General features: G+C 41.6%; 2 protein-coding genes and 4 long non-coding RNA genes across 12 annotated transcripts; 5 read left to right on the top strand and 1 right to left on the bottom strand.

The window, feature by feature from the left end:
* Positions 1-2,512: 2,512 nt before the first annotated feature.
* On the top strand, positions 2,513-78,403 carry PCYT1B (phosphate cytidylyltransferase 1B, choline). Its single transcript, XM_087966895.1, has 8 exons — positions 2,513-2,830; positions 36,178-36,277; positions 47,688-47,804; positions 48,800-48,951; positions 51,415-51,493; positions 67,051-67,193; positions 75,227-75,415; positions 76,932-78,403. Exons 1-8 carry the CDS (start codon positions 2,714-2,716, stop codon positions 77,142-77,144), a joined length of 1,110 nt encoding a protein of 369 aa, XP_087823021.1. The 5' UTR covers positions 2,513-2,713; the 3' UTR covers positions 77,145-78,403.
* Positions 78,404-94,646: 16,243 nt separating this feature from the next.
* On the bottom strand, positions 94,647-182,930 carry PDK3 (pyruvate dehydrogenase kinase 3). Of its 6 annotated transcripts, XM_087966898.1 has the most exons (13): positions 182,499-182,930; positions 150,057-150,198; positions 147,807-147,878; positions 142,484-142,668; positions 125,410-125,424; positions 124,354-124,443; positions 117,989-118,066; positions 117,404-117,480; positions 115,353-115,454; positions 114,742-114,852; positions 103,369-103,482; positions 102,598-102,722; positions 97,497-98,075 (listed from the first exon to the last, which is right to left on the bottom strand). In XM_087966898.1, exons 1-13 carry the CDS (start codon positions 182,602-182,604, stop codon positions 98,072-98,074), a joined length of 1,221 nt encoding a protein of 406 aa, XP_087823024.1. In that variant the 5' UTR covers positions 182,605-182,930; the 3' UTR covers positions 97,497-98,071. The 6 variants fall into 6 exon arrangements, with proteins under 6 accessions (XP_087823025.1, XP_087823024.1, XP_087823027.1 ...); XM_087966899.1 differs by lacking the exon at positions 125,410-125,424 and having other exon boundaries at positions 94,647-98,075; XM_087966896.1 differs by lacking the exon at positions 97,497-98,075 and having other exon boundaries at positions 101,042-102,722.
* A 135-nt stretch (positions 182,931-183,065) lies between these two features.
* Positions 183,066-211,238, top strand: LOC148130519 (uncharacterized). Of its 2 annotated transcripts, none has more exons than XR_015749847.1 (3): positions 183,066-183,156; positions 188,983-189,108; positions 209,865-210,796. It is a non-coding gene; the product is annotated as an uncharacterized LOC148130519 (long non-coding RNA). The 2 variants fall into 2 exon arrangements; XR_015749846.1 differs by having other exon boundaries at positions 183,130-183,280; positions 209,865-211,238.
* Positions 211,239-224,602: 13,364 nt separating this feature from the next.
* Positions 224,603-225,290, top strand: LOC148130520 (uncharacterized). Its single transcript, XR_015749843.1, has 2 exons — positions 224,603-225,004; positions 225,230-225,290. It is a non-coding gene; the product is annotated as an uncharacterized LOC148130520 (long non-coding RNA).
* A 954-nt stretch (positions 225,291-226,244) lies between these two features.
* LOC148130521 (uncharacterized) lies at positions 226,245-235,151 on the top strand. Its single transcript, XR_015749842.1, has 3 exons — positions 226,245-226,653; positions 233,701-234,787; positions 234,900-235,151. It is a non-coding gene; the product is annotated as an uncharacterized LOC148130521 (long non-coding RNA).
* Positions 235,152-237,119: 1,968 nt separating this feature from the next.
* On the top strand, positions 237,120-237,976 carry LOC148130522 (uncharacterized). Its single transcript, XR_015749844.1, has 2 exons — positions 237,120-237,753; positions 237,914-237,976. It is a non-coding gene; the product is annotated as an uncharacterized LOC148130522 (long non-coding RNA).
* Positions 237,977-288,358: the final 50,382 nt, after the last annotated feature.

Genomic DNA, 288,358 nt, shown 5'->3' on the forward strand with positions numbered 1-288,358 from the left:
GTAATTGCAAATGAAGTTGGATGTTCCCAAAGTGCTGTAACAAAGCACATTAATAGAAAGTTATGTGGAAGGGAAAAGTGTGGAAGAAAAAGGTGCACAATCAGCAGGGATGACCAGCAGCCTGGAGAGGATTGTCAGAAAAAGGCCATTCAAAAGTGTTGGGGACTTTCACAAGGAGTGGACTGAGGCTGGAGTCAGTGCATCAAGAGCCACCACACACAGACAGATCCTGGACATGGGCTTCAAATGTCATATTCCTCTTGTCAAGCCACTCCTGAACAACAAACAACGTCAGAAGCATCTTACCTCGGCTAAAGAAAAACAGAGCTGGTCTGTTGCTCAGTGGTCCAAAGTCCTCTTTTCTGATGAGAGCAACTTTTGCATCTCATTTGGAAACCAAGGACCCAGAGTCTGGAGGAAGAATGGAGAGGCACACACTGCAAGATGCTTGAAGTCCAGTGTGAAGTTTCCACAGTCTGTGTTGATTTGGGGAGCCATGTTATCTGCTGGTGTTGGTCCACTGTGCTTCATTAAGTCCAGGGTCAATGCAGCCGTCTACCAGGAGATTTTGGAGCACTTCATGCTTCCTTCTGCAGACGAGCTTTATGGGGATGCTGACTTCATTTTCCAGCAGGACTTGGCACCTGCCCACACTGCCAAAAGCACCAAAACCTGGTTCAATGACCGTGGGATTACTGTGCTTGATTGGCCAGCAAACTCGCCTGACCTGAACCCCATACAGAATCTATGGGGCATTGCCAAGAGAAAGATGAGAGACATGAGACCGAACAATGCAGAAGAGCTGAAGGCATCCTGGTCTTCCATAATACCTCAGCAGTGCCACAGGCTGATAGCTTCCATGCCATGCCGCATTGAGGCAGTAATTGCTGCAAAAGGGGCCCAAACCAAGTACTGAGTACATATGCCTGCTTATACTTTTCAGAGGTCCGATATTGTTCTATGTACAATCGTTGTTTTATTGTTTGCATGTAATATTCTAATTTTCTAAGATTGTGGATTTGGGGTTTTCATAATCATCACAATTATGACAAATCACAGCTTGAACTATCTTGCTTTGCATGTAATGAGTCTATCTCATATATTAGGTTCACCTTTTAAGTTGCATTACTGAAATAAATGAACTTTTGCACGATATTCTAATTTTTTGAGTTTCACCTGTATACTGTTTCAGAGGATTTTAAAGATTAATAAACAATTAAGATTAAATGTTTTTCTTTTGGGATTGATGAACAAACAGTTGGAACAAGTCATAAAACTTTGTGATATGATAACTGCAAGTTGCACAAAAATAGAAAGATTTTGCATTACCCACAATTAGTGAAGATGATGGAACTGGCTGAGATAGCTAACCTTTGATCAGAGAAAAGACAATATGTTTATTGCTAATTGGAAACATAATATAGACTTTTTGTATGAAACAGAAAAAATGAACTTATGATATATGGTTTCGGTTATTAGACAAGATAGATCAGTATTTCTCAACCTTGACAGCTTTAAAATGTGTTAGATGACAATTCCCAGAATTCTCCAGCCAGCATGCTGGATGGGAAATTCAGAGTGTTGAAGCCCGCATATCTTAAAGTTGTCAAGGTTGACAAACACTGGGATAAATTATAAAAACAAGAGCTCTGTATGACTCATAAAGTAGGATATACATTTATATTGGTATTTATAACTTTATATTGGTATTTATAGCTTTAAAGAAGATAGGAAACTACTTCTTTGTATGTTTTTCTTTCTATTTTTTTATTTTTACTTTTTCCACCTTTGTTCCACTTTTAGCTTTCGCTTTAATTTTTTCTTTCTTTTTATTTTCTTTTTTAAACTTCATATTAATTTGAATTAGTTTTATATTCCCTTTCAAAAAAATATTCACTTAAAATTATACCAATTATGTTTCTCTCTACTTAAGTTAGCATTATTTGATCATTGACCTACATAGGCAGTTATTACTAAGAGGAGCTGTCCCTTCAGCACCAGAATACAGTTGTGTAAGAACTGGAATGCAAGGTTGAAATAATAGTGTGGAAAGTATATATTATTTTGACAAGTTTGAGATGAATTTATGAGTTCTCAACTCACTCAGCATTGTTAAATCCAGGGCTAAATTAGCTCAATATTTTTCTCTATATTTCTTCTCAGTTTATGACTTCACACTCTTTTCCTAAATTATACATTTATTTTTAAATACAGAAATAGAATTTAAAACTTAGAGCAATTCAGTCATCAAAAATCCCAGTATGTGTCTTTTTATTTAAAAGAATAGGAAGAAAAATGCAAAATTAAATAAGTGTATAATAAATGTGAAGAATATTATCAAATGTGTAAAGTCACTTAAGTAGGAAAGCACTAAATAAAGGGAAGAAGGCATTCATATCAACCTGCCTCCCAGCATATATCAGCTACCGGTACTTCAGTCAAAGTGGTACTATGATGACAGTAACCAACCAGAATGTGTCATGCAAATTAGAATACTGTATCATGTACCAACTGCTGCTAGCTGGTTGTTATAGAGATAAACTGAGGCCTTGCCTCTTGGCTTCTTCTTGAAAGAAAAACCTTTAATTTCTCAAAGGAATGAAAAGAAGAGAAGGGGAGAAGGGGAGGGAGAGAAAGAATTACATGAGAAAACATTATCTGGCTGAGAAGAGAATAGCAGAAAGTACATCATCACAAGAAGCATTCACTGGCCATGCCAGTGCTTGCAACTAATGCTGAGTCAGAAACAGGTATCCCAAAATCCTTTTCTAATGAGCTTCTTTCAGAAATCATGGAGGAGATAGAGCACACATGTCCTCGGCCTCATCTGGTAAGTAAAAGACAAAGGATATTTCTTTTTTCTTTTATGCCATTCTTGAGCTCATTGCATTATGAGATTATAGACTAATCCTGCTTTGTAGTCTGAATAGAAATATAAAAAGGAGCCGATATGTGTTAACTCTATGTTTGCTTTCTTTATTACAAGAATGTGGATTACAAAGCAATTATTGTGCCTGCTGCATTCAGAGAGAGAATCTGGGATTGTACTGTGTTTCTGCAACCTGGCTTTTTTTAACAAAAAGTCCATCTAGCTCTACAGTAGGCTTTTCCTCTAGCCTTTGTTAGATTTGCCACAAAACTTAAACCTTGTCTATTAATTTGCATTTTTACTTATTAAAACAAATTTGCTTAGACACAGATTTTCACATTAATTTTTAAAAAGCCTACTCAGAGAACATTGGGAAAGAATATCACTGTTCACTCTCTTTTTTCCAGAGATGCAGCTAAACTGTATATATAAATCATCTGAAACTATATATGTCACTTTCAAGTAGTTCAGCACATTTGAGCTGGGAGAGTTATCTTAGGAGAAAATCTGCATTTCCTCAGTAATTTACGCATTGAAGCAGTACATATAAAAAGCCAGTTGTGTATAGAATATAGCATCCTTTCCTCACTGCCTGACATGTCTTAAAAGTAGATTTCATTCATTTTTATTGGCATAATTTTGCATACACATTTTCTATTAAAGGAAACAGCATTTTCTAAAAAGTAGAAAGGATAAGAGTTTGTTCTGTTCTTTGTTCTATTAGCTTTGTGTGAGCTTCCATAAAAATTTATTAAGGATTTGCATGGAAGGAAGTGATTGTTTTAGGAGATAATGAGATTTGGAAGATGAACATACTGGTAGTTTTTCCTGATTTATATGTCTGGGATGAGTAGATCATCTCTAAAAGTAAGGAAACAGTGCTAAGCTTACTTTTTGAAAGTAAATGTAATTAAGATTAGGCCAGAAAACCTAATCTTGTCTATCCACAATGGCCCAGTAACTGTGCTCTCTAATAACAGAAATTACAAAAAACAAAACAACAAAAACAAATATAAGGGGGTACTAATGCCACTTTATAAAGCCTTAGTAAGACCACATCTAGAATATTGCATCCAGTTTTGGTCACCACACTGTAAAAAAGATGTTGAGATTCTAAAAAGGATGCAGAGAAGAGCAACCAAGATGATTAGGGGATTGGAAGCTAAAACTTACAATGAATGGTTGCAGAAACTAGACATGACTAATCAAGTGAAGAGGAGGGCCAGGGAGACATGGTAGCAGTGTTCCAATACTTGTGGGACTGCCACAGAGAGGAGGGAGTCAAGCTATTTTTCAAAGCACCTGAAGGCCAGGCAAGGAATAATGGATGGAAACTGAACAAGGAGAGATTCAACCTGGAAATAAGGATAAATTTTCTGACAGTGAGAGCAATCAAACAATGGAACCATTTGCCTTCAGAAGTTGTGGGAGCTTCATCACTGGAAGCTTTCAAGAAGAGACTGGACTGCCATCTGTCAGAAATGGTGTAGGTCTCCTGCTTGGGCAGAGTGTTTGACTGGATGACCTACAAGGTCCCTTCCAACTCTGTTAATCTGAAAGATATCATTTTCTCCATTGTGGAAAAACTTTTCCTATTCTAGATAGCAGCTAACTGAGAAAGCAAAACTCAGAACAGCTTTCTATAAATAGGAAATAGTTAATGTTTTCTCACTCAAAAATAAACAACGAACTTAGCAAGTAACTTGCTTTGGGGCATTTTTAAATATTAAAATCAATTTTAATACATTTTAAAAACCATTAGGGGCTCATAGCATATTATAGATAATACATGAAAACTTATTACCATCTAAGTATCTTGTTATTTTGTTAATAACATGGGGAAAGCTATTTGAACTGTTTCCTATGTTAATTATTATAAATATATTCCTATTGAAATTTGTGGCAAAGGTAAGGGTTTTAAAACAATTCCTCTACTTAAAAAATAACATGGAAGCATATTTTTATGAATTCTATAATTTCATGAACAGTGTAAGAAATTCAAACTTCTAAACTTATTAAAGAATTCTAAACTTACTAAATCAAAGATATAAACATTGTTTTGGACAGTTTATAAAACTCTTATGCTTCCAAAATGCATTTCTAGGAAAGTAGTTATATTAGTCTGTTACAGGAAAAACAGCAATTTCAAGATTAGCAAATCTATTATTAATAGATGTTGTGAGACTTAGTACATTCTATGAATTTAGTGAACAATGTAGTCCATGAAAACATAACCTATAAAACATTTCTGTAATAACTTTATGGCAGGATTATATGCATTACTGCATATCATCAATCTACAGAAATATAGAAAGTAAAAGACATTCCCATTTAATTCAACTCCTACATATTTTTTTTCAGGAACACCATGGAAGTGGTTTGCTATTGCTTTCTGCATTATTTTTTCAACTTCACAATCTAACGGCAACTCTTGAATTCACTGATAGTACTTGTTTAAAGTATAAGTCAAGCTTATCTTTCTGAGCTTCCAAGCTCAACCAAGGTCATAAAATTACTGTCACCTATTGAGATATGTAAGATAAGACTATTTCTATTGCAGGGACAGATCTGGAAAAATATAATGGCAACATTTTGAGATGGAGAAAACTGTTCTAGCTAAAAAGAATAGCCAGAGTAAAAATGAATATGTAGCAAAGCATAACATCCTATTACAAATGATTCCATTAAGAATTACAAGCAAAGTATTAAATGGATGGCAGAAACAAATAACTAACTTTAGTCAAAAGACACAATTAAGTCTAAAACCTGGAATGTCGGGGCGGATTGGCAGTATCAATGTCAAATTGTATAATCAAGTTAGTTCTGTAACAAGGATTACTAGCTAGATAAAATCATTTTATATCTACATTGCTTCTATCAAAGGAACAATATTTTGCAGTTTTTGCATACTGAATCCCTCTACCAAGGATATTGTATATTTTTATAAGAGATTGTTATAAGCAACATATTAAAAGCATGCAGAAGAGGAATTAGCCCAGACTTATCATTTCTTTCTTCAATATTAAATAATTATTTTCATAAAGGTGAATGTACAAAAAGTGACCAGTATCGTTTATCCTCAATTTATAACCCCAATAGGAACAGGAATTGCCATTGCTAAGCAAGGTATTAAGTTAGTCACACCCAATTTTACAATCTTTTTTGCCACCGTTGTTAAGTGAATTGTGGTTATTAAGTGAATCTGGCTTCTCTCATTGACTTTGCTTGTTGGAAGCTGATGGGAAGGTCACAAATGGTGATCATATGACCTCAGGACACTGCAACTATTGTAAATACATGTTGATTGCCAAGTACCCAAATTTTGATCAGGACTGGTTGCAAATCATTTTTTTCAGTGCCATTGTAACTTCAAACAATCACTAAAGTAATGTTTGTAAGTTGAAGAGTACTTTTAGAGAGATAATTTGTACAAACTGTAAGACTTAATTTTTGACAAAATAAAGTTGAAATATTTTGAAATTCTTTCTTCAAAATGGTCAGAAATGCCTTTACAATACTATCTCCAGATAAGAGGCATCATTCAAAAGAATTTCAAAAAGCAAGGTAGACCTGATGAAATTTTAAAAACTTCCAATACAAAACAATAGCTGAGACTTATTTATAACTTGCTAGTAAACTATGACTTAGAAACTGAATGATATGCAATTGTTTAAATTATTTAGATTTAAATAGAATAATTGATATGCAAAAATGTGAACATCAATGAAAGACCATTATTACATTTACCATAAAAATCATAATAGAACAAGGTTTTTTACATTTGATATATTGTTCCTGTATTGATTGTGAATAACTCACTTTCTAAAAATGATTTGAAATGTAATAGCAGATCAGATCATTTCTTTACTGTATATTTGTGGCAATGTTGTTAAACTCAACAATTCTGGAACATGATTTATTTATAATGGAACGTATTTTAAAGGTTAGATTCTTTCTTCACTGAATCATATATTCTTTTAAAGATCTTTATGCAGAATTCTGCTATCTTAATTATAATGTGGAGGCTGTTTTATTTATTTAAAGTTCCTATGGCTCACCCATCCTAAGAAACACAATTCAGTTTACAATTGAGCAGTATAAAAGCAAACTGTTGTGGCCCACAAGCGGCCAGCAGAGCTGGTGGCAGACTTGGACAGTTGGGGAGGAACATGGGCCAGTCCTAGAGTCTGGGGAAGGCTCTGACGAGTGCTCTGCATCAGAGGGAGAGATGGAGCCAGGGCTGTCTGACAGTTATCAGTTGCCTTCAGAGTTGGAGATCAGTGAGGCAGAAGAACAGCCGGAGCCTGTTCCCAGTGTGCACATGCACAGAACTGTCAGAAGAAGGGAACAGTTAAGGAACAAGGGTTGACTTGGGAGTAAAGGCTCAGATGGACAGTGAATGGTCCCTTCCATAGAGAATAAAGAGGAGCAAAAGGGGAGTGGTGTTTGCAGAAGACAATTAGTTCAATTCATTAGGGTGAAGATCTGTGAAGACTTCTTGCCAAGTAATTGCTGCTACAGCGTGGTGTTTGGAAGATATCGGCCTGGCAACTCTCCAAGCCTGATAAAGGTTTGTAGTTGTGAAACTCATGAAAGACTGTTTGCTGGAACTTTGCTGGAGAGGAATTCCCTTCAACCTAAATAAAAGGGGTTTTATCAGGACGAGGAGTCTGCTTCATGATCTTGGGAAGCCTAGGTCAGAACACAAACATATAAAAACAATGAAAATAAAAACCTGATGCCACAGCCAATCTCTTGATGCAACCATCACCATTATAGTCAAACTCCAACCTCATCCTATCCCAGCATTCAGGAGTATAAATGTTTATAAATAATCATAATATTTAAAACAAAGCATAAAATTCACTATCAGTTTCCATGGGCTAACAATCTCATTTCCAAATGAACTTTAAAAAGTAATCAGTTAATTGTTATCTATATGAACAAGAGAAAATGGCAGATAATTATTCATTCTCCAGCACGATGATTGGAGAATCCATGGATGGGTTGACACATGCCTTTCTGCCTGGAGACTGAGTCCAACTGTTTTTGCTACGCCCTTCATCAACTGTCACTCTCCCCAGTCTTGCGCTAGAAGGTTGTGGCAAAAGATTGGCTCATAGTTCTCTGGATAGAAAGAGTTTGTAGTTAAAGCTGACTTCTTGTAGTTCAGGTTAGCTTTGTAGCATTTTAAAGTGCTACGGAGGCAAAAAAAAATCTTTTTCCTTTTTCTTCTCTGCTTCCTGGCCTTCGTTGTTATTTGCCTACAGCCACTGCTTGCTGCCAGCCTCGCATAATGCCAAAGGGAATAGTTTTCCCATGAGAGGGCAGCAGCTGCGTGCCTGGGGCGCCCTGAGCCCAGCCGTCTTTTTTTCCTTTTAAGTTAAGCCGCTTCTCAACTGTTTTTATGGACTTTTACTTTTGCGGTAACAGTGCGGTTTAGCGGTTCCTGGCAAGCCACTTGTTTAGCTTGCTGGCTTGATTGACAAGCCTCCTTGGGGTCTCTAGTCTGTTTTGCCTTTTGTGATTCCGTTGTTTTTTGACTGAGCCCTGAGAGAAGCGTGGCTATAGGGGTTTGTGTGCTGGCTTGCCACCACTTTGTCTACTGCATCTTAGCCCTAGTTTTTGAAGGGAGGCAACACTGCCATTTTTTTCTGCAGCCCTTTTAACTGGCTGCAGGCAGAACAGCTACTACTTTCTGGGCTAAGGGAGCTGTCAAGATGGCTGATCAGTTTCTGACAACTTAACAGCATGGCTGGGCAGAAAGATTCTTCAGCTGCTCCCAGAAAGACCAGATCCAGGAAAGGCAGATCAGCCAGTCAAGATGCAGCTGACAAGATTAGAGCCAAGGCAATCTACTCTAGGAAGCCAACTAGAGCTGAGGAAAAACATGCAGACAGGAGAATGAAGGATCTGGAAAAACAAATCTCCAGAATTCAAAAGAAGACTCAATAGGAAAGTATTCCAGCTTCTGTCTTAACTGAAACTGGCTCCTCCCCCCCAGCCAGCCTCCCAACCTACTGTTGCAGTTCCTTTGAACTGGTCCCCAGAGGGCAATAGAGATTTTTTTTCTGGTTTTCCAACTGAAAGTTTGCAACCTACAGAGCAGTTCCTTTTAACTGCCTAGCAACAGGGGTTGAGCCTCAGGTTAGGGGGAGGATTTTTACCCCTGAGACGGCCTTTACACCCACTGTTTCTGGGCTCCGCCCTGTAGAGAGGCAGGAGCAAGGTGTAGCCAATACTTTTCACCTTGGAAGCCGTGCTGCTTCTGTTACATCTGAGCTCCCTGCTCAGATGTCACATCACTACATGTATCCCAGGGAAGCTGAGCAGATTCATAGGGCCATCTCTCCCACCCATTCCCTCAGAAGCAGATAGAGGAACTTGACCAAGTGAAATAGAGGAACTTGACCAAGTGGAACAGGGCTTCTCTGATGATGACTTGGACTTAGTACCTGATCTCCCCCTTTACTGGGCTGTTTCGCCCAGCATTGTTTAAGTCCCTCCTCCATAAGGCCAGAGCCACGGCCCAAATTGGGACTAGTCTGCCCACAATGTCAGGTCCTTCAGTGCCTCTGGTATCTGATAAGACTGTATTTTCTGAACCTGTGGTTATGCAGGAGGACATCCCCTGCCCCAGGCTTTTTACTGAGGTAGTTCATAAGCAGTGGTGCCAACTGGGCATCTTCCCCAAGATGGGAGGAAATGACAGGAGGCATTTTAATATGGCTCCCTCTTTGTCTAATTCCTTAGAGTTGCCTTCGGTGGATGATCCATTAGTCTTCCTAGTTTCTCCTTCAGCTGTCTCTGGGAACATTGCTGAGGCCATGAAGGCTGAGGACAGGAAGGCGGAATTAAATTTCCACTGCACTCACCTTGCCAACACCTGGGCAATTAAGGCAGCCACTGCCACCTCTTTTTTTGTTAGGACCTCCTTGCTTTGGCTTAAGGAGTTGCAGCTGAGGATTCCCCCAGAGAAGACACGCATATACCAGGATATTAACAAGCTGGTGGTAGCAGCCGAGTTTTCAGTGGATTCCTCCCTTCATGCTGCTCTAGGGCCCTCACCTCTAACATTGTTTCTAGCCGCCTTTTATGGCTCCGCCAATGGCAGGCAGGCACAAAGACAAAATGGAGATTGGCTTCTGTGCCTTACAAGGGGTCCCAACTCTTTGGAGAGGCCTTGAACCCATTTATTACTGAAAACAAAGACAAGCGTAAGGTCTTGTCTGCTATCATGAGAAGGGCAGATAAGAGAACTTCTCCCTATTGTCGTCGGTTTCCCTTTTGTCCACAAGACATGGGCACCGACCACTCCCAATTTCATTGTAACTTCCCTCTCAGATCCGACCGTCAGAATAGGTCTTCCTTCAGGGAGAGATTCAGGCAACAACAACAACCTCAGGCCAAGCGGACCTTTCATGGGGGTTGGGGGGCGCCCCTTTCATCACTTCAAGTGACTGCCAGAGCTCTCCCCCTATTGGCGGGCATCTAACCTTGTTTGCCCAGCAGTGGGAGAAGATTACTTCAGACTTGTGGGTTCTGAACACTCTAAGTTTTGGCCTAACTCTGGAATTTTTCTCCATTCCTCTGAAGCACTTTGTCTGTTGCCCCACCTCCAGGAACACTACCAAGAGAGATCTCATGGACAAGGTGATCCAACACCTCCTGGAAATTCAGGCCATCGAGTCAGTCCCGGAAGATCAATGGGGGCATGGATTCTACTCGATTGTCTTCCTCATTCCAAAGGTCTTGGGGACCTCAAAAGGTTAATTGTCCATCTGACATACAAGAGGTTCAAAATGCATTCTCTGCAGTCAATCTTGGACAGCATCAGAGAGGGTGACCTCCTGTCATCGATCGATTTGACAGAGGCTTATCTTCACATTCCCATCCATCCCCGGCACCGACAGTACCTCAGGTTTTCCCTTGTAAGGCTGCGACAGGTCAGGATGGGTGGTAATCTTCCTTATTCTGTTTAGGACTGAGTCTGTGCAAAAGGCTTGTTAGCCTAGCTCTGCTCACTCTGGGAAATTCCTCCCCAGTTTATGCTTAGTCCTTAACAGAATAGGACGTGTGTGATTGCTTCTCCTGCCTTTGGAACTTTCCTTCCAAAGGCAGCCTTTCTTGATTTTTCTTACTACAAAAAGCCTCCTTTTTGCCTTCCCGGTTTGAATTTGGCGCTCCGCTGCACAGCTGACTAGTGGGAGTGCCAAACAGCTGAGGACTGCTCCGGGGATCCAGAGCAGCCTATAGGGGCCGCAGCGGCCGTTTCCAGCCCTTTGGGGCAAAGATCAGATCGGAAATCGGCTGGGTGGCCAGAAAGCGAGACTGGAGGCTTCCGCCATTGCTGAGAAGCTGAGGGGCCATTTTTCGGTGCTCCACAGTGAAGAGGAGGTGATTTTCTCACCAGGAGGCATTTTTTTTGAGGAGCCTGTGTGGCAACCACGCTCTCTTCACTGTGAGGATTGTTCTACCCCGCGGTGTGGCAGCAGCTGCTTGGATCCTGCAGCTGCCTTGTGAATTTGAGTTTCTTACCTTTCTCTGCCTGGCAGAGCATCGGAATCCAGGGAGGATCCATTCCTCTCCCTGGGGAAGAAGAAGGTGGCCATTTTGAAGACTCCTTGTGGCCGGTGGCCATTTTGAAGACACAGTCAGCCATTTTGAAGACTCAGACATCCATTTCTTGGAGACGTCTTCTTCCCACCACTTCTGCGCCTTTGGTCACCACCAGTTGCCTCTGGAGCTGTGGACAACATCGAAGGTTAGGTGCTATAAATTTCAATTTTCCCGGTGGGAGATTGGTTTCCCTGTCCCAAAGTAGACCAGGACCCTTGGTTTCCCAGCAGGGCCTGTTCTCTCTATATTGCCCTTACAAGCCCAGGAGGGTTTGAGTCCCGGTAGAAAGAGAAATCTTTCTACTGACATGCTTTTGGGCTGAAGAAAATGTTGGTGGTGTGGGGATAGAGATTTCCCCTGAAGATGGTTTCGTAAATCCCTTTGAGTACTCTCCTCCTGACACAGGACTCCCAGTCTACATTTGGCCTTGCTGCTCCATGTGGCTGAAGCCCCAAGGGAAACCAGAGCTTCAAAAGTGGCCAAGCCTCAAAAGGTGGCTCCTGCTGCTTCTACCAAAGGGGAGCAGCCCATGAAAAAGGCCTCAAGAGCAGAGGAGAGGGATGCTTCCAGGCTCCATCAGGCCATCGAGAAGCAAATAGCCAAGGTGCATCAGGCCTCTTTTTACTCTATGTCTGCACGCCCCCCCGTCCCCAGCATTACTCATCAGTGAAGTGGATTTGGAAGAGCCTGGGCCTTCTTCCAAACCTGGGATCCGAACTTGGCCTCCTGATGTTTCCAGAAGAGACGCTTCTCCCATTCCTTCAGAAGGCTACAGTCAAGCTGAGGATCTTCATGGGGAAGCGGCACCTTGGCAGGAGTGTGGGCATGGTAAACAGGGGTGGAACCTCCTTTACTTCTACTGACCCTCCAGCCAGACCTACTGATCCTTCTGATCTGAATGTCCCTATTATTTTGCAGGCAATCAGGAAGGGCATCTCAGAAGGCTTGCAGAGAGCTACCCATCATTCATCTGCAACTTCTGATTCATCAGAAAGGAGATCCAGGGTTAATGAAGCTCTCTTGTCAGAATGAGGCTCCTTTGTCCGGGATCCAGTTTCTAGGTTGGTTGAAGACCTTGCTCCTGCGGCCTCAGTGTTGGTGGGTGAACCTGATCAGCCTCAATCCAATAGGTCATCGGATTAAAGCCCTTCTCAGGAAATTCAGTTTATGGGTTGTTCTCCATTGAGCTGCTCTGAGCATCCAGAGAGTGGGAGGTGCTTAGTCTCTGCTCGGATAGGCCGGGCTTAACTGTTAAGATGCTGTTGCTCCTCCCTGGCTCCTCCCTAGCGTCCCCCAGTTTTAGCTCAGCCTTTGGTGCGATAGGAAGCTTATCCTTGGCCGGAGAAGGATTTAAAGGTTTGAATTAGTTTGATCAGAACAGATTTCCAAATTTAGGTTTCTATTTATTAAGTTCCGACTGCAATTGGCAAGAAAGCAGTTGGAACAACAGAAAGCAGATCGCCTTGGTGATCTGGCCACTTTAGAAGCCTCATGGGTTTTGGGATTTCCCTGGTCATGGCAGTTGCTTCTCTGGAGAGAACGCTGTTTTACATTTCTTTGCCAAACGCCTTTGCCTTGCCATTGTGATTCGACCTGCAAGCCGCTTTTAAGGAAGCCTGCTTATTTGTCTCTAATTCATTTTGCCGGTGGTGATTTCCTCCCCTCGGAGAATGCAGGGGGATGGGGGTGTTGTAGCCTCTCTTATCCCCTCCTCACTGCTCAATCACACAGTAACTTTTTTATCAGACGGGCTGAGTGGCAGAGGCTGCTGCTGTGTTCAGCGCCATTTTCCTTAGGGGCCTGCACACCATTTTGGTGCACTTTTTAACGGACACTGCCACTTTTCCACATTGCATCGTGGGGTCATTCACTGGTTCGCCAGTACCCTGTGAGAGGCTTTAATCACCTCTAAGCACACTGTGCAGTTACAGAGAGAAATAAGGATATTTAACTCCCTTTACTCTGGTTTTGGGGAGATAAAAAGCTTTGTTGTTGTTGGCTGCCCTCACAGGAGAAATATATATATACATACATACACACACACACACACACACACACACACACACACATACACACACACACACATATATATACGTATACGTATACATATACTTATATATATATATATAAAACACCCCCAGCCAATCAGAACACAGCCAAATCCCCAACCAATCAGAACACAGCCAAACCCCAACCAATCAGAACACAGCCAAACCCCCAACCAATGAGAACACCCCCCCACCCAATCAGAACACAGCCAAGCCCCCACCCAATCAAGTCACACCCCCACTAGCAGTTAAAAGGAAGAAGCAGCTGCAAGCTCACATTACTTCGAGAAGCACAAAGCCTGAAGATGATGAATGAAACTTCATCGAAACGTCACCTAGATACTTCCAATTTTACGTGGGAGAAAACCCGAATAACCAAAGATCCTCATACAAATACCTGCGAAAACCTCAGAAAACATATATGTATGTATGTATGTATGTATGTATGTATGTATATATGTATGTGTGTGTGTGTGTACATATGTGTATATACTACTTTTTGTAGTCCCTAAGAGTTCGGCGGGATGGAGGGCAATCCTAGATTTAAAATGACTTAACTGCACTCTAGTCTTTTGCAAATTTAAAATGAGTATGTTACAATCTGTTAAGTTTGGGAAATAATGGAGACCAGACATCTGACCAGTGACTTCAACTCTTTAATAATTGTAAATAGAATAGAACAGAGCAAGGCTATGGGCAACAGCAACCCTTTTATAGGGTTATCTGCTACCCTGTTAACCAATGACATGTGCAATAAGTTCAAACTTATAACCAATGAGAAGTGTCCAAATAGTGGCCAATCAGGGACTACTTATGAACCAATCCCTAGTTGTTGTACAAGGGCCAATCAGGTATGCAGGTTCCCAAACCCTGATTTGCATTTATGCTAGTAACTTTTATTGATTCACAACACCCCTCCCCCTTGGGTTCCGTTTGAGGGGGGCTGTAACAAAATCCTCAAGATAGACAGGCCGTTTGGTCTGTCTGGCTGATTTCCGTGGTTCCACCTGGTTTGGTCTAAGGTCCGGTTCCGGTGGAACGTTTGGATGATCTTTATTAACTACAGTTTCGCTGCACGGTGATTCCGTGCTGCTTCCACTGTGGTTGTCTCTGCTACTCCGTGTTTCTTCGGGGTTTTGCAGTTCGGTTTCCCCCGTATTAAAGTTCCCTGAAAAATTCAACTCCCTCCCGCTTCAAGTTCCGGTGTTTCGCTGGGCCGTAGGGTTTCCGTTGGCCTGCTATTTGTCATATCAAAGTCAATTTCCTCGATATTTCCTCCCCCTTGAGTTGGTGAACCCGGGGATTCATGGGTGCTGGGTGGTAATCTCGAGCGGAGTTGGTCTATGTGGTGTTTCCACACCCTCCCATCGTCCGTTAGCAGGCGGTAAGATCTTGGCCCAGTAAGGTGGGTAACGGTTGCGGGTATCCATAACGGGTCGCCGGAAAAGTTTTTGGCAAATATTAAATCGCCTACCTTAAATTCCCGGCATTTGCTGCTGGAGCCGAAAGGCTTTTCCGGTGCGAATGCGGGGTGGAGCTGGTCAAGGTGCGATCGTAGTTTCCGCCCCATAAGAAGTTCAGCGGGCGTTTTGTTGGTCATACTGTGGGGCGTGATGTGCTGCAACAAGAGAATTCGATTGATTTTCTCGTCGATGTTGCCAAATTCCATTTTGTGGAGGGTCTTTTTTACAAATTGTACCATGCGTTCTGCACGTCCATTTGCCGCAGGTGCACGGGCGAGGTTAGCGCATGGCGGATGCCCCGATCAGCAAGATATTGTTCAAAGGGTAATGCAGTAAACTGTGGGCCGTTGTCCGAGACCAACACGTCCGGAAATCCGTGTGTGGCAAATAGTCTGTTTAATTTATTGATGACTGAGTCCGTTGTAGTTGTATTCATTCGATGAATCTCGAGCCAGTTTGAATAGGCGTCGACAGTAATAAGGAAAGTGTGTCCTTTGGTAGGCCCCGCAAAGTCAATATGAATACGGGACCAAGGTCCCCTCGGAGTTTCCCATTCGGTTGGGCTTGCTTTTAGGTGGGGCGTTGCTGACGTCCTGGCAACGTTGACAAGTAGCGACCCAGGCCTCGATTCTTTTGTCGATTCCCGGCCACCAAGCGTATCTGCGTGCGAGTGCTTTCATCCGCACGATACCCGGATGTCCCTCATGCAATACCGCCAAAACAGTTTGTTGCAATTTGCCAGGGATTACAACTCGATCGCCCCACAAGATACAGCCTTTTTGGGAAAACAGTTCGGTTTGGCGGGCTTTGAAAGGCACCCACTCCGGTGCTATTTGGTCCGTCGGCCACCCCCATTCAACCCAGCGCAGGATGTGTTGCAGAACTGGGTCACGTTTCGTTTCAAAAGCAATGTCTCTAGCCGTCAAGGGTGGTGCATGTAGAGCTTCGATCTGTAGTGTTGAGATGGTTGGGGCTGGATCTACAACAGAGTCTGGAAGCGGTGTTCTGCTCCATGCATCAGCGTGGAGAATTGATTTCCCCGGGCGATGTTGCAAGGTGTAGTTGTAGGCCGCCAAGAATTCAGACCAACGGGTCATTCTGGGGGACAATATATACGGGGTTGGTTTATTACCCGCAATGATCCCCAGTAGCGGTTTATGATCGGTAATTATCGTAAACGCATGGCCATAAACATATTCATGAAATCTTTTAACTGCAGCCACAATAGCTAAAGCTTCCTTGTCCAGCTGACTATAATTTCTTTCAGCTTTAGCTAGGGTTCGTGAAAAAAACGCGATGGGGGCTTCCGCTCCATTTGGTAATACGTGGGCCAGAATTGCCCCAACCCTAAAAGGTGATGCATCACACGTGATCGTGAGCGGAAGAGTCTCGTTGTACTGCATAAGTACAGAATCAGAAGTTAGCAATTTCTTTACTTGTTGGAAAGCACATTGTTCCCGTTGTCCCCAAACCCACGTTGCTTTTTTGTCTAATAGTCTATGCAATGGTTCTGCTACCGTTGCTTTGTGTGGTAAAAAGACATTATAGAAATTGATAAGTCCAAGGAACGCCTGTAAGTCTGCCTTGTTCCTTGGAGTGGGGGCCTTTTAATCACCCTTAATTTGTCTTCGGTGGGATGGATTCCTTGGCTGTCCAGGAGGTATCCCAAAAATTCTACTTTTTCGGTACATAACTGGCATTTATCTTTTTTAACTCTGAGGCCTGCGTTTTGGAATCTTCGTAAAACCTCTCTGAGTCGTTTTTCTAGGATGTCTTTGTTAGGGGCGGCGATGAGTACATCGTCAAAATATGGTACGACCCCTCTGATCCCTTGTAACAACCTTTCCATTAAACTCTGAAAGATTCCGGGGCAACGTTTACCCCGAACTGGAGCCGGTTGCATTTAAATGCGCCCCTATGCGTTACGATAGTTTGCGCTTCTGCTGTGGTAGGGTCTACAGGCAATTGCTGATACGCCTGGGCTAGATCTAGTTTAGCGAAAACTTTCCCGCCACCCAGGGAATGGAGCAAATGTTGCACTACCGGCACTGGATATGCACTTTGCTGTAGTGCGTGGTTTAATGTGGCCCGATAGTCTCCGCAAATTCTCAGTGACCCATCAGGCTTGATAGGTGTCACTATAGGGGTTTCCCAGTGGGCGTGGTCGGTGGGTTCCAGCACGCCCTGCGCTATTAGCTTATCGAGTTGTTCGTCGATTTTAGGCTTCAAGGCGAATGGCACCCGACGTGGCTTAAGGCGGATGGGTGCTATCTCAGGGTTCAAGTTAAACGAGATCGGGTCCCCTTGTACTTGCCTAGTCCGTTCGCAAAACGTCTTGGAATTCTTGTACGAGTGCCTCCTCCCATTCGTTGCTCTCGGCTCGGTGGACTCCGGCTACAGTAATTCCGAGCAGCCTGAACCATTGAAGGCCTAAAGACTAGGCCTGTCGCGGTCCACGACAGTCAGTGGTAGAGCGACGGCACGGTCCTTGAAAGAGATCTGGAATCTGCGGGACCCGACGATGGGAATTCGGTTGCCCTGATAGTCTTTGAGTATAACCCTTTGAGGGTTAAGGTCTTGGCGGCGAATCGTTGGAATGAGCTGTTGGAGCGTTTTCCACGACACCATCGAGAGGGAAGATCCCGAGTCTACCTCCATCACGCAAGGTTTGTTTTCGATGGCGACCTTTACTCGGATTTTCCCAGCATCAAGGGATGTAGCGTGGCCAATGGTGATTGTTTGGTGGGTCTCTTCCCGTCTGGGTTCTTCACGCCTGGTGGAAGTGGTGGACGGCTTGTTTCTGTAGGAGTGGTTTCCCCATTGGTGGTTCAGTTTTTCTCGGTGTGTGCTGAAGAATCCTGAAGATTGGCATTCGGCCTGTCGGGGTTTGGAGTTTTGTTTGCTTCTGCAAACCTTTGCGATGTGACCTCGTATCCCGCAATTTCGGCAGAGTGCGTCGAGGAATTTGCAGCTGGATCGTGGGTGATTCGCCCCACAACCTGCACACGGTCGGAATGAGGGTTGTGTGAACTGGTCTCGTTCCGTTCGGAGTCGGTTGACCTCTTCCTCATCGCTTTCTGATGGGGATTCTAGGTCTTCGTGGTGAGTCGATACCGGGTGTCTCTCTGAGCGAGGCGAGGTATCATTGGCGAGTTTACGTAGTGGTGCGTTGGTGCGGCGCATTCGGGCTGCCGACTTCTTGGTCGCTTCCGCAGCCGAGGCTTCTTTAAGGGCATCGTTGAGGCTGATGTCCCCCTTAGCCATAATTTTGCTTTGAATCGTGCTGTCTTCTAGGCCTAGAACCAGGTGGTCCCGGAGGGCTTCTTCTAAGTCGGCGAATCCGCAGAGGCCTCCAAGGTTGCGGAGGTCCGCGATGTAATTGGCAAGGCTTTCGCCCTTCCGTTGGTCCCTCTGGTAATATTCATGTCTTCTGACTAAGGTTGGCACGGTGGGCGCATAGTGAGCCCGTAGTAAGGGCTCGAGGACGTCCCAGTCCATTTCTTTTACCTCTGCTGGCTTGGCAAGTGATTTTGCCATTTTAAATACGGTAGGCCCGCAGTGAGTTAGAAAGATAGCTCTTTTTTTGCCGGTTGTTGCATCTTTTAAATTGTTGGTCTCCAGAAACATCTGGAATCGGTCCATGTATGCCTCCCAGTCTTCGGTCTCTGGGTTGAATGGAGCGGGTGGTACGGCACCGCTGGCCATGTTGCCGTTGATGGTGCGTGTTCGACCACGTGCTCTGTTGGTTGCTCTGTAACTCAGTCAGCTCTTCGGTCTCCGTATCCCATCCTCGTCGCCAGTGTTAAGTTTGGGAAATAATGGAGACCAGACATCTGACCAGTGACTTCAACTCTTTAATAATTGTAAATAGAATAGAACAGAGCAAGGCTATGGGCAACAGCAACCCTTTTATAGGGTTATCTGCTACCCTGTTAACCAATGACATGTGCAATAAGTTCAAACTTATAACCAATGAGAAGTGTCCAAATAGTGGCCAATCAGGGACTACTTATGGACCAATCCCTAGTTGTTGTACAAGGGCCAATCAGGTATGCAGGTTCCCAAACCCTGATTTGCATTTATGCTAGTAACTTTTATTGATTCACAACACAATCCATTCTGCTTAGCATTAGAAAGGGTGACTTTTTAACTTCCATCGATTTAACAGAGGCCTACTTACACATACCAATCAGACCTTCACACACCAAATTTCTCAGGTTCTGCTACAACAACCAGCATTTTGAATACATCGCTCTGCCCTTTGGGTCGTCATCTGCCCCCAGGACTTTTACAAAGGCTCTGGCTGCTCACCTTAGGATTGCTCCTGTGAGACTCCAGTGCTACCTGGTGACATCTTGATATTATCTTCCTCATCCAAGCAGGCAGAATTGGATACTCAAATTACATTGTGAACCCTGCAACATTACGGTTTCTCCATTAATTGGGCAAAGAGTCAATTGTCTTCCTCCACACACCTAGCTCACCTGGGTTTGATAATAGACACAATTGAAGGAAGGGTGTTTCCATCCCCCGAGAGACAGGAGAGCATTAAGAACTTAGCTCGGCTTATCAGATCCCTCAAACGAGTTCCTCTAGCTGACCTGACTAAATTACTGGGGGAAATGATTTCCTGTATTTCCATTATTCCCTGGGCCCAGTTCCACGCTAGGTTGCTCCAATGGTACCTGCTTCCATTTCAAAGAGTGAGACGAAGCAACTCCAAGACCTGAGTATTGATTCCAACGAAAGTCCTGCTCTCACTGCTCTGGTGGACCGTTCCAGCCATCAACGGGTTGTCCACTGCAAGAGCTCCACAGACTCACCATCACTACAGATGTCAGTCTGTTCAGATGGGGAACAGATTTCCAGGCCCTCTCGACTCAAGGGCATTGGTCAGCAGCAGGGCAGTCAAACAGCATAAATTGGTTAGAGCTCAGGGCAGTCCACCTGGCCCTTTGCAGTTTCCTTCCACACATTCGAAGGAAACACATCCTCATTCTTACAGACAACATTACTAGAAAAGCACACATCAACAGACAAGGGGGGACCCACTCGAAACAACTCATGTGGGAAGCAGAGAGACTGTGCCTTTGGGCGGAAAGAAACTTGGGTTCCATCAGAGCGGAACATATCTCAGGTCTGACAAACACACAGGCAGACTGCTTAAGCAGGGCCACAGTCAACCAATCAGAGTGGCGCCTACACCTGGAACTGTTTCAAGCGGTAGTGCAGAGATTTGGACTACCAGTTATAGATCCATTCGCTTCTCCCCTGAACGCGCAGCTCCCAAGATTCATTTCGAGATACCCTTCCCACGGAGCGGAGAATGTCAATGCTCTCCGTTGCCGGTGGCCTCAGGGAATCCTATATGCCTTCACCCCTCTCCCATTGATACCCAAAGTGGTCCAAAAGATTCTGGAAGAGAAAGCAGAACTGATCTTGGTGGCATCATTCTGGCCCAGGAGACCGGGGTTCGTGGATCTGAGGGGTCTGTCCACAGAAGACTCATGGAAAATTCCACCGCACAGAATTCTACTCACCCAGGGACCGATCCAACACCCGGACCCTCCATGTCTACACCTAGCTGTTTGGAGGTTGAGCGGCAACATCTAAGGAAGGAGAACCTCTCAATTAGGGTGATCAACACCATTCAAGCAGCTCGGCGCCCCTCAACGATCCGCATCTATAATGCCACATGGAACATTTTCTATAAATGGTGTTCAAAATCCAAAGTAGACCCTTTTGCTCCATCAGTGGCACAAGTTTTAGAGTTTCTTCAAGACAGACTCAACAGAGGTCTCTTACCAAACACCTTAAGAGGACAGGTTGTGGCTATTGCATAGGTGGTGACCTGGCAGGGTCTAACGTCCGTCTCCCACCACCCTCGGTTAAAGAGCTTTCTCTGGGGAGCCACAAATCTATGTCTGCCAGTGGTACATCGTTACCTGACCTAGGACCCTAACAAGGTACTCGCAGCACTTTCAAAGGGACCATTTGAACCACTGAAAACTACCAGTCTCCGTTTTCTCGCATACAAAGTAGTCTTCCTTATTGCTATAACATCAGCACAATGTATCTCAGAACTAGCAGCACTAGCGGCCAGAAAGGACCTCTGTATTTTTCATACAGACAGGGTTGTTCTACGACCAGATCCCACTTTCATACCAAAGGTCAACTCAGCCTTCCACAGGGCACAAGAACTGGTTCTCCCAAACTTTTGCCCCAGGCCTTCACAAGAACTAGAGTATCAATGGCACCAGCTGGATGTCCACAGATCTCTTCATTCGTACTTACTTACATCAAACGGCTCCCTTCAGGAAGACTGAAGCCTTTTTCTATCTTTTCAGCCAACCACTCAGGAGCATAAGGTCTCACCTTCAACTATAGGCAGATGGTTGAAAGCCACAATAGCCAAAGCGTACAAGACTCAATTATTACTTGTGCCTAGAGGCATCACAGTGCATTCGACAAGAAGCACAGCAACTTCAGCAGCCTGGGCTACTCAAGCCCCTATAGCAGAAACATGTAGAGCAGCAACATGGGTTTCTCCATTGCCCTTTATTAGACATTACAAAATTGATGTCTTTGCATCCGCTGAAGCCTCCTTTGGCAGGAGAGTGTTACAATGAGTCCACTCGGACAGTGGGGGAGCTCCAGCCCAGACAGAGACCCTCCTGTAGGACAAGCCAAGCTTTGGTATGTCCCACTCTCTGGATGCTCAGAGCAGCTCAATGGAGAAAGGGCGTTGGTACTTACCTGATACGCCTGTTCTCTGTGAGCTGTGACGAGCATCCAGCCCCACCCAGTATCTATCTAGTGGGATCTTGTTCCAGCCAACAACTAATCTGACAGAATACAGAAACCAATAATGACTAAATCACAGAAGAGGGCGGGGATCGCATCACCTCGTCTTCGCCAAAACTGGGGGATGCTAGGGAGGAGCCAGGGAGGAGCAACAGCATCCTAACAGTTAAGCCCAGCCTATCTGAGCAGAGACTAAGCACCTCCCACTCTCTGGATGCTCGTCGCACCTCACAGAGAACGGGCATATCAGGTAAGAACCAACATTCTTTTTAATCATTCTTTGTTTAGGCCCTTGTTGTTCAAGGCCAGAAACACCACAAGGTTGATAAACACAGATGAGGAAACAGCATCCACATTCCCTCCAGAGAAGTTAGGTCCTGTTCAGCCTGCAGTCAAAAAGGAAGTGGTCCCATCACCAAAGCTGTTCCTGAAGGTAATCAAGAAACAGCTTGAAGCTCCTGCCACAGGGCTGAATCCTTTGGCTTCTGATCGCAGGTTCTTCTACGTGGGGCCTGCACTTACCAAGACTTCAATTCCCCACAGTTTATCTGGTTGCTGCTTGACCTCCTCCTCATCTACACTTCAGACCCAGAGGAAGTCCTCAAGGCAGAAGAAAAGCGAGTGGAACAGTTGCTACAGCAATCCCATTTGCCCGCTGCCTGGGCTGTTAAGGCTTCTACAGCGGTGCTTCTTTCACGAATACCTCGCTCAAGTTACTGAAGCAGCTGTGGGAAGGGATTCCCTCATCGGATGTCTGTACCCACCAGGACATCAACAAGATCATGGTGGATACTGAAATTTACAGCAGGTGCCTCCTTGCCTAGCACCAGATTTGCCACAATGGCCATTGCCTCCTCACTGGCAACTGGGGTAGGCGCGGGCTATGCAACTGGCAAGCTGGTGGCAGAGGTAGAGGGTAGTTGCCGTGTGCCCCGGTCCTAGGGGATAAGATCTTTGTTCAGGTCCTTGTGACCCTTCTGATGGAGACCTAGGACAAGAGGGAAATTCTTCCTTCACTTCTACAGAGACTAGAACATCGCTCTGCTCCTTATTTCAAATGCCCGCAGTTCAGAGAGTCAACTTCCAGTTTTCCACCAGCCATTGAAACCTGCTTATCAACTATCAGAACCTCGTCCTGACCACTCAGACAAGAGCAGGCAACAGTTTCTTCTAAATGGCCCTTTCAAAGAGGAGGAAGTTGTCCACTCCGTCGCCAGCACTAGTGCACAGTCTATCCCCATTGGTGTTCGTTTAGTGTGGTTGGCTGACCAATGGGAATGTATTATTTCAGACGCCTAGGGTCTGTCCACCATTAGGTTGGGTCTTTCACTAGAATCTACTCCACTCCTCAAAGGTTTTTTCTCTCCTGCCCAATATCTACACATGCTGTGAGGCAGAGTCAGAGAGAGTTGGCCATCCAGCATTTGCTGGACCTCAAAGCCATTTGGGAGGTTCCCCTCGACAACAGGGCATGGCATGCTTGTCCAGAATTTTTGTTTTTCCCAAGGCCTCAGGGGGGTGGGGTGGAAGACAATTCTTGATCTGATATGACTCAATACTTTTGTTGTGTACAGGCGTTTTCAAATGCACTCCTTTGCTTCCATCTTGGAAAGCATTCGGCAGGGGGACTTCCTCACATCAGTAGACTTCACAAAAGCCTATTTACATGTCCCTATTTGTTCCTCCCACAGGAGATTTTTTCTTAGGTTTTGTCCTCAGGGGCGTCTTTTTCAATACAGGGCTCTCCCCTTTGGGTTGTCTTCTGCCCCTCAGGGTTTCACCAAGATTCTGGCCCCTTAACAGTGCACCTCCATACCTTTCTGGTGCATTTACCATGTTATTTAGATGATATTTAATCATGTCTTCTTGTCTGAGGGCTCAGCAGGATCTGCAAGTCACAATTTCAGTTCTGCAGGACCTGGAGTTGTCCATTAATAGAAAAAAGAGCTATTTCTCTCTTTCTACTCGCCTCCTTCATTTGGGAGCAATAACTGTCACTAGGGTGTGTCAGGTGTTTCTCTCTCAGAAGTGACTGGTTGGCCTTCAGAGGTTGATTAGGGGCATTCAGGGATGGAGTTCTGTCCCTTTGGACCTTCTCCTCAGCCTTTGGGGAAAAGGATATCCTGTATTGGTATTGTTCCTTGGGCCAGGCTACATGTCAGATCCTTACAGTAATTTTTGCTTCCTTTCCAGAGAGCAGGGTCCAGTCATTCCCTCAGGAAAGTAACGTTGTCTAATCAAATTTTGGCTTTCCTTCCACTGGTGGCTGTCCAGGGCCATGTCCAAAGGGGCAGTCTTTCAAACCCTGAGGGGCAGAAGACAACCCAAAGGGGAGAGCCCTGGAATCCTGCCTGGTCTTTTCCACTGAGGCATCCTTGTATGATTGGGGGGGGGCATTCATGTTCCCCCTGGGCTCAAGGATTGTGGTCACACCAGGATCAGGCTCATAGCATCAATGAGTTAGAGCTTAGAGCCGTTAGTTTGGGCCCTCAGAAAGGTTTGTCTCCCAGGTGGAAGCATCTAATCTGGTTATGACTGACAATGCGGTCTCAAAAGCCCATATTAATTGACAAGGAGGTACCAGGTTCTTTTCTCTTATGACAGAGGCAGAGTCCATGGTCAGATAGGGGGAACGACATCTTTGGTCAATTAGACCCTAGTATACTTCTGGTTCTGATAATATATGGGAAGATTTGCTCAGCAGGATTTATTTGCCTCATCCCTTAATGTGTATCTGCCCAGGTATTATACTAGGTATTTCTCCCAAGCAGCTGGAGACACTAACGCCTAATGTTGCAGATGACCACCTGGATTGCTCTACGCCTTTCCACCTTTGCCACTGATCCCAGCGGTGATTCAAAAGCTCTTGTTGGAGAGGGCTGAAATAATATCTGTGGCTCCTTTTTGGCCTCACTGGCATTGGTTTGCTGATTTGATGGGCCTTTCAGTGATCCCTCCTTGGTGGATTCCTCAGGGGGATGTCTCTCTTCTCCAGGGGTCCCTGTGTCACCCAGAGCCCCAGTGGCAGTTTGGTGATTGTGTGGGGCATCTTAAAAAAAAAAACGCCAACTTTCCAACAAGGTTATCCAAACCATTCAGGCTTCCAGGCGCCCTTCTACAATTCGCATTTATGAAGCTACTTGGCAGTCCTTCTCAACTTGGTGTGTTAAGTCCAACATCTCTCCTCTGCAAGCTTCGGTGGCTGCAATCTTGGAATTCTTACAGGCTGGCCTGGACAAGGGTCTTTCCTCCAACACTCTCCACAGGCATGTGTCAGCCATCTCGTCGGTCTTGTCTAGTGGGAAGTGAAATCTTTGGCTCGGCACCCTACGGTCCGTCAGTTCCTCAGTGGAGCAACCAACCTTTACCCTCCTATGGTACATAGGTACCCCACTTGGGATCTTACCAAGGTTCTGCAGTCCCACACAAAACCTCCATTTGAGCTGCTTCGACAATCCAGTCTTCATCTCCTTACTCTGAAAATAATTTTCCTACTGGCAGCCACTTCGGCGAGGAGAGTTTCGGAGTTGGTGGCTCTCTCGATTTGCCATGACCCCGGCATCCTCCATCCTCATCGGGTGGTTTTAAGGTTGGTCCCGGCCTTCATTCTGAAGGTTAACACTCTTTTCCACAGGGCTCAAGAGCTGGTGCTTCCAGATTTCTGTCCTCATCTGGCCCATGAGTTGAGGAGAAAAACTTTGGCATACTTGGGAGGTGTGCATAGCTTTACAAAATTTACATTAATCATACTGCTGTTTTCCACAGGATGGAGTCTCTGTTGTCTCATTCCAACCTTCCTCGTTGGGGTGGGTAAGATTTCTCCATGTACTGTGAGTAGAGGGATCAAGGTAGACATAGCTCGAGCCCATTTCAGCAGGTCCCTGTCAGTTCCCAGGGGCATTATGGCCCATTCCATTCATAGTGCGGCTACGACAGCAGCATGGGCTACACAGGCATCAGTGGAAGAAATCTGCAGGTCTGTTGCCTGGACTTCACCTTCGCCTTTCATCCGTCACTATCGCCTGGACTCCTTCGCTTCAGAGGATGTGGCATTTGGTAGACGGGTCCTCCAACGAGTCATTTCGGTATGTGCCAGCCAGGACCAGTCTTAACCCTCCCGAGAACAACCCTGCTTTGGTATGTCCCATCCTGACCTGTCGCAGCCTTACAAGGGAAAATGGGCGTTGTTTACCTGAACGTCACTTTTCCTTGTAGGCCAGACAGGTCAGCCCCACCCTAGGGGTAGGTTCCTTTCATGGGACCCAGGGTGTGTGTGTCCTGCTAATGTTCTTGTTTTTTCTTTCTTCTTTCTTAGAGGCAATCCAGTCTTTCACACTGACTTCACATAAACTGGGGCGGAGTAACCCAGAGTGGGTGGAGCTAGGCTAATAAGCCTTTTGCACAGACTCAGTCCTAAACATAATAAGGAAAAGTACCACCCATCCTGACCTGTCTTGCCTACAAGGAAAAGTGGCGTTCAGGTAAATAACGCCCATTCTGTTACTCAGATCTGCACTTCCAGTACAGAGCTCTACCGTTTGGTTTTGCCTCAGCTCCCAGGTCATTCACAAAGATCCTGGCAGCACTGGCGGTGCATCTCAGATCCATCCCAGTGCATCTCCAGTGCTACCTGGACGATATTCTCATCCAATCGTCCCCGCCCCAGCTTGCTCAGCAGGATCTGGAGACTACAATCCATGTTCTACAGGAACACAGATTCTCCATAAATTTTCAGAAAAGTCATCTGACACCTACCACTCGACTGCTTCATCTAGGAGCAGTGATAGACACCAGGCTGTGCGAGGTCTATCTATCCCAGGAGCGACAGGACAGTGTCAAGTCCTTGGTCACTCAAATCAGGACAGAATGTTTGGTTCCATTAGCAGTTCTGTCTCAACTTCTGGGAAAGATGGTCTCATGCATAGCCATTGTTCCTTGGGCCCGATCACACCTCAGAACTCTGCAATGGTTACTTCTACAATTCCAGAGGAAAAGGAGCAGCAATTTCAACACCAGGGTCAGGGTTCCATTAGAGACGCTCAGAACCCTCAGGTGGTGGGTGTCCCCAGCAATCGCCAGGGGGACACTATTGAAGGAGTCCAGCCATCTGATCTTGACCTCAGATGCCAGCCTCTTTGGATGGGGAGCCCATCTCCAGCAGCAGCTGGCTCAAGGACAATGATCTCAGGCAGACCTGATGAACAACATCAACTGGCTGGAGCTCTGAGCCATCCACCTTGCCTTTCGTCACTTCGAAGCCACGGTAGAGGGACAGCACCTTTTGATCTTGACAGACAATGTGGCCGCAAAAGCGTATATCAACCACCAGGGGGCACCCACTCGAGGTCTCTCATGCACCAGGTGGACCACCTATTTCTCTGGGCAGAGACTCACCTGAGTTCAATCAAGGCGGAACACATCTCAGGGTTGGCAAATGTGCAGGCAGACTTTCTCAGCCGGAGCACGGTGGACCACTCCGAGTGGCGACTGCACCCGGACATCTTCCAGGAACTGTGCAGGACGTTCGGCCATCCAGTCCTGGACTTATTCACCACCCCGATGAACTTGCAACTGCTCAGATACTTCACAAAGTTTCCAACCCCAGGAGCATAGGGAGTCAACGCCCTCCACTGTGCATAGCCCAGAGGCCTGTTGTATGCATTCCCTCCTCTCCCCATTATACCGGGAGTAATCAGGAAACTTCGTGGAGCAGGCTGAGCTCTTGCTGATCACACCCCATTGGCCCAGACAGCCATGGTTTGCAGACTTTGTCAGTCTCTCTGTGTTCCAGCCTTGGAGAATCCATTGAGACAGGATCTCTCTCAGCCAGGGATTCTTGGTCCATCTGGAGCCTCAGTGGCTCCAATTGACCGCCTAGCACTTGAGAGGTGGCTTCTGACGAGGGACAACTTTTCAAGGAGGGTGATACAGACGATCCAGGCTTCCAGGAGGCCTTTTATCAACAGAATTTACAATTCTACTTGGAAGGCATTCTGTAGTTGGTGTGTCAGGTCAGGTCTGGATACCACAGCAGTTTCCATCCCTCAGATCCTGGACTTTTTGCAAGAGGGTCTGGATAATACTATCAGAAGACAAGTAGCAGCCTTGTCTTCAGTATTGACTTATGGGGACCTAGACTCCATAGTGCACCATCCGATGGTGCGCTCCTTTTTGAGGGGGGTGATCAATTTAAAGCCACCTGTTCTTCACAGGTATCCATCCTGGGACTTAGCTAAGGTTTTACACGCCCTTACCTTACCACCCTTTGAACCTCGGTGGTGGAAAGTAGTTTATGGGGGTGGAGCAGGAGACCGGCAACACAAACAAACACTTTTCGTGCTGAGACTGAAAGTTTCTGGGTCCCTGACATTTTGCAAAAGAGGATAGGTGCCTGAACCTGCATGATATTATGGCCCCCAGGGGTGTCCATTCTTGACGCAAAAAGCATTTCCAAGCCAACTCTTCTCTCTCCCTCAAAGACAAAGAAACAGCATCAGAGAGGAGACAGATGTTTGCAAGGTACAATAAGTGAATCCAATGTGGCAGAAAAGGAGGGATAAGCATGAGATATCTTAGTGGGTTGGGGAGCCCTTGAGGGCCTGTTTTATCACTAGGCCCCTCCATGGCCTTCCCCATCCTGAGATACCTCATGTGCACTTAACAAATGCCACATCAGTATTCTCGAATTGTAAGCTCGTGGTATCCCCTCCTTAGTCATTAGGGCAGAGAACCGGTTGTTAAATTATTTGAATCCCATCACTGGCTAACTTAGAGAAGGTGTCCAAAATCTGGGACCCATGACTCCCTTGAAAATGAAATTTGGTAATTTTTATAAAATATTTTATGACATAAAATTATCACTGGTAGTCTGCGAGAAAATTTTGGTGGTCCATAGTGCATCCGGGTGGAGGAGCTGCTCTGGGATGACCAATGAGCCAGTCCTGTAACTAGAGCACTGGAATATGGGACCGGCCAGGCTCATGGTGGGGCTAGAAATCGCTGTAGAGGGAGGTACATACAACTTGCAACTTTGCAGAGGGTGCAATGTGCAAGAAGTAGTGCAGCTCTTGCTGCCTGGAATGAGGTAATGGTCCTGTTGCGGCAAGAGGGGTGGCAGTGCAGGCAGGCTGAAGCAACGGGTATCAGCAACCTGCAGCTCTTTCATGCCCCTGCTGTGGCTCCCTGTCGGATGATCCCACTACTGCCTGGTCCCACCCCTCACCCTCCCCTCCCAGTCAACTCCTCACCTGGCCTGAGAAGGTAAGGGTGGGGGATGGAGATTCGCTCCATATTCCAGACCAGGAGTGACGCTTCATCTCTTGCTGGATCTTGCAGGCATTTCTTCTAGCCCTTTTTGGTGCTGCATGCACCTTAGCTGCTCAATGAGACACGCAACTTCCTCTCTGCCCCAAGATGCTGGCCACTGCTGCTCTCACTGCCTCCATAGCCTGCTCACTGCTCTGCAGTGCCTTTTGCAGTACACTTAAATTTAGCATCCCCTCCTCCTCCTGGAGCCCAATACGATGCAGAGCATTGTCTGCAGCTGGGTCGGGCGAGTGTCTGAGGGTGGAGAGCAGGTTGTGCATCAGAGAATAGATCAACTCAGACAGCACTGGAGAATCAGAGGAGAGACAGAGAAAGAGAAAGAGATACAGACTGTATAGGAATTTATAGGTGAAGCAACCCGCAACCTGTTTGGTTGATGTTTCTGAGATATTTCTTTACCAGGTTCCTCAATAGCAGAGTTTCTAATGTACTGTCTTAACTGAAAAAAGGAGGGAAAATCAGAGGTCAATTTCCTTGAAAATAGCCTATGTTGAATTATATAGCAGGGGTCACCAACCTTTTGGACCTCAGGGACCACAAAATTCATAATTTTAAATCTCTCTCTCTCTCCCTCCCTCCCTCCCTCTCCATGAACCATTTGGATCGGTTCCATTACATCATTGTCAAAATTTGTCTAATTTATTTTTGTCTAGGTCCAATATGCTACATCCAATATGTGAGTTGAGAGCTAACTATGTAATGTGACTTTTTCTTTGTAACCAAGAACTAATACCATTCTCTAAAATTTGCTGCAACAGAAGAGATTTCATAGGGAAAATGAAATCTATTTCAATGGCATAGGTCATTATGTCATAGATTTTTCCATATCCTATTCTGAAATTGTATTAGCCCTAAAAAAAAATTCCTCTCTAATTGAGACCTGTGGTAGCCCAAAAAACAAAGGAGTCTGGTTTAGACTAACAATTTTTATTAAAAGTATAAGCTTTTGTGAGCTATAATTCTCTTTATCAGTGCAATGGAATGGTTGAGGTGTAGGATGTAACTTGTGTAGAAAGTTAGCACCCACCCCTCTCCTAGAAGAATCAAATATTTTCAGAAATATTAAAAAGGCTCTCTCTATATATATATCGACGTTTCGATGAGGTCCCCACTCGCCATCTTCAGGCTGGTGCTTTCGGCTTCGTGCTTGTGTGAGCAAAGCTTGATCGGAGTTGCTGTCTCTCTATAAATACTGGTGGGGAGGTATGGTGTGCTGGCTCTGTTGTAAGCAGGCTGGTTGGCTGTGTTGTTATTTCTTGATTGGTTGATGGAGTTGATGTTTGCAGATTGGTTGGCTTTTTTGTAAGAACCTGTGTGGCTGAGGTACTGGCTGTGTGTTTATCAGCCTCCTGTGTTGTAACGACCTGGGTAATGGGCTGTGTGATGACCTTCTGAGTTCTATTGTTGTGACATCCTGGGTCTTGTGCTGTAATCTCCTGGGTCGTTGGCTATGTTGTAACATCCTGAGGTTTTGTGGTGTAACCTCCTGAGTTCCATTATGTGATATCCTGAGTGGATGGCTGTGATGTAACGTTCTGGGTTTTGGTTTGGCTCCGAGGTCTGGCTATATGTTCATGGCGTGTGTCAGTTTGCTTAGTTTGGGGATTGGGGGCAGGGGTGGGATTCAAATTTTTTAACAACCAGTTCTGTGGGCGTGGCTTGGGTGGTGGGCATGGCTTGGTGGTCATGTGACTGGGTGGACATGCCTTGGTGGTCATGTTATTGGCTGGGTGTGGCCAACTCAATATCACTCACATTGAGGCATGCATCTCCTCCCCTGGCCTCTCATGACTGTGGGGATGCTGCAACAGTTGTAAGTGTGAAAAATGGTGATACCTCATTTTTTTCAGTGCCATTGTAACTTTGAATGGTCACTCCACATGGTACCAGCAAAGGAGGGGAATGGTACCAGCAAAGGAGGGGGAAAAAACTCCAGAGAAGTTCCTGAGACAGGAAGTCTAGTCCTGCCAAGAATGTAATAAGGGTTAGCGGAGAGGCAGTTTCTATAAGCAACACCAGAATGTTTCCTTCCTGCCTTCCTTACAGGATTAGGCCAGTAATTTCTTCTAAAAACCGGTTCTCCGAACTGCTTCGAATGTTAACAACCGGTTCTAGCGAATAGGTGCGAACTGGTAGAATCCCACCCCGGGTTGGGGTTTGTGGCAGCTGGTGATACAGCCGTAGTCTGGTTTCTGGACGGTGGTTGCCTTTTGTCTATGAGATGGATTTGGGTGTGAGTCTGGTGAGGGAGATTGGTGGTGCCGTCATGTGTTTTGGGTCCAGTGTTGGTTTTTGTGGCTGGGACTCGTTTGTTGATAAGGGCTAGTTTGCAGATGTCTGGTAGGTGGGAGGTATCGTCCCGTTTATTCATGTTATGGGGGTGTTTCTCTATTTCGATGGCTTCCCTGATTATTCTCTTGTTGAAGTGTTCAGTATTGGAGATTAATTTGGTTCCCTCAAAATTAATTTCATGTCCTGTGGCTTTAAGGTGCTGGAAAAGGGAAGAAGTATTTTCTTCTTTTCTGACTGCGTTCTTGTGTTCTGCAATGGGTGCATTTATTCTCCTGTTGGTTTGTCCAATGTATGTGGCTGGGCAGTTGTTGCATGGTATTTCATAAACTCCTTGGTTTTCTAGCTGGATCTTGTCCTTGGGGTTCCTTAGGATGTTGCCTATTTTTTGGTCAGTACCGAAGGCTGTCCTGATATTGTGTTTGTGGAGAATTTTGCTGATTTTATCTGTGGTGCCTTTGATGTAGGGGAGGAAAGACCCAAACACACCAAGACCTACATACCTGTACCCATGAAAATCTACAAAAACAAACATACATACATATACATATACATATACATATACATATACATATACATATACATACACACACACACACACACACACACACACACACACACATATATATATGTTTGCTTGTGTATTGGGTTTGTCTGTGTGTCAGGCTTTTGCAGCCATTTCTGTTTTAAATTTGGTGTTAGCTTCATGCTTTGTTAGAATGGTTTTTTCTTCATCCTGATTGGTTGGGAGTCTTGGTCTGTGTTTACTGGTCTTGGAGTTTGCTGTGTTCTGCTTGATTGGTGTTTCTAATATCTTCTGTCTGTTTTGTAGCAATTTTTTTGTCTTGATTGGCTGGCAACATTGTGTTTCATGTCTTGGGGACTTTTAGCACGGCGTGGCTTCAGATAAATGGCTGACTATCATTTATTAGGAAGCTAGGTTTCATCTGGGTGGCTGGTTGGGGTGTGTTTGGGCTGGAGGTATGGGGGGGGTCTGTTTGTGCCCAGGTGTTTGCTTGGCTTGTGATGTGGAGATTTTTTTGTTTGTGAGTGCAGGCTTTCAGATAATTGACAGTCATACTTTTTCCCCACATGCCTCGCCTGACCCCCCGGGCCACTTCTTTCATGGCAAAAAAAAAATTGAGTGACATGCCTCGTCTGGCTCCCTGCTGGCGAAGCACTGAAGCTCCACCACTTCCACTGGGGGAGAGAGAGAGAGAGAGATCTGATCGAACCTTGGAGGGCTGGTGATGATGTTCTTTCTCTTTCTCTCTCTCTCTCTCTCTCTCTCTCTCTCTCTCTCTCTCTCACACACACACACACACACACACACACACACAGCCTTGTGTTCCCGTGCAGCCTGGATTAATTGCTTTGGGGGTGCTTTGGGGGTGACATGTCTCGTGGACCACTAATGGTCTGCGGCCCACCGTTTGACAGCCACTGGACTAGGTCATATTAGAGGAAGAGCTCTAACGAGAAGAGGTTAGGGCAGGGGTCTGCAACCTTAGAGCCATTTGGACCTGTTTCCCACAGAAAAGAAAACACTGGGAGCCAGAAAACCTGGGTGGGCATGGCTAACTCAATGTCACTCACTCCCATCCAGTCACATGACACTCCCCCCCAGCCATGTCTACCCAGATTTTGTGACTCCCGGTGTTTTCTGTAGGAAACAGCTCTCTCTCTCTCTCTCTCTCTCTCTCTCTCTCTCTCTCTCTCTCTCTCTCTCTCTCTCTCTCTCTCTCCCCTCTCTTTATCTATCTTTCTCTCTTTCTATCTCTATCTCTCTCTTTTTCTCTCTATCTCTCATCTCTCCCTCCCTCCCTCCCTCTCTGTCTGTCTCTGTCTCTCATCTCTTTCTCTCTCTATGTCTCTCTCATCTCTCTTTCTCTCTTTCTCTCTCTCCCTGTGTTCCCTCTTGAACCATTTCCAAAAACAGGTGAGGGTTGGGGTTTTTTGCCCCCCTGCTGTGGCTCCCTGTTGGCTGAACCCACCACTGGCGGCCCCTGCCCCCTCGCCCTGCCTCCAGTCACTCCTTGCCTGGCCTGAGAAGGTAAGGGTGATGGCAGGGGATGGAGACACACTCCATGTTCCAAAATGGGAGCAAAGCACCACTTGCCTCATCTCGTGGGTTTTTCTTCCAGCCCTTGTTGGTGCTGCACGTAGCTTGGTTACTTGGGGAGACACACAACTTGCTCTCTGCCCGAAGACACTGGCCCGGCCCAGCTGTGGCTGATGCTTCATGTTGTAATGGGATCCAGAGGAGAAGAGGATGCTGTCTCCCCCATTGTAAAGCGAACAACGTGCTCTGAGAGCAGCGGGCAGGCTATGGAGGTGATGAGAGCAGCGGCGTCAGCCACAGCTGGACCAGACCAGTGTCTCAGAGCAGAGAGCAAGTTGTGCATCTCTCCAAGCAACTGAGGTGCACGCAGCACCAATAAGGGCCAGAAGAAACACCCAGGAGATGAGGCAAGTAGGCAAGGGGCATTTTACTCCCGCTCTGGAATATGGAGCAACCATCACCCTTACCTTCTCAGGCCAGGCAAGGAGTTACTGGGAGGGGAGGGTGAGGGACGGGGTGAGCCAGTGGTGGGTTAAGCCAAAAGGGAGCAGTGGGACGAAAGAGCCACCTGTGGCTCTGGAGCCATGGGTTGCTGACACCGGGTTAGGGTCTGAATGCAGAAGGTAAAACAGAAGGAGAAAAGAATATTTTATGGTGGCTGAAGAATTGAGGGAAAACCTTTTGGGGTTCAAGCCCATTGTTGCAATGGCAGTAAAGAACTCCTTTCTCCTACTATCCTCATCTGCTGCAGCCAAAGGGGGACTGTATTTGCATTGTCTCACCAATGGAGGGCTCCATCTGAGAGATTTATCTTTGGGCCCAGAAAGCTTTATTGATTCCTCTACACACATGTTGATACCAGCCATTATAATGTGAGAATTGGAATTGAATGTTTTTTCCCAGCTTTCCAGAACTATTGAGTCTGCAATGTTAGTTTCACATGAGAGCTGACCATGAGAAACTCTCCAAACATCACTCCTTTTTATTTTTCCTATTCTTTGTTTAATATGACATAAGCCAAAAGAAGAGAAATGATATGCACAATAGCCAGCTTCATTATTATTAATGGAAATAATCTCTATTTGAATTCTTAATTAAACCTTTTCTGTTACCAGCTCATACTATGTATACTATGTATGGATGTGTTAACACAATTTATTTAATGGGGAAAATTATAGATATTAAAAATTAAATTTTCTTAGAAATTGGGATAAATAGCAGTGAGAGTGCCACTTGAAATCAATAGGTAGTTGAAATATTTACATCCCTGTATCCACTTCTAAAATATTTCACTGGAAGAAAACAAACTTGAAGGATATTATAAAGGTATATCACTCTCCTTAAGATTTAACTTTTTAAAAAAATCCTTATCAAGTAATATATATAATATATATAATATATATAATGCCTTTGGATTATGGATTTCCTGTTTGGCCACTCACAGAGGGTCAGATTAGGTAATCATACCTCTTCAGCCCTTATTCTTAATACTGGTACACAACAGGGTTGTGTGTTAAATCCCTTACTCTATACTCTTTATGTGCATGACTGTATTCATACTCATGCTAGTAGTACTATTATTAAATTTGCAGATGATACAACAGTGGTGGGACTCATCTCCGGGGGGATGAGTCTTCCTACTGAGATGAGGTAGACTGCTTGCTTTCGTGGTGTGGAGACAATAACTTGGTCCTCAACACCAATTAGACCAAGGAGCTTATAGTGGACTATAGAAGGAACAGATCAGACATCCAGCCCTTGCTTATCAATGTAGACTGAGTGGAGCAAGTGGCCAGTTTTAAGTTTCTGGGTGTTACCATAAAAGAGGACCTCACCTTGCAGCACTGGTGCTCACATTGCAGCACTGGTCAAAAGGGCCCAGCAGAGATTATACTACCTAAGCCTTTTGCCCTGACGCCTCGTGGGGGGCTACTCGAGGGGGCGGGGGGCGGGGGCGGTGTTTTTTTTTTTTTTTGTGTGGTGTCCTCACCGCAACCTTTCCCCTCTTCCTTCCTTAGGGGGGGGTTCGGGCTTTTTTTTTTCTTTTTACGTTTTGCTGCGCGCTGTAGGGGCCCGGTGGGTTATGGTTTCGGTGCTCCACCGCCCCCTGGTCCGCTGTCACTACCTCTCAGAAAACAACAACTGAACAAAAAACTGCTGGTGACCTTCTACCGCTGCACCATAGAGAGTATCTTAACTTACTGCACCTGTATATGGTTTGCCAATTGCACAGTGGCAGATAGGACAGCACTCCAGAGGGTTAACATCATTGCCCAGAAGATCATTGGTTGCCCTCTCCCCTCTTTGGAAAAGCTCCCACTGCCTTAAGAAAGTTCAAAACATTCTCAAAGATCCATCTCATCCTGGGCACCCTTTTTTTGAACCATTACTATCTGGCAGACGGTACAGAATAATAAAAACAAGGACAAATAGGCTGAAAAACAGCTTCTATTCCAGGGCAGTAGCTCTGTTGAATTCTACTGTATGTTTGTTTGTGTTTATTTTCATGGTCATGATGTGCACTGAAGATGGTGTTTGATTTTGTTGTATGAGGTACAATGACAATAAAGTAAACTAACTAACTAGCTAACTAATTTAGGTGGAAGCAAGGAGCAATAAACTCATATGTGATAACTTCCACAACTGACAATTTATTTTGCTTTCTTTTTTCATAATCTAACCTTTCCCATCTTCTAGACTTTGACAGCACCGGCTCCATTTGCAGGTGAAACAAGCTGTCAGTGCAGAGCTCCTCATGAGAAATTAACCATTGCTCAGGCCCATCTTGGAACACCAGGTGAGTTTGGTTTTATGCATTTTAAATTAATTTCAGAATGAATTTAGTCCAGTGCCGTTTCCAGCAGACTGGCCTTTGTAGTCCCAATCTAAAGCACTCTCCCCCATCTAAGGGGTACCAGAAAACTGGAATAAAATACAGGCAGTACTTGCCATATAAGAGCTATTTAATATCTGTTCAAAGTTACAGTGGCACTAAAAAAAAGTGACCATTTTTCACATTTACAACGGTTGCAGCATCCCCATGATCACTTCATCAAAATTTGGATACTGGGCAACTGGTTCATATTTATAACAGGTGCAGTGTCTTGGGATCTGAGATCACATTTTGTGACCTTCTGACTTTATTTTTATTGTTTGTTTTGTTTTTAATCTTATGTTAGCCAGCTAGAGTTGCTTTTTGCAGTTTTGACAGCCATACAAAATAAGTAAGTAAATTAAACTTCTGAATATATTTAAAAGCAGCTCTGCCAATAGGCAGACTGAAACGATCACCTCAGAAACAGATATTGGGGTGGCAGGGGTAGCAGAAATAGCTCTGCTATTCTTTCTGGCTCCTCCTGCTCACTCTTCCCCTTTGGGGATGACAGACAGCTGTATTCTGTACACAATTAGCCAGATTAGCTTGCTGCCCTCACAATCCTGTCCCATAACAAGTTCAGCTCTCTTTTAAGGGGAACTAGGCAGTCCATGATTCCTTGGATCATCCTTTCAGAGATATTTCCTTATCAGTTTCCTCAATGCCTCAATTGTTAAAATTACAGAGCTTCAAACAATTTTTGGTCATAAAATGTTGTTTGAAATTTGCCAAACTTCAACTTCATGGAAGTCATGGGTTCCAGATTTTGGGCACATTCTGTAATTATCCTATTTGACATACTTTGGTTCAGAAAGGTTTGTCCTGTGTTGCACCATATCACACAGTTAAAGGTTACAAGAAAGAGAGTTTTAGTAGTATATAGATGAAAAAGTACCAAGAAATAAATCTTCAAGTTGCTAATGTGTACATATTTTTCTCATTTTAGAAGAAGAATACTTTCTGTTTTAGCTCTGCTATATAGAAGCAACCCAATTATGTAAATATCATTCATAAACATTATTTCATCTGGTAGTTTATGTATTTATTAGGGAAAATCTCTTTGATCTAAATACACCTCCTTATGATGTTGTACAGACTCCATGAAACAGAGCAACGGAGCAATCTTTTCTTCTGGGATGCAAATCAAATTCCCAATCTGATCTAGGGCCCTGGAATTTCTTGGTTATCTTCTATCCAAGTAGCAACCTGGACCTGATTGTAAAGACTTGCCTCTCCTCTCTGATCAAGAAAGTAGAACTCTTGAAGCACTTAGCATTTCAAAAAAACCTTTTATTGAAAGGAAAGTGATAGCAAGAAAAATGAAAGCAGGATCTGAGGATTCCCATGCAATTCTGTTGGATTAAAACAGAGGCCCCTCCCCTCAGTCCGGTGCTGAATAAGCCAATCCACAGGCACAAAGATGTTTTGAGAATCACAGACTGAGATGATGATAAGTTGTTCTCAGGCATCGCCTCCTGGAGGCTTCGGAGCTGAGATAAAAGAGGTGGCCCTCCTCCCTTATATTCCCAGGTAGGTAAATCAAAGCACAGGATAGACAGGCACCAGAAAGAAGGTTATAAACTGAGGAATGCTTCCAGGCCCCTTCCCCACCAGAATGGCAGCATCCCGATAAGGATCTATGGGATCTGACATGCTGCCTCCCTAAAAGGAGAAATCCTTCCTGGAAAGGAAACACAAGGAGAGATACAGAGCAATTGTTTAGTTAGGCTTATCAGGATATTGAGCATGAAATAATCTCAGTAACTTTGAGGCCCCAATATGTTTCTTAGCTACCCATTCATTTTGGGATGAAGACAAATGCTTCCAGGATACTAAGTATTGCGTGGCACCATGGTGTGTGCATGAGTCAAAGATTTCCTTGATCTCAAAGTATTGTTCTCCCTTGACCATAATGGGGAGAGGTAGTGCTTTTTCAGGTAGCCTAAGTGGAGAAGTGATTTCTGGTTTCAGCAAACTGCAGTGAAATATAGGGTGCACTTGCCTGAGGGTTTTTGGTAGTAGTGGTTCAACTGTCACCTGGTTTATAATCCGGGTGATGGGGAAAGGTCTTATGTATTTTGGTTCTAATTTCTTAGAGGGTTGCAAGGATTGTAGAAATTTAGTGGTTAGTATATTCTGTCCCCTATCTTACTTAAATGGTTTAGGGTTCATTCGTTCCATCCCCCCATTTGTCTGAGGATGATCAGTACCCAGGAGGCTTCAAAAAGCTCTGCAGAATTTTGAATTGGACCCCTAGGTCTGATATAATCCTCTGGGGGGCTCCATGCAACCAATAGATATGAAGTAGGAACACTTTGGCCAGAATTTTGGCAGTGGGGATTGGCAACAGCCCTGGGATTTTTCCCTGCCTTCTCTTTTTGGCTGTGCAGACAGGGCAACTAGCCACATAGCTTTCAATGTCTTTCTGACATTGCCTTTTTATCAGAATTGCCTTTTTATCAAGTGCAAATCTGAAGTGGCCTGCTAGCTTTGAATCATGGTAGGCTTTCATGAGGTTGAGTCTCTGGCTAGCTGGGACATACAGTTTCCCTCCCATTCATGCCAGGCTGTCTTTTAGCAAGCAAGTATTCTTATGAGCCTGGAACCAGTCATCTGTGTGAGAGTGCCTGTATGAATGCTTGTGTGGTAGCATTGTTGGTTGGCAGGTCCAGTTTTCCTTGTGCCCTGGTCATTACTTTAGCGGCCAGTTGGGAAGCTGAGAGCAAGGGTTTGACCACTTCTGACTTAATGCTGTTGTATTGGGGCATTCTGGATAGAGCATTGGCTAGGAAGTTCTTCCTCCCCCCACCCCCAGGGAGGTATTTGAGAGTGAAGTCAAAGCGCTTAAAATAAAATGGGCCACTGTACTTGCTTTGGGGATAGTTTCCACAGGGTCTTAACGGCCTCCAGATGTTTGTGGTCAGTCCAGACCTAGAAGGGAATTTTATTCATCTGCAAGAAATGCTTCCAAAGTAGGGAGAGCCCATCGAACAGCATACACCTCTTTGTCCCAAACAGCCCATCTCTGTTCTGTTTCTGTTAGGGTTTTTTTGAGGTGTATGCATAGGGATGTAATTGGCCTTGTTCATTCTCTTGGAGAACAGCCTCGACTGCCATGTCACTGCTGTCTGCTTGGATGACAAAAGTTTTTTTGGGTCTGGGTGCTTCCGCACAGGTTCTGCTGAGAACAGCCACTTAAGTTTTTCAAATGCCGCTTGACATTCCATGGTCCAATTCAGAGCTGCCTTGGTTTGGGTTTACCTTCCCTCTCTTTTGTTTTTAGCAAGTTGGTGACTGGGAGCACAATTTGTGCAAAAGCTGGGATGAAATGCCGATAGAAGTTGGCAAACCCCAAAAAGCTTTGCAACTGTTTATGTGTGCGGGGAGAGCCCCATTCTGTGATGACCCGTAGTCTCTCAAAATAACCCCAAACCCAAAACATATATTAAAGTCCGGTAAAGTCTTCAATTTAACTTCACTGTTTTATTAGGCACACTTTAAAGTCACAAAAGTAAATAAGGAGGCAAACAGAAAACCAAAACAAACCGCATTGATGAGAGTTCTGAAGCAAGCTGAGATAACTAATTATAAACGATCATCAATCGTCTCCACCATTACTGGTGGGGATACCTGTTGCTGAGGAATGAACCACTGCTTGACAAAATGAGCATCCATGAAATTGGCTGTGGCCCCTGAGTCGATCAAAGCTGGGATCTCCACCGCTCCCACACCAGGCACCAACACACTTGGTGGCAGCACAAGATGCTTCACCAATAGTGACTGTGGTGGAGATGTCCAAGATGTCAAAGGTGGCGAGTGTGGCAAGGTTGGTGAAGATGGCGGGCCTATGGACTTTACATCCCGACCTGCAGACCCCCGTAGGCTGAACGATGCTCGTTTCCCACCACCGCAAGTGTCGCTGCTGTGGATGTCTTAACAGGACACTTGGCTGCAAAATGGCCTCAATTGCCACAATAGAGGCATAAACCATCACAACGACGTCTAATCTTTTCTACTTGAGTCAGGCGAGGGCGGCCAGCCCCCAACTCCATGGGTTCCTCCAAAGGCACTTCCACCAAGAGCGCCATCTTGCTGGAAACAGATACGGTCTCTGTCCATCGTCGTACCCATCTCTGTTGAAGTCTAGCATCAATACGAAGACACAAATGCATGAGCTCCTGAAAGGTGCGAGGGCATTCAGTGCGCACCAACTCATCCAGAAGTTCCGACGACAAACCCTCCTGGAACTGGTCTAATAGTGCTGCCTCATTCCATTGTACATCCTGAGCAACCACCTGAAAACTAGCAATATAATCCATGAGTGAGCCACACCCCTGCTTCAGCTCTCTCAAACGCCTGTTTGCTGTTTGGCTTCGAACAGGGTCTTCAAACATGGCCTGAAACTGATGGCAAAACTCGGTGTAATTGTCCAACACCTGGTTGTGCTGGGTCAGCAGAGGCATCACCCAACGTGCTGCAGAGCCTGACAACAAACTAATCAAAAACCCCACCTTATCCCAGTCAGTGGGAAAGGCCGAAGGCTCATATAAAGCTGGCACTGCCCAAAAAATGCTGGAAATTGGGCCAGTGAACCATCAAATTTATCTGGCACTGCCACTAGGCATTTTCGGCATGGCTGGGCAGCTTACATTTGTGCCACCTGTGCAGTCAAAAGAGCCACTTGCTGGGTTAACTGGGCAATCTCTGCTCTGAGCAGATCCATGGTCACCCCACAAAAAGCAAAAATAAGTTGAAGGGGTGGCTGAAGTCAAAATGTGATGACCTGTAGTCTCTCAAAATAACCCAAAACCCAAAACATATATTAAAGTCCGGTAAAGCCTTCAACTTAACTTCACTGTTTTAGGCAGAGTTTAAAGTCACAAACCGCATTGATGAGAGTTCTGAAGCAAGCTGAGATAACTAATTATAAACTCCAGGAAAATTAGCGAGAAAAATCCATGGGAAGAACGCCAGCAAAGATAAGCCTCTTTCAAGGTGAACACTGACTTCAGCAATTCTAACTGCGCAGTTGAAAACTTATATACATAGCTCCCACCTGCAAGCCATGAGGAGGATCATGGTAATCTCCTCTTGAGTAGACCTCACTTTTCCCTGGTCCTCTCCTCCCTGCGTGACCTAGGATGGATAGGGGATGGGCCTGGATCCTCCTCTGACTGTTCAGCCAGCCTCTGCCCTTCCCCAGCCTCCTCCACCACCTCTGGAGCCACACTCCCACTCCCTGTTGGCTCCTCTTCCTCTTCCTCAGAGTCAGACTCCACCAGGGGCATGACACATTCCACCACCACCCACATCTTTTCTGGGTCCCTTTCTATGCCTTTGTGGGAGATTCTGTATCTTAGGTAGCCTATCTTGTCTTTGTGAAATTCATCATTTTGAAAGTTTTGCTTAAAACCTTGCAGCACAGAGTTTGTTTAAGACTGCACGGACAAGTTTCATGCGCTCCGCTTTTGTTTAGGTGTAGATTAAAATGTCATTCAAATACACCAAAACCCCTTTGTACCTATGGAGGTCCCCATGAAACACCTTGTTTATTTGTTGCATGAAAACTGCTGAGACACTCTGCAGTCCAAATGGGAAACACCCCAGTAGAGTGTTAAACACTGTTTCCACTCATCCCCTTCCCTGATTCTGACCCTGTAACAGGCTTCCCTCAAGTCTGGCTTCAAGAAGATCTTTCCATTGGAGAGGTGGGCTAACATGTCCTTCATCAGGGGAAGGGGGTATACATTTTCCATGCTCACTGCATTCAGACTTCTATAATCCACACATACGTGTAAAGATCCATCCTTCTTCTCCTGGAACAGTACTTGGGCTGTGATCTTTGATTGGGCCTGCTCAATGAACCCCCACGGGCTATTTTCTTATCTATAAACGCCTGCAGTTCCTCTTGTTCTCTTGGGGACATGTTGTATAGCTTTGGTTTTGGTAGTTTTGCCCCTGGGTATATCTCAATGGCTCAGTCTATGGTGTGGTGAGGGGCAAGCTTGTTGGAGCTCTCTTCACTGAACATTTCAGCTAGGTCTCTATACTCCAGGGAAATGCCCTTCATTGGCTCACCCTTCCCCAGAACAGCTGTTTCTTTCTTTGGGCTCCCCCCAGTTCCTCCCCTTGGTCATCTGGTCTGGTTACTCCCCACTGAAATCTCAGGGTCCCCTCTTTCCAGTTTACTCTGGGATTCCACTTCTTCAGACAGGTGAACCCTAGGAACATTGGCATTCCATTCCAGGTGTCACAATGAATGCGAATCTTTTGTCATGGGTCCCCATGGCTATTTCCAGGGGTTCTGTAGCAAAAATGGCCAGTTCCCCACCCATGACTGACCCGTCTAGCTGGTAGAATGCCATGGGAATCTTTAGCTTTCATAATCTCCCTACCGATGCTGAGCTTGTTAAACACCAGGTGCACTCTGAGTCCAGGAGGAATGACAGTTTTACTCTCCTTTTCCAGCTGGGGATGAATAGTCTTAGGGGCAGTGTGACCAGTTTGACCGGCTCACTTACCAGTGGGTCATCTTTGGAGTCTCTTTTGAATGGGCTGGGGTCCTCTCCTGGCAGGGCCTGAGTTCTCTTCCACAATTTTGCTAGGAGGTGAAATTCCACAGCCCCTCTGCTTCTCAGGGTGGTATCTTTTCCATGTGGGGTGGCCTTCACTGTTTTTCCACTCAATAGGTGCTCAGGTTTCCAGGCCAGGGTCTTTGAGTGGCACTCATCTTTTCCACACTTGAAACAGGCAGTTGACCATGGTGGGGGGCAGTCTGCGGTTTGAACAGCTCTCGCTTCCTCTGGGTTGGGGATCTCTTCCAGGTTCTCCCAGATCGGTACTGGTTTCAGGCTAGGTCAATCTCCACCTCTTCTGCCAAGATATACCAATCTTGGAGGTAGTTTGAGGCTCCGCGAGCCAGACCAGCATGGTAGAGGTCATCATTCAGCCCATCTTTAAACCAACTCACCAGGCAATATATTATACACAAACTGCAAAAATAATGGTGAATGGTGAGATGACAGGGAAAGTTGATATTAAGAAAGTAACAAGGCAAGGATGCCCCCTATTACCATTATTATTTATTTTGACATAAGAGGTGCTAAATAGAAAAATTAGAGAAGATAACGAAATAAAGGGTATGGAGATTAAAAAAGGAAGAGTACAAATTACAAGCATTTACAGACGATCTGTATTTATATTAGAAGAACCATTAGAAATAGGACCCAAACTGATATAAAAGATAGAAGTGTATGGAGAAGTTGCAGGATTGAAAATAAATAAAGAGAAAACTAAGGTTCTAGTAAAAAATGTTACACAAAAACAAAAAAGAGAACTAATGGATAGGTTAGATATTCAAATTGTAAAGAAAGTGAAATATTCAACTAACAGCAAGATGTGGGACAATTAAAGAGGACAGTTATAAATTGAAACAACAGATTAAAATGGATTTGGAAAAAAGGAAAAATTTGCAGTTATCATTAATAGGGAGAATAGCAACAATTGAGATGAATATGCTACCAAGAATATTATATTTGTTTCAAACAATTCCATTAAAATTGGGGAAAAAATAATTTGATGACTTAAATAAAATAATGCTAAAATATATATGGCAAAGGAAGAAAGAATTAAATTAAAATTGTTGCAGGATGCAAGAATTAGAGGAGGGTTTGGATTACCTAATTGGGAATTATACTACCAAGCTGTGATATTGACGTGGATGAAAGAATGGATCGTGTTAAGGAATACAAGGTTATTAACATTGGAGGGACATGACTTGCAATTGGGATAGCATGCTTTTTATGGTATGGGAAAAATAAGATCCGTGGCTACTTTCAAAGATACTATGTAAGAAATGCTTTATTGTTAATATGGGAAAAAATAAGAAAACAACACTATTTGAAGATTCCAGTCTGGCTTTCTACAATGGAAGAGTTTATATATCCAAATGTTCTCAAAAGGGGGGATATTGTTAGATATAAAGATGTTTTAAATGAAAAGGGTGAACTCAATAGTTCTATAGCTCAACCCACCAAAAACATAACTGTAAAAGATGGACCAGAAATAAAAGCTAAAATAAGCAAAAAATTAGTAAGAGAACACCTGTCTGATCTGGATGAAAACAAATCACTGAGGCCTGATGGATTACATTCCAGAGTTTTAAAGGAGCTGGCAGAGGTCATCTCAGAACCACTGCACCATATCTTTCAAAAATCCTGGAGCACCGGGGAACTACCAGAGGACTCGAAAAGAGCTGATGTGGTTTCCATCTTCAAAAAAGGGAAAAAAACCAGGCCCAGGAAACTATAGACCAATCAGCCTAACATCAATACCCGGGAAGATACTGGAAAAGATAATAAAAAACCAGATCTGCCAACATCTAGAAACAAGTAAAGTAATAACTAGCAGTCAGCTTGGGTTTGTTAAGAACAGATCATGCCAAACCAATCTTATTTCATTCTTCAACACATTGACTAAATTAGTAGACCAGCCAAATACTGTGGACATAATATATTTAGATATCAGCAAGGCATTCAACAAAGTAAACCACAGCCTACTTCTTAGTAAGCTAGAAAAAAGTGGGATAGATAGCACCACCACGAGATGGACTCGCAACTGGCTGGCAAACTGTACTCAACGAGTAGTCCTTAATGCGTCTAAGTCTACATGGAGGGAAGTAAGTAGTGGGGTGCCACAACGTTCCGTCTTAGGCCCAGTACCCTTCAATATCTTCATTAATGACTTAGGTGAGGGATTAGAAGGGGGAACTTACCAAATTTGCAGATGATACTAAGCTGGCAGGAATAGCTAACACCCAAGAAGATAGGCTCAAGATCCAGATGGATCTTGACAGACTAGAACACTGGGCCGTATCTAACAAAATGAAATTCAACGTAGAGAAAAGTAAAGTCCTACACTTAGGCAAAAAAAACCAAAAGTACACATATAGACTGGGTGAAACCAGGCTCAATAGCAGTAACTGTGAGAGGGATCTTGGAGTCTTAGTGGACAACCAGCTAAATATGAGCCAGCAGTGTGCAGCAGCAGCCAAAAAAGCTAATGCAATCCTAAATTGCATTAACAGAGGGATACAATCAAGATCAAGGGAAGTACCAATACCACTAATGTGGTGAACAAAACTGGATGCAGTACTCTAGGTGTGGTCTTACTAAGGCTTTATAAAGCCTTAGTAAGACCACACCTAGAGTACTGCACCCAGTTTTGTTCCCCACATTATAAAAAAGATATTGAGACTCTAGAAAAAGTACAGAGAAGAGCAACCAGGATGATTAGGGGACAGGAGGCTAAAACTTACAATGAACAGTTGCAGGAACTGGGCTTGGCTACTCTAGTAAAGAGAAGGACCAGGGGAGACATGATAGCGGTCTTCCAATATTTGAGGGGCTCCCACAGGGAGGAAGGGGTCAAGCTATTTTCTAAAGTGCCTGTAGGCCAGACAATGAATAATGGATGGAAACTGAACAAGGAGAGGTTTAACCTGGAAATAAGAAGAAACTTTCTGACAGTGAGAACAATCAACCAATGGAACAGCTTGCCCTCGGAAGTTGTGGGAGCGCCATCACTTGAGACTTTCAAGAATAGATTGGACTGCCATTTGTCAGAAATGGTGTAGGGTCTCCTGCTTGGGTGGGGGGGTTGGACTAGATGACCTACAAGGTCACTTCCAACTCTGATTATCTGTTATTTGTTTATCAAAACAAAACAAGAATTAAATGAAAAGGGATTGATATGAACTGGTATTTATATAGGCAAATACATTCTAGATATGAAAAAATGCAAAAGAGGAGGGATTTTATGATATGTTGACAGAATTGGATAAAATGCTCATAGGAACAGAGGAAAAGATGGTTAAAATTATATTATTATCTATTAGAAGTGAAATTAGAAGAACAAGTAAAGGAGATGATGATAGCCTGGGGGGGGGGGATTTTGGTTATGGGATTGAACTAGATAAATGGCAGAAACTATGGAATAGAAACTATAAATTAATAATGTCAACAGCATACAAAAAGAACCTATATAAGATGTTTTATAGATGGCATCTTGTGCAAGCAAGGTTGGCAAAGATGTTTAAAGATAAATCAGCTAAATGTTGGAAATGCCATCAGACACCAGGATCACATTATCGTATGTGGTGGGCATGTACAGAAGAAAAAAGATACTGGACAAAAATACACTTATGGTTGGAAAAAATGATAAAACAACATATAGACTTAAAACCCGAGATATTTCTATTGGGAATTCTACCTGATAACTGTAGTAAAGAAAAAATGTATTTGATTAGTCATATCTTAACAGCAGCTAGAATTGTATTTGCTCAAAACTGGAAGAATAATAAGACTCCTACAGAAGAAGAGGTGATTATGAAAATATTTGAATGTGCAGAAATGAATAGATTAACATTAGAAATTAAAGAACAAGAAGATGCGGAATATTATATGATATGGGATGTATTTTATAAATGATTGGAAAACAAAGAAATTGAATGAATATATTGATATTCATATAATATAATGAGAATACTATAATGATAAGAGAAAAAAGGATGATTTTTTTAATATGAATGTAACTTTAATGATATATATTATAGCATGAAATGTATATTAAATATGAATATGTGCACAAGATACATGTACCCAGTTAACACACCGTTGAACTGAAAGATGGTCATTTTGTAAAAGAAAATTTTAAAAAATTAAATTTAAAAAAAGACAGCTCACCAGGATGTCTTCAGGCCAGTCTACTCAGCAGGCGAAGTCTCAGAACTCCTCAGTGTAGTCAACCACCAGCTGGCAATTTTGTTTCACAGTTCTGATCCAGTCACAGGCCTTCCAATCTGCTAGTGGGTCTTCAAATTGGTGACGGAGTGCCATCATGAAGTGGTTGAAATTCCACAGCTCTGGGGGGTCAGTACTGTGGAGGGTCACCACCTGGCTGTCACTCCTTCCAGGCCCAGGGTACTGACCCAGGCGCCCTGAGTATGTAAATCCCACCTGTATTCCTGCATGAATATGAGAACATGCGCCAGAAAGAAGGTTATAAACTGAGAAATGCCTCCAGACCCCTTTCCCACCAGTTAGCTTAATTAGCTTCTGAGCCCAGCCAAGACCAGTCAATCACTGTGGGTTTTTTTTTCATTAATGCAAAACAATTTTTCTAATATGGACTTTTTTATTGAGCTAAGTGACTCAAATCTGCCTGAATCTCTTTCTTGTGTTTCTGAATAGATGCAGCAAATGTATCATTATAATCTGACCAGATTTGAAATAAACATCTGGTTTAATATGGAAATTGTTTCTTATGTTCATAGTGGACAGACCTGTCAGAGTCTATGCAGATGGAATATTTGATCTCTTCCATTCTGGTCATGCAAGAGCTCTCATGCAAGCCAAAACTCTGTTTCCTAATAGCTACTTATTAGTAGGAGGTAAGCCTGATACTTGAACAAAGATTATTTTTAGACTTATATTCTCTTTTATATGATTTGCTACGCAACCTCAGATTCCGTGAATTTTCTAATTTTAATTTACTGAAAAGCAAGATTTTAATTTTAACCTTTTCCTAATTAATATTAGGAAAGAACTAAAGTGCTTGCAAATATCACATAAACAGTTTGCTAGTCAATAAGGTAAATTTTATCTGATCCAGAAGATCTTTTTTTCTGTTTGTAAAGCTGACTTGTTACCTAAGACTTGTAGAATCTATGAAATTGAGATAAGAAATTAATATTACATATGATCAAGATCAGTTCTGGATTCTTCTTTCTTAGATATTAAATACAGAAATATGGAATGGAGTCCATTGAATGTCACGTCAAATTTATGCACTGAAATATAATTGCTTTTTCCATTTGTTAAGAGAAGGCAATTGAACAACATGTCCCGATGACTGATTCTAATAGTTTCATAAGAAATTGGAACAATAATAATATCCGGAAAAAGAAATGGCGTGAAAAATAAGGAAATGCTGAAATAAAACAATTGCCAGTCTAGCTTCCCTCAATTTCATTGCTATCTCTATGTCTTGAGACAAATCTCAGACTTTCCATCTAGTACTGCAAAGAGAACTGCAAGAAAAGATTCACCATTCCACAATTAAAAATTTTTGGGATTTGCATCTGAAAGAAACTAAGCTAGCAATTTTTCTGACCAGCAAATCAGAGAAACAGCTATCCAGCATAGGATAGCTTTTAATGTACTGGCCGTCCAATATAAGCAAGTTTTCAATTGAGTAAATGTGATCAAAGATTTGTGACTGAATGTGACTAAAAATTGTTTTCCAATTTTTGATTGCTACTTTTGTGATTTGGTCTGACAACTACTGGCTTAAACTCTGAAAATAGATTTGAATAATTTATAGCCAAAGAGATGCATTGAATTTTACAGGGTTACTCTTTTTGAAATCTTCTTGCATGTATGTCAGTTTGCAGTGATGATCTAACACATAAGTTTAAAGGTTTCACTGTAATGAATGAAGAAGAACGTTATGAGGCCCTCAGACACTGCCGCTATGTAGATGAAGTAATCAGAGATGCTCCATGGACGCTCACAGCAGAGTTTTTGGAAAAACATAAGGTATTTTTCTTCCTTTTTTTAAACCTCTTCCCCTATAAGCCAGTTTCATACTAGCGATGGTGCCAAATACTTCATATTTATCATGTTTATAAAGCATAGTTGGACTCTAACTGAAGTGTCTTTTGTCACCATCCTTAGTATATTATTTGTGTAGTTCAGGTTGTAATTCAAAAGTGGTAATAATTCTTTCCTTTTGCTTTTAGTTGTGATGGTAGCAACACTGAAAAATCTCCTTCCTTTTCTTGTCTTCTTTTAGATGCTATGCTTCAGAATTTTAGAAAATGTAATTAGGATTTGAGGAAATGAAAAAGAAAAACTTTTAATGCAACTATAATAAAAAGGGGAAATATATTTTCAAACATCAACTTCATTTCAGTAATAACAATGATAGTGCAACTGTATTAAAATCCTGTATGAAATCTTCTTTCCATCCATTTATCTATTATTTTAATAGGCCTTTGTTATAGCATTCCAAGCCTCCAAATGTCCAAAATAGCATAGCATTTAGGCTTATATACCATCCCATAGAGCTTTACAGTGCTTCTGGATGGTTTACAATGTAAGCATTATTAGCATATTGCCCCCAACAATCTGGGTCCTCATTTACTGACTTCAGAAGGATGGAAAGCTAAATCAACTGCATTTAACCACTAGACAACCAGAGCTCCTAATAACCAAATTAACAATACAGTTGCAGAAAACTGGATTTTCTCCAAAGGGTTTATAATTATAAGCTTATATACAGGTTACTTATATATTTTGAATGAAACTGTTAATAGTTTGCTATGCAAACATATATTCATGAAAAATCATACTGGTTTATTTAATTGTATGATTAGCTACTCTTCACTTCCTACTACAGGTTTATGTCATCCATTTCTCAATAATTTAAAAAAATCAAGTCAATAATTAACTATGTCTAGTCTTCCACTAATTGAAATAACTTTATTAAGTTGTATTATATTAATTAGCGTAACAGTAAAAATGCCATTAAATATTCTGAGATAAGTTTTTTCTTTAGCATGATTTAGCATGGTTCAGCCTAGTGACTACTATTACTGATGTGATATTTAATATAATTGTAAACAGCTTAACTTTAATTGATATCACATATATAACTAAAAGGTTTTGTAGTTTCATGTGCTGCACAGGTAGTCCTCAAGTTATGAATGTAATGGAGCCTGCCCATTCCATTCGTAACCCTAGGATCTGTGGAATGAATCTCATACCTTAAATGGGATCACTCCCTGCTTTTGCCCACACATTCAATATTTGAATGTGCGGCTCATTAAGTGCGGTATCTCAGGGTGAGGAAGATGGGGGGGGGGGTAGTGTTGGAATAGGCCACCTACTTCAGACCACCCAAGGCCTGAGCCACAGATACCACATTCACCCTCCCCTGGGGTCCCCACAATTGCTTAACCCCCATCCTGACATGCCAGATGACTTACCCTATGAAGATCTGTCTCCTCTCCAGCCTGTTTCTTTACCTGCTTCCTTCTTTCTCATCAGGAAAGGGCTTGACGAGTCCCCTGGCGATGAAAAAGGAGGTCTGGAGGACCACGCGTGGCCTTTTGGGGCTCCTTTTTCATCACCCGAGGCCTCATCAAGCAGATCACTGGTGAGAAAAGAGACCTGGAAGGTTGCACACACCCCACTGGGCCTCCTTTCTTGTCGGCAAAGTGCTTGATGATTGCTCCCCTTTAGGTTTCAGCAGCCCTTTTCAAAAAGCCTTTGTTGGTAGGAACAGAGCTTCGGGGGGAGGTGCCCGCTCCTCCCAAGCTCCGCTGGTGCCAACAAAAGCTTTTTGCAAAGGGCTGCCAAAGCATACAGAAACACAATCTCCCTGTTTGCTTCAGCAAGGAAATGGCAAATGTAGGGAAGGCCTGAAGGACCGAAGCCTTCCTTCCATTTGCAAACATCCTGGCCTCTATTCACAGAGAATAGAGACCTAAAAGTGCTAGATTACATGAGATCAGTAGCACAAGATCTCGCCCTGCTGATCTTGCATGATCTCGCAGTACAGTAGGCCTCTGTTCTTGTGAATAAACCAAAAGCTTGAAGCAATAAAGCAGGCAAAGAAAGCACGATAGAGAGGAGATCTTCACAAGGAAAGTGAGTCTCCATAGTCAAAGTGCCTGTGAAGACCTGGCTGCTGGGGGGCCGGGGAATAGGCGGGGCAAATGTTGAACAGCCTCTGCAGTCATTCGTAAGAACGAACAACTGCTGTGATACTGCAATATTCATAATTTCAAGACTTGTTTGTAAACACTAGGGGGCACTTATCGTGTAACTTCAAACGTTCACTAAGGGAATGCTCATAACCTGGGAATTACCTGTACAGTGATATAAAATCTATTACAATAATTTAAAATATATTTATTTAAAATCTGTTTAGCAAGTAAGGAAGTTAGGTTTCCAAAGTAAGGGATAACTTAATTTCCTTTTATTCTGTATTTTTAGATTGATTTTGTAGCCCATGATGATATTCCATATTCTTCTGCTGGTTCAGACGATGTTTACAAGCATATAAAGGAGGCGGGTAGGTATGCTTTGCTATTTCTTTAAGTAGCTAACATTATAAGTAGCCTCACATAACCATCAGACTGAAAAAAATGTTTACTTCACTGGACTTTTTAAAACCTTAAGTTTTAAGATCACAATAGTTTTTAAAAAGCATCCTTGACAGGTGGCAAAATAGCCTTCAGTTGAATATTACCACTGAAGAGGAATCCATTACCTCTCTAGGTAATTGTTCCACTGCTGAGCCAATTTTAATGATAGGATATATTTCTAAAATTCAGTTGGAATATGCCTTTCTGTAACTATTATTCTGCACTCTGGAAAAAAACAAAACAACCTTGACTTTCTTTGTGTAACATCCTCACATATTTGAAGAATGTTGTATATCCTCCCTCAGTCTCCTCAAACTTTTTCTGCCCAACTTTTTCAGAGGTTTTTATTTCCATTTCCCTGATCTTCTCCACTGCCCTTCTAGTTTCTTTGAATTGTTGTGTGGTTCCCAGAACTGAATCCAACACTCAAAGTGGGATCTGATCAAACCAGAAAAAGTGAAATGATTACTTCTTGTGATTTGGAAGTGATTCAGACTTAAGTATATTTGCTTGTTTGGCAGCAAGGATTCATTACACTGCTTTTTCATTATCAGTACTCCTAAATGTCACACTATCCAATCTATGCTTAACTAATTTACTAATCTGAATGTCATGAAGTACTTCAACAAATGTTTTGCTAATGTCAAAGTATGTTGGATCTATCACATTTCTACAATCTATTAAAATTATGTATGAGAGAGTGCTTTCAACACAGTCTTGACTCTTGGCTACTGGCTGTAACAGTCCATGCAGATTCCTTGGCAGTAGTTTTAGAAATAGTTTGCCCTCATCTTCTTTATAAGGCTGAGAATAAGTGGCTCAAAGTCACCAGTTGGTTTGCTGCCTAAGCAAGGACTAGAACTCATGGTTTCTGTGCCTTAAACACTATACCAAATTGACTCTCATTATAGAAATGACCCTATCTAATAACATGACATGGCATGACAAACAACATGGTGTAACATAACAGCATAATATTTAGGAAAGACATTGTCAGGCTACAGAACTTTTCCCATTCACTCAACTAGAATGAACTTCTGAAAACATATTAAAACGTATCAAAAAGGAATCCTTTATTGAGATGAGACAATTCCTGTAGGAGTTCAAAGCAGCGTCTGAGGTCTCTCAGGCATACAGGGATACATAAGGGAGTTTAGAACCCCTCCCCTTATCTCGATGTGTATTTAGTGAAACAAAAGCCACTATGTTAATTCCTCCCCACCCCCTTTTTTTTAAGGAACGATCTTTTTCACAGTTTCCCAGGGCATACCTAGTTTCCCCACCCCCCACCCCCTTTTTAGAACGAACTATTCAAGAGATTTCCAAGACACATCCCACTGTGGAATTTTTATGATCTTCTCATTTCCTGGTTGTGCCTCTCAGAGGTGATAGTTCTGGCCATCTGGTTTTTCTCCCTCCATTGTATCATGCGTGGGCTATACAAATTCGATATAAGATTAAATATATTCAGGTTACATAAGAAAGGATTTCTTTATCAGCTTCCCCCCGCTTTTCTTCTTCCACTGAAGAAATGACAGATACACAGATCTGACAGACATGCCCTTGACAAATGCTTGCTAATCTGGTGATTATGGCATTTTTTTTCCAAAGTACTTATAAAACTTACAAACTTCTCTAGAAATTTCCTAGCAATCACTATATAACTAACAAAGATGATAAAAGGTCTTGAGGCTAAACCATACCATGAACAGTTAAGGGAACTAGGTTTGTCTTGCCTAATGAAGAGAATGATTAGGAAGAAATGATAACTGTCTTCCAGTACTTGAAGGTAGACAGATGTGGGGTCAACTTATTCTCCATAGCACCTGGAAGTTTGTTAAACAGAGATCCTACCTAGAACTAAGGAAAAATTTCCTGAGGGTGAGAGCAATTAACCAGTGGAAAAGCTTGCCTCCTGGACTTGTGGGTGCTTCATTGGTTTTTTTTTAAAAAGATTGGACATCCATTTGTCCAGGATGGTATAAGGACTCCTGCCTTGAGCAGGAGGTTGAACTATAAAATATAAGTAAATATTTCTTGTTTACAAGAAATACTTTCTTAAAATACCGTATTTGCCGGCGTATAAGATGACTTTTTTGCCCTGAAAAACATGCCTCCAAGTGGGGGGTTCGTCTTATACGCCGGTATATCCACTGCCGGCTATCGGATGCTTGTGGGACGCAGCGAAGGCGGCTCTGGCTTCCTGGATCCCCCGCGTCACTTCCGCCAAGAGCCTCCCCGCATCTCTGAATGAGGTTTGAATCCCGCTCGCCTCGCTCCGCCCGAGGCTGCAGCGACTGGGGGGAGCGAGAGTGTGGGTCACTCCTGTCGCCCCAGGCAGGGCCATATGAAGGCTGCCCGCCTTCCTGCTCCTCCCACAGCCCCTGGCACTCCGCCCTGCCGCTGCAGCCCTGGGGATTTCTGGAGGGCATTTCCAGTGACCCCTCTGGGATCGTTTGGCTGACCAACACAGAATAACATACACACTGTGTAAATATTGGATGATTAGTTACCGGGTGGGGGGGTCGTCTTATACGCCGGGTCGTCTTATACGCCGGCAAATACGGTACTTTCCTTATACATGACTTAAATGTGAAATGTTTTCTCAGTATCCTAGCTATTGTAAATGCTCCCAAGGTAATAGTGTTGCATAAGACAGTTGCCCACTTTAAGAGAGAATCAGCTATACTTAAATCATCCCAGAAAGAATTTAAGTAGCTAAGCTGCAAACATCATAATGTATAGAGAAAGGACTCTAGGAAAAACCAAGTTCAGTCTATTTGTTTTTTATTCCACATAAAGATACTAAGGCAGCTTCAAATAAAAGTTTGTAAAGCTGCTCTCTATACAATAATTTGGGCTATTCGGACCAATGTGGGAGAGATGATGATTTAGCAAGTTTGTATCCAGTTTTGATTGCCATGATATAAAAAAGATGTTGACTCTAGAAAGAGTGCAAAGAAGAACAAGATGACTAGGGGAACTAGAGGCTGAAACATATGAAGAACATTGCAGAGATATGTCTAATGAAAAGAAGAGTTGGGGTGACATGATAACCATGTTCCAATATCTAAGAGGTTGCTCCAAAGAAGAGAGGGTCAACTTATTCCCCAACACACCTGAAGGCAGAACTAGAAGCAATGGATGGAAACTAATTAAGGAGAGAACTAACTTAGAATTAAAGAGAAATTTCCTGACAGTTAGAACAATTAACAGTTTGCCTCCAGAAGTTGCAGGGTGCTCCAACACTGGAGGTTTTAAAGAAGAGATTGGACAATATGCTCTGAAATGGAATAGGGTTTTCTACTTGAGCAGGGTGTTTGGACTAGAAGGCCTCCAAGGTCCCTTCCAACTCTCTTATTCTGTTATACCTCCAAGGTCCCTTCCAGTCCTATGATTCTATGATTTCTATGATAACTGTTTTGGAATTCACTAGATTTTTCTTTTTATCCTTTTTGAAGTTAGGAACGTCCTAAAGACCAGGTGGGTGCAGCTGTGGTGTGTGTCATGTGACTGAGTGGCCATGGCCAACTCAATATCACTCACAGCAAGTTGGGGTGGCGCAGGCGGGCCGAAGCGGCAGTGGCTGGAGCTTTAGACTTACCTTTGTGCAGCAATGGTAATTCTCTGATGCCTCTTGCTGGGCCTCACTGCCCAACAGTCAGAGTTTTAAAAAAGGTTTTTGCAGCAGGAAATGGCGGGTGGCTACTTCCGGCCCTTGTTGGTGCAGCTGGACACACAACCCCTCCCCGAAACACTGGCCTGCAGCCGCTGCTGCTTTTTTCAGCGCGGAAAGTCTGCAGCTGCCACCGCTTTTTTTCAGCATGAGAAGCCTGCAGCCACCACTTTTTTTCAGTGTGAGAAGCCTGCAGCTGCCACTTTTTCCCGGTGCAAAGGGCCTGCAGTCACCGCTTTTTGCCAGTGCGAAAGGCATGCAGCAGTTGCCTCTTTGATGGATGGAACTGAGCCAGGAGCGATAGCTGCAGGCTTCTTGTGCCGACAAAGAGGTGGCGGCTGCAGGAATCTCCCGCCGCTTTTTGCCAGCGCAAAGGGCCTGCAGCAGTCGCCTCTTTTCTGGCTGGAACCGAGCCGGGAGCAGTGGCTGGAGGCTTCTTGCACTGGCAAAGAGGTGGCAGCTGCAGGATTGTCGGGGGGGAACACGGGGAGGCTCGGACACCTTTCGGACCCTGCTCTGGGCTGCCACATGCTCAATCTCCACTCCACGTCAGGTCCCACATCCAGCCACAACAAGGCCGGCGGATGGGCAAGCAGGCAGCCCTGGGAGGAGGCATTTTCTCTCAGGCCTTGCACCCAAAGGCTCCATGAAAGCTGAAGCTGGGCCCAAAAGGTGACCGAGCCTTGACATGTGTCTCCCCTCTACCAAGGCGGTCCTTCAGCTGAGCACAGTAAGCCCTTCCTTCCCTGCCATCAGCCTTACCTTCTAGCCATGGGGCTCGTAACGTTCTCATAGCAGCGACCCAGCATATAGACAGAGGCCTCAGGGAAGGCCAGAGCCAGGGACATTCCCCAACTGGAGGCGAAGGGTGAGCAGGCAGCATGCAGGAAGAGGCCCCAGGGAAGGCCAGTGTCATTCCTCTGTCAGAGTCTGAATCCGAGGAGGAAGACGAACAGCTGACAGGGAGCGAGAGTCAGCTCCGTTGGCTGTGGAGGAAACTGGGGAAGGGCAAAGTTTGACTGGGCAGAGCAGGGGAGAGATAGAACAAGGCAGAGGGAGTTCAGAGGAAGACACAGGCCCACCCCCTCTTCATCCTAGGGCACACAGAGAGGAACAGAGAAGAGAGCAACATGGGTTGCGTGACTTATGGGGTAGGAAAGGGCCCTGATTCCCTTCATTAGCCACACTTTGGAATGAGAGTTTAAAAGAGGTGCATGGTGAGTGCAGCAGCTGCTGAGAGCAAATGTGAGTTTATCTTGTGTTGACTTTAGTTATCTGTGTTCCTGGTGTCTTCCCAACCGTGTTGAGTTATTGCCATGCCTTCACGTCTGGAATTCTTGCTCCTGCCCTGCTGAACTAATTACCTCATTTTGCCTTGATTGGACTTATAGTTACAATTTTTTGTTGATCATGTTTTGGACTTGATTCTCTGTAGCCAAAGGCTGTTCCTGGGAGAGTTTTTCTCCAGCCAGAAGGTAACCAGGACATTGGGGGCAAAATTGGAGTTAATAAAGTGACTCCTATTGATTATCTGACTATGTTGCCTTTGTGCGGCTTGCGGGTGGCAGCTTGTGGGTGGAAGGATGGCAAGAGCCAGGCCCGAAAGGTGGCCCAGCCTTGCCATGTCCACCCTGAGGTAGCCCTTCAGCTGAGTGCCTTACCTTTGCAGGCAGCTGTGGTGAGCAAAGTGGGTGAGGCGCAGAGATCAACTGGTCCATGTGATCTGGGCAGACAAGCAAGTGAAGGAGCCAGGGAGTAGCTGGGCATGGGCACGGGCATGACTAGCCATTGGCCAAGGCAGGCGAGGCAAGATAGGATGTGGCAGTGCTGGATGGGCGGGCTGGGGCCAGCCAGTGGTGGGATTTGCCAGTTCGCCGAACTCAGCAGAATCTTAACAACCAGTACGCCCAAACCAGTGCAAACCGGAAGCAGTCCACCTCTTGTCAGGAACATTTGCTTTCTTTGTCATTGGTCATTTTACCAGTACTGTAGGACAGAGGTCATCAACCAGTGGTCAAGGGCCAGTCCTGTAACTAAAGCTTGTGGTGGGGGTGAAATCTCCATTGTAGAGGAAGATACATGCAACTTGTAACTTTGCAGGTGCTGCAACGTGCAAGGAGTAGCATAACCCTCACTGCCTGCAATGAGGTAATGGTGCTATTGTGGCAAGGGCGGCAGCGGTGCAGGCCGGCCGAAGCAACAGGTATCGGCAACCCACGGCTCTTTCATCCTCCTGCTGTGTCTCCCTGTTGGATGGTCCCACCACTGCCTGGCCCGCCCCTCACCCTCTCCTCCCAGTCACTCCTCACCTAGCCTGGCCTCCATATTCTAGAACAGGAGCAAAGCTTCATGTCTTGCTGGGTCTCAAGAGCATTTCTTCTGGCCCTTTTTGGCGCTGCACACACCTTGGCCACTCAAGGAGATGCACGATTTCCTCTCCAACTCCGAGACACTGGCTGGCCCAGCTGTGGCTGATGCCACTGGTCTCACTGCCTCTATGGCCTGCTCGCTGCTCTTGCAGTGCCTTGCACAGCACACTTAAATTTAGCATGCTTCACAATGACGGAGACGGCATCCCCTCCTCCTGCTGGAGCCCATTACGATGCAGACCATTGGCTGCAGCTGGGTCGGGGTGAGTGTCTTTGGGCGGAGAGCAGGTTGTGCATCTCCCCGCGTGACCAAGGTGCATCCAGCCACAACTAAGGCTGAAGAAGTGCCCACGAGACCCAGAGAGCACCAGAGAATCAGAATGAGAGAGAGAGAGAGAGAAAGAGAAAGAGAGAGAGATGAGAGACACACAGAGAGAAAGAGACAGGGAGAGATGAGACAGACAGACAGACAGAGACAGACAGAGAGAGAGAAACATAGAGAGAGAGAAATACCTGTTTCCTATCGAAAACACCAGAAACCACAAAACCTGGGTATGCATGGCTGGGGGAGTCATGTAACTGGGTGGGAGTGAGTGATGTCGAGTTGCCCCACCCACCCAGGTTTTGTGGCTCCTGAAGTTTGTTGTGGGAAATGGGTTCAAATAGCTCTTTGAGTGTTTAAGATTGCAGAAACAGGTGGCCAAGCTACATGCCTGAAGGACCCCATCCTGTCACTGGGAGTCCAGGTGCTTCAGCGAGCAGCGTGCTGTATTCATATTAGTGGTCCACAGGATTTAAAATTGTGAATTTAGTGGTCCCTGCTGTCCAAAAGGTTGGTGACCCCTGCTGTGGGATGTTTTAAAGGTAATATATAAAAGTAAATATATCTAAGAACACCCTTAGTTTCCTAGGATGTGACTCAACTTTTTCTGTGGTCCCAAATCTAAATCCTGCCCCTTAGAATAGTGAAAACATTCTTTGAGTTGAGGGGGAGAGAGACTGAATTAAAAGATTATTTGGATAGCACTGCCTTTCATTGTTACCCGTAAGCATTTAGTTGTTTTCACTGAGCAGCTGAAATGTTGATTCATTTATTTTCTTGTTCTTCTGCAGATATCCAAAGAATACTTAAGCATCCTTTACTACGCTCAACTTTTTGTGAGATTTTGTTTTTCTGACACTATAGTTGCAGTGTTGGGCTTTCTATGTATACTTTTAATTGATAATCTGGGCCTTTTTCAGTCACTTATATGTATGTGTTAACAATCATTTGTTTAGTAACCGTTCAAAGTTACAATGACACTGAAAAAAGTGACTTACGACTGGTCCTTGCATTTACAGCCATTCCCCACAGTCACATGATCAGGCACTTAGCAACCAGGATGTATTTACAATGGTTGCAGTGTTCTGAGATCATGAAATTGCTATTTGCAACCTTCCCAGCCAGTTTCTCATGAGTAAAGTCAATAGGAGAATCTGGATTCACTTAATGACCGCATTATTTACTTAGCAACTGTAGTGATCCACTTAACAATCATAGCAAAAAGATCATAAAATTGGGATGATTCCCTTAACAGCAACCTTGCTTAGCAATGGAAATTCTGATCCCAATTGTGGTTGTATGTTGAGGACCACCTGTTCCCTTTTTTGTTTTTAGAACTTCATTTTGTTTTTTGTGTAGTCATATTTGCATCCTCTACTATTCTCATTTCTCCCCCCCCTTCCTCCTTCCCTCTTCAAATTGTTTCACTTGCTTTTAGTACAGTATATTGTTTTCTAAGTAATGCTGAATCATTGTAATATTGCATTCCTATTAATTTCTGCTTGGAATCCTAAATATTGTTCTCACAGTTATTAAAATATATTTTTAAAGTCGTACATCAGTGATAGTAAAACGTTTGGGCTCCACGTGTCAAACATATGGAAAATGCCTAACTTGACTCTGCTGTCATGTCTCTCTCACACATAAACCCACCTATCGAATAAAAGAGAAAAAGAATAATAGAATAACAGAGTTGGAAGGGACCTTGGAGGTTTTCTGGTCCAAAACCCTGCTCACGCAAAGAAAACTTACACAATTTCAGACAAACGATTGTCCAATCTCTTCTTAAAAACCTTCAGTGTTGGAGTATCCCCAACTTCTGGAGGCAGATTGTTCCACTGATTAATTGTTCTGTCAGGAAATTTCTCTTAGTTCTAGGTTGGTTCTCCCCTTGATTAGTTTCCATCCATTGCTTCTTATCCTGCTTTTAGATGCTTTGGAGCAGGGGTCTCCAACCTTGGCAACTTTAAGACTTGTGGACTTCATCTCTGGACAACTGAATAACTGGATAGAAGCATTCCTGTCAAACAGACAACAAATGGTCAAAATCGGGAGCGTCCTATCAAATCCAGTACCTGTCAATAGTGGTGTCCCCCAGGGCAGTGTTCTAGGACCAACTCTCTTCATACTCTACATAAATGACCTCTGCGATCATATTAAGAGCAATTGCGTTCTTTTCGCTGATGATGTAAAGCTGTTCAATACCACAGACAATACTGCTACCCTTCAAAAAGATCTCGACTATGTATCTGAATGGTCAAACAAATGGCAACTTCAAATCTCAACAAATAAATGCTCTGTCTTACATATTGGCAAAAAAATCAGAAAATAAAATACAAGCTGAATAGTCAAGAACTTGTTGATGACCCAAGCTCTGTAAAGGACCTTGGAATACTCACCTCTAATGATCTAAGTGCTAGAGCCCACTGCAACTACATAGCCAAAAAGGCATTAAGAGTTGTTAACCTAATCCTACGTAGCTTTTTCTCTGGTAATATCACACTACTAACCAGAGCATACAAAACATTTGCTAGACCAATACTCGAATACAGTTCATCAGTCTGGAACCCTCATTACGTATCTGATATTAGCACAATTGAGAAAGTCCAGAAATATTTCACAAGGAGAGTTCTCCACTCTTCTACTCGTTGTAGAATACCTTATGCCACCAGACTTGAAATTCTAGAACTAGAAAACCTTGAATTACGCCGTCTTCGGTCTGATTTAAGCATGGTATATAAAATCATACATTGCAATGTCCTACCTGTCAATGAATACTTCAGCTTCAACCATAACAACACAAGAGCACACAATAGATACAAACTCAAAGTAAACCGCACCAAACTTGATTGCAGGAAATACGACTTCAGCAACAGAGTGGTCAACGTCTGGAATACTCTACCCGACTCTGTAGTCTCTTCCCCAAACCCCAAAAACTTTAACCTTAGACTGTCTACTATTGACCTCACCCCCTTCCTAAGAGGTCTGTAGGGGGCGTGCATAAGCGCACCAACGTGCCTACCATCCCTGTCCTATTGTTTCTCTTATTCTTTTATTTTTCTTATATGTACCCATTTCATGTATTCACAACTATGTATACGCTTATACTTATTATCTTGTAAACAATTGGCAAATCAAATAAATAAATAAAAATAAATAAATAAATAAATAAACTCCCAGAGTTCCTCAGCCAGCTTTGCTGGCTGAGGAACTCTGGGAGTTGAAGTCCACAAGTCTTAAAGTTGCCAAGGTTGGAGACCCCTGCTTTGGAGAATAGGTTGATCCCCTCTTCTTAGATATTGGAACTAGGTCAGGAACTGTTGAAAGAGTTAGATCAATTTGGGAAAGTCGCAGGACTCAAAATTAACAGGGAAAAAATGAAATTAATAACCAAAAACTTAACAGAAAAACAGAAATCAGAATTGGAAAAGGCAATGGGATTACAGGTGGTAAAGAAAATTAAATACTTAGGAATCTGGTTGACGGCTCATTGTAAGACACTAATGGAAAATAACTATAACAAACTACTGCAACAAGTTAAAAAAAGACCTAGAGCTATGGGTTAAATTGCAACTCTCCCTACTAGGGAGGATTGCCACTATTAAAATGACTATTCTTGCTAAATTTATTTCATTTGTTCTAGACAATACCAATAAAAATACATAAAAAAGTCTTTGTGGAACTCAATAGAATAATAGCAAAATTTATGTGGCAAGGGAAAAAAAACAAGAATAAATTTAAAAGCAATGCAAGATATGAAGAGCAGGGGGGTATGGCACTCCCAAATTGGGAACTATATCACAGCGCAGCTTTCTTACTATGGCTAAAAGAATGGGTAAATTTATCGAATAAAAGAATATTATTTCTAGAAGGCCATGATTTACAGAGGGGGTGGCATGCGTTCTTATGGGACACAGGGGAAACCAAACAGAATTACTTCCACAGACATGTAATTAGAGACTCTTTATTGGCTAATTGGAATAAAATAAAGAAAAAACACTATCTAAAGATTCCGATTTGGATCAATTGGATCTTCTATGAAAAAGACCATATCATCCGCGAATGACTGCAATTTATATTCTTCTTTCTTAATCTTTAACCCCTTTATTCCTGTGTTCTGCCTAATTCACATAAGTAGTGTTTCCAAAGATAGTATGAAGAGCAAGGGAGATAGTGGACATCCCTGCCTAACTCCTTTCTCTATTTTTATTGAGCGCGTATATTCTCCATTCGCCTTTTGTGAGGCATAAATTGTGGTTATGATGTTTTCAAATTTAGTGCCTAAATTCATATTGTAAATTTGTTGAATTAAAAATTGCCAATTTAAATTGTCGAAGGCCTTCTGCGCATCCAAAAATACAAGGGCTGTTTGTTTTTCCGGGTGGGCTTCATAGTATTCCAAAACATTTAACACTATTCTTAAATTGTTCCTAATTTGTCTGTTGGGGAGAAATCCATTTTGGTCTTTATGTATATATTCATTCAAGATTCTTTTTAGTCTATTTGCTATAATAGTAGCAAATATTTTATAGTCGGTATTTAGCAAGAAATTGGTCTATAGTTTTGTATGAGTCGGGGATCTGAATCTTCCTTCGGAATCAACGAAATCAATGCCTCCCTCCATGAATCCGGCATTTTAGCTGCAAGTAAAACCTCATTATATACTTCCACCATAAGGGGTCCTATTTGTTCTCCTATTGCCTTGTAGAGTTCCCCTGGGATCCATTCAGGTTCCGGAGTTTTGTTGTTTTTTTATTTTCTATTGCTGTTTTCAGTTCAGACCACGTAATATCTTTAATTAGCATTTCTTTCATCTCATCCCCAATTGCTTTGTCTTTTGTTACGCCCAAGTAATTTCTTATCATATCCTTCTTTACCTCCTCCTTTTTATAGAGGTCTTCAAAATATTTATATGCAATTTCTTTTTTCTGTTCTACTCCCTGTTGGGCATCCTCTTTTCCATCTATTAATTGATAAATTAATATTTTTTTTCTTTTTCTTTTTTGAGTTTGTAGGCAAGCCATCTCCCTGGTTTGTTACCCTGTTCAAAGAATATCTGTCTAGCTATATTCAACTTTGTAATCATTCCTTCCTGTTCAATTAAATTCAATTTGTGTTTAGTTACTATCATTTGATTTTGCAATTTACAATCCTTTGGAGTACTTTGTAACTGGCTTTCTAGTTCTTTAATTCTTTGTTTTAATTTATTTTGTTGGGCATAATTTTCTTTATTCCTCCTGGCAGTATATGATATCATTGTGCCCCTTATTACAGCCTTCATTGTATCCCAAATATTCTGCTTCGTAGTTGCCTCATTATTGTTTTCTTTTTAAAAGTAATCTAATTCCTCCTTGAGTCTATTCATAAATTCTTTTTCTTTAATTAGCTGTGTATTTAGCGTCCACCTCTTCCTTGGCTTTTTCCTACCTTTCCACAATATCTGAATCGGATTATGATCTGCCCATTTGTTAGGTAAAATTTCAGTCTCTTTTAACTCATTTGCTATTTCACCATTCATCCACACCATATCAATTCGTGTCCATGATTGGTGTGGATTTGAGTAAAATGTAAATTGTTTTTTCTCCGGGTTTAATTTTCTCCACACATCTATCAAATTCAATTCAGTCATCATTTCCTCACATGTTTTCGGTAGCCCTCTCTTTTTCCTCTTCTTCCCCCCACTACTGTGATATTTTTGATGGTCCACAAAGGCATTGAAGTCCCCTAAGATACAAATATTCCTTTTTTCTAATCCTACTATTTTTTCATGCAAATGTTTAAAAAATTCTTTTTGGTTTTCATTAGGGGCATAAATCACTACTAATAGAATTGGGGTTGAGTTAATCCAGATTTGTACAACCAGAATTCTTCCGTTGGAATCTGTCCAAATTAGGTCTGCTTTCATATGCTCTTTCACATATACTGCTATCCCTTTCTTTTTCCCAGAGTCTGCTGGTGTCGTATATAGTTTCCCTAGCTTCGGGCATTCTAAATATTTTTCATCTGACTTCCTTATATGGGTTTCTTGTAAACATACTATATCTGCATTTTGTTTAATTAGTTTAGTTAATATTCTTTTCCTTTTTATCCTGGAATTCAGGTTGTTTATATTAATTGATAATATTTTCTTTTCCTCATCCATTGTCTAGTTGATTCTTGCTCTTTGTCTTGTAGTTACTCCTCTTTCTCTTTGTGGCTGGTAACATGTCCTCCGTTCTCTCTCTTGTTGTTGTTGTGTATTTTTCGGATTCCTGGGACTCCTGTCTCTATTCTTTTGGTAATCTTGGTCATCTTGCGAATTTGATTCTAGTTCATCTTTACTACTCAGTTCTTCCGGGTCTACCAGTCATTCATAAAATTCTTGGGCTTTTTCCACATAATCTACTCTAATTTTCCTTTCTTCCCATGAGATTAATTTTCTGGGATTAGCCATCTAAATACAATGCCTTTTTGATTTAATTGGGCCACCAAGAATTTATAGTCTCGCCTTTGCTCTCTCACTCTTCTTGGGATTTGTTCAAGCACCAAGACTTCTTTATCTTTATATGTGATTGTTTCTTCTCTGGATATTTTGTATATAATATCTCGGACCTTTCTTCTAGCAAATCTTATGTGAATTTCTTTTGGACATTTGTGGCGTCTTGCATAATTTGTACTCACTCTATAAACTTTGTCCAACTCTTTCAGAATATCATCTTTGTCTTTTTCCAACACTTCTGCTAGTATTTCTGCTATCACTTGTTCCAGATCCTCTTCTTTTGATTCCACTATGTTCTGGAATCTCAAATATGCTGCAGCCCTATCCATCTCCAAATAGACCAGGGAGTCTTCCATTTCTTTGCTCACGTTCCTTAGATGTTCATCAACCATTTCCAGTTTCTTTTCACTTTGTTCAGTCCTTTTCTCTACCTCCTTTATTGTCGATTTGTTTCTCTCTAATGCTTGCTGGATTGTTCCAATTTTTTTCATCCAACTTTGAAATATCTACTTTCATTTCCTCCTTTAATTTCCCCAGCTCTTCTTTTAGTTTATTTGTATCAGCTCTTGTCTCCGTATGATTTTTCGTCATCATTTCTTGGAGCTTCAGCATAGATTCTTGTAAGGTGAGGAGTTTTGACTGGATATTGGCATTCGTGATAGAGGGTTGTTTCTCCCCAGGCAATGTTTCCTCAATTGTCTTTTGTGCCATCGTTGAGGGGGATGCCGCCATGGTTGTTAATGTTGGAATAGTCTTCTTCCCAGTTTTAAGCGTTGTAGTAGTTGTAGAGGTCATTTCTTTGAGAATTTGTTTCTGTTTTTGTATTATACTAAATACGTTATCCCAAATTAGCATTCGCTATTCAAAAATAACAGATAGGAGTAAACACTACTCTAATTGATTGATTCCTAATTTCCTTAGTAAATTAGTGGACTAGACACTTTCATAAGTATAAATATTATCCAAGACAATTTCAAAATTAAATTCTAAATCAAATATCTAAATTTATAAAGTTTGGTATTTATATCAAAATTCCTATACTTAAATTCTAAGTACTAATAATTGTATATCTATAAAAGCTATGGAACACTTAATCTAAATATCAATATTATAAAATAGTGTTTTCAATGTTTATGTCTAAGTGGAAATAAGTTGACCTTACTATACAACAGTTAATTATTTGAAATATGGATATCACAATTAATTATTTACTCTAATATAATCAACAAATATAATCAAATATCAATACTTAATTAGTTAATTGTTGTCATTCCCCTCCTTTCCCCTATATATTAAAGCGAAATATAGACATCAGTATTGCTAATACATCAACTAAATCAGATATACATCACATTTACCACAATCAAATACCTGAGGAAAGAAAAGGAAAATTGATATCAGAGAGATAATTAGTCCAAACAGCAGAGGCTACAGGGCTTGGAGTATCCCAATGTAACTTTTCAACTCTCCGTTTCTAAAATTAAAAAGTTCCGTCTCCAAACACACCGGAAGTGCAGAATTGCTGAGTAATGTCTCTGATTTCACAGTCTCACCGCACCCTCTGCTATAGCTGTTCCTCCTTTCGTTCAAATCTCTTGCATTCCAATCTTCCAAATTTCATATGGTCTCTTCAATTAACAGGTTTCAACTTATTAGACCTCTAAGTCAATAGTCCAAAAAAGGAAAAGAACTCCAGTGAATTTTTAAGTATCGTCTATAGAAATATAGTAACTTTGCTTGCTTCCCCACTTCCGATCTTCCCCCCGTCTCACACTTGTTAATCCAGTCTTTCCGAATGGCAGCAATCCAAATCGCTCGCGCATTCCAAAAGTTAACTTTTTCCTCTCTTTTTTTCCCCGTTGGTGTCAATTCCACAAGCCTCTCCAACATTCTTATCCTCTCTGTCCGATCGCTTGCGTCCTTACTGTCTTCTGTTTCCTGAGCCCTTTCGCTTTCACCGCCTCTCGCATCCACTTTTTAGACGCTACTTTCGGGCTTCGCTCCGACTGATGTTGTTGTCATCTACGAGACTTCTCCAGTGCTCTATGCTCTATCAAAATCGCAGATTCCTTCACTCACACTCTTCTCTGTTCACCACAGTCTGTCACTCACTCACTTCCTCTTGTAGGTAACGATCCAGACTTCAGGACCACCATTACTGGATGGCAGTCTCTTGTTTGTTGGTCTCTACAGGGTCTCTCTGCATCATGATGAGAGTCGCCCTCTCCACACCGCAACTCGAGACTCCACACACCGACACGTTTCTCTACAGGATACGTGCACCCCTGAGGGTCGCTCCAACAGCAAGAAAAGGTAGCAAAAAGCCCCGAGCAAGCTTCAGCACCTCTACTTGTCCATACCTCGTCACTGGAAGTTTTTCTCAATCAACTAATCTAAAAGTAAAATACTTTCTCTTTGAAATGGGATTGATCATACTACTTCAGCCTCAGGCACTTTCAGTATAGACTTTCTAAATGCCAAAAGGGAAGTTGAATGCTCCTCAAGGACAGTCCCATGTAAAGTGTTTTTCACTAACCCAAGCGAGAGGAAAAAAGAGCCTCAACCATTTTGAAATAATTAATCATACAAAATCATACAGATTTTATCACAGTTCTGTTTTCTTTTTCTCCTTTCAAAAGGTATGTTTGTACCAACTCAGAGAACTGAAGGTATCTCAACTTCAGATATTATCACTAGAATTGTACGTGATTATGATGTCTATGCCCGTCGCAACTTGCAAAGAGGATATACTGCTAAAGAGTTGAATGTCAGCTTTATAAATGTAAGTGCATCAATCATTCTAATTATATTGTACTTGAAAAAATATGTAATTGATTACGTAATGATTGCAGCATGGTTAGGAAGACAGTGAAGTTTGTTTTGCTGTATTTCTCTAAGTATATTTTAAAATTTAAATTAACATAATCTCTTTACCATAATTAATTAAATTCAAGATTTTAAAATGTTAAAAAAACCCTCCATTTTCTGTTCTAAAATCCTTCAGTTTATGATTATTTCATGTTTGTTGTTTGGAGGTGCATATACAAATAAGTTATATTCTTAAGATGAGAAAAAAATAAGTTATATTCTTAAGGATGAGAAAAAAACCTGTAATTATTTCACATGCATATGCAGCTTTTACTGCCAAATATTGTGAGATAATTTGCACATTTCTGTAGTCACACAAGGACTTCAATCTAGACCTCCACTTGACCCTCTCAGAATACCTGAGAAACCACCAACAGACTACTACACCATATGGGATCAGCGTAGCACACAACCCAACCAAAGCCCTTCAAAACATCCTAAGCAAACCAAAAGATCCAGCAACCCTAGAAAAAAAAACAGGAGTCATCTATAACATACAATGTAAGAAATGCAACAATCACTATGTAGGACAAACAGGCAGAAGACTGGCAGAACGCATCCATGAACACTAACTGGCAGCCAGAAGACATGACGAAAATTATTTAATTTCACAACATATAGATAGATTTAACCACAGTTTTAATTGGGAAAATGTGACAATCCTACACCAGGCCAAATCTAAAAATGCCAGGGAATTTTTAGAAACCTGGCACTCTGACAGATCAGCCATCAATAAACACATAGACATTAATAACATCTATAGAGACAAAAGAGAACAAAAAGACTCCAAAAGCTCTTCACCAGTAATCAGCAACCAGATCACCATAGATTAACTCCAAGGTTAACTTCAGTCCAACAATTAAGTAAACAATACCCCAATCAACAAACTGCCAAAAAGCCTTCAGTAAACAGCCCAACCAAAGAATCTCTAAGATCACCCACACCCATACAGACAGGCAAGTCACCAGAATATAAACTGACAGTAAACAGCACTTACTACTGCTGATGATGTTTTCTTGCAGAGGTAATGAAACCTCTGCAAGAAAACAAGCAAGCTCATAGAGCACCAAGGACCCCTCATTTCAACCCTGAGCTACAAATATCTTCCTTTATTGGTACTTGACCCTCTATCCAGCTTGACTGGCACTTTCCCAACACTTTCTGAACTCTAGTCTCCCTTTGTATTTGGCCACAAAACTGGACTTTCTGACACTTTGTTGCCTCCATGAGGTGTTCCAATGAACTTTGTGTTTTTAAATTTAATTTTCCCAACATTTAATGCATATGGACAAATCATACTACCTTTACTCTAAAAATAATGTATAGTTGTCATACAGTCCAGATATAGTGCTTCCTCTTTGTGTTTTTTAATCATGAGCATTGACCACTTATCCATATACTGTATAATCAGATGTGCTTTCTTCTTTATGTGAGTCTATTTATAGTAAGCTACTTTAAATTTTTGAAACAGTAACATCTAGATTACATTGGTTGGCACTTTTATCCACATTATCTTATCCATGTTTATATAATAGTATCCAGGTAAGCCGACATCTTCCAAATGCGTGTTCACAAAAGTTGCAGAGAATAAGTACTATCTTTCTGTATGAGTTAATGAGCTCCATGTCTATCATTATATATTGCTATAGAAATGCATGAAACCAAAGACGAAAATCTTCTAGAATACATATGAGTCAATATATATAAAAAAAGAGTGACATGGCCATAGGTGTATATTATAGGCCCACCCAATCAAGCAGAAAAAATAGATGTGCTTTTTGCCAATCAACTCATAAATATATGTAGGAAACACACTACAATAGTAATGGGGAACTTCAATTACCCTGATATCAATTGACTAATTCTGCACCAACTGGAAAATCAAATAGGTTCCTAACCAACCTAGCTGACAACTTTGTTGTCCAAAAGATAGAGGAGGAAAAGGATGATCATAAAAGCCTAGACCAGCACAATACCACTGAGGAAAAAAAACAAGAAATCAAATAAGAAATCAGCATGGCTGTACAAAGGTCTCTCTGACAAATTGAAAGACAAAAAGGACATGTACAAAAAATGGAAAGAGGGAAACAAAACTAAGGCAAAATATCAGCAGATAAGGTGAAGTCTGGAAAGCAAAGGCTTAGAATGAACAAAGACTTGCAACAAAAATCAAAGATAATGAAAAAAGTTTCTTCCAACATATAAATAACAAGAAAAAAAATCAAGGAAACAATCACTTCACTAAAGAGAGAAGACGGCAAGAAAGTAACAGGGAACAGAGAGAAAGCTGCTTAACTTATTCTTTGCATTGGTCTTCACGCAAAAGAAACTGTAAAAGACAGACTAGAAATTAAAGTTAAAATAAGCAAAAAAAATAATAAGACAACACCTGTCTGATCTTGATGAATACAAATCATTGGGACCTGATGGATTACATCCCAGAGTTCTAAAGGAGCTGGCAGATATCATCTCAGAACAACTGTACATCTTTCAAAAATCCTGGAGCACCAGGGAACTACCAGAGGACTGGAAAAGAGCTGATGTAGTTCCCATCTTCAAAGAAGGGCGGGGGGAACAGACCCAGGAAACTACAGTACAATCAGCCTAACATCAATACCCGGGAAGATACTGGAAAAGATAATAAAAAAACAGATCTGCCAACATCTAGAAACAAGTAAAATAATAACTAGCAACCAGCACGGGTTTCTCAAAAACAGATCATGCCAAACCAATCTTATTTCATTCTTCAACATAGTGACTAAATTAGTAGACCATCGAAATAATGTGGACATAATATACTTAGACTTCAGCAAGGCATTCAACAAAGTAGACCACAACCTACTTCTTGGTAAGCTAGAAAAAAGTGGGATAGATAGCATCACCTCCAGATGGATTTGTAACTGGCTGACAAACTGTACTCAATGAGTAGTCCTTAATGGGTCTAAGTCTACATGGAGGAATGTAAGTAGTGGGGTGCCACAACGTTCCGTCTTCAGCCCAGTGCTCTTTAATATCTTCATAAACGACTTAGATGAGGGAATAGAAGGGGAACTTACCAAATTTGCAGATGATACTAAGCTGGCAGGAATAGCTAACACCGTAGAAGATCCAGATGGATTTTCACAGACTTGAACACTGGGCCCTATGTAACAAAATGAAATTCAATGTAGAGAAAAATAAAGTCCTATACTTAGGCAAGAAAAACCAAAAGTATACATATAGATGAGGTGAAATCAGGCTTAATAGCAGTAACTGTGAGTCTTGGAGTCTTAGTGGACAACCAGCTAAATATGAGCCAGCAGTGTGCGGTGGCAGCCAAAAAAGCCAATGCAATCCTAAATGGCATAACAGAGGGATACAATCAAGATCAAGTGGGGTACTAATATCACTCTATAAGGTGTCATGCCTCTGGTGGAGACTGACTCTGAGGAAGAGGAGGAACAGCCAACAGGGAATGGAAGTGTGGCTCCAGAGGTGGTGGAGGAGGCTGGGGAAGGGCAGAGGCCGGCTGAGCAGTCAGAGGAGGACCTAGGCCCATCCCCTATCCATCCTAGGGCACGCAGGGAGGAGAGGATCAGGGTAAAATGTGGTCTACTCAGGAGGAGAGGTCCATGATCCTCTTCATGGGTTGCAGGTGTGAGATTTGCATAAGAGTTTGGACCTGCGTGCTAACAGACGCTGGAGACAAATTAGTGTTTTATTTCTAAAGGTTTATTTTGTTTGGCATTCTTCCAACGGACTGTACCTGGTTATCTTCCTGAAGTTGGCAATTATCTATTCTGGTCTGTCGTGGAACTTTATTTAGTGCGGTTTGTTTTTGGTTTTTGCTTCGTTATCAGCTCTTTGAATTTGAACTGTTTCTTTCCTTTGAAATGTTATTTTGAAAATAGTTTACTCCTCCACTGTGAACAATTAAACAGTGAAGCCAAGTTAAAGGACTTTTATTTACGTTTTGGTTTTTGTTATATTTCTGATATACTCTGGGTCATCACATTTTGTCTCCAGCCACCCCTTCAACTTGTTTCTGCTTTTTGTGGGGTGACCATAGATCAGCTCAGAGCAGACAACGCCCAGTAAAGCCAGCAAGTGACTCTTTTGACTGTACAGGTTGCGCAGATGCAAGCTGCCCGGCCACACCATAAATGCCCGGTAGTGGTGCCAGATAAATTTGATGGATTGCTGGCCCAATTTCCAGCATTTTGGGGGCAGTGCCAGGTTTATATGAGCCTTTGGCCAGAGGACTTCTCCACTGACCGGGATAAGGTGGGATTTTTGATTAGTTTGTTGTCAAGCTCTGCAGCACGATGGGTGACGCCTCTGTTGATCCAGCCCAACCAGATGTTGGACAATTATGCTGAGTTTTGCCGTCATTTCCAGGCCATGTTTGAGGACCCTTTTTGGAGCCAAACAGCAAACAGACATTTGAGACAGTTGAAGCAGGGGCATGGCTCGCTCATGGATTATATTACTAGATTTTGGGTGGTTGCCCAGGACATACAATGGAATGAGGCAGCACTGTTAGCCCAGTTCCAGGAGGGTTTGTCATCAGAGCTCCTGGATGAGTTGGCATGCACTGAATGCCCTTGCACCCTTCAGGAGCTCATGCATCTGTATCTTTGTATTGATGCTAGGCTTCAGCAGTGACGGGTGCAACGACGGGTGGAGACTGCATCTGTTCCCAGCAAAGTGGTGCCTCTGGTGGAAGTGCCTTTGGAAGAGCCCATGCAGTTGGGGGCTGCCCGCCCTCGCCTGACCCAAGTAGAAAAGGATAGGTGTCGTTGTGATGGGTTATGCCTCTATTGTGGCAATCAAGGCCATTTTGTGGCCAAGTGTCCTGTTAAGACATCCACAGCAGCAACATCAGTGGTGGCGGGAAACGAGTATCACCTGGCCTACGGGGGTCTGTAGGTCAGGTTTCAAAGTCCCTAGGCCCGCCTTCTTCCCCATCCTTGCCATCCTCGCCATCTTTGACATCTCCGCTCCAGTCGTCATTGGTGAAGCATCTTGTGCTGACAGCAAGTGTGTTTGTGCCTGGTCATGGAGCGGTGGAGATCCAAGCCTTGGTCGACTCAGTCCAATTTCATGGACGCTCATTTTGTCGAGCAGTGGTTCATTCCCCAGCAACAGGTGTTCCCGTCAGTAATGGTGGAGACGATTGATATTCAGGCCCTTTGTTCGGGACCTGTGGTTGCTGCAACCAAACCCCTTCGCATGTGTATTGGGCAGCATGTGGAGGAAGCCATGTTCTACATTGCCGCAGTACCTCATTTCAGGTGGTGCTGGGTTTGGAGTGGTTACAGGCCCATGATCTACAGATTGTCTGGTTGTCTGGAACTGTGCAATTTCTTGATAGGAAGTGTGCCAACCATTACTTGCGTTCCTGTGTAGGAGGTGTGATTACGCCTGTGGACTTGGATCTACCTGCAGAGCTGGTGACCTATGTTCCAAGTGGGGGGAATCAATGCTGATGCATTGTCCCGGAAGCCCGAGTATACCCAAAGGGAGGACAAAATCTTCCTCCAGACGGTCATTCCTTTGGAGCGGTTTTCAGCCACAGAGGAACCTGTGGACCTTGATTCAGGAGGCGCAGCGACAGGATCCATTTGTGGCAGCTCGGTGTCATGAATTGGATGAGAATGGGAGACAAGAGACTCCTTGGGAATATATTGGGGACCTGTTGTGGTTCCGTGATCGTATTTACATGCCTGGAGGTCCTCTTCGTGGCCTTATCTTACATCAATGTCATGATAGTCCGGCAGCAGGACACTTTGGGGTGTTCAAAACACTGCACCTCATTTCAAGGACATTTTGGTGGCCGAGACTTAAGCATGATGTGTCGTGATATGTGGCATTCTGTGTGATCTGTTGACAAGCCAAGTATGCTCCTGGTGCACCCCCTGGTCTCTTGCAGCCATTGCCCACACCTAAAAAACCTTGGGGGGCAGTTTCATTGGACTTCATCACTGAATTGCCACCATCGAAGGGTGCTACAACCATTTTGGTGGTGGTAGATATGTTGACTAAAATGGCCCACTTTATTCCACGTACGGGTCTTCCTACAGCCAGAATAACGGCCCAGTTGTTTATCTCCCATGTATTCTGGTTGTATGGGTTACCAGACCGAATAGGATCAGATCGGGGGGTACAATTTACAGCACGCTTCTGGCACACCCTACTCACGAAACTGCAGGTTCAGGCATGTCTGTTGTCTGCCATCACCCCAAAACTGATGGGGGGACAGAGAGAGTGAATGCTATTTTGGAGCAGTATCTCTGCTGTTTCAGCAATACTCAACAAGACAATTGGGTGGAAGTTCTGCCGGTGGCAGAATTTGCTTACAACAATGCTCAACATGCATCCACCCATGTGTCCCCATTCTTTGCCAACTATGGTTTTCATCCACGACTTTTTCCTTTAGCCCTGACTCCCCAGTTCTGGTAGTGGATACGTTCTTGCAAGAGTTAACAGCCGTGCACCACATGGTCTAAGACCAACTAGAGAGAGCCAAGGAGGACTACAAATGCTTTGCAGACCCACATCATCGTGATATTCTGCCTTTAGCGGTAGGCGATTGGGTGTGGCTCTCTACTCTACTTACCGACGACACGGCCATAGAAAAAGCTCGATCACCGTTACTTGGGATCTTTTCTGGTTGAGGCAGTGATCAATACTGTAGCTTTTAGTCTCTCCTGGTCATGGACCACGCGTATCCATCCTGTTTTTCATCACTCCTTGTTAATCCCTGTATTGGCCGACAGCCCGTATATATCAGCTCCTCCACCAATGGACCCGTTAGCCCCTCAGGGAGAGGTGGAGTACGAAGTGGATAGCATCTGAGATTCACACCAGTTGCGGGGCCGATTTCAGTATTTGGTGGCATGGAAAGGTTATGGACCAGAGGACTTCACCTGGGTTGATGCCACTGATGTTCATGCTCCTCGTTTGGTCCATGATTTCCATGCTTGATTTCATCAACGTCCTTGTCTGCCTGGTCCCGGGGGAGGGGGCCCTGCAGGGGGGTATAGTGTCATGCCCCTGGTGGAGACTGAGGAAGAGGAACAGCCAACAGGGAGTGGAAGCGTGGCTCCAGAGGTGGTGGAGGAGGCTGGGGAAGGGCAGAGGCCGGCTGAGCAGTCAGAGGAGGACCCAGGCGTGTCCCTTATCCATCCTAGGGCACGCAGGAAGGAGAGGATTAGGGTAAAATGTGGTCTACTCAGGAGGAGAGGTCCATGATCCTCTTCATGGGTTGCAGGTGTGAGATTTGCATAAGAGTTTGGACCTGTGTGCTAACAGACGCTGGAGACAAATTAGTGTTTTATTCCTAAAAAAGGTTTATCTTGTTTGGCGTTCTTCCAATGGACTGTACCTGGTTATCTTCCTGGTCTGTCTATCCTGGTCTGTCGTGGAACTTTATTTAGTGCGGTTTGTTTTTGGTTTTTGCTTCGTTATCAGCTCTTTGAATTTGAACTGTTTTTTTTCCTTTGAAATGTTATTTTGAAAATAGTTTACCCCTCCACTGTGAACAATTAAACAGTGAAGCCAAGTTAAAGGACTTTTATTTACGTTTTGATTTTTGTTATATTTCTGATATACTCTGGTTCATCATATAAAGCCTTAGTAAGACCACACCTAGAGTACTGCATCCACGACCCACAGGTTGAGAACCACTGGTGTAGGGTCTCCTGCTTGTATGGGGGATTGGACTACATGACCTGCATGATTCCTTCCAACTCTGTTAATCTGTTAATCTCAAATAACCATATTGATTTCATCTATTCAATGCTTTTTTCATGGAAACTATATTTCTATTCCCTGTAATTTTTACTATCTTTAGTACTCAAATATGTTTACAGTATGTAAATATTTAATAGAATGTTACTCATATGAACTTCAATATATAGTGACCAAATTTCTTCATGTCTCATGTTACCTTTATTTTTTTATTAGGAGAAGAAATATCGTTTTCAAAATCAGGTAGACAAGATGAAAGAAAAAGTGAAGAATGTGGAAGAAAGATCGAAAGAATTTGTGAATAGAGTTGAAGAAAAAAGCCATGATCTCATTCAGAAATGGGAAGAAAAGTCTAGGGAGTTTATTGGCAACTTCTTAGAACTATTTGGACCAGATGGAGCTTGGGTATTTATTTTTTCACACATACATATAGTTTATAAGTTATTGATGAGTCATTTTCTACACCCCCAAATATCTTGAAAATAATAGAGAAATAAAGCATGCTTTATCTACTCAAAGCAATTAATATAACAACAATACAACAGCAAAATTATATCCTGAGCTAGATTATATTTAAAAATCATTCAACATTCAAAATCAGGTTCGAACAACTCTCTTAAAATGCCAGGGATTAAATCTGAGGCCATTCGGATGCAACATATATTATTAAGTAGTAATGTAAGATTTCTTACTTCAGTTTGTAATGATACATGCTAAAAAAGCACTCTACTATATTATATATATATATTATATATAGTAATCAGTAATACTGATTTTTAGGAGATAAAGTTGCATATAATGGATTTGATTTCACAATAACTGTATTGGCAAACCAGCTTCAGTGAAAAGATCTTTTGGTTTTTTTGTACAATTCAGCATGGCAGTACTTACTGAAGTTTAATATTTGCATGAAAGCCTTTGTAGTTAGAGGCCACATAAAATAATCAGCTTAAGAGTACAACTTGAGTTAGCATTGTTCTAGAAAAATAAATGATATTGCTATGGGGCAAATTAAGTCTATGAATATTGTTAATTTTTCTTTTCAAACATTGATTTCAATGCTGACATTAAATATAGAAGATTAATTCATGTCTTGATTCATACATGTGCATATGTTACTATGCTATTATCAGTAATATACTTGAACTCTCATTCACCTTCAAGCAGATAGAATTAGGAATATATAACATTGAAAATGGAGAAATCAATCCATTAGAGTTTAATCTTATTTCTTTTTTTAAAGAGTAGGAAGTTCAATTGTTTTGAACAATAGTAATTGGTTCTGGTATGAAAAGCTTTATAAAATATGTTTCTTGTGTATAAAATAGGCAACGCTCTATGTTGCAATATTTTGGTTGCATTTATACTTTTTAATTTTTTTAAAAAAGTGTGTGAACTTGCATGGGAAGGATGCATAAAACAACCTTAATTGTGCTTTATTCACACTTCTGGTTCATAAGTGTTTAATTAGTTTTTTTGGCTTTTTCATTATTTTTTATTTTAAAAAACCCACTGTTTTCCTACCTAAAAATCCTCCTCGTTTCCCCAAGAATTTAGTATGCTAAAAATAATATAACATTTAACCCTTGATAAGCCTCATCACGTGATGAAGGAAAATTTTGCTTGATGTTTTATTTTTCCCCTTCTCAGAAACACTGTAAAGCACTCAAATAATGTAAGAAGAGTGCTCTAAGCTCACTTGTGATCCTTTCCTTCTCTCTGCTACTTCATTGCCCCTTGAAATCCCTCCTACCTTGCATATACTTTGGCTACATCAGTTTTTTGGGGGAAAGACATCTCATTTACCCATAAAAACAAACATAAAGATAAAAAGATTATTGGGCAAAAACAGAATTAAGAGAGTGAGCTGAGGATATATCTATTATTGTATCCATACATGTCCACATTTCTTTGTTTCCAGAAGCAGATGTTTCAAGAAAGGAGTGGGCGCATGCTTCAAGCCTTATCTCCAAGGCAAAGTCCCACAAGCAGTCCAACACGGGGACGTTCCCCATCACGTTCCCCATCTCCTCCTTCCCCTTGGCTCTTCAGAAAGGCTTCACCGCCTTCCTCTCCAAAGGTTGCCTCAGCATCCATTAGCAGCATGAGTGAAGGAGATGAGGATGAAAAGTAAACAAGGGAAAATTTGTAGTAAAAGAAAGAAGAAATATACCAATGGCTCTCCATACAGTTCAAAGTAGAAGAAAGAAAAGGATGCATAAGATGTTTCTGAAAAACAAAGTTATTGAGATTATTGGAGCACTGAAGATCTCAACTATAAAGTAGTACTTGCCAAAGGACAACCTGTCAAAAAAAGTCACATATGATGACAGAATATATAACAACGTCATTATTTCCCAACAGTTATGAATACTTTTAAATGCAACTGCAGCTATTGCTGCTTTAAGCTGTTGGACTGTTGTGAGGATTATTTGTTGAAAGGTTAATTTGGCAAACGTTAAGAAGGATTATTTTTGATTAAACAAGGCACATTTAAATTTGAATAACACTGCACTCTACTAAAACGTTGTATCTCACAAGAATAAAATGAAGTACTGCCTAGAAACAACAGAAGCTCCTACAGTGCCAGGAAACACTCAAATAAAATCATGCCATTAGAATTAAGCTCTGTCTTTCACAGTGGACACAATATAGGTCTACTGAATTTGATTAATATTGCTTAATGAGCAGGCTTTTGTAGACACCAAGAAAGTTATTCAATGTGAAAAAAGGGACAATATGTCCAGTGGTGGGATTCAATTTTTTTTACTACCAGTTCTGTGGGCATGGCTTGATGGACGTTACAGGGGAAGGATTCTGTAAAATCTCCAGTCAAAGGTGGTATTTGCCAGTTCTCCAAAATACTAAAAATTTCTGCTACCGTTTCTCCAGAACTGATCAGAACCTGCTGAATACCATCGCTGGATCTGTCCTCCAAAGCTTTTTTTTTTATTTTACAATTATTATTCAATATGATTTTATATCTGGTGAATTTGGTAAATTAACTCACAGTGCATGGTTCAATTCATTAATTAATGTTTATATCATACACTATATCATTTAAAACATTTTTTCCATATAACATATTATTACAAGAAGAAGAACCCAAGTGGATAATGCATACCATTTATTATTTCAGATGATAAACCTGGAAGAAATCAAGGGTGGCATGAGTGCTGTCCCATTTTGGTAAAATGTTTGGTAATGTGCATGTAATTCCATTAAGAATCAATGTATAATTTTTCTATAGAAGCAAAGCATTATATTACAACTGACTTTTTATTGCCAAAATATCATATTAGATTTTAGTAGTCAACTTTTCAGCAACTACAAGCAGAGCTTTGTTTTTTGCATACGGACTTAATAAAACATTTTTTGTTATTACATGCTGCTATATACTCTAGAACAGAGTTCCCCAATGTTTCCAACTTTGCGAACCTGTGGAGGGAGGTGGGGAAGGAAGAGATAGCTCTGCGCAAGCAGCTGACAAGTGCACACAGCTCCATTTGCACAAGGTACATATGTACCTGCTGCTCACTTAAATGGAGTGTGCATGCCCACACTGCTCATATGCAAATGAGGATGCGTGTGTGCGCTTGCCATCCATTTCTGTGGGCCCAGTTGTAAACCTTTCACGGCCCACTAGTAGGCCATAGTCCAAAGGTTGGGAATTCCTGCTCTAGAACAGCCTTTCCCTACTGTCTTTCAGGTGTGCTGGACAATTTCCCATAACCCTTAACATACCTGAGGGTGCATTGGGGAAAACTTGTCTAGAAACACACATATGCAGCATATAACTAAACATTGTAAGTAATCAGATCCTTTTTACCTGTGTCACTGGCATCACATCTACTGTTAATATTCAAAAGCAGACATGAGAAATTTACCTTGCAAAATAACACGTAGAAAGTGATTGGAATTTCAGAATACTTCTTATGCAGCCCATTGTCTTTTTTGCAAGGGAGTGGATCTCTTTGATAGTCCTATTGTGTTTGACAATGTTCTTTGAACACTAGTTCTTACTGATCAACTAACAGTTGAAACATCTCCCATCAGCCTTTCAATTTTTTAAAATGACAATTAAGATTATCAAGCGAAAGAAATGATTTGTGATATTATAGCAGACCTGCCTAATTTATGCCTATCAAGCTTAATAAAGTTGTAGCTATTAAAATGCACTTCAAATCAAACTGATTCCCAAGCCCGCATGGGAACATCTTTTTTTGCAATAATACAAAGTGGATTGCCCTCACCTTCTGAAATGTTTCTTTGAGTTCTCATCTACTCTACCACCCTGTATTCCCTGACGGATTCTCAATGAAATACTAAACCAATATTGTTCATCTTCCAAGCTAACATCCATCTCCACAAAAGTCTTTATTCTTTATATCTTGAAACCATGAACCACTGTATAAGACTGACAGACTGTATTTTGCTTCTTAATTTACAAATTGGCAGGCCTGTGGATTGATCTGTCTCTCAGGTGGTTGCTTCTACCTGGCCTTAAAATAATTAAAAATGCTAAGCAGTATCAGATCTGGGTGATACTTGAATGGGTGCCACTAGGAAAAAGGCGGCTATAGGCTAGTTTTGAGTTAAAACAACATCCTAAAAGAAAGCAGTGACATATGTTTTCAGTAGTGTTGTCAAAAACAAAGTAATATGGGTGTTTCAATGTATTTAGTAGTGTGAGTCCAACCAAAACAGATTTAATTTTATACTGTAGTTATACACATAATGTAGGTTATAATGTAGTTATACATATAACTACATTTTTGATAATCTGTCCAGTGCTTGGTTAATTTTGAATAGAGAGCCTTCTGTTCAAAAATCACAGTACTCAACTGGAAGATTCAATTTTAAATCAATGTTATATTTTATCTTAGATGGCTCTATAGAATTTTTTAAAGAAGGAAATAGCAAAGAAAAAAAATATTCCAGTAGAAATAAGAGACATTCATATAACTACAAACATAAATCACTTGTGATGATTAAAAATCACTGAGCAGGTTTATATTTTATATATGTGGTCACAGGTACTATCCTTTCCTTTTAAATTACTTAACTGCCTCAGCTGCCCTCTGCATAAAAAGATGGAACATAGCCAGTGGTGGGATTCAAATAATTTAATAACCGGTTCTCTGCTCTAATGATCAGCTAGGTATGTGTGGCTGGATGGTAATGTGGCTGGGTGGGCATGGCCAACTTAACATCACTCAAGGGGTGCCTTGCCTTGCCCTGCCTCTCCTCACCAGGCCTGGTCCAACCCACCCCTCCCATCCCAGCCATTCCTTGTCATTCCTGGCCGCTCATCTCGCTGGAGCGAGTAGTTTTCAAATAAAAGGAATGCTCGCCTTGTGCAAATAAATAACATCTTGACTTCAGGTTTGATGAATCTTGTAAAGTATTATTGTTCATTCTAATCTCCTTTCCTACTAACAGGTCCACCTCAGATTGTAATTTGCTACAACCTCTCTTGTCTTTTGCATCATTCTATGGGAAATCATTCTGGAATGTTATCTGTGGTGTTTGCAGTTTTACAAGTTTGTTTCCTCCAGCCCTGTTTTCACATGCAATTCTTACAAGTTATTTTGATATTCCTTCCTCCTTTATAAACAAAGTAGTGGTTAAGATGCTAGCCTAAACACCAAGAGACTCTGAGATTTAGTTCCATTTTAGGCTTGAAAAAATGGCTGAGTGACCAGTCACTCTCTCCCAGCCCAAACCACTTCTTAGATTGTGGTTGTGGAGAAACTAAGAGGAGGAAGGAATATTACATAAGTTCTCCACCTTGAGTTCCTTATAAAGTAATAAAGACAGGATAAACATCTAACAAAATAAATAAATCATTTGTGAGAATGATGTCCTTCTAAAGGAAAAGGTGTGCCAACTGCCTTGTCACATGCCTTACACTATTGCATTTATTTCATTTTTATCCGTTTTATTTTTTTTTCTACTTTTTTGTCTTCATTGATGGCACAGCCTGTGAAATTCTTACTGTCTCACATGCAAGGTTATATGGGAAACATCAGGTAAATACATCCATGTGACTGACAGGCAATGGTAGCAGAAATCACTAAGCAGCTACATTAAGACAGAAAGGTAGAAGCACCAGGGTGCAAAAAGCAGAGGATCTCGGAGAAGAGAGCTAAGACATCCTGAGACAATAAAAGACAATCAAAATACCTCAGGTAAATAAAATGGTTGCTGCTATTGGATGGATGAAATGTTAAAAATATTTCTCTGTGATACTTAAATTTCAGACATTTTTATGCAATTGATCAATTTAATATTATTTCCTTCACTGATAGCGAAAATTTTCTGTTTGTTTTGTTGATTTTATATTTTTTAAAAATCTGTGCTGTATATCAAATTCCAGTGAGCTCACACTCCATGTAAAGTAAATCCAGCACATTGACTTTTCTTTTATTGTGGCTTATCTCACATATACAAGAATTGGTATATGATGCCAAGCTTTAAATATTTTTAAAAATGGCAGTAGATAATGCAAAATACTTTTAAGGCAAGAGCAGGATATTTGATGCTTGGAAATGCAACTTTGATTTTTGTATTAAATAGTTAGACTGCTATTAGATATTACCAGTTAATCAAAATCAATTTATCTGACCAGTCTTTCGGGCTTTGTCTACATTTTAGGTGACATGGATTTTTGGCTGAAATTCTCAAATTTCCTACACTATAAATTCTAGACGTTTTTATAGAATAATAATAATTGGAAGGGACTTCAGAAGTCTTCTAGTCCAAGCCCCTGCTCAAATAGGAGATCTGTACTATTTCAGACAAATCGTTGTCCAGTCTCTTTTTGAAAGTCTCCAATGATTGAGCACCTACAACTTCTGAAGGCAAGCTATTCCATTGATTGATTGCTTTCACCCTTAGAAAATTTCTCTTTAGTTTTCGGTTGCTTCTCTCCTTGGTTAGTTTTCAACCAGCTTCTTGTCTTGCCTTTTGGTGCTTCGGAAAATAGTTTGACCCTTTCATCTTTGTAGGAGCCCCTCAAATATTGGAACAGTGCTATCATGTCAGCCCTAGTTCTTTTTTATTAGACTAGACCAGGGGCGTCAAATGCAAGGTTGACACCGTTGGACTAGACATACCCAATTCCTGTAACCGTTCTTTGGACGTTTTAGCCTCCAGCCCCCTAATCATTTTTATTGCTCTTCTCTACACCTTTTCCAGTGTCTTAAACATGGCTTGCTACATTTCTGCCACTTTTTTTTTCTTGTGGTGGAAAAATAGATAGGGCAGAGATTATAGGAAGCTATAATTTATTAATAGTCATTTGGAAGCCAAATCCTGGTTTGACCTTGCTATGAATGGATGTTTTAAATTTAGAAAACTGTGTGGTATGCATAGAATACTAAAAGTGTATGGAATTCATTCTAGTCATGCTTTCAAATATAAACAAAAACATCAACCTGTGCTTTTTTTCAGGAAATAGTAATTCCATGTAACTCTACTAACCCTGGGAATGATTTTCTAATGATGACAATATATACAAATCTCATCCTTTCTTTCTGCTCTCTATTGTCACAAATTACCTTAAGCTTTTTCCTTGTTTATCTTTCTAGAATAAATATTTTTGTAGTTCTGGTCAACACCAACATATCAGGATTAAATCAGGATCAAACCTTCAGACCAAATCTTGTAAATCTCTAAATATTGTAAGCTGCTTAGAATCTTTATGGAATCAGGTGGCCCCCAAAAATCAATCATCAGAATTTACACTTAAAAACCCTGGCATGGAACAACTTTCTCCACCTGCCTTCAAATAAATAAAAAGGTGAGAACAAAGCATGTCTGTCTTTGACATTTGCCGCTCAAAGGTCAGTAGTCAGCTTTTTGAATCGGGTGGCAACTATGGCAACTTTATGATCTGTGAACTTCAACTCCCAGAATTCCTTAGCCAATCATGCTGATCATAAAGTTGCATAATTTCCCACCCAATTTTGTATATAAATCCAGCTTTAGCGTTGCACTTACCTGCACTTAATAGGAATAAAATCCAAGCAATATTACAGAATTAAGGTTTCTATTGTTTTCTTTAGAAACACTAGAAAGAATGTGACATGCAGGAGATAATCAGGGACAGATTTAAAAAAAATATTCAACTACTTTTTCTCCATGACTATATTGTGTGGACAGATCCAGAATGGATGCAATTCAAATTTTAATCATCCAAATATTTTGGGTTTGACTGAACTTACAGCAAGCAATGGCGCTTCCAGCATTTTATTATGATGTAACACACTAACAAAAAGGCATGGAAATACTTGTATTCTCCTACCATCTTCAATTTCCAGTGATAGTAGGAATATTGATAAATACTTGAAGAGTCTTAATTTATATCATGGATTGCTGAGTAATATTGGCTACTTCACTCAGCAAGCACATTTTATCCCAAAGCCAAGTTTGCCTTTAAATCAGCGATTCCCAACCTTTGCGGCTTGGAGAGGGGAAGAGGGCTGCCTGAGCAGTGGGCCAGGGCGCACACCACATGCACACGTGCAGCTCCTTCAGGCTTCTCCACACCAAAAGCTTTTGCAAAGGGACAGCCTGAAGCACCATGAGATCACTCCCCTGAAGCCTTTCTTCCATTTGCAAAAGCTTCTGGCATGGATAAGCCTTTTGGGGGGGTGCAGTTTTGTTCTCCTTCAGAATCACCTAGGCTACAAAAGCAGATCAGGTGTCCTGCACAGGCAGTGGCAGTGAGTCAGCGAAGCTGAGCAGGACGCACTTGTCCGACTCAGCCTCTGCTCTCACCATTCCGATTTTGGAGTATTGGGAGCAGACAGCTTGGCAGTCCAGAGGGGAAACCAGAATGTGTGAGCTGCAGACCAGCACGCACATACGTGCAGCTCCACCCAAGCAAGATAGAAGCCTTTGGGGCGCTGGTGTCCGCAATTCACACAAGTGGGGCTGTACACGCATATGCAAGTGCCAGCCTGCCTCTCACGTGGCACAGTTGTGACTAGGCCACAGCTCGGCAAACCAGTTATTACACCGGTTGAATCCCACCCCTGCTGAGAAGCAATGTCTGGACTGAGTAAATGGTTTCCAGATTGACTTTTTGAGGTTAAAGATAATTGAGACTCTGGGGCAATGATAGACCACTGACAGACTATTGAGCTATACTGGGACATTAAAAGAAGACAAGATGTTTCAGCAGGGGGAAATAAGTGGGTTTCAAAAGGAAATTGTGTCGATGTTTCAAAGAATTTATGATATTATGACAAGGAATCACAGGGAGATAATGGAATGTACGAATAACATAAAATAGGAAGCTAGAAAGTGCTCCACAAAGGATAATGACTAATTATCAAAAAGTCCAGGAAATAGAGGAGATAATAGACAGACCAGGGCAAAAGATAGAATGGACAAATCTACAAATAAAACAGGAAGATTAGAAAAAGAAGGCAATAAAAACTTATGAAGCAATTCAGGGAAAATACATGCTAAAAGACCAAAAAATGATAGTGGTTAAACAGAAAGATATATTTGAAAAGAAAATAGAGATTTGGGCAGATCCTCTGGAGGTTTGGCAGCAAAAGTAGAGATGGAAGAGATATTTAAGCTAACCAGGAAAGATGCAAATCGAGATGAAGACCCAAGGGAGAAATTTGGGAGGCAAGCTAAGAAAATAAGAATTGAAATATTAAAACGAACAAGAGATGATGAATAGAGGAAATGTTATATAACACAGGATTGGCTGTATTAGGGGTTAGAACAGAGGCAGAAACAAGAAATAGGGGGAATACTATTATGCATATTTTATATAATATACTAAAAGTAATAGCTAGACATAAAGATAAAATGTTGAAAGATGGTGATATTATGTATGTCTTAATGATATTGTTATTGTCATTGGAATGGGGAACTAAAATATTTAACAATTAAATAATGAAGGTCTATATTTTATCACAAATATGTATAATAACATTATAAGTACATAAATGTGATCTAAATAACAAATATTAAAATTATCATTACTACTTGTATTTAAATGAAAATACCCTTATTGCCTCACTGTTCATGTATTGATATGGATACACACACACACAAACGCACACACACAAACCATATTTTAAAAATGATTTGGTATACAGCTGCATGTACTTAAAAAGAATTTCTGTATTGGAATTATACTTCAAATTACCACATTAGAAAAATAATTGTAGAAAGTTAGCACCCACCCCTCTCCTAGAAGAATGAAATACTTTGTGAAATATTAAAAAGGCAGAATATTATATTTCCCTGAAAACATGTTTCTTTTTACAGGCAGGTGTCAGCACTCTTAAAGCCCTCAGCAGATGTCAGCACTTAAGAGATAAAGAAATAGCTAGCTCCATTCATAAGTAAATTCCCTGCAGCAAGGTCTGAACAAAGGTAGGATTAGTCCTCAGCCATAATAGGAATTGCCCAGAACACAAGCTCCTTCATTGCATCATCTCAGTTGCACCACACCCTCCAAGCTTCAAACAAATCTGGGACAACCTACAGAGCCAGCTATGACCCCTACAACAGCAAATAGAATACATGTTCTTGAATAGGAATGGGAAGCTCAAGTTCAAAGCCCAAGAGAAGGTATAAATACCCCTCACTTTTATTTCCATGTGGTCAGCTGCCCAGAACAATGTGCTTGGTGGTTCTGTTGTTGTTAGTTGCAAAGTCATGTCCAACCCTGTAGACAATGTTCCTCCAGGCCTTCCTGTCCTCTACCATCCTCTGGAGTCCACTTAAGCTCATGCCAACTGCTTCAGTGATTCCATCCAGCCACCTCATTCTCTGTTGTCCCCTTCTTTTGTCCTCAGCATTAGGCTCTTCTCCAGTGAGTTCTTCCTTCTCATTAAGTGGCCAAAGTATTTGAGTTTCATGTTCAGGATCTGGCCTTCTAAAGAGCAGTCAGGGTTGATCTCCTCTAAGACTGACTGGTTTGATCACCTTGCAGTCCAAGGGACTCACAGGAGTCTTCTCCAGCACCATAGTTGAAAGGCCTCAATTCTTTGGCGCTCAGCCTTTCTTATGGTCAAACTTTCACAGCCATATATTGCAACTGGGAAAACCATAGTCCTGACTATACGCACTTTTGTTGGCAGAGTGATGTCTCTACTTTTTAGTATGCTGTCTAGAGTTGCCATAGCTTTCCTCCCCAGAAACAAGTGTCTTTTAATTTCTTGGCTGTAGTCCCCATCTGCGGTGATCTTGGAGCCCAGGAAAATAGTAGTCAGTAGTCAATGAAGCAGATGTTTTTCTGGAACTCCCTAGCTTTCTCCATGGCAATTTTGGCAATTTTATTGCCAAATATAGTATATTGGCAATTATATCTCTAGTTCCTCTGCCTCTTTGAAATCCTGCCTGTACTGTTGGTAGTCTTCAGTCCACATACCGCTGGAACCTAGCTTGTAGGATTTTAAACGTAACTTTGCTAGCATGTGAAATGAGTGCAATGGTGTGGTAGTTTGAACATTCTTTGGCATTGCCCTTCTTTGGAATTGGAATGTAAACTGACCTGTGGCCACTGTTGAGTTTTCCAAATTTGCTGGAAAATTGAGTGTAGCATTTATACTGTATCATCTTTTAAGATTTTGAATAGCTCAACAGGAATACTGTCACCTCCACTAGCTTTGTTGTTGCTCAGATTTCCTAAGGCTCATTTGACTTCATATTCCAGGATGTCTGGCTCAAGGTCAGTGACCACCCCATCGTGGTTATCAGGGATGTTAAGCTTCTTGTATAGTTTTTCTGTGTAATTTTGCCACCTCTTCTTAATCTCTTCTGCCTCTGTTAGGTCCCTACCATTTTGGTCTTTTTTATCATGCCTATCTTTGCATGAAATGTTCCCTTCACATCTCCAATTTTCTTGAAGAGAACTCTGGTCCTCCCTATTCTATTGTTTTCTTCTATTTCTTTGCATTGTTAATTTAAGAAGGCATTCTTATCTCTTGTGATTCTCTGGAATTCTGCATTCAATTGGGTGTATCTTTCTTTTTCTCCCTTGCCTTTCGCTTCCCTTCTTTCCTCAGCTATTTGCAAAGTTTCCTCAGACAGCCATTTTACTTTCTTGCATTTCTTTTTCTTTGGGATGGTTTTAGTTGCTACTTCTTCTACAATGTTGTGAACCTCTTTCCATAGGTGTTCGGGCACTCTATCAGATCTAATTCCTTAAATCTATTTGTCACCTCTACTGTATATTCATCAGAGATATAACTTAGTTCATACCTGAGTGGCCTAGTGCTTTTCACTACTTTCTTCAATTTAAGCCTAAATTTTGCAATGAAAACTCATGATCTGAGCCACAGTCAGCTTCTGGTCTTGTTTTTACTGATCGTAGAGCTTCTCCATCTTTGGCTGCCAAGCACATAATCAATCTGATTTCTGTGTTGACTGTCTGGTGATGATCATGTGTAGAGTTGTCTCTTGGGTTGTTGGCTGTCTCTTCTTACGTACTTAAAAGGCAAGAAATATCACAATATCAGAAAAGAATGATAGTCACCCAGAGGAAACAACAGCCTTTCCCATTTTACACCTAACCTAAAGGAGTCCAATGACCAGGCTCAGGGAAGTGCCAGGTTTCCAAGGCTCATTTAAAAGCATGCAAGGCAGGGGAAGTTTGAATTTCTGGGAAGCTGCTATTCCATAAGGCAGGCACTATGACAGAAAAGGCACATTTCCTGGGACACACTAGATGACCCTACTTACCAATCTAATAGTTCAAATAATAATGTTTGGAAAAAAATCTGAATTACCATTTTTTTAGAATACCTCTATTAACATGGGGATCTTTCTTTCTATACATTTGAGAGCCAGTTTGGTCTAGCAGTTAAACCACTAAGCTAGAAACCAAGAGACTATGAGTTCTAGTCTTGCATTAAACCCTAAAAGTCAGCTTGGGCCAATCATTCACTCTCAGCCCACAATGTCAGGCTTGTTCAACAAGCACACAATCAATTATTATTACAATCAATGGAACAACATTTGGTTGATCCAAATAAAGCAAACTTTGCACTTCTGGGGAAAAAGATAAGAAAAAAAATCCTTTTCTCTACATATATGAATCTCTACATATTAAATTTTAGGAGCACATAATCAGTTCTCTCACTAAATGGATATGTCAATTGCAAAACAGGAATTTTTCAGAAAGCAAACTAATATGGTTGTTCTTCTTATGTTCTCCTGTAATTTTTTCTTCTTGACAGATGGCCATTCTTCCAATAAAACACGACTTTAGCCAGTCATCTTCTTTTTTTGTCTTTTAGAATGTCTGTGGAGTATATGGGAAAACCAATGTATTTGTGGAAATATCAAATTATGTTTGAAGCTTGATCTTTGGAGCATGTTTTAGTTTAATTTAGTTTATTGTCATTGCACCTCATACAATGAAATTAAATACCACCTTAAATACCCCTGATATTGCATTAATATTGCACTATTCAGTAGAATTCAATATTTACTGCCCTGAGATTCCTGTTTTTCAGCCTATTTGTCCTTGTTTTTATTATCATGTACCATCTGCCAGATGGTAATAGTTCAAAAAAAGGGTGCCCAGGAGATGGATCTTTGAAAATGTTTCGAACTTTCTTAAGGCAGCGGGAGCTATACAAGCTCTTCCAAAGAGGGGAGAGAGAAACCAGTGATCTTCTGGGCAATGACCTTAACCCTCTGGAGTGCTGTCCTACCTGCCACTGTGCAATTGGCAAACCATACACAGGTGCAGTAAGTTAAGATACTCTCTATGGTGCAGCGGCAGAAGCTCACCAACAGTTTTTCATTCAGTTGTTGTTTTCTGAGAAGTCTCAGATAGTATAATCTCTGCTCCATTCGATCTCCATTGATAAGCAAGGGCTGGATGTCTAATCCAGGGGTCTCCAACCTTGGCAACTTTAAGACTTGTGGACTTCAACTCCCAGAGTTCCTTAGCCAGCTTTGCCTGGAGCAGGGTTCGGGTCTCCCTGCCGAGCAGCCCCAGTGAAGCACATCATAGGGGGTCTGTACCCCTGGCAGCTCCTGGGTGGCAACTCCTCAGCCATTCAGCAGACCCGCCCAGCCCGAAGGAGGCAAAACAGCCAGCTAGAAAGGCTGAATAGGGGTGGTGAAGCATGCCCATAACCCACGACCACAAGTGGGGAAAGCCACATTCTCATTGGAGTCCTGGCTGCCCAGGCCCAGCAGAGATGGGGGAGGGGAGGCATGTAATCCTGGCTGGGTTGGGCAGCCATAGCGCCAATGGGGATTGAGCTTTCCGAACAGAGTGCCCGTGGGTTGCAGCCGAGGCCAGTCTCTCAGGCAACCAAAGCCTGTCTCCTTTGCCTCCCCTCCCTCAGTTCTTGGATGAGCCGCTTGCTGACCCTGGATGCCCAAAGGAAGTGCCTGGTGGCTGTTTCAAAAGGGGCAGGGGCAGTTTATGCAGTGGGCAAGCCACAGGATAGTTTGATCCTCCTTGGTCGGGGCACCTCCCTGGGAATTGCTACCTGGTTCAGCCCAGGGCTTTGGAAAAACAGGACAGTGCAGAAAGGGGAAAGGGGAGAGAAGTCCAGCTGGCAGATAAAAGCTGCAAGGCTCTGCCCTAATTCTTTTGGGCAAGCCGTCCTTGCACAGTTCTCCAGTCCCCACCCACTGGCCCATGCTCTACCTTTGGTAGAGGGCAGTGTGTGCAGTGTGAGCCTTCCTCCCCCACGTCAGCCTTACATTTGCAGGCAGCCCCAATGAACTTTGTAAGCCCCACGGGCTAGAAGGTTGATGCCATTCAGCCCCCTCCCCCAGCTCACACCTCCACTTGGAGTCCTGGACTCTCCACAGCATAGTTGCTGGGGTGGCCAGGGACCACATGGCACCATTGCTGACATTGCCCCTAAGCCAGATGGCCAGCCCTGGATTGTTGTGCTGTTTCAAAGCATCCTCTGAAGCTGCGTCTAGTGCCAGGGTTTGTGATCCTTCCTTCCTCTCCCTCCCTCCCTCTATCCATCCATCCATCTCATTCACTTTCCCTTCCCTCTTTCTCTCCTTTTTTCCCCCTCCCTTTTTCTCCCCTCCCTTCCTGTTCTCTCCCTTTCTTTCTTCCTTCCCTCCCTTCTTTCTTTCTTTCTTTCTATCCCTCCCTCTTTTTCTTTCTTTGCACCCCCCATGCCCTGTTTTGGGCCTAGGAAGCCTCCTTGGAGCCAAAATGGGGCATGAGGCACGCTGCACTCCCCCCCCCCCGTTTTGGAGTTAGGGAGCCTCCCTGCACTTACCTGGGAGCCAGAACCATGTGCGTGGGGACTCCTGGGAGGGGAGGGGTCAGCTGGTCTTTGGAACTACTGGTTCGCCAAACTGGATGTAAAATTAACATCCTGTTCTCCTGAACCAGTTCAAACCGGCTGAATCCTACTGCTGAGTCTAGGAAACCACATTTCCCAATTTTTTTCATTAAAAAAATCAATATAACAAATTAAACTTGAAATGAAAGCTATCAACCACTTATGAAAAGTACATTCATTATTACCCTTTTCACAAGTAAAAGACAGATGGTTTGGAATGCTAACAGGATAATTAAGTTTAATAACCTATACTGAGTTCTTATTCACCAAGTATTCAACTGAGTATTTTCTTATACTTCAGCATACAAATTAATATAAAGATTTTTACAAGCATTTTGTTTTTAAGAATGCTTATTGTCCTCAAACTTGTAAGTCGAGGACTTTGTTTTAAGAGGCATTTCAGCAATTAGAAATTGGAATTTATGATTGTTAGTCAAGTGCCCACAAATTATATTTATGTAAATTGACTACAAATGTAATTTGATACTTACAACCTATTCATCCTTAGATGATTTATGCTGAGTTAACTTTCCTGATTTGAGTTACTGAAGGGCCTCAGGTGTGCATAATATTGATAGTACAACCAACAAAAAGTGTATTTTTAAAAATATTCATAGTGGAAATGTGGAAAAAGACTTGCAAAAATTGTACACGATCAGACTAACCAGGCATTTTGTGAGCCAAATAGATGCAAATCACTGTAAATTTTGCTCCAAAAGTTAACAGAAATAGTAGTAAGGATTTTAAATACTTTTTGTAGCAGGAAAAACTAGCAAAATAAGGTGCAATAAGATCACCTACATTAGTATTTGTTCTATGCCAGTGGTGGCTAAACTTTTTGGGCTCCTGTGCCAAAAATTGCACATGCGCTCGCACTCATGTGCCAGCACCAAGAAGGCAATGCACGCAGCCCCATGTCCCCTGCGTATGCGCGCACGATCCCCCGCTGCCCCCTTACCTGCACTGCACATGCGCACGCCTCACAGCTGATTTTTCGGCCCGTTTGAGGCCTTTTTTGGCCTCTCAGAGGCTCGAGGGAAGCCTCTGCAAGCCTCTGAAGGCAGAAAAATGGGCCCTTCTGTCACTTCCAGTATTTCCGGAAATACAGCTGGGAGGCATGCGCATGCGCAGTGAGGTAAGTTTGTCTGGGGCTCACATGCCTGCACAAATGTCTCTGCGTGCCACCTGTGGCATGAGTGGTTCTATGCTGTTCAGGGTATAAAGTACAAACATCATAAAAGCAAATAGAAAATTGTTCCAAGTGATTTGCATATACTTTTACCTACCTTGTCTAAAATTTGAAGCATGGGAATATATTCAAAATGAATATTAACTAGATTAATATTCATTTTAATATGAATCTTCCCTAAAACAATACATAAAAAGTTCAAGTTGCAAGGTCCTGCTCATGAATGGAGACTCCACTCAGTTTTAACTCTTTTTCTGACATTAAAATCCGTGGCCTTTCTCTCATGCACATACCCTTTCAAGAAAAACACTGAAGCATTAGACAAACCCATGTGAGGAAGTCAAAATGGTGGCATACAAAGGCAGCAATGCCTGGGTTTGTTGTGTATCACTGTCAGAAACATATTAAGTTTATGCTGAATGTAACTTCTCCAAGCAATCGTGACCAGGGGTGGGATTCTACCAGTTAGCATCTATTCGCTAGAACCGGTTGTTAACATTCTAAGCAGTTCGGAGAACCGGTTGTTAGAAGAAATTACTAGCCTAATCCTGTAAGGAAGGCAGGAAAGAAACATTCTGGTGTTGCTTACAGAAACTGCCTCTCCATTAACTCTTTATTACATTCTTGGCAGGACTAGACTTGCTGTCTCTGGAACTTCTCTGGAGTTTTTTTCCCCTCCTTTGCTGGTACTTTGCTTGTGTGGAGTGACCATTCAAAGTTACAATGGCACTGAAAAAAGTGATTTATGACTGTTTTTCACACGTACGACTGTTGCAGCATCCCCACAGTCATCAGAGGCCAGGTGAGGAGATGCGTGCCTCGATGTGAGTGATGTATATTGCACAGGTTTGGGGGCTGAGAAAATATCTAAGCCCATAGCATCCTAGCCATAAACTGCTTCAACTCCTCCCCTTGGGATAGTGCTAGGCATCACACACCAAAACAACTAAATACAGTCAGCTTTTTCCTCTGTGCCATCGCTCTGCAGAACATCTAATCCTTACAGTGCTGTCTAATGTCTATGAATATTTATCCATGATTGTAGTATTATTATTTATTCTTATTGTTTTCTTTACTCCCACCTTTTATTAGTATGATGATGAATCTGTTGCTTGGCATGTACACTGAGTGCTTCTGTACTGGAGACAAATTCCTTGTGTATCAAATCACTTTTCACCAAATAATGTTCAATTTAATTCAATTCAAATCAATTCAAACTGAAGAATTTGAGAAGATATTATTTCTTGCCAAAACTTAAGCATCCCAGAACATATTATCCTCCAAAATCTATTATCTTCCATGTACTTCAACTCTTATTACAGTATGTTGTAAAAAAAATTAATCACCTGAATGAGTTGTAAAAAAAACCATTTTCAGTTTTAATCCTTCTTCCTCAACCTTTAACCACTATTGTCTAGAAATATTTAAAATGCTAAATTATTTTTTATTCTGAAGTATTAATTTTTAGAACACAAGTATAAAAAGGCAAATAACTACTGCCCAGTCTACTGAATCATGACATAACAAATCCATCTAGATTTCAACAGGCCACCTATGTTACACTTCATGTATTTAATATGATCATGTTATTCATTGTGTATAGCATGAGATTTACAAGCTCAGAAACATGCTCTAATTGAGAAGTGTAAAATCAGACATGTATTTTTGACATTCTTTCTCACATAATTCCCCAAAAACACACCTGCTCACACATAGGGCTCTATCCAGAGCATCAGTGTGGTAACTTTTGGCAAAGAGTCTATACATCTTTTCTTTTTATAGTAATCTATGTCCTGGGACTGGTTTGCAAGAAAGGAACTGTATCAAAATGAAGGAATTAATGGGGGAAAAAATCATCCTGTTTTCCTTTGCTCTGCTTTGTTTTTGCAAAAATAATATGCTGCTAAGGATTCTTGTGCCAGAATGGAGCACATAATGCAAAAAGGACCTTTCTTAATAGGAACAGAACTTTGGGAAAAATGACCAGTGCAAGACCATATGTAGTTAAGGAGAGAGGCCCCCAAGCCTTCTGGGACAGGCAGCTGAGCTGTGCGTGAGATGGGAATTTCCTTAATCTCTCTCCCAATTACATGACCCAGAGTATATGCAGTGTACCCTGGCTTTCCAGAGCAAACAGTACACACAGAATCAACAGAAATTACAGAAATATATATACACAGGTTCAACACAGTACAAGGAAAAAAATGAGTAAAAGTATCTAATTCAATGAAACAGCTAGAAAGATCATCCAATGAACAATAGCTTCTGCCACAACTGTCTTGAAACATTGGCAATAGATTTCCTTCCATTTATTTATTTCAGAAAATTTATATTGCTGCCCAACTCCCTCTCAGTAACTCCAGGTGGCTTATAAAAATAAAAGCCCAATATAAAAACAATAACAAGCAATAAATCCATCACTCTTCTAGTGACAAAATTTCAATGAAATTATCCTATTCCTATGCTTGGACATAGGATGCAGCAGAAATCATGGATACAGTGGACAATTGGGGAAAGACACTTATACTTACTAGTATGGGTGCATGGTTTTAAGGTGCTCTGTCCAGACTCAGTATATTTTTGGTTCTGATTTGTTGTTTCAGATTACCATTCTACTCCAAACAGAAGCACTATGATTCGTGTACTCATTCTCTCTCACACACATACACACAGACGCACACACACAGACAGGAAGAGGAAATGTTGTTTTCAGTGCTTGCTTTCTTAAAATATCTTCTGAAAACACTCAGGTAGTCATTAACAAATCTGTCCTAAGTTCAGAATGACCCTCCCAATCAAACCATAATCAGTCACACCAACTTCAGCCTTTTGGATGGATACAAAGATAAAGAGCTAGGACTTTTCAGACACAGAGTCCAGCTGGAAAAATCAAGAAAAGGCAGAATAGGCATAATTGTGCTCAAAGGATTACTGGAGTCTTGTACAGTAAACTCTGCTAAAGCAGATTAAGTGATAGGATGCTACAATTGAAACAAAAACACACCATACGTGTGGTAAAAGCTTCAGACAGAAGAAAGCAGTCAAATTTGGGAAGTAAATTTAAGTGCCAAAACCCTAACTATTTTAAGAATAAATGATGAAAATATAGCCCCCAAAGAATCAATAATAAACAATCATTTTAGTATTTTTATTGCAGAGTATGAAAGGAAGAAGGAACATATACAGCATTTACAGTGAAATAACTTTATAAATGGCAACTCCAGAATTCTAGAACATGTTACACAGTATTATGAAGAGCTCCATATGTTTGGAATTCCATGAGAAGGCAATCCCTTTCTCTAGTATATTTCATCCTTCACATTCATGTCAGCTTCTTAGGTAACACAGGGCTACCTAGGCAAGCACTCCCAACTTGGTCCAAAAATGTTTTCTGAGGTCAGAATGCACGTCTTTTCCACCCTTATGAGCCTTTAAACTGGACATGTTAAAATATTATTATCCATACTATGGAGTGCATTCATATGACAAGTTAAATCTCCTCAAATATCTTTGTCCATATTGAGATTATCTTATTATGATCGTGATTTTAAGCTGTCAGATATTACAAGGCATTTAACAACTATATTTCTTTAGAATGCAACCTTCTATGAATATTCTTCTCTTTGGCTATACAGAGGTAAAGGTGAACACCTCTGAAAATACTGGCAAGTTTTAGGACACAAATATTAAAGAGGGATTTTTGTTACTAACCTTGATAGTTGCCAGACATGTTTGGTTACTAATAGTTAAGTGGTTACGTTTTGATCCTTAATCACATGAGAATTCAACATTGAGGAATAGCCAAATGTGAAAATAGCAGATAAAATAGCTCAAGGGAACACTTTAAGCAAATAAAAGATTGATACAGGCAATCCTCCAGTTATGACAGTTCACTTAGTGACTATTCAAAGTTATGACCCCCCCACCCCCCCAAGTATGTACGACACAGTACCGAAATTACTCATATTGCAGCACCATGGCAGTTGTTCACATTTACAAATGATCCCAGAAGCTCTGCAACATTCGCCCTACCTAATCCCCCCCCACCGGCCGGGTTTCTACAGGCACTAGGCCTGTGGATACACACCTTGCAAAGATCCAGGGGGCCTCCAGTTTCTTCGCCTGTTCAGTGCTCCAGGTCTCTGGTGCATCCACAGAGCATGGAGGTCTAAAGTACTGCAAGATCAGTAATGCGAGATCTCATGCTACTGATCTCACCTTATTTCACTGTACTTTAGGCCTCTGTTCTCTGCAAGTGGAGGCCTAGATGAGATCTGCACCAAAAGGCTTTCCAAATGGAGGGAAGACCTGAAGCACTGAAGCCTTCCCTATGTTTGCAAAGCCTTTTGCCATATTTGCAAAAGCCCTTTGCTGCCCAGAACAGAGGCCGGGAAGGGCATGTCCACCCCTCCGAACCTTCATTTTAGTCGGCAAAGGGCTTCTTAGGCCCTTTGCCAGCAAGAACCGAGGCCGGGATGGCCAAGTGGATCCCTCCAAGCCTCTGTTCTCATTGGTGAAGGCCTCCTCAGGCCCTCTGTCAATGACAGCAGAGGGCAGGAGGGCCACATGCATCTCTCCAGCCTCTGTTCTCACCGGCAAAGGCCTCCTCAAGCCCTCTGCTGGAAAGAAGAGGGCAGGATGGTGTGTGAATCCCTCTGGGCCTCCGTTCTCATTGGCAAAGGGCCTGAGGAGGCCTTTGACAGCGAGAATGTAGGCCTGGAGGGGCAGGTGCACCCTTCCCAGCCTCCATTTTTGCCAGCAAAGAGTTTGTGCAAATACAGTCTCAATCTCTCATCCCTGTAGGCCTCGGCAAGCCCCTTGCTCCAAGCAAAATTGTGAAGAGGACTATCATTGATGATTGAAAACTACCTAAGATAAGTGACCTGGTTGGGCAGGATGGGGGGGTGGGGGAGGGAAGCAAGAGAGTGGGTCAGGGAAAGCAATAGGCCTCCCATGGCCTTCTCTACTCTGAGATACCTCATGTGCACTTAATAACCCACACATTCGATTAGCAAATGTGTGGGCAAAAGATGGGAGTGATCATGTTTAAGTTTCGTGATTCACTCCTACGAAACTTTGGGTTATGAATGTAATTTGCAGGCTCCATTACATTTGTAACTTGAGGACTACCTGTACTTTGAACTTGTTGACTTCTAAAGGTTGTTTTAAAAACTTTTGTGAGACTACATTTTGAACATGACTTTCCTACAATAGTCACATATCAGTAGATACAGCTGACAGATCTATTAAGCAAAATGGCCCAAATACATTACCTGAAATTTTAGGATCCTCAATAGAAGCAGCACTCTAATGGAAATCATTAATCCAATTTAAATAAAAAATAAAAGTTATATCAATTCTTCATCTAAATTGTGGAATGAAGCTGGAATACTCTAATTTTGAAGAATCAGTGATTCTAATGTTAAAAAATATAAACTATACTTCTTATGATTTAAAAACAAAATTAATTCACTAGAAAGTAAGTCATGCTTTTGTACCATTCTTAACTGTTTTAAAAGGGTTAGTTAGGTATTAAAGTATTTTTATGCTAATGCTGTAAAAAGATTTGAAGATTCCTTAATTCATATGATCTGATCTGGTTCAGCTACATCATATTGTTTTCAAATTAATATATTTGTCAGTAAATTCTGAGAAACAACACCCCCCCGCCCAAACACTTAATATGATGTTGAAATATATATGTAAAACATGGAATCTGTTTTGGCTTTATCAAGCCTGAGCAAGGCTAAGAGAAAAATTTTATCTAAATGCAAACAAACATATACATCTGTTTTTAAGGTTTGGGTTCAGGATATGATTTTCTATCCTTTTTACATGTTTATGTATTCTGAAAATAAGATGAAATACACTTTCATCTGACATATTTAATATATGGGCTGGATTAATTTTGTACCAATACCATAGGATATCATAGGATTCTGTTTACATTTTTGTTAGTTTTTCCTCTTTTTATTTTTATTTTAATCATCACAATATATTTTGCTATTTTACATTTTCTTCATTTATAATCATTGTCATTTCTTTCTGCTGGAATTATTCTTATTTTTATTTCATTATTAAAAATAATTTTAAAAGCATACAAAAGGAGCTATTTCCTCTCATATTATACCAATGAGCTAATATTTGATTATATTCAATAAATGTGCATCAACCAATTTTTGCTTCTCTTAGGAAAGGAAAAGGCTTTCTAACCAAATAAAGCTCTATTCTTACAAAATAAAAATACCACTACCTAACAGTGACATATAACTTCCATTTAGGTTAACAGGATTAATGAATTTAAAAACAGACTAATTTCTTTGGAATGAGTAAAGTACCAGTGAAGCATTTGATTGAGGACAATTTCAATTTCAGGGAAGAAAGCCAAGATGCAAAGAATTTTAAGATGCTGTTAAATCCCAGGTTTTCAAATTATTTTGAGAGAAGGGAGTACAGCACACTATAAGGATGGAGACATGATGTTCTTACAGCAGGAGGATCCCAAGATAGCTGAAACTTTCCCTTTGCATCAGCCAAGATCTGGCACTGCCGTTATTGCTACCTGTATGAAAGAAATAAAACAACTTAGTGGCTTCTGCACATTGTGCTACACTAGAGGATGGCTTGGTTTAATTTTCTTAATGTGATTTGCGAACTATCAATGGTTAAATAAACCAAATATTGCATACATGAATCCAGTCATTTTCTTCCTAATGTCTCTAAAAGTTAATTCTGAAATCACTGCCCTCTCTGGTTTTTTCCAAATGAGACCTTTACTGTACTTTTACCTTCAACACAAATATACATTTTAAAGCAACTGAAATGTTTAATGTTCCATTTTATAACCTCATTTATTTTCCCACAGTTTTTGACTTTTTTTTTATACTTAAAAAAGGAAGAGAAAAAGCACAATGCTTTTTTATCCATTAGCAAGCACTCTACATTTTTGCTGATTTCTATTCTATATCACAAGGTACTGATTACGCTGGACATATTTTTGCCCCCACTCTCTCCCCAATCTATCCTTGCTGAGACACTAATGTATTCCAGATGTTTTAAAAAATAAATGCCAGAATTCCGATGCAACAGTGTAGGGCATCTACCAGAGCATCTCTCAGAAAAAAATTAGATGTTGAAATTTTTGAGAAAGTGTATTGCAGAGAAATCACATATTATATACTATACTTGCCTCCCTTTGGTAAAATTGGACAGAACCAATCAAGATGTCTTTGAGAATCCAACATTTCTCACGTTCTTGATGGAATTCAATAAAACCTTGATTTAGTGGACTTCAAATATAATTCACTAAATTTATACCTTTCACCTCCACTTCCCTCAAAATAACATCAATTGCATCCAAAATATTCTAGACCAGGGGTATTAAACTTGATTTCATTGAGGGCTGCATCAGGGTTGTGTTTGACCTCTGGGAGCCGGGGTGGACATGGCCAGCTCAACGTCACTCATGTCAGGAGAGGGCGCCAATGGTGACCTGAGTGCTCTGCCAGCGAAAATGGGCTCCCAAGCTCTGTTTTCAGCTGCCACGGCCTTCTGCAACCCTCTGCCAGTGAAAATGGAGCTCAAGAAGTCCGTTGCTGTTTCCAGGGCCATCCTGTGGGCCAGATCTAAGTACCCCTTGGGCCAGATCTGGCTTCTGGGCCTTGAGTTTGACGTCCCTGTTCTAGACAGTTAAAAATTAGTTAAATTTACACTCAGTTTGTATCACTTGTGTAATGACATCCTTACTCAAAGATGCAAATCACATCATTTTCCTCAATCTGCCATTTGCACAATTGATTCAGTTACCACAAATTATTTAATTTGTATTTTGATGGATATGCAAAATTAATGGCCATTCCCTCCCAACTGATCTGTTAAAGTGACATTGTAATGTAATTTATTTGTTTTAAAAAATCCCACAGAATCCTTGAAAATCTTTGGAAATAAAAAAAAAAAGCAGCAGCAGGAGATTCCTTATCCTGTTTACTAAAATCAAGCATCTCAAATGGGAAATGATATAGATAAAAAAGCATTTGAGAGCCATTTTAGTAGAGAAACAAGTCTAGAGTAAGTTTTATGAAACTTTTCTTCCTAATACTATTTTACTTCAGTACTATTTTTTATATATAACAGACATAGAACTGAATTTAATTTCTAATTTGGTTTCAAGTTATTATATAGATAATATCGCTACAATTCTTCAAACATTAAAATGCTGCATTTTACATTTAAATCAAATTTCTGTCCGTAAAACAAGAATGACTTCAGCATGGAAGTTGCCCATATTTTAGACCACAGCTTATATAAAAGAGCACAACAGTATACTGAAACGACAGAAAGGAGGAACACTAAATCATCTACCGGTACATATTATTTGCTTTTATCTAGGCCTTATTTTTTATCTAATGGCCAACAACTAAACAGCTAGTTAAGTGGTTTCAGCCAATCTCAGCTGACCCTGAAAGTTCAATAGGGTCATAACTAATTAATACCTGGATGGGAAATTATTTCAGGAAATTCCAAGACTGCACACTAGGAATAAAAAAGAAGTTCCAGAAGGCAACACTATATCTTTAAAAATAACTTCACATCAAAATGGCACAGTCATATCTAAGATAGAAATACAAGTTTTAATTAAGTTTAAACTACAAGTGTAGTTTGGGAGGCAGGGATACCTTTAACTTAATGTGAATTAATCCTTGCAGTTTTCTTGGCAAGATATTTGGAAGTGGTTTGCCACTGCCTTCTTCCTTCTGCCAAGAAACTGTGGCTGGCTCAATGTCATTCAGTTGGCTTTGTGTTTAAAGTGGGACTACAATTTGCAATCTCCCAGTTTCTGGCTTGATGCTTTAACTACTACACCAAACTAGCCAGTGGTGGGATTCAAAAGTTCCCACCACCAGATCTGTGGTGTGGCTTGGTGGGGGTTACGTGATTCACGCGGTGCACCAAACATACACTTTGCACACACATTAAAGCAGTAAAAACAAAGCTACTGCGCCTCTCAGCAGTTTAGCACAACAATCTGCTCTCCCATGCCAAACAGCTGAGAGGTTAAAAAGGACCTAGGAGCAGAGGTGGGTGGGTGGGCCCAACTGCAGAGCGTTGGAGAGACTCGGAGTGAACCGGTTCTTCGGTGCTACAGTACACCAGAACTGCGCTGAATGGGTAGAATATCACCACTGAAACTGGCATTTGATCAAATAGTATCCATTCCAAATCTTCTGGAAGAGGATTTGAATGTATCTTATAGTAACTAAACCATTTTTTCATTCTTGTCCTTTCCATATGAAAAACAAAGAGTTTACTACATCTGCTTTTTAAGGTGCCAAGACAGGGGTGTCAAACTCGCATTGTGGCAGTGTCACGTGATGTATCCCAAATTTCCCCCCCTTCGCTAAACTGGGCGTGGCCAGTGTGTGACACATCTGGTCTGCGGGCCGCGAGTTTGACAGTCCTGGCCAAGACACTTTAACCCACTAAGATTAATATAGTTCTACACACAAGATTAGGAGTTCTAAAAGTTGATTTATGTTGATCACTCTATACTTTATTTTCTTTTTAATTAAATTGTGAGCTACTGGACATATACATAGAGCTAATAGGGATATTTTTCAGAGTACAAAAGATTTCTGATGCTGAGAAAGAAGGCAACAGCATAACTTTAATAAACATGATTAAATGCATATATATAATTAGAGACACAAATATGTATATCGAAAAAGTTTCGAAACAAAGGTATAGATGACTCAATTGCAACTCAGGTACTTCGTTTTAATTAGGAATTAAGATTCTTGCTATATCTAAATAAAGATTGCCATAGTAATTATAACCATCTAGGCAAAAAAAAAAAAATCAAACTTTCTCCTTATTTTCAGATTAGAACTGTATCACGAATTTATTGATAGCTTCTTGTCAAAACATAAACAAAGATAACAATCTAAAGATAACGAAGAGTCTTTGTGTGTTTTCTGAAGCTCTCCGTACTTTAATATTGCTTCTGTGAAAAAATATTACAAGAATTCTTACTTGATTTCTTTGAAAATCAAATTCTATTTCTAGCCATATTAGAGGCAGTATCATTCAAATGTGTCCTGATTCACTTTTATTCTTTGTTTCCATTTAAAAAAAAATAAACAATTTTTAGACATGTCAGGGTGCTGTTCACTATTTAATTTAACAATATTTGACATTCCTTTTATGATCTTTTTGCTAATTATTTTCATTTTAACAAATGGGTCTCAAATGACTAACATATAATATTAATATTGTAAGTTAAATATTTGATATTATGAAGCCAATATTTCTTTATGATCAGTAGAAAATACTTCAATTATAAAACATAATTGACTTATTTATCAATAGATTTGGCCTAACAGAAGAGGCAGTTTACACGTTTACAGCATTGAAGCTATTAACAAAAAAAGGAAACCTTTATTAGGATCATGCCTGCAAAATGAAAGTCTTTACATAAAAACTAAATCAGTATTAAATATCTGGCTTTGGGAAAACTGGGAATTAGAAACAAAACATTTAAGGCCCTAATGACTTTTTGGATAATATCAAAAATCATATACCGATATAAGATCTGACAAACCTCCATAATGATGAGCATTTTTTTAGATAACGGATTATAGTGTATATAAAAATGCAGCAATGAGTTTTCTATGCACACATTCAAGTACACAAGAATTTTTCTATTGCATTATATTGCTGTGCAAGACATTACTGTCAAATAACATCAAAACATTTTTTTTCAATTATTTCAAATAACTAGAAACTGATCTTAAAAATAGTACCCCTTTACTATACAATTTTATAATCTAACTGCAGTCATAGTGCAATCCTCTTTCTAATTTATGACTTAGTAATCAAGCATGTTTTGGCAAAATAATTACAATAACTCACACCAAAAATGCATAATGCCAGTCCTTCAAAGTCCTCTGTTCTTGCTATTTCAAATTCCTTAACAGATCTTTCTAAAGAAATCTATTTAGAGGAGTTTGGAAACTGAAACAAAGCATTGTTGAATGCAAGTATGTATCAAGGTGAAAATGTTGATGAATTATCTGTTAGCTTTATACTTGGAAGCATCCCTGGGTTCACTGCTAGGGTTACTCCAATCATCTGCTTCTGGAGTGGTTTTGTAATGTCGCCAAGCTGACTTATTAAAAACTGGTAGTCTTTCAAATGATTCACTTGACAGTGCCTAAAGAAAGAAACAGGAATAAAAATATGCTTCAGATCATTCTAACTGATTACAAGAAAATTCAATGAAGTGAAAGAGGTCATCCTAAATGAAGAAAGTGTACATGCTCAATACAAATTCAATGGAATATGTATTTTATTACATATTTTATATTTTCAATCTTTATTTCACTTTCTGTACTTTTGTTTGTATTACAGCATGTGGATTTATATCTTCTTACTGCAGACACATAATCATATTTAATTACTGAAGCCTTACAACAAAATATATTTCAATTCAGATTTGGAGTTGGGTTTCAATAATGAAATATTCAATTGCCTGTTAGCTGAAATAATGCTTTCTATCTCAATGTTTCCATTTTAAGAACAGCTTTATTGGAAAGAATAAACAGAGAAAAGTTTAGTAATGTTACAACTGAACTTCGTTACCAATCTGATTCCGAAGGCCATTTTATTATCTATGAATAAAGAATTCAAGAAAATGTTTCCAGAATGTGGAAAAATATTATCTTGAGTAAATCAGAATGACTTCTGATGCAAATGCATAGCAATAAAGCACTTCCCTTGATACCAAAATATAATCAGCTATAAAACCTCAAGACTTAGTAGAGTACATTCATAGGGTTCCTCTTATAATCCATTATTACCTTTAAATAGATTACTGCATCTGTACCCACTCCTTCCATAGAATACAATTTGAGGTCACCTTGAAAATATCGAGCATAAAGACGAGAAATTGGAAGACCATACCCATATCCAGCCTAAGAAAAAAACCAGTAACAGAAGAATTAAAAAATCTGAAATGTTAACAGTGACAGAAGCAGGAATCTTCAGAGACCCTTGTTTTTATAATTAAAAATACCTTTCACTATGAGAACAAAAAGCATTTGTTATGCTATGCATCTTTTTACATAAAAATGAAAATTATATGCATAAAATGGCAACTGCTTTTTTAATGTACAGAGCAACCAGGATGATTAGGGGACTGGAGACTAAGGCATATGAAGAATGGTTACAGGAACTGGGCTCGTCTAGTCTAGTGAAGAGAAGGACCAAGGGAGACATGATAGCAGTCTTCCAATATTTGAGAAGCAGAGAGGAAGGGGTCAAGCTATTTTCTAAAGCGCCTATAGGCCAGATAAGGAATAATGGATGGAAACTGAACAAGGAGAGATTTAACCTGGAAATAAGAAGAAACTTTCTGGAACAGCTTTGTTGAGGTAATTCCCCATTAGGAGAATGAGCGCACACAGGAAGACGTAGTGAGAGTGGTGAAGAATAACACACAACCAGCACACAGATACACTGTATAGTAAAATGTAGGTTTTTACTTCCAGTAAAACCGTTAAGCGAAGTTCAACGAACAGTCCAAGTCATTCACGGTTAAAGCAGTCAGTTTTCAGTCCAGGGATAATCCAATAACAAAGTCCAGTATCAAAAACAGTTCAGTAACAGACTTACATCAAATCCAAGACTAACGATGATCAGCAACAGTCAATGCATGAACAGCAACACCGTCAGCAACAACGGAACAGAATCCAGGTTTCTGGCTCCATCTTTTGGGCATTTGAGGAACCACACCCAATTACAATTTTAGCATTCCCTTAAAGAGACAGTATTAAAATGTCTATCCTGGTTTATATATTTTCCAACCCAACTGTTAGGTGACTTACATTCCTAACATGCTTGCCCTCAGAAGTTGTGGGAGCGCCATCACTTGAGACCTCTAAGAAGAGATTGGACTGCCATTTGTCAGAAATGGTGTAGGGTCTCCCGCTTGGGTGGGGGGTTGGACTAGATGACCTATAAGGTCCCTTCCAACTTTGATTATCTGTTATCTGTTATCTGCAACATATGTACCATAGAATCCCAGTCACATTAAAAATATATCAGCTCTAATGGACACTCCTTTCCTCCTATAAGTCTGTTAAATTGAGGCCTTATTATGTACATGGGATTGACAAGTGGTGGCTTTCAAATACCTTTTTAATTCTCAGAACAGCATTAAGTTATTTTCTAGTCTCAAATTCTGAATTTCATCCATATCTTATTAACATCATTTTTAAATTACAAGCAGTGCTCTCCCATACCCTGACAATCACAAAGTGAGTCACTCAGATTCCAGTTAAGATTTATGGTTCAGAGACATTTTGAAACTGGGTCTCTTCTTTCTAAATAATAAATACACCAATAGCTCTTTATTTTTATGACTGTACTAGTCAGGTTTATTTCTAGGGAAAAGTACAATTATTTTATTTGAATGCCATCCAATCCCTAAAGGCAGCTAACAATCTCAACATAATATTTTTTCGAAGACTTTGCTAGTATCCTAATTTTTTTTAAAAAATACATATTTTTCTGTCATTTTCTCCAAATCACTTGTTCTACTTATTGCTGCTGCGTGTTCTCTTTTATATGTTATGAATCGAGTGCCATCTAGAGATGCAAGAAAAATTATTCTACATGATTGTATTTTATTTTGAACCATTTTTACAAACTATTGCATAATACATAAAATGAAGATTCCTCCCAGCACAGAGTCTATCTTAAACGTTCAAACATACGTAACAAAGAACAAATTTCAGCAACTTAAGTTCCAGTCCAGATTCTGCGTTTCCTACTGCAATTCTTTCACATGAATAACCCAAATCTCTTTTATGGCTTCTGCATTGATCATTGTGCACATTGCATCTGCATCTATTAAACAGCCTAACAGTTTTGTATCTACAATAGAAAAGAAATGCAGAAAGGACAAGTTCCAAAGGTGTTAATTAGATTAATTAGATCCAGACACTATTCCAATATATTTCACAGCAGCTGTAAATAAAATTATATTTTAATTTCTCTCTCTAAAGTTTTATCATAATTTTCTACAGGTAGCCCTTACAACCACAATGGAGCCCAAAATTTGGCAGGGCAGGTGTTAAAGTCATTTTATGACATTTTTGCTGCAGTTATTAAGTAAATCATTGCACTTCTTAAGTGAATCATGCAGTTGTTAAGTGAATCTGGCTTCCCCTATTGTCTTTGCTTGTTGGAAGCCAGCTGGGAAGTTATGAATGGTGATCAGATGACCTTGCAACAGTACAACTGTTATAAATACATGCCAGTTGCAAAATGCCTAAATTTTGATCACATGAATATAGGGATGCTACAACGGTTGTAAATTTGAAAAATGGCCATGTCACTTTTTTTCAGTACTGTTGTAACTTTGAATGGTCACTAAATGGATGGCTGTAAGTTGAGGACTATCTATATAATCTATCCTGTCTATTCATCAAAGCCGTAAGTCACAAGTTCATTTTTTCATTTTCCAATGAAACCACTAGAAGTGTTCAGTCACCAACAAATGTACATAATTCTACATTATATATTTCTTTAATCAATATCAATCAGAATAGAGCTGGAAGAGAGGTTGGAGGTCTTCTAGTCCAGGGGTCGCCAACATTTTGGACCTCAGGGACCACCAAACTCATAATTTTAGATCCCAGGGATCACTAACTGGTTCTGTGGGTGTGGCCTAATTTGTGGGTGTGGCTTGGTGGTCATGTGACTGGCTGGGCATAGCTTGTATGTAAATATTATAAATATTTATATAAATATTGAATTTTTATAAAAAGAGCAACTTTTACCCAAAATCAGGCAAAGCAGGCGGGCAGATTGAGTTGCTCACAGAATCACAGATTCATTCAGGGATCTATCTATCTGCCATTGGCTAGCTCAGTCTGTCATATAAAATTTGCTTGCAAGCAAACTCATAAAATTTGCTAGCAAGCAAATTCACAAAATTAACTCACAACACATCATGCATATAAATATTGAATTTTTTATTTAAAAAAAGAGCAACTTTTACCCAAAATCAGGCAAAGCAGGCAGATTGAGTTGCTCACAGAATCATTCAGTGATCTATCTGCCATCGGCTAGCTCAGTCTCTCAAATTTGCTTGCCATGAGTCTGCACTGAATTTGCTTGCAAGCAAACCTTCAGTCCTAAGGGAGGTTCGGCTGTGCTGAGCCGAAGATCTAAAGACTAGCTAGAAAGCAAGAAATCCAACCATTTCCTGCTTCCTAGCTAATCTAAATCTCCCGGCACAGCAGAACAGATGATGGTTGGAAAAAGGAAAAATAGCAATTTAGCAGGCAAGTTTACTGGGTAAGGAGTGAGTGGGCGGTGAGGGTTCCCGGGGGCCATGTGGGCAGTGCAGCCTTGTGTTTCTGCACAGCCTGGATTAATTGCTTTGTGGGGGTGCTCTGGGGGTGAGATTTCTCTGTGGCCCACCAAAATTTTCTCACGGCTCACCAGTGGGTCGCGGCCCACCAGTTGGCAACCACTGTTCTAGTCCAACCCCCTGCTCAAGCAGGAGACTCTATACCATTTCAGACAGATTTCTGTCCAGTCTTTTCTGAATAACTTCCAGTGATTTAATTAAGTTAATTGTCCAGTTAATTGTCATCACTGTTAGGAAGTTTCTCCTTAATTCCAGGTTGCTTCTCTCTTTGATTAGTTTCCATCCATTGCTTCTTGTCTTGCTTCCTGGTGCTTTGGAAAATAAGCTGACCCCCTATTCTTTGTGGCCGCCCCTCAAATATTGGAATATTGCTATCATGTCACCCCTATTCCTTCTTTTCTCTATACTGGCCATACACAATTCCTGCAATCGTTCTTCATGTTTTATTTCCAGGCCTTTAATCATCTTAGTTGCTCTTCTCTGCACTCTTTCCAGAGTCTCAACATCTTTTTTGTAATGTGATGACCAAAACTGGATGCAGTATTCCAGATGTGGTTTTACTAAGGCTTTATAAAGTGGTACTAATACTTCACATGATTTTGATTGTATGTCACTGTTTATACAACCAAGGATTGTATTACCCTTTTTGGTTGCTGCCACAGACTGCTGGCTCATGTTTAAATGATTGTCCACTAGGACTCTAAGGTCCCTCTCACAGTTACTGTTTTTGAGCCAGATTTCATCTAATCTAGTTTACATTTGATACATACATAGTTTGGTTCTTCTGTGGGCATAAACTGAAACATATGACACACTCTGCAAGCCACTGTAGTATCAGTCTCTATTTCCATGACTTTCTTTGTTTTTTTTTTTAAAATTAAAAGATTTCTAAAAATTAAATATCTTCCCTGCTGCAAAATGTCAGTTTACAATAGCTTACAAGAATTCTTGGCCATTTGTTCTCTATCTTGAAAAAATCATCACTATCTTCCCTGTTTTGAAATCTTTTTTTCTGTGTTTATTTTTTTCTCTTAGATTGTTAAGAAATTAAAAATTCTAAATAATTAAAATGTAAACTGTTTTCTAATTTTTAATTGAAAAAATAAATTGAAAATTGAAAAAAAAGAAAAGAAATCTTTTTATATTAAAAAAGGAATTCAGAGATTTAAAAAATTTACAAAAGTTCTTGGCCATTTATGAAGTAATATACACTTTTTTTGTTGGAAATCAACAAAATCAAGTAAGTTAGTTTATCCATCTCAGCAAGATCTGTCAATTTAACCAACCATTTTTCCATAATAGGTTGTGTAATATTGCAGATATGTGCAATATAAAGGTGATTGCATTTATTTGACAACTCAACTAGAATTATGAATAATTTAAGTTAAAGAACTTAAAAGTCCTTTAGAAACATTCAAATTTGGTATTTGTGCTACTATTACTACTTACTTACAAACGTACGAGGGAGAGTTAGAAGGGTAAGTTCAAAATGTATAAATATCCATTTCACTAGATAGTTTAACTATTCTGACTTCACTTTCACATGAATGTGTTACAGGTATTTATTTATTTATTTATTTGATTTGCCAATTGTTTACAAGATAATAAGTATAAGTGTATACATAGTTGTGAATACATGAAATGGGTACATATAAGAAAGATAAAAGAAGAATAAGAGAAACAATAGGACAGGGACGGTAGGCACGTTGGTGCGCTTATGCACGCCCCCTACAGACCTCTTAGGAAAGGGGTGAGGTCAATAGTAGACAGTCTAAGGTTAAAGTTTTTGGGGTTTGGGGAAGAAACTACAGAGTCGGGTAGAGTATTCCAGACATTGACCACTCTATTGCTGAAGTCGTATTTCCTGCAATCAAGTTTGGTGCGGTTAACTTTGAGTTTGTATCTATTGTGTGCTCTTGTGTTGTTATGGTTGAAGCTGAAGTATTCATTGACAGGTAGGACATTGCAATGTATGATTTTATATACCATGCTTAAATCAGACCGAAGACGGCGTAATTCAAGGTTTTCTAGTTCTAGAATTTCAAGTCTGGTGGCATAAGGTATTCTACAACGAGTAGAGGAGTGGAGAACTCTTCTTGTGAAATATTTCTGGACTTTCTCAATTGTGCTAATATCAGATACGTAATGTGGGTTCCAGACTGATGAACTGTATTCGAGTATTGGTCTAGCAAATGTTTTGTATGCTCTGGTTAGTAGTGTGATATTACCAGAGAAAAAGCTACGTAGGATTAGGTTAACAACTCTTAATGCCTTTTTGGCTATGTAGTTGCAGTGGGCTCTAGCACTTAGATCATTAGAGGTGAGTATTCCAAGGTCCTTTACAGAGCTTGGGTCATCAACAAGATCTTGACTATTCAGCTTGTATTTTATTTTCTGATTTTTTTGCCAATATGTAAGACAGAGCATTTATTTGTTGAGATTTGAAGTTGCCATTTGTTTGACCATTCTGATACATAGTCAAGATCTTTTTGTAGGGTAGCAGTATTGTCTGTGGTATTGAACAGCTTTACATCATCAGCGAAAAGAACGCAATTGCTCTTAATATGATCACAGAGGTCATTTATGTAGAGTATGAAGAGAGTTGGTCCTAGAACACTGCCTTGGGGGACACCACTATTGACAGGTACAGAATTTGATAGGACGCTCCCAATTTTGACCATTTGTTGTCTGTTTGACAGGAATGCTTCTATCCAGTTATTCAGTTGTCCAGAGATACCATAGGATTTTATTTTTAGGAGTAGTTTGTCGTGTACCACTGAATCAAAGGCTTTACAGAAGTCTATGTAGATTGCGTCTATTGCTTTGCCCTGGTCGAGTTGTGTCGTCCATATGTTTTTGCAGTGAAAGAGTTGCAGATTACAGGATAGTTTTTTTCTGAAACCAAATTGTTTATTGGAGAGTAGGTTGTTTGTCTCTAAGTGGAGGATGATGGATTGGTTAATAATTGATTCCATGACTTTACAGGTGACGCAGCATAAGGAGATTGGTCTGTAATTTTCAACTAGGCTTGGGTCTCCCTTTTTGAAGATGGGGATGACCGTGGCTTGTGACCATAGGTTAGGCAAGGAGCTGGTCCTGAAAGATTTTTCAAAGATTATGCTTAGAGGTTTGGCTATGGCAGTGGATAGGTTTTTTAAGAAGTAGGCACATATTCCATCAGGTCCAATAGATAGAGATGGTTTTAGATTGCGTAGTGCTTTTTCAACATTGTCTTCTGTAAAATCGATATGTATTAGATCATTGTTGTTATCTGTGGTACGGCTAGGAAATACTGGGCATGATCCATTGCTGTTTACAAATACTGAGCTGAAGAATGTGTTAAAGATGTTGGCTTTAGTGGTGTCGTCGTTGCAGTCTTTACCATCAGGTCCTATCAAGGGTGGGATAGACCTTGAGTCTTTTAGTTTGTTGTTTACAAAATTGTAAAAAGCACGGGTGGAATTAGTGCTTAGAAGGTTTTCCTCTTGTTCAATGTGATAATTGATGCATTCGGTCTTTATCTGGTGGCATAAATTTTTGTATCGGCTTTTGAAATTGGCAACGTGACCAGATTTGTTTTTCCGCCAGAGTGATCTCTTTTTGGATTGAAGTTTCCTTATTGTTATGGGTAATCTGCTTTTTGTTTTGTTTTGGGAGTTGTTGTTGGTACATATAGTTTGATGACTCTTTTGACTTCAAGTAAAAATATGTTGTAATGGTCTTCAACAGTATTGCATCCAGTGAATAGAGATTGCCAATCAAGGGATGAGAGATCGTTGTCTATAAGATCATAGTTGCCTTTTTGAAGTTACAATTGGGGATTACATCATTGTGGTGATTTTTGTGTGGGCGTATGTTGAGACAAAAGGTCAATCATATTGTGGTCACTGCTGGAAAAGGGTTCTTTAGTTTGTATTCCGTAAATTAAATTCAAACTATTGCAGAAGATGAGATCGAGGCAGTTGTTTAGTCTAGTGTTGTTGGTTACTAGTTGTTCCAGTCCCAGATTTGTAATAGCATTGTAGAAGGTTGTGTGTATGATTTCAGTTGTACATTCATTTAGGGTCCAGTCAATATGAGGTAGACTGAAATCACCAAGAAAGATAAAAGGGTATGGGCAGGATGCAGCCCATGTTAGTAATGTATTTAGCTTGTTTACATGTTCGATGTCATAATCAGGTGCTCTGTAATATAGTAAGAATCGAATTGTGATATTTAAGGATAGTTCACAGATGATGGTCTCAGGAAGAGCAAGCTCCTGGGTAACTTGGATATTTTTTAGATGTAAGGACTTTTTATAGAAGATAGCAACACCACCTCCTCTACGAATTTCACGATCTGATCGGTAAACATGATAGTCCCTTACTGTGGTAATGGAGTCAGGGAGAGATGCATTGAGCCATGTTTCACAGACAAATATAATGTCGAATTTAGCCATATTTAGTAGGAGGAAAAATTCAGGTATTTTATTCATGAGGCTTCTTGCATTGAGTAGTTTGCATTTAAGGCCAGTAGTAGTTGGAATTGAGGTAGTTAGGGGCGTGCATGCCTAGTCTTGGGTGATGGTGGATCGGTTGAGGTAGGGTTGTGGTTGAGGGTTAAAGCTGAGTTGCGGGTTGTGTGGCTTACTTTTGATACAGTCAGCATGGTAGTCAATGTACAGGTCCTTCTCTCCATTGTCTAGACGTTTTTTTGAGTTCAGTGCGGAGTACACGGGAGCGGGCACGTTGCTGTATGGTTAGGTCAGGGTGACAACGGAGGTTCTTATGGTTGGTGTTGGTTTTGGCGAGTGAATTTATAGTGTAAATGAATTTACGTTTGCTTGATTCATTTTTGCAAATGACCCTGCACAAGCGTGGGGCCACAGAGCCGTCTCTGTTTTTGAGCTCTCGGCCAATGCGGGAAATGTCAAGTATTTCATCAGCGGAGATGGTTGATGCTTGATAATCACTGATGATGTTTCGGACAGTTGTGATGTCATCATTGTCATTGATGTCCTCTAGACCAAATAAGATGGCGTTTGGACGTTTCCGTTCACGCTCAGCAGCTTCTCTGATGAGGATTGGGATATCAATATTTGTCTGGGTTGTGTTTATTTGTGGATTGGGTTTTGGATTGGGTTGTGGTTGTTGGGTAGAGATGTGGTTTGTAGCTATTGGATGTTCAGGTTTTTGCGTTGTGTCTTTTTTTTTCAAGGTTGGATATTCTTTCTTTTACGGCGTCCAGGGATGCTACTATGGTGTTAAGGGATGTTTCAATGGTTTCAATGGTATCAACTCTTTTAGACAGATCCAGTTTGGGTCTGCATGATTTGCAGAGATATGGAAACTCATTGGATGATTCTAGGTATTGAATCATTTGCTCAGGTAATCCCAAGCAGTCATGATGAGCGTATTTTTTACACAGAGAACATTTGATGGAGTTTTCATTATCCTTTAGATTTTTGTAGCATTTAAGGCATGTGCAGGAGTCTTGTGGTTCATTGATGGGGATTATCTTCTCTTTAGGTTGTGGTTTGGCGTTGGATTTTCTTTTTGGCATGGTAGGTTTGTTAAGATAGTACGTTGATTGAATTAATTAAAGGAACAATTTTGGGTAATCTATATAGCCAATATCACATCAAACAATCAATTGCAGTAATCTCACTAGTCAGATAATATTCCTGAGCAACAATCAGCCTAATCAATTAATTACTCTAATCACTAATCAATTAATTACACTAATCATTAATCACACTGTTCATTTAAATTCACTAAATCATTGATTTTACTATTCAATTAAATTACATGAATCTTGATCTTTTAAACTAGTCAGTAATCACACTATTTGCACTAAACACTCTAATCACACTAATCAATTAAAACAATAAATCAATTAAACCATTAATAAAATATTTTATAGAAATTGATTATCTAATCGTTGATATAGGTGATGAGGTAGAAAAGTTGTAAGTTTTGAGGTAATGAATTAATCAGTGTTTGATTAAAGTAATGAGGTAGTATTAAGAGTCTGCAAGGAAAGGGTTAATTGTTTTACTAGCAGCTGTAGTTGACTGAATGAGAGGAATTTATTGCTCTTTGTAATAGCAGATTGCTATTACTCTGTAAACAAAAGGTTGTAACACGATGTTCAAAGGGTTTTTATCCGAGTGAAGGAAAGGGCTTCACTTCTAAGAACAGAGGAAACCAACTATTCTTCTCTCCTTTTTGCAAGCAGACTTTGATTCAGCAGAGACAAACTGAACAATTCACAGGGAGGCAACAGGAAACTTTTTGTTTTTGTTTTCCCTTGATGAATGAGATTTCTGGGCCCCTCCTAGTAAACTAAATACACTTTCAAAGTTTGTTGCTTTTAAGAGAAAGAGGCACGTCTTGCACTGGCAATTCGAACAGTTTATATTTTTACTGTGTAGACTCAGATTTGTATTGAGCATTCACTCCTGGCTTCAATATACTTCTGCTTCTATCACTCCTAGCTTCAATATACTTCTGCTTCTATCACAGGAAATAAAATTGCTTCCAATCTTCACAGGAGTTCAGTTATAACAATACTTCCCTACTTATTGGGAGTCCAAAGTTACTGTCCTTTTAAAAGATGGAGTCCGGATTAGCAATTTGGTGAAGAGGGAAGAGGGAAGTGGGGGCGGCAGGGAGGAAGCAGTCTGCTTCACACCCTGGCTGCAAACTTCTGAAGACAGACTCACAGCTCCCAGTGCTCACCGCCCTGCAAGGATGGGATGAATCTCACCTTCTCACCGCACTGCAAGGATTATCATAGAGCCTCCAGTACTGGCGATCCCCACCGCCTTACCTTCATCCCCACCGCCTTACCGTCTGCCTCACCCGTAGTGGCAGATGTTCACAACCACCCGATAGCCTTAATCTGTAGAAAGTATTGGTACTGATTCTCATCTGAACTTTTACAATGTAAATATGAAAAGGGGAAAATGTTACAGGTGTTATGTCTGCCTTGTATGCAGCTTTATTCCTCTCTAGCATTCATCTCCATTTTTTTGTGATGCATTTCCTGCCTCTCTAGGATTTACCTTTATCTGCTCCTGTGAGGTACTTCCTGTTCCTGGTGTGTGTGTGTGTGTGTTTTTCATTCATTCATTCATTTTCGATGATGGCTTGTGTAGCATTTTTAACTGCATTTTTATTAAACTACATGAAACAGAATGCTTATTGAATGGTACTCCACCAAGGATTTTATTCAAACAGTTCATTTTAAATTCTACTATTTTCCCCAATACCGAAACAAAGTCACAGAATTCATGTTCAGCACAACTGAAAATTGTGAGCATACTGTTTTCATGAAATGTATGGAAATGGCCACATGGAAAGTAATCACATTCCTGTTATACAAACAGTGATTTATATAAACTGATGCATGAGTTTGACAGCTGATAAAAAATACAAAATATAAAAAAGTCAGAAAGAATTCTATAGGAATACACGAGAGTTACTGGACTACTATTCCTATGCTTCTTTTGCCAACCCTATGAAGGCTAAAACTAAGTATCTGTAGAATGGATGGCAAACATTAGGTATTACACTTTGCAAATTTTTAAAGTATGTTTTCACTACATATCCCATATATTGATTTTAAGTTTAACAACACATTAATAACCTAAACATTAATACTCTATAATTTAGACTCTGTTATGTATGTATTATTATGATGACATCTCAAGTGAAGAGTTTGTGTTCATATTACAAACTATTATTCTCTTAATGTGCTTTATGTTGAAAAACAATCCGGGGAACATTTTAGCTTGCAGAAAAGAACTTACCAGAGGTACAGCTCTTGATGGCTCCAAATTAGGCCTGGGAGCAGTTGAATACATATAATTAAAAAGGCGATCTATTTTTCTCAAAGGTACACCACCACCTTTATCACTTATCTATAGAATAAAACCAGAAATTGATATAAACGAATGTCCTTCAAGGAACTAACAGAATACACCATTTTTGTCTACAATTTCCAATGTAGATTTACAGATCTAGAGTAGAGAGACTGAGATGCAGCAATTCCAAAACATAAATTCATCATTCATGAAGTAAGTCTAATATCTAGCCTCCCTATATTGATAAACACAATCCTAACTATAGTGTACTGAAAAGCAGTTGGCCCATGTTAGAAAAGCCTGCTCAATTCATCGTAGCTATAAACTACAATGAATGTGTCAAAAAATATTCAGAGAGCCAAATAATCATAATAATTTGAAATAAAATTTTATCTAAGAGAAAATTAACCTATATCTTGTCATAAAAATTTCTCAAGCTATGTTCCCTTTTATGTTAACTACATTTTTCACAAAGGAACTTACTCAACATACAGTTGTTTTCTACAGTTAACAAATAAAACAAGATTTTTTTTTTTACATTTTAGCTTATTATTTACCTTTATTGATAGGTCTTCTTTTCCCAAAGTGACTAAAGTTTTAATTGATGGATAGCTTTTACATTTACCTTCGTGTAGCTCCACTGTAGCTCGCATTGAATTCTGCAATTTGAAGCAAAACTTTTAACTTCTTAAAGACGCTTAATTCATGTTAGTAATAACACCAGAAAATTTTACAAATTCTGATCATCTTTTAATTTAATACTATGAACTTCTCTATCATTTATACAAAATTTTAATGTTTTCATTATAAAGTATTCAAGTGTATAATGATACTTTGTAAATGTTTTTTCTTCTCATGCAAAAAGTATGTATTTGTTAAGAAAGAAGCATATTTCTTTGTGCAAAAATTACTACAATTAAAATAGAAGCCTAAACTTATTAATGTAATTGTATTTTTGAATTGGAGCTCAATCTGGATTGTGAGCAATCAGCCAGCCTCCTTGGCAAATAGCTGTAGGCATATAATCCACGTGTTCATGAGAGATATCCTTTGTCATGTCTCTAGAAAGATGCCCCACCCCATTCTTCTATTTAAAGTATATAAAATATTGCTCTAAGTTGCTCTACTTTTAAAACAGGACAAAATTTGCTGGAACAAGGTTGAGAAAAGAGAAAAATTATTTCCAAGAGCTTTAATTTCAAGTGTCAGCTTTCATAGGGGAAAAAGAACTCTAAAAATTTGAAAAGATACTTTCAGTATTAATTCTAAGAAAATAATTAACAAATCTCAAAGGAATTTTCATTGAAATGTTGATATTTCTTTCTTTGTGCAATCTCTGAAATTTTGTTTATGGATATCTATTTATTTATTTGACAGGATTTATAGAGCACTTCAGTTAGAAAATTTAATATAATGTAGCAGACACCTGGCTAAGTCTACAGAGTATACCAAGTGGATTGTACTCATTGATCCTAGTCTCATCAGATGTTATTCACAATAGCAATCCTTTTCTTATCCATATTAGACCTCTGACCTCGAAACCTGAATAAAACAGGCCCAGATAATCAACTTTTCCAAATCTGAAGGCTCAGTAATCTTCCCCAAAAAGACGAGGTTGCATTGTGTATTACTGTCTAAAGTGTCCAGATTGAACAATGGTTTTTTGTGGAGGAGGTGCCCTTCAAGGAAAATGTTGTCCACTCACAATAGGATAAATTTACAACTGCTCTAATCCAGACACTATTCATTTCCCGGGGTTTTTCCCACCCAAAATGGCAGAAATTCAGACTCCATGTGGCAGAGCTATTGCTGCAGAAAAATGTATCCACTTCTTTTGTGCCACATGATCAATCTAATATAATTGGCATATTTATTTACTTTAACATGAAGTAATATTTCTTTATCTAAAATTAGATATTCAAAGTTATTATTATTTTTAAATTTAACGTTGAGATCATTTTTCTTTCTTATTACTTTATATTCCAGGGGTAGGCTGATACCTCTAACTACACCTTGATGCCATGTGAGCAGGAGATTGTATTATGGGAATTAATTTAGATTTGCCTTTTAATCATCAGAAAAAGGAAAATAAGGTATGAGAGCCATATGTTTTTAAATACCAGGATTTAAAAAGTGGATGCCAAGATGGGGCATCCCCTGAAAATTAGGTGAGGCAGCAGGAATTACCAAGTCACTATTCCACAGCAGAAAGTAGGGGCAAGATGTAAAGACTCAAATAACTTCTTGGAGGTGAGGTTTGCAACCTTCATTCATCCATTCCATGGACAATCTGATATTAATTATTTTCATGAAATAACAATAAAACAGAAGATGTGATTTTCCAATTTCAGATAGAAAAACATTTAGTATTTAAAGGTTTTCCCATGTTGTCAAAATCTGTTGCGGAAGTCTGTCTTTTAATTAGCATGCACAATTTGCCATCAAACACAAAGTTTTTTCCGAAGTTGTACCTTTGGATAAAAGTTGTTTACAAAGTTGTCCGAAGTTGTACCTACAACTATATTCAGGGTGAAGTATGACAACATTTCTGGCAAACTCAAAAATAAGCCAAATATTTATCCCCTTCCCCTGATATTACTTTACTCACCTTAAACAATTCGAAAAGCATATGAAACAAATGTGAGGGTACATAGACAACCTGAATGGGCCTGCCTGGTGCTTTAGCTAAAAAAAAACAAATAAAACTTTTGAGAATTAAAGTTAAAGTTAACACAAACAACTGTAAATCTTCTGGTTTTTATTATTTACTAGAAATGTACAACAGCTAAAAATTAAATTAGCTCTTCAAAGAAGATTATAATACTAGGAAAGATTCAAGGAAAGAGAAATGGACAACCTGAAGCAAGGGAATGGTTTTAAATAAGCAGTAATGGTTGCACCATCATAGGAGCTGAAGGACCAAGCTGAGGACATGATTCTCCTGGAGAAAATGCATGTGGTTGCTAAGTTGTTACCAACTGAATGACACATAAGCAGTCAATCAATCAAATCAAATCCAAAAGAAAAATGGTGGAATGGAAGGAAAAGTATTTTCTGCACTAAAGAAATCTCTGACATAGTTCTCAGCTAAAAATGAATTCAGCAATTAGTTTTCATTTAAATAATGATTTTTTTGCAATCCATATATTGACAGATACTTAATATTAAAAAGCAATCATATCTATATCTGTACCATTAAATTCTTCAATTTCCAAATCAGGTGCTACTTGATAATACTGCTCACACAACATCTTGGCAGTTGCAAAGGCATCTGTTAAGGAAGAGAAACAATATATATCATGTGATTGTGAGTAAAGAACAGTATATTATATACTGCAAAATTTAGAAACTGCAAGTTCTCCTCCTCTTTAAACAAAATCTATAAGAATCCACATAATGTGAGTGGTGCATAATTGAATCTCCTAATATCTTTATTTTAAATCTGTTAAGGGAGAAGCGAGTAATACATGAATGAATGAATGAATGAATGAATGAATGAATGAATGAAACTCCTTTTGGATTCCACAGTATTTAATGCTATTTTAAAACTTGTTTTCTGTCTGGCATTAAAAAGGTATCTGTGTCAGACAAGAAAGCTAAACTTTCATAACATTCAAAAAATGTAACATACGGTATTACTCACACTTACCTGTAACATACGGTATTACTCACACTTACCTGAATAATAAATTCTATTAAAATCAATGGGAACAATTCTTTATTAGGTATATGTAAGATTGCACAGCCCAATTTAAGAACCAAAAATGCACATGCTAATAAAAGCTTCAAATTTCAAAGCTATTCCTGCACCTTTCAGGAAAACAGTTTTTCCAAAAAATAAGACCCACCCCAAAAAATAAGCCCTAGACTGACTTCTTGGGGTAGGCCAAATATAAGCCCTACTCCAAAAATGGGGGAATGGGGGAATGGGCGTGGCCAACACAAGAGATGGTAAGCGCACAGGGGCCGACAGTGTCCTTGGCACAGCAGATAAGTTCGAGCATGGAGGTGGAGGGGGGGGATAGGTGATCCAGACGTGCTTTGCAGCTGCCTGGCTACAGGAGGCTTGCGTGAGGCTTGCATGGCAGCAGTGGCAGCAGGCGGACGCAGGCAATGTTGACATCCTGCTTGGGGCCTGCCCCAGTGCAGCTGCAGGCAAGCCGAGACACAGTGGGATGGAGTGGGCGGCATGTTGGGATCGTCTCCCTCCACTCCCCTGTGCCTCTGCCTCAGCCTGGCTCCACTGTGCACTTTTCGCCCAGAGGGAGACTAGAAACTTCCTCTGCTTGCAAACGGGGTACTTTGAAACTGAGCTAAACGCAAGCAGTTTAAAGTCTCTGTCATTTCTCCATCCAGGTGAAAAGTGTGTCTGCCCTGGGAAGCTCTATAAGCTGTTGGTGGGACAAGCAGATGGTGGGAAGGCGCAGGTGGGCAGCGACAAAATCAGACTTCCTCCGAAAATAAGACCTAATGGGTCTTACAGTTTAACAGAGTTGGAAGGGACCTTGTACGTCATCTAGTCCACCCCGCCGCCCAAGCAGGAGATCCTATACCATTTCTGACAAATAGCTGTCCAACCTCTTCTTGAAAGCCTCCAGTGATGAAGCTCCCACAACTTTCAAAGGCAAGTGTTCCACTGGTTGGTTGTTGTCAGAAAATTTCTCCTTATTTCTAGGTTGAATTTCTCCTTGATCACTTTCCATCCATTATTCCTTGTCTGGCCTTTGGGTGCCTTGGAAAATAGCTTGACCCCTTCCTCTCTGTGGCAACCCCTCAAATACCAGAACACTTATCACGTCTCCCTGGTCCTTCTCTTCAATAGACTGGCCAAGCCCAATTCCTGTAACCATTCTTCATATGTTTTAGTCTCCAGTCCCTTAATCATCCTGGTTGGTCTTTGCACTTTTTCTAGAGCCTCAACATCTTTTTTATAGTGTGGTGATCAAAACTGGGTGCAGTATTCTAGGGGTGGTATTACTAAGGCTTTATAAAGTGGTATTCGTACCTAGGACTTCCGGTTTGTCGGCTTCGCGAGCAGCAGGGATTTGCGAAGCTGCGTGATCCCTGCCGCGCTAGCCGTTTTTGGGGCTCTGACCCAGACGGGTGCGGAGCTAGGCTGCCCTGCAGGGGCAGCTGAAGGTAGGGGATCCGGAGAAGGGTTTGGGGGTGTTGCAGACCCCCTCCCTGGCCGGCAGAACCCCTTTTCCCAGGACGGTGCAGCGGCGGTCTGCAATGGCCGCCACAAAGAAGCTGGCAGCCGGGTAAGAATGCGCAGGAGGAAGTGGAGAAAGTGATTGAGAGGAGAAAGTTTTTCTTGGCTCCTAGGACTCTAAGACATATTTAATAAAATTCCTGAAAAGTATGACTTTCTGAATAATACCTGCCAGAAGAGGAAAAAAGCGGCTGTTTGAAGGTGCTGAAAGGATAGCTTTCCTCTTTTCCTACGGAATAAATAACTGGATATTAAGAAACCTATTTCTTTTAGGTGAAAATTGGTTCTAAGCGATGAGTGGGAAGAGAGAGATTAAAAGAAAATATTTGTATGCTAAGACTTTGTTGGAGCAGATGCCTTAAGGATTTGAAGACTAGAATATATTGTAATAAGATTTTAAACAGATTTGGACTTTCTTTCTCTTGGATTGATATTACCCCAGAAGGAGAAAGTGAGAACTCTGCCTTGGTTTGGACTGACTGATAACTTTGGGACTGTTTTATTTTTTTTATTTTCTTTTGAATATTCTGGTTGTTGTAAGAAGAAAGAAGGGGAAAAGAAAAGAAAAGAAAAGATTTATAATGGCTCTTTCTGTTGAGGAACTAAGAAAAGAATATGTACAAGCAAAAAAAAATGGTAAAGATGGTGTGGAAGAAGCCTTCCTTTTTTTTAGAAATGGCGCTTACTAATTATCAACAAACATTACAACAGATGAAGACAGCAGAGGAACAAGAAAGAAAGGAAGGAGCCATTTTTAATGAATCTCAGAATTTGATCCAGAAAGAAGGAAGAGAGAAAGAAAAGAAAAGAAGAGAAAGAAGAAAACTAAAGGACTTAAGGACTTAAGATCTAAAAAACATTTAAGAAAGGGAAAAATAAGGTGCAAAACCAACATGATGATAGTAAACAAAAGGGAAAAGGAATACGACAGAGAAGGGAAGCTGGTAAGGCAGAGGCTAGAAGAAGGGGGTAGAAAGGTTTGTTGGGAGAAGAAAGAAAGGGAAAAGGTGGAGAAAAGCTACAATGTTTTGAAATTAAATGAAAAAAATTTTTATGGATAATGGATAAAGTATAATTTAAAAAAAAAAAGATTTTGCAAGGTACATAAGATGAGATGGTAGTATTGTAATGGTTTAAGAGTTGATAAGAGATTAAAATGTTAAAATGTTTAAAAATGATTGGCTCTAAAACTTAATAATAGGGGAGGTTTAGAATATTGTTTTAATTAAAGAGTTTAATAAGACTATGGTATTGATGTTATTATAAAATTTTTATTATAGTATCTTTTTTTAATATTTGGATTTATTGTCTAATTATGTACTTAATTATGTTTGATGTATTAGTTAGATAGAATGTACCAAGCAAAATCGGATTGGGTATTAGATATTATTTTAAAGATTAATTTGATTAACTTAGGGGGAGATAGAAAGGCATCATACTCTGATTAATGATTTCAGGAGAAACTTATTTTCTTTTTTTTTTTTTATAAGGAATGAGACAAAGGGATGATAAAAATGGACAAAAGATATAAATATAATGATTCAAACTAAGATGATTAATTAAGATAGAAGTAAGAAGTGTGAAATATGTGGGGAAGTTAATATAGAAGGCTTAGAATGATAAATAAAATAAGTAATGATATGTAAGATGAGCATGAATATAATTGAAGTCCATGAAGAGAGAGACACCTGGGTCCAAGTTACTTTCCAAAAGATTTTTTTATGTTTTGTGTGTTGTGTGTATATGTCTTTTGGGGGAGAATCAGTTAAAACTTGTAGAAATATAGAATGAGAATAATGGTAACTAAGTCAGAAAGAAACAGATGAAATAATAATAATGATATTGAATAAGAGTAAAGAGAAGTAAAGAGAAATTGAATAAGAGGTTTTGGTATGTTGTATGGAAATGGTTTAAAATAGAATCATAATTTATCTGACTTGTTAAATTGACAATGAAAAAAGGTTTAAACATGTAATGAATAATGATAATTTGTGTGTTTTAAAAATTAATAAAACTTGTTTAAAAAAAATAAAATAAAAATAAAGTGGTATTCGTACCTCACTTGATCTTGATTGAATCCCTCTGTTAACGCAACATAGGATTGTGTTGGCTTTTTTGGCTGCCGCCACACACTGCTGGCTCTTATTTAGCTGGTTGTCCACTAAGACTCCAAGACCCCCCTCACAGTTACTGCTATTCAGCCTGGTTTCATCCAGTCTATATGTTTGCATATGATTTTTCTTGCCTAAATGTAAGACTTTACTTTTCTCTACATTGAATTTCATTTTATTAGATAGGGCCCAGTGTTCAAGTCTGTCAAGATCCAGATGGATCTTGAGCCTATCTACTTGGGTGTTAACTATTCCTGCCAGCTTAGTATCATTTGCAAATTTGGTAAGTTCCCCTTCTATTCCCTCATCTAAGTTGTTTATGAAGATATTGAAGAGTACTGGGCCTAAGATGGAACCTTGTGGCACCCCGCTGCTTACTTCTTCCCTCCACTACTCATTGAGTATGGTTAGTCACCCAGTTACGAATCCATCTGGTGGTGATGTTATCTATCCCACTTTTTTCTAGCTTACCAAGAAGTAGGTTGTGGTCTACTTTGTCGAATGTCTTGCTGAAGTCAAAGTATATTATGTCCACAGTATTTTACTGGTCTACTAATTTAATCACTATGTTAAAGAATGAAATAAGACTGGTATCCATTGATAATTATTTGGGAAGAAATTAGGAAGAAACATTATACCAAAATTCCAGGTTGTTGTCCACCATGGAGGCAATGATCCACCCAAATACTTTGGATATCAGTAAAAAAGTCAAATATTACCAAATTTTGGATAATCAAGGAAGACTTAAAACAAGTCAAGAATTAGAAACACAGGGAATATTTACAGATTGGTGGCCGTACCTTCAAGTACAGATGAGGTATAAAAAAAGATTTGAAACAGAAGAAACCCAGCTAGATAAATTATTGCTAGGACCAGAAGAAAAAATATCTAAAATCTACAATTATCTATTAAATTTTGACTTAGAAGAGAAAATCGTTAAAGGACCCATGTTAGCCTGGGCTAAAAACTTTGGACATAATATTGATCTAGAAGATTGGGAAAAAATCTGGCATAAAAATGTTTCGACAAAGTTGGTCGCATATAAAGAAAATTTATATAAAATGCTTTATCATTGGCATTTGGCGCCATCCAGACTGGCAAAAATGTACCCTAAGCTGAACCCGAATTGTTGGAAGTGTAAGAGAACACAAGCACCTTCTTCCACGTCTGGTGGCTATGCCCAGAAATGAAAAAATATTGGACCAAGATACAAACATGGTTAGAGGAAATTATCCATTGCAGATTGGAGTGTAAACCGGAATTATTTCTCCTGGGAATCATTAAAGATTAAAACCCAAAAAAGATTCACTATCTGATTATACACATAATAACGGCGGCAAGAATTGCACTAGCGCAGACTTGGAAGATGGCTACCATTTCATCTGATGAAGTTATAATTCATAAAATTCTGGATTGTGCAGAGATGGATAGACTCACAATGAAATTAAATGATAAAGAAGACTCAAATATTACTCAATTTAGAAAATTTGGTATCAATCGGTAGACAGTAAAACATGAAAAATATAGATTAAAAGAGGAAATAAAATTGGAATATTGGTATATAGGCAGGAAATAAAATTGGAATATTGGTATATAGGCAGGACCAACGAGAAACTGTTGAAATCAAGAAATTGCCAGAAAATGGAGATCTAGGTAAATATTCATATTTAATTTATAACATATATGTAGTTATATTGTATACTGAAATATATATAACATATCTTCTCTTATGGCTATGGAATAGAGAGCACAGTACATAGACTATAATTATGTAGATTTATACATTAATTTTGGAAATGAAAGATGAAGATGAGACAGAATATTATAAAGTATGGGATAAATTCTATCAATGGTGGGAAAAAAGGAAGGATCTAGAATCAAAAGTAAGTAGGGTTGGCAGAACGAATGATTAGAAATAGAAAATATTGTATAAATTTATGAATGCATATAAACATGTATTCTATGCCATAACATGGATGACAAACAGGATTGTCAGGACAATCACACCACGTCCAATGTTTTTAACAATTTACTTAATAAAACTTTTTTTGGGGGGAAAAAGAACATGACTGATTTTTAACTATGGTTAACATCAATAATGCAAAGATCAAGTTATTAAATTACAGAAAGAAACAAAATATGCTTTGATGAAAACTAATATAACTACTGACATTATAATCAGGAACAGATGCAATGAACATTTGAAATGCAAAGCAATATTATTTTTACTTTTACCTTCTACTACATCAGCCACATTACAAGTAGGATCAATGCTCCCAATATGTTTTGGATGAGCAGGATTGGTGACTCCACCAAAAAGCAGTGCTATGAAGATAAAAAGAATCAACTGAAATACTATTATTTTTTAAAGAATAAAAAATATAGGTTTCTATTTCATGCAAAGGAAAAACAAACCTTGTTAAAAATCCTTCATAAAGTAAATATTACCATTAATAAATTATTAATATTAAAATGTGTTTCCAATGATTGCAAAGAAATCCTTGTACAGACAAAATGTACACTGGTAACAACTACTATGCTTTTTTCTTTAGTACGGTAGCACTACTTAGACTTTTACTTCCTGCATACAATGTACTACAATACAGATTAGCCTAACTCCAGGTTGTATTGAATGGATCCGATCCCCTTTGCTCAATCTTTTACGCATGTCATGAACAATCATATGAAATGTCCCTTATGCTCCTCAAAAACACTCACAATCTCTTGGTTTGAGATTTAGCACCAGGAAAGACTGAGAGAAAACTTCTGTGGATCTTGTTTCTTAGTAGACTTATACAGAATTACCCCAAAATCTATACAGTGCCCAAAACAGCTTGATAAATTTTAAAAGAATTAAATGATCATATCAATAAAGCTAGAGGTGGAATAGTATTTAATACTAAACATAGAGTACATAATTACAATAAATGCACACATTGTTGAAGTCGTATCTATTACCTAACTCTGTGATTTAATTCATACAGGTAGTAAACCTATCATCTGGAAAAATTAAGATTGGTTTTATGTACACTTAATGAAAAAATACTTAAATCATTATTTTATGTCAAGCAGCACAAGTCTCACAGGGCTTTGCCAATGCTGTGTTTTATTAAATACCATTTCACCCTTATATTTCTGTTTTTAAAATAAAATGGTCTTACAGAACATCTTAATAAGTAGCCTTCAGATCAAACTTACTTAAGTTCGTAAAACTGATATAGTTATGACCTACTTAATTTCCACTTGGGAGTGTAAGACAACCTACAATTACCTGAGTACATACATACATACCGATCATGCTATTCCCTTTGGGGGGTAAGCAAGAGTACAGAAAAAAGAGTAAGAAATGTTAAGACAAAAAAAAAGTAAAGCATGAGAAAAGGAAACAGCTTTCCCCTCAGTTATACACAGCATCACACACTGCCTTTTCGTTCAACTTTTTTCTTCACTCCACACCACCATTTCCACATGAGTCCTTCATAGAGGCAATACAATTATGTCATCTAGCTAATACTTATTCCAAGTCATTCAGATTCTCAGCCAAATAATGGCTTCATCCAGATACACTTCTATCATCCCAAGCTTCCTTATTCATTTATATATGAACATGGGGATGTCTTATTCTCTGCAGAACATTGACCATTCCATTTATTTTCATGTGTGCTTTATTCCATTATCACTCTTATTGTATTCAGCAACCAACTTTCAAGTTCATATTTATTCCAGATATCAAAAATAATTTATCAAATACTTTCTCTAAGTAAACAAATATACAGCAAACCATATACAATACTATACTATACTATACTATACTATACTATACTATACTATACTATACTATACTATACTATACTATACTATACTATACTATACTATACTATACTATACTATACTACTATACTATACTATAACTATACTATACTATAAGCTGGAAGAAAATATTAATATAATTTTCTAAAAACAAAATCTGATCTGTACGGTCCCTGTCCAGAATAATGCTACACTTCACATATATGCCTCTGCATCACCTCTTAAACTTTTTCATTCAAAATATTGCAAACACTTTACTGGGCATCCTTCACAAATTATTTTGTAGATTTTGCATGCACACTTGCTACTTTTCTCCTTGGGAAATAACATTCTTTCATATATAGGCACATATATAATTGCATAACCACCTTAAGCAAACCATACCTATATTTTAATGATTTATGTGTCATCAAGTCAGTGTTAACTCTTAAAGAGCACACAGACTGACATTTTCAAGGATGATCTGTCCCAAGCCTTGGCCTTTACATCCTCCAACTGTGAATCCTTCACCATTGTAATTAAGTCCAACTATCTTGCTCTTGGTTGTCCTCTGAACTGATTTGTCCTAGGATCAATTTGTTTATTTTTTATTTTTGTATATTTTATTTTATTATTCAGGGTATTTTCAAGAGTCGTCTCAAAAAGCAAAGTTCAAAAATGCCAGTCTTTTTTCTATTCTTTGTTTGAAGTTCAATTTTCACATTGATAGAGTGTCACAGGAAAAACTACTTCTTTTGCTGTTCTGATCTTTGTTAAAAAGATACATTGGGGCATCTGACTATCATTTCCATAATCTTCATTGCTATCCCGGTCTAAGACAACTTGTCCCTGCTGACTCACCTTGGCCATCTCGCCCTAGTGGGACAACTCACAATGGGACAATTCAATGTGGGATAACTCAATGCAAGATAACTGTACTGTTATACACCAGTTTCTTTGACATTATTTTAATTTTTGTGATTATTTTATTTTGTCCATCCTTTAGCATGCCTTCTTTAATTATTCTATCTCATCATTTCTTTGATATTATCTTTCTTTATTCCCTCTTCTACTTTAAGGTCATCCTTGGCTCGGGTAGGGCAGTTTTGGAAAGTTGGGCTGGAAATCTAAATGTATTCACTTAAAGCCATTTATTATTGCTAAGTCATGATGATAATTGTATTGATTGATTAAACTGTCTAATAAAAAATGTCAACTGAGGTGGATTCACTATTCTTAAATTCAATCGTGTTTATTTCAGAATGTGCATGCATAAATTCACATTGCCCTATTCAAATATTTCCTGATCCATACTTGGAATTGCAGAGGGCAGCTTTATTTATTTATGCTATTAAGGATAAATTATTTATTCGTTTAGTCAACCTGTGATGGGTAGGACACATATGCACACACACACACAAAGAATGCTCAGAAATGTTAATTCGGAATACAAATCCAAACATACATGTTTGTTCTTTAGAAAAACAAACAATTAAAATATCCATATTCGATATCTATATCCAAAATTAAATTTTTATAAATGAGAATCAATTCCTAGAAAAAGCATTATTAATAAAATGAATAACATATCCAATGCTGATAGAAGAGAATATCTGTAGCTCAGGCTGGTACACATACCAATATTACCATTTCCCCATTTTTAAAAAAATCCAGCCAAAGCAATTTCCCACATTCTAAAATATCAACTAAAGATTAAATTTGGCTCCTTGAACCATTAAGAGTTAAGGTAGCAGCTAACAGAAAAAAATAAATTAGTTTCTTGTGATACATCAGAAAAAATGCACTAGTTAAAATATACAAACGAGTAAGTATTTAAAAAGAGATATCACGTATCTAAACATGGTAATTGTTAGTGAAGGTTCAAGAAACTGATCCAAAGGCTTTGAAAACAATGATTCAGAACACATCTGAAATGACATTTCACTACTGGTTACCTGCCATGTTTAATTCGTTACGCACCTTCGCTTGCAACCAGACAACTGTAATGAGAGGGGATAGGGAAGGAATTGGAATGTAAGGAAGGTTTGGGAAAGAAATGAGGAATGCAAGTAAGCCAGGAGGTCAGCCCCAAGATGTTGGCTATGAGCAAAGATTCAGAGAAGTTTGAGGCCCCACAAAGGAAGAGCCAGAGCACCACTTCAGGAGAGTATTCAGATGGTGTGTGTCCAAAACCAAAGACTAAGAAGTCTGAGCAGCCAGCCAAGTCCAAAGCACGTGAGGGACACTCCATATCAAGAGCCGAAGACCCACTGGGCAACAAATGTGGGCAAGGCAGTGGAGGCCAAAGACCCTCTTCTCCCTTCTGGGATCAATGTGGCCAGTGGCAAGTGGAAAGCGAGATGGCTAGCCGAATGGGACGACCCCACTGAGTAGAAGCTCCTTATTTCCATAGAACTGTTGAGAAAGAAGTTCAGATGGATGGAAATTTGTGCTGCAGCAGGGCTTGGAGTCATGGCTGCTGTCAGCAGGCTGGGAGTCATGAAAGCCCCAGCAGTCCTGGCTTGGTTACTTCTCCTTTATACTTACATGTATGTTACTCAGCTTTGTTTGGGTATTTTCCCACGTCATTATAGACTCTCATCTGCCATCATCAGGCTTCTGTATTGTGTTCGTCTGTGAGTCAGACTGAAACAACTGTAAAAGTCTGACTCACAGACGAACACAATACAGAAGCCTGATGATGGCAGATGAGATTCTGCCAAACGTTGCTACAACTTTAAAAGCACAACTACTATGACGTGGGAAAATACCAGAACAAAGCTGAATAATATATATATATATATATATATATATATATATATATATATATATATATATATATATATATATATATATAAATAATTTCTCTCTCTTTGTACTATATTTATATTTATATTTATATTTATATTTATATATATTTATATATATATATATATATATATATATATATATATATATATATATATATATATATATATATATATATATTCTTTTATTACATCGTAAAACATCATGGTATCAACAGCGTTCTTGGCATCTGTACAGATTTTTGGTTTAAATATCATAATACATTATATTACATTTGTCTAATATTAAATAATAGCTTTAACTATGATTATTATTCTTATATCTTTATATAATTTACAAACTTTTGTTTTACTTTCTTAAGGATTATTTCAGCTAGGCTTTTTGTCTTACTTTTTAGTTCTGTTTGTTAACCATTTCTACCAATTGTTCCAGATTAAAAAGAATTCAGAGTCATCTTTTTCTTTCAGTTTCATTGTTAACATGTTCATCTCAGAACTTTCCGTTACCTTATTATTATTTCTTCATTAGGAGTATTTGGGGGTTTTCATACCTCCACAAAGGCTATTCTGGCGGCTGTTGTAATGTGTAAGAATAAGTATTTTACTTCTTTCGGTAATCTATCTTTGATGATTCCTAAGAGGAAGGTTTCTGGTCTGAGCTCAATCTGATACCCAGTAATCTCTTGTAACCAATTTTTGATTTGGATCCAGTATGTCCTGGTCTCGGAGCATAACCACCACGTGATAAAATATACTGTCAACTTTTTTACATTTCCAACATTTGGGACTCATGTTGGGATAAATTTTTGCCAATGTCGTTGGAGCTAAATCCCATCTATAAAACATTTTGTACCTATTTTCTTTGTATGCTGCGGATACCGTTAACTTACAATTTACGTTCCATATTTTCTCCCATTCCTCTAATTCTATAGTGTATCCAAAATTCTGTGCCCATGCAATCATTGTGCCGTTGACTGTTTCCTCTTCTATTTTGAAATCTAATAAATATTTGTATATTTTAGTTATAAGTTTTTGTTCCTGTCCCATTAATATTTTATCTAATTGGTTCTGCCCTTTGTCAAAGCCAAAATCTTTTAAATCTTTTTTATATTTATTCTGAATTTGCAAATATGGCCACCAATCAATTATAATTCCATTTTTCTTTAGTTCTTGATTTGATTTTAATTTCCCTTGACTATCTAATAGTTCTTCATAGCTTACCATTTTCCTTAGGTTTAATCTATTTGGATGGATTATGGCTTCCATGGTTGACAGCCATCGTGGGATTTCCATATAGTGCTTGCCTTTGATTTTTTTTCCAGATTGTGATCAATGAGTCTCTTATTAAATGTTGATTAAAATAGGTATGTACATTACTTTTGTTTTCCCACAAAAATGCATGCCAACCTATCAGGTCATGTCCTTCTAATGTTAACATTCTCTTGTCTCTTAATTTAACCCAATCCTTGATCCAACTCAACACCGCTGCCTGATAACAGAGCTCCCATTCTTGTAATCCAAGACTGCCTCTGCTCCTATTATCTTGTAATAGTTTCATTTTAATACGTGGCCTCTTGCCCAACCAGACAAACTTGGATGTCATTTTATTTAGTTCTATAAAGAAAGATTTCCCTAATTTAATTGGGATCATTTGGAATAGATATATTAGTTTTGGTAAAGTATTCATTTTCAGCATTGCTATTCTTCCTCATATAGACAGTTTCAATTTGGCCCATAATTCCAATTCTTTTCTAATTTGCTTAATCAGTTTAACATAATTGTCCTCTTTTAGTGATGCACATCTGGGTGATAGCCAAATTCCTATTTTACTATTTTTGCTATTTGCAGTCCCATTATGTTTTCTAATTCTACTTTCTGTTTTGTTATACAGTTTTTGACTATCATCTTAGTTTTATTTTTATTCATTTTGAATCCTGCCACTTCCCCAAAATTTTCTATTTGTTGCAACAATATTGGTCTCGAATTCATTGGATCTTCCACTATAAATACCAAATCATCGGCAAATGCCTGAACTTTATATTCCTCATTTCTAATTTTAATTCCGTGAATCTCTGGGTTTTGTCTGGTTGTAGCTAAGCAACACTTCTAAAGACAAGATAAATAGCAGAGAAGATAATCGACACCCTTGTCTCACTCCTTTTGCAATTTCAAAATCTTCAGTGCAATCTCCATTTAGTAATACACTTGCTTTTTGATTTAAGTATATTTCTTGTAATGTTTTTTTATATTGGTGCCAAAATTCAACGTTTTAATTTGATATAATATGAATTTCCAATTGAGATTATCGAATATTTTTTGCGCATCTAGGAAGATTAAGGCTGCCTGTTTTTCTGGGTGAGCTTCGTAGTATTCAATCAATTTTAGTACTGTTCTAATACTGTTTTTGATTTGTCTGTTTGGCAGGAAACCATTCTGGTCTGTATGTATAAGTTCACTCAGAACTGGTTTCATTCTTTCTGCCAATATTGTCATGAATATCTTATAATCCATATTTAGCAACGAGATTGGCCTATAGTTCACAATTAGTTGTTGATTGGTGCCATCTTTTGCCTCGGACCAGGACTTCGGAAGTCTAGCTTGCATTAATGCCTCATTATATAGTTCCAGTAATATTGGTTCGAATATTTCAGATAAATTTTTATATAATTCGCCTGGTAGACCATCCGGACCTGGTGTTTTATTATTATTTTTGTTTTTGTATCACCTTTTGTAGCTCTGTTAGTGTTATTTCTTTGTTAAGTATTTCTCTGTTTTCTTCTGAGATTGGGCTCGGACCGTTTCCCTCCAAGTAGTATCTAATGTTTTCTTCCATAACTTCTTCTTGCTTATAAAGCTTGCCAAAATACCTTTGCGCAATTCTCTTTTTCTCCTCCATCTGATAATACACTGTCCCTTCCTCATCCTTAAGTTGCTGAATTAATCCTCTTTCTCTATTTTTAATTTATGAGACAACCACCTTCCCAGTTTATTTGCTGATTCAAAGAAATTATGTTTAAGAGTTTTTAAGTTGCGTGCATTTTCCTCAATATCTATCAAATTTAATTCATGTCTAATCATCCCTATTTCTTTCTTAGCTTCCATATTTTTTGGGTCTTTTTGGAGCTCATATTCAAATTTTTTAATCCTTTCTTGTAATTCATTCTGTTTCTTCCGTTTTTCTTTATTTTTCTTAGCTATATAGGCTATTGATATGTCTCTCACGAAGGCTTTTGTGGTGTCCCATAAATTTTGTAAACTGTTGTTTTAAATTAACCTTAAATAATATTTCTAACTCATTTTTAATTCTTTGAATATATTCTTTTTCTTATGTTATTTGTGGAATTAATATCCATCTCCTTTTCCTTTTATTATGTCCTTTCCATGTAATTTTAACCGGGCTATGATCGGTCCATATATTGGGCATTATTTCTACTTCACTAATGTCTTTCTCAATTGCCCCATTGACCCATACCATATCAATTCTGGACCATGATTTTTGTGGACTAGAATAAAATGTGAATTTCTTCTCATTTGGATTCCTCTTCCTCCGTATGTCTTCCAAATTGGTCTCTTGTGTTAAATTGGAAAAAGTTTTTGGTAGAATTCTCTTTTTTTTCTTACTAGTCTCTTCCATACTAATATAGTCTTTTTTAACATCAACAATGGCATTAAAGTTCCTATCAAGCAAATATTTTCTACACCTACACTAATTATTTTATCGTATAGTCTCTTATAAAACTTCTGTTTATCGTTAGGGGCATATATCCCCACCAATAGTAATTGTTTTTGATGTAAATTAATTTGTATCATTAAAATTCTGCCTTGTACATCTGCATATATTTTTTTGCATTTATCCCTTTTTTTTACATAAATTGCTGCCACCCTTTTCTTTTGATCTGCCAATGCTGTAAATAATACACCCAACTTGGGATATTCTAAGTATTTGTTGTGTTGTTTTTGGATATGTACCTCCTTGCAGGCATATAATGTCGACGTTTTGTTTAGTTAGTTTACTTAATATTTGTTTCCTCTTAATCTGGGAGTTGATGTTTATTGAGAGTAGTTTAATCTCTTCTTCCATTGTTGATTCTGAGTCTACCTAAATCTTCTGTTGGTTCTTGCTTCTCTTTAGGGTCTTACTCTTCGTCCTTCTCTCCTTGGGTATACTCTCTTTTCTTTGCCTCTCTCTTCTTGATCCATTTCCTGTATTCCCTGTTGTTGGTCTTCTTGTTAGTCCTCCTGACTCTTGCTTTCTGACTCTTCTTTGCTGCTCCCTTTTTCCTCTATTTGTATCAACTGACCATAAAATTCTTGCGCCTTTTCTTCTCTTATTCGTCAGCTGGCAGCACCAGTGGCTGTGGCCCTAGCACAGTTGGCAGCCACAATGGACTTTGCCACTCCTCTTCCTCCATTACAACTGGTGGCACCAGTGGCTGTCCACAGTTGGAGCCACAGCACAGTAGTAGCCAGTATTCCGCCCCAGGAGTTCATTCTAGTGTGGGAGGACTGTCAGCCACGCCATCCCCCGGTGGTCTGTTTCAATGGGTGCCCAAAGTACCTAGCCCATTTCCTGGCTCAAGCCTGGTGCCACATAGAGCCTTATGGAGTAATGTACTCAAGAGAATGCAGCCCTGGTCCATGTCATCATGGTCAACCTGGAAGAGAGCACTTCAGAATGGCTGGTGTTGCTACATGATAATGCCAAGAGCCGGACAACCTCAATGCCTTCATGCAAGCCCCGTGAGAGCGAGTTGAAAGTCATTGCGGTCTGCCACATGGAAGCAGGGGAAGTAATCAGTAACAGAGTATATTCAAGATTGCCACTGCCTGGCCAGCCACTTAGGAGACTGGGCCTGAACGCTTGCTGGTCTACCATTTCCAAAAAAGACAGAATAAGGAACTGTATCAGAATTGCCTATCCAAGGTACAACATGAGAGCGTGATATCTGTGGCCACTGAGATAGAAATCAATGTCATGGAGTTCCATGAGCACAATGGGCAAGAGAGTTGGTCCTGCCACCCTGCAGAGAAGCGAGCATCTTTTAGAAGGGGAAGAGGGTGTGCTCCTCCAGCCAGAGGAGGGACACCTTGCCAAACCTTGGTGGCTGTTTTGCTGTGGGAAGGAGGGTCACCAAACTGCTAAGTGTCTCGCACCATGACTACCTCCAAACCAACCAAAGAAAAAGACTCCACCAGTGAGAAAATTCATGCAGGGCAACAAGTCGTAGAGTTCTCACCTCCATCAAGCAAGGGAGAGAGAACCCCAACCCTTGCCAAGATGGGACTATCTCCCAAACAAGTCAAATGGACCCAATACTTCAATCTCCTAACCTGGAGGCAATTCTTAGAAGGCAGTAAGTTTCCTTTCGAGGTGTGGGCAGACTACAAGAACTTAGAAGCACAGAAGTCTCCCCGAAAGTTATCTCCCAAACAAATCCAATGGACCCAATACATCAATCTCCTAACCTGGAGGCAATTCTTAGAAGGCAGTAAGCTTCCTTTCGAGGTGTGGGCAGACTACAAGAACTTAGAAGCACAGAAGTCTCCCCGAAAGTTATCTCCCAAACATGTCCAATGGGCCCAATACTTCAATTGCTTCAACTTCACTTTCTGTTATCTACTGGGAGAGCGAAAGTTTTTTGCAGACGTCCTCTCACAAATGCCAGTTACAACAGTGCTTGAAAGAAAGTCATTAATTCTATCATTCCCTCCAAACAAGTAGCAACACCAGCCCTCACGAGACAGGAGGAAGCATTGTCATCACAGCTGACCAAGGACCTAACGTGACCCATAAAAGCAGCCTTGGCCAGAGATGGGTGGTTCCAACAACACAAAGATGAGTTGTCCTTAAGGAACAGCCCAACATGGATGGGGAGCAAACTACATATCCCATTAAGCCAGAGGACCTTAGTATTGCAGCAGAACCATGATGTGAAAGTGGCAGGGCATTTTGGATTTGTGAAAACCCTTTACCTCATAAAGAGGCAATTTTGGTGGCTGCGGATGAAGAAGGACAGAGAAGCCTATCTAGCCAGTTGTTGTTGTCAGAGCGTTTGCAGTGTGACTACTATTGTGAGGCAACCCAGGAGCAAAACACAGCACACAGAGACTTAGACATTTAACAGTGGTTTATATACAACAGTTATATACAGAAATATATGTGGTAGGCAAATATCTGACAAGCAATCAATCCTCTTAACTCTACACAGAGAACTCTGCAATGAATGCAGGACACAAAGAGAGAGAACCACACCCTCTAATGGCAGCCTTTATAGACACCTCTAAAAAGGAAAAAAAACTTATGTAGACGCATACATAGTCTTAAAAAGGCAATACCAATGTTGATTCATCCTCATTGCATCAGCCTTACAGCAACTGGTCAGCTCTTAAATCTCAATACCTTAACATGTGTGCTTTGGCTAAGAGGCTTCCTGGCAAGCCTCTGGGACTATTGAGACTGTAGCCAGCCCCATGGCTCCCTGGAGGGAGATATCTATAGACTTTATTGTGGAGTTGCTGGAGAGTGCTGGGAAAACTGTGATTTGGGTCATTATGGACTTATTCTCCAAGCAAGGGCATTTTGTGGTGTGCCCAGGATCCTTTCTGCTTGGTCCCTCGCTAAACTTTTCGTACAGCTCGTGTACCGGCTAAATGGAGTTCCAAAATGCATAATTTCAGATTGGGAGGTGCAATTTAATCAAAGTTTTGGTGTGAGTTCCTGAGCATGTTAGGCTCCTTTCAGGATCTTAGTTCCACCCATTATCCTCAAACAAATGGAGCTTGTGAACATACAAATTAAGTCTTGGAGCAGTACCTTTGATGCTATGTAAACTACCAAAAAGACAATTGGTCTTAATTTCTATCCTTCACCAAGGTGGCATACAATAACTCTGTACACAGCAGCACGGAGTTTACCACCTTTCAAGTGGCCAACCTGAGCAAAATTTGTGCCTATGCCAGAGCTCCCTCAAGAGACACCTTCATGAACTTTGTTGGCTGAGTGGCTAAGTATTTGGAAAGCCATCTGGCCCGTAGAGGATGCAAAGCATTCAAAACAGCAAGGGAGGTACAGAAAGGCAGTCTGTCATGAAGACAGAAGAATGAATTTAGAATAGGGGATGAGGTGTACCTGTCCATTAAGTTCCTACAGTTGGGGAAGCCCCGCAAGAAGCAGATTGTGAATATGGTGACAATGGAATGGGAATTGCCAAAAACCCTCAGGCACATTCATCCAGTGCTTCACTGCAATTTAAGCCAGGGGCCGCCAACCTTTTGGACCTCAGGGACCACCAAACTCATACTTTTAAATCCGGGGGACCACTAATATGAATTTTTTAAAAAGATAATATATTTAATATAATTTTTTTTTTATTTAAATATAAATGATTAATATATATATATATATATATATATATATATATATATATATATATATATATATATATATATATATATATATATAAATATATATAAATATAATTTTCTTAAGTTTTGCGGTACTTACATATGTATGGTATTCAGCTTTGTTCGGGTATTTCATCCCAGATGAACACTATACAGAAGCCTGATGATGGCAGATGAGATTCTGCCGAAACGTTGCTACAACTTTAAAAGCACAACTACAATGACGTGGGAAAATACCCGAACAAAGCTGAATACCATATACATACATACACACACACACATATATATATATATATATGTTTTCAGCTTTGTTCGGGTATTTTCCCACGTCATTGTAGTTGTCTTGATTGGCTGGCAACATTGTGTTTCCTGTATTGGAAGCTTTTAGTGCGGCTTGGCTCCGAGTAAATGGACAGCTATCATTTATTAGGAAGATAGGTTTCGTCTGGGTGCCTGGTTGGGGTGTGTTTGAGCTGGAGGTATCGGGGGGGGGGTCTGTTTGTGCCCAGGTGTTTGCCTGGCTTGTGGTGTGGAGATTTTTTTGTTTGTGGGTGCAGGCTTCCAAATAATTGGCAGTCTGGTGGAATCATCTCTTCTATTCATGCTCTATTCAAGACAAAACAAAAAAGCCACAAAACAGACAGAAGATATTAGAAACACCAATCAAGCAGAACACAGCAAACTCCCAGACCAATAAACACAGACCAAGACTCCCAACCAATCAGGATGAAGAAAAAACCATTATGGCACAGCAGTAGGCTAGCCCCAAATTTAAAACTGAAACGGCTATGAAAGTCTGACTCACAGATGAACACAATACAGAAGCCTGATGATGGCAGATGAGATTCTGCCGAAATGTTGCTACAACTTTAAAAGCACAACTATAATTATGTGGGCAAATACCTGAACAAAGCTGAATATCATACATATAAGTACCCGCAAAAACTTAAGAAACAAATATATATATATATGGTATGGTATCTTCTATTGGTCTGTCCAATGTATGTGGCAGGGCATGATGCACAGGGGACTTCATATATGCCTTGGTTTTCCAGGTCAATTTTATCTTTGGGGTTTCTTGGGATGGCTGCTATTTTTCTGTCTGTTTTGGAGGCAGTCTTGATGTGATGCCTGTGTAGTATCTTACTGATTTTGTCTGTAGTACCTCTTATGTAGGGCAGGACAGCTGTTCCATAGGTGTGTTCATCTTCTAGGTCTCCATTATGTCTCAGTGTGTTTTTGTGGATCAAGCCAGTGATTTTGCTTTTGTGGAAGCCGTTGGCTGTCAGTACTTTAGTCAGGGTGCATAGTTCAGTCTTTATGTGTGTCTTGTCTGCCAGGCGTTTGGTTCTGGCGATTAGTGTTTTGGCCACGGAATTTATCTGTGCTGGGAGGTGGTGGGATTGGGCATTGAGGTAGCAGTTGGTGTGTGTTTTCTTCTGGTATATGGTGTGTCCTAGTGTGCAAGTCTGTGAAAGTCTGACTCACAGACGAACACAATACAGAAGCCTGATGACTGCAGATGAGATTTTGCCAAAACGCTGCTACAACTTTAAAAGCACAACTATAATGACGTGGGAAAATACCTGAACAAAGCTGAATACCATACATGTAAGTACCCGCGAAAACTTAAGAAAACAAACATATCTATATCTATATCTATATATGCTTATTTAATTATAACAAAGATATATATATGTAACAAGAAAAGCAGAGCCCCCCCCAAATCTGGTCTTCTGTCATTTCATATCTCCCCCAAGTCAGAGGAAACCTCTCCCTCCGGTCTTTAACACCTGGCTTGCTTCTCCATTACTGTGACCTCCTCCTCCTCCAGCACCTCCTTCTCCAGGAAGGGCGATTACGAACTAACCGAGCGGCTACACTGATACCCCAGCTGCTCTCTTTCCCATGGTAAGACTTGGTGTGTGGAGAAACGAGCTGGCAGCTGCTACTCGGTGGTCCCGTGGGTGAGGTGAAGTCATCCCAGTCCCAGTTAAGATATACCAGCCACAAACCCAGAGTCCAAGCCGAGAGGGGTCACTTCCCCGGCGGGCGCAGGCGCAGGCATGCATGGTTCAGCACAGAGGGCAACCTCCACCCTGGGCTGATGAACCATGTTCTTAAAACCAGATGGCTTTCGGGAAGGTGGGGCAACAGGGGTGATACTGGTGGCGGATGGACTCATACGCGCGGGAGATCATGACATAGGCCTGGCCTGCGAAGGGGTGGGGGTGAGGGGAAAGGATCCTCTGAATTGGTGTTACCTCCTGCCTCTGCGCATCGAAGAAGCTGAGCAGCTGCCAGTGATGCCCTCAAGGTAAGATGTTGCAAGGAGGAGACTCGTCCCAGAAGCTTCTCTTCCTCCTCGCCAAAAGCACTCATGCGCAAAGCGCTCACCACCCCTCTGGTCCCCGACAAGCCTCCTTCTTCCCTCTGAGTGTGTGAGCACTTCTGGCAAGGAGGAAGAGAAGCTCCTGAGGGCAGGGGCATTGGAGATCGTGGCATCGAAGCTCTTCCCGGGTGTTTCCTGGCCTGAGAGGAGAAGGCGCAATCTCTTGCGCCTCCCTGGAGTTTCTCTTTCTCCTCACCAGAAGCGCTCACATGTAAAGTGCTCACTGCCCCTCTGGCCCCCGACAAACTGCCTCCTTCCCGCTGAGTGTGTGAGCACTTCTAGTGAGGAGGAAGAGGCGGTCGAGCCTCCCCTCGCAACATCTCACCTGAGGGCAGCTGCTTCCTGCGGCTCAGGAGGTCCATGCTCTTCCCGCTGCTGTTCAGCCTCCTCAATGCGCTGTGGCAGGAGGCAACAGCCACGACACGGGAGACTGCAGGATTGCCCCACCTCCCCGCCTCAGTATCGTATCCTGCAGCCCACCAAAATTTTCTCACGGCTCACCAGTGGCCCCGGCCCACTGGTTGGTGACAGCTGGTTTAAGCCCTTCTTCAGTTCACCGCTGAGGCCAGCCGTTAAGCTGCCTTTCTCCTCCACCCCATATGCGTAGATGGAGAAAACTGTTTAGAGGTCAAGAAGATCCTTGACTCTTGGTGCTACAAGGGGAAATTGCAGTACCTAGTCTTATGGAAGAGGTTTCACTTGGCAGAAGGCAGAATAAGTGATAGCAACAAATGCCCATGCCCCTCATCAGACAAATGCCCCCTTCCACACTAGATACCAGTCCGACTCCAGTAGGTAAGCCTGTGCAGAGGGATCATGGTATAATAAATAATGTCCGTGTGTTTGTTTCCTTGTAGGATTAATCTTCCTTCTGGAGGGATAGCATGTAATGGTTGACATGCTACGCAGCTTCACTTGCAACCAGACAATTGTTAATGAGAGGGGGGATGGAAGGCCTTGGAATGTAATGGAGGTTTGGGAGGAAAATGAGGTGAAATGAGCTGAAAGCCTGAGACAAACCTAACACTACAAGGTCATTTGGCTGGGACAGTCTGAAGCAGTCAGATCATTCCCAAAACAAAGTGAATGCAAATGATTGATGGACAATGAACAAAGTTCCAATTACAAAGGAAAAGTTTATCTATGCTGTTTTCATGGGAAAATGTTAGAACTGGCTTTTCTACTTCTGTAACCACATGGAATCTTCAGTAAAGTTATACTCCTGGTAAAGAAATATCTCAGGAGTTTCTTTTGCTGTTTAACCTAGTGGGATGGTTTATATCAATTTTAAATCTGTGGTTAGATGTCATTACACTGGTTTTGATTATTTTTTTAATTTAATTTTAATTTTGCACTGCTATGAGTCCTTTAGAAATATGGCTATCAGGGTTCCGGCATCCACTCCCATTTAAATTATGAGTTTCTAGCCGCATCTCTCAGAGTTTAAAGATTTATTAGGAGTGAACATGCCAGTGCTACCTGGGTGTAGCCGACTCTGAGACACATCATTCATTTCACCCTTGACCCTGGTTTTCCCTCACCCCCGGGATGTATATTCTCCAATGGAATACATCCATAGCCAAGAGTCATCTATCATGCTCTCCAGTAATAATCTTGCACGCCACAAGTTTTGGTCGCCTAGAAATTATCTAAGGAATGCACTACTTCCCCCACACCCTTTCTGCTGGCAATTCTAAAAGACCAGAGAAATACTTTTGAGTTGACAATGGCACTACAGAAATACAGTAAGTAATATCCTACAGTTTATTTCATCAGTCTTGGTAATTTAAATATTAGCTGCTTCTTGAGAAGCATATCCAAATATACTGCACTTATATTAAATAAAATTTGCAAACTTTATGCAATGGAATGGTATGTATAGTGCACATTCTTTACACATGTATACAAAGAAAAAGACATCTTGAAAATAACTGAGCAAGAAACACATTTTTAACTTATTTATAGCTGTTGAAGTAGGTTTAAAATATGCCATCATCAAACCTGACCAAGTAGATAATTAGTGAATAATTTCAATACTAATTTCAAAGTTAAATCTGTGAAATAGCACCATGTTAGATGAATCATAATATTTTTACTGCAGTTTTTAAAATGGTTCCACTGGTATGTTTTTAAACTGGACTGTGGGAAAAAACTAGCATTAGCACAATCATAGTGACAAATAATGCAAATCAGATTTCCTTAACTGATAAATAGTATGCAATTCAATTGAGCCTTGCTTAATTTTTTTTTTTTAAATAAGCCACCTGAGCACTGAGCCTTGGCAATTACTATGACTTGGAGACACCATATATGACAGTGCTTTCTACCTAATGTACAAACTGAAGCAACTATTCCTTGCCAAACAAGCAAAGACATTAATTATACATACCTTTTTTGAGTTTTTTTTATCAACAAGTCCTGAAATCAATATACCTTTTACAGTTTTTCTATATACCTTCTATTGCTCAGGTATTTTCCAAGGTTATTTTCTAGATTTCTCACCAGATTCATTTCTCCTGAAAAGTTGGAGGGGGAAAATATCTGGAAAAGCTGTTGGGATGTTTCCTATTAATTTTGACTGATATGCCTTTCTCTTTCTGCCAAATAAAATCCAAAATCCCCTCCCACTCCCAAAGGTTTTTTTGTCCATTAAACATTCATATTTGTTCATCTCTAATGATAAATTGTGCAGTACAGTGTAAGCCTAAGAAAAAGATACAAATTCAATAATTCCAATTGCTAATTATTTTGTTAGCCGGTATTAAGCGAAATCAGGGCAGGATAGTATGTAGCATGTTCAACTAGAATGTTGGAGATCCAGGTCTAAATGCCCAATTGCTTATTATACTCTGTATATTCTTTAGCCCAGCAGTCACCAACTGGTGGGCGGCGACCCACTGGTGGGCCATGAGAAAATGTTGGTGGGCCACAGAGAAATCTCACCTCCAGAGTACCCCCACAAAGTAATTAATCCAGGCTGTGCAGAAACACACGGCTGCTCAGCCCACATGGCCCGCAGGAACCCTCCCCGCCCACTCACTCCTTACCCGGCAAACTTGTCTGCTAAGTTGCTATTTTTCCTTTTTCCGATCATCATCTGTTCTGCCGGGAGATTTAGATTAGCTAGGAAGCAGGAAATGGTTGGATTTCTTGCTTTCTAGCTAGTCTTTAGATCTTCGGCTCAGCACAGCCGAACCTCCCTTAGGACTGAAGGTTTGCTTGCAAGCAAATTCAGTGCAGACTCATGGCAAGCAAATTTGAGAGACTGAGCTAGCCGATGGCAGATAGATCACTGAATGATTCTGTGAGCAACTCAATCTGCCTGCTTTGTCTGATTTTGGATAAAAGTTGCTTTTTTTATAAAAAATTCAATATTTACATACATGGTGTGTTGTGAGTTAATTTTGTTAGTTTGCTTGCAAGCAAACTTTATGTGACAGACTGAGCTAGCCAATGGCAGATAGATAGATCTCTGAATGAATCTGTGATTCTGTGAGCAACTCAATCTGCCTTGCCTGCTTTGCCTGATTTTGGGTAAAAGTTGCTCTTTTTTATAAAAAATTCAATATTTATATAAATATTTATAATATTTACATACAAGCCATGCCCAGCCAGTCACATGACCACCAAACCACACCCACAAATTAGGCCATGCCCACAGAACCGGTTTGTGGTCCCTGGGATCTAAAATTATGAGTTTGGTGGTCCCTGAGGTCCAAAAGGTTGGCAACCCCTGCTTTAGCCAATTATCCCCTCTCTCTCTAGTGCCAAACTATTTCACCAATTTCAAATGAGAAGAAAGGAGAGGAGGAAAGGCAACTATATACAGTGAAATGAAATTTTGAGTAACAAAGATATAAATAACGTATGTTAAAAATAACACTCTTTAAAAATATGTTTTCACTACAGCATATACCCTTTTTGCTGTAAAAGACGAATTTATTTTCTTACAATTAAATAAAGAGATACTTACTGTGCTGATTAATGAGCATGCGAAATGAGATGCGATTGGTATAGAATCTATCTAAAAAATATTGAATATTACTGCTCACAAAAGGATCAAATCCATACTTTTCCTTGTAATCAATAACTCCTTGAGCCATGGTAGGAACAACATCATTGTGTCGATTTCTGACTTTAATTAAGATATCTAAAAAGCTGCAAAGAAAAAAAATAGAAACAGAAATATTACAGTTACTGTTATTTTCAAATTTTAGATAATAGCATCAAAACATTCATTCGCAATTAAGAACCATAGTTTGTTGAAAGAAAAGTTTGAACAAAGTTGTCCAGTATGTTAATGAAAACTTCTATTGTGCAATAGTTGTAGAATTAAAAATGATATTCTTGCTGCCCTATAGTTCTAAAATAAAAATGATACATCATTTATGTCCCAAAGGTGCGTTTTTCAGGAGGCAACGGGACTTTCTTGTTTTTTCTTTGAAGACATTTCACTTCTCATGAAAGAAGTTTCTTCAGCTCTGACCACTCCCACACCATTCGAAGGATATTCACCCCAAAGTGCATAGCTAAAAGTCTATGGAGATTCTCAGTCATCCAGGTCATGACTGTCCCAAATGTGCTTTTTTCAGGAGGCAAATGGACTTTGTTCGCTCTTCATCCAAGAAGCTTCTTCAGCTCTGACTGTATGATGGGGAATGGAAGGATTTATATTCCTTGCAGACAGCTGGTCATTTGCACTCTTTTAGAGTTCCACAGTCTTTTAGCTATGCACTTTGGGATAAATGGTATGAACAGATTTCCCCCAAAAAATACATATTACAGAAATCATTTGCACTTGGGCTTCCGGTTTGCAGGGCTTCGGCGGCAGGCAGGAATCCACGATCGTGCGCGGTTTCTGCCTGGGCTCGCCGCTGGAGCGTCCCAAGCCAGCTGGCTTCGGGGCTAAGCCACCCCATAGAGGTGGTGAAGACGGGGGAGACCCAGCAGGGTTTGAGGGGAGCCACACCTCTCCTCCTCAGCTGGCTAAACTCCCTTTCCCAAAGGCGGTAAGAGTGGCGGTCAGAAATGGCCGCCTCAAAGAAGCACTCAGCCAGAAAAGAAAGTGCAGGAGGAAGTTAAGAAGTGAAAGTTTTCGGCTGTCCGGGACAAAAAGTAACAACCAAGGTACCCTGGAATTTAAATTTTGCAAAAGATACATCGCTCCCAAAGAAGAGTTGGAAGCAGCGAATGAAAGTGAAAAGGGAAAGTTTTTTTTTTCTTCACTCTCCTCCCTCACGCTGATAACGAGAAGATCTGAATTAAGAAATTGGAAAAATTCGCTTTGGCACCAACAGGTAATTAAACTGGAAATATAATTAAACTGGAAATATAATTAAATGCCAAAGGGACAATAAAGATTTCTGAACACTAAAAAATCCTTTTTTTGCTCTAAATGGGAAGGGAGAGGAAAAGAATAAGGGCAGGACTTGGAAGGAGGAGACTGCTTGGAATTCAAAAGAATTTAAAGTTAAATCTTAACAAGACTTCTAAAGGATACATTTTAACTGGAACTTTGCAACTAAATAGTAACCCCAAGAAGAGAAAGTGAAAAAAGAAGAAAGTGTTAAAAGAAATAGCTTGTGTGTATTTGGATTGCTTGGTGATTTTGGGACTTTTGGAAATCATATTTGAATGACTAAAAACAATTGGGTGGTTGTTTAAAAAAAACTCTACAATGGCATCACCTCTGGATGAACTGAATGAACTGAAAATTGAATTTAAAAAATATAAAGAAGAGGAACAAGAAGGGAAGGGCTCCTTTGGCTCCATTTTTCAATTCGTAGAAATGGCGATTGGTGTCTACAAGAAACAACAAGAAAACACTGCGCAACAAGAAGATTGGGACAAAGAAGAAGCCATTTTTAATGAACAAGTAATTGTATCTGGGGAAGAAAAGGGAAAGTGGGGAAAGAGAATGGAGAATTTAAGACGTAAAAAAACAGCCAAAAAAGGGGGAAATGTGAAAAGGGGATATAATGTTGGAAAGCAACAGAAAAGGGGAATACAGAAGAGGGAAATGGAGGTGGAGAGACAGGGGGGTAAAAAGGGGAGAGAGAAGAAAGGGAAAAAGGAAGGGAAGGGAAGTTACAAAGGTTTGGAGCAAGATGTAAAGAAACAGGATTTATTCAGAGATAATGGGTGAAAATTTAACTGAAAAAGGAATTCTGTAAAGGTACGTAAGATTGTATTGTTATATTTGTAATAGAAATAATGTTAGAAAATTGGAAACAACATATGATTAAAAAGTGGAATAAAATAGTGTAATTTAGTGAAACTTTTGTGAACAAAATAAACGAAATGAAATAAATGAGAGATTTGAACTAGGAAGGAATGGGAACATTTTAACTACTCAACGTTTTATAAAATATAAGTGAAGTGAGAGGGAAGTAATTATGGAAAGTTTATAAGTGTTTCTATAGAAATATGATACTTATTTGAAAAGTAATGTGTAAAATGTTCAAGATTTAAATGAATATTAATATTAATTATAGAATCGAATTGGTATGGATTGTTGTTTTAATTATGTTATATATTTATAATTTCTTCTTTTTAAAATACATTGTATAGTTTTAGAATGTACCAAGAAGAATCCGAACGGAAGTTATGTATTATATTAAGTGTTATAATTTTAGGGGAAAGATATAAAGGCGTCATACTCCAATCAGTGATCACAGGAGAAATTTTGCTTAATGAGAAAAGATAATAGACAGCTGAAACAGGACAGATAAAGAATATAAGTATGATGATTTGAATTGAGATGAAATAAATAAAATAAAATTAAGAAAATTGAAAGAGGGGAGAAGTTATATAGAAAATGTAGAATGGTAATAAGATATGGAATGGAATATAAAAATGAGCATGAATTTGAATTTGTGTCTGCACGAAGAGATGTAACCCGGGATCAGGCTGCTTTCAAAAAAGATGTTTTATGTTTTGTTTATTTATGTTTGTTTTTAAAAATCAATAAAATTTTCAAAAAAAAAAAATCATTTGCACTTCAGTTTGAGAGGCAGACAACACAGATTCATCTCCAATAGCCTGCACCTGTCTTCAACAGGGAAGAGACACAGGGCAGAAAACATCCTGCATAATCTGATTAAACCTATATGGAAAGAACAAAAAAAGAAATTGAGATGGACAATGAATCAAACAATATTAAAACAAAAAGAATATATTCAGTTTATGGAAAAAGAATTGGATTTTTTCTTTAAAGAGAACAGAAAAGAACTACAAAATTTATGGGATACCGTAAAGGCATATGTTAGAGGATTAACGATAACATAGGTGGGAAAGAGAAATAAAAAGAAGAGACAAATGCAAAAAAAAAAAAAAAGATTAGAAGACTGTAAGAGACTAGAGACTAAACTACAGAAAGACCCACAAAAAAGGAACATTAAAAAGCAAATGGAATTAAAAAAACGTAAGCTGAATTTGATGTATAAAGAGGAACTAGCGCAAAAAATTAAAAGCCTTAAGCAAAACTTTTTTGAAAATGCAAACAAACCAGGAAGATGGCTGGCATACAAATTGAAAAAAGAGAAAGAAAATAAATTAATTCACCAACTAATAATAAATAATATGAAAAACTATACCATCAAGTTCAGAGGATAAAATAAAACAAAATACCTACAAAAAGCGGAATTACCGACAGTACGAGAAATAGTTAAAGCAACATTAGGAGAGAGAATAACAATGATGTTATATACAATGAATTAACAGAAGCAATTAAAAGACAAAAGAATGGCAAAACACCAGGATCAGATGGTCTATCAGCAGAACTATATAAAGATGTTGGAAGTATTTAATGACTTATCGTCAGAGGTGAAAGTACCTAATGCTTGGATGGAAACATATATTACTCTCATACCAAAAGAAGACTCAGACTTGCAACAGATTAAAAATTATAGACTGATATCATTATTGAATGTGGATTATAAAATATTTGCATCAATTATAGCAGAAAGACTACAGGGATTTTTAAATCGGTTTATACACTCAGATCAAAATGGCTTTTTACCTAAGAAACAAATTATGCACAGAAGGCGTTTGACAATGTGAACTGGCAGTTATGTTGGCACAGTTAAGAGATGGATTTTGGGGAGTGATTTATTAAAATGATTAAGGCAATATGTTACAAACAAATTGCAAAAGTGATAATAAATGGAGGTATGACTGAAAAGGTTAATATTAAGAAGGGTACAAGAAAAGGATGTCCCTTGTCGCTATTACGTATTGACTTTAAGCTGACTTTAAGTTTCATTTCTCCTTCCAGAAATTTCTTTTTGCCTGGAGGAGTGAAGAAATGTAAATATAACCTTTTCTATCCAGTAATAAAACCATATCATTTTTTCTTGCAGGTACTTCTCTAGCATATATTTCTGATTGCAAGAGAGTATCACTTTCTAAGATTCCTTACTTGCCTTTTTCCTCATCTAATCAGCACAGCTTAAATAAGGTTGAAAATTCTTCATGCAGTTTTCAAATGATTTATTACTCTAAGAATAATAATTGAAAAATCTGAACAATAATACTAAATCCCAAAACTTTATATTGACCAAGGAGTATTTAAACTATTCATTTGGCTTGCTGATTGGAAAAGCACATGTTCTTGAAAATTACTTAATGCTTAAAGACTTAGATTACAACCTGCTGATTCTAGGAGAATTTGACAATGCCAAATGAAGTCCAATTTTCTACTTTGCTGCTTCAAATTAAGAAAATAGAAGTATACAGAAAACTTCTATGAATTGCCAATAGGAATATGATACATGGCAATAAAACTGGATCACTTGATTTTTATGACTTTCAAAGAGAAAACATGGAAAACTCACTCTTACTAGATAATGTTTTTCACAAGGAAATTTGGTAGTTTGTGCTTATGCTTAGTCTATCTATGCTTTTTGAATTAAACTTATTCAAACTATTTCATGTTATACTAATTGAAAGTTTTAGCTCAAGAAGAGAAACAAATAGTTTCAAGATATTCTATATTTATTTGTTCAATTTTTATTTATTAAACCCAACCTAGTTCTTATATCTTTCTGAGGTAATTTCACCTGAAACTGCAATATTGATTTCTCCATTTTAAACTAGATCAATCCCGTAATTAGAAATACATCAGTATTGTATAAGTTGTTCTAATACAATAATTAAAAAAATATTACAATTTAAAAATTAATTAATTAAAAAATTCAAAAGTACTCACTTAAGTATTGTAAGCTTTCTGAACTGTAACAAGACTAAACGCAGCCCAAGTTCAACATACTGATTTCATGTTTAAACACTTTACTTACTTATCTAAAACGTGTGGATCTTCAGGACTTTTATTTTCATATTCTAAAAGCTCAATAAAGCTCTGCATATACCTGAAACATAGAAGAATAACATATTTGATATTTGAATATTAAATTTGTGGACAGCAACCTGGAGGGAAATTGCTAACACTCTAGCAGATAGACTCAAGATTTAAAAGAGTCTTGACGGATTTGAGCACTAGATTCTATACAACAAGATGCAGTTCTCGATGGTGGGAATAGTAAGGTCCTGCACTTATGAAAGGAAATTCAAATGCACAGGTATAGAACAGGTGGTACCTGGTTCAACGTTAGAGGGATTTATGTGTCCTAGTGCAGGAGTCCCCAAACCTCAGGCTGTGGCCTATTCACAACTAGCTATCAGGTGTGCACACGCACAGCTCAACTTGTGAAAGTTGAGCTGTGCATGCATGTGCCCCAGTCCACCGCTCATGTGGCCCATTGCCCCTCTCCCTCATGTCAGGCCACTAACCCACAACCACCATTTAAATATTAGCCAGCAGTGTGATGCAGTTGTCAAAAGCCAATGCAATGTTAGGCTGCATCAACAGAGGGTTAGTTTCAAGATCACAAAAAGTGACAGTTAGTGCTATATATCAATAGCACTTAGATATACCGCTTCACAGTACTTTACAGCCCTAAGCCATTTACAGAGTCAGCATATTACCCCCAACAATCTAAGTTCTCATTTTACCGACCTCAGAAGGATGGAAGGCTGAGTCAATCTTGAGCTGGTGAGAACTGAACTACCAAACTGCTGACAACTGGCAGTCAGCAGAAGTAGTCTACAGTACTGCATTCTAACCACTGTGCCACCACAGCTCTATATACTGCACTACTAAGGCCACACTTGGAATATTTCAGTTCTGATTACTACAATACAAAAATGCAAAAAGTTGGTTGCCACAATACAAAAAGATGTTGAAATCCTAGAAAGAGTGAAGCGAAGATCAATGAAGATGATAAGGGGTCTGGAGGCTAAACTGCATGATGAAGAGTTAAGAAAACTAGGTATGTCTAGGGATGACACAATAGCTGTCTTTCAGTACTTGAGGGGTTGTCACAGGGAAGAGGGGGTTGACTTATTTTCCAAAACACCCGAGGATAGGACAGGAAGCAGTAAGTGAAAGCTCATTAGAGATCGATCCAATCTGGAACTAACGAGAAATTTCTTGACAGTGAAAACAATCATCAATGGAACAGCTTGTCTCCTGGAATTGTCAGGGTTCAACTAGAAGACCTCTAAGGTCCCTCCCAGCCCTTTGATTCTATGATTTAATAAAAATTATTTTGGAAAAAGAAATAAAGAAATCAGCTTCTCCCAGAAGCTAGTGAAGCTGTAAACGTACCCCCTAAGGATGGACAACTTTTTGCTGAAAAAATTAGTCAACATGGAGTAGGAGAAATGGAAGGCTCTGATCGATAGAACAATTTTTCAATGCAAATAAAGAATGTCACAAGTATCCAAATTGGGGTGATTTCTTTTTGCACAAAAGTTAACCAAGATAACAAACATAGCTATCATAATTTTGCAATATGAGAGACCAATATTTCCATTATTATTTGTATAGGCTTCTGTAACAGAGAACTATAACATGAGTGTTATCACATGATTTGAGCATTGGTAACGCCCATAACTTAGAACAGGTTGCTAAGCATCCACATCACACTCACATGACATGTGTGTACATGCTTTGTGATGGTCAAAGTGTTTTACAGGCCTTAAAGCATCCTTTCCAAGGCTATTAAGCTGGACAATTGTTAAGTTACCAGTCATTAAGCAAGGACTTATATAGGAAAATATTTTAAAGAAAGGTCAACTTAAGATAATATAAATTATCTTCAGTGGTAAAGGATAATCTTAGCCTTATATCATAAAATTACACAATTAAAATTGTATAATCTTATACTATAAAATTACATAATTTTGTTAATGTTGATACATATATATAAAAAAATTATTTTAAATGTGTTGCGGCATATTTGAAAAAACAGAAAATTAGGGGAATAGTAAAAAGAGGGAATAGTTTCTACAAGGCCAGGAAAAATGTGAATTGAGCTTTCCTAAAAGAAATAAAAATGCACATGGGAAGGTGTATTCAAGGCAAGTATAGAACAGAGCAGAAACACAGCTACTGAATTAATCATAAGCAAATAAAGTATGCCATAACTAATTTTTGTTGTGTAACTCATGTTTATTTGACTGCTATTATTTTAATGAGCACTTACCAACTTTGTACTAGCTTAACAGAAGGCCTATTCAACAAGTTCTCAGGCAACAAATTTACTTCTCTCATTGTATTAGCAAGTCGCACAGGAAGCTCTTTTCTCAGGAACATGTATGATGTTTTCTCACATGCATTATCACGCCCTATGGAAAGAAAATAATTTTATGTTTTCACGTTCTTGAAACATTCTTAGATAATGTAAATAAGATATTAAAATATGATTTATCAGGATAGCACTTTATGATTATAAGTTTTCTTCTTGGTTACTAAATATGATTTCAATCTGATTATAAGAATTCTATATCAAGCTTAACATTCATGGCTATGGCTGTTTTATTGCAGCTTCTTTTGTGACACCAATTATGTCATGTTGTAAAGGATGAAGACCTGGAAAATATAATGAACTTCAGTCATTAAATCTGATATGTAATATATAAACATGCATTGCAATTCCATCCGAATTATCAACTACAAAAAAATCATCAGCTATAAGAATTTCTTACCATATGTCACATATCGCATCTATTAAAGGTTTAAAAGTTTCATCTGTCCAGTCGTGACCAACTCAAGAAGCAGGGTGCTCAGCTCTGATTCTCAGACAAGGGAACCTGCGTTGTCTGACAATAGCAATAGTGCTTAAACTTATATACTGCTTCACAGTGCTTTACAGCAGTGGTCGCCAACCAGTGGGCCGCAGCCCACTGGCGGTCCGTGGCAAAATGTTGGTGGTCCACAGAGAAATAGCAGCGAAATAGCCCCCGAAAGCAATTAATCTGGGCCATATGGGAAAACAAGGCTGCTCCGCCCACCTGGCCCACCCACCCGCTGCCTCCCACCCTTCGGCCGAGAGCAAACCTTGAGACTGAGTAGAGAGTCATGTGAGCTGCAACTGGAAGGTAAGACCAATGGCGGGGGAGGGAAATCCACCCTGGGGTGACTTGCTAATGTTGGTGAGAAAGTTGGTCCCATATTCCAGAGCTGTAGTAGTCACAGAACTGCTGTTTGGTCATCCCAGAGCAGTTCCTCCATCGGGATAACTACACTCTGAAATATGGGACTGGCCCGTGGTGGCTGGAATGAGCTAATGGTGCTGTTGTGGGGGGAGGGGTGCGGGCTGAAGCAGTGGTGGCTGGAAGCAGTACTCACATTTGCATCTCCCTTCGCCACGGTATATTTACGGCAGCTGGTGGTGCCAAGGCAGCCCCTCGTGTCCTGCCACATCTGTAGTGCAGCAGAGAGAAGCAGCCGGAGTCAACCCTAGTTCTGCATATGCTAAATCGGCCCCCTACAAACTGTTGTCTCTGTAGCTGAAGCGGCATGAGAAACCGGCCGGGCTCTCAAGAGACAAGAGTGACTCTGGCTGATTCTCTTGTCTCTCTCAAAGAGTGCCTGATAGCTTGGCTGGAGGGGGAACCTTTCTCATCCCCCGGTCTGCAAGGCAGACGGCAGGGAAGCAGCACTTGGGAGGAGAAGATCGGCCATTGCCGGGCTCTGGGGTTTCTCTCCCACTGAGGGTGCAGCCATTGGGTAGGGAGGAAACAGCGCCAGGCTCCCCTCCCGGGTCAGGAGAGGTGAGGAACAGCAGAAGCGGCAGATGGAGGGCTGATGGAGGAAAGCAACTCTCCTCTTGGGAGGTGAAGGTGTCAACTTCCCCCCTTTTCTTGCCTGCCTCCAGGTGAGCCTGGAAGAGCCCTGGCATCCCCATCCTGGAGCCCCCACTTTCTCCCCCTCCTCTCCCCCCCAATTAATCACCAAGGCCGGCAGCCCTTCTGCAGGAAGCTGCCTGCTGAGAAGCCCCTGGAGGGGCAGCCCACAGACGCTGCCCCCCAAAGAGAGCAAAGCCCCCTTTCTGCCTCTGCTTCTCCCAGCAGCAGTTGCCCCGAGGCCCCTCAGCTCAGACCCCACCCCTTGCTCTTCTGTCTCTTTGGAAGGTGCAGGTGGGGGAGGGATGAAAGCAGCCTGGCCCTCCTTCCCTCCCCTAACTCCAGGCAGCCACAGTTATAAGTGTGTGTGTGTGTGTATATATATACACATGCGCGCGCGCACACACACACACATATATACATACACACACATAATTTTTAATATTAAATTTGTATTTAATATAAAAATTATTATATTAAATATATTATTATATTTTAAAAAATCATATTAGTGGTCCTCGGGATTTAAAAGTATGAGTTTGGTGGTCCCTGAGGTTCAAAAGGTTGGTGAACCCTGCTTTACAGCCCTCTCTAAGCTGTGTACAGTTAGCATATTGTCCCCAACAGTCTGGGTCCTCATTTTACCAACCACAGAAGGATGGAAGGCTGAGTTAACCGTGAGCCGGTGAGATTCGAACTGCTGAATTGCTGGCAGAATTAGCCTGCAATACTGCATTCTAACCACTGTGCCACCACAGCTCAACAACATCATCAAGTAGCCAGCATGAAAATATGGAACTCAGAAACCTTCCCACTGAAATGGTATCTATTTATTTATTCACATTTGCATGCTCTCAAATTGCTAGTTTGGCAGGAGCTGGGGCATATAATAGGAGCTCACCCCATTGCATGACACTCAGGTCTCAAACCTGGGCTGGTTTTAAACTGAAGAGCCAAGCATCTTAACCAAGGAACCATCATGCCACTCAATGTAATTATTAAAGCAACTGAGTGCAATAGCACAGCCACAAAGTTCTGAACTTCTAATCCTGTATATCAAGAATTTTAACAGACTATTTCCTATTTAATGTACTAATAGGATCACAAGAAGGTCCTCTCCTGAAGTTCTCAAAATCTAGATAAATTTAGGATAATGCAATCTGTAATTAGCTTCCATTTGCTTCTGATGAAGACTGGGTCCATCATCATATATTGTTTATATACTTTCATCTGTGTTAATTCACATTCAGGATATAACTCTAATATTAACAACAAATATGTGGTTCAAATTACTTTTCAAAACAAATATTAGATTTTAATAGTACAATATTTGGTTTTGTCTTTATGCAGATGATTTTGTATGTGGAGAGTTTTAGATAGGTTAATTCATTCTTCAATTTCTCTACAATAATAATTAGACTATTGACCGTGCACATACTTATATATAGCAACAAAATCCATGTACTTCTGCATGTTTGCAGATAAACCAATAGTTCTGGGTTGAAAAAGAGTGTGATAAAAGAAAATCTGCTGTTTGGAAAAAGTACAGTCTTAAAATGTTAGGGACACTTCAGAAAGTTAATTTCCTAAAATATTTCCATTGAAATTAATGATAATTTAGGCTTGTACTGTGTGCCTCATCCTCATGAATTTTAATGAGCCTTTAGCTTTAACCTTGTTATGACTTTAAAGTATAATCTTATGCACTCAGCTAAGAAGTAAACTTAATAGGGCTTGTTCCCAGTCAAGTGGATATTGGATTGTAATGCTATCTTCAAATTATCAAAAATCCCTTAAAATTTATTCACTGTTCCTATAAGGCAGGGTTCTCAAACTCCCAGCCTGTGGGTGGATGCATCATGCGCTGGCCACGCCCATGGCTGGTTTCGAGAAGGGGAAAAGTCCCGATACGTCATGTGACACCACCATGACGTGAGTTTAACACCCCTGCTATAGGGAAATTTAACCATGTTATACAGTATAAAGTCAGACATTTAGATTTCATAATAGAGACTATATCCACTTGCATTCCTCTCACCCACCTCTTTAATAGCAGACACCACCATAGTAATATTGAAAAAGGCCATGTGAACTCAGACCTATGTTTTACCTTAAAGAGCTTATCAGTATTCCATTTTATGGAAAAGTAAGATTGCAAATACATTAGTCATAGTCACAAGGTACTGATTAACTTATGTTCTTGCAGCCCAGGAAATAATGTTAAAAGCATTGCTATGCATATAATAACTAAGATTTGCAATTTGAAAAACCCTTAAGTCTAGTGCAATTGGCACAATCAAGGTCATACTTTTTAAGGCAGTCCCATTATAATCAGTCCAACAGCATATTGTTCAGCATCTGTTCACAGATAAATGCACAATGGCAGGATACAACCCAGTTAGTTATTTCTTATGTATACATTTTCCCTTGCTCTTTTAAGTTATGACTAATAATGGCTTGCTATAATTTAGCAATGTTTTGTTTTAAATATGAACCTAAAATATTAATATATTGTTTGTGCTTGTCCATAATTGAGGGTTTTTTTCTTTTAACTAGAAAACTTTTGTTAAAATTAAAATGTGATGTTAAAATACAGGTCAGGTTCTTCCATGGAATTAGCTGTATAAAGATTGGGAAAATATGCAGATCGTGAATTCTAGAATTCTTCCTAATTACTTACCAACAATGGCTCCACTTCTTTTGCATAATAAAGTCACATGTTGTCTTTATGTGTGCATGTGCATTTCCTTCTCAAATATTAATCAGGGTCAGTACATGTATATTGCTTATGTGTAATCATGTTTCTGCTCTCCCCTCCTGTATCTTTTCTCTTTGTGGGTATGTGTGTGCAATGGAAGCGTGATGGGACTGCTTGAATATGCTCTAATCTGCATCAAATGCCCAGGAGGGAGAAGGGAGGGAGGGAGAATGGAAGAGGCAGCAACACACCAAATGCACTTCCTGGAATTTTGGCCATTTTTGAATTTAGGCTTTCTTTTACCAATTTCTCTTCCCATATCAAATTTGACCCCATTTTTTTTCACTTTTCGAAAGCTATCCTATTGACTGAGTTCTGAGCCATATTTTTTCCAACATTCGGTTGTGCTGGAAAGAATAAAAATGATTTAATATATTATGATCTGTCTGAAATTAATAGGTCTGCTGAAAAGAATAAGGACCTATTCTTCTAATTAGGCATGTCAGTCCTCTCATCACAAGGAGTCAAACTTTATAATTACAATGCTCTAAACTGGGGTGTCAAAGTCTATTTCATTGAGGGCAGGATCAGGATTGATTGTCCTCGGGAAGCGGGGCATGGCCAGCTCGATGTCTGTTTTCGGTTGTGACTGCCTCCTGCAGCCCTCTGCCAGTGAAAACGGAGCTTGGGGGGATTGCATGTGTCCCTCCCGAGCTCCATTTTTGCTGGAAGAAGCACCATGGGCTGGTCTTTCGCTGTTTCCAGGGTGGCCCCCTGGGCCAGTTCTAAGCACCTGGGCCTTGAGTTTGACACCCCTGCTCTAAACTATTCCCTTCCATAAAATCTCAAGCTTTTCATATTGCAAGAAGAATTTTGCCAGAATACAATCAGTGTTAAGAACCCCTTACAAATGAATTGATACATATAAGATACACACAAACTTATTAATAACTACTACTTTTTCAGGTCCAATTTAAACTGCTAGTTTAATTCTATAAAGATGTTAAGGGCTGGTATCTTTTCAGAACTACCTCGAGCCAGAATTGATGCATTCCTGATGCAATTCCTCAGGAAAATTTGTTAGTAATTTTCAAGTACTGTAAAATTGGGGAAACAAGAAGGAGGTGCTTCTCCATTATGGCCCCAATGCCATAATGTAGTCTTCCACTGAAAATCAGACTTGCCCTAAAGCACTGACATTCCGGAAGAAGCTAAAATAGTTAATTCTCTTCCAGACAGCTTTTTAAAGATAGCACTGTTGGAATTGATCACATAATGTTCTGGTTTTACTTAATGTATTGATAAATGAATCTTTGCCTATTGGCATTAATTCAGTGTATTCAGGAACTTGCTCAAACTCATTAATAAGTATATCATAACAGAAATCAAAATAAACTAAACAAAAAGTATTGATATTCTCTAGGAAATGCTTTAAGGTTCTAATCAAATGGACAATGAAAAGAAACAGATCAAATAGACAAAGGAAGAATAATTATTATTCTGTAACATATTTATCAATATTCAACCAGGGAGGACATTATGAGTATTTTATGTGAATGTTTGATATTTTGCTTTATATACTTTTTTGTTTTGCTTTTATCTTTGCTTTGTAGTTTTTTTCCTTTTTTGATTTTGTATTTTAACTTTGAAAATAAAATAAAAACATTTTATTAAAGAAAAGGAACATACCAAACAGGTTACGTCCTTTATATATCTAGATCTCTGTTTCTAATCTTCTGCCTGTTGATTTATTCAAACAAGAATGCTTCTACTAAAAAACTCCAAGTATATCTTGCAATTGCTAAATCAGCAAGTCGATCTGTTAATAATTATGTCTCTGCAGCTTTTAAAGAATTTGAAGTCAACAATCCGGGTTAGATATTAGTGGCACTCAGCTAATTATTTATAAGGAGTTTCCAGGTTTACAGTTTTAATGAAACTGTATTAATGAAACTTATTATGAGTTCCGTATTAAACTATTAATTCTCTAATAGAAGTAGAATTAGACTGATTTTCTCTTGAGTCCGATTAAAATTTTGCTGTCTTAAGATTTTGGGTGAAACAAGTGTACTTGAAAACTTCTTAATCCATTTCACTTTGCTAGATAGGTTATCTTCCACCTTAAGCAGAGATACTGATTATTTGGCACACTTAACTTGTCAACACAAATTGTTTAGGAACTTAACAAAGCCGTAATTGTACTGAAGCAGAAGATTTGTGTTTTAGATATCCAATAATAGGAGCCAATATTTCTCTTTTATGACATCCTTGCACACGCATTTCCTTAGACTATCCCTAGTTATTTCTTCAGCATTTTAATATGCTCTTCATAGGAGACTATTTAGCCTAGCATGAATAAGGGCACTACCTAATAGCTAGTCCTTGCCTTACAATCACAATAGAGTCTGGAATTTTGAATGTAAGTTGTTGCAGTTATAAAGCAGGTCACCATATGACCTGACTTGATTTTACAACCATTTTATAATGGCTGTTAAGCAAGTCATCTTGGCTGTTAAATGAATCATATGGTTGTTAAATGAAGAAAAAAAGCAAAAAAATAAAACAAAACCCACATTGCAAATCATGATCACAGGACCACAGGATGCTGCAGCTGGTTATAAATGCAAGCCTGCTATCAAGCACATGAAATGCAATTGCATGACTGTGGGAGTGATGGTGCAGCAGTTGCAACTTCAAGGACAGATTGTAAGTACATTTTATATATTTTATATATTTTAGTGTTAACTATACACATTACATTTATATAAACTTATACTCTACTCTCTTTAGATATACATACTTAAGACCTCATATAAGAAACTAGAATTGTAGATATATTTATAATATAGTAATATTTATTGCTAATATATATCTTTTGGTGTATTGACTTACTTATATTTATTATTAACTATTAACTGTATTTATTGTATTTACTGTATTTATTAATACCTAGTATCTTTATTATTCATCACTTATTAATTGATATTAACTATATTAATAGTTACTGTATTTATTAATTGCTACTACTGTTTAGTAATATCTATTAATATTTATTGATATCTACCCTGAAAGATAGAACTATATAGAATAGAAAGAGAGTAATATAAACTATAGGAATCCATAGTATAGAGCATATTAATTAAACTGGATGGTAATATGGGAGAACATATACAAAATCTTAGAACAGCATAAAATTATAAGAGATGACCAGCATCACAACCCTGAAAACAGGAAAGAAAACCACATCATCAGTGTCAATATTGAACCCATCCACATCAAGCCAATGACTAATCAAAGGAATGATTACTACTGAAAAAGCGAATACCATTCCCAGTAAGCAGATGATGCAATCCACATTGTTGACAATACAGGAAATGATGGTTAAACTCCAGGAAAACATGTCAAAACACCATGGAGAAATAAAATTGGAAATGGGAGAGATAAAAAAAGAGATACTTAAACTTGACAACAGGATGAGCTCAATCCAAGAAGTGATCCAGAAAAACGAGGAAAGAATGAAAATAATTGAAAATACACTGCTCAAAAAAATAAAGGGAACACTTAAACAACACAATGTAACTCCAAGTCAATCACACTTCTGTGAAATCAAACTGTCCACTTAGGTAGCAACACTGATTGACAATCAGTTTCACATGCTGTTGTGCAAATGGAATAGACAACAGGTGGAAAGCATAGGCAGTTAGCAAGACATCCCCAATGAAGGAGTGGTTCTGCAGGTGGTAACCACAGACCACTTCTCAGTTCCTATGCTTTCTGGCTGATGGTTTGGTCACGTTTGAATGCTGGTGGTGCTTTCACTCTAGTGGTAGCATGAGACGGAGTCTACAACCCACACAAGTGGCTCAGGTAGTGCAGCTCATCCAGGATGGCACATCAATGTGAGCTGTGGCAAGAAGGCTTGTTGTGTCTGTCAGCGTATTGTCCAGAGCATGGAGGCACTACCAGGAGATAGGCCAGGACATCAGAAGACGTGGAGGAGGCCATAGAAGGGCAACAACCCAGCATCAGGACCGCTACCTCCGCCTTTGTGCAAGGAGGGACAGGAGGAGCACTGCCAGAGGCCTGCAAAATGACCTCCAGCGGGCCACAAATGTGCATGTGGCTGCTCAAACGGTCAGAAACAGACTCCACGAGGGTGGTATGAGGGCCCAACATCCACAGGTGGGGGTTGTGCTTACAGCCCAACACCATGCAGGACATTTGGCATTTGCCAGAGAACACCAAGATTGGAAAATTCGCCACTGGCGCCCTGTGCTCTTCACAGATGAAAGCAGGTTCATATTGAGCACATGTGACAGACGTGACAGGGTCTGGAGACGCCGTGGAGAATGTTCTGCTGCCTGCAACATCTTCCAGCATGACCGGTTTGGCAGTGGATCAGTAATGGTGTGGGGTGGCATTTCTTTAGGGGACTGCACAGCCCTCCATGTGCTTGCCAGAGGTAGCCTGACTGCCATTAGGTACCGAGATGAGATCCTCAGATCCCTTGTGAGACCATATGCTGGTGCGGTTGGCCCTGGGTTCCTCCTAATGCACGACAATGCTAGACCTCATGTGACTGGAGGCATTGATGCTATGGACTGGCCCGCCCGTTCCCCAGACCTGAATACAATTGAGCACATCTGAGACATCAGGTCTCACTCCATCCACCAACGCCATGTTGCACCACAGACTGTCCAGGAATTGGGGGATGCTTTAGTCCAGGTGTGGTGAGATCCCTCAGGAGACCATCCGCCACCTCATCAGGAGCATGCCCAGGCATTGTAGGGAGGTCATAAAGGCACGTGGAGGCCACACACACTACTGAGCCTCATTTTGACTTGTTTTAAGGACATTACATCAAAGTTGGATCAGCCTGTAGTGTTTTTTTCCACTTTAATTTTGAGTGTAACTCCAAATCCAGACCTCCAAGGGTTGCTAAATTTGATTTCCACTGATAATTTTTGTGTGATTTTGTTGTGAGCACATTCAACTATGTAATGAACAAAGTATTTAATAAGAATATTTCATTCATTCAGATCTAGGATGTCTTATTTTTGTGTTCCCTTTATTTTTTTTGAGCAGTGTAGAATGGAACAAACTGAGAAAAAACTAGAAATGGTGAATCAGAAGATGACAGGGCTGAATAAAGACCTGGAAGAATCCTTGATACATTTAGAGATGGATCGGGCCTCATTTTTCCTGAGGTTCCAGAACGTAACAGAGACAAAGGAAGAAGATCTGGTGATACTGATGGCAGAATTGATTGCAGAAGCCCTTCAGAGGGATAGGCTGGAAATTTTAAATGAATCAGATGAAGTCTACAGAGTGTACACAAGCTATGCCAGAGACTCCCAAGAGAAGTACACATAAGGTTTGCCCATAAAAAGTCAGGGACATTTTATATATAAGTTCAAAGGGAAGAGCCAATGATGTACAAAGGGACGAAATAATTAAATTGAAACAAATCCCTAGAAGAGTCTGCGAACAACAGAAGGACTACTGTTTTCTAGCAACCCAATTAAACAAGAGAAATATTCTGTTCCAATGAATTACTCTGGAAGGAATGCTGGTCTCCTGGAAAGATAAAAAGATCAAAATTGACATTTTGGATCTCCATAACCAATTAGCTAGACCAGAGGAAGAATATAGTAGCAGAGAGGAGTTAGAATCGGTGAATCAAGATGATAGGAGAACAGAGAGAAAGAGCAAGAAAAGAAGAACAAGGAGAAAGAACGTCAGGAAGAAGGAGTAAGAATGAGGACTCAAAGAGAAACTAGGATAAATAGAATGCAGCAACTGGAACAAAAATAAAAAAATGGAAGAAGAACTGAAACTAATATCTATTAATGTTAACGGGCTAAACTCACCATTGAAAAGAAGACAAACATTTTCTAAATTAGTAAAACAAAAATGGGATATTGTGTGCCTCCAAGAGGTGCACATTAAAAAACAAGATGAGACATATTTACAGTGTAATAAATTGGGGAAACTTTATTCAACGTTGGCAGAAGAGAAAAAAAGGAGGGGTGGCAATATACATTAAAGAAGGGATAACAGCTAAACCAGTATATACGGACACAAAAGGAATATTGATAGTTGAATTAACAATAGGGGGAAAATATATTATTAGTTGTTATATATGTGCCTAATAAAAACCAAAAGGAGTTCTATAAAAATGTGCATGATAAAATTATATGAATAGGGAATGATAATGTATGTCTAATCAGTGACTATAATGAAATAGTGGACATTAAAAAAGATGATCCTAGTGATCAAAAAAATAAACATAAAAGGAATATACTACCCAAAACCATTTTTGAAATGTCGGATGAATTAAATTTATTATTATGGAGAACCTTAAACCCAGGAGAAACTAAATTCACCTTCTATTTTAATCCTCACAAATCCTAGTCAAGAATTCATATAGCCTGGATATAGCCTAGTTAAAAATATTGAAATAGAGATTGGGCGTTGGTTCTTACCTGATACGCCTCTTCTCGTGGAACTGCGTAGAGCATCCAAAGATTGGGAGGTGCTCCAGTCTCGCATCGTACAGGCTGAGCTATAATTGAGGGAACGCCCTCCTCCTCCACGTGACTCCTCCTTGCGTTCCCCCAGTTTTACGAAGACGAGAGGACAAGAATAATCCTCTAACTTAACTAGAAAAAATCAACTCTGAACAATAATAAACAAAGTCATTGGCCGAAACAGGATTCCCTACCAGATGGAAGAAGAAGGGTGGGGTTGGATGCTCTAAGCAGTTCCACGAGAAGAGGCGTATCAGGTAAGAACCAACGCCCATTCTCCGTAGAACTGCTACGAGCATCCAAAGATTGGGACATACCAAAGCATGTTTGTCCTATGGGCGGGACTCCGTCTGGGTCGGAATCTCCTCTGGTTCTCTCGCCACCTGTTGAAGGACTCGCCTACCAAAAGAAGCCTCAGCGGAGGCATAAGTGTCAATTTTGTAGTGTCGGATAAAGGGAGATGGGGAAGCCCAGGTGGCCGCCCTACAGATGTCATGGATGGAAGCCTGGGTGGCCCAGGCTACCGAAGTAACCGCACTCCTGGTAGAGTGAGCAGTAATCCCACTAGGAACCGGCAGAGCTTGGGCCAAATAGGCCTTAGAAATGGTAGCCCTGATCCATCTGCCTACGGTAGACGGGGAGACTTTGCAACCCAGCGTCTTCGGCTGAAAGGAAAGGAAAAGTGACTCAGACTTTCTGATAGGCTGAGTTCGATGGATGTATATACGGAGAGCTCTGCGCACATCGAGGGTGTGCCACTGCCGTTCCTTCTCCCATACAGGCTTCGGACAAAAGTTAGGCAGGACCAATTCCTGTGCTCTGTGAAAGGCCGAATTAATCTTTGGCATAAAGACAGGGTCAGGCCTTAAAATCACCCGATCAGGATGGAAAATGCACAGGTCCTTTCTGACGGATAGAGCTGCAATTTCAGATATCCTTCTTGCTGAAGTGATTGCCACTAGGAACACCACTTTAAGGGTGAGATACTGAAGCAAAGTTTCCCTGAGAGGCTCGAAGGGAGGCTTGGTCAACGCCGTCAAGACCTTATTAAGGTCCCAAGTCGGGTATCTATGAACCATTGGGGGGCGCAGATTGGAAGCTCCCCTGAGAAAGGCTCTGATACGAGGATGGTGGGAAAGTGGTGCAGACGAGTCGCCAGGAACCACCGTTGAAAGAGCCGAGACCTGCCTTCTCAGAGTGTTGGGGGAAAGTCCCTTGTCCAGGCCGTCTTGCAGGAAAGCCAGAATCTGCGCAACGGAAGGGGAGAGCAGATTAACAGAAGATTGACGGCACCATTTGGAAAAACTGTTCCAGGTTGCATTATAACTGCGAGTGGTGGAAGGGCGCCTAGCTGCCATAATGGTAGTGATAACCTGGGCCGAAAGACCCTCTGCCTTTAGTTTTTCCCGCTCAACCTCCAAACGGCCAACCTCCAAACGGCTAACTGAAGCCACTGTGGATCTGGGTGGAGGAGAGGGCCTTGGGACAGGGAGATTCTGTCCTGTGGAATCTTCCACGGAGGGGCCACCAACAGGTCGCGAAGGTCCGCGAACCACGGTCTCCTGGGCCAATACGGTGCCACCAGGAGAATCTCCGCCTTCTCTAGAACCAGTTTCCGAATCACCTTGGGGATTAATGGGAGAGGAAAGGCATATAGAAGACCGGGAGGCCAAGGGCAGCGCAGGGCATCGTAATTCTCTGCTCCGTTGGTGGGGTATCTGGAGAAAACCTTGGTGTCTGAGCGTTGTGCGGAGAAGCGAATAGGTCTACTAGAGGCCGGCCGAAGATGGTCGCTGCCTCCTTGAACAGAAGAGGATGAAGGCGCCATTCCGCTTGGTCCAATCCGCGTGCACGTTGGAGGCTCCAGAAATGTGTTCCGCTCTGATGGATAGGAGATGTGTTTCTGACCATCGACACAAACGCTCGGCCTCCCTCATAAGGCGAAGAGAGTGAGTGCCCCCTTGGCAGTTGATATGCACCTTGGTTGTGGTGTTGTCGGTGAGGACTAGCACGTGACTGTTTTGCACCTGTGGTAGGAAAGCCCTCAGGGCCAAATACACCGCGTGAAGCTCCAACCAATTGATGCTGCAACACTGTTCAGTGGCCGACCAAACGCCCTGGGCCGAAAGGGAGTGCAGGTGTGCTCCCCATCCTGAAAGACTGGCATCTGTAGTGAGCGTGACTCTTGGAGGATCCTTGAATAGATGGCCCTTGTTGATGGAAGGTCTTGTCCACCATAGAAGGGAGGCGAGGACTCTTGGAGGGACCCTCACCTTGATGTTGGAGTTGCTTCGTCCGGAACGTTGGTACGGCAGAAGGAACCACTGCAACGATCTAGAATGCAAACGTGCCCATGGAATAATGGAAATGCAGGAAACAAGCTTCCCCGGCAGCTTGGATAAATCAAGCAAGGAGGCCCTACCAGACTGCCTAATGAGTCTGATGGAGGCTTGGATACTGGTGAGCCTATCTTGGGAAAGGAAAACCTTCTCCCTAACTGAATCAATAATGGCCCCCAAATGGGCTATGGAAGGAGTAAGCTGACTCTTCTCCCAGTTCACAAGGAAACCGTGGGCCTGTAACACCGAGAGGGTGGTGGCAGTGTCCCGTGTAGCCTGGGTTCGGTTGGGCGAAACAATTAAAATATCATCAAGATAGCAATGAACTCGAATTGGGAAGTGCCTGAGGTGGGCCGCTAGAGCTGCTAGCACTTTAGTAAAGGTCCTTGGGGCCAAAACCAGGCCAAAGGGAAGGGCCACATACTGAAAATGCTGATGATTGTAACAAAACCTCAAATATTTGGAGTGCGAGGGGAGAATAGGAATATGGAGATAAGCCTCGGACAAATCTACTGAAGTCATCCAGTCTCCCTTTCTAATACTCTGTAAAATGGATTGAAGGATATGCATTTTAAATTTATGTCGGACAATAAATCGATTGAGCCTTTTCAAATCCAAAATGGGCCTCCAGCCTCCAGAATGCTTAGGGACTAAAAAGAGGAGGGAGTAGAACCCCTCTCCCCGCTCCGAGGCAGGTACGGGCTGGATAGCCCTAATATCTGTAAGATGCTGGATAGCTGATGACATAAGCGTCCGCTTAGCCGGGTCTCTGGATAGGGGAGAAACCATAAAATGATGTGGTGGTGGGGAATGAAATTGGAGGGAGAGACCGAATCTGACAGTGTCTCTGACCCAAGCATCCGAAGTGGATGCTACCCATTGGTCAGCAAAATGCCTAAGGCGGCCACCAATGGGATAGGAGACGGAAGGACTACCTGGGCCTTCGGGACGCCCTGTTTCCTGAACCTCTGAAGGGCCTCCTGTAATTTCCTCCCCTCCTGCCTCTGTCACTTGAGTCTCCCCTGTCCTGATAGGTCGGCCGAAAGGACTGCGAGGCCTGATACCTAGGGGTGAAGGAATGCTGGAAGGAGGGACGAAAGGAGCCCCTCTGAAAGGGCTGGGACCCTCTGGCATCTGATTTACGCAAAATGGATGGAAGAAATTTCTTCTTATTGCGTGTCTCCATGAGCAATGGTTCTAGGGCAGGGCCGAATAGCTTACCCCCTGAAATGGGTGCTGAGGCTAGTTTTGACTTGTTCTTCACATCGGCGTGCCATTGCCGGAGCCAGAGTAGCCAACGAGCAGCCACGTGGGAGGATATGGCCCGGGCCGAGAACTTCACGGAGTGAAAAGTGGCGTCAGCTGCAAATTCTGCCGCGGCCGTGAGCTTGGCGATGTCCTGTTGGGCTCTTGTGTTAGAAGCAGGGACATGCTGCTTTAGTTGTTTAAGCCACCTTATGGAAGAGCGGGTAAAAAAGGAAGCCGCTGTGGCCGATCTTATGGCCCAGGCATCTGATTGATGCGCTCGCCGGAGTGCCAATTCTGCCCGCTTATCTTCCGGTTTAAGCGCCTCTAGGGAGTCAGTGGGATTGGAAGAAGAAGAGGCCAATCTAATGATAGGATCGTCTACCTCCGGAGTAGCCAGCATTGCTGAGAATTCCGGGTCGAGATTGAACAACCTCTTGTCCTGATTAGAAGGAGCAGGGGAAGGGCCTGTCGACGCCAGCTGTCTTGCTACTAGATCGGAGAATATCGGGGGGGTGGGGATCACCTCAGTCTCAATGATGGGATGACTGAATATGGAGTCTTCTGGACCCCCCGGGATAGCAGGAGACGGCTCAGAGGCGGACTGAGGAAGAAGACCTGAGATATTTTTAGCCTTAAATAATAAGGATTTAAATAACTGAGGCTTGAACAGACCCACTATAACCGGCTGTTCGGGGGAAATGCCCTCGTCTTCTGACATTTCCCCCTCCATGGGATCCATCTCAAATAGGGGCTCAGAATAGTGAAGGGACCCCCTATCGGAACCTTCCTCATCCCCGAAGGACTGAAAGTCCCCTTCCTCCTCCACCAGGGCCTCCTCACCCTCCAGGCATGGAACGTCCAATTGGAGAGGTACCTGTCTCTGTTGTGATGCCGGTCCGGCGATAGGTCTGGTGGGCACGGATTCAAATCCAGGCGCCATTCCTTGAGACTCCGACCTTGACAATTGTTGCATGCCTTCAGCAATCCCTTGACGGATGGCGAGTTGCATCCACTCCTTGATACTATCAGGGATAATAGAAGAAGCCGGGTCTTCATTCCGTAGGCCCGCTGCAGTGGGCGTGAAGGTTGCCTCAGGGGCACGAGAGGTCTGAAGACTTCGGGTGGAACTACACCTGGAGGGGGAAGACTGCCCTGGCGGGGGGGGAGGGGGGCTGTACAGCAAGAGAGGGAGGGGCAAGAGCTACAGAAGGCGAGTCCTTAGAGCATTTGCTAAATTCTTTCTCCAGACCCTTATGACGCCACAAGGCATCCCTTTGGGAGGCACTGGAGGAATCCTTGTCCCTTGTGCGCAAGTAGTGGGTTTTGGATTTGGCCTTTAAGGAAGGCCCACTAGGATTGCGCTCTGCCATGATACCAAAAAAATAGGAGAGGCGGTTGGTGCGCCGAGGAGTTCGGCCTATTACCTAGGCCGGTTTTCCTAAGTTGGGTCACGTCCCCCTTTTGGAAGGAAAAAGGGGAATTTCCTTTAAATAACTATCTGCTAAAAATAGTCAAAAAAACCTTTAAGGAAAGGTGCAGCCAAAAAGGCTGATCTAATAAAAGAACAAAATTTGTTTTATTTTAATTTCTAATTTTTAATTTTTTTTTATTTTTTTATTTTTATTTTATATAAAAAGGGGCGGAGCCCAAGGTAGTTAAATATGAAATGAAACCTACTGAAAGACTAACTAACTATTAAACTGTATAAGAGAAGCCAAATGCAACGCTGAGGCCAGTGCAAAGAAAAAAATTTAATCCTTCTATATACAAAGGGAAGGATCACTTGCACAAACGGAAACAAAATAAGGTGGGTGAGGAAGGCCTCCAAAGGCAGCCTCCCAGCGAACTTGGAAGGTCCCTGCCTGGGTCTCTGAGTGAGTTGCGGGCAAACACCAACACTAACAGAGGCAAAAAGAAATTAGAGAATAACTGGGCACGGAGCCACGGTATTCTCGGTAAATTCAGAATCCACGCGGCCTATTAATCACGCTAAGGACCACCGACAAACACGCAACTTCGAGGTTTTCAAAATGGCACCGACCACGAGGCGAGCCTAAAATGGCCGCCCGCAATGGCGCTAATAGCCCAGAGACACACCAGCCCTTAAACTCAAAAAAGGAATGAAAATCAGAAGAGCTGGGAGAGGAAGCGGAGCTTCCTCTGATAGCGTTAGCGGGGGGAAGACGCAACGATCGGAAAGATAAAAAACAGCAAAAAGGCGTTCGGCTTCAAGGAGCGCGATTTTAAACAGGCAGAGAAGAAAGAGGAGGGTGGGGGGGGCAAAGCTCCAACTCCCCCTAACGCTCCCCCAAGAGCGAGAAATCTCGCTAAGGCAACAATTTGGAACACGCTATTAACGCAAGGAACAAGGATTTAAAGAAAAAACGGCAAACCTGATATCAATCAAGAATAGGAACCTGAAACGGCCAAGGAACAGAATTAACTGCCTGTCTCGTCGACGGCTGAGCTAAAACTGGGGAACGCAAGGAGGAGTCACGTGAGGAGGGCGTTCCTCAGTTATAGCTCAGCCTGTACGATGCGAGACTGGAGCACCTCCCAATCTTTGGATGCTCGTAGCAGTTCTACGGAGAATATGTCAAATACCTGGGTTGACCATAATCCTCTTAAAATAATATGGAAAGGACAAAAAAGGAAGAGAGGTAGATGGAGACTAAGCACACACATTTTAAAAGAAAAATAATATATCCAAAAGATTTCAAAAGAATTGGAGCTATTCTTTAATGATAATAAAAAAAAAAACATACCTCACTACAAAATCTGTGGGACACCATGAAAGCATATTTAAGGGGGATAACAATAGCCTAAATTGCAAAAAGAAATATGGAAAAATCACAATACATTATCTGAGGAAATTAAATATTTAGAAGAAAAACTTCAAATGGAACCTGGGAAAACAAATTAAAAACAAATTGGCCTTAGCAAAACATAAATTGAATATTTTGGATCAAAAAGAATTGACAAAAAATTTAAAACTTGCAAGACAAATTATTTTGAACATGCGAATAAACCAGTGAGATGGTTGGCCTATAAATTAAAAAAAGGAAAGGAAAAAGACTAATACACTAGCTACAAGATGAGAATGGAATTGTGGAAACCAGTATTGATAAGAAAAAGAAAATTACACGAGAGTTTTCTGAAAATCTTTATAGACAGGAAGAGATAGCAAATGGAAAAATAAAAGAATATTGAAAGGAGAAACTATGCCCCCATTAATTAAAGAAAAAAGGGAACTATTAAATAAGGAAATAACATTAACTGAATTAAAAGAAGCAATTCAAAAACAAAAAAATAATAACACCCCAGGACCGGATGGATTGCCAGGGGAAGTTTATAAGAATTTGGGAGAGTTGACAGAAACATTACTATTGGAAATTTGCAATAAGGTCTTGACAGAGGCAAAGCTACTGGAATCATGGAAAGAGGCATATATTACCTTGATTCCAAAACAGGGTACAGATATCAAACAAATTAAGAACTATAGACCAATTTCTCTTCTAGAATGCTGACTATAAAATATTCATGAATATTATGGCTGAAAGGGTGAAAAAACTATTAAATGAAATATACATGCAGATCAAAATGGATTCCTCCCAATGAGACCAATAAGGAATAATACAAGAATAGTAATTAATATATTGGAGTATTATGAGGCTCATCCAGGAAGACAAGAGGCTCTTCTTTTTCTGGACACCCAAAAAGCCTTTGATAACGTGAACTGGGAATTCATGATTCCACAAATTAAAAATATGAAGTTCCGAGAGATATTTGAAAAGATGATACAATTGATCTATTCCACTCAAAAAGCAAATGTAATAATAAATGGGGAGATGACAAATCCATTTAAGATAATGAAAGGAGTCAGACAGGGATGTCCACTGTCACCTCTACTTTTTCTCCTGATCCTAGAGACATTATTAATAAGAATTGTTAGGGTTTTGGGAATTAACCCCTAGAAGAGTATTGCAGCAGTAGTCAAGCCAGGAAGCCAAAGGAGAGCGGAAGGGCCCCAGAGTATACACACACTGAACACAAACACTGTTTGTAGTTTAAATAGTTTTTAATCCAGTTAGAGTTTAAGCATTGTCATTCAGTCCATTAAGTCATTCACAGTATTTCAATCCAGTAAGACTCACTAGTATAGTCCAAGTTAAGAGTCTCTTGCAATATCTTTATCAGCCGATAAAGATATCTTCTCCTCCTCCGGTTTCACTCTCCAGAGAAACAAACGCTGGATATTCAGCAAACAGTAGCAAACAATAACAGTTCAGTCACAGGCACTCACAGTCAGTAATCACAGTTAGTCACAGCAGCACACAGTTACAGTTACAGCCAGCAAACTTTCCAGCTTCTAATGCTTCCTTATATTGCAACTTCCAACCGCACCCTCAATCGGCTAATTGCCTGCTGCATTGTGCTTAAAGTGATAAGCACTTAAACCATGATATCTAAGTTTTATATATTTATTCACCCAAACCATATTTGGTATCAATGTTATACCTAACATACTCCCCTTTTGGGTGAAATAAATATATAATACCTTTACAATCTAATCCCATATTTTTCACAACTCTCCTGGTGCTTACTGGCACCTTGGGCTTTAGTAAAATTATCAGCTAAATTGTCCTCCGACATACAGTACTCTAGCTGAATCATCTTACTTCTTACCGATTGTCTCACGTTTAGGTATCTTAGATCTGTATGCTTGCTCCTTGTTTTAACTCCAATATTTGTGGCCATTTGAATTGCTGCCTGATTATCTTCATGTATAATTATAGGATAATCTACAGTTATACCTATATCAATTAACATTTGTTTATACATTATTAACTCTGTACATAACAATGATAAACAGGAGAATTCTGCCTCCATAGTAGACAAACTTATATGCTGTTGTCTTATTGACTTCCAGCCTATTAATGTCTTACCCAGCATTATGGCTGTTCCTGAAGTCGACTTTCTAGTGTCTCTTTCTGATGCAAAACTAGCATCTGCATAAGCACTCAGAATTAAATCACCCTTTGGTTCTAAATACAATGAATAATTCATTGTCTTTTTAAGATATCTTAATATCCTCTTAGCTGCATTCCAGTGTCTTTCACATGGTGCAGAATTGAATCTAGCCAACTGATTCACACAGTACGATATATCTGGTCTAGACCAATTACTAATATAACTCAAACTACCAATTAAAGATTGATAAATCACCTTATCAAACTCCGGGCTTTGTACATCAGTGTTGCTAAACTCCTGACTCATTGGAGTCTTAGCTGGCTTACAAAGCTCCATCTTGTAATCTTTTAGCAATTTGCTTATCTTATCTTCCTGAGATATCTTAAAACCTTTCCGTGTTTTCTTTATATTCAAACCGAGATACTTCTTTATCTCCCTAATTGCTTGATCTTTATTCTCTTTCCTAATGATGCTATTATTTTATTTGCTTCATCATTAGTTTCAGTTATCAATGCAATATCATCTGTGAATAGTAATAATAATGATACTTTCCCATTTGTCTCCCTCTTAAACAGACATGGATCGGCTAAACCAGCTTTAAATCCTATATTGTCTAGTTCCTTTACAATATACTGGTTCCATTCATAGCCTGATTGTTTAAGACCATAGAGGCTTTTCTTTAACAACCAACAATCATTATTATCCTTATTTTCACTTTTAATACCAACAGGTTTTTTTCATATAAATAATATGTTTTAATGGGGCGTGCAAGTAAGCAGTTTCCACATCTAAATGGTTAACTATATAGTTTTTACTAGCTGCCCACACTAAAGCTGCCCTCAAGGTTGCTGCCTTAAGACTAGGTGCAAACACCTCATCATAGTCATTAGCATTCTGCCTAAAATCTTGGGCTACTAACCTTGCCTTATGGATTAAATTACCATCTTTATCTATTTTTACCTTAAATATCCATTTGCAGCCAATGGATTTCTTTCCTACAGGTAATTTGGCATTTTCATACACCTTCATATCTCTTAATGAATTCAGTTCCTTATTCATTGCTGCATACCAACTTTCTTTTTCCTTATTAGGATACTTTTTAATTTCTTCAACAGAATTAGGAACTTGATTAATCTGGCACACTGTGTTAGCCTGGTACCTATCAGGCGGTCTAGATACACGTGTAGTTCTTCTGGGAATTACAGGGCTTACAGGAGGACTTTGTTGAACTACTACCTGTTCATCTTCCTCATCCTGTTCAGCTATTGAATCTGTTTCTTCCTTTATGGGCACTATTTCATCCTGTATTTGTCTCTTTACTTTATTTTTAAAGTTACAGGGATAACTAATGGGATTTCTATAGGATTCAATAATTACATCTTTATTGGCATCCTGTTCTAATTTCTCCCATCCTTCATGTTCTAGAAATTGGGCACTAGCACTACATAACACTTTAGATGTGCCTTTCTCCCAAAATCTATATGCCCTATGGTTTGCCTGATAACCAACGAAGAAAAATCTTTTAGCTCTATGTTGCCCTTTTTTCTGAGTTGTGCAGGAATATGCACCCATGCTGGTGCACCAAATGTGTGCAGGTAACTTAGATCAGGTTTCCTGCCATGCCACCTGGTAAATGGTATTTCACCTGTTGTTGTATTAACAACGTTGTTCAATATGTTATTAGCACACATTGTAGCCTCCCCACAAAGAATCAGGTAACCCAGAATCATTTAACATTGTTCTAACCATTGCCTGTAGTGTTTGGCCTCTTCTTTCAATAAAAGCATTATGTTCTGGCCTGTATGGAGCAGACTTCTTATGCTCTATTCCTGCTATCTTAAGTCTGTTCTGGAATTTGTTATTAACAAATTCCGTGCCATTATCTGTCACCAGGGTTATCAGTTGTCGCTTAGACTTTCTTTCAGCAAACTTAAGCCAATTGAAAAATGTTGATATGTTTCAGTTTTGCTTTTCATTAAATAGCAAAACCCATATCTAGAATAATGGTCCATAATGCTCAGTATATATCTAGCACCCCCATACTGGGTTTCTTTGGACCTATTATGTCTGCAAATACTACTTCTAAAGGTTCTTTTGTTTTGAAACCATTTAGCCTATTTGCAGGCAATACTTTGCTCTTATCTTCACAGCAAACATTACAACGCAAATATTTATCACAAGGTTTTAACCTTATTCCTTCAGATAACTCAACTGTACGTTTTAGCATTTTAAAATTTACATGCCCCAAACGCCTATGCAATAAATGGATACATTCTTCATGAGGCTTTATATTATTAAATACAGTTTGAGCCTCCCTTTCTTACTATTATCTAATACATATAATGTTCCATTTAAAGCTGCAGTTACCCTTTTGTTATCTTTTTCAATTATGCAATTATTATCCTTAAAAGTAATTACATAACCTAATTTATCTAATACCCTTACTGAAAGCAAATTAAACTTTAGTTGCGGTACATACAACATTTTTATATCCTGGTTTATGTACGGACAACGTGCAAAACCTTGACCTTTCGCTTTCAGGTTCCAGCCATTGGCAAGTGATATATGTTGAGAACTTGTAGACATTTTTATAAATTTTGTCTTATCTCTTGTGATGCAGTGGGATGCGCCACTGTCAACCACCCATAAATTATTCTTCACATCAGAGTTGCTAAACGTGGCTAGTTCAAATGCTTTCTTTGGCTTTTTTACATTCTGGCTTTTTCTCTTTTTGCAGAATCTTGCCAAATGTCCTCTGCCTCCACAATTAAAACACTTTTAATTGTGTATGCCGTTGAAGATAAATTCTCTTCTTCCAGGTGCTGTAATTTGCTTTGCTGGTTTCTTTCAAGCTTTGAAGATAATTTCTCTTTCTTATCTTCTCTCAGCTCGTCACGCTCATGCCTTCTTCTGGCTTCTTCTAGTAGCCTGCCTGTAATCTCGGTTAATGAGAGGCTTTCTTTTGGCAATACCTCCAACGAAGTCACATAGTCATCATAGCTTTGATCTAATGAAGATAATATTATGTAGACTTGTTGCAGTTCATTAAATATAAGCTCTTTTTCTTGCAAATCTTGAAAAATGCTCTTCATACAGTTTAAATGAACTAACATATCTCCATTCCTCTGAAGATGCGTTCGAAAAAGCTTCCGTGTAAGATTTATATGTGCTCCTACACTGTCCCGAACATAAATCTTCCTGAGGTTCTCCCAGCAGTTTGCAGCATTTTCTTCTCCACGAATATGGACAAGCTGCTGATCACAGAGAGTCAGTCCTATGATGCATAAAGCCTGCTCATTCTTCAGTTTAAAGTCTTGTAACTTTTCGTTATCATCATCATCAGCAGGATCCCAGCTACTCACATCTGGTGGGTTTGCTATAATGTCCCACAAACCTTCTCTGCGTAGAAGTAAACTACATTTCATTGACCATGAAACATAGTTTGTTCCATCCAGCCTGGATATCATGGACAGTTGTGACAAATTTACTTGTGCCATTACTCTTCAGATATTTTAACTATTTTAAACTAATTAAAACAGTTTGTTTTTACAGTAATGTGCAACTCACACCAACTCTCTCTGCTATATCCTGGTTAGTTAGACTATGCTGCTGGGCCCATAACCAATGTTAGGGTTTTGGGAATTAACCCCTAGAAGAGTATTGCAGCAGTAGTCAAGCCAGGAAGCCAAAGGAGAGCGGAAGGGCCCCAGAGTATACACACACTGAACACAAACACTGTTTGTAGTTTAAATAGTTTTTAATCCAGTTAGAGTTTAAGCATTGTCATTCAGTCCATTAAGTCATTCACAGTATTTCAATCCAGTAAGACTCACTAGTATAGTCCAAGTTAAGAGTCCTTGCAATATCTTTATCAGCCGATAAAGATATCTTCTCCTCCTCCGGTTTCACTCTCCTCCAGAGAAACAAACGCTGGATATTCAGCAAACAGTAGCAAACAATAACAGTTCAGTCACAGGCACTCACAGTCAGTAATCACAGTTAGTCACAGCAGCACACAGTTACAGTTACAGCCAGCAAACTTTCCAGCTTCTAATGCTTCCTTATATTGCAACTTCCAACCGCACCCTCAATCGGCTAATTGCCTGCTGCATTGTGCTTAAAGTGATAAGCACTTAAACCATGATATCTAAGTTTTATATATTTATTCACCCAAACCATATTTGGTATCAATGTTATACCTAACAAGAATTAGATCAAACACGGAAATAAAAGGAACCAAAATTAAACAAGAATACAAATTACAGGCATTTGCAAACAATATGGTATTTTTTATTGAGGACCCACTAGAATCTAGACCTATATTGTTGCAAGAGATAGAGAAATATGGGGAGGTAGAGGGCCTTAAAATTAATAAGGAAAAAACAAAAATGCTAGTCAAAAATGTAACTGCAAAAGAGAACGGAGAATTAGAAGGAATGGGGCTCCAAATTGTAAAAAAGGTGAAATATTTAGGCACTTGATTAAGAGCAAGGTGTTCAGCATTAAAAAAAGATAATTATACAAAATTGTTACAACAAATTGGAAAAGACCTGGACAGATGAGGGAAACTACAGCTTTCATTATTAGGGAAAATTGCAACAATTAAAATGAATATCCTACCCTAATTGCTTTACTTATTTCAAACGATCCCCATAAAATTAGATGAAAATTTATTTAGAGTTAAATAAAATAATCATGAAACTTGTATGGTCAGGAAAAAAAGAGTGGATAAAATGAATTTATCTACAGAATAGTAGAAGTAGAGGTGGCTTTGGACTCCCAGCATGACAGACTTATTACAAAGCAGCATCCTTAGTTTGGATCAGGGAATGGATTAATTTAAAGAATAGGAGAATTTTGACCTTGGAAGGATATGACATCCAGATGGGGTGGCATGCCTCCATTTGGATGCCAGAAATAAGAAACACTTGTACTTCCATAGACATATCTTACAAGAGGCACTGATTCAGACCTGGGAGGAAATTAGGAAAAAACATTATATTAAAATCCTAGGCTGGTTATCCACTATGGAGGCAATGATCCATCTCAACACATCGGATATTAGTAAAATGGTCAGATACAATCAAATTTTGGACAATCAAGGAATATTAAAAACCAACAAAGAATTAAAAGCACAGGGAGTAAATATAGATTGGTAGCTATATCTCCAGTTACATTTGCAATACAAAAAAGATTTTTACAGTAATACGGATTTGAATTGGACGCAACTCAATTAGACAAATTGTTGTTGGGACCTGAAGAGAAATTACTACCAAAAATATACAATTATTTATTAAATTTTGACTTCAAAGAGGAGATAGTAAAAGGGCCAATGTTAGCTTGATCCAAAAATTTTGGACACAATATTCAAAGATTGGGAAAAAATGTGGAACAAAAATTATACTTTAACAAAGTATACAAAGAAAACCAATGCGTTTTACCGTTGGCATTTAGCCCCAACAAGGCTTGCAAAGATGTATCCCAACCTAAACCCTAACTGTTGAAAATGTAAACAAGTGCAAGGTACTTTTTTCCATGTCTGGTGGCTATACCTGGAAATTAAAAAATATTGTATTAAAATACAAAAATGGCTAAACAAAATCATCCACTGTCGAATAGAGTTGAAGCCTGAATTGTTTCTCCAGGAATCATTAAGGGTAAATACCCCCCAAAAGATTAAATATTTGACTATGCATATTATTACAGCAGCAAGAATTGCACTAGCACAAGCTTGGAAAATGTCTAACTTACTGTCAGATTGTTTAATAATCCGAAAAATTTCCGAATGCCCAGACTCACCATAGAACTTAATAACAAGGAAGACTTGGAGTATTATGCAACTTGGAACAATTGGTATCAATGGATAGACAGTAGAAATATGAAAGGTATGGGTTAAAAATAAGTTGATTTTTTTTTCTTTTCTCTCGTGTTGTATATGTATACGATTAATGAGAACCTGTTGAAATGGATGAACATTTGGAATGTATGAATATAGCCAAGATTTGTTTTTGTACTGTCAGAGAATGATGGTGAATTGTACCAACTTATTTTCTTTTTATAGATATATATGTATTTTAATATTTTAATTTCAATAAAAGTTTTTAAAATTAAAAAGAACATTCTTAATCAATGGATCAAATGGCTATCTCATGGAGATGGCTCCATAAGATGGAAGCTGTTAATGAAGAGGCATAGTTTTAGTTTCCTACTTTCATCATGGGCAATACTCTGAGAATATCCTCTTAGGATAAATACACAGGACAGGCAAAAACTATACAGGATTAGCACGTAAACTCAGAGCTGCTGTTTTGGATGTTGGGCATCAGAACACAGAAAGCCAGAGAAATATCAGGTTTGAAAGGTTTTATATCTGTGTTCTAAACGTTCTAATAATAGCTGCGCTTTCAATGAGTAATTAGCCACAGAGCACTTAGAACACAGTGTCAAACACGGACTGGATCATGATATATCGCGACATTTTTGCCTTTCGGGAGCCAGAGTGGACATGGCTTGTGTGTGACATATACAGCCATGGGCCACCAGTTTAACAGGTCTGACTTAGAAAGTACAAGTAGTCTGTAACTTCTCTTTATAATATGGATTGTAAGCTTCTGAGTTGAGTACAGTTTTATGTATTAATACCAATATCTTCATTTGTTCTGGAACTGTAATAGCTAGTACAATGATCAAAGCACAAGTGTAAAATAGCTATTTGTTAATAATCAAGATGATATATTTTGCACCAATTGGAGTTTCCAGGTCATTTTGAAGGACTGGCCTATGTCAAGCATTTGCAATAGCCTAAATATGAGCTGAAGAATCACTATCATGAGGGCACCCAAGTCCAAGAATGTTCATAACTGCCATGTATACCAGAAATGGGCAAAGGAGCCCTTAGTCATGGCTTCCTCCAGTTGCTTAGCAGAAGTCATAACTCCAAGATGATCCCCATGAATGAACTAAAATAATGCTCTTATAACTCCATCCAGTATTCACTTCATGATTTGAATCCAAACAGAAACTATTTCTAGGATTTAATTTTAGCTTATCAGACTTTATTAACTGCTATATCAAATTTATTTAAAATTTACACAAAAGCTAGTAGTCACCTGTCAGGGAAGGGAAAAAAAACCCAACTCCATTGAAGTAGAGAAGTACTTTTTTCTGACTTTGAAATGGTAGTGGCAAAAGGAAAGCAAGTTCTCATCCAAAAGGCGCAGTTTCCCCAAATCCCTCCCCCCAGATACCCAGGCTGAAGGTCCAATCCATGTCCTGCATAGTATCATGTGCAGCACATCTTCAGATGCTTTCATCCATCTGGAGTTCCAGGCATGATATTCCCCTCTGAAAAAAAAAATCGGGCCGGCCAAGAGACCCCCACCGCGCGCCAAGAAATCGCTGCCCAGCTCCTTTTCCCGCACCGCCCGCCCGGCTCCGCTCGCACCGCCCGCCCCGCCCGGGCTCCGCTCACGGCGATTCCCAAAAAAATTGGAATTCCGATTTTAATTGGAAGAATATCATGTCTGAGTTCTAAGATGGTTGGCCTTGACTGGGTGTAAACAACTCCATTCAGCACCGCAGTAATTCTTGAGACCAAATCTCCCTTTTAGTTCACATGGGCCTTCATCACACCAGCCCACTTCCCAAACTCCAATGCCATGCCCCTCCTCCCCATTTCTATGGCAGCCGATAGCCAGCATGCATCAAAGGGAAAATCCATGCTGGAAATCTGGCTGACATCACCAACCAAATAATTATGAACTTATCTATATGCTACTAAAACTTTGTTTGTAACCTTCAATTTGGCAAAATGGTGCATCTCGGGGCAACAGTTTTTAAAACAAGATACTTCAATAGGCTAACTTAAAGAAGGTGTCTGAAATCTAGGGCTATGGTAACGTGATCATTTCTAATGCTTTCTGTCAACTTTCCCACAAGGAAAGTCAAAGGAAGTTGGAAGTCCCAGGCCAGTAAGCAGGTAAGTGTATGATGGTACAAAGGAAGCATGGCGAGGGTAATGGGTCCATAAGTGGTAGGTAAATAAATAAATCTGAACAGATGACCCAATGGATCATGGGTTACCTACTATTTTCTAACAAATGAAAGAGCTGGGAATTTTGCTAAATGCCTCATTTGACAACCAAGAATGTTTGTTACCAATTGTGATCATACAACCAAGAGCAATATTAAACTGACATATACAATTTGTTCATTATCATTCAGAAGGACTAGTGGCACTTTGGATTCGAAATAAAAAGATAACTTTTTATAAAAGTATATAAGGGAGTATATAAGGGAGTATATAAGGGGTGCTTATGTAGCACCTATTTGCAACTCCTTGAAACAGCAGCTTCTTTTCCAAGGATCATGAAACTGCCCTCAACACTGGCAGGCTATTCCAGGAAGTCATGCTTGGCTTAAAGAGTTGTAGACAGGTACTGCACACATTTTTGACTTTGAATCCTGCACAGACCTACCACTAAAGGATATTCTTTTAAGACACAATAAGAATTAGGCTTCAATTCTGATCATATGATATTTGTACATGTATAGTATAGTGAGTAGCTACAGGCATCCCCTAAATATCTATGCCATTTATTATTTTCAACTACTTCTGCTCCCCAGATTATGTCAGCAGGTGAAGTTTTTTACTAATGAAAATCATTAAGCTTTCAGAATTTCCTACTTTTTATATTGTAATAATCACAAATCAAATTGGGATGTATTCTACAACTGGAGATCATTTTTCAATCTAAGCACAAAGAATTTAACATGGGAACCTGGTTCATATTATAAAATAGGATCTGATCTGGAAAAACATTTATGAATGGTTATGGTTACAATACCAATGTCTCTTTTGTCACACTTGTTTTCCAAATCAGAGAAATTACTAGTATTTTAATATGTTTTATTTCATAAAATTAAACAAGACAAGTTTTTCAATATAAGCAATATGAACTGAATACTTTTCAGAAATTTTCAGTAGTTTTGACTGGTACATTTTGCAAAAGTTTCATTGTTGATGGCACTACTAAATACAATATTTTTAAAATAAATGTACTAAAATTAATAGAATTATTTTAGCCACTTTAGTACCTTTGCATCCTTTACAACAAAAAAACTCTTCAGAAGTGAAATGTGGCTGGTTAATATTTAATCTAAGCTTTACATTTGGATTATATTAGTACTAAAGATACTTGGGAGTTTGAAGCCTTTCCAAATAGCTCTACTTTTACTTATATGCACTCAATTTAGATAATAAGTGTTTTAGTTTCTGATTTCCAAGAATTCTGAACACAGAAATGAATATTAATGTATTATATGACTTACCTATTTTATTTCTATCACAAAAGTACTGTAACCTCTTAAGAGATTAATTTCTTATTCCTCAAAATTTTTCATAAATATATATTTTTATGTGAGGCCTTATTTTTATAAATAACCTAAGCAGTGAACATACCAGAGGTGGTATTCAACCGGTTCAGATGAACCCGTAGCGGTGATTTGGCATGAGTTGCTGAACCGGTGGCGACTCCTGGCTGGCCATGACCCCAACCTGGTCGCCCTGTCACTCATATGCCCTGGTCGCTCTCCTAGCTTTCCCTACCATGTGGCAGCCGCGGTGCAGCTCAGGCAGATGTCCCGGGGCTGCTGCACATGCGCACTGTGTGTGCAGCCACTACACAGGCAGTGCACGTGTGCAGCAGCCCTGGGAGATCCACCTGCCCGCCCGCCCTCCCAGAGCATGCTTTCTTCCTTCTCCCGGCAGACGTGCTCTTCCAGCCTGGCCTGGCCCAGCCAACAGGTCAGTGGGCGGATGTCCCTGGGCTTCTCATCCCATTTGTCACGAGATGCCTGCAGCTGCTGAGTGCTTTTTTCGGTGCGGCTGGAGTCCAGCAGCTGCACCAAAAAAAGCATGCCCTGTTCTATGTGCCAGGCCCGGCAAGTCCGAGCAGTCGGCACATAAAACAGGGTGGCACTGGACTGTTGGAGAAGCAGAGTGAAGCCAGAGATCAGTAATTTTCGCTGCAAGAAGCCTGTGACTGCCGCGTGTTCTCCAGCCCCACTGAAAAAAGCACAACATGCACCAGCCCATTGGAGAAGCGGAGCAGCAGCTACAGGATTCTTGCACTGAAAAAGGGGTAGCTGGAGGCGACTCTTTTTCGGTCTCCAACCACCTCTTTTGCAGCGCAAGAAGCCTCCCCCAACTGTCCAGCTGCTCTCCTCCTTCTCTGCCTGTTTGTTCTGGGAGGCGGGCACTTCTTCTGGCAGCTTGCTCTCACCTCCTTGATGTCAGTTGCTGTGATGCCCCGCCTCCCAGCTGATGATCGGCATGTTACTAGTCTGCCATCCTCGATGGGCTCCTAAGCTGCAGCAGCAGCACCAGAATGACCAGCGTGCAGATTCAAGATTTGCACATTTCTCCTGGCCTGTGGCCAAGCGCTGGGGTTGTGCCTTGGATGGAAGGGGGAGACTCCACAGTTGCCAGCGCTCTCCTTGGTTGCCCTCTACCTGATCTGCTTCAGAGATGCTGCAGCTCCTGTCACTCCATTCGTGCAATGGCTCATCCTGGAGACTGAGTATTGGATGAGTAATGATCTGTCTCTATCTGTGCCTGGCCCATCAGACCTTGCCAGCACACAAGAATTGTTCATGTGCCTGATTTGGCCCAGATAAGTGGCTTTGCACCTACATGGGCAAGTTACATTATTGTCTGTTCTTGTGCAAACACGCATGTTCACACACACACACACACACACACACAAATACAAAGATTCAATGGGGGAGACCTGTCTTTTATACCCAAACACATATTCTTGCAGCAACCTGCTCTTGCACATGGATGCAGAATGGCTGGGAAGGGGGCTCTCTCTCTCTCTCTGGAAGTCAGATTCCCACCACCCAGTACCAATTCAGTGGTTCCTTCCCTCTCCCAGGGGGGACAGAGAGAGACAGACAGAGACAGAGAGACAGAGACAGAGACAGAGAGAGAGAGAGAGACACACAGAGAGAAAAAGATAGATACCTATTTCCCACAGAAAACACCAGGAGCCCCAAAACCTGGGTAGGCGTGGCTGGGGTCATGTGACTGGGTGGGAGTGAAATTGAGTTGGCCATGCCCACTCAGGTTTTGTGGCTCCCAGTGTTTTATTTTCTGTGGGAAACGGGTCCAAATGGCTCTTTGAGAGTTTAAAGTTGCAGACCCCTGCACTAGACTAACCTGATGTGACAAGAACTATGGAACAAAATATGTAGGAATTATATTTAGGTCAAGAATTTTCAATGTTTTTGTGCAAAGGATTTTGAGAAGCTGGTGAGTCCCTTCTGCAAAAGATGTATTTAAATGCATAAAATACAATAGTGAAAGTAAAGTTGTGAATATTTTTCTCATCTAAATTCTTGGTCCACCAATCAGTCTATGTCTATGCTGGGACATGGACATTCTTAAATCAACATATGGAAAATATGATACAAACATAAAATAGGATTTTTTATAAATTTTTAACAGAGAGACACTGTAAATTATAGAGAAACAGATAAATTTATAAAATTACATCACATGTGTATTTTAAGGCAAAACAAATTGTTTTCCATTTAGCTGTGTTTAAAACAGGGATATCAAACTCAAGGGCCGCAGGCCAGATCCAGCCCCTGTGGTGCTTAAATCTGGCTCGCAAGGCCAGTGTGGAAATAAAACTGGCCCACAATGCCTCTGGCAGCCAAAATGGGGTGGGAGGACACATGCATATCCCCATGCCCCTTTTTTTGCCTGGACAGCCTCCTGCAGCACTTTGCTGACCAAAACAGGGCACAGGGGGGCCTCACGTGCCCCCCACTTTGGCCCGCAGAGTGCTGCAGGAGGTGTTCTTCCTGTCTCCCTCCCCTCCCTGCCAGCCCATGGAGGAGAACTACAATGTTGATCCTGCCCTTGAAGAAATCCAGTTTGAGACCCCTGGTTTAAAACATCTGAATGGTAATCAATACAAGTAATTTTTGAATTGTACTTCACAACATCGCACAAAGTAAATTCATTTCTACACATTATATCAAAATGCTAAAAACAATGTAATATCCATGTAAGTCAAATAGGTTCAAATTAGTTGAAATCAGGCTGCTCACTATATTCTCACTTTGAAACCAAATATAAATAATTCAAATAATCCTTCAAATAAAAATTGTCCTGAAAGCCAATCCATTTGTTTTTCCTGAATTCTGTTCTCCTTGTACTCCAATTTCCTTTGATTTACAAATTTCCTCAAATGAACAGCTGCTATACTGCAACCCAAGTATTGTAGGGTCAGAGCACAAATACAACATTGCATACACTGAATCACCAAACTTGTATACAAGATTCATGATTAAAGACTGTTGCATAACTAGCACAATACTGAAAATACAAGTAGCACTAGCTCTAATCCAGGCTTTGCAGGCCTGGGTAAAAGTATGATTGCCTACTTTGCCCAGGGTAGCAGTGAACTTGCAAAAGCGTGCAGCTGGAAGGACAAGATTTAGGAATTCAATATTTAATAATTTAATATTTAATAAAATTTAATAACGAACAGGCCTATGAAATAGTTTCAAGATGTACAGTGCTGACTAAATAAAGGAATATTTGTTTTTACTTTCAGTTTACTCTCTGGACAAGAGACCTATGGAGAACATAGAAGCAGTTTTTGAGGTATAAGATCTGGGAGCTTTCCGCACTCTTTGTAGCAGAGAAAAATACCATTTGTTGAGCTTGTTTTCCTGCAGCAGGTTCCAAACCATCTTCCGATTTCCCAAACTAATATTCTACTCATTCAGTAGACCCTACCCAAGCTATATGCCGTTGCTCCACTGCCTTGTCTCCAGCCCCTACCCAACATTGATGACGTCACACACAACAGAGAGGGAGTATCCTAAAGATCTTTCTCTCCAGTCAGACTGAAACAAAAATTCTCAGTTGGGCGGAGGAGAGAAGATGGTAGAACGTACGCGGCACTGTGACTGCACAGGTGCTGTTTGATCACTCACCGAAATCCAGGAACTGCTTGATAGAGAGCGGCGACGGGGAAAAGCGAGAGTAGTATTCGATTTGTTTGGGAATGGGGCTTTTTAGAAGCGCCCCACATAGCCGCATGGTTCCTTACTGGAGTTGAGGAAGCGCGTTAGGTTTGCGGATATGCCAGGCCGCCACTACGATGGACGTCGACAGGGCCCTGGTCGAACCTGGCAAGCAACCGTCTGGCGAGGCGCGCGAAGGCTCACGCACATAAACAGCGCGAGGAGTGGGCGGGAAGACGTTCGCAACTGTCACAACGGCTTAATAGGTCCCCACGGCCAGTCGAACGCACTGGAGAGGCACCATCATCAGCAACAGTTGCTGTTGTCGCCGCTCCATTCTCCGTGCCTCATCATAACTTACAAGAGAAAGCGAGAGGACGGGTTATTCCTCCACCCATCTCTAGCTGCTCATCCCGCCCCGTCGTCGCTGGCTATTGAAGAAACGCCCGCCCTCCACGCGCACCTAATCTTCTGACTGGATAATAAAAAGCCAACATCCACCGGCCCTCATGCTTTTCTGAATGCCCACCCACCTACCGAAGCCCCGCCTACTATAACCATGACACCCAAAAGAAAGCGCAAGCGCAAAAGCAAATGTAGTGTACTGGGCCTCTAGTGGGATTTGAAGGTGAAGGTGAAGTGTTCGAATGCTCGGAACTGACGTATAAATGAACCCATGTTCTTTTGATTCTTAATTGAAGCTCTTCTCCCGTTTTCTCTGTCTTCAGAAGCCTCTCGTTGGGAAACAAGAGGTACTAAGTTCTACTGTATCCTTAGGAGGAGAAGAAGAATGTACAAGTTAATTGCGAAGTCCATTGAAATATTTGAATTCGTTTAGTAACTTTTATTATCCAAATAAGCAGTGATAATGATTGCAATAATATATATATGTATTCAGCTTTGTTCGGGTATTTTCCCACGTCATTATAGTTGTGCTTTTAAAGTTGTAGCAACGTTTCGGCAGAATCTCATCTCAGAAGCCTGATGATGGCAGATGAGATTCTGCCAAACGTGCTACAACTTTAAAAGCACAACTATAATGACGTGGGAAAATACCCGAACAAAGCTGAATACCATACATGTAAGTACCCGCAAAACTTAAGAAATATAAATACACACACACACACACACACACACACATATGTACCCGCAAAAACTTAAGAAAATACATATATATATATATATATATTGTCCTACCTGTCAATGAATACTTCAGCTTCAACCATAACAACACAAGAGCACACAATAGATACAAACTCAAAGTAAACCGCACCAAGCTTGATTGCAGGAAATACGACTTCAGCAATAGAGTGGTCAATGTCTGGAATACTCTACCCGACTCTGTAGTTTCTTCCCAAACCCCAAAAACTTTAACCTTAGACTGTCTACTATTGACCTCACCCCTTTCCTAAGAGGTCTGTAGGGGCGTGCATAAGCGCACCAACGTGCCTACCGTCCCTGTCCTATTGTTTCTCTTATTCTTTTATTTTTCTTATATGTAACCATTTCATGTATTCACAACTATGTATACATTTATACTTATTATCTTGTAAACAATTGGCAAATCAAATAAATAAATAAATAAAATATTCACATATATATATATATATATATATATATATATATATATATATATATATATATATATATACATACATACACACACACACACACACATATATATATACACAAACATATATGTACCCATGAAAACTTAAGAATATATATATATATATATATATATATATATATATATATATATATATATATATATATATATATAGTTAAGTTTTCGCTGGTATATGTATGGCATTCAGCTTTGTTGGGTATTTTCCCACGTCATAGTAGTTGTGCAATTTTAAAAGCTACACAACTACTATGACGTGGGAAAATACCCTAACAAAGCTGAATGCCATACATTTTACACACACACACACACACACACACACATATATATATATATACACACACACACATACATACATACATACACATACATACATACATACATATATACATACAGACAGACCAATAGAAGAATTAGTACCCGCCTGGATGAACCCAAAAATGCAGTAAAAAAGCTGGAACACACTTCCTCACTAGTCCAACACATGAAAGCCACAGGTCATAGCATCAACTTCAATGGCACCAAAACCCTAGCCACTATAGAAAACCCCAGCCACAGAATTATCAGAGAAGCCATAGAGATTGAAAAAGACCTGAAAGCATGAATAGAAGAGATGATTCCACCAGGCTGTCAATTATTTGAAAGCCTGCACTCACAAACATAAAAATCTCCACACCACGAGCCAGGCAAACACCTGGGCACAAACAGATCCCCCTGATACCTCCAGCTCAAACACAGCCCAACCAGGCACCCAGATGAAACCTAGCTTCCTAACAAATGATAGCCGTCCATTTACTCGGAGCCAAGCTGCACTAAAAGGCTCCAATACAGGAACACAATGTTGCTAGCCTGATGATGGCAGATGAGATTCTGCCAAACGTTGCTACAACTTTAAAAGCACAACTACAATGACGTGGGAAAATACCTGAACAAAGCTGAATGCCATACATATGTATGTATGTATGTATGTATGTATGTATGTATGTATGTATGTAATAATTTAAGTCAGCATTTTTCCTAAATCTTATCTTTTGCTTTACAAATTAATAGTTTCATCTCCCAACTCTGGCTATTGATGCTGGAGTTGGCTTTTCCCATTTATTAGGGACTAGTGGCAATCGCACTGGTGGTTTTGGTTTTAGTGGTGGTTGTGTTGCTTTTTCAAGGTTCCTAAATTGTTCAGGTGTTCTTAGGCCACTTTGGTCCCATAAATTTGATACAAACTCCATTGTGAACAGTCAACCACATATCCATGGAAAAATTAACCAAGAAGAAAATTATAACCAGCCACATAAGCAAAGAGATCCAACACATGATCATACCCAGAGAGAAATCTTCCAGATGCCCCAAACTATACGGCCTCCCAAAAATACACAAAGAAGGCATACCTCTCAGACTATAGTCAGCTCCAGAGGAGCACCACTACAAAACCTAGCTAAACACCTAGCAAAAGAGCTACAGCCCCATGCTGAAACAGCAGCTTCTCATGTAAAAACTCATACCACTTCTTGAAATGATCAAAGATCTACACGTGGAGCAAGAAGATCTGCTTGTAAGTTTTGACGTGGTTTCACTATTCACTCAAGTCCCGATAAAAGAGACCCTTGAAATCATCAAAAATAAATACCAACCAGCTAAACACCTCATGGAACTAACAGAACACTGCTTAACCAACACATATTTCATATACAAAGGACAAAGATACAAACAAATAGAAGGAGCTCCCATGGGATCACCACTGTCACCTGTCATTGCAAACCTGTTCATGGAAGAATTCGAATCCAGAGCCCTGGCCAATGCCACCTCAAACCCAAACTATGGTTAAGATACATCGATGACACATTCGTGATTTGGCCCCATGGACAAGAAAACCTAAACAATTTCCTAACACACCTAAACAGCGCACACCCCAAAATCAAGTTCACCATGGAAACAGAAACAAACAAACAACTACCATTCCTAGATGTACTAATCTACAAAAACAGATGGCACACTAGGACACACCATATACCAGAAGAAAACCCACACCAACCGCTACCTCAACGCCCAATCCCACCACCACCCAGCACAGATAAACTCCGTGGCTAAAACACTAATTACCAGAACCAAACGCCTGGCAGACAAGACACACATTAAGACTGAACTATGCACCCTGACTAAAGTACTGACAGCCAACGGCTTCCACAAAAGCAAAATCACCAGCTTGATCCACAAAAACACACTGAAACATAATAGAGACCCAGAAGATGAACAGACCTATGGAACAGCTGTCCTGCCCTACATAAGAGGTACTACAGACAAAATTAGTAAGGTACTACACAGACATCACATCAGGACTGCCTTCAAAACAGACAGAAAAATAGCAGCCATCCTTAGCAACCCCAAAGATAAAATTGACCTGGAAAACCAAGGCATATACGAAGTCCCCTGTGCATCATGCCCGGCCACATACATTGGACAGACTAATAGAAGAATAAGCACCCGCCTGGATGAACACAAAATGCAGTCAAAAAGCTGGAACACACTTCCTCACTAGTCCAACACATGGAAGCCACAGGTCATAGCATCAACTTCAATGGCACCAAAACCCTGGCCACTATAGAAAACCCTAATCACAGAATCATCAGAGAAGCCATAGAGATTGAAAAAGACCAGAAAGCATGAACAGAAGAGATGATTCCACCAGGCTGTCAATCATTTGGAAGCCTGCACTCACAAACAAAAAATCTCCACACCACAAGCCAGGCAAACACCTGGGCACAAACAGATCCCCCTGATACCTCCAGCTCAAACACACCCCAACCAGGCACCCAGATGAAACCCAGCTTCCTAACTAATGATAGCCGTCCATTTACCCGGCCAAGCTGCACTAAAGGCCTCCATTAAAGCAACACAATGCTGCCAGCCAATCAAGATACAAAAAGAGCCAAAAACAGACAGAAGATATTAGAGACACCAATCAAGCAGAACACAGCAAACTCCGAGACCAATAAACACAGACCAAGACTCCCAACCAATCAGGATGAAGAAAAACCATTCTGGCACAGCAATAGGCTGCCCCAAATTCAAATCTGAAACTACTGTAAAAGTCTGACTCACAGACGGACACAATACAGAAGCCTGATGATGGCAGATGAGATTCTGCTGAAACGTTGCTACAACTTTAAAAGAACTACAATGACGTGGGAAAATACCCGAACTAAGCCGAACACCATACATGTAAGTACCCAAAAACTTAAGAAAACATATATATATATATATATATATATATATATATATATATATATATATATATATATATATATATATATATATATATATATATACACATATATATATATATACATACATACACACACACACACACACACACATATATATATATATATATACACAAACATATATGTACCCGCGAAAACTTAAGAAAATATATATATATATATATATATATATATATATATATATATATATATATATATATATATGTTAAGTTTTTTTTAAGTATTCAGCTTGTTCGTATTTTCCCACGTCATAGTAGTTGTGCAATTTTAAAAGCTACACAACTACTATGACGTGGAAAATACCCAACAAAGCTGAATGCCATACATTTTACACACACACACACACACACACACAACATATATACATATACATACACATACATACATACATACATACATATATACTTACAGACAGACCAATAGAAGAATTAGTACCCGCCTGGATGAACCCAAAAATGCAGTAAAAAAGCTGGAACACACTTCCTCACTAGTCCAACACATGAAAGCCACAGGTCATAGCATCAACTTCAATGGCACCAAAACCCTAGCCACTATAGAAAACCCCAGCCACAGAATTATCAGAGAAGCCATTGAGATTGAAAAAAAGACCTGAAAGCATGAATAGAAGAGATGATTCCACCAGGCTGTCAATTATTTGGAAGCCTGCACTCACAAACATAAAAATCTCCACACCACGAGCCAGGCAAACACCTGGGCACAAACAGATCCCCCCTGATACCTCCAGCTCAAACACACCCCAACCAGGCACCCAGATGAAACCTAGCTTCCTAACAAATGATAGCCGTCCATTTACTCGGAGCCAAGCTACACTAAAAGGCTCCAATACAGGAACACAATGTTGCTAGCCTGATGATGGCAGATGAGATTCTGCCGAAACGTTGCTACAACTTTAAAAGCACAACTACAATGACGTGGGAAAATACCTGAACAAAGCTGAATGCCATACATATATATGTATGTATGTATGTATGTATGTATGCATGCATGTATGTATGTAATTTAAGCTCAGCATTTTTCCTAAATCTTATCTTTTGCTTTACAAATTAATAGTTTCATCTCCCAACTCTGGCTATTGATGCTGGAGTTGGCTTTTCCCATTTATTAGGGACTAGTGGCAATCACACTGGTGGTTTTGGTTTTGGTGGTGGTTGTGTTGCTTTTTCAAGGTTCCTAAATTGTTCAGGTGTTCTTAGGCCACTTTGGTCCCATAAAAGTTTGATACAAAGTTTCTCTCCTTCCTTTCTATTGTGAAAGTCCTCACTCAGTGTAATTTCCCAACTCCCACCATCCAAACATTCAGTATTTACACCAGTCTCAAGACAATTATAAGACCAGCACATCAGGTAAATTTAGCAGTGGGATTTGTTCTGTGGTTGTTATTTTAAGTTGGGGAAACAATATGGGCAACCACTTAGTCCTAAATAGAAAAGGAATGTATAGTCCAATGATAATCAGCACTGTCACTATCCCAGGTAAGGATATCTCCCACCAGTTCATTTAACTTTTTTTTCCTCTTTTTTCTCAGAGTGTGATCTTCAGTGGGTCTCCTTGGTGAGACTCCACTTTCCACTCAGTTGGGCCTGGCATGGGCCCTCTAAGTCTTGAGTAATATGTCCACCCTTTTTCTCTTGTACGGACAGCTGTTTCTGTGGTAAGTTGAACTAGGAAAGATCCTTCCCACACTGGAGTTAGTTTTTCTTCCTTCCAGGATTTTATCAAAACCCACTGTCCTGACTTAAATTTATGTACAACAAAGTCCAAGGGTAGTGTTTGTGCAAGGACCCCTTTCTGTCTTAAAAGAGAAAGAGACTGGGACAATTCAAGAATATATTTTCTCACAATTTTGTCTGTTAATTCAGTTCTAGGCAAACCCTCCTTCTCATAGTATGGGATCCCCAACAACATTTCATGTCTCCTTCCACTACTTTGGCACTTCCATCTATAAAGTAGTGCTACACAATCATGTCGTTTTCCCTCACTTATTCCCTCTCCCATCAAGAATTGAGCAGGGTTGAAAACTTGGAATATCTCGTATAAAATGATGGAATAAATAGTTTAGTCATGGATGATTAATAACTGCTAAATATACAAGCATATGTTAGTTTGACAATGTGAAAATTGATATAAATTGTAAATAAATGACTACACAAGAATAGCACAAAAGATTTGTAACTAATTGATACAAAATGGAAGATGGTTTTATGTTTTTTATGTTTTGTATGTGTATGTCTGTTTTTAAAAATAAAAATTCTTTTAAAAAAAAAGAATTGAGCAGGGTTCACATGATTGCTTGCAGAGAGTATCAAATTAGGGTCTTCTATGAGGATTCCCTCATACTTTAGGATACGCGAATTGGTTAACCATCTCTGAGCCCGTTGAGGCAGGATGTTCCTAATCTGATGTTGGGTTGTAACTACCAAAGCCCCCCCCCCCCCCAAATGTAAGCTTTCTTCTTTCTTGTACTAAGAGCTGTGGCGGCAATAGCTTGAATACATACTGGCCACTCCCCGTATTACAGGGTCCATTAATTTGGATAGGAAGGCTACTGGTTTTAAGAGACCTCTGCATTTTTGAGCTAAGAACCCTTTTGCTAGTCCATCATAGACTGTTACAAATAAGTGGAAAGGTTTTTCCCCATCAGGTAGTGAGAGAACTGGAGCTGTTTTAAGTGCTGTTTTTAATTTTTTCTGTTAAGTTTTTCTGCATTAGACTCAAAGTGCACATTCAGCTCTTTATTGAATATACAGTTAGGTGCAGGACCTGCGCTCAGCGCGGCTTTTCTTATAGAGCCGGCCGGCAGCTCGGCGGCCAATGACAGAGCTTTGAATCTCCCGCGATCGGCTCGGCCAATCGCGGGAGGTTCTTAGTGCACCAATCACGGCCGCTCAGTTGACCAATCAAATTGCGGCCCATGTGGACCAATTGGATTTCGAGGTTTGGAGAATGCTAATATAGAACACCCCTCCCCTCTTGGTTTCGTCCGACGTAGTGTGTGACGTAGTTGCGCAGGTAGGCCGGGCTTCTTACTTGCCTAGTTGACTTGCGCGTTTCAGTAGGTGTCTTGTCATCGACCGGTTCGGACGGGCTCTGCGTCGCTCCCGAGCTTCTCGATGGAACCGCCTGGAATGGTGAGCCGGGCCCATTGCTGCAGCTCCCACCCGGTCTACCCGGGTCGGTCGAGTTGTCGGCTCCGCTGCTCCCGCCTGGTCTCTCCGGGCTGGTTGAGCTGGCTTGGCTGCTCCTTCCAGGTGAAGCTCCCGTCTGCAACGGTTCGAGGTCTGCTGGTGAGTATGGCTGGTTAATTGTTTTTGGTTTGTCCTGGGTGGGGGGGTGTTCTGCCTGCGTTTTAGGCCTTCCCTCTTCGGCGTTTGGGTTTCCCCCCCCTTCCCGGTTTCTTCATTAGTGTTTGTTTGCGGGGTGTTGGTGCTGTCAGCGGCTAGTCTTGACCGTAACTGGTCGATGTGCCGCTTCCAGCTCCGTCCGTCCATGGTTTGTAGTCGGTACGACCGGGGGCCCGTTACTTGGGTTATTTGTGCCGGTACCCAGAGTGGGTCTCTGGTGAAGTTTTTCGCGTAGACGGTGTCTCAGGTGTTAAATGTCCGGTGTCTACTGGACGAGCCTGGGGTTTCTCTGGGTTGTACGTAGGGTGCAACCGGTCTAGTGGGGACCTTAGCTTTCTGCCCATGAGTAGCTCTGCTGGGCTTTTGTTTGTAGTTGTGTTGGGGGTGATGTGTTGTATGAGTAGCATTCTATTTATTTTTTCTTGTATGTCGCTGGTTTCTATTTTTTGGATGGTTTTTTGTGTGTATTGAACCATCCGTTCCGCCCGTCCGTTCGCCGCCAGGTGAGCTGGCGAGGTTAACGCGTGCCTGATTTCCCGTTCGGCCAGGTATTTTTCAAAAGCTAGTGCCGTGAACTGTGGGCCATTGTCTGACACTATTACATCTGGCAGCCCGTGCGTCGCGAAAAGTCTGTTCAGTTTATCTATGACGGCTTCTGTCGTCGTTGTTCTCACGGTGCTTACTTCTAGCCAGTTGGAGTAAGCATCCACGGTGATGAGAAATGTATGTCCCTTGGTTGGCCCGGCGAAGTCTATATGTATTCGCGACCATGGGCCTCTGGGGGTTTCCCATTCCAGGACTGGAGCGGCGGGGGAGTGGACCTCGTCTCTTGGCACCTTTTGCACCCGGCTACCCATGTCTCGATTTGTTTGTCCATCCCTGGCCACCAAGCGTAACTTCTGGCCAGGGCTTTCATCTTGACCATGCCCGGGTGCCCTTCGTGCAGCATTGCTAGTACTTTTTTTTGTAATGTCTCTGGTATAACAACCCGATCCCCCCAAAGTATGCACCCCTTCTGTGTGAACAGTTCAGTTTGCTGGTTCCGGAAGGCTTTGAACTGTTCGCTGCCGTCGCTTTCCGGCCACCCCCTCTCTACCCAGCTCAATACCCGCGCCAGCCGTTTGTCTTTATTTGTTTCTCGGGCAATGTCTGGCGCAGTTAGGAGTGGGCTGGGTAGAGTATTTGCAGGGTTGTTGTTGTGGGCGCTGGGTCGTCGTCCAGGTCTGGTAGAGGGGATCGGCTTAGTGCGTCTGCGTGCGAAATGTCCTTGCCAGGCCGGTGTGTCAGTTCGTAGGTGTAGGCGGCAAGGAACTCAGACCACCTCGTTATCCTGGGTGACAGGATGTTCGGGGTGGCCTTGTTCCCTGCCAGTATCCCAAGTAGAGGTTTGTGGTCCGTGATGATTGAAAAGGTCCTACCGTAAAGGTACTCATGGAACCTTTTCACTCCAGAGATGATTGCCAGGGCTTCTTTGTCCAGCTGGCTGTAATTCCTCTCTGGCTTGGACAGCGTTCTCAAGAAGAAGGCGATGGGTGCTTCCTTCCCGTCCGGTAGGGTGTGACTGAGGACTGCCCTGACGCCGAAGGGTGACGCGTCACATGTAACCATCAGCGGCAGGGTCTCGCTGTACTAGATCAGGACGGCGTCTGACGTTAGCAGGTTTTTGGTCTGTTGGAATGCGTTTTCCTCCCGCTTCCCCCAAGTCCAGGTGGCTGTTTTATCCAGAAGCCTATGCAAGGGTTCCGCCGCGGTCGCCTTTTGGGGTAGGAAAACATTGTAAAAGTTAATAAGTCCCCAAAACACCTGCAGTTCCTCCTTGTTGGTGGGTGTGGGGGCTTCCTTGATGGCCCTAAGTTTCTTTCCGGTGGGGTGGATTCCGTGTCGGTCTAGGAGATACCCCAAGAATTCGGTGCAGAGTTGGCATTTCCCTTTTTTAACTTTAAGGCCGGCGTCTTTGAACTTTTGCAGCACTGCTCTTAAACGGGTTTCCAATTGCTTTTTGTTGGCAGCTGCCACCAGCACGTCATCAAAATAGGGCACCATTCCTTTTATCCCTTGGAGAAGTCTTTCCATGAGGCTTTGGAAGACTCCTGGCGCGACGCTGACTCCAAATTGGAGTCGGTTGCACCGGAATGCCCCCCGGTGTGTAACAATCGTTTGTGCCTCGGCTGTTTCGGTGTCGACCGGCAGTTGCTGGTAGGCTTGCGCCAGGTTGAGCTTCGCGAAGACTCAGCCTCCCCCAGTGAGTGCAGAAGGTGCTGTACCACTGGGACGGGGTAGGCACTTTGCTGCAGGGCATGGTTGACAGTGGCCTTATAGTCACCGCAGATTCTTATGGAGCCATCTGGTTTGACGGGGGTGACTATGGGTGTTTCCCAGCAGGCATGGTCAATTGGCTCTAAAACCCCTTGCGCGATGAGCTTGTCTAGCTGCTCATCGATTTTGGGTTTGAGCGCAAATGGCACCCACCGCGGTTTGAGGCGGATTGGGGCGACGTTTGGGTTCAGGTTGAAAGAAATAGGGGCCCCTTGGTACTTGCCTAGGGTGTCGTCGAAGTCTTCCTGGAAGTCCCTCACGAGTGCCGCTTCCCAGTCTGCCTTGTCGGTGTGGTGGAAACCCGTCACTTCGAGTCCCAGCGGGGAAAACCATTGCAAGTCCGAGTAGGCTGGGGCGGTCCTTGTCTACGATCGTGAGTGGCAGTACCTCGGTGTGGCCTCTGAAGGTGATCTTAAAATGTCCGATGCCGACTATAGGGATGCGGTTTCCCTGGTAATCCTTCAAGGTTAGTTTTTGGTCGTCCAGTTCGCGGCGGCGGATGGTAGGCACCAGGCGCTTGATTGTGTGCCAGGAGACCATTGAGAGGTAGGACCCGGAGTCTACCTCCATTTCGCAGGTTTGGTCTTCGATGCCTACCTCCACATGTACCTTCAGGGCGTCGATGGTTAAGGAATGGCCGATGACGACCGTCTGGTGGGTTTCCTCTCGGCGCTGCACCTCGCTGAGTTGTCTGTTCCGGCCGTCTCGGCTCCATTGGCTCTCGGCTTGGCGGTCTCGGTTCCTGGGGGGGTGCCGTCTCATCATCAGGGGCTGCTGCCTCGTCGCTGGGGGCTGCTGCCTCATCGTTGGGGGCTGTAGTTCCGCTTGTTCCGGCACACCTTGGCGATGTGCCCCTGCTTCTTGCAATGCCGGCAGATGGCGTCGAGAAAACGGCATTCGGAGCGGGGTTGATCGCCACCGCAGCCGGCACAATGGAACCCCAACTTACGTCCCCTCCGGTCCCGCCGATCTCGCTTTGCCTGGAGGCGGTGGATCTCCTCCTCCTCGGTGTCTGTGTCGGAGTGGGAGTTGACATCACCATGGTGGGTGGTCGTTTCTCGGTGGCTGGTCTCTGCGGGCCTTGCCGGTGCTGAAGTCATCTCGATGGCCGTCGGGTGTTCCGTCGCGTTCGCTTGCCTCATTCGGGCCACCGATTTGCAAGTGGTTTCGGTTGCGGTCGTCTCGGTGAGGGTATCGGCGAGGGAGATGTCGCCCTTGGCCATCAGGCAGGTTTGCAGCACGGGGTCTCGGAGCCCGAGAACAACTCGGTCACGTAAGGCTTCGTCCAGGTCGGTAAACCCGCACAGGCCTCCGAGGTCCCTCAGTTGGGCCACGAAGTCGCTGATGGCTTCGCCCTCGCACTGGTCTCGCTGGTAGAAGTCGTGCCTTCAGATGAGAGTAGGCACAGCAGGGGCATAATGGCGGTGGAGGATGGGCTCGAGGTCAGCCCAGTCCATCTCTTTTACGTCGGCGGGCTTTGCCAACGTCTTGGCCATCTTGAACACTGCGGGCCCACAGTGTGTCAAGAATACGGCTCGTTTTCGCTGTCCATTGGCATCCTTAAGGTTGCTGCATCTGGAATCGGTCGGTGTAGGACTCCCAGTCCTCGGTGGCTGGGTTGAAAGGAGCGGGTGGTGGGTGCTGCTGGCCATCTTGCTGGTCGTTCCGCGCTGGTTGCCACGTGCTTGATGGTCTCTCGTCTCAAAATCCCACCCTCGTCGCCAGTGCTAAGTCTGGGAGATCGGTCCCGGGTAGATCGGTCCCAGGTAAATCGGGTCACATTGAGACGCGAGACTCAAAGTGCACATTCAGCTCTTTATTGAATATACAGTTAGGTGCAGGCTTTTCTTATAGAGCCAGCCGGCGGCTCGGCGGCCAATGACAGGGCTTTGAATCTCCCGCGATCGGCTCGGCCAATCGCAGGAGGTTCTTAGCGCACCAATCACAGCCGCTCAGTTGACCAATCAAATTGCGTCCCGTGTGGACCAATTGGATTTCGAGGTTTGGAGAATTCTAATATAGAACATTTTCCATGGTTCAGTATCAAGCAATTTAGTATAAAGGGACTTCACTATTTCAGTAAAGTCCATTATCCAGTGTTGACAATAGCCTAACAGTCCCAAAAACTTTCTCAAGTCTCTCTTAGTTTGTGGCATGGGTCTGAGATACAATTCTCTCAATTCTAGCAGGAGTTATTTTTCTACTCCCTTCACTAATCAAGTGTCCAAGATATTTGATCTCTCTCTCTCTACATACTGTAATTTAGATTTTGATGTGGCATGGGTTGATTTTTATTTCTTGGTTTTGAAATTCAAATTCTGGCTAATGTGGCATCCCAAAGAGATTATGCTTCAAGATGTCCAGGATGCCCCAGTATCCACTAAAAATTTAATTTCGCAATTTCTTGGTCCCACTTGCAATTTTATCCAGTGTTCTTGGTGGAACCTCAGATGCAATAACGCCTGATATCCCTATTCTTCACTATCTTCTTGTATCATCTAATTTTCTCTGTTTCTCCCTCTGTCTCTAGCTTTAGTAAATCACACACATTTTTCCACGAGACCTTTCTCATTTCCTTGCACATGCTATTTCTTCATATGAAAGTACTCTCCTTTTAATCTGGGATGGGGGTCAACACAGAGACATTTACACCAACTTTTTTTATCATCAACATACTCACACATTTATACTGTAATCAGACTGCTTGCATAAACAATTTCCCACACAAAAAATTCATTTCATTCTTTCATTCTTTCTCCAAGCAAATCAACCATTACTTACAATTCTTTTCTGAGAGCTTTTTTTCACAAGCCAATGAGCTTCATTTTTTTTTGTACTGTTGTTAGAGGGTTTCATCCTCCAGGTTTGGAAATGATTACACAGAGACACATTCACACACACACAACATTTCCAGACCTGGAGAGGTTTTGTCCCTTTAAATCTCCACTTTTTCTTTCTTTAGCAACCTGTAGTTTGTTCTCAGAGCAGTGGGATAACTCAAGGAGCTGTTCCAATCACAAATGTGATTGTGGGCCCTAACCACTGACTACCTGCTTCAATCCAATCCAAAAAAGCCAACTTAATTCTCTGGCTGGCCAGACATGTCACAGTTATGTTTTCTTTTGACAAATAAGCCATGAGTTGTTGCCAACTTCCCTTTTCTTGAGTCAGGGTTCCAAGAGCCATATTATTCTTTGAGTCCACATACAAATTGAAAGATTTCTCGAGGTTGGGAAGTCCCACAACAGGAGCTTGAGATAATGCCAATTTTTTAAAGTCTCAAAAGCCTGTTTTTGTTCACACGTCCAAACAAAGGGTTCCCTATCTCCCCCCTTTGTGGACTCATAGAGTGGTTTGGCTAGCAGGGCAAAATTTCTACAATATGCTGCTGCTCCTAAAAAACCCGTAACTCTCTCCTGTCAGTTGATTCTGCAATTCGGCACACAGCTTCCTTTTTCTCATGTCCTATAGCTCTCTGGCCCTGACTTATAGTATAACTTACGTATTTAACTTGGAGTTTCACTAATTGGACTTTCTTCCTTATTGCTTTAGTGAACTTCTCACTTTTACTTGAAGTTACACTCATTGTTAAGCACAAGATTTTTACTACCTGTCTCTGCCCTGGGTGTCCTATCTCTTGTCTTTCTAGTTTGGACCTCCAAGCAGGTGCTGGTTTTTTTTAAAGATCCAAATTGTTCTCTATCCATTTTAGATCTCCCAGCGGATGCTGGCTTATTTTTAAAGATCAAGATCTATAGAGACCTTCGTTCACACACCATTTGCACCTGGCCAGGCTCTCATGAGCAAGTTTGAACTCCACTTTTCTTTTTAAAGACAACTTTTACTGTTTAATGTGTCCCAATGGGCTCCATGGAGAACATGGCCCTAATCTTACCAGTTCCAGATAGACACTCCTATGCCTGTTTCCAAATATAATACCAACCTTACCTATTTCCTAGTCCTTAAGGAGTTTCGCAGTTCTTCTTCTTTAGCCAAAAGCTTTTTACTATCGTCTGCTGGGGGCTTAGGTGTTTCCCAATTTACGAAATACCAGGTTTTAAGATACGATATTTCAATTTTTAAGGTAGGTCTCTTGATTAAGTATTGTTCTAATTTACCCAACCAACATTTGCTTGTTTCCCCCAGATGATCCCATCTGTATTGTGGTTCCTCAATTATGTATTTTGGCCATTTTTCAATGCACACATTTATCATTCTGTTCTTACTTAAACTTTTAGTCCAGGGGAGTAGGTTTTCCTCACTCCACTGGCTCAATAACTTCTATAATGGATACTTTCATGCCTTTACATGTTAGAATCACCCCTAAGGTTTCGCTCTGCCTCCTGCAGCAAGAAAGTTGGCTGCAACAACTACAAGAATTCCCCATTCTTGTCGAGATTCCCCAACCTGTGTAATTGCCCCTCCTCTTTGTCTGTCCAGTTATTAACACATCACCAATGTATTGGAGTGAATAGTTGTTAAGATGCCTGCCTTTAAGAATTTGGTAATTTAGTCTTGAATTGCTTGTGCAATGGGGTGAGGGTAACTTCTCTGCCGGAGATGAACAGGCACTGCCAGAAGCTTCACTTGAATGACTAGTGGTGCATGGTGCACTGCATATCTTGGCGGATTATCTTCTGCCCATAATCGCTGCACATCAAACTCCTGCCAAGTATCGAGGAATCAAACCTCTTGGGCCACCATTGCCACATCTCATCTGGAGAATGCCTCATAACTAGTGCCATATTATCTTCCTCAAATGATAAAGTTGCCCCCATTTTATCGAGGATTCGAACTTCTTGGGCCACCATTTTCACAGAATTTTTTAAAGTCATCTGGATTGGCCTTGGGGATTTCATAGTCTGCACTAAAACCCTTCTTAAAATTCCTCAGCATACACTGAAGAGGTGTCCAGGGGACACTTCTTCCACCACCCATTTCTAGACACTGCCACTGACCTGCGATGCCGGACGTTCCAATGGTCATCAACAGGAACTGCAATGGCTTAACTATGCATGCCAACCCAATTGTAAATCATGCCCTTCTAATGTTAATAATCTGGCATTTTTCAATACAATCCATTCTTTCATCCACATCAATATTGTTGCCTGATAATATAATTCCCAATTGGGTAATCCAAAACCCCTCTCAACCTTGTACCCTGTAATAATTTTATCTTAATTCTTGCCTTTTCCCCCTACCAAATAAATTTCATCATCATTTTATTTAAGTCTTCAAAATAAAAATTTCAGTCTTATTGGAATTGTTTGGAATAAGTACAATATTTTTGGCAGTATGTTCATTTTAATTGTCGCTTTTCTACCTATTAGTGATATTTGTAGATTTTTCCATTTTTCTAGATCTATCGCAATCTGTTGTAGTAATCTGTCGTAGTTATTTTCTTTAAGTGTTCTGCATCTAGCTGTCATTTGTATCCCTAAATATTTCACTTTTTTTGTAATTTGCATATTTAGTTTGTCCATTAATCTTTTGTTTGTTTTTTCTGTCTTATTTTTCATCAAGATTTTTGTTTTTTCTTTGTTTATTTTCAGTCCTGCTACTTCGCCAAACTCCTCTATTTCTCTAATCAACTTTGAGCCTGTTTCCAATGGTTCTTCCAATATAAAAACCAAATCATCTGCAAAAGCTTGTAGTTTATACTCTTCATTTTTTATTTTCATTCCCTTTATTTCTCCATTTTTTCTAATATTTCTTTTCAAAACTTCCAACGTCAATACAAATAATAATGGGGATAATGGACAGCCTTGTCTAGTTCCTTTTAGGATGTTGAAGTTTTCTGTCAATTCTTCATTTTGCTGTTTGCTTATTGTATATCGCTTTTAATGCTTTCATATACCTGTCTCCAAAACCCATTTCCTCCAATTGAATCAACAGAAACTGCCAATTCACATTGTCAAACGCTTTCTGTGCACCTAAAAACACTAATGCCATTTGTTTCATAATATTCCAAAGTATTCAATATTATCCTCATGTTATTTTTTATTTGCCTCTTGGGCAAAAATCCATTTTGATCTCAGTGTATAAAATAGTTTAAATATCTTTTTAGTCTTTCTGCCATTATTGAAGCAAATATTTTATAATCAGCATTTAGCAGGGATATTGGTCTATAATTTTTTATTTGTTGTGGGTCAGTATCTTCTTTTGGTATAAGTGTAACATGCCTCTACATGGAGGGAAGTAAGCAGTGGGGTGCCACAAGATTCCGTCTTAGGCCCAGTACTCTTCAATATCTTCATTAATGACTTAGATGAGGGAATAGAAGGGGAATTTACCAATTTGCAGATGATACTAAGCTGGCAGAAATAGCTAACACCCAAGAAGATAGGCTCAAGATCCAGATGGATCTTGACAGACTAGAACACTGAGCCGTATCTAACAAAATGAAATTCAATGTAAAGAAAAGTAAAGTCCTACACTTAGGCAAGAAAAACCAAAAGTACACATATAGACTGGGTGAAACCAGGCTCAATAGCAGTAGCTGTGAGAAGGATCTTGGAGTCTTAGTGGACAACCAGCTAAATATGAGCCAGCAGTATGCAGCAGCAGCCAAAAAAAGCTAATGCAATCTTAAGTTGTATTAACAGAGGGATACAATCAAGATCAAGGGAAGTACTAATACCACTCTAAAAATCCTTAGTAAGACCACACCTAGAGTACTGCATCCAGTTTTGCTCACCACGTTGTAAAAAAGATATTGAGACTCTAGAAAAAGTACAGAGAAGAGCAACCAGGATGATTAGAGGACTGAAGACTAAATCATACAATGAACGGTTCTTTTTCTAGTTTTCTATCTATTACTGCATATGCTAAGTGGGGAGGGATGGATGTAAATAGGGACACCATATCAAAGGAGACCATGATTTCATCAGAAGCCACATGTAAACCTTGTAGTTTTGTCAGAAATTGTGTGGATGATGTGAATGTGGTATTCAAAGGTTGCGTCAGGAAGCTTAAACGTTGAGATAGCCATTTAGCCAGGTTATACATAGGAGTGCCTCATAGTGCTATAATAGGTTTGAGGGGACTCCTATGTTGTAGGCTGAGCTTAATTTCTGAGGAACGCTCCTCCTTCCATCACGTGGCTCGCCACCGCGTTCCCCAGTTTATGCTCAGCCCTCGTGCAGAGTAGGCAGTGTTTGAATGTGCTCTTGGCCGTTTCAGGAAAACCCGAATTGATTCGTTTTTGCTTCCCTTCCAGGTTGTATTAATCCTTTCATTGTGTTTTCTCTTAGCCCTGCGCAGTTGGTCCTTTTTATTTTCTAGAGTTCCCTGGGAGGTTTTCCCCCCAGGGGGTGCCAGGGGGAAGGCTAGCAAATTTACAAGCTGCCCCCCTCCCTTCCCCATTGCCTTTCTGCCGCTTTAGTTCCGTTCGCTTTAAAACGCTCCGTTTCGCTCCGTTCCCCCCCTCACCGAACTCCATTTTTTATATCGTTTGAACGTTTGCTAGTTCCTTTCTGTTTGTCCTTCCCCTGGGGACCTTGGATTGCCCCTGGGGAGTCTCCTGGTCGCTGCAGAAGGGCCCCTGCAAGCCCACGTAATGGCGGCCGCCATTTTGAGCACCGCCTCGTGGCCGGGCGCCATTTTGTTTTTCCCTTATCTTTCCGATCGCTGCAGCGTGCCTATTTAAAACAGCAGGACCGGCAGGCCTGCTGAGAAAAACAAATTTGAGTTGTTTCTGTTGGAGGCTTGTGCTCCTACCTCCGTTTGTTGGCTTCCCCCGCAGCCAGCCGTAGCGGCCGCGGTTTCCTCTCACCACTTCTGCCCGGTTCCGCCTGGGAAGGCAGTCTGATACAGGCCCGGCTTCGCCCTTAAGGCCTCTGTTGTCCTCTGATCATCTCGATCAGACCTTCTAATCCAAAAAAAAAAAAGAGAGAGAGAGAGAAAGAGGTCTTCAAAAATTACTAAATCAGAGGAAAATTAAGAGACACGAGAAGACTTAATTGAATAAGTTTGCAAAAAAAAAGGAAATACATATATATTTATATATATAAAATAAAAACACAAGAAATAACAACAAAGAAGACAAACAGATTAATTATAAACGAATAATAAACGGGGGGGGCATAAAAGAATTTCCCAGGGCTCCCGGCCTTCGTTGTAGGTCGACCCCTAGGCGCGCCAACCGCCTCATATTTGATCCTTTATCTTACTCAATTATCTAAAATGGCAGAAGGCAATCCTTCAAGAGGCCCTTCTTTAAAGGCCAAAGCAAAAACCCACCACCTGCGCAGTCAGGCTAAGGAGCCCACCAAAGCCTCCCAAAGGGACGCCCTAAGATGACACAAGGCGCTAGAAAAAGAAATAGACAAACGCACCAGACAGGCAGGCCCAGTGCCTCCAGCACCAGCCACTCCTTCTACCCCTGCTCTACCCCCCCCTCCTGTAGCTTTTTCCTCCCTATCCAGGCACAGCTCGCCCTCTCAAGGGCACCAGGCCCCTGGAACACCAGCCAGGTGAACACTAGAGGCTACCTTCACACCCACAGCCACCGGCCTGCGCCAGGAGGAACCTCTCATTCAGGCGGTTCCGGAGCAGCTGAGAGCCTGGATGGAGCTGGCTATCCACCAAGGAATTGCGGAAGGACTCCAGCAGATGACTAGGCCGGGTTTGCCTCCGCCAGCCACCGAATCCGTAAGATCATTCCCCCTCATTCCGGAACAGTCTCAGGATCAGGTACCTCTTCAAGGGGAGGTTTCCCCCTCAGTCAGGGAGGACGAGGAGGAGGCGGAGGGGGACCTAGATTTTGTGCAGGGAGGAGGAGGAGGAACAGTTTGATTTGGGGTCCTTACAATACAATGAACCCCTTCCTGACTCAGAACCATCAGAGGCAGAGATGTCCGAGGACGAGGGTCTCACCCCCGACCAACCCGCCTTTGTAGGGCTCTTCAAGCCCCAGCTATTCAAATCCCTCCTCTTCAAAGCCAGGAATATCTCGGGTCTAACTACTCAGAACCCCTCTGACCCCACTCCTCTTGCTCCGGAGGGACCAGAGGACTCCATGTTTAAACAGCCTGTGGTGGAGGCCGAGGTCATCTCAACCCCCCCCATCTTCCTGGACCTGGTGTCCAAGCAACTTGCCTCCTCAGCTGCCCCCCCGGCCCCTTCGGCCCATGATAAAAAGTTCTTCAACCTTGACCCAGAGCTCTCCAACCTACTGAGCACCCTGGAGGTTGATGAGCCCGTCGTGGGCCTGGCCTCTTCCTCTGCCCTCAGCGACCCCTTAGAGGCCCTGAGGCCGGAGGAGAAACGGTCGGAGCTGGCCTTACGGCGAGCTCACCAGTCGGACGCATGGGCGATCAGGGCGGCCACGGCCGCTTCCTTCTTCATCAGGTCGTCCATCCGCTGGCTTCGCCAGCTTAAGCAACATGTCCCGACCTCCAATATCCGCGCCCATCAGGACATAGCCAAGATTACGGCCGCGGCCGAGTTCTCAGCAGATGCCACTTTTCACTCGGTAAAATTCTCCTCATGCGCCATTTCCTCCCACGTCTTGGCCCGCCGCCTGCTCTGGCTAAGGCACTGGCAGGCAGATCTCAAGAATAAGGTGAAACTAGCCTCTGCCCCCCTCTTGGGAAATAAACTGTTCGGACCATCCCTGGATCCTCTCCTAGTCGAAGGAAGGAACAAAAAGAAATTCCTCCCATCCCTCACCCGTAAGTCAGAACCCAGATCCCTGCAGCCCTTTTGGAGGGCCCCCTTTCATCCCTATCCCCAACCCCCTTCCCTCCCAGGTACCAAAGGCCCCCCCTTTGGTTCGGGACAGCCCCAGGACAGGTCTGACCCCTTTGATAGGCACAGGAGAGGCGGTAACTTCAAGAGGCCCTTTCGTGGCTCTGGCAGCAGGCCCTTCCGGCGCTCCAGATAAGCCACCTGACTCAATTCCCATTGGCGGGCGACTTAAAACCTTCGCCAACCAGTGGGACTCCTCCACTTCGGACGCCTGGGTCAGGGACACCATCAGGTTTGGCCTTGCCCTCGAGTTCCTCTCTACCCCCGATTTCTACGTGACATGTCCCCTCTCCAAGAACCACACCAAACGCAACCTCATGGATTCAGCAATTCAGCACCTACTTGACATACAGGCCATCCAGCCCGTTCCTCCGTCCCAAAGGGGACAGGGATTCTACTCCCACTTATTTGTGGTGCCCAAACACTCGGGGGGATGGAGGGCGATTTTGGACTTAAAGTGGCTAAACCGCCATCTTGTATACCGCAAATTCAAAATGAACACGCTGCAATCCATCCTCCTGGGTGTTAGACAGGGAGACTGGTTGTCATCCATTGACCTCTCTGAAGCATATTTACACATCCCAATTCGACCCTCCCACTCCAAATTTCTGCGTTTTAGCTACAATAACCTCCACTTCCAATACGTGGCCCTCCCATTCGGGTTGGCCTCTACCCCCAGAACCTTCACCAAGGTCCTGGCCGCTCTGGCTGCCCACCTCAGAACCATCCCGGTGCGACTCCACTGTTACCTGGATGATATCCTCATCCTATCCTCTTCCAGGGAACAAGCCGTCAGGGATACCCAAATTACCCTCACCGCTCTCCAGGAACACGGGTTCCTCATCAATTGGAAGAAAAGCCAATTGGCCCCTTCCACCAGGATATCCCACCTGGGGACTATAATAGACACGGTCAAAGGGAGGGTATTCATCTCTCCGGAGAGAATACTCAGCATTCAACAATCAGTCAAACTCATCAGACGACTTAAGAGGGTCCCCCTCCTCGAACTAACCAAGTTGCTAGGTAAAATGATATCTTGTATTTCCGTTATTCCCTGGGCCCGTTTCCACTCCAGATCCCTCCAGTGGTTCCTGCTCCCGTACCAAAGAGCCGGATCAAGCAACTCAAGGCGCAAGGTCAAGGTCTCACCAAGGGTTCTCACCTCCCTCCTTTGGTGGAGCAAGGCGTCGATCAACAAGGGCTGCCTCTTCAAGGAGCCCCCAAGACTCACCGTCACCACAGACGCCAGTTTGTCCGGATGGGGCGCCCACCTACAGTCCCTTACAGCGCAGGGCAGATGTTCAGCAACAAAAAGACTGTGCAACATAAACTGGTTAGAGCTTCGCGCCATCCACCTGGCCCTCCGCAGTTTCCTCCCTCAGGTACAGGGCTGCCACGTTCTCATTCTCACGGACAACATAACAGCCAAAGCTCATGTCAACAAGCAGGGGGGCACTCAGTTATCACACCTAATGAGGGAGACCGAGCGCCTCTGTCGGTGGGCAGAGTCTCACCTCCTTTCACTCAGGGCAGACCACATTTCGGGTATCGACAACACCCGGGCAGACTGGTTGAGCAGGGCCACCATAGACCAGGCGGAGTGGCGCCTCCACCCAGCCCTGTTCAGGGAGGCGACAGCAATATTCGGTCTGCCAGTAGTAGACCTGTTTGCCTCCCCCCTCAATACACAACTCCCAAGGTTCGTTTCGAGATTCCCGCCCCTAGGGGCGGAGAATCACAACGCCCTTCGATGCCCGTGGCCCTCGGGCCTCCTTTACGCCTTCCCTCCTCTGGCGCTGGTGCCCAGAGTCCTTCAAAAGGTACTCCACGAGAGGGCGGAATTGCTTCTCATAGCTCATAGCTATTGGCCCCGCCGTTCTTGGTTCGCGGACCTCCGCAGCCTATCTGTAGCCCCTCCCTGGAGGATCTCAGCAGACAGGATCTCCCTGTCTCAAGGCCCCCTTCTTCACCCGGACCCCCAATGGCTCCAACTAGCCGTCTGGAGGTTGAGCGGGAACGTCTGAAGAGGGAAAATTTCTCCTCCGAAGTCATTGCTACCATTTTAGCAGCCAGGCGTCCCTCCACCAGAAGGATTTACGACGCCACTTGGGCCATTTTCTGCAAATGGTGTGCCAATCTCTCCATTGACCCAACTGACCCATCTATTGCCCAAATTCTCGACTTCCTCCAAGAGGGTCTCAGCAAGGGACTGTCCCCCAACACACTAAGGCGTCAGGTGGCAGCCTTATCCACCGTCATTTCCTGCGAGGGTGTCAGTTCCCTCTCTCACCATCCCCGCATCCGAGGCTTTCTGAAAGGGGCCGCAAACTTACGGCCACCGTCCCTTCACCGGTATCCGACCTGGGACCTCAACAGAGTCCTGACTTCTCTCACTAAGCCACCCTTCGAACCCCTAAGAGAGGTCTCTCTCCAGTTCCTATCCTACAAAGTAATGTTCCTGGTCGCAATTACATCAGCCCGTAGGATCTCAGAGATCGCTGCTCTGTCTGTTAGGAAAGACCTGTGCGTCTTCCATCCCGACCGGGTGGTCCTCCGACTTGACCCTTCCTTTCTACCCAAGATTAACTCGGTTTTCCACAGGGCTCAAGAACTCATCCTCCCCAATTTTTGTCCCAAGCCAACTCATGAAAGAGAGAGACTCTGGCACAATTTAGGCGTCAGACGTGCCTTGCGGATCTATATTAAGCGTACTCAGACCTTCCGTAAATCCGAGGCCCTGTTTATATCCTTTCAACCAAAGTCACAAGGGCTCAAGGTACCCTCAACCACCATAGGCCGTTGGATAAGGGCGGCCATTTCCAAGGCATACCAGGCACAGGCCCTCCAAGTGCCCAGGGGTATCACGGCTCACTGCACCAGGAGTGCGGCAACTTCAGCCGCCTGGGCTACCCAGGCCCCAATACTTGACATTTGCCGGGCAGCAATGTGGGCCTCCCCGTCGCCCTTCATTAGGCATTACAAAATCGACAGGTATGCCGCAGCAGAGGCTTTTTTCGGTAGAACGGTCCTTCAGTGGGTACTCAGGGAACCCGAGGAGTCTACAGACCAGACGGTGTCCCTCCCGTAGGACAGGTCCCAGCTTTGGTATGTCCCACTCTGTGGACGATCCGAGCAGCTCTAAGGAGAATGGGCGTTGGTTCTTACCTGACACGCCATTTCTCTTCGAGCTGTGAGGATCGTCCAGCCCCTCCCTTTTCTTTCACCGTCTGGTGGGGTCTTGTTTCGGCCAATGCACTTTAAGTCTAGTAAGAGGAGAGCAAGAATGCCTGTTTTCCTCTCGTCCTCACATAAACTGGGGAACGCTGTGGCGAGCCACGTGATGGAAGGAGGAGCGTTCCTCAGAAATTAAGCTCAGCCTACAACAGCAGAGACTGAAGCTCCACCCACTCTCTGGACGATCCTCACAGCTCGAAGAGAAATGGCGTGTCAGGTAAGAACCAACGCCCATTTTGTGTATCTTGGGGAGTCTGTAGAATCTCATTGGGGCAGCAGTTGTTCTTCTCATTTTTCACCCTTCTCCATTATGTAGTTGTTTTGTTTGAGTTGGCTGAGATAAGTATTCAGTTGGGTGACCAATATGTCTTTGCTGGTGTGTATGCTGAGGAATCACAGAATAGGGCAAATGCCTTTATTTCATAATCTGTGCAATTCATCACGACTGTTGAGCTTCTTTTGTCTGCCAGTAAAATAATGATATCCTGATCTTGTTTCAGGTCTTTCAAGGTGCGTCGCTCCGTTGGGTTGAATGTATTGTTTGGTTTGTGTGTGACCGGCATTGCTGATGCTTTTTGTCTGATAGCATGTTTATCTGGCTCTTCTATCTTTACACTGTTGAATATAGATTCCAAACGTGCTATGAATTCTCTTGGTGTGGCTTCTCGTATGTTGAATCCCTTATCATGTTCAAGTATATGTAGTTCCTGCTGGCTTAATTGTTTGTCAATAAATTATAGACCAGGTTTGCACAGGTTTCAGAACATGGTTTTAACTTTTGAATGTTATCCTCCAACTCATTCCTTTTTCTTGCTGGTTTTTCTTTTATGAGGGTACTAATAACATTCTCTAGGTGGATGACTAATTCTTCGAGTTGTGATAGGCAATGCCCCTTGTGTATATTGATAGCTGCTTTGTACTTGCCCAATAGTAGATGGCTGTTGTTGATTAAGATCTCTAGCATAAAGTTTGTTGAATGCTTTGCTGTATGTCTGCCAATTGACTGGTGGTCAGTATCGTAGGATGCGTGGAATGACCCCTTCTCAAGTGCATAGGTGTAGGAAGCATAGCTGTTCATAGTTGCTGTGGATTCATGTGCTGTGGATTCCCAAAGCCGAATTGTTTGAAGGCTAGCCACCCATATCTCTCATAAATGAAGGCAAATATACATTTCCCAGGATAATATTGCAAGATCCAATCTGGGTCAGTCACCGGGACCAGAGGTTTTGTCTTCTGGGGTTTTGGACTCGTGCTGGAGCCTATCTTCGGGGAACTTCTCCTAGCAGAGTGTGTGCAGTATTTATAGTGTGTGTTGTGGCTTTTTAGATGTTGATTGGGGTGTGCTTTTAAGTCGTTACTCATCATTTGCTTGTGCTGAGCAGTACTTAATAGGCTGGTGGTAAATCAGCACTCCTGTTGACTGTCGAGGGGCCTGTTTCTCAGGCTTCAATCACTTGCCTGATTGATGTAGGAAGTGAATTTAGTATGCCATCTAGTGACCATTTGGAGAGTATATAAATTATATCTAAGAAGTTTTCTGTTTTAGATTGATGATGAAATATAGAAATAAGGTGGCAAGGATTTTATTTCCTGTACTCTATTTGATCAAAATATGGATATTTCATACAATCTCAAAATAGGGAATACTGATACTAGAACTACAATTTCAGGTTGATTTTCTAGAAAAGATACAGTAACAATAACAGGAGTCTAATATGACAAATTAATATTGGCTTTTGTTTATTTTTTAATCCATTCGATGCATTTTGCTCTTTGGAAAACTAACTTTGCATCAAAATCTGAAAGATTAATTTCGAATAGCTAATTTTAAGAACCAAATGAAAATAATTTTAATGTTATTAAGTTAGAAAACACTTCTTCTTCTCTAAGACCATGTCCTTAGTTAAGGTATCTAACTAGAGTCAGCAGATCATTATTCTGAAATATCAGTAATAGGAACTGGCTTTCTTTCTATAACAATGGCTAGATGTGATGTAAGTCATTACTGAAGGAATAGCCTTAAATACCATTGATTTTTTTAAAAAAATTAAAGGATTCTTCTCAGGAAACAATTAAAGATTATACAGGTAGTCCTCACAATCATTTGAAGTTATATCACGGAAAACAGTAACTTATGACCAGCTTTCATATTATCCAACTGGCACGTATTTATGATAGTTGCACTATCTTGGGGTCATGTGATCACCATTTGTAAGCCTTCTTCCAACAAGCAAAGTCAATGAGGGAATCCAAATTCATTTAATGACCATATGATTCACTTCAGTGATTCGCTTAATAACTGTGGCAAAAAAGATCATAAAATGGGGCACTGCACTTAACTGTCTTAGCAATGTAAATTTTGTGCACAATTGTGGTTGTAAGGTCGAGGACTACCCATAGTCTATGCATTTTTAACTGGGATTTAGCTCTCCCAATTACAGAATGTATTACATGTACCGTGAAACACCCAGTCAGTGTTATGATCTGGGGTTGTATGACATCAAAAGGTGTGGGCAGAATTTGTGTGATTAAGGGGAATATAAATGGCCAAAAATACATGAATGAAATACTTGAGCCCAAACTGAAGCCTTCCGTACACGATCTTTTCCAAGATAATGAAGCATTTATTTTCAACAGGATTTAGCTCCATGTCATGTTGCTGCTGTGTGCAAAAAGTGGTTTCATATTCCACTGCTGGAATGGCCTGGTAATAGCCCAGACCTTAACCCAATTGAAAATCTATGGAGCCAACTAAAGAAACTTGTTAGTCAGAAGTGACCCAGCAATAAAACCCAGTTAATACAGTAGAAGCAATCATTCAATCTTGCTTTCACATTATAACATTATAACTAAAAGACTTGATTCACTTCATGGGAAGACATTGTAAGGCCTAATTCATGCTAAAGGTTACCCAACTAAGTATTAACTGACATGATAATTTTTGTATATCTCATTTTTTCTATATGTTTCACTTTTCTTCTTTATGACTGCTATTCTAATAGCAAATCTTTCATAAAAGTTATTGGATTACTTTCTTGATTAAATTATCTTTCCATTGATATATAATTTTATGGTACTACTTAAAAAAAAGTGGTGTTATTAGCTATCAAACATCAAAAATATACTTTTCCCAAAAAGTTTCCACAATTTTGGCCACTACTGTATGCGTGTATCATCTGAATTTGACATGAATTGATATTGTAGATCAGTTGTTAAGTGAATCACTGCAATTGTTAAATTAGTAATACATTAAGTGAATCTGGTTTCCCCATTGACTTTGCTTATCAAAAGGTCGCAAAAGTTGAACTTATGAACCTGGAATACTGCAACTGTCATAAAATATGAATCACCTGAAGAAAAAGAAATACTCAATTGAGTATTTTTGCAGAACTTCTTGTTCAGTAGGTTTTTCCCACAAATCAAATCACAGCATCCACAAACAGTTGTCTTCTGACTGCATATAAGTCTGTTCCACAATCTCCTTTAACTTTCCTAAGAAGATCTGCTCCTAATATTCTGCTGTAAAAGAAATCAGAGATCTTTTTCTTTGCTTGTTTATTTTGTTGCATTTGTCTCTCTACTCTTATTCCTCTTATTAGTACCTGTTACATATTATCTTTCTGTTTTAAAATTTAAAAAAGTTATTAAAATTAAGATGTACTATTATAAAATACATAACCAGTATGCTTCTGCTGATTATGCTATGCAGTATTTATGTCTCACTTCTGATTGTTATATTGCAAATATCAATAATATGTTTTAACAGATGATCAAAGCGCAAGATGCAACTGAAAACAATCTGGGACTTAGAACAGAATGAAGAACTAGCTGTGACTACCTAACATAAAAATGTGGAGACTGAAAAGCTTGATCAAGATAGAAAAAGGAGAAAGTTATAAAAACCTAATTTATAAATTGTAAATTATGGGCTAAGTACCCTACACAGTCTGATCTCTAAGTCAAACCTTATGAAACTAAAGCTTCCATTTCTAGAAGCAACAATTCCATCAATAGAAAAAGATTGACCACAATGACTGTACTGTGCACTGATTCAAAGGAAAATGCCAGTGGTGCTACTATTGGCAGTAAACCAGACTAAATGGAAAAATGTATCAATACTTAAGAAAAATAGATGAGGCCAAGAGATCAACACTATCTGGAATTAGTCTCAAAATGGTTGTGCATGGATCTTCTTGAAATGATAATTATTTTTACTATAATCAATACAATTCATTATAAAATTATATTTCTTGTAATATTATTTATTAAAATTAGCATTGCTTCTAAATTGTCCATTTGCATTATAGAAATGGTGTTGTATTGGTACATTTTGACGCATTGTGATAATTGGCAAAACTAAATAGCTGAACTTTGATTAAATATGCTCTTTTTTCACTTCTCTGCATCCTTTTCATCTTTATAAAATTTGTATAATTGTTATAGTCAAACATTTATGTGCCTGCTCTATTATTAATTATAACATTCTTGAATAGAGCAAATGTTTTTAAAAGAAAATCAGAATTTATCTCTAACATCATTATTATAAATCCAATCAAGTACAGTAAAATATTGCTATGATTAAATATCTCTAAATTCTCAGAAAGCAGGCATAGTAATACTCAATTTTTTGTTGAAGACTTATTCTGGCTTAAAACACTAGAGCAGTAATAAAATTCACCCTTCCTGCTATCAGTTCTTAAAAAAATTTCTTGCTCCCTCACATTTTTTCTTTTGGTACAATTTCATAAGATAGCTTACTGGCATTGGTCTTCTGCATTGCTGAGAATTGTATTAAATGGCTATAAGCCTGCAATAGGAAGAAACAAAGAAAATGGTTAAAACTAGTAAATTGCATTGTTTTGGGGAAAACAATGTCTTGAAATTTCTTCTCATTAGTGAAGAAATAAGGGTGCAAAGCTTTTTGCTAGGTAAAAATTGTTGATTTAAATCAGCCATGAATCCTATTTTGGAAAGTATTTTATTTGAATATTTTATTTGGATGCTATCAATTTCCCTCCTAATCTGAAGAACTGAATTCACACAAAGGCAGAACTGAGACCCCAATGTCCCCTACAAGGAGAGCAAAAGTGATACAAAACAATTGACCACAGTCTTCTCAATTATAATGTGTGAAATTTAGATTTCTGTCTCTTTTTTAGAGTAATGTATTTTCTCCTTAATGGTGAATTTTCTTTGCTGCTTTCACTGGAATCAAGAAGAACCCATGCAAAGGTATACTTGGAATTCTGTTTCTCAATTGTACAGGTAGAAAAATCCAAACTGTGGGTAGTCTGCTTCCTTGCTTAAAGATTGAGTCAATCAAAGCTTAGTCCCGCTTCTTACTGAGCATGCCCAGTTTTTGACTCAGTCTTCATGCAAGGAAGACGCACGGAGAGAGTACTCAGGACTCACACTTTGGATTCTATAAACAACTCGAAGAAGGCAAGGAAGGCAAATCGGAACTGTGAGTAGAGCGAGCCGGGCTGAAGCTCGAGCGAGCAGGGAGGCCACGGTACATAGGCTCAGCTAAGAAGAGAACCGCCGCATCTCCAAAAGAAGGGGCAGGATAGCACTCAGCCATCCTGAATCAAACAAGCAGGTGGATAGCGTTCGGCCATCCTGAAGTTCAAGCAGAAGAGGGGCCCCAGAAGGATAGACAGGCAAGTGCTCAGCTATCCTGAAGCCGCGAGCTGAAAAACAAGCGGAAAAGTGCTGAACAGTTGACAGGCGCTTAGGAGGAAACTGCGGCGACCCTGAATGAGCTAGCCCCCCAAAGACATAGATGTTTCCCAAAGAGAAGGGGTCCCAAGTAGTTAAGAGAGTCAATACTCAGTTGCGGCTGAGCAAACTCTAATAGGAGATCCTAGGAAAAGTCTACCCAGTGGCGGGGGCAGAGTCAATACTCAGTTGTGGCTGAGCATACTCTTGAGCGGTCAGGAACCAGCAGACTGTGGCAGCTGAGCTCCAGCGCGGGCGAAGCTGCCTGTCCCAAAGAACAAAGGGGACAACATGGCGGATTTCTCTGAGATGGAGGCAGGCTTGGAGGAGCAGGGATCACCTGGCCCAAGCTCTGCTAGAGAACAGGGCTCTAAAGAACCTAAAGCGGCCATTAGAACAGCAATGGTGGAAGAGAAAGAAAAACCCTTTCACAAGGTTTCTAAACCCGATGAAAGGGAGACTTTAAAGAGGCAAGGAGCCATTGAAAAGAGTTTTGCAAGGGCAGAAAGGGAGGTGGAGAGGAATGGAAATTCCCATGCTACAGGAAGCAGACCAATAGAAACAAAGCATCAAGATAATTGTGCCCAAGCTGCAACACCAGAGGGAGCTGGTGAGCAGTATAGCCAGCTCTTTGTCTAAAAGAGAGTGAGTGTTTATCAGAAACACAGGGAAGCTCCCAGGACTTCAGTGATAGTTGGGAATCTTCCCCAAAGAGGTGGAGGCTAGCTCCAGAGGAAGTTTTACTCCTACAGCAGCAGGACTCAGAGAGCAGACGTTTAGGGATGAAATCAAAGCTCTGATGTTAGAGGTTCTAACAGAGGTTAGGGAGGAACAAGGTCATCACCCTAACCCGATAATTAATGAGAGAAGGCCTGACACACTGCATCCATTACTAGTCGGGAGACAGGAGGAAATAATTTCCAGAGAACCAATTCAATGTGGTCTTATACTCAAAGTGAGGCTTCAGTCTCAGGGGAAGAGGAGCAGAGGGAAACAGCATTTTCTGATGAGGAAGAATAGGTGGCAGAGGCCCCAGCATTTACCGGCCTGTTTTCCCATGAGCTGTTCAGAGCATCCAGAAGTGGGAGGTGCTTCAGTCTCTTCTGGAAAGGCTGGGCTTAAAATTCCGGGACGCTTAAAATTCTGGGATTCACCTCAGAGCCTGTATAGCTGGTTTCCCTTGTTGGGGACCAGGGATCCAGAGTTTTTCTCGCTTGGAGCACTTGGGGGTTTCCCCTTGTTGGGGACCCTTAGATACTGTTTACCATATACACAGTTATACATATAGATATAGGCATATGTCTATGTATATGGGCATGTGTGTGTGTGTATGTATATGTATGTATGTGTGTATGTATGTGTGTATATATATATATATATAATCTTACTCTCCTGGAGGAGCGTTCTACTTTCAACTGCAGGGGAAGGCATCACCCCAAAGTACAAATAATAACAATAATAATAATAATAATAATAATCATAATTTAAATTTATTTTTTTAAAAAATTAAAATTAAAGTCAGAGGCAAGACAATCAGTCATCCACAATGGAAGGTGACAGCGCTTTCCGCTCCAAGTCAAATAAGTCCCGAGATAAGCCAGTGGGCCCCAAAAAGGCCTCTAAGGTGGCAGATAAGGATGCCCATAGACGACACCTAGCTTTGGAAAGGCAATTGCAGAAACGAGCCAGGGAGGCAGACAAGATGGCTATGACACAACAATCTGATCAGAACCCAAACCCATTGATGGGGTCCTTGGACTTAGCTACCCAGCCCAGGCAGGCTGTTTCTGGACAACCTCCATAGGCACATCTCCAATGAGCACTGCCCGGCCAATCCCAGAGGCAACCTTCACCCCTATGGCCACCGGCCTAAGACAGGAGGAGGGATTACCTGAGACTATCCCCATTGAAATGAGGCAATGGACGGAGATGGCGATTCAAAGGGGCATTGCGGCTGGAGTTCAGCAAACCATCAGGACCAGACACTTCTCGGCCGCTTCAGATGCGGGATCCCTGTCCTCTCGATCTTTGTGCATATCGGACAACATCAATCTCAGGTATTCCCCAATATTCCCAACATACAAGGCCAGGGTCTTCAGGAGGAGGTGGACCTTGAGGATCAGGATGTTCCCATGGAGGGGGGGTCAATCCATCAGATGGACTTGGGGTTGTCAGAGGCTAACCCGCTAGAACGGGGAATGTCGGATGACGAAGGCCTTATTCCGGACCAACCTACTTTTTCTGGCCTTTTTCGCCCGCACCTCTTTAAATCCTTACTGTTCAAGGCAAAGATCACCGCTAAACTAGGCACATCAAACCCTCATCCATTGTCAACAGGGTCTCTGGACGAATCTGAGGATCTAATATTCTAACAACCGGCTAATGAGGCAGAAACTATTCCTGTCCCTAGTATGTTTGCTGAATTAGTACAAAATCAATGGGCATCAGCAGCATCATACCCAGCCCCAACAGGGTACAATAAACGATATTATAATTTGGCACCAGAGTTTTCAAATTTTCTCAAAACGCCGGAGGTGGATGAGCCCATTGTGGCACTGGCCTCTTCTTCAACCTTTCCCAACGAGGCCGAGGAAGCCCTGAGACCGGAAGAAAAGAGAGCAGAGTTGGCACTCTGTAGGGCACACGTTTCTGATGCCTGGGCCATAAGGGCTGCTACAGCGGCGTCCTTTTTTTACACGGTCCTCCCTCCGATGGCTCTTCCACTTGAGGGATATATTGCCGGAGTCAAATGTCAGAGCCCACCAGGACATAGCTAAAATTATTGCAGCAGCAGAATTCTCCGCCAACGCCACATTTAATGCAGTCAAATTCTCGTCTAGGGCCATAGCATCTCAAGTATCAGCACGGAGACTGCTATGACTCAGGCATTGGCAGGCGGATACCAAGCATAAATGCAAGTTGGCATCAGCCCTAATATCAGAGGATAAATTATTTGGCAGTGTCTTGGAGCCCCTCCTTATAGAGAATAGAAACAAGAAAAAAGTGCTTCCCTCTCTTTTTCAGAGATCTGAAAATAGAACGTCCCAGTCGTTTCGAAGGGGTTCCTTTCGGCCCTATTATCAAGGTCCATATGTTCCTAGTTCTCAGAGAACATCAGGCTACAGGCCCAGTTTTAGACAGGATAGGTCTGAATCTTCCGATAGAGGTCAGCGGGGAGGCCAAAACAGACAAAACCCCAGAGGCACTGGAGGCCAATTTTTTCATCGCCCCAAGTGAGTCCTTCACAGTAGTTCCCATTGGAGGGCAGCTAAAATTGTTTGCTGATCAATGGAACAGCTCCACTTCTGATGCGTGGGTCAGTGACACTATTAGGTTTGGTTTGGCACTAGAGTTTCAATCCTCCCCCCCCAAAACTTTTTCATTAGGAGCCCTAAGTCCACGGACCCCATTAAGAGGGCGTTGATGCAGGAGGCTATCAATCATCTTCTACATATTTGGGCCATTAGAGAGGTCCCATCTGAACAGCGGGGTCAAGGCTGTTACTCTCTATTGTTTGTAGTCCCAAAGAGTTCGGGGGGCTGGGGGACAATTCTGGACCTCAAATGTCAGAACAGATCATTGGTTTATCGAAATTTAAGATGACTACTCTCCAGTCCATTCTGCTCAGCATTAGAGAGAACGATGTCCTGACCTCTATAGATCTCACAGAGGCCTATCTACATATACCAGTTAGACCTGCTCACTACAAATATCTTAGATTTTGCTATTGTGATCGGCACTATGAATATATTGCCCTACCATTCGGTCTGGCTTTGGCCCCCAGGACTTTTACCAAGGTCCTTGCAGCTTTGGCTGCCTCACTCAGGATTAAATCTATTCGCTTACAATGTTATCTGGATGATATTTTAATTTTGTCATTTTCCAGACATCAAGCAAAATTGGATACCAAGATTACTCTGGAGACCCTTCAGGGTCATGGCTTTTCCATAAATTGGGATAAAAGCCATTTGATCCCCTCAACTAGGTTAGTTCATTTAGGGGCAGTGATAGATACCGTGGAGGGCAAGGTCTTTCTCTCTCAGGATAGGTTAAACAGTATCCAGTCTTTGGCCAGAGAGATTAGAGCCTTAAAGAGGGTTTCCCTGGCAGTGCTGTCTCAACTGTTAGGGAAACTGATTCCTTGTAGTTCCATTGTGCCTTGGGCTTGATTCCACTCTAGAGAGCTGCAATGGTTCCTGCTACCTTTACAACGTCCGGATAAAGGTACCACACAATGTTCTCCAATCGCTCCGCTGGTGGTCGGAAAACACGATTAACAAGGGGTGTCCTTTCAAGGAACCTTACAGGGCAACGATCACTACCGATGCCAGCCTGGTAGGATGGGGAGCTCACTTCCAATCCCACACTGCGCAGGTAATTTGGACTATTTCCGAACAATCACAAAGCATCAAACACCGGCCTGTTTTGCCAGCAGTTGTTGAAAATGCTGCTAGGTAAAGCCAAAGCAGCAAGAGGCCTGGAGACCGCCACAGCAACAGAGGAATCTGCTCCAGATTCATCAGACCCAAAAGACTGTCTCTGCGAGAACTAAGGTGGAAAACAAGATGGTGCCATCACCAGAGCTGTTCAAGGAGGGGATGGAAGAGCAGTTGGACTTACCAGTGATATTCCAGACATCAGGGGGGAATGAAAGGAAGAATTATAACATGGAACTGGCTGAATTGATAATAGATAGATGGGCCAGTAGCGGCTTCTACATCAGCAACCATCACAGAGGAAGGCGTGAAGGGAGAAGACAAGAAAGTGAAACAGACCTTTCAAAAGGCCTATCCATTTGAATGGGCAGTGAAGGCAACCTCAACTGCATTCTTCAGCAGAGCAGCCCTGATATGGCTCCAACAGATGCAGAAAAGGGTGCCACCTGGTGATCCTCAATCACAACAGGATCTGAACAAAATGATAGCAACGATGGAGCTTATAGCTGACACCATGCTTAACGGTATCAAATATGCTACCAGGGCCATAGAGCTTCGGTGGCAGTTAGGCGCCTGGTTTGGCTCCGCCATTGGCAGGCGGACTTGAAGCACAATTGGAAGCTAGCTTCTGCCCCAGTTAAGGAGAGCAAATTATTTGGGGAAGCCATTGAATCCATGCTAGTGGAGACCAAGGACAAGAGGAAGATCTTGCCTAGAAGATATGGCTAAGCAGAGTGGCGGCCTTCACCTTACACGCAGCCCTTTCTGGCCACTGGGGGAGGGTATGGGTACTCCAAGCACTCCCAGAGACAATACGCACGCAGGGCCAACAACTGGACAGAACCTGATTTAGAGACGGGGCAGTCAGTGATTTCAAGGAAAGTGACTGTTCAACGGCTCCACTGGCAAAGTGACAACCAGAGCAGCGCACCAATTGGTGGAAGACTGGGCCTATTTGCCAACTGATGGGAGCAGCAACAATGGACAAGTGGGTCCTGAACACAATAAGACAAGGCTTAGCTCTGGAATTTCTCTCCACACCTCCTAACTCCTTTAGAAGGTGCCCAATATCAAGAGACGGTCAAAAGGTGTATCATGGGGACAGCTGTTCAGCATCTGTTGGACATTCAGGCTGTCCAACTGGTACTACAAACAAGGGCAGTGATTTTATTCAATCCTGTTCTTAGTCCAGAAGGCATCGGGGGGGGGGGAGGTTTGACCAATTTTAGATCTGAAGAGACTGAATAAACACATTTTGTACAAGAGATTCAAGATGCAATCCCTATAGTCAATCCTGATGAATGTCCGGAAAGGAGATGTCATGACGTCAGTAGACCTCACAGAGGCATACCTGCACATCCCAATTGTACAAGCACATTGAAGGTTCCTACAATTTTATTATGCAGGAAGACATTACCAACACAGGGCCCTACCATTTGGGCTATCCTCAGCGCCCAGAATGTTCACCAAGGTACTGGCAGCAGTAGCGTCCCATCTCAGAACGATAACAATACACATCCAATGCTACCTAGATAACATATTGATACAGTCCTCTTCCCCCTCCCCCCCAAGGGCATGGGAGGACATAGAGATCACAGTACAAACATTGCAGGAGCACGGGTTCTCAGTGAACTTCAAAAAGAGCCATCTGGACCCATCAAGCCATCTGCAACACTTAGGGGCAGTGATAGGCACCCACTCTTGTGAAGTTTACCTGTCACAGGAGCAGCAGATCAGCATAAAAGTGATGATAGGCAAAGTGATCACAGCACCAGTGGTGAAACTGGAGCTGCTCTCACAACTGCTAGGGAAGATGGTATCGTGCATTTCCATAGTACCGTGAGCTCAGCTGCACACAAGAACCCTACAATGGTTCCTATTGCCTTACCAGAGAGCAGGCAAGAGCAATGCGAAAATCAAGGTGCGGGTCCCACCAAAAGTGAAGCAATCCCTCTAGTGGTGGATGCAATGACCTGGGGATGCAGGTTCAACAAACCCAATCAACTGACTATTACGACAGATGCCAGCCTGTTTGGTTGGGGGGACCATTGCCAGTCCCAAATCACACAAAGTCAGTGGTTCAAGACAGACCTCAGAAACAACATCAACTGGCTGGAGGTCAAGGCTACGCACCTGGCTCTAGGGGCATTCAAAGCAAGGACAGTAGGTCAGCACATTCTAATCCTAACAGACAATGTGACCACCAAGGCACATATCAACAGGCAGGGGAGCACCTACTCCCGGGTGCTCATGCAGGAGGCAGAGCGTTAGGCCGCTGGGCAGAGACACATCTCCTATCGATCAGAGCAGAGCATATCTCAGGAAAGGAGAATGTAGATGCAGACTGGCTCAGCAGGGCAACAGTTGACCATTCAGAATGGCATCTACACCCAGACCTGTTCAGGGAGTTGTCACACAGGTTCGGGAAACCAGTCCTGAACCTGTTTGCGTCCCCAACGAATACGTAACTGCTGTGATTTTATTCAAGGTTCCCAATGCTGGGGGCAGAAAGAGCCAATGCCCTCTGAGGGGCATGGCCCAAGGACCTACTTTACACATTCCCCCCCTCCCATTGATCCCGAGAGTAATCAAAAGAGTGATAGAGGACGAGGCGGAGGTTCTACTCGTAGCACCCTACTGTCCAGACGGCCATGGTACGCAGATCAGGTCGATCGATCAGTAGCCAGACTATGGAGACAGGTTCATGTAGCCATTCAGGATATCCCTGAGCCTGGGGGCAGTGCAGCGTCCAGAACCACAATGGCTCCAACTGACTGTATGGCTCTTGAAAGGGTCACACTGAGTCAGCTAGAATGTTCAACTAAAGTCATACAGGCACTACAGGCCTCTAGGAGGCCTTCGACCAACAGAATTTACGATGCCACCTGGAGAGCATTCTCTGGTTGGTGTGTTAAAGCCCAGCTTGAATCAATCACGGTGTCGGTGACACAGATACTAGACTTTCTCTAGGAGGGTCTTGATAGGGGTCTGTCCCCCAATACTTTATGTAGGCAGATGACGGCCATAACATCAGTTTTGGGTTGTGGGACCTCGGAGTCCCTCGTTCGGCATCCACTGGTGCGTACATTCATCAGAGGAACAACCAATTTAAAACTGCTAGTAATACACAGGTATCCCACCTGGAATCTGACCAAAGTGGTGAGGGCACTCATGATAGAGCCGTTCGAGTCACTGTGGTTGGCTAGCTTATGTTTGCTCACCCTGAAGGTGGTTTTCCTAGTGCCCATTACATCGGCTAGATGGATATCAGAACTAACAGCCCTATCCATAAGGGAGGATCTTTGCATATTCCACCCAAACAAAGTGAGGCTAGATCCCACCTTTATGCCGAAGGTGAATTCCACATTCCATAGAGCACAGGAGGTAGTACTGTAGGACTTTTGCCCAAAACCAGTCCATGGGTTAGAAAAGAAGTGGCATTCTTTGGATGTTAGAAAGGCGATACGTATGTACATAAAGAAAACAGGCTCTATTAGAAAAACTGAATCAATGTTTGTATCATTCAAGCCTGATTCTTCGGGACGTAAGGTTTTACCATTGACCATAGGTTGTGGATTAGGGCATGCATTGCAAAGGCTTATGAGATCCAATCATTACCACTGCTCGGTAGAGTGACAGCCCATTCAACCAGGAGTACAGCCACAACAGCGGCTTGGAACACACAGGCCTCTATCGAAAAATCTGCAGGGCAGCAACGTGATCATCACCATCGCCGTTCATCAGGCAGTATAAGCTGGATGCTTTTGCGACAGCAGAGGCAACCTTTGGAAGAAGAGTGCTGCAGAGAGTGCACACGGAGATGGGGACTCAGGATTAGACTACTACCCACCCTTAGGACAGCCAACTTGGGTATGTCCCATGCTTTGGATTCTCCAACCTGTACAACTGAGAAAGAGCACTGGTTCTTACCTGAAACACATTTTCTAGTTATACTGGAGGAGTATCCAAACCCACCCTAAAGAATGTCAGATCCTGAGTTGAGGAACGCCCAGGAAGAGCACCAAGAAAATCTCCCAAGTCAATCATGTAACCTTCATCAAAAACTGGGCATGCTCAGTAGAAGGAGATGGGATTAAGCTTTGATTGACTCAAGTCTTCAAGCAAGGAAGCAGAGACTACCCATGCTTTGGATTCTCCACCCGTACAACTAGAACAGGGGTTCCTAACCTGGGGGGTGCGAGACAATATTCCAGGGGGTGCGAGAAAAGTCCAGGTAAATAATAGGATATTGGCTATATGTTGGCATTTTTATTTATTATGCAATGGATTAACTTTGTTTTCATTTTAGAGTTAAGTATCTAAATTATTTAGATACTTTAGTTAAGTATCTAAATTATTTAGATACTAAGTTATTTTAGTGGCCATCACATACATAGCTGAAAAGATTCAATCCTACCATATATTTAACGCATTCAGTAGTTCCTAAAGTCTAAATTTCAGGGGGTGCGAGGTTTGAGTGAAATTTCTTTAGGGGTGCGGGGCGAAAAAAAGGTTGGGAACCACTAAACTAGAAGATGCATTTCAGGTAAGAACCAATGCTCTTTTCTACTGTGGTCAGATATGCCTCCAGGATGTCTATAAGCAGCAGGGCCAACAGCTGTGGAAGCAAACAGACATTCTTACTCAAGTGGCAATGTCTTTAAAGTTGTCTATTTCAAGTTCTCTCACTACATCTCAAAATACATATCATTATTAGCATTTTACTAAAAAATAGTGTGGCCTAAATTAAAAAGTCTACTAAAAACAGTAAAAATCCTACCAAAGTCAGTTTTACAGAAATTAATGTAACCCTGCACCAGCAGAAAATTCATTTCACAAATCTTTTCTTCTAAACATCTTTTCTGTGAATACGTAAATGACATAGAGATAATGTTAAACATATTACAATCTTTACATTTCAGTAGTTCCCAATTTTGTGCCTGCTTAAATGTGTTAGACTAATTAGCAGTGGACCTTAGTTGCTGGAGATTATGTAGGCTTACATCTCTGAAAGCCACAAATTGGGGAAGGTTGACATACAGATCAAAGCAGTAAGATTCTGAGCCATGGTTTGTTCAACCATAGCTAGGCTACATTGAACTCATAATATGTTAAAGCCATAAAACATTACTCCACAGAAGCTGAGTTCATGCATCATGTTTAACCATAGTATACTTTGGATTTGGCATTTTGTGTTGCCTAAAGCTACTTATAGTGTCGGCTATGTTGATAATATAATACAATTTATCTCTAATGAGGACCCAGATTGTTGGGGACGATATTCTGACTGTGTAATCAGCTTAGAGCACTATGAAATTATTAAATTATTTATTAAATTATTAATTATTAAAGTACTATGAAACGGTATATACTAAATGCTATTGCTATAAAATAACATTCTGTATGGAATCAAAGTAAAACACAAACCAACTTGAAAAAAACAATTAGAACTGTCTGTAAAAGTGATCAGATATACAAATGACATAATGTTTAGCTAGTAAAAAATTGTTAGGACATCACAGATTAGTTCAGCTTTTTTCTCATCCCACAGAAATGAATTCTCTCATTACATAGGTTAAGATGTTATACATTGTGGTAATTATTTCTAAATCACAAGTGCAAACACTTACCCTGATTGGAAAATTAGCAGATTTCAAACTCAAGTAATTTGTTCTTAATGAGGAACTTGTTGAACTGAATTTATAAATTAGCTCATTCCCTTTGCTAGATAGGTGTGTTAAGAGTTATATGTTAGTGATCAAATATTCATCCAAGTATTTTCAGCCAAAATTTTAAAAAATCAAAACTATATTTTAGTATATACTTATCTTGAATTAATTTCCATTGGCTATAAATGAACATGTGTATATGATCACATAGCATTTTCCATGACATTCTTTTTAATAATTTTGTAAAGCAGTCAAATCCAAGTAGGGCTACCAGATCTAGATGACAGTGAGATGGCAGAGAAGAGACATAAGTAAACATTAAACTCTCTGCTGTTGACTAGTGAATGTCTGCATTTTTATCTGGTAGCCCTAAGCTTTTATGAAATTGATCATATATTTAATTGAAAACAGTACAATAGAGCTACACTGCTACAGCATGATGTGAGTGCAAATATTTTCTCTTTCTATAACAGCATGTTTATTATTCTATCTTGACACAACTATTGCAAGTATGTATTTTGTTATTGTGAAACCTAAATAATGTATCATTATGAAAGCAAAGATAATAAAAGTGGCAATGAAGAGTAATGGCTAGAGCACCAAATTTTGTGAAAAATATAAAATGTACCCAGATAAAATTTATAAACTTTCTTAACAGCCCAATCATCTGTTTACTCCAGAAGATGTTTGTGTTGCTACCCAGTAAGAATCTGTATATCTACCTGATAAGATAGATGCAAAGATTCAATCAAGACCACATTATTTATTTAAAGGGCCAATGATATGTGACAACATTATCATGTGCTAGCTATGACCATTTAGAACATAGTATCATACAGGGGTGCGATTCTACCAGTTCGGTCCAGTTCTATAGAACCAGTTGTTATGGTTCCCAGTAGTTCGGAGAACCAGTAAAATGGGCCGCAGGCTGGCCCAGCCTCTCTGCCCACTCCTTTGTTTCCTGCCCAGTCAGTCCCTTATTCCGTATGCACATCACGCACATGCATGACATCGCGTGCATGTGTGACAATCATTGACGGCATTCTCCCCCTGCCCACCCCGCTCAGTCACTATACTGCATGTGCACTACATCACTTCCCATATTTTTCTGCCTGCTTCCAGCAGCAGCAGCAGCCAGCCAGCCAGCCTTATACCACCTGATCTCCCTAGGTGAGTGAGGCTCTGCAAGCCCTGGTCGCCTACATGCCACTGCTGCCGCCAGCCCCAGTTGAGTCCCGATTCCTGGGCTGGCCTAGGCCACTGCCGCCATGCCACCGCCCTTGCCCTTGCCGCCACCTCCACCACAAGCCCCGGCTGAGTCATGACTCCCAGGCTGGCCTAAGCTGCCGCCACCATGCCGCCGCCACCCTTAGCGCTCACATCCTAGCAAGTTTCCCCCCTCCCTTGCATGGCTTGCTTAGCCACCAGTGCTGTGGCTCCATGCAGCACTCATGGCCTAGCAAGCTTCTCACCCCACCCCACTTGCCTGGCTTGCTGGTGGCCGAGAGGAAGGTGAGCTAGGGCTGACCCATTGCTGCTTGCATCCCACCTGGATTCTCTGCAGGTGCTAGGCCTTGGCTGCTAGCAGGGGGTTGGAGCGACTAGGGAACACGATGCTATGCCGCCCGGGCCTGCATCACCCGTGCAGCATAGCATCAGGGAAGGCAAGCCAGGACTGAGAGCCACTGGGCTCCCAGCCAGCCCGCATCTCCACTGTGGCCCAGTAGGCAATGAGGTGCACCCTGGTGTGAAGAACAGGGCGGTGAGTCCCAGCTGCTGCTTCTTTGCCAGTCCAAACGGAGCCGGTAGCCCACGCACCATCTCCTCGCTGAAGGTCCCGGCCTCACATGTGCACACGTGAGGCCAGGACCTTCTGTGAGGAGACGGCGTGTGGACACGTCCCTGTGGCACCATGAGATGCATTGCTCTACGTATGCCTGAGAAGGAGAAGAAGACTTGGGGGAACTTTTCTGCCTCCCTTCACTTTGCTCGGCTGCTGCTCGGAAGGCAGCTGTCCCAGCCTGTCCCTTTAAGGTATTTCGATGCGGAGGGAGGGACCAAAAAGGGACAGGCAGGGCGCAGGAGCTGCCTTCCAAGTCTCACCATGTCCCCATCCCCCCCACCAAGAAGCCTCCAACCAGCACCTCTTTGCTGGCAGGAAAATCCTTCAGCTGCCACTCCCGGCTCGTTTCCGGCCAGCAAAGAAGTGGCAAAAAGACGCGGTGTCTGGAGGCTTCTTGCAGTGAAAATTACCAACCTCTGGCTTTGCTTCTCCAATGCGCCCCCGCCGCTTAGCCGAACTCCTGTCCCTGGGAGTCAAAGCGCTGAAGCACAAGCGGTGCAGGAAATTTTGGCTGGGCTGGGCTCTCAAGAGATGAGTGACTCCGGCTGCTTTTCTCTGCTAACAGGCAGCCAAGATATCTGCAAACTGTCGAGCACTCCTCAAGAGAGATGATTTTGCAGATAGCTTGGCCAAACGCCTGTGCAAAGGGGAGCACAACTTTGTTGCACCGTGCTAACATGGGGGGGCAGGGGGGCTTGTCCCCAAAGCAGCAGCATTGCTCCCGCGGCGCAGCCCCGAGGACGCTACTGTGAGAAGTGTATTCATTTTATGACTCAAATCTCATGATGAAAGGAATGTTTTGTTTTGAAGTAAGAAAAGGTAGTACCAAGCACTGATTAGAATGTTGACTGATCTTGGAATGTCTTTGAAGTGCTGGGAATTATCACACTTTTTGGAATGCCTTTGAAATGCTAGATACCGGGTAAGGGAAATGTCTGTTATGTGCTAGGTACCATAAAAGATAATAAAATGTAACTTGTATCCTGAAAAATAGATTGTAAATCAAGCCAGTTGTATACTGGGGGTGGGGGTAGTTTTGGGTATAAGAGTAGAGCAGAAACTTTGTCTTACGTTCTTCCCAGCTGCCAAAGGGAGGAACCCATCTGCAGATGTATATTCCAATAAAGCCTTTTTCCTTGGATCAACTTTGATTCCTGGTGGTTTTTCTTTAGCCACAATCTCACAATTTGGGGGCTCGTCCGGGATCCTCGACGGTGGTTGACTGGAAAACGGGGACCAGGTAAGAGAGTGGCCACAACCTCCCATTGAGAGGCACCTCTCCCTGAATTCGGTCAGACTCCCGAGGTAACTGGGAATCCAGACGATCCTTGGAAAAAGAACTGAGACGAAATGCCGGCTGAGAGTTTGTGAAATCGATCTGAGTTGGGGATGCCCACGCATCCTTTTGACTTCGGAGAGTCCAGGAGCGATCAGATCAGGTAAACTTTGTTCCTTTCATTTGTAGCCAAAAAGAGAGGGGTCCTTAAACTCTCTGGGAGAATCCAGCGTCTGCTGGAGGACTGGGACTGGTGAGTCAAGACTCTGGGAGTCTGGAAGAGTAGAGATGGGAAAGGGACAGAGCAAGGGTCTTGGAGACCAGGAAGAAGCCTGTCCGGGACAGGGAAAATTTGACAATGGCAGAAAACCAATTCCGGTAGATTCGCCTCTGGGACAGCTACTCTAGCAGTGGTTCTCCCCGAATCTAAAGGAATTCACCAGACGTCTCGAAAAGAAACACATGATCTATCTTTGTCGAGACCGATGGCCAAAATATCCTCTGATTGATCCTAAATTTCCATATTACTGGAGTCCTGAGGGGGGAAACCAGTACTTATTGGATGACCAAATTGCGAGACTATATTCTCCAACACAAAATGACCACTCAAATTGCATACATAGATGTATGGTTTCATGTGAAATTTGAAGGTCCCGTCCCTCCAATTGAGGGTCAATACATGTCTCAACAAGAGACAATGAGAGTGAGACGGACGATTGGCTGCAGAGTCCGCCGCCCGCAAATCCTAATTTGAATAATGTGCCAGCCAATGTTCCTATGGCACCACCGCCATTGTTGGAGGCACAACCCCCTCCTCAGCCGCCCCCCTATCCGCGGCTGAGAAAAGAAGTGGAAGGATGAAAGAGAAGTGTTCAGGATTTTCCATTCAGAGAAAAACCTGAAGTGGATGCATTTCCTCTTAGGGAAGTTCCTAATGGGGTCAATGCTGCAGGCAACCCGGTGACAATCTTTATGGCTATCCCCATAAAACTAGCTGAGTTGCGAGAATTGAAAAAGACTCTTCCAAAACTTCATGCTCATGAGGTGGCCGAACAGTTAGATCTATGGATAGGTCCGAATGATTACACGTATCAGGAGATGATGTACATTCTGGGGCATCTATTTATTCCTGAGGAGCGTGACCTCATTTGGACTTCAGCCTGGAAAGCATGGAATGCAAAAGTGAATGGACAACAAGGGGCTATACCGGCAGATCAGAAATTCCCTATAGCTGTTCCCGATTGGAATCCAAACACCCAAGAAGGTAGGGATAATATGCGGAATATGAGAGCAATGATCATGGAGGGGATAAAATTGGCAGTCTCACAAGGGAAAAATTTAACTAAAGCCTTTGAAGTAAACCAAGGCAAAGATGAATCCCCTGGAGATTATTGTACCAGACTCCGGGAAAGCCTGGTCAAGTATTCAGAAGTAGACCCTAGCACACCTGCTTTTGAAGCCATGCTGAAAATGCAGTTTGTGACTGGAGCCTGGCCAGATATCCAAAAGAAAATTCAGAAAATGGATAATTGGAGAGCTGTGGGAATGGTTGATCTCCTGAAGGCAGCCCAACAAGTTTTTGTGAACAGAGACACTGTAAAAACCAAACAGAAGTCACATTTTTTTTTGGAAATTTGCTTATCAAAAATCCCTAGTAGGAAGGACTCTGGTTTGTATTCGATCTGCTCTTTGGTGATTTCTTCCAACCAAGTTTTGATTTTCTTCCAATACTTTTGGGTTTCTGCACAAGACCACCACATATGGAAAAAGGTTCCTTCTTTTTTCCTACACTTCCAGCAATGCGGACTCATGTTGGGGTGCATCTTCGCTAACCTCGAAGGGGGGAGATGCCATCTATAAAACATTTTATAAAGATTTTCCTTGTATGCTGCCGATTTGGTAATCTTATTGTTTCTGCCCCAAACTTTCTCCCATTCCGCTAATGTGATGCTGCGCCCTATGTTCTTACTCCAAGCAATCATATTTCCTTGTACAATTTCTTCTTCTAGTTCTGTTTCTAATAAGTAGTTATAAAATTTTGTTATGTTTTTTTATTTGATCCTAATAAAATTTTATCTAACTGTTGCAGTTTATTATTAATTCCGAATTCTTTTTTGTCTTGTTTATATCTGCTTTGAATCTGAAGGTAAACCCATTGATCAATTTTATGTCCTTGCTCCTGAAGATCCAGCCTCGTTTCAAATTTCCTTGTGGGTCTAATAAGTCTTTGTATTTAATCATTTTGGTAAGCTCCAAATCGTTTGGGTGAATCATTGCCTCCATTGTTGAAATCCATACTGGTACTTTTGTATAATGTTTTTTCCTTATTTTCCTCCAAATTGTTAATAGTGCGTCTCTAATTAAATGTCTATGGAAATATTTTTGACTGGTTTTCCCTACGTCCCATAGAAAAGCGTGCCACCCCCTTTATAAATCGTGGCCTTCTAGAAATAGTATTCTTTTATTGGTTAAATTCACCCAATCCTTCAACCAAACTAACGAGGTGGCCATATGGTATAACTCCCAGTTTGGAAATGCTAACCCTCCCCTGCTCTTCATATCCTGGATTGCTTTTACATTTATTCTGGGTTTTTTCCCTTGCCAAATAAATTTCAGGGTTATTCTACTGAGTTCTTCAAAAAACTTTTTATGTAATTTAATTGGGATCGTTTGGAATAGGTACAAGAATTTAGGGAGAATGTTCATTTTAATAGTAGCAATTCGGCCTAGTAGTGAAATTTGAAGTTTCCCCCACGATTCTAAATCTTTCTTTACCTGGTGTATCAGTTTATCATAATTGTTTTCTTTAAGTGTCTTACAGTGTGGGGTTAGCCAAATTCCTAAGTATTTCACTTTCTTTGTCACTTGTATATGCATTATTTCTTCTAGTTCTATTTTCTGTTTTTCTGTTAGGTTTTTGGTCATTAATTTGGTGGGTTTTTTTGTTTATTTTAAGTCCAGCTACTGCTCCAAATTTCTCTAATTCACTCATCAATTTTGGTCCCCTGTCTTTTGGTTCTTCAATGAAGAAAATCATGTCGTCCGCAAATGCTTGCAATTTATATTCCTCTTTCTTAACTGTTAATCCCTTTATATCTGAATTCCGCCTAATTTGTGTTAATAATGTCTCTAATGCTAATATGAAGAGCAGGGGAGAGAGTGGGCAACCCTGTCTCACTCCTTTTTCTATCTTTATTGGGCGGGTGCATTCCCCATTCACTATTATATTAGCTTGTTGTGTATCATATATAGTTGTTATAATATTTTCAAATTTGGTGCCCAAATTCAAATTATAAATTTTTTGAATTAAAAATTGCCAATTTAGATTGTCGAAAGCTTTCTCTGCGTCTAGGAACATAAGTGCTACTTGTTTCTCGGGGTGAGCTTCGTAAAATTCTAGTACGTCTAATCCTATTCTTAAATTGTTCTTTATTTGCCTAGTTGGGAGAAATCCGTTTTGGTCTACATGTATATACAAATTTAAGATCCTTTTTAATCTGTTTGCTATAATAAGTGTGAATATTTTGTAATCAGTATTTAAAAGTGAAATCGGCCTGTAATTATTTATATATCTGGGATCTGTATCCTCCTTCGGGATCAGCGAGATCAACGCCCCCCTCCATGAGTCCGGCATCCTGGCTGCCAGTAAAATGTCATTAAAGACTTCCACCATAAGTGGTCCGATTTGATCTGCTATTGCCTTGTACAGCTCCCCTGGGATCCCGTCTGGGCCCGGGGTTTTATTATTTTTCTGGCTCTCTATTGCTGATTTCAATTCCGATTCAGTAATGTCTTTATTTAATAGTTCAGCCATTTCTTCCCCAATTGCCTTATCCTTTACTTCATCTAGATCAGTGATCCCCAACCTTTTTTACGCCGCGGCCCGGTACCGGCATCAGCTGGGCGCCGCGCCCGGCACTGGCATCAGCTGGGCGCCGCCATCTTTTTGAAAAGTGCTTCCGGTGACCTCACCGAGCACTTTTCATCAAAAGATGCGCTGCTTCGTGAGGTTTCGGGAGAAATGGCTTTCTACCGGAAAAGCTCACGAAGCGCTGGCGCCGCCATCTTTTTGATGAAACGTGCTTCCGGTGAGCTTTCTACCCAGAAAAGCTCACCGGAAGCACTTTTTCATCAAAAAGATGGCGCGCCAGCAAGCCAGCGCCCGGTAGGACTTGTTTCGGACCGTATCGGTCCGCGGACCGGTGGTTGGGGACCCCTGATCTAGATAATTCCTTATTCTATCTTCACTGACATCCTCTCTTTTGTATAAATCTTCAAAGTATTTATGAATGATTTCTTTTTTCTGTTCTATTTCCTGGTATGTATCTCCTTTGCTATCTATTAACTGGTATATCAATCTCTTCTCTTTCTTTTTTTTCAATTTATAAGATAGCCATCTTCCTGGCTTGTTGGCATGTTCAAAATAGATTTGTCTGGTTAAGTTCAAATTCATAGTCATTTTCTCTTGATCAATTAAATTCAGTTTGTGTTTGGCTATACTTATCTGATTTTGCAGTTTGGGTTCTTTTGGGTTATTTTGTAGAAGGGTTTCTAGCTCCTTAATTCTTTGTTGTAATTTGTTTTGTTGGGAATATTTTTCCTTGTTTCTCTTGGCGTTATAAGAGATTGTTGTGCCTCTTATAACCACCTTCATCGTATCCCAGACATTTTGTTTCGTGGTTTCTCCATTATCATTTTCTTTAATAAAAAAATTCAATTCCTCCTTTAATTTGTTAATGTATTCTTTCTCTCTTATTAATTGAGTGTTTAAGGTCCATCTTTTCTTTGGTTTTACCCTGCCCTTCCATATTACCTGTATTGGATTATGGTCTGCCCATTCATTCGGCAAAATTTCCACTTCTTTTGTCTCGTTTGCTATTTCCCCACTCATCCATGCCATATTGATCCGTGTCCATGTTTGGTGGGGATTTGAATAAAATGTAAATTGTCTTTTTTCAGGATGTAATCTTCTCCATATATCTGTCAGATTTAGCTCTTTCATCATTGCCCTACAAATCTTGGGGAGCTCTCTCTTCCCCTTTTTATTCTTCCCGGCATTACTGTGATCATTTTGGAAATCAGCAATGGAGTTGAAGTCCCCTACTATGCAAATATTTCTTTTTTGCAATTCAACCAATTTTCCATATAGGTGTTTAAAAAACTATTTTTGGTCTCCATTTGGGGCATATATTACTACTAAAAGAATTGGAATATCATTAATCCAGATCTGCAAACCCAGAGTCCTTCCTTCTAAATCCGACCATATTAGCTCAGATTTCAAATCCTCTTTCACATATACTGCGATTCCCTTCTTTTTCTCCTCATCTGCTGGTGTGGTAAATAACTTTCCTAATTTCGGGCATTCTAAATATTTTTCATCCTTCTTCTTTATATGGGTTTCTTGCAGGCACGTTATATCTGCATTATGTTTAATTAATTTAGATAATATCCTTTTTCTCTTAATTGTTGAATTTAAACCATTTATGTTTATTGATAGTAATTTTTTTTCTTCTCCCATCTATTTAGTTTTGTTTTGCTCTTTGTCGTGTAACAATTCCTCTCTCTTCTTGCGATTGTGTTGATGTAGTTCCTTCTGTCTTTTGTTGTGTATAGGTATTTTCTTGGTTTCCTACCGTTCCAGTTCTATTTTTATGTCCACTGTATTCTTCTTGAAACTTTGTGTCCAATTCCTCCCTACTACTTTGCTCCTGTGGGCCCACCATCCGTTCGTAAAAATCCTGGGCTTTTCCATAGTATCTATTTTGATTTTCCTCTCTTTCCACGACACTAACATTCCTTCTGGAATAAGCCATTTAAATGTGATTCTTTTTTGATTTAAATATGCTGCCAGAAATTTATAGTCACGCCTTTGTTCCCTTATTCTCCTCGGTATCTGTTTAAGAATCACAATTTCTTTCTCTTTGTAGGTTATTGTTTTATCTCTTGAGGTTCTATATATCATGTCTCGAACACATCTTCTAGTGAATCGTATGTGTACTTCCCTGGAACATTTGTGGCGTCTTGCATAGTTTGTATTGACCCGGTAGACTTCATCAAACTCTTTTTGAATTTCATCTTTATCCATCTTCAATAAACCGGCCAGTATTTCTGCCATCAAGTATTCCAGGTCTTCTTCTTTTGATTCTGCCACATTTTGGAATCTTAGGTAAGTTGCTGCCTTGTCCATTTCTAGGAGGACAAGGGAGTCCTCCATTTCTTTGCTCATGCTTTTGAGATCTTCATCCACCCTTTCTAATTCCCTTTCCGTTCGTTCGGTTCTTTTCTCTACTTCTTTTATTATAACTTCGTTTTTCTCCAAGGCCTGCTGCAACACCCCCCACTTTATCCTCTACTTTGGAAATGTCCGCTTTCATTTCTGTCTTTAGTTTCCCCATTTCTTTCTTCAATTCATTGATATCTGCCCTTGTTTCACTGTGGTTTTTAATAATTGTTTCTTGCAATCTTGTCAATGAGTCCTGTAAAGTTAGGAACATTGCTTGGATATTCGCATTCGAGATGCTAGTTGACTTCTCTGTTGGTAGTGTTTCCTCTATTGTTTTTTGTGCCATGGGTGAAGTTGTTGCCAAAGTGGTCGTTATTGTGGGATTAACCTTCCTACCAGATTTCAGAGCAGTGGTAGTTGTAGTAGTCATTTCCTTTAAAATTTGTTTTTGTTGTTGTACAATACTAAATATATTATTCCAAATTGGCATTCAGTATTCTTAGTTCTGTAACTAAAATTGACCAAGATCTATCAATCTATTAAGTAGCTATATTCTTAACTAATTAGTAAAGTGTATATATTTTTCTCTAGTTTAACTTCAATATAAAGTAACCTTAACTACAAAATATATTACATTCACAGATAAACCCACACAATGAAATATAATATTGGTCTAGAGAGCTCTAAGATTGTTAAATAACTAATGCTTAATATTCTTACTGTCTCCCCTATATTCCCATTCAAATTATAACAATCTCTATTAATAATAACTTAACTAAATTAATTAATCCAATATTTTAACACTCTAATATTTCTTTACTAAATGTACATATTTATCAAGAGGAAATCAGAGGAAAAAAAAAGCAAGCATATTTCAACATAGCATACCGTCAACAAGTAAGAAAGAAGAGAGGCTATTTTAGTAAGTATGTACACACAGAAAAGGGTAGAGGAAAAGAAAAAGAAAATTCCAAAGACAAGAGTTTTTGTTTCCGCTTTTCACTTTGGAAGCTTCCACTTCGAGCACACCGGAAATGGCAAATGAAGATTTGCTGAGTAACAGCTGCCAGTAAGCAATGTTCCCACTCGTTTAAAGACTTCCTCTTTTACTTATATTTTAGTGTTCTTTAAATCAATTGTTCTGATCTCCTTCGAATAGAAAAGGAACTGTCTCCTCTGCTAGGACCGGTTCTCAATTTTCCCAGAGTTTATAGATTAGATTGTGTCCCTTCAGACAGTTAGATCTGTTACTTTGTTGTAGCCACTTCAGCGTTCTGGATACCGCTTATCGCGCTGCTCTGTCTTTTCCCCCGATTGGCTTCGTTCTGCTTCTGGCTCCGATTTCATAGCTTCAATCCAAATGTTAGTGATAATAGAGTCTTTTTAATCCCCCCCCCCCCGTGCTGGTCTTCAGACTTCCAAAATTCTCTTTACTTCTTTTTTATTTTCGACTCTCTTCTGCCTGCCAAGCTCTTTCACTTTCACTAGACCAATTCTTTTGTAGCCGCTTTCTCTTAGAGCTCACAGCAGGCATTCGCACAGTATTTAACAGCCTGAAATCAGTCTATTGTCAGTCAAATATCTTCTCTGCCACTGTCTTTAACCACGACTCTCTTTCCCCAAGAGCTTGCAAACTTTCACTCACTCTTTTCTTCCCATCGGTGGCAATCCGGACTTCGGAGCCTCCATTGTTAGGAGGCTGTTCTTGATCATTGGGCTCTGGAGGGCTTCCTCTTTGTTGCAGGGGGGTTGCTTTCCCCACACTGCAGCCCGAGGTTCCCCCACACCGGCACGGGTCTCTCCAAGACTCGAGCACCCCGAAAGATCGCACCAAACTCAAGAAAAGGGAGGCTAGAATCACGAGCGGATTTCTGCCCCTCTGACCGTCCTTGCCTTGCCAACAATACACATTTTAACAGCGGCCAGATTAGCCTTCGCTCAACTCTGGAAACAACATCAAATTCCATCAGAAGAAATGATTATTGAAAAAATCTCAAAATGTGCAGAAATGGATAAATTGACTTTGGCGCTAAAAAACAAAGACACTTCACTATACTACGATAGCTGGAATTGTTGGTATAATTGGATTGACCAAAGATATATTATATATCATAAGGCATAAAAGAAAAGTATCAACCCATAATAACGAGGTAGCAATATAAGTTAAAAACAGGTGTGGTTATATGACACAAGTTAAGGTTATGAAAACAAAAGAAGATCTTGCAAACTGTTAAAATAAGAATACTTTTTATCTTGTAACCTCTTTCTTTCTTTCTTCCCCCTTTCTTTTTCTTTCTTTTCTCAAAATTCTTTCCTTCTCTTCCTCTTCTCTCTTCTTTCTTTTTCTTTCTTTTGCTTATTTGTGTATGTATTGTGACTGGTTTTAATTGTAAAAATTAATAAACTATATTTATAAAAAAATTTAAAAAAACAGAAGTCACAGATGATGGTTGCAGCTGTACAGGCTGCAGCGAAAAATGAGATGAAGAAAAGTGGGGACTTTGGGAAGGGTCCAATTGGAGAAAGAAGAGAGAATTTTGGGGGATACAATCAGGGAAGTTTTCGGGGCAGAGGAAGAGGTTCCAGAGGAGGAGGCATGGGAATGAGACAGCCTGGAATGGATAGGAGTTGCTTCAGGTGTGGGAAGGAAGGTCACTTTGCGCGCGAGTGTCCTACCAACCGAGAAGAGAGGAGTTATGCATTGTATGATGATTAGGGCTTTTCCAGCTCCTTTAAGAGGACCTGCGGGGAGCCATTGGTAAACATTTTAGTGGGTCCTAACCGTCAGGAGCGGCTGTTCCTGATAGACACTGTGTGTGACCTGGTAGAGGGTGCACATAGATCCAAGAAAGTGATAAAAGTAGTTGGAGTGAGTGGAAAATCACAGGATGTGAGTGTGTTTGAACAAATTAGACTGGAGATGAATGAAGTGGTGACTGAAGCTGAAGTGTTGTATATTCCTGATTCTGGAGTGAATTTGCTGGGGAGAGATTTGTTGCCTGCGTTCGGTATCCAGCTGTGGAATACTGGGAAGGGAGTAAGGATGTGTAAGATGACTGTGGAAGATGAGAGAGCAATTTCAGATGAGGTCTGGGCAGGAGGGGAGAAGCCCAGTGGTTCCTGACCCCTATACTATCTTGGGACGAATCCCTCCCAAAGACAAATGGTTTACTGTGATAGATCTGAAGGATGCCTTCTGGGCATGCCCCCTTGAGGAGGGAAGTAGAGACCTGTTTGCATTTGAATGGGATGATCCTGAGACTGGGAGAAAACAGCAATTAAGGTGGACAGTACTTCCCCAGGGTTATACTGAGAGCCCTTTGTTGTTTGGACAAGCTTTGGAAGAAAAGTTAGTGTCTTTTGAGAAAGAGAAGGGGATCACATTGATTCAATATGTGGATGATTTGTTGCTGACTGGGGAGTAAGAAAAAGAGGTTAGAGCAGCATCTGTGGCTTTGCTAAATTGGCTGAAGGAGCAAGGATTGACAGTTTCAAGGGAAAAGATCCAGTTTGTGGAAAAGAAGGTGAAATATTTAGGGCATTATATTCAGCAGGGGGTAAGGTCCTTGGATCCTGAAAGGGTGAAAGGGATCATGAGCCTGGCTCCCCCCAGAAACAAGACAGAAGTCAGGAAAGCCCTTGGATTGTTGGGGTATTGCAGAGTTTGGGTGGACCAATACACTGTTAGCCCAATTCTTGCACAGGAAGCTGGTAGGAAAAGGAGAGAGTATAGAATGGTTAGAGGGAGATGATGAGAGATGGGAAGTTTTGAAGAAGGCATTGTCATCCGCACCGGTTTTGGCTTTGCCCAATTTGAAGCTCCCATTTCATCTGTATGTGTCAGCAGCTCAGGGAACGGCACTAGGAGTGTTGGAACAGAAGTGGGGGGGCAATACCAGTCCATCGCTTTTCTGAGCAAAACTCTGGAGCCGGTGGTGAGAGGATGGCCGGTGTGTGTGCAGGCTGTGGCTGCTACAGCTATGTTGGTGGTAGAGAGCAAGAAGTTAACCTTTGGGGAGCCCTTGTGGTGCATTCACCTCATCAGGTCACTTCTGTGCTAAGTCAGTTGGCAACAACTTGGATGACAGAGGGGCGGATTCTCAAATATGAAACCATTTTGAGAACCAGCCCTGATGTAGTGATTGGGACAGACAGGAATTTGAATCCAGCAGAATTTTTAGAAGGGAGAAGACAGGAGTGGGAAGCTGAGGACCATGATTGTTTGTTGCAAGTAGATCTGATGACAAAGGTGAGGGAGGATCTGGAAGAGACTCCTCTGAAGGAAGGGGAAAGGTGGTTTGTGGATGGATCAAGCAGGGTTGAGGAAGGAAAGAGGAAGTCAGGATTTGCAGTTGTGACAGGAGAAGGGGAGGTCATAGAAAAGGGCTCCCTTCCTTCTTCATGGTCTGTGCAAAAATGTGAGTTGTTTGCTTTGAAGAGGGCCTTGGAGTTGGCTGAAGGGATTGATGTGACAATCTGGACTGATTCCAAATATGCCTGGGGTGTAGTCCATACTTTTGGTAAGATCTGGCAGGAAAGGGGTTTTATCAAGGCTGATGGGAAACAAGTTGAACAATTACAGCTTGTGGAACAAGCCTTGGAGGCCCTGCAACTGCCAAATCAAGTGGCAATAGTACATGTGAATGCTCATCAGAAAGGAAGCACCCCAGAGGTAGTTGGGAACAGGTGGGCAGACAAGTGGGCGAAAGAAGCTGCAGGGGAAATAGAGCTGGTAATGGCATCAATTCCCTTGCTAGAAATGGAAGAGGATGAGGATTGGAAACCTGAGGGAAAAGAGAAAGATGATTTGGAAAAAGAAGGGTGTGTGCAAACTGAGAATGGGTGGAGAACATCAGAGGGGGTGAGAGTGGTCCCTGTGAATACAATGAGAAGAATTCTGGAAAAGGTACATGAGGGAGGGCATTGGGGTACAGAAGCACTGGTAACAGCTGTGAAGCCACATTTTTGGAGTCCAAAGATGTGGACGCTAGCCCAGAGCATCTGTTGGAAATGCTTGATATGTTTGAAAGTAAACAAGAAAGCAGCAAGGAAAAAAGAAATGGGAGGGCGACCCCTAGTGGGCTGGCCTTTCCAGAGAGCACAGATTGATTTCACCGAATTACCAGAGAAGGGGGGGGTTGGAAATACTTGTTTGTGAACTTATCTTTGGCACTGCTCAGAATCAGAACATGTCCAAGGAAAGACACTGGGGTCTCTCCATTCGAGATGCTAATGGGGTGACCCTACTTGGCAAAAATAGGGAATCCAATTCCTGAATTTAAAGATTTGTTCTTGAGAAAATATTTGCAGACACTGTCCAGGTCTTTGCTTTCTCTACATAAACAGGGACTATTGGTGCAACCTACCACCTTTGGCTGGCAGTCAACATCCTCATGAAGTTGGAGACTGGATCCTGATAAAGACTTGGAAGAGCGAGAAGCTGCAGCCCAGCTGGGAAGGCCCGTACCAGGTGCTGTTGACAATTGAATCTGCAGTTCGCACTCGGGAAGGAGGCTGGACGCATTACAGCAGAGTCAAGAAGGCACCGGAACCTGAGAAACCTTGGAAGGCCATTCCAGTGGACGGTCAGCCATTGAAGTTAACTTTGAAGCGGTAACATGCAGCTGATTTGCCTAGTGACTATTTACTTACTCATGGACAGGATAGGAGGACAGACTGAGATAAAGACAAGAGCTAAGACTGAGGGACAATGTGATCAATGCATAAAAACAACGAAAACAGGGACACAAGTGACAAAGACTCTAATTTTCCATACTCAACTGAGTTGCAGGATAAGAGACACCGGGACTTGTATCTACAATGGGACATCTTACTCCATTTGAAATCGCTTGGCTCTGGATTATTTGCTTGCTAAGGAGGGAGGAGTATGTGGGAAATTTAATTTAACCAACTGCTGCATTGAAATTGATGAGAGTGGAAAGGTGATCCAGGAGATAGCAGACCGAATGGTAAAAGTAGCCCATGTACCAGTTCAGACTTGAGAAGGATTCAATATGGGGAATCTGTTTGGATCCTAGTTTCCTAAGCTTCCAGGGTTACAAGCCATAGTAGCACTCATTGGTATCATTGCAGCCGGATGTGTAATACTACCATGTGTTCTTCCTATATTTATCTGCACGATAACTAGCACTCTCTCCCTGATAGCCAAAAGGCAGGTTGCTGAACAAATGATGGTATTAAGACAACAATATGACCCATTGGAGTATCTGAAGGAATCTCCTGAAGAAGGATGGAAGACAGCAGACTTGTTATTAACTGAGTTTGAGTCAAAGATGGAACAAGAACAGGGGGGATTGTGAGAAGTGTATTCATTTTATGACTCAAATCTCATGATGAAAGGAATGTTTTCTTTTGAAGTAAGAAAAGGCAGTACCAAGCACTGATTAGAATGTTGACTGATCTTGGAATGTCTTTGAAGTGCTGGGAATTATCACACTTTTTGGAATGCCTTTGAAATGCTAGATACCGGGTAAGGGAAATGTCTGTTATGTGCTAGGTACCATAAAAGATAATAAAATGTAACTTGTATCCTGAAAAATAGATTGTAAATCAAGCCATTTGTATACTGGGGGTGGGGGTAGTTTTGGGTATAAGAGTAGAGCAGAAACTTTGTCTTACGTTCTTCCCAGTTGCCAAAGGGAGGAACCCATCTGCAGATGTATATTCCAATAAAGCCTTTTTCCTTGGATCAACTTTGAATCCTGGTGGTTTTTCTTTAGCCACAATCTCACACTACCCTTGCTTGCACCTGTCACCAAAGCATGGCAGCCAGAGAAGCACTCTATCCAGACGCGCTGAACTTCCAATTGGCACTGGAGGCAGCGCTGGAAGGAAAGAGGCGGCGCCTGAAGGGACTTCCACAAGGGGGAAGGAAACCCTCCCTCTGCTGCCGCTGCTGCTTTTGCCCCGTCTCTTAAACCCTGCCGGCTCCCGGGTGTCCTGTTTGCAGTTCTGCCTGAGGACGCACCCCTGCCCCCCATTATGTGTCTATCAGGAGTGCCCGAACCTGGCTTCTGGAGTCCTTTGGGGCACCGGGTATAAAACCGCATTCGGCTGGCCACTCCTTTGTCTGAAGGGGAGGTTCCTGGTTCCTTGTATTGCCATGTTTTTTTTCCTCCCATGGATGGTGGAGGAATCGATAGTTTCATGTATTTGTGGTGTGGATCCCTGCCACAAAATCTGAGCCTTTTGGCAAGGCTTCTTTTATTTTATGTTACCGGCCCATTGCAGGCTGATAGTTAAGGTAGAGAGGTTGTTGAGAGAAGGAGAAATTGAAATATAATGGGAAAATAGTTCTGTTTTATTATACTGGTTGCAGAGTGGCTTCTGATAATCATGAAAAGCAAAACAATCAAGGTGACAGTATTTAATACTTGAGGCAATAAGCAGTAGAAATTCAACAATACAGAATGAACCATTTTATGTGACACCTCACTGTTGATACTTAGAGAGAGACAATTTTGCAGATATCTTGGCCGCCTGTTAGCAGAGAGAAGCAGCCAGAGTCATCTCTTGAGAGCCCGGCCAAAATTACCTGCGCCACAGTCAGTCAAAATTCAAATTAGTGGTTCCCGGGATTTAAAAGTATGAGTTGGTGGTCCCTAAGGTAAAAAAGGCTGGTGACCCCTGGGTTAGGGAAGGGATAGAGAGAGAGGGAAAGAGAGAAAAAGAGAGAGAGAAAGAGAGGGAGAAAGAGGGAAAGAGAAAGAGGGAGGTAGAGAAAGAGAGAGAAGGAAGAGACAAGAAAGAAAAAAGGGAAAGAAAGAAAAAGGAAAAGAGAAAGGAAGAGAAAGGAAGAAAAGGGATAGACAAAGAAAGAGGGGATGGAAGGAAGGGAAAGAAAGAAAGGGAAGGAAGGAAAGAAGGGAGGAGAAAGTGAATGAGACATATGGATAGATAGATACATGGAAGGAGGGAGGGAGGGAGAGAGAAGAAAAAAGGAAGGAAGGACACAAATCCTGACTTCAGAAGACTCTTTGAAACAGCACAACAATCTAGGGCTGGCCTGCAAGGGATGTTGGAGGTCATCTTCTAGTTCAACCCCCTGCTCCATCCGAGTTAGAAGGATGTGTGTGTGTGTGTGTGCATGGCTGTCAAAACTCCAAAAATAGGTCAAGTAGCTCTGGGGAGGTCAGTCATAAATTAGAACACTTGCTAAGCAACCGGCCATTAAACGAGGACCACTTGTATTTCATTTGCCAGTCACGTGGCCACCAGGCCACACCCACCCAGTCACATGACCACCAAGACACACCCATCCAGTCACAAAGACACACCTAGCCGGTCACATGACCACCAAGCCATACCCACCCAGTCACATGACCACTAAGCCACACCCACAAATTAAGCCATGCCCACAGAACCAGTTGTTAAAAAATTTGAATCCCACCCCTGGTGTAGGGTTGGAAGGGATATCAGAGGTCTTCTCGTCCAACCCCCTGCTCAAGGCAGGAGACCTTATACCAAGGCTGTCAAATTCCTGGGCCCTGGGCCAGATGAGTCATGCGCTGGCCATGTCCACGCCCGGTTTAGCGAAGGGGAAAAAAGTCCCATCACGTGACAATGGCGTGACACCGTGAGTTTGACACCCCTGCCTTATACCATCCTGGTCAAATGGTTGGACCATTTTATTCTTGAAAACGCCAGTGACTGAGCATCCACAATCCAGGAGGCAAGCTGTTCCAGTGATTAATTGTTCTCACTGTCAGAAAATTTCTCCTTATTTCTAGATTGGATCTCTCTTTAACTATCTTCCACCTTCTATCTGTCTACCTTCTTTGAAAAACATTTTAAACAGGTACATCATCACTATTTTTACTTTCCATTCTTTCAAAACCATGCTTAATCCCATAATTATTTCTGACAAACTTGAAATGCTGAGAATGTGTGTAGGAATTATACAGTGCTTGTCCAGCAGCTCAATAAAAAGTGCAAAGAATGATATTCATTCATAACCCCACATTACTGGTTTTGGAGCTATTTAGCTAGCTAGCATCTACCTACCTACCTATCTGCTGCAGATATGAAAAGTGTATGTACTTCTGCTAAAATGCTAGGTTTTTGAGATGTAAGAAAACCAGACCAAGATAAATTGTCAGAATATTCATGAACTGGCAGAGACATGATAACAAGGTCAGCCAATAAATAGCAACTAAGTCAGCCAATGAGAACTATTTAGAAACTGAAACTGGAAGGATCCTAGGCATGGCTCTGAATCAAAACTGAAACTCTTCTCTGCTGTTCTCTCCTCTGCTTTTGCTTGTAACCTTTACCACGCTGAAGAATCTACTATTGGTATTGTACATTTTACTCATTATGTATGTAAAGAAGTTAATGAATCCTGCTGAATCAGTCATCTGTATGTGCTTTCTGGATTTGAATTTCTGTTACAAAATCTAACAGGTTATAGGCCCAGCAGCCCAGAACATACAAAAAGACTGAATTGTAATGAGAGACTTCCTGTGTTTACAAGAAGAAGCAAAGCAGAGAAAAGCTTTACAGGATGGCTGAGAAAATTAAGGAGAACTCTGCCTTGTCCGGGTCAGAAGAATTATATTATTTGGGCTGCAAAGATGAAATGTTTCTTGACAGCTAAGGAACTGTGGGATATTGTGGAAAACCTCACCCCAAGCGCCATTAACTGCTGCAGGTCAGAGGCAGCATGATAAAACAATGGCTTATATCATCTTAAGTTTAGAAGATGAACAGTTTATCAGTATAGCTGATTTAAAGACTGCAAAGGAGGTCTGGCTAAAGTTAAGAAGTGTGCATGTGAGTGTGTCTGCATATAATATAACTGTGTGCAATTATCAAGAAAGTTATACAGAGCCAGTCTGCAGCCAAGAGAATCCGTTGAGCATCATCTTGTAAACATGCAAACTTTGTTTGTGGAGTTAGAGCAGTGTGGAATGCAGATCCATGAATCTCAGAAAGTGCTGCTGGTTTTAAACAGTTTAGATCAGGGGTCCCCAACCACCGGGCCCCGGACCGGTACCGGTCCATGGATCACTTTGTACCGGGCCGCAAAGAAATAAAAATAAAAAATAAAATAAAAATGGCGGCTTTCTTTGCCTTCGGTGAATGCTGCTGGGATTAGGGATCAAGAACACAAAGGAGAGAAGGGGAGGGAGGAAGCAACCAACGCCTGTCCTGCTCTCCGGCTCAGCGGCTTCGGTTTCCTCCCGCCTCGTTCCTCTCTCAGTCACTCTCTCGCTCCTCCACCAGCCCAGGAAGAAACTGCTTCAAAGAAGCTGGCAGGGTGGCTTCCTGTCGGCACAGCTCCTCCGAGCGCCCGTTCACCCCCACCCAGCTGCCCGTGGTTTAATCCAGTGCTCCGTTCTGCCTGCCTGCCTGCCTTCATTTCTGGTTGTTTCGGAGCAACTTCGGCTGAGAATAATAACTGTTCGCCTCTTTTTCTCAGCCGAAGCTGCTCGAAACAACCAGAAACGAAGGCAGGCAGGCAGGCAGGCAGGCAGGCAGAACGGAGCACTGGATTGAACCGCGGGCGGCTGTGTGGGGGTGAACGGGCGCTTTGGAGGAGCTGCACTGACAGGAAGCCACCCTGCCAGCTTCTTTGAAGCAGTTTCTTCCTGGGCTGGTGGAGGAGCGAGAGAGCGACTGAGAGAGGAACGAGGCAGACACCTGAGGGATGAGGCTGAGGGAGGGAGGGAGACACCTGAGGGATGAGGCTGAGGGAGGCAGGGCCGAGAGGCGGGGCTTCTCAGCCGTCCTGCAGGGACTTGTCCTGAGCCACGGAGACAGCCGTGGGCCGCCACCGCCCAGCGCTCAGTTTTGAAGGCGCTCCTCAGCCAGGCACAGTTCCTGAATCTGCAGCTGAAACCCTCCGTTTTAAATGTCCCAATAGAAGAGAATATCTGTCGCTCAGGGTTGCAATGAGGAGGCATTGACGCTCCCTGAACTTGGTGGTTTGCTGGCAGAGGTTTTATTACCCGACTAGGTAACAACATCAGATGTTACCTAGTCAGGTAATGAAACGTCTGCAAGCAAACCACCAAACTCGAGTCTCCCCGGTCCTTGAAAAAGTTTCTGTGTGAAACTGGTCCCTGGTACAAAAAAGGTTGGGGACCACTGGTTTAGATGACTCGTGGGACATTGTTTCTGCAGTATTTGAGTGCAAACCAGAGCAGGAGTTGCATTTAGAAGCCCTTAAAGCTTGTTTAATTGCTGAACAAAACAAGCAGGAGGAGAAATTCCTGAGGTGGGGACACAAGGTGCAGAGAGATAAGAACAACGCTGTCTGCAGAGAAGAGAAAAGAGCAGGAGACATCAGATTACAGCCCAGCAACAGAAGCAGTGCTTTATCTGTGGAGAAAAGACACACCTAAAAAGGGACCATTTCAAAAGAAAAACTTTTTGCAAGGAAGAAATTATTTGCAAAACAGAAGCAGTTTGCAAGGAAGAAAATCAGATGGAGAAATTGCTGTGGCAAAAGCCAGCAATTATAATAGTTGCAATGGTTGATTGACAGTGGGGCTAGTCAAACAATTGTTAATAATTCTAAATTGTTTTACAAGATGATGCAGCTGCAGGAGATGCAGTAGCCTTGGCAAATGGCAAAAAGGCTAAAGTCATTGGAAGAGGCAGTGTGCAAATTCCATATCTGAAAACAAGGTTCAATGATGTTTTGTGTGTGCCTGAAATGGAACATAATTTGCTGAGTGTCTCTAGTGCAGTGGTCCCCAACCTTTTTTGTACCAGGGACCAGTTTCAAGCACAAACACTTTTTCAAGGACGGGGGGGTGGAAGAATCCGAGTTTGGTGGTTTGCTTGCAGACGTTTCATTACCTGACTAGGTAACATCTGATGTTGTTACCTAGTCGGGTAATAAACCGTCTGCCAGCAAACCACCAAGTTCAGGGAACGCCTCGGCCCTGCCTCCCTCAGCCCCATCCCTCAGGTGTCTCCCTCCCTCCCTCAGGTGTCTGCCTCGTTCCTCTCTCAGTCGCTCTCTCGCTGCTCCACCAGCCCAGGAAGAAACTGCTTCAAAGAAGCCGGGGGTGGTGGTGGCTTTTCCTGTCGCCGCAGCTCCTCCGAAGCGCCCGTTTACCCCCACCCCGCCCGCCCGCGTGCGGTTCAATCAACAATGCTCCGTTCTGCCTGCCTGCCTTCTTCATTTCGGAGCAGCTTCGGCTGATAAAAAGGGGAAATAGTTATTATTCTCAGCCGAAGCTGCTCCAAAACGAAGAAGGCAGGCAGGCAGAATGGGGCACTGAATTGAACTGCGCGCGGGCGGGCGGGGTGGGGGTGAACGGGTGCTTCGGAGGAGCTGCGGCGACAGGAAAAGCCACCCCCGGCTTCTTTGAAGCAGTTTCTTCCTGGGCTGGTAGAGCAGCGAGAGAGCGACTGAGAGAGGAACAAGGCGGGAGGAAACCGAAGCCGCTGAGCCAGAGAGCAGGACAGGCTTCGGTTGCTTCCTCCCTCCCCTTCTTTCATTTGTGTCCTTGATCCCCGATCCCAGCAGCATTCACCGAAGGCGAAGAAAGCCGCCATTTTTTAAAATTTCTTTTTCTTTGCGGCCTGGTACAGAGTGCTCCACGGACTGGTACCGGTCCGCGGCCTGGTGGTTGAGGACCCCTGCTCTAGTTTAGACGAGCAAGGATTTGAGACCACATTGGTAAATCGTAAAGAGAAATGGCAAAGTATGTGCAAAGGGCATAAAGCAAGATAAACTTTATGTGTTGCAGGAACAAAATGTTCGGTGTGCACAGACATTTGGAAATCTGGTACAGCATGATTCATGTGTTCATCTCTTGCACAGAAAGCTTGGCCATGCCAGCTTCAAAGTTGTTCAAAAGATGGAACAATTTGCAGAAGGGTTGCATTTAAAAGGATGTAAGGTATATTTGGATTGTGCAGTATGTAAATCATCAAAGTCCAAAGCATTCCCAGTGAGCAAGAGTAGCACAAGGCAGACAACACAAGCTCTAGAGCTGGTACATGCAGATTTGGTTGGGCCAATGCAAGCCAGTTTGGAAGGAACAAAGTACGCACTGGTCATTGTAGATGAGTATAGCAGGTTTGGGTTCTGCTATTTACTAAAGAGTAAAATAGAGGTGCTACAGAAATGTAAGCAATTGGGTAAGCTTCATAGAAAAAAGGTATAAACAACAGATATGTCAGCTGCAAACTGACAGAGGTTAAGAATTCATGTCAAAAGTTTTCAACAGTGGTTGGGACAGTTAGGAATAAAGCACAGACACACAAATCTGTACACAGCATCTGAGAATGGTGTTGCTGAGAGGCAGAATGGAGTCTTACAAATCATGAAGGACTCACTGCTAGAGGATTCTGGTCTGCACAGGTTATATTGGGGTGAAGCCATATTGACTGCTAATTATTTAATTAATAGGTTGTGGAGTTCCTCCATTAATGATATTCCATATGCAGTGCTATATGGGAGAAAACTATCTCTGGCACATTTAAGAGTGTTTGGAAGCAATGCCTGGGTGCATATTCCAAAAGCAATTAGAAGAAAGGGACAACCAAAGGCTAGAAAGCTCAGGTTTATGATAAGATAAGATAAGAAGAACTTTATTGTCATTGTACAAGTACAACGAAACTGTGGGCTATGAACCAGGCTCAGAGAGCTATTGCTTTAAGCGATAGGAACAAGAGAATAGGTCTGCTAGAACAAGATTTCAAGGTCTGCTAGCTTTGCAGAGCAAAATTGGAACAGAATTGATGCAAACGATTCACTTAGTGACAGTGATCCACTTAGTGATGGTAACTCATTTAGAGACAGTAACTCAGTGGTGGTTTCAGCATTCAGGGAAGAGAAGCTGAAAAAGATATGAAGCAAGAGAAGATTAAAGCACAGGAGCAGTCAATGCCATGCAGGTCAGAGTGATGAAACAAAGGGATTCCACCTGATAGATATTCTGCTAGTGAAATTAAAGTGTGTAATGTATGGTATGAGCCAAGGAAGTAAAATAGAATAGAATTCTATATTGGCCAAGTGTGATTGGACACACAAGGAATTTGTCTTGGTGCAAATGCTCTCAGTGTATATAAAAGATACATTTGTCAAGAGTCAAGAATCATAAGGTACAACACTGTTGTGGTTCACCAGCAGCAGGTGCGGACGGCTGAGGTCTCAGAGAGCAAAGATTCAGGTGAGGGGCCTGTGTGTGATGCAGGGATGGAGCCAGGACCATCAGTGAGTGGAATGCTGCCTTCGGAGATTGTGGAGGCTGGCAGCAGTGATGAAAAGGTCCCCGAGGAACCTGTGCGCATACGCGCAGGACTGCTTGAAGTAAAGAGCAGCTGCAGTAGCATGGGCGACTTGGGAGTAAGGCTGCAAGGTAATGGCCCTTCCCTCAAGAGATAAAAGCCAGCTGAGAAACCGGAGTTCTTTGCAGGAAGCAAAGAAGTTTTTGCACTCAAGCCTTGTGGACATTAGGAATATCTTAGTTGGTGTTTGGAGTCTCTTTGTGTTTGAAATATTTCTTAGTAACTTTATCTAGTGTTCTTGGCAGCCTTGCACAACCCTGGCAAGGCTCATTCTTATCAGAGACAATTAGTTTGAAACAGCCTTTTAACCAGGAAGGAACGGAATTCATAAAGAATCATTAAAAGGCTTTTCTGTTACCTCTTTTTCGTATTTGTTTCCTTGGAACAAGGTTTGGGTCAGAACAAATACTTAATAATAGTCATAGGGTACAACAAGCAATCAAATCATACTAGGAAACAGTCAATATAAATTGTAAGTATACAAGCGACAAAGTTACAGTCATACAGTCACAAGTGGGATGGGATGGGTGATAAGGAGTGATGAGAAGATGAATAATAATAGTTGTGCAGACTTTGTAAATAGTTGGACAGTGTTGAGAGAATTATTTGTTTAGCAGAGTGATGGCATTTGGGAAAAAACTGTCCTTGTGTCTAGTTGTTCTGGTGTGCAGTGCTCTATAGCGTTGTTTTGAGCGTAGGAGTTGAAACAGTTTATGTCCAGGATGTGAGGTGTCTGTAAATATTTTCACAGCCCTCTTTTTGACTCGTGCAGTATACAGGTCCTTGACTGAAGGCAGGTTGGTAGTAATTGTTTTTTTCTGCAGTCCTAATTACTCTCTGAAGTCTGTGTCTGTCTTGTTGGGCTGCAGAACCAAACCAGACAGTTATAGAGGTGAAGTATTGGCATTACCTAAAATTGAACAAGTAAAGTGGAAAGAAGCCATGGTCAAGGAAATGAAATCCATGGGAGAGCATGAAGTGTTCACATCTATGACTTTGCCACAGGGTAGCAAAGCTGTAGGATGCAAGAAGAAAGTATTGCCCAATAATGAGGTCCAATATAAAGCAAGGTTAGTGGCACAAGGGTTTTCACAGATGAAAAATGTGCACTATGATGAGATATTCACACTAACTGTAAAGAGTGAAAGCATCAGGTTGACACTAGCATTGGTAGCAGCACATGGCCATAAAATTTGGCATTTTGACATAACTACTGCGTTTCTCAATGCAGAATTAGAGGAAGAAATGTACATGGTTCAAGCACCAGGACATCAAAGTAAAAAGCCTTAACACGGTGTATAAATTGAACAAGGCCATTTATGGGCTGAAACAGCCAGGAATTGGAATATATGTTTAGATAAAGCATTGAAAGGTTTTGGGTTCAAGAGTTGCAAGGCTGATGGTTGCATATACACTGGAAAGTTAAAGGTGAGTATTGCCAATTATTAGCTTTGTGGATGAACTTTGTTTCATTGCAAAGGCTGTATCACAGAAAAAAGGATTCTCAGATATTTGAAGGGAACTGTGAATGTGGGTCTTCAGATACAGGTATCTGAAGAATATTAAGTTAATTGGATTTATGTCTCTTTCAGTCATGGAGAGAGGGGTGTCAGAATATTCATGAACTGGCAGAGGCATAGTAACAAGGTCAGCTAATGAATAGGCATAGCAACTAAGTCAGCCAATGAGGACTGTTTGGAAACTGAAACTGGAAGAAGCCTAGGTGTGGCTCTGTATTAAGCTCTGCCTCAAAACAAACTGTTCTCTGCTATTCTCTCTTCTGCTTATGTTTTGCTTGTAACCTTTACCACATTGAAGAATCTACTATTGGTATTGTACATTATACTCATTATGTATATAAAGAAGTTAATGAATCCTGCTGAATCAGTCATCTGTGTGTGCTTTCTAGATCTGAATTTCTGCTACAAAATCTAACATAAATAACTTCAGAATTTTTTTTCCATCTTTAATACAACATATAAGCTGTATAATTCAATAGAAAAACAAACTGAAATCTTTCAGGGCAGAAAAATAAAAAACAATAACTTGGTTATTTTATTTTATATTTGATTTGATTTGATTTGTATAGCTGCCCAACTCTCACACAGGTGAGTCTGGATGGCTTACAACATTAAAAAATCCACCATATAATCCAAACTCATAAGAAATCTCTCCTGCCCTCCCCCCTCTATGGCAGCAATAACACAGTCATATCAGCCATCTGATCAGCTCCATCTCAATTTGTGGCCCCAGGCCTGCTGACAAAGCCACATTTTTAGGGTCTTTCAGAAGAACAGTGTGAGGGCCAACCATATCTCAAGAGAATGATGTTTCCTAAAGAAGGGGCTACTACCAGAAGGCCCTTTTTTGTGGTCCCACTAGATAAGCATCCCTAATTGATGGGACCTGTAACATGCCTTGCTTTCCTGTCCTGATGGACTAGGTAGATGTAATAAGAGAGAGGCAGTTCTTCAAATAGCCCAAGTCATGTCCAAGGCTTTTGCTTGCTTATCACTCAGTTATCTTCTATACATATCTGGAGTTCCAGAGTTAGGGAAGGAAAGCAAGCTGCTCAATGCTTCGGCATCTCTAAGTTGCATGGAAGCAAGCACCAATTTTTGAGCAATCACAATGAATTCTGGCTGCTTCAGAAATAGCACTCTGTGGGGTGCGCAGAGGCTGAAAATGGGGCGCAAGGAAGCTGAAAATACACATGGAGGCAGTGATAAGCGATGGCGATCCCTGCAGACTGGAACAGCTGATCGTCAGTATTCTGGGAGGCAGGTCCAACCGACAATCAGCTGCTTATGCTAAATCAGGCTGTGCTGAAGCTGACCTTGCTGTGTGCTGCAGGGAAGGAGGCAAATTTCTGGGAGGCAGAGGCCAAAGCGTGGGGGCTGGTGGGTGGCCGGGGCTTCAGCACCATTAGCTGTATAAGATGCCCAGACATTTCCACCCACTTTTTTTGGGGGGGAAGTGTGTCTTATACACCGAAAAATACGGTATTTATAACTCCATCAGATCACCAGTGTAACTAAAATGTCTTCTGTGATAGTGGAATCCAATTATTAATTTGTCCATCACTATCTTTGTTAGACTTATTAAGTGTTGGGGTGTATCGGGCCTTATTTGTGCAGTCTACCACCAACATTCTAAAGACAATGTGACCTACAAAACCATTCTAGTTTTGCATGGGTTGATTTAACCTTTTTCATTATTTTATTTGTTTTAGTCCCATTTATTTACTAGATTTCAAAATTTCAGCTATGCATATTGATTTCATGCATTGGATAAAATTGTTTCTTAAGCATATCTTGGTATACATTTTATCAGTTGGATGCTGAAAGTATTTCTGTTGTTCTCTGCTGTGAACATTTTATATACTTTATTATATCTAGCAAATTAGCTAAGTGTGTTTCTTTCCTTTTCATAGAAGTGCTGTATATTACTAACCAGGTTACTTCCAGAATTGCAGTTATCTCATCATCATGCTGATTAATGACTTCCTTGGGACCTTTTTGGGTTTATGTTGGAATTGCAGGCAGTAATGTTAAAGTCAGATTCTGCCAGGAATACTGAGATCTGATAGAAGATATAATATGAGATAGAACAAATCTCTTTAGAGCAGAACAGATAAAATAATTTAGAAATTTCATCACACCTTATTTTAATGAACCGTAGTTAATTCTCCTCCTCTCCTCTTCTGCTTTTAAAGAACCATTTGCCCAGGAAGTACATTTCTTTCAGTGATTCCATGCTATTTCATGAATAGTATGGTTTTAAAGACTTGCCTAATTTTGGATGATTTAGCATTTTGATTGAAATGGCAGCACTTCAACAACATCCTTTCCTTCCTCAGTGAAGACAAGCTTCTATTTTATGTACTCTGTATTAATAATGAACTTTGGCGTTATATAATTGCTCAATTAATACAGCCACAATTACATTATAATGATATAATTATAGTGGTAATTTTATTCTTGCAAATAATTAATGAATAATAAACAGAACAAACAAGTGTACAAATGAACAAGATCATCATCATCATCATCATCTCTCTCATTCTCTCCTCCCTCCCTCCCTCCACCCCCCCATCTCTCTATTTCTCTCGCTCCTTTTTCAACAATAAACCAACTGTTCAAGTTACTGTCTGAAATTTGATATATTACTTCCTGTCTTTTAGGAACTGAAATTCAAAATAGTCAAGACCATGAAATAATCATAATTTGATCTTCCAAGGATTTGTTAACATCTTCATTTCAAATCAGCTTTGGGAAACAAAACAGCAAGTCAAACTTAACAGATATTTTTTTATTTAAATAAGCAAAAAAAGGTAATTCAAAATTTCAATCAGCTTGATTTTGAACAGTTCTGTAAAAATTGAGTTTTAGTTGTAAATTTATTGTTTCCTTCAAAATTAAAATGGTAAAGTGTATCAGTTTGTATGGTTCCTCACTAATCTCCCCAGCATCTCTCATGGTACCGTCAAGTATCTCATGCCTTGGATCAGTGGTGGAATTCAATTTTTTTTATTACTGGTTCTATGGGCATGGCTTAGTGGGCGTGGCAGGGGAAGGATACTGTAAAATCTCCAGGCAGAGGTGGTATTTGCTGGTTCTCCGAATTACTCAAAATTTCTGCTACCGGTTCTCCAGAACTGGTCAGAACCTACTGAATACCACCTCTGCCTTGGATGCTGATTTTTATAATCAGTACAGGAGTATCCAACCAACATTTCCAGATCTTTCTTGTAAAATATTATTATGGTTTGAAAAAAAATATTTTTTAGAGAGATCTTGGCATTAACAAGAGACTTGGTGAAGCTGTTTCATCTTCTCCTCAGTATATTTTCTATGGGAAAAATTATAGAGGTAATGGTTAAAATATTACAAATGAAGCATGTCTCAAGTCCTCATCAAGTCCTGAGGATAAAAATACTGCAACAAATATCTTGTCTAAGAAGCATCTTAAATTTGCTCCATGCTAGATGTTAGGCATGGAATTGTCATGCTTCATTTGCCATCTAGAGGCATTCATAGAGTGATATCTTCCAATCATTGTAATCCTTTATTATCCCTTTTCTGTATTTGCAGCTTTTAAAAAAGACTCCCTTTTTCAGAAGGATGGAAGAGTAGTATAATTTCCAGTTTCATATACCCGTAGCATTTTTCTTCCATTCTCTAAAAAAAATTTTTTAAAATGTGAGATACGTTGGGAGAACAAAACTACAACTGTCATGTCCCAGCATATAACTTTTATATACTGTTATTGCGCTCTATCCCCATCTAGTGGCCAGAGAGACAAAATGCCAATTATATTGTTTTGAAGCTGACCCAATCCATTTAACTCATCATCCCACACTCTCAAAACAAGTGCATGCTGGGAAGTCAGACCCCATTTTCTTAAGCATTTGGAGAAGGTGGAAGCACAAAGAAGAAACCATCTTAATCTGTGGCATATGGTCATCCAAGGACAAACCCACATCACACATACACAGCATCGCTGGTGAGATTTAAATTGCTTGTATTTTTTATTATGTTCAGCAGTAACTGTGGGGCGGTCTCGGTCCACGACCGTTAGGGGAAGCTTTGCTGTGCGCCCTTTGAAAGTCACTTTGAAGTGTCCTGTCCCGACTACCGGGATGCGGTTTCCTTGGTAGTCTTTGAGGATTAACTTCTGGCTTTCCAGCCCCTTCTTGTGGATTTCGGGCACCAGGCGCTTGATTTCCCGCCATGCGACCATGGAGAGGTAGGACCCGGAGTCCACCTCCATCTTGCATGGTTTGCCCTCGATGCCCACTTCCACGTATACCTTTCGGGCGTCTGCACTTGATGAATGGCCGATGACGACCGTTTGGTGGGTCTCCTCTCTCCTCCGGTTCTCTCCGTCCCAACGGCCCCATCCGTCCCGGTTCCAACGACTCTCGGCTTGTCGGTCCCTGGGCCTGGGGGGGTGCCGTCTCGTCTCCGACCGCTGTTGTCTCATCGTCGGGGGCTGTAGGCTTTCTTGAGGCGGCAGACTCGGGCGATGTGGCCTCTCTTATCGCAGTGCCGGCAGATTGCGTCGAAGAACCGGCACTCTGCTCGTGGGTGGTCGCCTCCACACCCGGCACATTGGGGCCCCGACTTACGACTCCGTCGATCGCGCCGGTCCCGTTCTGTTTGGAGTCGATGGATGTCTTCCTCATCATCCGTGGTGTCGGATGCGGAGTCGAGGTCGCCATGGTGGGTGGTGGTTTCCCGGCGGCTTGCTTCTGGACGTGTCTCGGTTGTCGTGCTTGCCTCGGAGGTCGCGGCTCGGTCCCCGGTGTCCTGTCTCCGCATCCTAGCCACCGATTTCCGGGTTGCCTCGGCGGCGGTGGCTTCAGCAAGGGCGTCGGCGAGGGAGATGTCTCCTTTTGCCATCAGCCGGCTTTGTAGGATCGGGTCTTTGAGTCCGAGGACGACGCGGTCTCATAATGCCTCGTCCATGTCCGTGAAGCCGCACATGCCCCCCAGGTTCCGTAGGTCAGCCACGAAGTCGCTGATGCTCTCACCCGACTTCTGGTCCCTCCTGTAGAAGTCGTGCCGCCTGATGAGGGTGGGCACGGCGGGGGCATAGTGGCCTCAGAGTAACAGTTCGAGGTCAGTCCAGTCCATCGCCTTAACGTCCTCGGGTTTCGCAAGGGCTTTCGCCATCTTAAACACTGCGGGCCCGCAGTGCGTCAGGAAAACAGCCCTTTTTTTCTGCCCGTTTGCGTCCTTGAGATTGCTACTCTCTAGGAACATCAGGAACCGATCAATGTACGATTCCCAGTCCTCAGTAGCTTGGTTAAAGGGCGCGGGTGGTGCGAGGATAGCCATCTCGTTGGTCTTGTTCCCTCGGGACCACGTGCTCGGTGGGGCTCAGTTGCACGATCCCACCCTCGTCGCCAGTGTTGAGTCTGTCGCAGGGAAGGAGACTCGGGAGCCAGTGACTCTGATTCAGCTCTTTATTAAGTCCTGAGATCGGCTCGGGCAACAGGAGAAAAGCAGCGGCTTTTATTCTTTGGCTGCGGCGGCCGCGACCAATGGCACCGCTTTGAATCTCCCGCGATTAGTATCCACCAATCGCGGGGATTCACGGCGGGCCAATCAGTGCGGCTCGCTCAGCCAATCAGGTTGCCTTGCGTTCTGGCCAATCACAATGCGGCGCTTCCAAGTATGCTAATGGCTCGTACAGAACACTCCCTCTCCCTCTCTCTCGTGTGTGTGTGTTTTCTCTTGAACCATTTCCAAAAACAGGTGGGGGTGGCGGGTTTTTTGCTCCCCTGCTTTGGCTCTCTGTTGGCTGAACCCACCACTGGTTGGCTCCACCCCTCACCTTCCCCTCCCAGTCACTCCTCACCTGGTCTGAGAAGGTAAGGGAAATGGTGGGGGATGGAGACAAACTCCATGCTTCAAAGCGGGAGCAAAGCGCCACTTGCCTCATCTTGCAGGTACTTCTTCCAGCCCTTGATGCTGCGTAGACCTTGGTTGCTTGGGGAGACACACAACTTGGTCTCCACCCTGAGACTGGCCCAGCCTGGCTGTGGCTGATGCTCTGTGTCGTAATTGTTCCAGGAGGAGGAGGGGATGCCATCTCCCCCCTTGTGAAGTGCATTAAATTTAACTGCTGCGCAAGTTGCGAGAGCAGCAGGTAGGCTATGGAGGTGATGAGAGCAGTGGCATTGGCCACAGCTGGGCCAGGCCAGTGTCTCGGGGTGGAGAGCAAGTTATTCATCTCCCCAAGCAACCGAGGTGCATGCAGCACCAATAAGGGCCAGAAGAACTGTCCACGAGATGAGGCAAGGGGCACTTCGCTCCCACTTGGAATATGGAGCGAGTCTCCATCCCCTGCTGTCACCCTTACCTTCTCAGGCCAGGTGAGGAGTTACTGGGAGGGGAAAGTGAGGGATGGGGCCAGCCAGTGATGGATTCAGCTGACAGAGCCACAGCAGGGGAACGAAAGAGCCACATGCAGCTCTGGAGCTGTGGGTTGCTGACACCTGCTCTAGACAGACAAGCACCTCCAGAAGATACCCTGTCACAGAGCCAGGCATCTTAATACAAGATAAGGTCTCAAGTCTAATTCTTCCAAATAGTCATCAGCGAGTAACCTTTGCTGAACAAGAAATGGAAATGAAAACAGAGAGAGCATGGTTAGAGACTGAAAGAGTACAGAAAGAAGCTGAAAGAATGCAGCAAGAAGCATCCCTGGAAATGTAGAAAGCCCTGTTAGAAGTGAGCCTAGAGTGGATCACCATCGAGAAGGAAGTTGCAACTGCCACAGCCGAAGTCAAAGCCTTAGTGAGAGCTGTATATTCTGATGACAAATGCAGTAAATGCAGCAATGTGCTTGAGCCAGAAGCTGAACCCCAAGATCTTCTGCAATGCACTTCAGAGTACGTTTATCAGCATTCCAGGCCAAGCAGCAATGCTCACCTCGATGGAAAAGACAACCTACAAGAAACAAGTCAAAAATACTACTCAGCACCACTACAGGCTAACAACAGACCCCCCACCCCAACACCAAAGGTACTTGAGTCTACAAATTATCCTACAGGATCAGCCTTCATGCCAGAACAGCATAGAAAGGACTAGCTGAAACCAGAGATTCCTAAAAGGTATGACTACACAACACCTTTTCAGCATAGCAATGCATAATCGGCTAATCAAGCCACCATAGATCTTTCCAAGTTCCAAGTTCCAAGGGAGCTAGTCAAACAAGGACTTGAAAGGTTTAATGATAGTCCTGAAAGCTATAGAGCCTGGTGCTCTTCCTTCCAAAATGCCATCAGAGGCTTAGATTTGTCATAAAGTGAGGAGATAGATTTAATAATTAAATGGCTTGGAATTGAATCTGCTGAACATGCAAAACTAATCAGGACAACAAACCTAAACTACTCTGAAATAGGCCTTAAAACAATTTGGGTCAGACTTGATGAGTGCTATGGCTCAGCAGAAGCAATGGAAAATGCAATGTTCAAAAGACTTGATAGCTTTCCCAAAATAACTAACAGAGCCGATGAGAAACTTAGAGAGCTTCGCGACTTATTAATGAAACTTCAAGTAGCTAAGTCAGAAGGGGACTTGCAAGAACTTGCATTCTTTGACACAACCAGAGGTATAACCTGCAAGAGCAGTGGATCACACATGGCTCCAAATGCAAAAGAGAGTACAATGTTCCATTTCCCCCCTTCTCTGTTTTAGCCAACAAGCTAAAACAAGAAATGATCCTAGCTTCGACTTCACATTGGCATGTGCTGCTGCTTCAGAATATAACCCTCACAAGCCTTCATTAGCAGTCCACAAAACTAATGCGACTCCTCCAGATTCCTTTTGCAGGTCTGCCAGCTCCTCACATATAAACTGAGATCAGAGATCCTGGTAAGCAGTGTCCTCTACACCAATGATCCCCAACCTTTCTTATGCCGCGGCCCGGTATCCCCAAACTTTTTTATGGCGCGGCCCGGTACCGGCATTAGCTGGGCGCCGCCATCTTTTTTGATGAAAAAGTGCTTCCGGTGACCTCACCGGAAGCACTTTTTCATCAAAAAAGATGGCGGCGCAAGCTCGATGAGCTTTTCCAGGTAGAAATGGCTTTCTACCCGGAAAAGCTCACGAAGCACCCTTTATCAAAAAGATGGCGGTGAGCCCAGCAAACCAGCGGCGGTAGGACTTTTCCAAAAGACTGTACGAGTCCACGGACCGGTGGTTGGGGACCCCTGCTCTACACCAAAAGCCACATCCTCTCCTAATATGCAGAGCCTTCAGAGAGAAGTCCATGGAAGACTGCAAAGCTTTCCTGAAAGCAAACAACATTTGCTACAAGTGCTGCTCATCAATCCCTCACTTTGCCATTGACTGTAAGGTCAGCCAGGGCCAGAACCATGGACTTTACAACACACAGTGGCAGTGAGCACAGCAGGGAGGAAGAACACACTGCTAAACCACAACAGAAATCAATACAAAATGCACAGAAGTCTGCAAAGAGATTGCAATGGCAAGTCTTACTCCAAAATCTCTTTAGTCAGCAGGTCAAAGGGACAAAGGCATTAAGCTTTATGCCATTCTACATGATCAAAGTAACAAGTCTTTAGCCAGCTCAGCCTTCTTTGATGCCTTTGGCATTAAAGGCCCCAGCACTCCATATTCCTTAAAAACTCGTGCAGGAATTGTGGAGGCTGAGGAGAGAAGAGCATCTGGTTATCAAGTTGAGTTGGTAGATGGGAAAACATGCCTGACTTTACCAATTCTTATTGAATGTAACCAGATCCCTGACCATAGAACTGAAATCTCTATGCCAGATGCAACAATTCATCACCCACATTTGAACCATATAGTGCATCTGATACCAGAGCTTGATCCTGAAGCTGAGATAGTCTTGCTCCTAGGGCGGGTGTCAGCAACCCAAAGCTCCAGAGCTGCATGCGGTTCTTTTGTCTCCCTGCTGTGGCTCCCTGTCAGCTGAACCCACCACTGGCTGGCCCTGGCCCTCACCCACCCCTCCCAGTAACTCCTCGCCTGGCCTGAGAAGGTAAGGGCGATGGCAGGGGATGGAGACTCGCTCCATATTCCAGAGCGGGAGTGAAGTGCCCCTTGCCTACTTGCCTCATCTCGTGGGTGCTTCTTCTGGCCCTTATTGGTGCTGTGTGCACCTCGGTCTCTTGGGGATGCTCCATATGGTCAGAAATTAGACAGGATGGGAGGAGATGCCTGTTTAGGAGATGTCTGTTTAGGAAGCATGCACAAACCTCTGTTAGCAACATGCTGACAAGCACATTAGAGAATGGACATCCTTCTATTTTTCAGCCAAGCCACAACCAATCCCTCTTAAAGGAACCATTGCACATCACCCATTTGTCTTGTTCCTTCATAGGCTCTTTTAGTGACAACCTCGCCTGTGACAGTGACCAAGGTTATTTAAGGTGCACAGTCTTCCCAAAGTTGAAAGATGACAATCAGGTGGCAAAATCTACCGAGGACAAACTCCCTTTAGAAAGGACAGAGGAGGGATTAGTCAAAGAAGATAGTGACAACAGGTCACCTCTCTTCCCTTCAGACCACAGCGATGACACCTACCTAACAATAAAGAATGAGCTGTGCCTGCTCTGCCACAGTCTCCAGAGTCTATCTATGCCATTCATACCTCAGAACCTATAGACAACACCTTAGCTCAAATAGTGCAGCAGCCTACAGCCACACCTCAAGCATCAGCAAAGGTCAAAAAGCAATTGAACCTGTCTTCTGCAGTGTCTTCCATGGTATTTGTCCAAAAGGAACTTCCATTCAGTCATTCATCATTCATGTGGATCCTAACACAAGGCGTGGAACAAATACATCAGAGACTGTTGCACCCTCAGAGCAAACTGGTTTCCTAGTTTCAGAGGCGGGTCTCCCCAGCAAATATGCCAAAAATTCAGTTTCATCCGTCCAAACCAAACACAAAGGAAAAAAGAGCAAATCCCCTGATCTGCTTCTGCTAATGGATGTGGCTTGCAAGCAAGAACATTTTCTGAAGGAAGAATGTTCAATATCTCACAGATCTTGGATGAATGGAGATTCTTCATCAAATGCAGAATCTGAAGGCAGCCTCACAGTTACAGAAGCAGCAATGTGCCAGCCTCAAAGTCTAGTCGCTGTCCAGATACCTTCTGACATGATTCAGATCCTGTTGCTACAGAATGGTGCTGGATATCTATCAGATGACCTCAGCAATTCTAAGGGAGAAGCTAGCCATGGGATGTTATATTCCAGACTTAGATCACTGTTAAGTTCCCAGAAGCCTCATCAGAAACTGCAGTGGCACCACCTCATTGACAACCATATCAACAAAAAAGCAATGGCAGCTCACCTGATGCTACCATCTCAGAACTCAAATAGTGAGCATGACCTCCAAGATCCTTTCCACCCCTATTATTCTATGTTCTATACTGTTCAATTATATTTTCATATAGTGTAGCTTTCTATAGGTGGTGCCTTCCAGTTATCTTTGGTCTGTATATGCTGGCTCTAACTGGCTTTAAAATTCAGTTTTAGGGTACCAGTTAATGTAATGTCAATACTCAGTGTTATCACACCACAAAACCATGGGAGAAAATAATGCATGATGCCAAGTGCCTTCCAGATTCCTAATAATTTTAACTACATAACCCATATTTATGTACTTGCTCCCTGTCACATAGCATCTATATTAAAGCTTCATTTTATTTTCTATTGCCTTTTTTTCTCCATTTGTATCTGAAACAATCTCTTTGATTTATTTGCACCTCCCAGTCATAATGTTATTCTCCTCCTGCCTCCTGGTTCTCTGATTACCAATGAATTCACAGAGTATTTGATAAGTGTGTGTATCTTCTGCTTAGAAAAATGGAAGCTGAAAGTGTTCCTAATTCTGTCAAGAAAATGATTTTCGATCTCCTTACCTTGCAAATTATTCTTGTGAGGGTCAGATGTGAATTGATTTCTGACATTGCTTTTTCATGGCTATAAAGTGGTAAAATGTGGAGTGCTTTGAAGTTAGAAAGGTAATTGTAGAGACATAAAAATTGTATCCATCAGAGAAAGACAGAGAGAAATTTACCTTGAAATGACTGTCTCCATATCCTTTAGAGCAATAACTGCAACAACTCAGAACATAACGGAGAGCTGAAATGATATGACTCATTTACTCCTAACTAGTTTAACACACTTCACTGAAAGCATGGTGCTCATGACATGACAGACTTTCTATTATACTGGAAAAAAGCTTCAAAGGCTATTAAAATAAAATCCCAGCCATTACTCTGGCTCAAATATTCTTCAACAACTAAATGAATCCAACAGTACCATAGAATTGTAATTGTGTTATTTCTATAATTTCTTGTCACTCTGAGGAATGTCTATGTTTTGTCCCTCTCTTTGTTCTTCAGAAATGAGGAAAATAAATCAGGCTGATAAAACATGCTATTTTTTTTTATTGCCATGTTCAGTGTTTCAGTTGCAATATTATTTGAGATGTTAAATGTTCATACTTTATATAAAAGACAGGCTTTCTGCACATTTTCCCAAGCAGCTTTCAATGTATCCATCCATTCAGCTACTGTTACTGAGGAATAGAATAGAATAGAATAGAATAGAATAGAATCTGGAAGGTGCCTTGGAGGTCTTCTAGTCCAGCCCCCTGCTCAAGCAGGAGAACCTATACAATCTCAGACAAGTGCCTGCCCAGTCTTTTCTTAAAAACCTCCAATGATGGAGTGCCCACAATTTCTGAAGACAAACTGTTCCACTGGTTAATTGTCCTGACTGTTAGGAAGTTTCTCCTTAATTCCAGGTTGCTTCTCTCCTTGATTAGTTTCCAACCATTGTTTCTTGTCCTGCCCTCTGGTGCTTTTGAAAATAATTTGACCCCCTCTTCTTTGTGGCAGCCCCTCAAATATTGAAATACTGCTATTGTGTCACTCCTAATTCTTCTTTTCTTTAGACTAGCCAGACCCAAAATCTGCAGCCATTCTTCATATGGTTTAGTCTCCAAGCCTTTGATCATCTTAGTTGCTCTTCTCTGAACTTTTTCCAAAGTCTCAACATCTTTTTTGTAGTATGGTGATCAAAATTGGTTACAGTATTCCAGGGTGTGGTCTTACTAGAATTTTTAAAATGGCACTAATGATCTTGATTCTATGCCTCTGTTTATACAACCCAGGATTGTATTAGCTTTTTTGGCAGCGGCTGCACATTGCTGGCTCATATTCAAATGATCGATCATCCACTAGAACTCCAAGGTCCCTCTCACCATTACTGTTTTTGAGCCAGGTCACGCCTAATCTGTTCTTATACCTGCCAGCCTCCAAAATGTCTTCTTCTCTGACATTTTTAACTGCTTGACTCTTGCCGGCTTCCATGGAAATTGGGGTGGGGGGAGGAATAATTGGACTTCATGGGGGAAGGGTGCTGGAGGTTCAAGTTGTGTGAACTGTAAAAGTTGGGATGCTTTCCTGCTTACTGCAGCCACTTATCTTTTCTAGGCCAAGATCAACCGTCTTGGCATACCAAATGTGTGAGATGCCACCTGAAGATGTAACCCCCATGACATTATACACACCTCAGATTGGATGTCCAGTTTGAATTGTCAGGGGTGGGGACTTGGGATAACTTTCTATATGTGATTTCTGCACCTTTTGCCTCAGATCTTCCTCTGTTGCTATCACTTCATATCCAGTAAAATTACTTTTCTGTATAAAAATGTTATATTGTGTATAACGTTTTCTTTCTTGGATTTTGAATGGAGGCACATCTGACAATACCTTTGATTTTTCCTGCCTAAATGTAAAGCTTTGCTTTTCTCCACATTAAAATTCATTTTGTTGGATAGGGCCCATTGTTCAAGTTTGTCAAGATCTTTTTGGATCCTGAGTTTGTCTTCCTGCCAGTTTAGTATCATCTGCAAATTGGATGACTTCCCCCTCTATTCCCTCATCTAAGTCATTTATAAAGACATGGAAAAATACTGGGCCTAAGACAGTGCCTTATGGTATCCCACTGTTTACTTCTTTCCATGTAGATGTAGTATCATTAAGGACTATTCATTGAGTATGGTTTGTCAGCTAGCTACAAATCCATCTGGTATTGAAATTGTCTATTCCATATTTTTCTAGCTTACCAAGAAGTAGATTGTAGTTCTATTTTGTCAAATGCCTTACTGAAATGTAAGTATACTATGTCCACAACATTTTGCTGGTCTACTAGTGGAGACCAGCGAAATGCTGTGTAGTTAAAGATGTAGTTCCCATCTTCAAAAAAGGGAAAAAAATAGATCCAGGAAACTACAGATCTGGAGTGACTGTCAATCTGTTATGTTCAGCACCATGAGGTTACCACCTTAGATGCCACACGCACTTCAGAGAAGCATCATGCCAAGCAGCAGCACACTCTCACAGGCACATATACGCATCCTGCAACTTGATCCAAAGTGGCTGAAAAATATAGTCCCCAGGTGCCCCTGAAGATGCTTGGCAGGGAAAGTATGGGACCCCTCCATCACCAAGGCAGGCTCCGCTGAATCCTTCCAAACTGAGCAAAAGTGGAGAGAGGGGAGCAGACAGAGCCGAATCTCTCCCTCCCTCTCCCTCTCCCTTTCCCTCCCTCCCTCCCTGACTGCATCAGAAACCGCAGGGCGGCTACTTCTGACCTTGGTTGGTGCTGGACACGTGACCTACTCTCCACCCCAAGATACTGTCCTGTCCTGCATTGTGCTGTAGCCAATGATGCTGCAGTTGCCAGGGCATGGGGAGGAACACATTGTGGCTCCGTTTCATAATAGGCTGCAGGACATGGAGGTGGCAGCAGCAGTGGCATCAGGAGCTGCAGCAGACAGCTGAAAGAGCCACATGCGGCTCCAGAGCCACGGGTTGCCAAAACCCAGTTTAGCGCTTGTCAGCCTGTCAATTATGGGCTTGATGTGCCTCGTCTAGTGTCATACAGGTGACGATCCAAATATATTGAAGCTGTTCAATCCATTCCATTAAGGAAGGGATCTGGGGCTTCCCCTGGGGCAGTTCTGGTATGGGTACGAAATCTTGATTAGAAGCAACTTTAAACAGGGTGAAACCAGTGCTACTATCTATTGAGTTATTGTTAGTGACCTTTACAAATGCCAGCAATTGCTCCAATTGTGTGCTGGTACTTTTACATACCATCTATGGTATGTAAAACATTCTGTGTTCTTGGCCTAGAACATTCTAGAACCAAGTTTGAATATTCACAGGCCCCGTTACTTTGAGGGTGATGGGTGGAGCTTAGACCTAGGCAGAGCCGAACAACTTCAGAAACTTCCTCCAGAAGTGGAAGGGGAATTTTACCCCCCTATCTGAAATAATGCATTCAGGAACCCCGTGTAACCTATACATATGTTGGATAAATAGTTTGTGAGTGTTTTTGCGGAGGGAATCTTGGGGCAGGGTACAAAGTGCACCTGCTTGGAAAACAAGTCCATGATCACCCAAATGACTATGTTCCCCCTCCCACTCTTGGGTAGTCAACAATGAAGTCCGTAGATATTTCCTTCCATGAGGTGCTGGGACTGGCAACACTCTGGAGGAGTCCAGTAGGCTTCCCTGGAAACCACTTAGCAGAAGCAAACAGGACAGCTGGCCATGTAGGTTTCTATGTCCTTTTTCAACAAGGGCCACCAAAATTGCCATTTGACTAGGCGTAAAGTTTTCATGAAGCCAAAATGCCCAGCACCTTTCGAATCATGGGCCTGTTGCAGCACAGTCCCCTTAAGACTGGTGGAAACATATAGTTTAGAGCCAATCCAAGCCTGGCCACCTCGCACAGTGCACTCATTTGAGTGGGACAGGAACCAGTCATCACTTTTCAGCGCTCCTTTCAGTTCTTCGCTTAAGTCATTGGAAAGGTCAAGGTCTGCTTTTCCCTGGGCTCTGGTAACCACTGGGACAGTCAGTTGCTTGGAAGGGATAACTGGGTGGATTATTTCTGGCCAATCACTATTGTACTGGGGAAATCTAGACAAAGCATCCACCATAATGTTCTTCCCACCAGAAAGGTAGTACAAGGAAAAATTAAAACGGTTAAAGTATTGCGCCCAATGAATTTGCTTGGGTGACAGTTTTTGGGGCATTTTTAGGGCTTCCAGGTTTTTATGGTCAGTCCACACCTCAAAAGGGTGTTTTGCCCCTTTGAGGAAATGCCTCCAAGTTAATAGGGCTCACTGGACAGCAAATGCTTCCTTCTCCCATATTGCCCATCTCCTTTCATTTTCAGTTAATTTCCTGGAGGTGTAAGCACAGGGTTGTAAGGCTCCAGTGGCGTTTGCCTGCAATAGCACGGCCCCCACAGCCACGTCAGTGGCATCAGCCTGGGCTACAAAGGGGACATCCGTGTTGGGATGTTTAAAGATAGGTTCGACTGCAAATAGCTGCTTAAGTTTCTCAAAGGCTGCTTGGCATTCCATTGTCCATTCGAGAGGATGACTAGGTTTTGGTTTGGCCTCTCTCTTTGTCTTCAAGAAGTTGGTAATGGGTAATGCAATTTTAGCAAACAAGGGGATGAATTGTCTATAAAAGTTTGCAAAACACAGGAAGCTTTGCAACTGCTTTCTGGTGCAGGGAGACGTCCACTCCATGAGCACCCACAATGTCTCAGGGTCCACTTCTATCCCCTTGTGATATGCAGTAACCCAAATAGTCCATTTTATCCTGGTGAAATTTGCACTTTGACAATTTGGTGTGCAGTTCAGCAGCTCTGTGTTTTTTTAAGACTGCACACACTAACTTCACATGTTCCTCCATAGTTTTGGTGTAGATAGGAATGTTATCTAGGTAAACCAGGACCTCCTTGTACAAATGCTCATGCAGCACCTCATCGATCAATTGCATGAACACAGCAGCTGCCCTTTGTAATCCAAACAGGAGCACTCTGAACTGGAAGCCACCCAAAGGGCAATTGAAAGCAGTTTTCCACTTGTCTCTCTCCTTAATGTGGACTCTGTAATACGCTTCTTTCAAGTTTAGTTTAGTAACGATTCTCCCTTTGGCCAGATGAGCGATCATGTCCTTCATTGGGGGCAGCAGGTAAACATTCTCCACACACACTGCATTAAGCCCTTTGTAGTTAATGCAAAAACAAAGAAACCCATCCTTGTTTTTTTCATGGAACAACACAGGGGTGGCCACTCGTAGTCTAATTGGTTGGATGAAGCAATGTCAGTGTACTGGCTATATCAAGTCCTTTTTAGATATACATCAGCCTCATAGTCATACAGTGTAGTCTCTTTTAAATGCATAGTATTGATTATACAATTATAACTATTGTTTTCATAGCTGTACCATAACAATTTATACATTTATCACTCAATACTTTTTAATCTATAGTCACGTACAGTCCGATAGTGATATTGCTTACAATATATATTCTTACATATATCTATATACCTGTATTTATTTCTGTTTTGTTAATCTTTTGTTATTAAGTTACTAATCTCTGCACCTGTTATTTAACCAATTGTACAATACATCCCATGTTGAGTAATATTCTGTTTCCTCTTTATCTTTAAGTTCTGTTAGGAATATCAGTCACCTAACAGCTATTTGGGTTGGAAATATATAAACCAGGATAGACATTTTAAAATTGTACCTTTAAGAAAATGAAAAAAGTGTAATTGGGTGTGGTTTCTCAAACAGCCATAAGATGGAGCCAGAAACCTGGGTAGTCTTAGTCTTAGTCTCAGAAGAGAGTGTATCTCAGTGAGTCTCTTTTTCCTTCTGTTGGAGAGTATTGCCGTTCATCCATTTTTCCTAATTGACTGTTATTCATGGATTTGATGTAAGTCTGATACTGAACTGTTTTTGACACTGGACTTTGTTATTGGATTATCCCTGGACTAAAAACTGACTGATCTTACCTGTGAATGAGTTTGGACTGCTTGTTTTGATCTTTGCTTAAACCTTTATTGAAAGTAAAATACCTACATTTACTGTACAAAGTATCTGTGTGCTGTGTGTGTATTATTCAAACACTATTCTCTATACGTCTCCCTGTATGCGCTCATTCTCCTAACGGGGAACAAGTTCAACAAGTTCCATCATGTCCAATTCAGCACATTTTAATATTTTTTAAATCATCTGTAGGTGTGCTTTTGTTTTTCCAATTTTGTGCATATGTGATTCTAACTGCTGTTATTACATGTAACGTTAAGTATGTATTTCTTTTATTGTATTTCCCCGGTAGTATGCCTAATAAGAATAATTCCAGTTTTAGATCTATTTGCTGTGCTGTCATCTCTTCTAACCATCTTTTTATCTTTGACCAATATTTTTTTTTGCCCTTTGACAGGTCCATCATACATGGTAGTAGGATCCTGGTACCTGTTTACATTTCCAGCACTCTTGTGATATATTTGGAAATATTTTTGCCATTCTTGCTGGTGACAAGTGCCATCTATAAAACATTTTGTACAGGTTTTCTTGTACAGGTTTTACAGTTGTTGACATCATTAATTTGTAATTTCCCCCCAACATTTTTTGCAAATTATTTAGTTCTATAGTGTACCCAATTTTGTTTGCTCATACTATCATGGTTTCTTTTACACATTCTTCTTCCATTTTAAAATTCAATAGGTAATTATAATTTTTCTTTATTAATTTTTCATCTATCCCTAACAGTATTTTGTCCAGTTCTTGGATCTAGAATCTGTACATTTCTGTATCTTTCTTATGCTCATTTGGATATGTGGCCACCAGTCCAAGTCAATTCTCTGCTTTTTAAATTCCTGTTGAGATTTTAGGTCCCCTTGTTCATTAAGTATATCTTTATACCTTACAATTTTATCCAGATCTAAAACATTAGGGTATATTAGCGCTTCCATCATGGATATCCAGACTGGTATTTTCATATAGTGGTTCTGTTTGATTTTTTTCCCATACTGACAACAGAGCATTTCAAATATAATGGCTTTGGAAATATCTATGTAGTTTATATTTCCAGTACCATATAAATGCATGCCACCCCAATTGTAAATCATGCCCTTCTATCGTCAATATTATTTTGTTCTTTAAGTTTATCCACTCCTTCACCCATGTGAGCACTGAAGCTTGGTAGTATAGCTCCCAGTCCGGGAGCCCAAACCCGCCCTTGTTTTTGATGTCTTGTAACATTTTAATTCTTGGTTTTTTGCCTTGCCAAATGAACTTTGATATCTATTTAAGACCTCAGAGAACTTTTTTTCTAATTTTATCGGGATTACTTGGAATAAGAATAGCAATTTTGGTAGAATATTCATTTTTATTGTGGCTATTCTTCCAACCAATGACAGCTGTAGATTTTTCCATTTATCCAGGTCCACCTTTATTTGCTGTATTAATTTAGTATAGTTGTCTTTTTTAATGGATATACATCTTACTGTTAGCCAAATTCCTAGGTATTTAACTTTTTTAGTTATCTGCATGCCCATCTTTTCTGTCAGTTTGATTTTCTGTTTATTTGTAAGGTTCTTTGTGTTCTGACCAAGACTTCCTGAGAGAGTAACAATCAACGCTGTTCCCAAAATCCCTTTTTTTTTATTTCAACGGCTGTGAATTAGATGCATCCACAGCCCGTAATGAGTCCCAAATAGTTTGTGAATAGTCCAACAGAAGTCTGCCACAGTTGTTCAGAATAAGGCTGATAAGTACCCACCTTTATCTCTCTTAAAATGCTGCCAATGACTAAATTGCCAATTAGCTGTACAAGGCCAAACGGAGCACAAAGTTAACACGGAGCTTCAGATTTTAAACCAACCAGAATGAACAAAGTTGCTTCCTGCAAAGGCTCATGTCCCTTTTTGTATTATGGGAGGGGCCAATCATCTCCAAGCCTTACTCCCGAGTTGCCCCTTTTGTCTGAATTATTCTTGCCTTCTGGCAGCTCTGCGCAAACGTGCACTGGGAACAGGCTCCCCCTGTTCCTCTGCCTTGCTGATGTCAGAATCCAGAGGCTCCGGAGTCCGCACATAACTCTCAGATCCCTTGTCTGAGCCCTCCCCAGACTCCAGGACTGGCCCATGTTCCTCCCCACTGTCCGACTCAGCTGCCAACTCTGCAGGCTGCCAGTGGACCACAACACTTTGTCAATATTTTGGTCTTTTCCTTCTTTATTTTAAGTCCCGCCACCACACCAAACTCTTCTATTTTCTTTATTAATTTGGGTCCTGTTTCTAGGGGTTCCTCCAAAATAAATACTAGGTCTGCAAATGCTTGCACTTTGTATTGTTCTTTCTTTATCTTCAAGCATTTTATTTCTGGATCTTGTCTAGTCTGTCTAAGTAAGACTTCCAGGGTTAGTATAAATAAAAGCAGGAATAGTGAACACCCTTGTCTTGTACCCTTGTTTATATTATTTTTTTCTGTTATTTCTCCATTTACTATCACTTTTGCCGTTTGATTGGAGTATATTGTTTACCCCTGGAATGATTTCTATACTGCAGTCTGTGGGGTGATGTGGTAGAAGCACATCCAAGCCCCTCTCGCTGAATGCCTCTCTGAGGTCCCAGTATTTTTGGGGGATTTTCTCTTCACCATCTAGGCACTTGCTCGCTGTAGCTCCTAACTCTCTTGCAATCTTAGCTCTGGGTGGAGTTTTGCCTCCACCCTCTTCCCAGCTGTGTGGAATGGATTCATAAAAGCCCCTTCCTCCAGTTCACATGAGGGTTCCATTTTTGGAGCCAGGGTAATCCAAGCAAGAGGGGGTCACTCCATTCTGGGGGCTACAATGAAATTCAGTGTCTTTTGGTGATCCCCCATCCACATCTCCACTGTCAGTTACAAAGTGAGCTGGGCCTCCCCCAGCTACTTACCCATCCAGCTGGCAAAATGCCTTGGGCACCCTCAGTATTCTCAGTCTCTGTCCAAGTTTCTCTACCACCTTGGGGCTAATCACACATCTTGTGCACCCTGAGTCCAAAAGGGCTAGCAACTTCCCCTGGGCACCAGACAAAGGTACCTGCAGCTCCATTGGGATGGTCATGGAGGCTACCAATCTTGCTTAATGTCAGGCCTGCCTCCATTCAAAACCCAAGAAAGCAAAACCCAGACTCCATTGAAGTAGAGAAGAGGTACTTTTACTGAGTTTGAAATGATATCCGCAAAAGCAAAACAAGATCTTTCAAAAGGCACAAAAGTTACATGTTGAAAGTTTCCCAAAATCCCTTCCCCCAGGGACCAGGTTTAATGTCCAATCCATGCCTCGCATAGTGTCATGTAAAGTACATCCTCAGGTATTTTTGATATTTTCATCCATCTAGGAAGGTTGGCCTTGACTGGGTGTAAACAATTCCACTCAGCACCGCAGTAATTCTTTGGAGCAAAGCTCCCTTTTACGTCACATAGGCCTTCATCATATCAGCTCAGTTCCCAAACACAAATGCCATGTCCCCCCCTCCCCATTACTATGGCAGTGATAGCAAGCATGCATAAAAGGGACAACCTATGCTAGAGATCTGGCTGACAGACTGGTCTGCAGTTTCCTGGATCTGGTTTTTTTCACCTCCTTTCTTGAAGATGGGAACTACATCAGATGTTTTCTAATCCTCAGGTACTTCCCCTGTGCTCCAGGATTTTTGAAATATTTGGTACAGTGGTTCTGAGATAATATCTGCCACCTCCTTCAGAACTCTGGGGTGTAATCTATCAGGTTCTGGTGACTTTTATTTATCAAGATCAGATCCTCTTACCATTTTCTTATTTTAGTTTTTATTTCTGGTTTGTCTTTTATAGTAGCTTTTTTGGTATGTTGGGTTATAATTTCTCTTTGCATGAAGACTGATGCAAAAAATGAGTTAAGCAACTCTGCTTTCTCCCTACTGCCTGTTACTTCCTTGTCATCTTTTCTGTTAAGTGGACCTACTGTTTCCTTGAATTTTTCCTGTTATTAATAATTAAGGAGGTTCCCTCAGGAATTCTGCGATTGGCACAACTCAACTCCTATGATCACTTTAAAAAGGGTGATTTCAGTGCTACTATGCATCGAGTTATTATAAGCCACTTCTGCAAAAGGTTGGAGCTCCACCCAGTTAGTTTGTTGATAGTTTACATAACAATGTAGGTACTGCTCCACAATCACGTTAATTCGTTCTGCTCCCCCATTGGTGTTCGGATGGAACTCTGAACTAAGTCCTTGAGCTGACCCTATCTGCTTTAAGAACTCCCACCAGAACTTGCTGTAAACTGCACCACCACCGAATCTGAAATGATACACCTTGGGATTTCATGCGGTTGATAGATGTGCTACATGAACATTTGGCCAGATTTTGGGCTGAGGGAAGCTTCGGACACAGGATGAAGTGTGCTTGCTTTGAAAACAAGTCAACCACAATCCAAATTACTGTGCTCCCATGACTTTATAGTCATTCCACTATGAAATCCATAGCAATTTCCTCCAATAGTCTTTTAGGGTTGGCCACCAGCTGTAGCAACCCAGGAGTCTTCCCTGGCAATCGCTTCATGGATGTGCACACACCAGGCAGTTTTTTACATAGTTTTCTATAACTTTTTTCATCTTAGGCTACCAAAGCTGTCTTTTCACCAAGTGAAAGATTTTTACAAACCCAAAGTGTCTAGCTGTCTTTACGTTGTGACTCCTTTGTAGGATCTGGGTCCTCTGGCTGGCCGAAACATAGTTTGTCTCCCTTCCATGCCAGGTCCTCCCTCATTGTCAGGTCGATTTTGTGGCCTTTGAGCCATTCATCTTCCTTTTAGCTGTTGGGTCCACATGCTGTTGGCTGGATGAAGAATGGTTAGCCACCACCGCCTTGCTGAGACCTGCGCTGCCAGTTGCCAGTGTCACACAAGTGTACTTTCAGGTTCAACTTATGAAAACTCACACATTCACAGACCTGGAAAATGGTCACACTCAATCCCAAATCAACTGAACATTGTGGCACAAGCAATTCTTTAAAATACACATAGACTCAGTGAATTTAAAATAATAGCAAACTTTTACTGATATATATTTTCTCTTACACACACACACACATACATTCATTCACACTTACCCAGCATCCACTACTAGGCTGCTAGTCACTAGCCACAGGGACGAAAGCTGCCAAGTCAGGGATCCAAAAGACTGTGCTGGCTTCAGGGCCTCTTTTAATTTCTCAGAGTTGATGGGTAGTGGCTTCCCATGCACACTCAACTCATTTGTTGGTGAGACTTGGGGAAGAGCTTGCCATGTGCTCAGGCCCTTTTGTTCCCTTAACAACATGGTTCCTTTCCCTGAGGGAACTTTTCCTGGCTTTGTCCAGTCTGCTTACATGCCTTTGCCACTTTTAGGTATGGTGGCTTTGGCCTAGTCTCACACATTGCTTCCACAAGCATTGAATTAAACAGGAGATGCTGTTTAACTGGGTCTCACTCATCACTGCTCAGAGCATTACAAGATTTTGTATATATTCTTGCCAATGGGTTTGCTGTCTAGTTGGCATGGAGGCACAATGTTTTAGAAAAACAAATGTAACATGTTGAAAGTCTGAGGAGATTAATACAAAGGCAAATAATACAAAGAGAAAAATCTGGACAATTTTCTTTCCACGGGATCCCAAATCAGTTAACCAAGGTATGAGCCAAGATCAGTTCCATCCCTCTGGATCTTGGTATATGTGAGATGCTAAAGTTTTAAGCTTGACTGGTTTTATTTCAATATAATTCTCATTGTTGGTTAGGTTAAAACAGCAAAGACCCCAAACAACCCTGACCCACCCTTAATAATAGAGAATCAATAGCCACACAATTTTGGATGACTGCAGTCTTGATGTCTGTTTTTTCTTCTGTCAGAGCAGTGATGAGGGAGGATGTAAGGTTGACACTTTTAGCTGTGATGCACGCCACTCTTTTTAGATCCATGTAAGCTCTTTTGGCCAGGGCAAGGACCCCTTCTAAGAAAAGAGAGCCATGACTTCTGTTTTGGATAAGAGTGTCACATCTCACAATCCAAAGATAGTTCCTATTTAAGGAATGTTGATGGATTCACTTGCATAAAAGGTAGGGCATATAGAGAGGTCAACCACCCAATGGCAGAAGCCCCCCCCCCCCGAACTGTAGGCTGATTCATGAGTATAAGCCTTCTTCCCACATAATAAAGAAAAGCCTTTAGGTAAAAATAAAGGGGTGGAAGCATAGGAGACATTATAAACCTTTTCACAGGTAAAACAGAAGAATTTGAGGTTATTGGGTGTTTATGATTCCCAAAGATATTGAAATATATACTGAATTGCATTAGTTACACCTAAAAGATTCAGGATTGCTCTCCTCTGGTTTGTCCATTGTTTTGGTTCTGGAGATGATCCAAAGTGATAGAACAGTGGTTCCCAAACTTTTTCAGTCCACCGCCCCCTTGGTGCTACAAATTCATCCTCGGTGCCCCCCATCCAGGGATGGGATTCAAATTTCTGTGGGCGTGAACTAATTTGAGGGTGTGGTTTGCTGATCATGTGACTGGGTGGGCGTGGCTTGGTGGCCATGTGACTGGCTGGGCGTGGCTTCCTGATCACGTGACTGGCTGGGCGTAGCCAGGTGACTGGCAAACCAAATATAAGTGGTCCTCACTTAATGGCCAGATGTTTAGCAAGTGTTCTAATTTATGACTGGCCTCCCCAGAGCTACTTGACCTCTTTTTGGAGTTTTGACAGCCATGCACACACATACACACACACTCCCTTCTAACCCTGCTGGAGCAGATCATTGGACTAGAATCGCCAAAGCATCTCTGATTAGATTCTAGCAGTGAATAGAATATAATCAGAGATGCTTTGCCAATTCTTGTTGATTTGTTTTATTTGTATTTCTTTATATTATGTTGCTGAATTGTATTGACATGTGTGTGTCCCTTCTTGTGAACAGCCCAGAAGCTTTTGTGATTCTTGGCAGCAAAAATTACCAACCTCTGGCTTTGCTCTACTTTTCAAACGTGCCGCCACTGCCGTGTTCTAGGTGCCAGCCCCACAGGTCCATCCCATTGAGCCCGTTCCCCCGGAGGGACCTGCCCAAGCAAGTCTGAGTGGAGTGGTGCACCAAGTCAATGGGGTGAACCTGAGAGAGGGAAAGAAAAAGAGAGAAAAGAAAGAGAGAAAGAAGAAAAGAAAAAGAGACAGAAAGAAAAAGGGACAGACAAAGAAAGAGGGGAGGATGGAAGGAAGGGACAGAAAGAAAAAGAAATAAGGGAGGGAGGGAGGGAGGAGAAAGATAATGAGATATCTATTCTAGTCCAATCACCTGCTCCAGCAGGGTTAGAAGGGAGTGTGTGTGTTCTCCTTGTAATTTACCAGTACATTTTGGTTTTGCCTTCTTCAGAATTGGCACTGTAATACATTGGGGAAAAGTAATTTTTTAGGATGGAGGTCTGGTCCAATGGATCCAGTTTAAAGCCTCAACAAAATGTGAGAGCTTCCTCATAGTCTTGACCATGTTTCATCCAGAAAACCTTTAATAGAAGCCAAAGATATTTCAATGTGCTGGCAAAGATGTTTCAATGTGGAAAAGGGCCTCAAGTCTAAACTAGGCCTCATTTCAATCTGATGCATCAGGTCTCTCTCTCTCTCTCTCTCTCTCTCTCCCTCTCTCCCTCCCTCCCTCCCTCCCCCCTCTTTCTTTGTTCCTTTTTCTTTCTTTCCCTTTTCTCTTTCTTTTCTTCCTTCTCTGTTTCTCTCTTTCTTTTCTCTCTCTCTCTTTCCCTCTCTCAGGCTCACCACATTGACTTGGTGCACTGCTCCGCTCGGACTTGCTTGGGCAGGTCCCTCCAGTGCAGTGGGTTCAATGGGGCAGACCTGTGGGACCGGCACCTAGAACGAGCAGTGGTGACACGTTTGAAAAATAGAGCAAAGCCAGACTGCCTTTGCTCTACTTTCCCTACGTTCCTGTGGGGCCAGCGCCTCCTTTCTCCCACATTTCTCCTTCCCTTTCCTCCCTTTTCTCATTTCCTCACTTGCTTTTTTTTTTTTTCTATTTTACACCATGATAAAATAATAATAAAGAAATAATGAAGAAAAACCATTAGAAAAAGGACCCTTGTTATAGCAGCACTTCCTATTCCACAGCTGAGATATGAAAATTTCTGAGGGAAAAAAAGTTCATCATGAGTCCACTTCTATGTCCGCATTTTTATATTGGCAATTTTCCCAAAAAATGTTACTTTGTATATTTTTTTCTGATGAAAGGATCGATTATTGCGCTTTGAAATGATGGGCAGATGTTGAAATTGTCCAAGGAAAGAAGCGGAAAATGGAGGAGAAACGGCCAAACTTTGTTCCAGGATCTTCATCAGGGGCTGTTTTGCAAGGAAAAGTGGGATCTCGAGCCACAGAAAGAAAGGGGGATATGCTTTCCCATTGGGGGCTGAGGGGAGATCAGAAGGGGCTCTTTGAGAGAGATGCAGGTTTCAAGGACAGAAAACGCTGTTTTCTCCTGTAAAGCCTAGAGATCCCTATGGAAATCCCCCATCAAGGGGAGAGGGCCTGGGGAAAAGATCTGGCCGGATTAGGGGGGAATCCCTTCAGATCCTCTCCATCTCTTCCTGCATGGACTGTCAGCTGAGGGTTTTCCTGGCTTCCCTTCGGATTGGGGGGAGTGTGGGACTCCAAGTCCTGGCTGGCTGTGGGGCTGCACCTCCCCCCTTGTCCTCCGCAGCACCTGCTGGGGGCTCCCTCCTTCCAGACTGAGTGAGGGGAGAGTCCAAAGGACCCCTCGAGCTCTGGCTCCATTTTACCCGTCTGGAGTCTCAGCAGCTCCAGCCTGGGCACCCTCTGGGCACTGTGGGAACTCAAAGGGCATCTAGTCTGCCCCTCCAGGCGCACAGAGAAAGGGAGATTGATGAGAATCATGGGGGGGCGCAAAAGGAAGTCCACCCTCCCCTCCAGAGCTGGCATGAAAGACCCCCTAGAATGCAGCCCCCCAAGATTGAAAAGATCCCCCTCCCACTTTCTCCACTTCTCTCTCTGCTCAGAACTTTCTCCTCCATCAGGTGAAGTCAAGGAGATTCTGCCCAGAGACAGATGACACTGGAGCAGGGAGAATTCCCATTGGTGCTTCAGCTTGTTCTGGCCCCTCCCAGATCAAAACTCTGAGAAAAACGTTTTCTCCCCCTCGACACACATTCCTCCTCTGACACACACACACACACACACACACACACGTTCATTTCATGGGTAGATTTTGCCATGGGAAGAGCTGCTGCACTGGACAACAAGGCGGGAGAGAGAGGTAGCCATCTGCGTGCCACCTGTTCCCCCCCAAGGCTGCCGGACAGAGTGCCAGCACCCCCCTGCTGCCTCTTAGCACTCCCCTACCAGCCCCCTTGCCTCTTAGCATCCCCCTAAGGCATCCCACTGCCCCCCAGGGGGCAGTACCACCCACTTTGGGAACCACTGTGATAGAACATTCCCTCCAATGGTATCACTAGTAAACTCCTTTAAAGCAGTAACATCAGTGGTGGTATTCTACTGGTTCGGCCCAGTTCAAGTGAACCAGTAGTAAAATATGTTACCGTTTGGCCGAATCTGTAGTAAAAAACAGCTACCAGTTCAGCCAAACCAGTATTTCTTTTTTTTCCTCCCAACAATCAGGTGTTCCAACGATCAGCTGTGCCTCGCTGTCTTGCTTCACCCAGGAGGCTTCCCTGAGGCCCAGGAGGCCAAAAAAAAAAAAAAAGCAGAGTGTTGGGGCTGCAAAAAAGAGAAGCTACACCCACCTGGTCACATGCCCACACCCACCTAGCCACACCCACAGAACTGATAGTAAAAATACTTCATCCCATCCCTGAGTAACATCTCTCAATGTCTCTAGGCTTGATGCTATTCCAAAGAAGCAAGTAGATAATGACTCCTCCCAATGTCAAAAGTCTCCCTATGCAAAAAGCTGTGCTGTTCATAGCTACTTGTGCCAATTCTACAAAAAACTGTTGTTATGACTGTGCTGCAGGGTTTGTAGGCATTGTCCCTTTGTACTTTGAAGAGAATGTAGGTCTTCATGACTTGAGTCCTATGGATAAAATGGAGACAGAGTGAGAGGGGGGGGGGAGGGAGGAAGGGAGGGAGGGTAATCAAAAGCAGGAGTGGAAGACAAAGGTAATCAAGTATATTTACACAGGCTTAACTTGGGAGCAATACTGTTGAGGTAATTCCCCATTAGGAGAATGAGCGCATACAGGGAGACGTATTTGAGAGTAGTGTTTGAATAATACACATACAGCACACAGATACACTGTACAGTAAATGTAGGTTTTTACTTCCAGACAGTTTAAGCAAAGTTCAAAATAAGCAGTCCAAAAGTCATTCACAGGTAAATCAGTCAGTTTTTCAATCCAGGGATAATCCAAATATCAAAGTCCAGTGTAAAAAAACAGTTCAGTATCAGACTTACATTAAAACCAGTAATATCAGTCAATTAGAAGAAATGGAGCAACGGCAATACTTTCCAACAGAGGGAAACAGAGATACACTTACACTCTCTTCTGAGACTAAGACTAAGACAAACCAGGTTTCTGGCTCCATCTTATGGCTGTTTGAGAAACCACACCCAATTGCATGCTCTTGCATTCCCTTAAAGATATAGTACTAAAATGTTTATCCTGGTTTATATATTTCTAACCCAAATACCTGTTAGGTGACTTATATTCCTAACAAATACCACCATTGGTTTGTGTCCAGATATCCTAGGTGGGGTGAAATTACATCAAGGACCAAATGTAGTCCCTTCCAGTATGGTCCTAGGGCTCCCTTTGGTTTTCCTTTCTTCACCATAACTTGATCTCCTGGCTTAATGTCACTTGGAATAATTTTGGTCTCTCTGGAAGCAGCATTGGCTTTTTCTAAGGCTTTAGCAATGTCTGCTCTTACTTCTGCTAAGTTTTTAAGCCATTCTGGATTCCAATCTATATATCCTCCTCTGGTTTCCCAGAGCATCCCAAGGTGCATGGGGAAACCAAACAGGATTTCATAGGGACTGTATCCAGTTGAGGTGGAGAGGGAACTTTGGGTGGTTGCTAGAACAGTTGGCAGAAAATCTGCCCATGCATGTTGTTTTTGGAAACAGAGTTTCCTTAATACAATTTTAAAGGTGCCATTCATGCATTCACATTTTCTATTGAAAATTGGCTGATATGCTATGTGTAGTTTGCATTTGACACCTAACTGTCACATAAAGGCTTCAAAGAGATAACAAAAGATGTCCCCCTATCTGTTGAAATCTGGAATGGCAGGCCCCAGCAACAAAAGGCAAGGTACCACAACCTTGCAATGGTTTCTACAGCATTATTGCATGTGGTAAAGGCTTCCACCCAGCCAGAAAATCCATCTACTACAACTAAAAAATGTATACAACCATCTTTAGTTCTTGGTAATCCCTCAATGTAGTCCAGGAAAATTGTATGCCATGGATCAATGTGTCTTTGACCATAAAGTGGAAGCTGCAAATTATAGTAATCCTGTGTTTGGACTTGGCATTCTATGCAATTGTCAACAGTGTATTGAACCATTTACCATTGGTTTGGCCGTGTTGCAACTTGACATGCCTTTGCCAAGGTCTTCTTCACTCCCTCATGAGCAATATTGTGCAGGTCCAAAACAATCTGTTCCTTTTCCCCCAACTTACTTATCACTGCTAAGGCATATACCTGCTGGGCAACCTCTTTTGTGTAGGCATCTGCGTCTGCATTTTTGGAGAAGAACCAAGTATCTAAACCAATGTGAGCCTTAATCCAAGACATGGAATCTTTTAGATACTACCAGTTATTATATATATCTTGCCTTATTTCTTCATGTGTTAGCAGTTTGCCTGAAGCTGCCCACTGATCTCTTGCCTAGTATTGCATGTATTGAGTTTTGTATTGTTGTATGGATTTGTATGTATTGTTCATAACATATTCACTGTTTGTAACTATGCAGACGGTTCCCCCCTCTTTGTCTATCACATGCCTTTTGGACAGCCACTAATTCTGCTTCATATGCGCTGTAAGAATTCGGTAAAAGAGCCCTTAATTTTAAACCAGTAGTAGAAATAACTGCCCAATACGTATACCTAGTCTCCTCCTCTAACCATGAAGCTCCATCAGTAAACCAAATTTCCTGTTCTGGAGTGATAGAAGCTAAAGGGGGCATGAGGTTTAGTTGGCCCAGTCTCTGAACAAGTAGTCACACTGTGTACTTCGTTACAGAATAGAGGCAGAGAGCAAATCAGGTTTGGATAAACTCTTTAAAGAAACCCCATTTTTTTGTCAACTAAACTACATTGTGTACATTGGCAGGGGTGGGATTCAAATTTCTTAACAGCCAGTTCTGTGGGTGTGGTCTAATTTGTGGATGTGGCTTGGTGGTCATGTGACTGGCTGGGCATGGCTTGCTGACTGGGCATGGCTTGGTGGTCAGGTGACTGTTAAGCAGGCAATTTGATAAGATTGCTGCCTTATTTTTCTGTGCAGCTCCTCAACTTTACCACATTCTCCACAAGCTGGATGCTTTTTCCTAGTGGAGGTCTGCACAAGGTCCTTTAAAGCTTCAATTTTTAATTCTTGCACAACATACTTTTGTTGCCATTCTTCTTCCCTTCCTAAACCATCCTTCAATTGAGCCAAGGTCTCTCTTACCGTGTTTCTCCACACAATACGGCCTCCACCAATAGGAAGCCCCAGCATGATTTATTGGCATAAATCAAATTAAGCCCCTCCCCCAAATTAAGGCCCATATTAAACATGCAGAAATGGTGGGGGGAATGGTGGGGCTTGCCGTTAGGAAGTACTTTGTTGCATGCCCGGATATGGTGCTGCCTGCGTTGGAGCACTTCATATCGGGAGACCTTCCATCACCGTTGCTTTCCCTTCTCCCTTGCTGCTGTGGCGTTACAGTAACGCCGCAGCGTTCAGCAGCCAGCCACGTGCGGCCAGTCAGGGCTCCTCCCTGCAACTGGAGCCCTGAGGAGACACTTGGCTTCAGGCGCTCCTGTGGCCGCCTTCCCTTTGCCTTCGAAGGTAAAGCAAATTATTTTTAAAACCTCCGCTCATCCCATCAGGGCCGTGCCGAGCCGTGCGAGCTGAGCAGAGCCGGGAAGCGAGCCGCGGGTGTTTCCTGGTTCTGCCCAGCCCGCACGGCTCTGCTGCGGCCCTGGCGGGATGAGCGGAGGTTTTAAAATAATTCACTTTACCTTCGAAGGCAAAGGAAGGCGGCGACAGGCGCCTGCTAATACCAACAACAAAGGCAAATCCTCAAGGTGGGCTGGAGGGGTGGCTACGTGCCCTCCGGGCTGCTTCAATGCAAGGTCCTGACTTGCAGCATCCTGCCGTTGCCGCCGCGTCCTTTCGCCGCCGCCTCCCTCTCCGACTGCGAAACTCGTGTGCTTCGCCAAACGCTCCGAGCGGCGAGCTCTTTCATACATAGAGGGGGAAGACGCCGGCGTGCTCCGAGAGGCTGGCTCTTTTCTCTGGCCGAGGCTGACAGGAAGTGCCTCCAGGGCTGTGGCAGAGCCATGCAGGCTGGGCAGAGCCGGGAAAGCAAGCCGCGGGTGTTTCCTGGTTCTGCCCAGCCCGCATGGCTCTGCCATGGCCCTGGCGGGATGAGCGGAGGCCCAGCGGGAGGCACTCGCTGCCTTGGTGACATTTCGGTGCCTCCGCCGCCTCCTCGCCCATCGCAGGTGGCGGTGGCGGCGGCAAGCGGCGGCGCTTCGCTGAGGAAAAGAAGACAGCGCAGCCACCTTGCTTGCTTTCCCACCTGCCCGCCCCAGACAGCCTCAGGAGCGGCGCCAGTGGCAGCAGGCGCGCACACTCCTGCCGGCAAAGGGAGGAGAGGCAAGGAAAGAGAAGGGAGTGCGGCAGCAGCGGCTGTCACAGTATCATCTCATAGCGGGGCAAGGCTGGCAAGCTGAGGTGGCCGCACCAGAGAGCGTCGCTGCCGACCCGTCGTGAGGATAAAGGAACTGGATAGAGATTCAGTCAGATGTCAGCCTTGGCTAGAGAAAGAGCCAGCCTCTCGGAGCACGCCGGCGTCTTTCCCTCTCTCTCTCTCTATGTATGAAAGAGCTCGCCTCGCTCAGAGCGTTTGGCGAAGCACACGAGTTCGCAGTCGGAGAGGAGGCGACGGCGAAAAGGACGCGGCGGCAACGGCAGGATGCTGCAAGTCAGGACCTTGCATTGAAGCAGCCGGAGGGCACGTAGCCACCTCCCTCCAGCCCACCTTGAGGATTTGCCTTTTGTTTTGGTATGCTTGGCTTCAGGCGCTCCTGTCGCCGCCTTCCCTTTGCCTTCGAAGGTAAAGTGAATTATTTAAAAACCTCCACTCATCCCGCCAGGGCTGCGGCAGAGCCGTGCGGGCTGGGCAGAACCAGGAAACACCCGCGGCTCGCTTCCCGGCTCTGCCCAGCTCGCCTGCTCCGGCGCGGCCTGAATGGATGAGCGGAGGTTTTTAAATAATTCACTTTACCTTCGAAGGCAAAGGGAAGGCGGCCACAGGAGCGCCTGAAGCAAGTCTCCTCAGGGCTCCGGTTGCAGGGAGGAGCCCTGACTGGCCGCACGTGGCTGCGCCAAGCCCGGGCGTTACTGTAACGCCACAGCAGCAAGGGAGAAGGGAAAGCAACGGTGATGGAAGGTCTCCCGAACATCAAGCTGTCGCCGCCCGCCCACCCGAGGATGCAACGGGGGGAATTAAGTCACCCCGAAAAGACGGCCTAGTCGGTTTTTCGGGTCAAAAAAATAAGGCCCGGCCTTATTATGTGAAACACGTAGTTCCACCATTTTGCTCTTTTGTAGTTGGTAATCAGCCTTGGTGCTTATTTTTAAATTGCTCCAAGTCTCCTTTTAAGGAGGAGTTCTCTGATCTCAACTTCCCTAGAAGCTAATCCATTTGGGTCAGCCCAACCCCCAATATTACTGTCAACACTCCAGGTACATATTTCTGTTTCTTTTCTCCTTGTACAGCTTCCCAAATTTTACCTTACTATCTCTCCCTGAATGCACTGATTTAATTTTCTCCTGCAAATCACCAACAGGCAATTCCAATTTCTTAATAAGTTTTTCCATCACTTCACAATATGCCAAACCCATTTCCACCTCCTCAAGATTCTCTAGTGGAGCTGTTGCCTGGGAGGCAGGTGGTGAGAAAACACCCTTTTGCTGTGCACCCCCAAATTTCCATAAAGGCATAGCAATAGCACTTAAACATACAGTATATATCATTTTACAGCCCTTTAAGTGGTTTACAGAGTCAGCATATTGCCCCCAACAATCTGGAACCTCAGTTTACCCACCTTGGAAGGATGAGTCAACTTGAGCCTGGTGAGATTTGAACTGCTGAACTATAGGCAGTCAGCAATCAGCAGAAATAGCCTGCATTACTGCATTCTAACCACTGCGCCACCATGAGCCACTATGGGGATAACTGATATCTCAATAAATTTAAAGTGTCTAATCTGTGTATCCCACTTCTGACACCATAAAATGTTGTATAAGTGTGCTCTCACGTTCAGCTTATGGTCACTCACTCACACACTCATAGGCCTGGAAAATTGCCACACTCAATCCCAAATCAACTGAACAAGCAGTTCTTTAAAATACATAGAGAGTCAATGAATTTAAAATAACAGCAAACTTTTACTGATACGTTTTTACTCTTACACTCACATACACACACATTTATTCACACCCAGCATCCACTACTAGGCTGCCAGGCACTAGCCAAAGAGATGGAAGCCGCCAAGTCTGGGATCCAAAAACAACTCAGAAGGCTGGGCAGGCTTCAGGACCTCTTTTTATCCCCCAGAGTTGGTGGGTCGGGGCTTCCCATCCAGACCCAACTTGTTTGTTGGTGAGCCTTGGGAAGGAACTTCCATGTGTTCAGGCCCAACTTTTGTCCTTTTGTTCCTTTAATGACTTGGTTCCTTTTTCTGAAGGAACTTTTCCTGGTTTTGTCCACCCTGTTTACGTGCCTTTTCCACTTTTAGGTATGGTATGTCCTAGTCTCACACTGGGAGGAAATAATGGAGTTAACTACTTCTTCTCAGGTGCTTTTGTATTGGGAAATCCAAGAGAGCGGTTGTGGTGAGCTTTGCAAGCCCTGCTGGCTGGAAGATAAGGCTGATGGTAAGGCTGATGGCACACAGTCTCCTCCCTCAGCCTGCAACTCCACCCAGATTCTCCGCAGCACAGCTGCTGGGAGCAGCCAGGGACCAAATGGCTGTGTCACCTGCTGTGATCAGCTGGCCCTCCCCCACCCACCTGCTGCCCATGTCCTCCAGCCTTATCTTTGCAGTGGGTTGACTTTACCCCTGCCCTTCACACTTACCTGCGGGCTGGAAGATAAGGGTGACAGTTGGAAGAGGGGTGATGCGGGTGGCACAGCCAGCCACACAAGGAGTGGCTGGAAGGGGCAGGGTGGGGTGGAGCTGAATCACCACTGTGCGCGAGCCAGATACATTGCATTGACAGGCCGTATTCATCCTGCAGGCTGTAGTTTGAAGACGCCTATCTACCACATTAAAAGGGGAGAGTTGGACACCTCCCTTGCCTACTCCTCAGGAAATTAACCAGTTTACACTATGATGGAGAGTCAGCATCAAGTTTCCTTTCCTGTGATATGTGAAAGAAAAGAACATGTTAATTGATTACTTGCCATTCATCTATTAGCTAGCTCAGGGGTCGCCAGCCTTTTGGAACAAACTCATAATTTTAAATCCCATGGATCAGAGACCCTGGGAAAATCCCAAAAAAAGTCTACAGGAAAATTCCCCACCCCGTTTTCCTACCAATCGATCATTCTTTATTTGGCATCGCAGGATACCGTCTCCAGCTCAATTCTCAGGGAGAGAGCGAGAGAGACTTTTGGCTTCATGCAAGGAAAGCAGCAGAAGCAGAAGTCTTTCTTTTTCTCCCCCAAACTCAGCCAAAAATTAGTCTTTCTGAGACTTGTTGCACCAGCGCAGCCTCTAGGAGCAGGATGTCTTGCAGGGTCCCAAAGATTCATTTCTGGCAGAGTTTGGGGGAGAGAAAGAAAGACTTTTGCTCCTTTCAACATCTTTTATAATATGGTGACCAAAGCTGAATGCAGTACTCTAGGTGTGGTCCACGCACCCCCGCGCATGTACACACAATCTCCCGAACCCCCTACTTGTGTGTGTGTGTGACCCCCATGCATGAACCCTAACCCCACATGCATGCATGACCCCACATCTTGGCTAATCTTGCTGGTGGGAAGTGCCATCTGTAAAACATTTTATATAAATTTTCTTTATATGCAGTAGACATTGTTAATTTATAATTTCTATCCCACAACTTTTGCCTTTTATCCAATTCTATAGAATAACCAAAGTTTTTAGCCCACATTATCATTGTTTCCTTTACTTGCTCTTCTTCCATTCTAATACTCAGTAGGTAGGTACATATATATTTAATTAATTTATCATCAGTTCCTGTTAGAATCTGGTCCAATTCTGTTGGTTCTTTATAAAAACCATATGTTTTAGCATCTTTTTCATATCTTGATTGTATTTGTACCTGCGGCCACCATGTTAAATCTATCCCTTGACTATTCAGTTCCTGTTTGCTTTTCAATTCCCCTTTCTCATTCAAAATATCTTTATATCTTATGATTTTTTCCGTATCAGTCACATTTGGATGTGTCAATGCCTCCATCATGGAGAGCCAGACTGGTATTTTCAAATAGTGTTTTTCCTTAATTTTTACCCATACTGAAAACAGAGCATTTCTAATGAAGTGTTTTTGGAAATAACTGTGCATTTTATTTTTCCCATACCATAGAAAGGCGTGCCACCCCAATTGCAAGTTGTGACCCTCCAAAGTTAATAATTGTCTATGTCTCAAGGTTATCCATTCTTTTAGCCACAGTGCAGATGCCTGGTAATATAAGTCCCAATCTGGCAACCCAAAGCCTCCTCTATTATTAGTCTTGTAACAGTTTCAGACTTATTCTTGCTTTTTTACCTTGCCAAATAAATTTTGATACTAATCTATTTAATTCCTTGAAGTATTTCTTTCCCAGTTTAATTGGAATTGTTTGGAACAGGTATAGTAATCTCGGTTCAGTATTCATTTTAATGGTGGCTATTCTTCCTATTAGTGATAGCTTCAAGTTTTTCCACTTTTCCAAGTCAAGTTTAATTTGCTGTATTAATTTAGCATAATTATCTTATTTTGTAGTTTAGATAGATAATATCTATCTTCTCCATTAAATCTTTTTTTCTGTTTGCTTGTGAGGTTTTTGACTAAAATTTTAGTTTTCTCTTTGTTTACTTTTAATCCTACAACTTCCCCATAATCATCTATTTTCTTCATTAATTTGGGTCCAGTTGTTTTCAGTTCCTCTATGATAAATACCAGGTCATCTGCAAATGCCTGTAGTGTATTTTTCTTTTTTTATCTCCATCCCTCTTATTTCTGTGTCATGCCAAATGTTACTATTTAACACTTCCAATGTCAAAATGAATAGGATAGGGGACAATGGATATTCCTGTCTTGTGCCTCTTTTGATATTAACGTTCTCTGTTATGTCCCCATTTTCAATCACTTTTGCAGTCTGTTTAATATACTGTATATTGCCTGGATCATATTAGAAAATTTTTCGCCAAATTCCATATATTTTAATTGCCAAAGCATAAATTGCCAATTTACATTATCAAATGCTTTCTGGGCATCTAAAAAGATCAGTGCCATTTGTTTTTCAGGATGTGCTTCATAATATTCCAATGTATTCAAGATTATTCTCATGTTGTTTTTAATTTGTCTCTTAGGCAAAAATCCATTTTGATCCGAGTGTATAAATTCATTCAAGAATCTCTTTATTCTTTCAGCTATTACTGACGCATAAATTTTATAGTCCACATTTAAAAGTGAGATTAGTCTATAATTTTTAATTTGCAATGAATCTGCATCTTCTTTTGGTATCAGTGTCATATTTGCTTCCATCCAGGATTTTGGTATCTTACCTTCTAACAAGATTTCATTATAGATTTCCAGCATTGACGGTCCTAGGGTATCTTGTAATTGTTTGTAAACTTCCACTGGTCCTGGCATTTTATTGTATTTCTTACTCTTAATTGCCTCAGTTAGTTCAAACATTGTTATCTTTTCATTTAACATAGTTCTTACTGCTTCAGGTACTTTAGGCAGCCTGACTTCTTCCAAATATTGTTTTATTTTATCCTCTGATAGTGTCAACTGGTGCTCCATTCAAAATCCAAGGAAGAAATACTTAGACTCTTTTAATTAGAGAAAAGATATCTTTTACTGGAAATCAAGTGGTAGCAACAAAAGAATTCTGAATCTGAGAAAATAGGCGCGTAAATCACATATACAAAGTAATGGCAACGTTCCCACCCCCCAATAGTTCAATTGTTTCCTCCAATTAAAAGTTGTGTATACCATCATGTGGGCATCTCCAGGTGGTGATGAGGCTTCTGTCTGTTGACCTTGACATAGTTTGATAAAGAGTTGCAGCTGCCATAGCATAGAATGGAAACCTAAGCAAGAATGTACCCCCCACCAGTTTATACAGTTCTGGTTTGTAACACCTCCAGCTCACTTCCCATAACCATTCTCCCCCTCCTCCCCCTGTTACTTATGACAGCCAAAAGATGCAAAGCAAAGGGAGAAAATCTTGAAGGCTGACAGATAGTTCCTGTTGATCATACAAATTTTAATAATAGTTCTGGATTATTTTCTTTGCTTTCTTTTTTTTATCATTTTGGCCCTTCTCGTCTACCAGACTCTGTATCTGTTTCTTTTGTTTCTCCTTTTAAAATTTATATGCCAGCCACCTCCCTGGTTGTTAGTGTTTTCAAGGAAAATTTGTTTTATGCTTTTAATTTTTCTTGCCAATTCTTCTTTTTCAATTAAGCTTAATTTATGTTTTATTATTTCCATTTGATTTTTAAAATTCATTTTTGTGGTTCTTTCTGTAGCTCTGATTCTAATCTTTTATACTCTTCTTCCATATTCAAGAGTACTGTGCCAAAGACAGAACCTTGTGGTACCCAACCCTACTGCTTACTTCCCTCCATGTAGACGTAGACCCATTAAGGACAACTCATTGAATACAGTTTGTCAGCCAGTTGCGAATCCATCTGATGGTGATGCTATCTATCCCATTTTTTCTAGCTTATCAAGAAGTAGGTTGTGGTCTATTTTGTTGAATGCCTTGCTAAAGTCTAAGTATATTATGTCCACAGTATTTTGCTGGTCTACTAATTTAGTCACTATGTTGAAGAATGAAATAAGATTGGTTTGAGATGATCTATTTTTAAGAAATCTGTGCTGACTGCTAGTTATTACTTTACTTGTTTGTAGATGTAGGCAGATTTTTTTAAATTATCTTTTCCAGTATCTTCCCAGGTATTGATGTTAGGCTGATTGGTCTGTAGTTTCCTGGGTCTGCTTTTTCCCCTTTTTTTGAAGATGGGAACCACATCAGTTCTTTTCCAGACCTCTGGTAGTTCCCTGGTACTTCAGGATTTTTGAAAGATGTGGTGCAGTGGTTCTGAGATGACATCTGCCAGCTCCTTTAGAACTCTGGGATGTAATCCGTCAACTAACTGCAATGACCTACATATTGACTTTACAGAAGATAATGTAGAAAAGGCACTACAAAACCTAAAACCATTCCTGTCTATTGGCCCCGATGGATTATGTGCATACTTCTTAAAATAGCTGTCCTCTGCCATAGCAGAACCCCTAAGCATTATATATGATATATCATTCAAAACCAGCTCCTTACCGAACCTACGCTCCTTAGCTATAGTCATCCCTATTTACAAAAAAGGTGAACCCAGCCTGGTTGAAAACTACAGACCAATCTCACTGTGTTGTGTCACGTGCCAAGTCATGGAATCAATCATTAACCAATTCATCACTCTCCACTTAGAGTCAAACAACCTACTCTCCCAAAAACAATTTGGTTTCAGGAAAAAATTGTCCTGCGACCTACAACTCCTACACTTCAAAAACATATGGACTACTCTACTCGACGAGGGTAAAGCAATAGATGCAATTTACATAGACTTCTGCAAAGCCTTTGATTCAGTGGTACATGACAAACTACTGTTAAAACTAAACTCTTAAGGCATTTCCGGATCCTTTCATAAGTGGATTACTGCATTCCTGTCAAATAGGCAACAAGTAGTAAAAATAGGGAGCACTATATCAAACCCTGCTCCAGTCAATAGTGGTGTCCCCCAAGGCAGCATTTTAAGACCTACACTCTTTATACTCTATATAAATGACCTTTGCAATCACCTTATTAACAACTGCGTCCTCTTCGCGGATGATGTTAAACTATTCAACACCACCGATAATGCTACTGTTCTTCAAAGTGACCTTGATTATGTGTCTGAATGGTCAAACATTTGGCAACTCCAAATCTCGACCAACAAATGCTCTGTCCTACACATTGGTAAAAAAAATCAGTTCACCAAATACAAGCTAGGCGGATATGACCTCGTTGATGACCCTCACTCTGTCAAGGACCTCAGAGTACTCATATCTAATGATCTAAGCGCTAGAGCTCACTGTAACAGCATTGTCAAAAAGGCATTAAGAGTTGTAAATCTAATCTTACAAAGCTTCTCCTCTAGAAATATTGAACTGCTAACTAGGGCATTCAAAACCTTTACTAGACCAATACTTGAATACAGCTCATCTGTCTCGAATCCGCACTTTATATCAGACATTAATACAATTGAGCAAGTCCAGAAGTATTTCACGAGAAGAGTACTACACTCCTCTGCTTGCAACAGAATACCCTATACCAGGGGTCCCCAACCACCGGTCCACGGACTGGTACCGGTCTGTGGAACAAGTCCTACCGGGCCGCTGGTTTGCTGGGCGCCGCCATCTTGTTTTGATGAAAAAGTGCTTCCGGTGAGCTTTTCCGGGTAGAAAGCTCACCGGAAGCACTTTTTCATCAAAACAAGATGGCGGCGCCCAGCTGATGCCGGTACCGGGCCGCGCCATAAAAAAGGTTGGGGATACCGGGCTGCGGCATAAAAAAGGTTGGGGATCACTGCCCTATACCACCAGGCTTGAAATTTTGGGCTTGGACAATCTTGAACTATGCCACCTACGGTTGGACTTAAGCGTAGTACACAAAATTATCTGCTACAATGTCCTACAAGTCAATGTCCTACCAGTCAATGTCCTACCAGTCAATGGCTACTTCAGCTTCAACCGCAACAATACAAGCGCACACAACAGATACAAACTCAATGTTAACCGCTCCAAACTTGATTGCAGAAGGTACGATTTCAGCAACAGAGTGGTCAATGACTCTGTTGTTACATCCTCAAACCCCCACTCCTTTAACCTCAAACTATCCACTATTCACTTCACCCCATTCCTAAGAGGTCTATAAGGAGCATGCATAAGTGCACCATCGTGCCTCCCGTCCCTGTCCTATTGTCCCCATTTATTTATTTTATTTATTTATTATTTATTTATTTGATTTGCCAATTGTTTACAAGATAATAAGTATAAGTGTATACATAGTTGTGAATACATGAAATGGGTACATATAAGAAAAATAAAAGAAGAATAAGAGAAACAATAGGACAGGGACGGTAGGCACGTTGGTGCGCTTATGCACGCCCCCTACAGACCTCTTAGGAAAGGGGTGAGGTCAATAGCAGACAGTCTAAGGTTAAAGTTTTTGGGGTTTAGGGAAGAAACTACAGAGTCGGGTAGAGTATTCCAGACATTGACCACTCTATTGCTGAAGTCGTATTTTCTGCAATCAAGGTTGGTGCGGTTAACTTTGAGTTTGTATCTATTGTGTGCTCTTGTGTTGTTATGGTTGAAGCTGAAGTATTCATTGAAAGGTAGGACATTGCAATGTATGATTTTATATACCATGCTTAAATCAGACCGAAGACGGCGTAATTCAAGGTTTTCTAGTTCTAGAATTTCAAGTCTGATGGCATAAGGTATTCTACAACGAGTAGAGGAGTGGAGAACTCTTCTTGTGAAATATTTCTGGACTTTCTCAATTGTGCTAATATCAGATACGTAATGTGGGTTCCAGACTGATGAACTGTATTCGAGTATTGGTCTAGCAAATGTTTTGTATGCTCTGGTTAGTAGTGTGATATTACCAGAGAAAAAGCTACGTAGGATTAGGTTAACAACTCTTAATGCCTTTTTGGCTATGTAGTTGCAGTGGGCTCTAGTACTTAGATCATTAGAGGTGAGTATTCCAAGGTCCTTTACAGAGCTTGGGTCATCAACAAGATCTTGACTATTCAGCTTGTATTTTATTTTCTGATTTTTTTTGCCAATATGTAAGACAGAGCATTTATTTGTTGAGATTTGAAGTTGCCATTTGTTTGACCATTCTGATACATAGTCGAGATCTTTTTGTAGGGTAGCAGTATTGTCTGTGGTATTGAACAGCTTTACATCATCAGCGAAAAGAACGCAATTGCTCTTAATATGATCACAGAGATCATTTATGTAGAGTATGAAGAGAGTTGGTCCTAGAACACTGCCTTGGGGGACACCACTATTGACAGGTACAGAATTTGATAGGACGCTCCCAATTTTGACCATTTGTTGTCTGTTTGCCAGGAATGCTTCTATCCAGTTATTCAGTTGTCCAGAGATACCATAGGATTTTATTTTTAGGAGTAGTTTGTCGTGTACCACTGAATCAAAGGCTTTACAGAAGTCTATGTAGATTGCGTCTATTGCTTTGCCCTGGTCGAGTTGTGTCGTCCATATGTTTTTGCAGTGTAAGAGTTGCAGATTACAGGATAGTTTTTTCTGAAACCAAATTGTTTATTGGAGAGTAGGTTGTTTGTCTCTAAGTGGAGGATGATGGATTGGTTAATAATTGATTCCATGACTTTACAGGTGACACAGCATAAGGAGATTGGTCTGTAATTTTCAACTAGGCTTGGGTCTCCCTTTTTGAAGATGGGGATGACTGTGGCTTGTGACCATAGGTTAGGCAAGGAGCTGGTCCTGAAAGATTTTTCAAAGATTATGCTTAGAGGTTTGGCTATGGCAGTGGATAGCTTTTTTAAGAAGTAGGCACATATTCCATCCGGTCCAATAGATAGAGATGGTTTTAGATTGCGTAGTGCTTTTTCAACATTGTCTTCTGTAAAATCGATATGTATTAGATCATTGTTGTTATCTGTGGTACGGATAGGAAATACTGGGCATGATCCATTGCTGTTTACAAATACTGAGCCGAAGAATGTGTTAAAGATGTTGGCTTTAATGGTGTCGTCGTTGCAGTCTTTACCATCAGGTCCTATCAAGGGTGGGATGGACCTTGAGTCTTTTAGTTTGTTGTTTACAAAATTGTAAAAAGCACGG

The sequence above is a fragment of the Notechis scutatus genome, chromosome 5 (genome assembly GCF_049901735.1).
Source record: "Notechis scutatus isolate UNSWTSFEM ecotype Mainland chromosome 5, rNotScu1.2, whole genome shotgun sequence".
NCBI lineage: Eukaryota > Metazoa > Chordata > Lepidosauria > Squamata > Elapidae > Notechis > Notechis scutatus.

Excerpts from the sequence above, each read along its gene's own strand:
- PDK3 (XM_087966896.1), bottom strand. The coding sequence starts at position 182,604 with ATGCGGCTATGTGGGGCGCTTCTAAAAAGCCCCATTCCCAAACAAATC. Across the intron at positions 114,853-115,352 it reads AAGAAGACCTATCAATAAAG|ATAAGTGATAAAGGTGGTGG; the intron begins GTAAATAATAAG and ends TTTATTCTATAG. Across the intron at positions 102,723-103,368 it reads ATGCAGTAATCTATTTAAAG|GCACTGTCAAGTGAATCATT; the intron begins GTAATAATGGAT and ends TTCTTTCTTTAG.
- PCYT1B (XM_087966895.1), top strand. The coding sequence starts at position 2,714 with ATGCCAGTGCTTGCAACTAATGCTGAGTCAGAAACAGGTATCCCAAAA. Across the intron at positions 36,278-47,687 it reads GGCCCATCTTGGAACACCAG|TGGACAGACCTGTCAGAGTC; the intron begins GTGAGTTTGGTT and ends TTATGTTCATAG. Across the intron at positions 75,416-76,931 it reads TTGGACCAGATGGAGCTTGG|AAGCAGATGTTTCAAGAAAG; the intron begins GTATTTATTTTT and ends CTTTGTTTCCAG.